The sequence below is a fragment of the Trachinotus anak genome, unplaced genomic scaffold (assembly GCF_046630095.1).
Source record: "Trachinotus anak isolate AG129_WGS33_773 ecotype Australia unplaced genomic scaffold, CSIRO_AGI_Tana_v1 ptg000003l, whole genome shotgun sequence".
NCBI lineage: Eukaryota > Metazoa > Chordata > Actinopteri > Carangiformes > Carangidae > Trachinotus > Trachinotus anak.
The window spans coordinates 10,372,916-10,656,429 of record NW_027273854.1 but is presented as its reverse complement, the minus strand read 5'-3'; the positions used below and the strand labels follow the sequence as shown (position 1 = coordinate 10,656,429).

Genomic DNA, 283,514 nt, shown 5'->3' with positions numbered 1-283,514 from the left:
AAATGAATGGCAACAATTCTTAAAATAAGCATCTGCCGCATTGCAGAGTTTAAATGGGATTTTTCCTGTCAATTTTTTAGAAAAGGGTCCAACATCTGTCTGAGCAAAACTGGAAAATATCTGTTGTAATCGCCTCAAAACTGCATATTTTTGGTAGTACCCTGTTGTGAAATCAAAATCTGCTCCTCATTCTGATTCAAGATTAAGGAAATTATTCTATGAATATTCTATGTCAATAATAGTTCATTTATTAATCCTTCATAGAGTGAGTTAAATTGTTGTGAGTAAATAATGACTTTATGTGAATACAACTAACTTACAATGTGATACAAGATATTAATTAACAATCCCAGCAATTGATGACTATAACATCAACACTTAAACCATATCCTGACAAGTGCTGTTAAAATTACAGTGTGTTACAAGGTTCAAATGTTAAATTGGTAAATGGGTAAATAAAGCGTTATAAGTATTTGAAGAGTTAAAAACACTTAAACTAGCCAAAGCAATAAACATGTAAGCAACAGCAAATAGCAAAGCAAAAGCATTCAGTACGTGTATTCACACATCAAGTTTTGAAGATATATCATAGCCAAAAGGTGCATTTCTGAAGCAGCAGGGGACTCTGTATTTTGCTTGTGGCATTTCTTTGACCAGCAGTAGTTTTCAAGCTATAATAGGTCTATTCACACAATTATTGCTGCATGGGAATACCTTGGGTAAACTGGTCAAGTCATATCAAAAACAATCAGGTGGTCACAGTAAATTCCTGTGTCTCCATGAGCAGTTATGAACAGAGGTGCTCAGTGAGAGTTCCAGTCCCATCTGCCAGAAAGCCCATCAGGACCTGGAAACTAGACTGCTTTCTCTTGCAAAAAAAAAAAAAAAAAGTGTGGAGGAATGAAGAGTGGGATGGCCGGACCTTGCTCACCTCAACTCTTCCAAACTTCGTTGGCCTGCAAAACCTTAATACTCTCCTGTAGACAGGAGTCTCGGCTGCTCTGATCAGTGTGTTAATGTTAGAGCAATTAGGGTTTTAAAGAGGTTGTATCAGTCTCAGGAGAGTGTCACAGAAGAAGGACATGGAATAATTTCAGGAGAGTGGAAAGAGAAAGTTTGTCTTTTTAAGAATATTCCGTTACTCATCAATTCAATTCATAAAAGTCACTACATCCTGATTATGTTTAAAAATGAATGCTCTTTTGAAAGCTGAGTCATGTTGGGAGTGCCATTTCCATGTTTAATACCCTTGGAACGAGGGCTGAATCATATCTGAGCCCTGCTGCGAGGCAAACAGTATCCCATACTCATGATGAATGAGGCTCCTAGCAGGATGGTGGCAGGGAGGACAGCTCCAGTGTTATCGCACAGCACCCTGAAGCACTACACTTCTGAAGGGCCCGCTCACCTGGGACAGCCCACAACATTAGGGCCTTCATCAATCACACCTAGACCAGTTTCCACAGGCCATGGCTTAGACAGGCCTGACACAGCATTAAACACAATATGACTGGAAACCTCAAGTTCTGATCAGGATCCTCCAGTGGTAAATGGAAAATTATAATGATAAAAAGTATTAGTGTCACTGTTGTGTTGATAAGCAATACATCATTTAAAGTTATTGTCAAAAGTTTTGTATTTTGTGCCAAAACAAGGGATCTTTTATCTTGCTTTGTAAGAAAAGTAAAAGGTAATGCAAAATAAACACCCCCTTGTTATAATCATATGGAGGTTAATAGCAATCGTTACTCAAACAGGACTTCTCATAATTCAAATTGGAGAAATGTGGATTTTATACAAGGCACATTAAACCTTTACAAACCTACTTGTCTGTGCCATAATTAGTCTTTGGGGACTCCCAATGCATTTTCATAGAGTCATATTATACCTGCTGTCGCCGGACGTTTTCAAAGCTCAAGCAATCAATGCAGAGTTAATGAACCCAGTCCTGGGGCTCCTGTAGCCCACTGGAGGCACACGTTGAGAGGCCCCAATACCTGAGAGATCCATTTAAGGGTGAGATATTCCAACCGGAAAAGCCTATTGGTAGCCAGGCCATGGGTTATAGAGGTCCTAACAATTGGGAGAAAAGCACACCCAATCTTTCAGGGGTCCACATGCACAGTAACACTGTCAACACACAAGGGAGTGCAGGACCCCTGAGGGTCGGTCATGGGGCACAGCCTATGCCAGAGCCTCTCACCTTCTCTCGTAAATCCTTACAATCTGAACTCCCACTGAATGTTGTGGGAAGGTCAGGTGTTTCGTGCTCTCTCTGGGGAGGCCATAGTTGTCCTGTGCACCCCCATAACTGAGGAAAGAGCACTTCAAACTTTTGACCTCTTCAACTGCATGCTACTGGTTTTATCTGATTTTGGTGCTTTTTCCCAAATAGCAATTTCAGTGTACACACGTAAGTCCAAACTCATGAAGAAATTAGCAGAAAACCTGATTAAAAAAGAGGACATGGCCTGTGGAAACTCAAATGTTTAGTGTTCCTGTTCACATGCAGTTACAGAGAGTGTCCATTGTCTACTATTTCCATTAAATGATGCTCCTTTGCTCTGCAATGTGTTTTGAACTTTCTCAAATTATGATAATGAACTGCGGTATGTGGTCGAGCTGTGGTCCATAATAACCGTTTTGCAAAAGCTGCAACAGCAGTGGTTTCAATTTCCATTTGTATTACCCATGTTGAAAACAGAAACAAAAAATACACTTGTGTTACTTTTTTTTTTTTAATAAAACCTTCCACCAAATGGCCAAAGTACTGCAGTGAGGCTTCCAGCACACCGTGGTACGTTGTGGTACACTGCTATGTACTGTGAGCAAGGTGTGCTGTGGTATCTGGTTTTTCCAAGAGGTGGAGCGTGCCTGTCTGCTGTCTGCTGGTCCAGCTCTGAGGCTGTGGGAGAATAGGAGGAGCAGCTATTTGGCTTGGCCCAGATGGGACATGTGTACTACACTACAGCTCGCTGGATAGGTGGATGTGGGCACTGGCAGTTGGCATGGTACGGACCAACTCATTATGACAAGCACGCACGAACACGTCCACACACAAGCTACACCACATACACACACACACACACACACACACACACACCTCTGGTGGCCCCATTCCCAGAATGTTTTGGACCTGAACCAGCTGCATGTACTGTAGACTGTATGCAGGTTGACCGTTTGGTTTGGCATTGCCAAGAGTCTGGAAAGATGTCATGTGACTTCTGGAAAAAGTGGTTCCCACCAGCCTCATGTCTACATGCCAAACTGAGACATGGGCGATAGAATGTGGTACAGTCTGTGCCTATTACAAGCCCCAAAACAAGGTAGGTAATTTTAGATATCTGCTGACAGTAAGTGGGCATGTTAATTTGTACTCTTAGCAAAATATCAATAATTATTGTCTATAGATATAGACTATATTTGTCCTTAACTTCAAGTTTCCTGCACTGCTTTGTGGCTTTGTGTTACCTATAAACAACAACTGTGCCATCATTATATTAAAAAAGCTATCGGAGCTACAGCTGAAGTGAGTTAATATAGGTTATGAGACTGCTAAGAAACACAGTGTTAACATGCCTGCAGCGCTTGGGTGACCCAGCAAGGTGGCAGTTCACCTGAGCTGATAAACAGGTCCACAGAAACACAGGTCTGTTACCTTTAGAGGGATTTAAACCCGCAGACTTTCAGGGGCCAACAGTGACACTGACAGCTTTATAGAGGCATGACACTGGCAGGGCTGAAATAGTAAAAGCACTGAGACAACATACACCTTAGGAAATAATGATTCCACCAGCAAGTACGGTAAGTTGGTGTGTGTAAGTGTATGCACATGTGTGTGTGTGTGTGTGTGTGTGTGTGTGTGGCATACAAATCCACAAATCTCCATGTCCACATGCTTGTGTTCATGCAAATGCAAACCACTTGGCTTGGAGAAAGAAACCTCTCTGTTCACTCAGTGTCAAGTGAGCAAATAATTATAGGAGGTGGCCTTCTCTGGAGTGTGTTTATAACTCTAGGTAGGGTGAGTGTCAGTGGCAGAGAATGTCATGCTTGCTTCATAAATACAATACTACCTTGCCTTTCTGAAGTGATCTAATAGCAGGGCAACCCATAAGTGACTCCCATGCTTCCACACAGCACACAGAGCCAAAACCAAACAAGAACAACAAGCTACATCCAAACCAGTCAACACAAAGAAAGAGCCATGTACACGCAAGCACACAAGAAAATACAAACATGGTGGTAAAAAAAAAAAGTCTGATGTCAGAGTTTGTGCTGACACCTCCTGGGTGACACACTGCTGTTTGCAGGCCAGTGTTAGTAAGCTACAGTCCCGCAGCCACAGAGGACAAAGACAGCCTTCATGTGGTGTTCACTCAGCCCTGGAGACTACTTCTGGTTTTGTGTGTCTGGAAATGAGAATGTGAGGTGGCAGTGAGACGCCATCAACCCAAAATCAAGCACAGGAGTTATTTACACTCTTGACATTTACTGGAGTTTACGCTGTCTTTCTTTCCCACTGCTGCTCCAGCACACTATGCATGTATACATTTCCTATCCTTCCACTTCAGGATGGGATAATTGCAAAGGAGCAAAGGTACAGTGGTATTTCTCCAACAAGCAAATACTAATTTCCCTGACTAGGATATGGTTTCAGTTTTCAGTAAATTCTATAATGACAAAGACAAGGCCATCACCACAGTAACTCCCAATTTCAACAAGTAACGGTTTCAGTTTCTGCTATCTAAAACCTCCTCTCCATCTTCAACATCACTGAGGAGGAAATATTAGTTCCTAAATAAAACATAATTTTGTCTGGAGGCTGAGCCTGGAGACCCTGCAAAAACAGATGTTGTCTTGTCATGTTAGCAATACCACGCGTGAAGCTGGGATCTATTTCATTCCATTCTCATAATGAGAGGATTTCACCTTCTCTGTCTGCTGTCTCTCTCTACAGTTTGTATTGAAATGGAGACACATTCCACACACACTGTCTCCTTAATTTGCCAGCCTGATTTGAGGCCCGGTCCTGAGATGACAATATTAATTAAGGGCTAATTAAAGTTATGTAAACAAAAGCTCATATTCATATTTTCTCTGCAAAGGTAGCTATATTACACCAGATGAAGGCAAGGGGTGGCCCTGTAGGCAGACAGAGGTTGTAAGCTGTATGTAATTAAATAACATGACACCTCTCGGCCCACGAGCTCACCATAGGAAACCCTCCACAACATGAGACACATTCCACCACGTAAGTTTGTGTGTCTTAGAGTCAGTCAACCCTCACCCATTGTTAAAGCGTGACCAGGCCACCAGGGTAGGAGAGCAGTAACACAAACGTCCAAACATATGACATGGCTGACAAGTAGGATTCTCCTGCACACAGCCTGGTGGCTCGTAGCGGGCTAAAATTTATTTTGACAGGATCCTTTTTCAATGTGGTGTGTACTGTATGGCTTCTAGTCATCTAAATTAATTTATAGTAATGAAGAAATGTGTCACCACATTCTCTGACTGATTGAAAGGCTGCAGGAAGAGAATAGACTGATCTTTGTTTTCAACACAGCGATCCGATGAGATGCCTGCAATGGCCGCAATGCTGTGTTTTCACTGCTGGAAATGCATATTTTAATAATGCAACATCTTCAGGCTGGGCACCTTAGACTAAACACTCCATCAGCTATTGTTTCTTAAGTGGACAATGATTCAACTTCAAAAATCTCTAAGCAAGATCCAATTAAGTCTCTTTGTGCATAAAAACCCTGAGGATGGTGCTGTGGTTAAGCACTAGTCAAAAAAACATGATGGCACATGGATGCTGAGAGAATCTCTCAAAAGGTGGAGAATGACGTGGTGCCTTTGGTCAAGGGTTGCCTTTTGCAGCTATCTTTGCAGGTCATATCGTTTGAAGTAGTAGTTCAGGACCCATCAAAGCTCTTCCTCTTCTCTTTTTCTTTCCTTTTGATCTCAGTCCAGCTGAGACATCTCTCTTTCTCTCTCCGGAAGTGATAGGGGAAGGAGGGGGTGGACTGCAGCAGAGACAGGCTCTACGGTGGTGAAATGCTGTCTGAGTTTGTGCAGGGCTCAACTCTGGAAACGCCAAGTGTGCTAAATAAAGAGAAGTTGCAGGCTTCTGGCTGTCCACCCACACACCAATGACAGTCATAGGAACAGTTTAGACTGATAAGACACCCAATGCCCCCCCTCAATATGATACATTATCATATCGTCATAAACAGCTCCAGGGACCAGTTCAGATTGTTGTATCCATTCAATTTCAGTACATTCAGTGAGCTCAGATATTATTCAAATGGGCAAAAATAAAAGTCTAAAGTCAAAACATGAATTTCAGAAGTACAGCATGTCTGTACTGTCTGGTGTACATTGGCATGATCACGCAGAGTGTGTGTTTTTAAAAGTCTGTTGCTGACATGTAAGGTCTGAATGGGCTCACTAAGCTTTACCCTGACTAACTGGACCTCTTTTCTGTCCATCGTCCTCAGTGTTTCATCGGGGCCAATACTGCACAGTTCCTGTTACGCTTAATTAGCGTATGACTACAAAATCATAACATAAGACGTGTCAGGTTCCTGCTGTCCAAAATGCTCGTTTCTAAAACAAACTGGTGGTGGGAAAGTGGGGTTTTTGAATGGTGGTGAATGTTACAAGTATGATGGTGGTGGTTAAGTATGGTGGGCGGTGTTTGGCAGTGGCGCAGCACTGTGGGTTTGGAGGTCTCCTGTGTTTATGCTTTTGTCAGGCACTGTGTTGGCCCCCAGTCCAGGCCACTACAGGACCCCTCCTGGCTGCTGCTCTTGCTCCTGTCTACTGCTCTGGCTGCTCCATAATAAATAAGCAGCTGTACGCCTGGACCTGCGCTCTGCATACTCTCACACAACCTACTGTAAATGAGAGGGGAAGCTGTCCCAGCCTGGCACTTCACACGCTTGCAGCCTGCCACACTTACTGTGTTACACAACACTGGATGAAGCCTGCATTATGCTTGCCATTAAACTGTACTGTATATCTCCAGTGGGTCAAAAAGCAATGTTGCTTGTCTCCATTTCTGCATTTACTACCTGTTACAGCTGACATGAAAAGTTGATGAGCCAAAATCCAAACCCAAACTTTGTTACTTACTTTGCGCACTCCCAGTTCGGAGAAGTAGATATGAGTACACAGAAGCTGAGCAATATACTAGGATGGGGTCAGCAGGAAGCAAGCTAGCTGGAGGATACTTCCATGCTTCAGAGAAAGATCAAAACTTTTACATCAGCAGGAGAACCTCAGTCATGGTGCTGAATCTGGGCTTTTTATGACAGATATAAACACACAGATATATGTCAGCTCCTAAGTCAGGAGTTTCATTTTCAGGGAAGGCCCACAGTCATCTGAAACCACAAAGCAGTCATATAATGCACATAGAGTGTGAAAGCCAGGCAAATGGACCCTAGAAGCCACCTTGGGTACAATTCTCTTTCAACTGGAGCTTAGAAATCTCCTGCAGCATTCAGGCTTACTGTGGGTCTGACCTGCTTTCATAAGAGGTCCTGATGACAGACACTTCAGCTACTCACAGTGAGTTTAGTACGACCTCACTTTTAAACTATATTGCCATGTTGTTCAACCTGGCAGCTGTTGTTGCTGTGTCCGTATTAGTCTTTCATCTCACTTTTTTCACTTTCCCAAACCAAGTATTAAATTTACACAAACATTCATAAGGCAGAAGCAGATATCAATATTTAATGTATGTAGTCCATAGTTGGAGGAAAATGACTATACAAAAAAGATCTTACACACAGGCTACATTCACATACACTCATTTTTGACATGTTTGAATATAAAAGGTAAAGCTTTGACTTTGTAAGCATTATTGTAATGTTGCTGCTTGTTATTGTTGTTGTTTGGTGGTGCCTCAGTAATTATAATACATACAAATTCTGTCTGCTATTCTGCTCCCCATTTATAGGACCCCCATATTTTAAAAGATTTCTCCTTAAATGGCAACTAAATTTGAGTGTAAACATGATCTCTGACTGTGTCTGTATCTCTGTGTGTTTGTGTCTGTGACTCAACCTGAGAGTGCAGACATACTCATATCATACCAGATGTCTTGGAATTAGCCCACGCAGCCTCCACTGGGGCTCAGGAGAGAGGCCAGACATGGCTCTGTCAAGGAAGAAGCTTCTTCCTTCCATGAACAGCTTTCTAATTATCATCTGAGGAGAGCTGTACGATGTGTGATGTTCTTTGATAAAGAAAAAAAAAAAAAAGAAATACATCCTGCACACCGGCTGATGTCTTTCAGAGCAGTTGGTTGATTTGCCAAAGCACTAGTATGCAATGGAAATAACCTTTGTCACTTTTGTTCATGAAGAAAACCACATTAAACCTCTGTGAATCCAAGATAATTTCTCCCCCCAATTAAATTTCAGAATGTGAATGTTGCAACACAACAGCTGGGGAAATATATGGTTGTATTTGTGTGTGTTGTCCTGCATGCGTGTAAGTGTCCACACACTTGCACGCCTGTGAGTATTTACATGTGTACACTGGAGGAAACAGGGCCTCCAGGAATTTGATACACCATCCCACTCAGGAAGAGAGCCCAAGTCACACACCAGATAACACCCCAGTCGAGTCAGGCACTGGATGTTTGGTTAAAGCTGCATGCATTATGCATGCCCTCTCACTGTAAAAGTACACATGTGTCAAAAGGCTCCCATCATCATCACTCCACTCGACAGATCCGCTTCCATGGTACACGGGTCCCTCAAGGAGACCTGAGCTCAATATCAGAGGGGAAATCAGTTGTGACACTAATGAGGCCAAAGAAAAATGCTCTGAGATCCAGTCAAATTCTCCTTATTCATAATATTCTGAAGGGCTTTATTTCAGATTGATTTCATCTGTCAAACAATCAGTTCAAGTCATTTTCAGAAAACATGCTGCACTTGAAACTTACAGTATATTGTCAAGACAATCAATATACATCTGCTGCATCCTTTCAATTGTATGCTGCAACTGCAAATGCCCAATGAAACATCTTGTTATTTTCCCTCCCATCTGCCTTCTTCTTCCTTGTGCATCTGCTGACTTCCTCCTGGGGTCAGCTGATGGTTACAAATTCTCTGCTTGTGTCTGGGCTTGTTTTAGTAAACACAACCTTTTTTGCATCAACACGCCCTCGCACGATTTTATCTACTTTGGTGTTTTCTGAGGTGCAAAAGTTGCCACTGGTCTTCCTTAAGGTAGGTTTCAGTGTGAATCCAGCCGAGCTGTAGTGGGAAACGCCTCTCCAGCAGACCGTCGCCTTTGACCTGCAAATAGCAGGAAGAGGAGGAAGAAGCCGAGGTTTGACCCTCAGAGAGTCATTCCCAGACAGGGAATCTACAGCGCTGAAGGAGCATGTGTGGTTTTGATATCCGCTGTGCCGCTGAACAGGAAACAGAGGTGAATGGTATGGGGAATCATCTGTTGATCATCTGGGATAATGGGCCCGTTAAGGGCATCACCTGTACCCTATAGAAAACTTTGACACAACACTTTTACAATGTGTGAAAAAAAGAACATTTGACTATGTGTTTTTGCTACGACAGACTTAACTCAACGTAGAGCCACAAAAATTAATGGACTAACTGAACAACAGTGACATCAGGTGTGATCCCTCCACATGAACGAAACTATCCAAATAAAGAGAACAAGTGTTTCATTCTTGCACTTGAAATAACCACTGAGGGCATTTGGAATATAAATTATCTATGACTGAGTTTGCCCACCCAGTATACTTAATTCACTGCACAACTTTAAAATTAAAACACGAAAATCATCAGTAGAGCGACAGAAAAAAAGTTAAATCAGGTTTGTTTCAGTGTGAAAAAATGATGGATGATCTACAAATCCTTTGAATATTCAGATTTTTATATTCTAGCTGTGAAGCCACGTCTTGATGTGAGGTTGCTTCTATTTTAGTAGCAGTCAGGGAGGCTTGGGGGCTGCGGCAGACAGTGTGGCGCTGAAAGTCCCAAGCAATGTTAGCCTGGCTGCGCAGGCCGAAGGGCTTTACACCTGAATGTGAGAGGGCCTGGGGACGTCAGAACCTTGTAAGCCAGAAGACCCCCTACAGTGCCGGTTCCAGCCTCAACTGTGCCTGCCTCCAGAACGCCTGTCAAAACAAGGATTTCTTTTGGTGGAGGGGCTTTAAGTGAGCCGTGGCTCTGACAGTGATAAATGGCCTTGTCCATCGAATATGAAATTGCACCCACAAAAATTACAAACCAAGATAACTTTATTTGTACAACGGAGCTGATGATAAATACACATTCAAATTCAACACCTGATGAATTGGCACATACTAGGTGTACCTAATAAACTACCTACTGAGTGTAAGCGATCTGTTCTCTGTATGAAATTCTCCTGGTGATCCTGTGGGGAGTTAAAAGAGCAACAGTGTGGTTTTCTGGTATATAATAGCCTGTTTGCTTTCAGTTGCTTCACATGTGATTAGCTGCCTTTATGATAACAAAAGCATACCTGTCAGTCGCAAGAGAATCGAGGTACTGTCATGAAACATGATTGGCTAATGGGTTGTGAATGGGTTATGGGTTTTGAACAGCAGCTTTATTGATTTCTGGGAGGTGGTTGATATTGTCTCATATAGAACAGCCCGCCGTATCTGCTTTCAAGGGTTTCGGCCATGTGCACCAAAGTAAACAAATTGAGTGAGGGGGAGTATGGTAAGATTTGCAGGGGGTTGGGTCATGTTGTAGCCTGTGACACATGCAGATCTTGTCAGGATCAGGAGGAGCATGTAGGGTTGATGACAGGGCAGAGGTGGCCAGGAAAACCTGATCCCCTTCCTGAGGGAGGACCAGTGTACTGTGGCTTCCTGTTTAGTGAGACAAAGCCACGGTGTACCTCAAGACGCTGTATCACCTCTACCATCCCACGTCAAGCCACATCACCTCCCACTCTACCCCATCCAATCCCAACCTCCACTCAAGCTTTGATTTCCAGCCAAAGCAAACAGCGAACTGCTGGCAGCCACAGTCCCTGTTCCCATGGCGACAGCGCACAAGGGCACAGCGTTGGCCTTGATGATTTTGATCTGCGGGGACAGACAAAGAGGCCAATTCATAGCCAGCCGAGCAGAGATTTGGATGCAGGCAGAGCTTTCTGCTGGACACTAGGCCTGAATACACAAGAAAAAAAAAATCAGCAGTGTGCAAGACTTATCACATCCAATCAACTAAGTGATATTAACACATCCTGTCACTTGGAGGGGACTTGCTGAACAAAGAGGGCACTTGTCGGGGTTGGATGGGACCATTAATGGGGGTGTGATAGGGAAGGATACAACTTCAGCAAGTGTAATTAACTCTGTGTACTGTTAAGAGAGTCATGCTGAGTCTGGTCTAAAAATACAGTACGTCAGTGTGTCATAGACTGTGAGCACTTATACAGCTGATGAGACTGGTTTAATTAATAGAGATTTGTGTAACCAAATAGTCTCAACTCAGAGGTCCACTTAGTTGCTTTTTTGAAGCTTTCAACCACTTTTCACTTTGGTATCCCTGTTGATTAGCGTCAAAAAAGCTCCACCGTGATTCAAAGCTATAAAACGATGTAATATGAGAAAGTTCAGGTGGGATTTGGTCCATGATTCTCCAGACCTGATATCTGTTTTGGTGGATAGACAGTAGCATTACCCTCCAGTTCTTGGCAATTACATCAAGTGTAGTTGTTAGCATAGGATCGATCTCCTACATCAGTGAAAGAGGTGAAAGTATAGTTGGACGGGTATAATAGGAATATGCCTGAAACTAAAAATTATTTTATCGATACTTTAACAGATCATTTCTGTGATGCTAATCACTAATCACTGTGACACCTGCATGAATTTTCTGTTTTGATTGGGTGTCAATCTGCAGCTGATTAGTCTGAATGCCAAGTGTTGTTGGGGAGAAGACAGTAGGAAAGTGAGAAGGCATTACATGTATTTTTGTTTTTTTTTTTGTTGTTTTGTTTTTTTTTTTTCATTTTAATATGGTAGACTTTATTTATTTAGCTTTCATCTAGGTGGAGGAGGATTAAATCACAAGGGCAGCAACCTAGCAAATGTGCTTTAAAAAAAATCACAGTAAGACAATAATTCAGTGATTGACATTTCAACCAGTTTCAGTTTGCAGTGCCAGTGGATTTAACTGAAATGTCTGCACTCATCACTCAGATCTCCCACACCTAAACACGTTTCCCCAGATTCTTTAAAACCTGTTAGATGGAGTCCAAAGTTAGTCCAAGTCTGTTAAAGTTCTCAAAAGTAATTTATTTCCTAAATGTAATTTTAGAAAAAAGTCAGTCAGCCACTTTAGAAACCAGTAGACTATAATGTCTACAATGCTCCTGTGACATCAACCTTCTTTTGCAATTAAGCACATCTCAAAGCATTTTCTATTAACGCCTGGGGAAAAAGGGCTGAGCTATGTGATCTGTAACTTAGACAATTTGTGCCAAATAAAACCTGAATAAATCAAAGCCATATTTCAGCGTTGCCTCACTGCAATGTAAATCTGGGGCTCAGAAAGGCTATGCAGCCTCGCCCTGGGACTGGAGGTAGTGTGTTATTGTTGATTAAAATGGATTAAGGGTGAGATTACACTCTGTCTCCTCCCAAAGTCCGCTCTAAACTAGCCCAGCGCCAGCAGTCCAGGTCACTCTGAAGAGAAATACGTTCAGTGAGAGAGGCTCTTTCAAACAAGGTCCGCAGTCTGTCTGAGGGAGTGTGGTTTCTTGTGACACAGTGGCTTTTTTTCATTTTTATTGCAGAGGCCTTGAATGAGAAAGTAGGAGAAAGAACAAACAGAAATAGTAAAAAAAGAAAAGGAAAGTGACATGCAGTATCTTCAACTCCCAGACAGAGGGAGTGACAGCTGCCCGGGAACTCTTTACGCAGAGAAGCCCCATTTGCTGGTGGGCAAAAAGTGTTTCTACTGTGGCTGTGGTCACCAGTCCTCACAGACCCTGAAAGACTGTTTTCACATCTCTGCTGGACCTCAGGTTCATGCATACTTAGGCAAAACAGCAGCAACACTGATGGAGGTGCTCTATCACTGAAGAAGGAACTAAAAGCCCCATTGTGATTCATTCATGAAAAAAAAAAAAGAATATTAAATATAACAAGAATCTACAGCAATGCTAGTAGTATATGAGGTTGAATTAAATGTTAATGTCAGTATGCTAACATGCTCATGACCATGCTAATGCACTATTGTTTAGCAGGTAATATTTACCGTCTTAGTTTGTTGTGTTAGCATGCACTAATTGGCAATAAGCACAAAGCTCAGAAGTACTGGAAACATAGACATTTTTTGACCAGATGATGGCTCTAGATTTCATGCCAATGGTTTACAAATGTGAACCTCACAGTGGCATTAGAGGAAAAGTCAGGGGATCACCAAAATCTTGAGATTAATTACCTGGGAACCATGAATGTCGGTACAAAATCTCATGGCAATCCATACAAAAGCTGATGAGACATTTCAGTCTGGACCAAAGTGGTGGAGCAGCCCACCAACATTACCATCCTTAGAACCACACCAACACTGTGACTAAAAAGGCCTATGACCATTTTTCTTTATTCAAGGCTGCCTGCTAAAGATCCTCAATACTTCTGATGGAAAAATGTGAAACAGTTGCAAGTACTAATCCCACTCTTAAGCCTTGTGCAGCTTTTAGACATAGTCAGATCATTGTTTTGATATGCTGGCATGTACAGTGTGGTTGAGTGTTAACAGCTCCACCCTGAGAGAGAGATTAAAGGTTTCGTTGTACGAACAAACAAAGCTAAAAATGTTGCACACAATCCCTTGTGCTATTAACTATTGTATTTATAAGACATACTTCAGCTTTCCTTCCGTCTCCCTCTCTTTCCCTCTCTCTCTCTCTCTCTCTCTCTCTCTCACTCCCTCTCTCTGTGCAAGCATTTTTGTATCAACAAAATAGATTTTTTTCATAGTAAATGCTACAGGAATGTAACAATATACAGCCTTAATACTACATACTGTCAAACGTGAATTTTTTTTCTTTGTCGCTTGTGTGTCTCAGTATATTTTAAAGGTAGCATCTTGAGATTTAAGGCCCAATTAAGATAACAGACACAGAGTTATAAAACAAAAAGACACTCTGCAATTGACTTGATTACCCCTGGCTTAGCTAGAAAAATCTTGAGGGGATAACTGAAGTGTGTATAACAACCAGAGCGGTTTTGTTGTCATAAGGCAGTATTTATTTCTGTTTTTAATTAAGGAAAATGATTCCCATCTGTTAAAAGGTTATTGTTGTGCTCGTTATAAAAGGTTTCAGCAGAACAGTTGATTAATTGAGCATGTCTTCAGTGCTGCACTTGAGCTAGAGCTGACCAACCAATTATCATAATCCAAGGCTGTTTATTTTTTCTCCACTGCCAGTCATGACGCATTGGCTCACTGAGGCGGTGGTTTAACACCGCGAAAGGCCTGGTAAAGGAGATGCTCAGTAGCCAGTGAGACGGAGGGAGGCAGGAGGACAAGGTCTCTTCAGTCTGTCAGTCATCTGAAACGCTGTAATAGCTGAAAGCTGATCTGTCTGGCTTGGCCGAGCTAGCTATATGTTACTGACAGGGATGAGGAAAACACTGACACATTCAGATCACATTAGCTCTGAGCTGATTTACTGTATCAGCAATAACTGTGATTTGTGTTTCTTATTTTCAGGTTTGTTTTGTGATCCCGAGGCCACACAGTGAGATGACTCCACTAGTAGTGGGATTAACTTTCACGTTTTAACCTTTTTTTTTAATCTTTATTTTTATTTGATTTATTTATTTATTCATTTATTTATTTTGCTTGGCATCATTCTAGAACAACCATTGCCTGCAATACTGATGCTCAGATTTCATCCATTCTATGATGAAGAGGGAAAATTAGAGCTGCACTGACCATCAGCTCCTGAAAACACTGGAAACATTCAATTGACTAAAATAGCAACTTCTATTACTTGTATTGGCCAAACAGCCAAAAGTCAGGTCTGAACGAAGCTCTTCATTGTGAACCGCCCTGTTTAGATGACACATTTTCTGTCTCTCTTTCTAAACAAGTGAGCTTAGTCATATTTGGTGACCAGTGTTGCTAACCAGGACGTGTTGGCGAATGTCTGGCTTAAATCAAAAAACTGCCCACAATTGTTTCATTTTCCAACAAAATTAAGTATTTACCATATGACTTCTATTTAAACTTTTGGCAGGAGAGAATAAATGTCAGAGTTAATAAGAGGTTATCGGGAAGGAAAAAGTAATTAAACTCCCTCTCCCCTCAGAATGAGTCCTTTTACAGTACATGCTGGCAGATATTTTTCTGTCTAGACACACAGGGCAGGACTGCAGCTTACATACTGGACAAAAGAGTCATACAGGTCTCTAGAGAACTGTGAAGACCAATTCTACATGTTAGACTTCTCTGACCTCGGTTGCGAAAAAACAAACAAACAAAAAAAAAAAAACTAGGGGAACCACCATGTGTGGGGGTACAAGGTGGTTACAAATGCTTTAACTTACACTTAAAGTTAACTTTATATTGTAAAAGGATAACTGCAAGACAAACCACACAGATTACTGACTTCAAGAGTGCTACAATATGCAGGAGTGCAGCTCCATCACCCCACAACCTGCCCTGGTAGTCTGGTAATTTCTGGCTACTGCACAAGTAGCCAACATGAGTTTAACAGTGGCCAGTTAGGAAATTAAATTTCCTTTCCTGCTCTACATGTTTGATAATGGCCTTTTCCAGAAACCTGCTCCCTCCTGACCTTTGCTTCCACCTGTTATAGTCATGGTCTGCCTCATGTCACTCACCTCATAACATTGACAACACCACTCCACCAGGCGTTAATTGCTACATTCACTACTCAGTGTCCTGGCTAATAATCCTGCACGGCTGGCAACACGCGTGCTCTAGCTTTAAACCAGTGGTACAACCAGTATCTCTGTGCTGAAGTTAACGACATCATATGTGATCTTTTCCCCAGCATGGTTACACCTATTTTCTAAACACCTCTTTTCTATTGAAAAAAAAACCAGATTGCCAGGTTAGCTATTAGAATCTGCTACTAACGCTTGTAAAGTTTTTCTCAAGGGAAAACACAATATATTGTTTGTTTCCTTTTGCTTGGGAACAATTTGGTGGTAAATTGGAGCATGTATGCAGGTATGAATGCAGCCATTGTGTCAATAACATAAGAGGGAATAAATTAAACTCACAGAAATTTGCAACCTGGAAAATATACCGCATCCAGTAAGATCATTTTAACAAAATTGCTACTTGCATGAAATACTTTTCACTTGAACTTCACTTTAAAATATGGCCACAATATTGCATATGATAAGCAAGTCATCATCTACATAAGAAAATCCAACCTGTCCTCTTGTAGTCTGAAAGGCTGACCTGTTGTGTAAATCGAACATTCAGTCATCCATGGAGGAGGCATAAGGCCATGACCCCTTGTACTCTCCTCTACGAGAGGAATGTAGGCTGCTGAAAGCATCATTAATTGTCAAATCACAGTGAGACTCTAAACATCACTGGTCTGCAAGGACATCCCATGAGAATCTGGCAACATAGATGACAAAAATGTAGGTAGTTCATGTTAAAGTCAAGCATTTCTGAAATCCAAATAATATTATTCACATACATTCATATATTCTACTCAAAAACATTTTTGTTTCTTTAGCAGGAATTACAATATTTTGAATAGTTGTACCTTGCACATCAGCAGTTTGGTTTTTACAGTATATAATAAGCACACACACTTTCTAAGATATAATATTATAAGTTAAAATATCTGTTAAAGTGCCACTTTCAGCAGCTCATAACTTTCATACACTGTACCCTCTCTGCCAAGAGACTCTCCCTATTTTTCTTATCATGTGCAGTATCAGGCTGTGAAAGTGGAGCAATAACATCCTTGAGAGTGTGTGCCTGCACACACTGTGTGCCTGTGTTGCAGTCCTGGCGGCTGCTGTCTGTGGAGGAAATTAAAGTGAAATACATCTCCCTGCCTGGCTCTTCCACTTCACACACCCATAAAGCACTTCTCTGTGATTGTCATCTTTACAGCCTACACATCATTTAAGGAGATTTTTCATGTGGCTGAATAAATCTAAGGTTAAATATTTGAGATCTGCCTAGCAACAATACAGAAAGCATTGCTGGCAGTAAAAGAATGAGGTTTGGTGTGTGTTCAACAATCAGCAAGTCACATTTATGCCAGAAAAAGTGAGGCAAGGACTTTAGTTTATGCTATTTACAGTGTTTTTATTGGGCACTAAATGCAACTGAACTACTGTATATAAACCAACCAGGGCTGCAAAGGTTTGACCATCAGCCTGTGAAAGGAGGCTACATAATATTACATAAGAATCAGCAGAATTCTAAAAGAAGTCTTTAGTGTTTCTGTCTGAAGCTGAGTTTGGTCAGACCTTGCCTGCACTTACTCTGAAAGGACCTTTTCAACCATGACAGAATGAATCAGATGCATAATTTGGAGAAAGCTGCTGACAGAAAATCAGTAAGGAAAATATTTGGACGTCCATATGCTCCACCAAACACATCACATGTTAAAAATACAGAAGGTCCTGCACATGCGTGTGAGAGGCAGGGGCTAGGGCGCCTGGCCACCCTCTAGTCTCACTCCATCCGCCTCACACGCTCTGTAAATATCCCATCATCCCCAGGTGGTGGAGAAACTAGTCAACGCCAGGAAACTGCCAGCATGACAGACACACGTCACACTGTTACCCCATCTTACTCCCCACTCATCCCCCCAAAAGCAATACTGCAGACCCTCACCCTCAGCCAGCAGACCCTCAGTTCATGTGGACACGTGAGAATTATGTTTGTAAAGACTGGAGACTACATGATTCAAATGAGTCCCTGTCATTTCAAGTTGGTTTATTGGGGCTTAAGGCTTTTTATTATTTAGGTTGTTATTTGGTTGAAAACTGCCTTTTAGGAGACATAAAAAATTCAAATGAATCATACTTATTGTCCACAGTATGTACTAGACACTCAAATCTTGAGTGATTCATTTCTTGGCAGATGGTATAATATACATAAATGTACAACATAGTAACTCTAACCTGCAATTTTGCTTGAATTGACTGACTGGCAATAATAATTATTATTCCTTCAGCCACTACCACAAGGACGTTTATTATGTACTAAGAGAAAACAGAGAACATGAAACTGCATAATCATTTCAAAAATATGTGACATTAGAAATTATTTAATGAATTTGAACTCTGTGACATTATATTGAACATTTTCCCCTGGATTTCTATTCATAAAATGTGAAGAGACATTAATCTTATACATTGTTTATGAGGAATCTGTTGATCATGGTTGCCTTAGGGCTAAACATAAAAGTTTGTTTTACTTAGAGTAAATGAAACAACACACTACATTTGATAATTAGACTTTTTTTTTTTTTTGCAAGTATGCTGAGCGAGTTTTCAATTACATATTCAAGGCACGCAGAAATAAAGCATGTATGTGTAATTTCCTGCAAGTTCCTGTGTGCACATGTATTTGAATTTTGTACCAAAAAAACCAAAAAAAAACCAAAACAAACAAATTGGGTATTTTTACTTTGAAAATCTAAAGGATTAAAAATGACATCCTTGTATTTTACTATAACCTTTCTGTTTCAAATATTCTGACAGGGATACAATAAAAGGACTGAAACCAGAGATAAAAACATTTGCACATTTCAAGGAGAAGTCTGTTTTTTTACTGATGCAGTGGGACTGTATACAGTAAGGCTGCCATGGTCCATAAATGTAAATCAACATGGCTTTTCTGAGAAAGAAATATATGGTCTGGTTATAGCGTAGGCCTCTGAGGATTAGCCTTACACTAGCAGCATCCCTCAAGATGATGCAGCAGGTCAGTAGTCAATGACTACTGGAGGTCTGATGTTCCACAGATAAGAAAGCCTGATGAATTTTAATATAATTTGTGTATAAGTGTATAAATAATATAAATAATGGTGTTTCTAAAGAGTCTTTAAAATTATTTCATACAGAAGCTCATTGGTCCCTTGCTCTCAAGAGAGACACCCCTGGAGCAATGTATCACAGCCGTAATGCTTTAAAGACTCAGAGGAAAACAAAAGTGTTCACAGTGGACCTGGCACTGAAATTAATGAACTAGAAACTTGTCTGTATGTGTATGTGTATTTGTGTTGTGCATGTACACATTTGGGCATGTGCTTGTCCTCTCACACATTTGTGGCATATCATTTCTCTTTTGTTCAAGTGGTCTATAAAATTAGTGGTGTTTATGCCAACCGCAGAACAATAGATTGCATATGTTTGTATATGTTCAGATCACTCTGTTGTAGATCTAAAAGCTTAATGGCCTGAGTTGAAATCACTGAAGTATTTGGACTCTAAGATCTGATAGTTATAGTTGGTGACACAATCACTGGCAAGGTTTGAGCTCTTGAGCTACAGAGAACAATGTTTAAAATGTACAACTCTGAATCTTTAATCACTGTAACCTTGTGCAAATGGACTGCAAACATTCGAGATAGACATCACAGAGATACTGAACAAATTCTCTGACCTGTGGATGAAATAGCCAGTTCAGCTATTAACAAAACAGGGTACATTTATGTGCTATTAGGACCATTTATTTTCAAAGAGATGGAAACAACAAGCTGATTAGGCTGACATCGTACCGCCCTCATTTCAATCTACAGTGAGAGCCTGTTTGTGAGTTGGGCCAAACTGAGAGGAAAATATTCTTGCTTTAGATTGGATAATAACATTGCAAATCTGATAAATTCAATCTTACTCATAGCCTATTAGATCTGGTGAATTTAACACTGAATAATGGTCATTTAGTTTTGACCAGCAAAGTGGGGTGCATTCAGAGGTTGTACGTAGTCATTTAAAGGATGAGTCTGAATGTATTTTCCATTACAAAGTCTGTACTTTGCAGATATGTTGCTGATTTGGATTTTTTGGTAAAAGCCCAGATGTTATCTATTCACTGTCGCTGTATGTAATTTTAGAAGTGTTATTAATATTACATTATACCTGCCTACTTGCTGTTACGACATGTTAGAAATTCCGTGCAAAACTAACAAAACAGTATGTGTGTGTGTCTCTGTGCAGATGTGTGTATTTCTGAGTGTGTTGCTGTGCTCATAAGAATTCCTGAGGGATAATCCCATAATTAGAGCAGATAGCACAGGAAGTTTATTCAGGTGGGCTTTTTAAACAGGCCTGTCTATCTACTCTACTGTATGAGAGACAGCCGAGCACAAAAGAGTCGAGATGAGAGACAGTGTAGGTGCTTTCCACTGGTACAGGACTGCAAGATTATGCACAAGGATCATATCAGAGAAAAATTGCTGACTGAAGTCTGGCTGTTTAAAAATATTTAAAGTGCATTTATGCATCATCCAAAACAACTGTGTGCATTTAGCAATTTGGTAAATGCTTCTGGAAAAGCCACTGTTTGTGTATCTATTTTATGCAAACATAGACAAATATCAATGAAGCTAAGAACCTGTTTTATTTTTTATTTTTTTCTCATGTTTTTCTTATTGCTCTCAGTGTCTAGAATTATCAAGTAATTTCCTTTACCAGTAAGGAGCTATTCATTTGCTAACTTTTATCAGGTTTATGTGAGTATTACACACACAAATGATACTCCAAAGAAAAAAAAAAATCTGGCTTGTGCTAAATCTACAACAAAATCACCCAAAACAAACTCTCTCTGGGTCAGAGAAAGGAAGCAGATGGCCTTCCGTCGCTCTCCATGTGGGATCATATACCCTCCATAAGCCCATTAACACCTACGATACAGTAGCTGTGCTGCTGTGCTGTGCATTAAACCACAGTCGCACATCTTTAATTCAGTCATCGTTGTTGTCTTTCTTGTTGAACACAAACAAAGTCACATTGAGGCTGCGTGAAGCCATTAGTTGTAAATTGCCAAGAACAGTGTGAAAACCCAGTTGAAACCATGTGGTTTTAAACTGCCTCCTCCTCGCCATGTTTTTGGAATCACTTCCAGCTGTTCCACAGCCACTAATGGCACCTTGGGCCCACATTGCTGTTTTAACACTGGCCAAGTCTCAGCCCCCTCCTGCCTGCTAGAAGCTGAGGAGGTTTTCAACTACTGTTGAACAAATGATTTTAGCCCATATTACGAGCAATAAAAAAGACGTCCTGCTGAGTGTCCTGAATGTTGTGTTCATGCACATGAGTCGTTCCTGCTGTATGTTAACAGTAGTTTCAACAGTTTCTCTTCAGATTATGCCATCTCTACAGGTTTAAGGAAATCCACAAAGACGCAAAATAATCCAATGAAAGCTTCTGATAATACTTTCAAAACTAGTGTAAATGTGCAATACTTAGCTTAATGCTTCTGCTTTATACCCACAGCTACACAGTGTGTTAAATTACATGATACAGAATTTCTGTCTGTTTTCTTCATCTGTTCTGCAGGTCTTTAAATCTGCTCCACTGAGAACTAGATTATGATTGACAAATACACAGTATACAGAGAAACTGGACAAAAAAAAAAAAAAACAAAAAGACATCCTTGTGTATGTGCTTGTTTGTGTGTCCTCGACTGTTACAGGTAGCTAAGAAAAGGATGTTCACATTAGTTTTTATCTCAAAACGACACTATAGCAGCCTTTGTTCAGCTCCAAAAATGTGTACAGCTGTGCATACAACCATACCAAAGTGTGGTGAAGATGTTCGGTCAGTTAAAATGGTCAGACATTCACTGTTTATCTGTGTGTTTCCAGTAGTCTGACAGTTAGCAACTGCAACAGAATCACAGGTCTTGAACAATAAAGTGTTTAGATGTAGAAGGTTGGACAGTTGGGGGGGAAAAAACTGAGCAGGTAACTATCCTGTGAAAGGATACTTTGACAGGTATAACCTCAGTGGTGATCAAACCCAGATACTGCAGTTTGACAGACAACCTCAGTAGCCATTATGCAAAATGAACACATCCAAGACACAATGTAAGTGTGGAAGATCTACATGAACAGCCTGGGGAAAAATTTAAATGTGTGTCATGGCAGGGAAATTTGTTTTCAGCCTGTGTTTATATTGAAGGGGCCTCACTGAGTCTGTTGGAGGTTATCAGTGACATCATCATCTCTCCCTGATAACCTCTCACCCCACACTGCTGTCAGTTATAGAAACAACCAGGGTTTACAACTCTCTCTCTCTCTCTCTCTCTCTCTGTGTGTGTGTGTGTGTGTGTGGCCGGCAACAAACCCAGACAAGCATTTCTCACACATGAGAAAACCAGGCCCTAACCAGATGAATCAAATATTGAAAATCTCATTCTTAATCTCAATCTGTGGATACAAAGCATAGCATATAAAAATCATATGTGTATTATAGTCCTATGGTCTTGTGTTTTATAAGTAAAGGTACCCAGGGCTCCATTCAAATATTATTGCAAGTGCAAACATTTGAATTTGCTAAACAAAACTTAAATGTGTAAATTGTATTTGCATTGTATTTACTCAATAGATTATTCATACATGTCAAATTTTCTGTGTTCTAGTTATCATGGTGGATACTCAGTGTGTATTGGTACTAACCCTAACCCTGCTATACAGAAATGCATGTGTGCCTTCCCTACATGTATGTATTCATATGTGCATGTGTTAATGACTGCTTATGAACCATGTTGGCTGGTCAGATGGCCAATTAGTGCTTGCACCCCTTTGCCCCGTCTGTAGAATAGGGGCAGGGCACATCTGGTGTCAATACATCTTAATAACTTATTGTAATTCTCCTTTTCCTGGACTGAACATGCTGGGACAGAAGCCCATTTAAGAACTTGTCAAGCAGCTCGTCTGTATCTGTTTGAATGGAGCCAGACTGCCATCACTAGATCAGCGAGGGTACTGCAGGAAAGTAAAATCAACTTTCTTTTGTCGTTTTGCAACAAAGCAGTAAAGCTGAGACTAAGCTTGTTATAGTACTTAAATGAGACCTCTTGTGGAAGGAAAAAGAGACGTTTTGATTGTATAATTAGTTGGACAAATTCAACCAGAAAGTGTTCTATGCATTTGTATTGTGTGTAGTATGCATATGCAGGATAGGCATTATTTCTTCAGTTGGTTTGAAACCAAGATAAAGGTGAGTGTGAGGCTTGTAGATAAAAGTAAGTGCAATTTGTGACGCTACAGTTTAGCTTCAAGGCCCAATTTTCTACATTCCTCCTGTCTATCTGATCTATTCCTGTAGCAGGAACAGTACATCAAACAATGTAAAATTCCCCCAGGTAATCATAATGCAGATGTTCTTTGTATTTGTCTTCTCATTGATTTGAATGATGCCACTAATTTCTACTCGGGACACATCTTTTTTTTTTTTTTTACACAGATGATTATTTTCTCCATAAAAAAGCCAAGAGAAATAGCTATGGCTAAATGTGTAGCCAATACTTTCACCAAGGTAAATTTTAACAGATGTTTGGGGGAGAAAAAAAAGCAGAATATTTTGTCAGTGAAAGCCACTGGAATTTCAAGGTCCATGGAAAATTAAGATTAAAACATCAGATAAATAAGGCTTTTCTGTGTAAGTACCTGTGTCTTATTCAATAGTTACAAAACAACGGGTAATGCTGTAGGGAATGGATTGAAGGATACAGTCTTTAGGGAGCTTAGAGAGTAAATCTATCCACCATGCAATTTAATGATCAGGCCTTTGGCTGGCCAGTGTGTTATGAAACTAGACAAATGTCTTCTACTGTCAAACATACTTATTTTAAGTAACCAAAACCATATAGTTTGTGTGTCTTAACTTGGCTGTCTTGGATGTGACAGAGCATAATGTATGAATGTTCAACAGTCCTTGCAAAAACCAAATGTGCAATTTATAGTATCAAAGAGAAAACCAAATATTGACGTCAGAGATGCAAAAATTGGCGGATGCTAATGGTAACGCCTGGGCAGAAATGAAAGAGGTTTACATGAGGAGAAAAGACAAAAAAAAAAATAGACCTCAGTCATTACTGCTTCCTGCCAAGCCCTATAGGGAAGAGCACAGGGAGGAGTTCCCCGGAGTACAGATGACCTCATCCTGTCCCATGCTGTGACAGCAGGCATGTCATCATCCCCTCGATCCTCCATCTTCCTCAGGATGTGACGATCAGGAAGACTGACGTCTCTGGGATCACACAACCATTCAGAAGGCTGCTGGATAAGTGAGATGCTTTGTCAATACACCACTGACAGTTTCCATGGCAAACACTGTGCTAATGCTATTACAGTAAGTGTCCACGCAAGTGTCAGATCTAGTGGTCTGAAATCACCTTCTTACTGCACTAAGGAGTGTTGTGCAATATAGTGTGCTTGATAAAGATATAGTGTAACCCTTCACATTTTGATCAAAGATTGTGATTATTTGATTCAACATCTGTCTTAAATCAATCAAAAATTGCTTCTCACTGACTCATTTTTTTATTCAGAGCACTACCTTGTATATAACTTGTCATGAATAGCACCGCATTGGATTCAGACTAACCAGCAACAGGCCACAGACCACAATCTGCGCAGAATAGAGCTCAAGTTGCTTTTTCTGTGAGCTCAGCCAGTGCAGTAGATAGTATGGCTGGCCACTCTAAAACCACAATTTTTAGCTATATTACAAAAATCTGCTAAAAACTCAGAGTTCCTTGTGGCCAAGGAAGTCGCACTGGCTTTCTTACGAGCCAACAATAGCCACCGTCACGGCTTACTGACTTTCATAGGGGACATACAGGGTGGCGCAAGTGTTCAGGACCAGTGCTCTGACTTCCTGTCACCTCTGGGCCTTCATGCCTGAGGCAATTATACCTTCACCTTTAGGAGCAGAATTTAGCTGACATATTGGTTCACTATATTGGAGCACAGAGACCCTGAGGAGCTGCTGTGCTGACAGCCTCACAGAAACTAGAGGGAGGTGTTCTGGCTTCCTCCCTCAGAGAATAATCCCACCACTCTACCATTAGGATACACATTAACGCACACACACACAAAAATCCCTAGCAGCTGTTGAACATGTGCATTTCCATACAGCGCAGCTACAGACATGGAGACGGTGAAACATTCACACCTGTTAGCACCGGCAGCACCGGCCAACTCTGACTGACAACTTCCCTCTGGCCGTCATCACCTCTCAATCGCAGGAGCACTGTCCAAGCAAACAGTCCATCAGCGGTGTGTCGGAAGGCTCTGCCGTACAGCATTAGTATCAACAACCTTTCCACATCTCTGTTGATTACTACACAAAGACTCTGCAAAAACAAGAGAAAATGTCTTTACTGTTTGTTAATCGAAACTCTCTTACTGGAATATGAGCCACTGCTTAGGAATAACTGAGTGTGTGCAGCAGCCTACGATAGGACACAAATCATGTATGTATGCGTGGGTGCTGCTTGTGTGTAAGTTTAGCTGTATGCCGTATGTTACCGTTACATGCATGCAAGGTAGACTAGTGAGTTATTAAAAGGAGGCTCCACACTGTTGTTTACTTTTTTTTCACTTTTATTTTATGGATTCTTAGTGGCACAAACAAAACAAAAAAAAAAGATTACATAAAGTATGAGAAGCATCAAGACATCAAAAAACTAATTCGGGGTTATTTCACTCAAAATACAATAAATATACTGAGATTTTATTTTCATCTTTTTGTTGCATATTCTACAGATTTCAGTGAAGACACACATGGCTTTTTGTGATCATGTAAAAAAAAAAAACAGGTATGTTAACATTTAGTCAGCAAAACAATTTTCTGAATTCAAAAAACAGCAACATAAAATTAGTTTAAGATTCCTTTTTCCTTTTTTTCTGATCGTAACAGAGCCATCCATATGTCCTGTGTTTGTTTTCTCATGTGTTGCAGAACTGCGAGGTTTATTTCATGTGTTGGGAGGGATGGGTCTTGTCAGTGATAAGAGATGGGGAGATAAATAATCTGTTACCATAGATCAAGATAATAAGGAGTGCAGGGAGGAGGTGTATAGGTATGAATAGGTATAAATCTCTGCCTCTCCGAGCTCAGTGGAGCTTTCAGATGTTACGTGAGTATCACAGGCAGGAACGTTCTGTTGAAATATTAAGATTTTATGGGTCTTTATTCAAATGACAGATTTGCAAGGCAGTAACAGATTGACAGAATATCCTTTCTCAGCACAGAGGGCCATGGCGGACATAAATCCTATGTAAGCATAAGAAAAGGACACAAAGTCACTGACACTGCTCCCATCTCTCTCTCTCTCTCTCTCTCTCTCTCTCTCCCTCTCCTCGTGACAGGTGATTAAATGGCAGCTCTTGCTCTGCAGCGAGGGAGAGAGTATGTTAAACACTTCTCTGGCATGAACTCTGATCGCTCATTGTCTGCTTATCTGCACTAAAGACCCACAGATGGATGAGTCTAAGAGGGTGGGGGGGGGGCTCCAAAGGCTGTGTGGTATAGTCATCAGGCAGTGATGTAAAGCAGGCGCAGGCTGAGGCTTCTCCACAAGTTCAAAAGGAAATGAAATACTTATTTGATTTTTGTCTCCCTTTTTTTTTTTTTTTCTCCGAACTGCCTCCTTCCCATCCATCCTGCCCATTACCAGATTTATTAATGTTATTCTTTAGATCATCTGTATAATGTATGTTAGAGATTTACATGTTAGACCAGATTTTGGTCCAGTGTCAAGGTCTGACATAGTAAGCCTGACTCATAGAGCAGCTGAGTCCTCACTTTGACCCAGAGCACTGAAAAGGATCTGCTGATGTGTCTAAATGTCCTTATAATGACAAACTGCTCATCTCCTCTCTGTGGAATCTTAAACTCATTTTCAGGGTAAGACTGATATGTTATCCATTTGACAATTACAACAGATAATTTGGAACCTTACTAGAGTAAAAGTATTTGGTACGAACATTGTGTTTTCTTGAATATGACAAATAAAGTGTAGTCTTTAGTGTAGGAAATATTGATGGAAAATTATCCCCTAAAAACGTCTCCAAACACTGCATGGAGAAACGCTGATGTTTCTTTACATAATTTAGAAGATCAGAATAATTATCACACACCATTAACATAAAAAAATGTAACTTTCCACAATGAAAATAAAATATTATTGCTTTTGTTTGTCAAAATAAAGTTGCTTAAAAGTCGGTCCCTTGTTGGTGTGACAGTTTGAGAAAATGCAACATTTCAATTTCCTGGCTACAAGGGGCACTGGTCTGTTATTGTCTGTCATTTGCCCTCCATTAGAATAAATGTCTCCCCATCCCATGATGTGCGAAGATGTTGACATAGTAAAATCAAATATCCAAAGCACAAAGAGAGAGGCCATATTCTGTTGACTCATGAACTACAAATTATGGTGTAAAAAGACTGACTGTTCCAAATCAATTACTGCTATCAGTGTCGGCCACAATGAGGAAATAATCACTGGTTGTGACTATCAGTCCAGAAAGATCATATTTCTTATTGGTACGATGCTAATTCAAAGGCACTAAAAACACCTCCATGGGTGCATGTGGGTGGAAGTGCATTGGTGTGTTTTTAACTTGTGTGCAGGGGCATGAATTATCTATCAATCACCATTTAATACCACTACCACTATAAGCACAAATTATCTTCCACAGGCTGAGCTGACCTTGAATATCTGCCAGTTAGGAGAAAGCTAGGTGCTATCTGTATGGGCGGGAGGCTATCCCAGGTTATCACCTGTTCCTCCTCCAGCATCACTCCTCCTCTCAGCCCGGAGAAGTTTATTAACACTGTGCATTGAGCTGCCGCCAGGAATCACGACTGATAAACACCATTCAATCAGTCAGACACAAACCACAGTATGACCTGTGTTTCCGTTTGCTATGAGATAATCCACTGCTCTGACATGTGTGTCTAATGTGTGAATGGGTACATTTGTTAAACTGCAAGTGTGTCGTTAGCTTAGTGTGCCAGATACACAATATGTAGCCGCTGTGGCATTAACAACTGATCAAACTGGAGAATCGCTGGAGATCAAGAGTGTGAATTGCAGAAGTTGCAGAATTCATGTTTTTTTGTCTGCCAAACCACAATAGTATAAACAGCTGCAAACAGCTGTATGAGGCTATATGCTCTAAATCTATGTAGCCTATTGGTATCTGCTGTTTTCATGAGCTCATTGCTGTTATCCACTGGAAAACCCCTCAGCTGAGCACGAGACCCTGAGGTCAAGAAGCTCGCATGATCCTTCCTCCCCTCTACAGTTGGAGTGTATTCTGACGTCTCAGGGCTGTTCTCCCGCTGTATCACAAATGTTTCCTTTCACACCACGCACTCGCAATGTTACAGCACTGAGAGCAGCACTGCCATATTAACTGTTTCACTTCTTCCATCATCATCATCATCATCATCATCATCATCATCATCATCATCATCATCATCATCATTTTAGAAGTGCAAACACATATACCCTGATGTGATCTGTGTCTGTTGGTTGTTGGGCCCCAGCTGCTTGTGGCCAATAATTCAGCCATTAGTCCTTTGTTGGCTGACAGCCCACACCACCGGCTGTGCTATCAACCAAGCCAACTATCTGATGGCTGTGGAATACTGATGCTCAGCTGTGGGGCCCTGGGAGGGAGAAACACTTGCCTCTGAAAAACTTCCAAGGCAAGGCAACTTTATTTGCATAGCACATTTCAACAGCAAGGCAATTCAAAGTGCTTTATGTAAAACATGAAAGGCATCAAGACAAAACATAAATGAAGCATTTAAATAGAAAGAGTTAAATAGAACATTTTTAAAAATGGGAAATACAAGAGTAAGTTATAGTGGTTTGAGAGAAATTAGTGATTGTTGATAAAAGGCAGAAAAGTTTTCAGCTGTGATCTAAAAGATCTGCGGGTTGCAGCAGACCTGCCTGAGGACTCTCTTTTTTAGCAAGGTCTGTAAACAAACCATTACAGTTGCTGAATGAAGACAAACACACAGACAAGTTTCTTGTTTCTTCAAAATTCTGCTCAGACATAATTCCTTTAATCCTCAATATCCTCAATATGGCTGACTTTGTAATTGTCTTAATGTGGCCATTAAAACTCAGGGCTGAGTCCATGACTGCACTAAAATATCTGTCTTGGTTTGGTTAACTACCAATTGAAGCTGACTTCAATTACTACAGTTTTGCCATTGTTAAGTGAAGAAAATCCTGACACATCCATTGATTGAAATGTTCAATGCATTTACTCAGACCTTGAATGGGACTATAGTCCCTTGGTAAATGTGTGCGTCATCTGCATATTTATGGTAACGCATTTTGTTGTTTTCCATAATCTGAGCTGGTGGGAGCATGTAGATGTTGAAAGGAAGAGACCTTGGGGAACTCCACGTGTCACTTCTTTCCGCTCAAATGTGTAATTACCTATTGAGGCACTTTTTTTTTTTTTTTTTTTTTTTGTCATTCCCTCCTTATTTTCTCAACAGTGGGAGACCAAGTGAAATTATTGCCAGTGAACTGGGTGGTATGAGTTGAGAGTTACACAAGTTGAAGAAACTTCAAGCATTTCATCTCTTTGGATTACTTCATTGTGTCAAGAGTAATCAAAAGAGTTATAACTGAATTTTTATTTATAACTGAGAATCTCTAGCAAAGTATGTAAAACCATCAGTGACTGCTTTACACAAATGTGTAGCCTTCTTATGATCTAAATTTACAAAGAATTTAAACCGTTAAATTTGTCACTGTATGTTGTGCACACGAGGAACCGAGCCTCAGACTTCACATGAACCATATTTCTGACTCTTTAACCGTTGAATGTAATCTAAGCAGACAGTGGCCCCATCAGGCCAATGAACTGTATAAATCACATTCAGTAAGAAAGGTGAAGCAGATTTACTTTAGATACTGAACATTCAAACAACATTCATTTTAGTCAGTGCGCTCATTAATAACATTTAATTACATGTGACCTTCCTGTTATCACCAGCTAAATTTCATGTAATTCAAGATACATTGTAATTAGTCTGTATTGTTTGCGCAAGCTTTATGTATACAGTTTGGAAATCCATCCTATGGGGCATTACAAGGTAGAGTAAACAGGCTATTTTTCAAAGCCAAGAGCACTTCTGAAGCATATTTATAAATGGTCTGATTCAGACATTTCATACATTTCACTGTGAACTCAAGTTTTTTAAGTCCCCAACCCTTCTTGAACCGCAATCTTGATTTGCCTGGAAATATTGCTGCTGTCGACAAAAGAAAAATATACATGTTTCATTTTGGAAATCAGAGACAGAACATGAGCGGGCTGCCAGTGAGCAGCAGTAATAACCAAATGACTGCCTCTGGCAGGAAATGACACGCATGTCGTTCCTGGGCATCACAGGGTAGTGCTGACTTGCCCAAAATAGGCTCTGCCAGTAACAACAATATTACACACAGATCTCTCTATGTGTGTGCAGGTTAAAAAAGCAGGGACTGGCAGCCGTTCCTTCCCCTCATTATTTCCATCCACTTCCCCTGCGAGAAAATCTTCAATCCTCTGATGCCATCTCTAATAGCCAAGACAACCAACAAATCACAGGCTGATCCTCAATAAGAGCTCCAGCTTTTATTGAATGCTGGCTGACCAGAAATGAGACAGATCATTTCAAGACTTATGAGGTGCCACAGCTTGAGGCAATAATGTGTACAGGTAATGGGATGCATGTACTCTCTGATTGGCCAAGTTAAATATTGCTCTTTATATACAAGAGAGGTTGGACTTTTACCAAAAATACACGCAGTGTTATGAGTCTCCTTCACAATCACATGTACATTCCAGTATTTTTTATATTAATAGTGTATCACATGACAACTAGTAAGGGAAAGAGGTTGCTCCTGGTGATGAGTCCAATAAGAATCCACCAATTGTAGCAACAAGAAGAGGGTGCAAAAAGATGACAAGATTGAAAGAGCCACGTCAAAGAGTGGAAAACAATGTAGAAAACGTGATGGATATATGCCATGTATCCACTTGTATCACTGTATTTATGTACAGTTATTTACTAAATTGAAGAGCATAGCAATCACATAGTCATTCCACACAGATAGGATGTTTTTATCTGCTGCTATTTTCTGTCTCTTCAGTAGAGCAGTTGCTTCAGTGGACGTTCATGTTGCATTTTGCTTTTGGTAGTACACCAACTGTTACACCTCAGCCAAAGGTTAAAAAAAAACTAAACAAACAAAAAAACCTTTTTTGCAGTATTTCAAGATTTTTTTTTTTCAAATTTCCATTTTTTTATTTGCAAGTAGCAAAAGATTTGCTAATGTTGTTCCATAAATGATAGACGTGTCAACAGGCTAGTAGCCAAATAAATGTTATTCCAGGTTTAACATTTGGACACACAACAACCTAGACATTTTGAGCAGATATCCTTTGGAAACTTGGGAAAGGCTAGTAACTCCATCCTCACCCTAAACTCCTTCACTTTACCCATAACAGTTAATTTACACCTCTCTGAGGTTCTCATCTGCCTTCAAACTCCTTTGAACACTCATCTGCAAGCAAAACCCGCAGTTTGGCAGCGTTGTTTCCATTCTGGTTTTTATTCATCCTTATTATGGCTGAGGCTGAGGGGAGTCTCTCCATTCAGAGGTGTTTTAGCCAGAGGAATCTTAACCAAGGCTGAGACACCTTCACTGTTCACTTCACTGTGAGTGTAACCGATTTATGGCTTCATGGTTTATGGCGTGCTGTTCAACCGAAGTCATTAATACACTTATCTTTGACACCTTACCTTGTTTTGGGGGGTTGAGGCAGACAAGGTTGTGGCTCACAAAAAGCTGGATTGATTTATTTAAACTCTGACCGCCCCTCACATGTGACACTTAGTGTGTATTCTAGCTGGTTTCACATTTCACTATAGCAATGCATGCACTCATCACAAGGACAAATATACAGCCCAGTTTCACCATTGCACCGGAGCTCTTAATGGCTACATTGCTTATTTTGCCCCACTGCTGAAGTGAACATGAATTATCTAGGGTTCATGCAGGAATCCACCTCAGCGCGGCCTAGTCGGGGGCTCAAGGCCACTCTGCTTTGTCTGCTGCCACTGTACTCCACTGAAGAATCCATATCTCTGGAATTATAATTGAGGATAAATATTATCAAGTGCAATTGGAGAGGGTGTTGTGTATTTGTGCTGGGGCCAAGAAGAGAGGTGCTGTGAAACTGAACACCAGCTTGGGCCCTGAGCACAGGAGAGCTTAGGTGGAGGCAGAGGAACCATCTCCCTCTGTGGGCCACAACAGGCATCAGGGAATACCCGGGTGAAAGGTCAAGGTAAAGTGTGACGTCATTTCCACGACTAAGACCGTGTATCATGGACTGCAGCTAACACAGCTCAGAAGAATGAACAAGCCAGTGTTTATAACAAATATACAGGCTTTTGCCCGGGACAGCCCTGTTCCTCAGGGTCTTGGCATTATGAATTTCAGTCTTTTCTTTTAGTCTCTCATCACCAGGTGGAGTAAAACAGTCCATAATCCAAGTTCTCTAATCTTGTACAGGATAACTGTCAACACCTCCATACACTGTGGAAAGCTTCCCCTGGCTTGTTACAACACTGGCACCAGTAGTTATCTCTCTAATCCTTTGGTATCCATGGTAAACAAAACCTCTTGCACAGTCATTATCTATTCACAGCCAAAGGCTGTCAGATAACAAAGCACATCAGGTAGAGGAGAATGAATGAAGGGAGATGCAAGAAAGAAAGAAAGAGAAATGTGAGAGAAAGCAAATGGGGGGGAAAGACATGGGGACAAAGGAGGAGAGAGAGAACAGTATTTAATTGTATTATATAACACTCTTTGCTGTGTGCCAGGCAGCAACTGTTTTCTCTCTTTTAAATGATAGTTTTCTGTTGAAAAAAAGCTGCAGGCATTTCTCAGCCTTGATGTAAACTGATACTCTGTTGTTTGATTTATGCAACAAGATCCAAACCCCTCCAAGAATGAAAACTCCACACTGGCAAATGTCTAGAAATCTTACATAATAACAATTTAGTGGCATTTATGACTAAAACCTAGAAGTATAAAGATGGCAAACACTTCAGTCTTTTTAAAGAACAGCCATCCATCTCTGGGCAGAAAAGAGAGGAATAGAGGGCTTTCAGGGACAAACACACACATAATCAGAGAGAAGAGGAACTGAGGGAACCTGGGTGGGAACCTGACAGGTCTGTTAAGTCCTTCAGTCAAATTTGGACATGTTTGCCGTAGGCCAAAAAGGTAGGTGGCTTTTAGCACCACCTTTAATCCTTTCCTCTGTGTGATGTGTGTGGCGCAGAGACTTCACCCCTGGGCAGTAGCAGTGAAGTGCTAATTCTTCATGAAATGCCTGCAAGGGAAGTAGGAACAGCTGATGCTCTGCTGAAGAGCAGCAGCTGCCTGGGTGCCAGCCACCAGCTCAAGAGTCACCGCTGCAGGATGGTGGTTATTAAAAAATAACTGATGTAACTGAATCTTTCTCTCAGGACAAGCAGGGAATAAACAGAACAGAACATCAACACAAGCACATAGAGAATATCAAACATTTTTTCTAGTTAATGCTAGATTATAAATAAATCCAGAAAATAATTATTAATTATGATCTAGCATCAACAACTGTGCTGCCATATTGTGATGAGGTGTGGTTACAGTCCTTGACAGACAATAAACATCCAAGAATTTCAGGGAAATTTTGCTACATACAACCACCTGTGACTAGATGCGCTCATGAGTGAGAGTACGTAACCACACAACAGTGATGTCAGGTTGTACGGACCACTCGCTCAGCGCACATCACTGCAGCAAGTTGAGAAATTCGACCACTTGTGGTCAGACGAAACAAGAATTTCTGTTGTTGGTGAGGTCATAGCTTCCTGTCAGTCAGGCTTAACTCATACTGTAGATGTGCAAGTTGTTGGGAGTACGAGCACAGGCCCTCCAGCAAAGGCCTCCACTTGCCTGGGTGACATCAAATCAAGACAAGGTGATAAATGTGCTTATACTTATGAAACATTGCTCCTAGCAGGACAGCTCGTAAGGAGCATCTCCAGCTCTGGACAAGGTCTGCTTCATGCAACATACAGTATATGTATCTATAAATGGCTTCCACAGCATCCAAAGAAAAACAAAATGAACACAGGAATCCAAAGGACCTGATAGAAAACATGATCACCTGGAGAAAGGCGACGTTGACAGTAGAGCACAGAAGAAACCCTTCCTGTTAGTTTGGCTATTTGTCTCCCAGCGTTGAGACAGTTGTCCAAATTGTTTCCCATCAAACAAAATGCACAGATGAGCACTTCTGGCTAGTGTCCAGCGCCTTTTTTTTCCGAAAACAAAAGTCATTGAGAGCGGCAAGAGCTTCTCACAATGTAAATGTAACTCACTACCTGAAACATAACCCTATCTTGCCTTTGCTTCTTCTTATTATTTGGGAAATGCTAGACATATTTCTGGGATTCTCAAACACCCTCTCATCTTACCATAACAATCTGATTCAATATGTGGTGTTATTGTTACAGAACCCAAAGGCTGAGCTGTCTGCCTGTAGCAGACAGTTTGGTATTGAAATTCAAGCTGTAGTCATGAATCAGGTCAATTTAAAGTTCTTCCCAGGCTCCACCTGGAACCAGGAACACAGTCATTTTGCAGGTATCTCCTATTTTTGAAAACTTTATTTATATTTAGTTTTATCTGGAATTTACAGCGAATGCAGAGACAAGGTCAGAAGGAGCAACCAAAGACAAAATGCTTCTAATCAGAGCGGATGATCTGTTTCGCTGCACCATTTCGTTTCGTAAGTAATAAATGCCCATGAATTTCCAATGCACTTCTCTGCAGTGCTGTTGTCTGTTTTCTGCCCTCTGTTTGCATGCACATCTCAAGAATAGTGTTGCTGGGAAACCTGTGCATGCACATGGCAAAAAATTAACTCACTCTGAAACCTTGAAATGCTGTGCCTCCCATAATCCCATGTGGTACGTTCCCACTTAACTAGTAATTGTATTTTCTCTTCACATATTTAATAGAACAACATGGCAGCAGGGCTCTTAATTTCTTCCTTGTGCTTGGAGGACAACCCAAGTGTTGAGTGCGAGGAGTAGTGCACACAATTAGCTAATATAATTCACAGATGTGCTCACTGATGTGGTTTTTTTCCCCCTCTCTCCCCCATCTCGACATTGCACAGCAGGCTGGGCAACCTGAGAGTCTGGACACGGGTCTCTGCTCTCACCCCACCGTGACCTACTGGCACATACATTTCAGATGACGTAGTAATTAAAATACACTAATTTGATAATAATGCAATAACAGCAGCACCCTGAAGGGCTAATTTAAAGAAAACATTTTCCCAGACCGCCAGTAAAGCATATGTAATGCCCCATAGAAAATACAGTAGCCTGTTGGTGTGCCTTCTGAGGTCTCGAGGGTATTTCAGAGTACTGATTTCATGCCACAATCATTAAAATCTTAGCTCCTTTTTGGCTGAGAGCGCCTGACTGGCGACAGCGCCTGTGAATGATATCGGATCCCCAAGGTGTAAAGTTGATAAATATCTGAGGCTGTTTTGCAAAGGGTTAAGTTTGAAGCTCCTCCACAGATCAAGGCACAGTTAGTTGCAAAGTTCATAGGGCGTCTCTGAAAGGTAAACAGACATGCAGCCAAAGAGAAATATAAAGAGAAGAGAGCTGATTCAGATTGCTGACCTAGATTTGATATTGATGGATTTATACATGTTATTTCGTGACATCATTATTTACCTTCCCATAACAGTTCACAGAAGAGAGATAGAGCAACAGGAAACACATGGACCAGAAGTGTGGGATTACACATTTTCCTGGCCACATTCAAATCAAGCATGTCTTCAACCGCCAGGCCACCAGGGAAGCTGATTTAGTTTTCAGTATGGTTTAAAACAAAACCAGATCATTTTAAATATGGAGGTTAAATTTCACATACACACTTTAGAACATGTTTGGCATTAGTCTATGTTTTTTAAAAATGGAGAACTCTTACTGAGGTCCAGATTAGAAGGTAGGAGGGCACATAATTGTAACTATTACTGTCCCACAAACTATTTCTTCCTAGAAAGTTTTGTGCATATGTTTATGTTATCTAAAAAAAACACTGAAAGTTGTGAAAGGAAACAGACATGACTGTGAAATCCACCAACATACTGTTGCTGCAAACCAAAAGAGGTTATTTCTGTACATCAGTGTCCAGCTTTGTTAATCATAATACCCCCATGCTCATGACCTGGTCCCAACTGTCCATCACTCATGAATATCATTAAGTGTGAGCCATGATGCACAGTAATTTTGCCCCTAATTCTCCCTCATCAAGAGACAAAGAAAAAACAAACAAACAGTGAGCAGGGAAAATAATTTGGCCTCTTTGTGTCCTTCCCTTTGTGCCACTGGCGTGGTGGCTTTTGAAGCCTACAGAAGTGGAAGTGAAAGTGATTGAACTTGCTCAGTGAGGCTTGTTCTACAGGGCCGAGTTGCGCAAATCACGCCCCATCACCCATTAGTGTGTGTGTGTGTGTGTGTTTGTGTGTGTGTTTATCAACCCCATGTACAGTACTTCCACATTTGGGTTCGCTAATGAGCAGCAAGGACAGAGCATCAGCATCACCTTAGTCTGGCAGAATCTGCTCACGGAAAGCTTCAGTTTCCAGTCTGTCATGTTGAAATGAAATTTATAACTAGGGCAGGAGTTGTTGAGGAGATGCATAGCTTAATGATGATGAGGATGATGATGATGATAATGGGATGTGTTGTGTTATGCCACTGAGATTCAGTCAAACTTTATGGTGTTTGAAGAACATGGTAAAGACTGCAGTCTATGACTTCTCTTGAAAATGGATATCATTTATACTGACTGCAGACTCCCAGGGGGTGGTCGCTGGCATGGTTTACTTTCACAGGCGCATGCTTCCATTTGTCATTGTTATGCTAAACACAGCTTTGGTATAGAGGAAATTGAATTAAGAAGCTGTCCAGCGGCAGTCTTGCGGCTGTCTTGTCCTTATCATTTCCATCAGCCTGATCTGAAACACATTGAGCTCCCACCAGCAGAGGGTCAGAAAGTCACGTAACCTTAGGCAGGCAGCCATTTCCTGAGCACTCCATCATGGACAGCCTCTGTGGGCTTTTGGCAGTGATATAACGTGTAAATATGGAGCAATTTACTCGTGACCTACAGTAGTAACGCTGTTGAAAATCTACTGAGTAACACTCTCTTTACAGTTATACATACGTGGTGTGAATTATAAGAAGGTACCAAGTAAAACAGAGCAAATGCTTTTCTTTAGTTCCAATAAAGAGTATCCAGTGATGTCTGAATTTCTGTAGAGATGGAGTGCTCTTGTATTTTTTCAAATGTCAGTGTCGTGAACAGAAAAACTGAAAAATCTGGGGAAGGAAAACCAAAATGATCAGCATGGACAGATACCACAGAAGTGAGATAATGTTTTTTGTTTGTTTGTAATTTGAGTGATAGCCTTTAGGCCAATGGCAATGTCAACCAAGACCCAATGGAACCTGTGCATGTCTCAGGAAGGGTGAAACTAAGTTTATTACATCAACATTTCATCACTTGTTGCCAAACTCCTGCTGAGCAAAAATGATGACAAGATGATTTTGGACTAAAGGTCCAAATCCAGTTTGTCTACAATGGCAGCTGGGAATATTCACGAGAAATATGCCTATACGGTTGTACCATATAGACAAATTAAATGGTTAGCCAGGAATGGCAGAAATATTTATTTATTATTATCTCATTTTACACTAAACAGAAAAAAAGCACACAAAGTTGAGAGGAATGCTTTATTAAAAGGCTTTTATCCAGCCTTCTGTAAATACGCTGATTATTAAGGAACATATGACACAATTAAACAATGATACAAAAACAGATGGAAATGACAAAAACAGCTGAATTAAGCAAAGTGAAAAGAATAAATGATTGAAGTCAGTTGTTTCACATTTGGTACCTGAGTAGAACTCTGATTTTACTCTGCCTCATCAGGACAGACAAATTCACATTACAAATGCGTAAGGTGCAAGCAAAAAGACTTCAGTACAGAATCACTGTACATGTGGATGCTTAGAAACATAGAAAACAGGAAATAATACAAATAAAGATTAAAAAACAAAAAAAGAAAAGTTTACATCCTTACACAGGTGAGCTGTAAATGTGAACTAGACACATATTCTGTGGCACCATGAAGTTTAATATTAGCGCTCTTACAAAGGCACATCTCTGCATAATGTGTGTCAAGAATACAGAATGCATCATACTTTCATAACATGTCAGTGCTGTCTGTTTTTCATGATTGTAAACTTCATGTGAAGGGCTTAATGATTTCAAATAAACAAGGCAGAAAAAGAAAAAAAAAAACAAAAACAACCCTTTCATCTCATCCTCACTGCCTCTGACCGCGCTCCTGCTTGAAGTTGATGATGAACTTCCAGGCTTCCACATAGTGCGACAGGCAGATCTCATCTGGGAAGAGCTCCTCAACGTCAGGGGGAATGTCCAGGTCTTTGCGCTCCATGTAAGACACCAGTGTGTCTTTCAAGCTTTAAGAGACAAACCATGTGCTTTAAGTCAGTGATGATGCAAATCATAATACATAAGCATACATGCACCTGAGCATACATATTACAGTCTCAATTTTTAAATTCCTCTAAATTATCTCCATAAATTTGAAAACATGTTGATAAAACACCTAGTACGCCAGCTACAGTATATGGTAGGACAGAGGTAAATTTGAAGGAATATTAACACAAAATGCTGAGTTAATGGTCATTTCCTTAATATCACATTATTTACTGAATTTTCTTTGTTCCCAATATTAGTATAAATACTGCCTAATATTAGTATAAAAATCAACTCAACAACCTTTTTTCCTGTGGTTTCACCTAAAACCAACTAACTCCCTTATACAGAGAACCAAATCTGACCAAAGTAAACTTTAAGTTTTCTTGTGTGCCACACACTAAATCCTGCCAAGGGGGCTTTAAGTGGGAATGGAAAAACATCCTCTTTGTTTTTGCTTAAAGCAAAAATGAAACATGTCTGGAGTAATTTCTATCCTCCAAACTTTAATTTGCACAAAAGTATTTTTTACCTCTTTCATTTTAAAAGTGTCTAGCCTGATTAGGAAAAAAAACTTTACTTCTCCTCTCTTTATATCATATTTTCCAAATACGTTTCAGATCTGAGAATAAGTTCAGACTTTAGCTCAAACTGAGGACTTCATGGACCCGTGCAAGGGTTGGTGAATTGCAAATTAATCAATAAATGGTATTTTGTTTTACCCCCAGTCAGGCCTGTAGGTATCAGGTGCGTTGGGCTTTTTAAGGACCAGCACCAGGAACTCGTGCATCTCCAGCAGGAAAGCGTCAGCGCTGTTCTTCGAGAAGAAGCCAGTGAGAAGCCTGTGCTCATCCTCACCCAGAGCCTGTCTGTACTCCTCTGAGACTCCCACAAATGGATCCTGAAGAACACAGGGAATGCATGGAATGGGCCGAAATAAAAAACAAAAACTCTAACAATGCACTGTTATTCATAAGAATTCATTAAGTCATCTACAATAGCAAAATTTAATAACCCCTATTACTGCTACTTCAAATAATGGCGATACAGTACCATTTCCACATCTGTATCTGTATATTGGAAGTGGTCTGTGATGCCTTACCCTCTTGAGCCGCAGCATGTTTTCAGATTTGAGTGAGACCAGCAGCTGCCACAGCGCCACACAATGCTTCAGACAACACATGCTCACGGCCTGTGGGCAAAACCAACTTTTATCTTCGATTTAGTGAACAAAAAAGACCCATTCATTGAAATCCAATATTCAGAGAGTAAAATCATATTATTGTAGCACTAAATAAGATAACAAAAAAGTTGCTCTTAGAGGCATATTTTGGCAAATTGTTTGTATAACAAAATAACAAAACTGTCCAGACTGGTAATTCTGTGGAAGCGAGCGATCGTGCAACAGGATAAATAACAAGTGCCTCAGATAGGCTGACCTTGAGGATATGTGGAGCCATCTGGTTTCCCATACGCAGAACCTCCTCCAGGTAGCAGGACAGCTGCATGTGAGGTTCTCCCCCAGTCATGGCAAGGAAACCAAGGGCCACTTCCAGTGTGGACAAGGCCTCACACACCTCACTGTAGGAGTGCAGCTCGCCCGCCACTGCAAACAAGGTGAGAGTCTGCAGAGGCTCCTATTGGCACACAGACATAGGTTATAGACACTCATGTGGGGATATCTGAGGCAACACATTTGATATGTGATAAATGACTAGCAGTTCCAGCGGGCTGCGTTCTCTACAGCACAACTTACTTGCTTTACTTTTGCCTTTACATCCTTAAGGATAATCTCATAGTTGCGATCGTGTCTGTTCACGAGTGTTGGAATGCCCTGAGGTAAAAGAAAGGGCAGGGACATGAGGAAAATAGTGTCTTTACATTTTTGCCCTCATTTTTGAGTAAAGCCACCATACTTTGCTTCTGCTTTTCATTTCCTTACATTGAGAGTGATGAGAGGTTTGCCCTGCAGGAAACGGGAAACAATCTGCTGCTGGATCTTGGGCAAGTCATACTCATGAAGCGTCTCCCGGCCTCTCTCAATGCTGTACTGAGTGTTGGAGAGAACCAGTGGCATCAGGTCCCTCTCCAGCTCATACCGAATCACGTGCAGGTCAGTCAGATCTGCAGGGCTCACTTTGTAGCTGGGGGGAGGGATAAACAGATCAAACAGTGTCTCTTAATTATGGCAGTACAGCTGCAAACATTTTTTTTCTGTTTTCACCCCTTTCTAGCTATGTAATTAAAAAATGATCTTTCTATCGTTTTAGCAATTTCTCGGTTAAACCAATACACAAATGTACTATGCATTTGGGAAAGAAGTTCACAAACTGTATGTGCAAGTGAGAAAAAATGATGCATGAGCGCCCCCACCTGGTCTCCTCTCCAGTGTGTTTATCCATACAGTAGACCAGGTCATTGTGCAGGGCAATGAGGTAGCTCACAAGTGCTGTAGAGCACAGGCCTGGCCCTTGTCGCCGTGGCAACAGCACCTTGAAGTCACTGTTGAGGTCCAGGTCCTCCTGGCAGAACTCAGCTGGGATCTTAATCTCACCTGAACAACAACATTTTAATCCAAGTTACCATAAGTCACAAGGTTGGACAGGCCAGTGTAACTAGTTTTAGTGTAACTGAATGTGTTGTATGTAGTGTTTGTGCTTATGTTTACCATTGGTTGCCAAAGACACTCTGAGCTGATTCCAGGTCGTCAGGAAGATTTTGATGTGTTTCTCATACCAGGCTCTCAGCGACTCTGCACACATGAAGAATCCGTAAATTTGCTTCGAAATGTGCACAACTAGAGACAAGACTTGTACCACTTTGGACTGACTGACCATGACATATTAAAACACAGTTGTTCACAAGAGTGGCTCACATGTGTGGAAGAGATTGCTCTTTTAAGACTACTCAATCAATATCTCCTTCCAGGTTAGTACAACTCACTCCTTGGCAGGCAGGTCTTTAAACCGTTATGTTGCCAGCTATTTTACTATGACATTTCCAAGAAAGAGGTAATTTTGCATGGAACTGTACATCTCTTGTGTAAGTGAGTCACACAACTGCAAAAGCTGAGAACCACTAGTGCAGACAGTTCATTTCATTACCTGCTTTCTGACTGCGGAGGAATTCAGCAATTGTGCCACAAGTCAGCTCAGTTACGTTTTGAAACTTCTTGACTAGATCCCTCTGGAGTGTGAGGATGTCAGGAAGGTTCTTCACCAGTCGGAGCTCTGCTTCCTAAAAAAGAAAAAAAAAAAAACACATTAGTCAATGAGTGCTCACATAATCACTTGTTAAATGCTTTTCATGAACCAGTAAAGCATGTGAAAGCCAAAAAAGCCACAACTTATTCAAAAATTTGTTATGTAACTGAACCGGTAGTATTTCTGGAAATTGTGGAACCTTCAACACTTCAACACTTTCTGAAGCCTTTATCACCCTAGTGGATAATTTATTTTATTTTTTTTTTTTAAACACAGCTAAGCACAATGTGGGCATTACAGATCTCTATTACTAACCCTAACCCTTCCATAGATGATTTTGGAGATTTTTTTAAGTACTTAAATAATATTACTTCTTTTAGTATGTAATTTTAATACTAAACTTTTAATAAAGCAGATTGATCAATCCTAAAGCCATTATGTCATTAAATTTCTATGTATCCTCTTTAGCATAACAACTTAAAGGCAGAATATTTAAAAGTATGTCTCCATTTTTAAGGCCAATAATGTTTTTGATGAACATACATGTACTGTATTGATATGTTGCAACACTGTGACATTTTTGATTCTGCAGTTAGAATGCATACAGGCAGTTTAGACTAAAGGTAGCTGTCTGAAAGAATAAACACAAGACACTTATTGTAGAATAATATATAGGTCATAATATGCCTATAATCTCAAAAAATGCTAATAGCAGGACACAGGATTCTTTTGCTGCCTTTAAAAAGTGGACTTGCCCATTTGATCACTGTTCTCTTACCTTGTGCAGAAATCTCCAAAGAACAGGTAGGGTGTCTTTGCCATCATTCTGCTCCACAATATGGGTGAGGGTCAGCATAGAAACTTTCTCCCTGCAGCTCCACATGGCAGAAGTATGGATTAGAGAATTTCGGGGAAGTGATGCCAAGAAAAGACGGGGATCCCCAAACATGAGCCTCATGATTGGACTGGCAGAGATGCGAGAGTCAGCCCGGATGAATGTGTTCACTTCCTTTAGCTTTCGATCCAAGTGCTGTGGAGGAGAAGGTGACAGAAGAAAGCATCATATTATATGCAGGTCTGGCAGGCAGAATTCATTTCCTGACTATGTGCTTCACTTGTTCCATTTTAGAACAAATACAAGGCAAAAATCATTTTACCTTCAGCTGGGGTATGATGATGGCATTGCTCACTTCCATCTCCCATCCATTTCTAGCTCCTTTGGTGGAGAGCTGATTGTCATAAGGAACAGGCCCTGAAAAGAGAGACCAGCTGAGTGTACAAGAGGAAGGTATTCCAGTAAATCTAGCATTTGTTACCTATTTTATATCTGTCTTACTACAGTATGTTACCAGTGTAGCTATATTACCATATCCACTTGGACCAGCTAGAAATAACATTGCAAATGACAATCCTGATCTAGAAATCCTCCATTTGTTTACATGAATGACTTAAAATTACATATAACTTCACTTATCACTTCTCGTATCACATATAAATTGTAAAATGGCGCTATATAATTTCTGACCACTAGAGGGCGCACTTTCTCTCTTCACCTCTTTTATCACTGCCCTGCAGGCTACAGTGAACAGAACATAAAATACAGGGCAATGAAGGGAGGCCACTAATTTGCAAGAAAAATAGGTGCATCATATATATGGACACTATTCAGTCTCAGATAACTTTATATTTGGTGTCATTATACCTCACACAGCACATAATAACATAATAGCGTTATTATCATTTTATGATTTTGCAGCTTTAGGTTTGTTCCTTACATTTTTGCTGTTGCTGAGGTTCCAGGAGGCTGCTGATGAGCAGGTGAATGGCGCTGACTGTGTCGTCTGTCCCCTTGCCCAGAGATCTGATAAGATGTTCCATGTCCTTTTGCAGGTGAGCAAGTAGAAATGATCCTAGGTCATGGACTGGAGGCTTGATGATGGCAGAGATAGACTAGGAAAGCAGAAAAACTGGATGACTGACCACACTCCGCCCTCTTTAATGCCAACAGCAGATCACCAATAGTGCTATATTGCTACAGTGATGGGGGTTTGTACTGAGGATACAGATTTGTTTTTTGTTTTTTTTTAATGTCTCCTACAAGTGCACCTTTAAACACCTTAGAAGATATTGGAGGGGGAAACGATCTCCAGTAAAGCTGTACTTTATTTTGTCCAGGCTACCTGTGGGGAGCTGCAGGCACCAAGCAGCATGGCCATGTGAGTTAGCATGCGCACAATGTTGAAGGGAAAGGGGGAAATGCTCTTTGTGTCCAGCATGTCTGGATTGTCCCTGCGACCTGGGTCACCGAGGACGTGGCCTGTCTGAGTACGATCGTCCCTGTCAGACAACAAGGCATAAATCAATACAAACAACAATAAAATATGCAATTATTAACTGTATTCTTTATTATATTTTTCATCCTGAAATGTTAACTTAGAGGTCACATACTGCACTTGAACAACTTCAAATCCTTTCACAGCCAGGTGGTTTTGTCCTCCAATCACAGCACCACAATCCAAACAACGGCTTCTTTCCATGGGCTGGCCACACTAGAGAAAAAGAAACAGGAGGCAAGATAACCCATTACGAATATGAAAAGAATACTATGAAAAAAAGAGACTCACAAATTTATCAGACTGAACATAACATACCTCTCCAATTGTGCAGGGGTGACCATTTGGACAATCTATGGTAAGGGTAAATAAAGAATAGCATCTTCAACTGACATATTTCATAGTACATATATTATAATAGCATAATTACTTTGTTTATTACTTACTGTACCACTGCAACTGTCCCATAGCTTGTCGAGCTACTGCTAACATGTCCTCTGGCATGGTGGGCAAGAAGGCGGCCTGTACCAACAAACAAAAATATTCAATTCCTTTCAAAGAAGGAAAAGTTGGCAACACTGAAAGCAATTTACATTATACATACCTGCATGTTGCCAGGAGTCCTTGCCAGTTGTTGGAGGGGAGCTAAGATCCCCAGGTTCCCACAGAGCAAGATGGCAGCCAGGTGAATGGTTAAGTCCATCAACACACACTGGGTACCAGAAGCCCCTGGACGAGCAGCCAACAGCCCAAGTTGGTTGGTCACAAGAGCCGTGGCAAAGGGCTTCACCTCTGGGCTGCCAAGGAATTTGGAGGTCTGGATGTAGGTCATCAGGGCTTGCAATTGCTGTAGGCACAAAGATGCATTGTTTTTTGTCTTCTTACTCTTAGGTTAACACATTTTATGTTTGTTTAGATTAAATGGTCCACTGCGTGTTCTCTCAATAAACCACACTACAGTTTGCATAGAGGACGACAGAAACAATTTGTTTGTGTTCATTTGCACACAAAAGCACAAATGGGGGTAAAAAATATGATAGATTATATTGGAGCAGCTCACTGGGCCTTAGTATAATGACCTACCTCAGGTTTTGGATGGAAGCTAGCATTGGCCTCTCTGTAGAGAGTGGTGACTTCTCTGTACAGCGCCAACAGAAGATAAATTGTTTTCCACTGTGGTAAGCATCTGCACCCCTGTGAAGCCAAAGCAAAAGGGCAACAAGATACCGTTGTAAACACACACACAAAAGCAGTCTCCTGATCTGATGGTTGAGTTGCCAATAAGAAAGTGATGCAACATTACCTCACAAGTCTCGTCCAGTCTGTCCACTTTGCCCTCCATCATCCCCTTTGCAACAGCATTTCTGATAGTCTTGTAGTCTTCCCCACACACAAGATACTGGTCTATTGGGGTTTCCTCTTCACTCTAGATGAAATGAAAATTGTAGTACAATATTTAATTACTGCTAGCAGTACATTTAGAAAATGACTTTGCTTTCATTTGGACAGTAACACTGAAAATCATAATGTGGATAACTAAACCTTTTGCAGAACTTCTTCAGGGAAGAGCCATCGCATCTGATCCACTTTGAGGAGTTTCAGGACAAAGTCCACTCCCTCTTGGCTGCAGATCTTACGGATCAAATAAACACAATACCAGTTGTTTCCACTGCACTTGCACAAGTTCGCCACACTGGTCAGGAAGGCTGCGATTCCATCTTCCTGGAACTCTGGTTTAAGATTAAGAAAAGAAATAATGACATTGTGGTAAAAATGAATACATTGTGACCAACAAACAAATTACTAATGTGTTGAGACAGTAGTTAAAAACTACTATATTTCATCCCAGTTACACACCATTGCCTCTCAGTTTTTCTACAATGAGGCTGGCAGCCATATCCAGGTCCATACGCACTCTGGCCACCTGCTGTAAGTACTCCACGGTGGCTTTTTCAGCAGACTGACCATGTGATTGCAGGTAGTCAGTCAGAAAGGCGCTTTCATCTCGCAGACAAACCTGCTGATCCGCAATGGACCTGAACTGCAACCTCTCAAACATGGAATCCTACAGACAAGGTAAAAAGTTAACTCACCCAATGAAAACAAGCTATATCACAATGTATCACACTGCAATCCAGGTGTAAATTTTGAATCTCTGTGTACCTCCAGGCAGTTAATGTACAAGCAGTAGAGTTCAGTCTTGTCCGTCTTCTCCAAGATGTTGCTCTGCTCAACTGCCATCAGATGCTGCTCCAGGTAACCTTTAACTTCATCAAAGCTTCAAAAACAGCGCAATTTATTAAAAACTGAGTAACTTCACTAAAAATGTTTAAAGCGTGCATAAGGAGCTACCGCAGCACCTCACCTGTACTTCAGCAGGAGCTTGAGCACTACTGAACGAACCACTGGATTCTTATCCACAGAGTCATCAAACGGAGAGAGTACCTTTGTTAGAATTTGTCGATTAACTGTCAAAAAAAACCAAAAAGGATATTCAGAGCTCACAAAATATGTATTAGCAGATACATGATTGTGTATATACACCTGAGCAGCGATAGAAGACTGTCCTACCTCTGAGAATGGGAACAACATTGGCCTCCACCATGAGAAATGACAGCAAATGAAGTATGACAGCTGAACAGGGGGGAGAGTTGTCCTTGAAGCACACAGTAGACACCAGGTCGATGAAGAAAGCATTGCACTGCTTTCTGAGTTGAGCATACTGTTTGATGAGACCCCTACACAAACAAGAAACACAACACTTTAAGTTTTTTGTTTTTTTTCACACAGCAGGAGGTTACTTAGATCCCATCAAGGAACTGATAACAGCACGCAATATATCAAATTATTTTTGTGTGTGGAAAGAATCACAACATATTTTTGCCTTTTCTGGGGAAAAACTAATTAAATTTTGTTTATTTTGTTGTAAACCACATGCAATAACCAACCTTATGTCATCTGAAGGAACCATGGGGAAGTCGTCCTCAACTGGCTGCATGCAGAGGGGACAGTACATCTGACCAGGGCTCAACCACTGTTTGATGCAGGCCACACAGAAGATGTGCTTACATGGAAGGCAGAGTGGGTCTTGGGGGTCTCCCATACACACTGGGCACAGTGTATGACCAAACCTGAATAAAACAAACAGGTGAAGATGCAGGGTGAAGGCAAAGAACAGAGATTCTGATAAAAGTCCACATAGAAAATAGAATTTTTACTTGAAGATGCGTTGAACAGCTCCATCTTTGCAGGTTTTGAGCAAACCAATGACTGCCTCAAATGCCTGCTGAGTTTTGAGGTCTGAATTTTTTTCCAGTATCTTGATAGGAGAGCAGAGGCAACAAAATGTATGATGGATGGAGGAATTATTGAGGTTGGGCAATTCACTGAATTCATCTCATGAAAATTTTGATTAGTACAAAGAAACCATACCTGGCCAAGTCCTTTTGTATGCTCTAAAACTAAAGGTGTCAGTTTCTCCTCCACCTCCTCGATGCCCAACAACATGTGCTCCACAAATAGAGAGAGTGAAAATATCCGATTCCATCCAGCTCTAAGAACAAAGAAACACAAACAAGTAAACATCCATTCAATACTTCTAGTGGTATCTAAAGATTACCTAAAAACCTCAGCATACACAACTAGAACAACTGGGAAAATCTGCAAAAAGTTTAATACGCTTTACTTACTGGACTCTACGGACAATCAACTTGCTCCTCTCTCCATAACATCTGACACTGTCCTCTGAGCAGATCAGCTCAATGGGAACCTGAAGTTTTTTGACCTGCCTGAGCCAGGCTTGTCTTTGGGCATCGGTGTGCAGGTCTCTAGGCTCCAGGTATTCTACACACGCAAAAGCAGCATACACATCGAGTACCTTGGATACAAGAGGAATATGATCACTACACATAAGAGGCCACTAAAAGGACAACATAAATAATATTAAACACAATTTAATCTTAAAGTCAAAACCATGCATGCCAAATTCAAAAACCTTGGAAAAAGAAAAAAGTGGGAAAAAAAGATATTATTTAAAACAGTAAAATAATCTTGAGAGACTCACCAGTTCTCTCCCATCTCTGGCATGAGGATTGCTCAAGAGGTCCTTGGTCACCTGGGGCTGAATGCACATCATTCTGGAGAGGTTCTGCAGCCGCTTTTTAAACTCATGATAAGCAGCATGGACCCATGGAAGAGATGTCACTGTTTCAGTGTCAATGAGCTGCAATCGTAACTCATTGACACAACAATTCAAGGCACCACACAGGAGCTGGAAAAGCAGATAATGTGCATTACTATAGACCTGCACACACCATCAGACAGGCTTTAAAATTAGGTATTTCAGGTATTACAGAAAAACAACCTTCAGATCTTCCCCACAAGTCACGTTCATTGTCATGGAGATGAAATCCTGAAGGTAGCGGTGAAAAAACTCTGTCTGCATCTCTACATCTGCTTTTTCAATGTATCGTCCCAGGGGTGTCTTCCAAAAGAACTCATCAAACTCTTGTTGAGTGTGGCCTAACAGATAATATTAATTTAATTTAAGAGCAAAAAGACAAAACAACATCACAGTAGTGCTGAGCCTGAAAACAGGCCATTACCTTCATGTTGAAGTGCATGAACCCAGAGTTCCTCCAGGTAGTCCTTGATCCTCCAGCTGAAGGGCATGCTACAGCTCAAGTTTTTGTCTTGGGCAATGTAGTTCTGTACAAGGATTGTTCTTGTTTCAGAGCTGTGCAAAGAGAAGATAGCAAAAAGTTTAAATGTGAAGTCAACAGAATGTTGCATTTTATTAGCTATAGGAATTTGGAATCCTTTATGCAAAGTGCAATACTACCACCACTTACTTGTGGTCTGTTGTTAGGTGAGGGATTTCCAGAAGCTTATCATTGCCAAAGATATCTAACCACAGCCTCTTGACAGATTCACCACAGTTTCTATCTAGCAGGATGTCCAAGTTTTGGTCACGGTCTATGACTGAAACCAGTTGTGCCAAGAGGGGGACAACCACAGCCTGAATGCGCTTCCATAAGGTGTGCCTGCCATGACCCCAAAAAAGTCAACAGTACTGTCCAAACAGTAGCAATATATCTAAATAAGCAAATAAAGAAATGTTGTATTCTGCAGCTGAAGCACTCACCTGAAGGTGCCTCCTTCTTGCAAGGCATCAATGTTTGAGGCCTCCTTAATGACCCAGTTGCTTTTGATGGATGAGAAGGAGCTGCCATCATAAATTGCCAGCAATGAGTGAAGATGCCTTTTCACAGTGTGCAGAAATTCACCTGACAAATGTTAGATGACATGATGAGCAATGTAAATGCAACAAAAAACATTAAAACTTTTTAATGAAAAAAAGTTATTGTTATTACGGTACCTTTTATCTCGTCATTGTCGCTGAGGAGTGTCTGTAGAATCTGAACTCTCCGAGTACTGCGGAAGCCACTTTCCACCTGGTCCCTAAGCATACCCACTGCACTCTGCACACAGCTCCGCAGCAATGCTGTAGTGTCCAGAACCCTATCCCAGTCCTGCATCGGGAGAATACACTGGTCAAAAACTTCTCTAATAAGCTACCCAGAATAAAAGGGAATGTCAGTATTGTAAGAAAATGGTGTGCGACAGGACATGCTTCTTTCTAAAATTGATACACATATGTACAGTGTTATAAATGTAGACTTTCAATTGAAGAAAAAATATATTGTGAATTTGAGGTATTTCCACAATAGCAAATGTTTGAAATTTATGTACTCACATTTTCCTCCAACTCTGGTCCCTCCTGGTCATTCTCTGTGTACATATCATCCACCTCCATAGCTGTGCAAAATGGATGTGTAATTTAATGCCACAAACGGTTTTAATGTGAGGAAATTGTATGTACAGGATATTATTATTTGCTATCAAGTATTCATCAAGCACTTACCCTCAGGCTGACTCATCCTTGTTGCAAACATTTGACTAATTGTCATGTTTTGCAAGACTTTGATGTCTGAAACAATGTCTTTTGACCGTCTGAGGTCATCAATGTGAACTGATTTCCAAGGTCCTGTATATATCGACATGTCTGAGATTATCCTCTATTCTTCAAACAATGTGATAAAAAACATCAAAGATAAAAAAAGTAACAAGTGATATTGGTCTAACCTCCATGAAAACCAACATAGGAAGTCCCTCCTTCCATTCGTGGTAGTCTGGTTATAAAGTAGATGAACACCTTGCTTCCCATGCTCGTTATTTTGTTGATTTCATTTATGGATGAATACCTATAAATGACCAGCAAAAACTCAGTACGGCAAAACCATACATTGGTGCATACCCAACAGAGAGAAAATAATGGACCTACTTTGCAGATGCAATGAGATTGGCACTATGAGAGGCTTCATCAAAATCACACTGGATGATTAGGATCTTGTTGCAGGGTGCAGTGTTACTGCTTCCATTTTCAGCAGTGAGGAAGTTTCTACAAAGAAAAAAAACAAAGATTTGATCTTTACAGATTCTTTCATTATTTACTACTAAATAGGTACTGAGTAGACCAACACATTTGAGACTAAGGCCACGTTCAGACTGCAGGCGAATCTGATTCCTACTCAAATCCGATTTTTAGGGCTGACTGTCCACACTGTTTGCGGCAAGTGTCCAAATCGGATATGGCTCTGTTCAGACTGTGCCACATTATTGACTGATCTGACAGGTTGCTGTAGTAACGGAGCGTCTGACGTCATATAATTGCGACAGCGACAACAACAACAACAAACGTGATGGAGGCAGGTCACCTCAGTATATTGGCCTCATCACTGTCCAGTAGAGGTGCAGAACATCTCAGACGCACTAGACATTTGCAATGCCGCAGGAGGCTGGTAGGATTATACACAACAATGCTTCGTGCTGCACTCACTGCCGGAGTTTCTGTGCAGCGACGAGTGTGGTGCCACCCGAAGAGCTGGGTCTGGTGTCGCGTAGAGTGACGTCACGGACAGTCAAAACCGATTTGAGTGTTTGGAGCTGTTCAGACTGAGATGCATCCGTCCAAATGCGATCTGAAACTACCTCCCGAAGGTAGTTTCGATCTGGTTTCCAAAAATCGGATTTCATGTGATTTGTGACTGTTCAGACTTCAAAAGAGCCATCCAGTTCCAATCTGGATGGGCTAAAAATCTGATTTTGGCTGGCAGTCTGAACGTGGCCTAATAGGCTATAACTGTTATGAAAGTGTGAAATGATATATTCTATAATATATCAACAAACCTGATCTTCTTCAGGAAGGAGTGCTCTGTGTCGAACTGCTGGAGTGAGAGAAGCTCCACACCATGCAACATTTGCTCCAGTGGTTCCAAGTCAGATGCTGTCAAAAGTCTGGAGAATGTTGTCACCTATGGTTTAAAATTATAATTAATTAAACCCTATAAGAACTTACAACTTCAGGGTATTTGAAACTGGTATTGTGTGACAACTTTAGAGTTACCTCTGTGAAGGAGGAGGATAAATGGACTCCCTGCCTTGTGTGAGCAAGTATGTAGTCAGCCAAACAACTGTTACTCTGCTCTTCAAAGTAGACCTTGGCCAGATGTTCACTCTCCACTTTGGGAAGGCCTGTGCAGTCCAACCGCACCACTGAGTCTGGTGTAGCACATTTGAGCAGTACAAGTTTGGCTTCATCTAATACTCGCCTCTCAGGATCTGAGATTTCCAAACTGTCCTTCTGCTTCTCTGTTACTTGAAGAATCACAGAAGCACATGTGTCTGAGTGGTAGCCAATGAAGACATCTGGGGGTTGGTACTTGTATGTCTGAGCCACTGCTAAGTTTTGACTGCTGAGAGACACAAAAACTCTCACCCATCTCTCCAGGTCATCCACCATCTTCTTCTGCTCATTTTTAAGGACAGTGTGGATGTCTAGGTAGTGTTTCTCCAGCCTGTTGATGAGAGGTATTGGGAACTGTTTGTAGACCACCTCTCGTTCCTCAATAACTATGAGCCGAAAGTCTTTGTGCACTCTGCATTTCACACGGTGGGTTCCCAGTCCAAGGTCAACATATTTCTGTCCTCCCAAGCAAACGTAGTATTGGTTGAGGGCATCATAGAGACTTTCATAGAGGTTCTGCAAGTTTAGGAGCACAACTGTTTGACCGGTCTCCATGCAGATCTTCACTCTATTGATGTTGCGGCAGATTTGGGTATACTCTTGGTCCTTCGGAAAGCTGGATCCAAAGATTATTTCTGGCTGAACACTTTCTGAAAAGAAGGTTTGCTGCAGGATCTGTAGGGCTGCATAGTTTTTTGTTAGCACCAGTAAGTACCGACATTCATCTTCCTGTCCAACTGCCTGAATGTTTTCTGTCACAAACTCAATGGCATTGATGTTCTCCAGATTGGGTGCCATCTGTAGTCTTTTAGTAAAGACAGTAACTGCATCCACATCATCCCTGCCGCTGAAATTTCTCAACACTGCCTTTACAGTTTCCTCTGCTGTGGGCTTCCGTTGAGTAGCCTTGGCGACTGCAAAAATCATCTTAATCAAGCTGTAATAGTCACGTAGGCCAAAGAAGCCTTTGCCTTGTTTGCGGCAGATGTTTAAGTAGGCTCTTGCAAAGGGCTGGAAGAAATCTCTCACTTTTTCCAAAACCATTGCATCAGATGAACATATGCCTTTAGCACTTTCAATAAGTTCTCTCTCATCAGGGTCACCACGGGAGACAAAAATGCCTCTGTTCATCTTTGCAGGGTCTAATGCCCAGTTGGATATACCAATAAATCCAACCTTTTTGTGTGGTAGTGGCTCATCGTCAATGCATCCTTCTTCTAGCAGTGGGTGAAGAGTTTTTAGTGGCATCTTTGGAGAGTCCTCAGCCAGGCCAATCTCATCAAGAACCACAACGGAAATGTACTCATCCAGGTTCTTTCCTTCTTGAAAGCGTCCGCATTGCTTGAATGTATTAATGATGCCTTCTGGTGTTGAGTGAGGGCTGCACTGGAAGGACACCAAATGGATCTGTTTCAGCATTTTGTAGAGATCAGAATGAGCTGCCTGGCCCTGCATTGCATCTGCCACCAGAGTTTTAGACAGAGATTTTGAACTTCCAGGTTTTCCAACTAAGAAAAGAGGGATTCTTAGCTCAATGCAGAGAACCATCATGAAGACGTTCTCTTTAAGAGCACTGTTTCTTGCGATAGTATCCCCCATTGGTACACCACTCAACAGTAAATCCTGCATGAGTGAGATTTCCTGCATAACCCTTCCTGGGCTGTATTGTGGTGGTAGGCATTTGCTGATTTTCTGTCTGTATTTATCCTTGTTTTCTAGGCAGGCATGGTAGCACACTCCAATGGCCATGATGAGAGACCAGAAAACAGGGTCTCTGACTTCAGACCCTCTCTGATGCCTTTCATTTTTATCAGCATTTAGTTTACTCTCAAATTCTTCAAGCTCTGTGAAAAACTTGACATGGTTGACATAGAACCAAACAAATGCCTGCATGCAGCGTTCTACATCTCTCAGGCTGACAAAGCTGCATTCATCCTTTCTTGTCCTCATATACTTCTGTGACGCTGAAAGGACATCAGTGATGCACTTGATGTAACTTTGATTGATTGCTTTGTTTTCAACCACTCTTTGTACAATCTGCTGGATGTATATTTTCTCTGTGTGGTCATTTAACTGTCCAAAGTCCCACACCAGAGGGATCATGCTTGGTGGCAATGCTTGAACTCTATAGACTAACTGACGGAGAGGGATAGATCCAAGCTTTTCATCTGTCTCCTCAGATCGAACTCTGTATCCAAGGCCAGCAGATTCTAACCTCTGAATCATCTCATCTGTGTGCTTTCGGTAAGGGTTGCATGCTGCAATTATCTGCAGACCACAGTTGGGTGTCAAACATTCTCCCTTGACTGTCTTGTCACACAGGACCTCCTTAATACTGCTGATGGCCTCGGTAGTGTTGGCCTCATCAAAGAAGAGAACAGAGTCAAATCCGTAGTCTTGCTTGTTGATAGAAGCAATGCTTTCTGCCTCTCTGACTTTGGTGTAAATCATCTCCGAAGTTGTCCCTCCATGCACCTTGACCAGCTTCAAGTTCTCAGAGGCCACCCCACTCCTCCGCAACTCACAAAGGAATTTGATGAGTCTCGTCTTACCACACCCTGTCTCACCCATGATAATGACAGGAATGCCACATCTGAACCGCATATGGATTGCCAGCATCTTCAGTATGTTGTCAGTTGTAAGCTCATATGTTTCATCAGGGTCAAGAGGCCACTGGATACCAAGAACATTGCAGATTCGCTCTATTTTCTCACCCCTTGGTAGGCGATCAAAGTCAGTGTTGAAAGGGACTCTCTGTAGCTTTAGTCCTTCATACAATGCCCTTGTCATGATGTTCTTTTTTATCACCCTTCCAGAGGTTGGCTCAATGGCATCGACAGAGTTCTGTTCATTGGGCTGAAGATGGAAACCAATGAAGGTCATAGACACATGGTCATCATTAAAGAAGATGTATGGATGTGGTTCTGTTTCCCATCTCTTTCTAATGAGAAAAGGAGCCAAGTCTTCATCTCGGACACCAGTCAGGTCCATCTGCAGCCTGCCAGGACTCTGGTCAGAGATGCTGAGTGATGGAGTGGCAAAGTCCTTCGCCATCAGAATCATGAAGTTTACCACAAAGGTTTTGAATCCAGTAAGTGTGTCTCCAGTGAAAGTAGCATCACAAAAAACAGATGTCTCACAGTCTTGCAGCTGAAGGTTAAGGAACCATGCAAAATTTCTCAGTTCTGCCCAGGATGGCTCCATAATACCACAGTACATGAGAAGCATCTGAAGGCATTCCACATGTGACCCTTCAACACCCTGATACGTAAACATATCAAGATCAGTGTGGTTATGAAACCGTGTGAGATACTGATATGGCCGCTGAAAGGCTGCACTCTTGAATTCTCCATCATCCATCAATGGGTCCTCAGCATTCACAATGGTAGGATCTTCTTGCTTCCTCATCTCCAGCATCAGCACCTCTTTGGGTGGTCGGCAGAAAATATTTGGGAACACATCTATGAATGTGCTGTTTGTAGTTTGAGCCTATGCACAAAACAGAGATGAAAATACAGCAACAGTTGAAAATAAGATGACAAATAAGTAGTGTTAATGCCAAACTTGTAAAAACTCTTACCAGCCGTGAAGCATTTCTGGTTGATTTGACAGTTGGCTCTAAAATCTCTATGACATACAACTGTCTGTCACTGCACTTCCACATCTTTCCCTCAGAATCCATCAAATAGCGCAGAATCAACAATTTGAAAAGAAACTCATGGAGGCCTTTCTGCACCTTTTCACACAGCAAAAACACAATCCATTAATATTATATGTAAGCTTTTGAGACATCTGTTAAAAAGGCTATATTACTCTTTGCTAAACATTAATTTAAGATTCATTATTACCGATGATGTGATGTCAAAATGGAACATTGTGAGTTCTCTCCTCTTGGGGGAGTCCAACAGAGATTGAAGGACGACATTCTCATCAACATTAGGTTCAATCAAGCGAATGCATTTCATCACTGATGGCTTTTTGGTTAAGTGTTTCAGTTTTTCATACAGCCTCTTGATGTAAAGAGATTTACCTGAAATTAAAAAATAAGGGTTATTAGAGAAGGTATTTATAATCTTGGGAGTGAAATAGTCACCATAAGTGAAATTAATGAATTTGAAATAGCTTATTGCATATGTACACACCAACACCAGCCCTTTTTGATGAGACGACACCAACACACACTCTGTCTTTGAATGCAGCTGCAGCACTGCACTGATCTGCTGGGACAACATAGTGTTTGTGGAGGTACCCCTGGATCCTCGCCAATGGTTCCTGGGGAACCATGTGCAATCTGTACTGGCTGAAGGCTGATGGAAGGTAAGCATGTTCTCTTTCAGAGCTGCAGATTATAACAAGTCTGTAGTCTTTCCTGCTCTGCATTTTCATTCGCTGAAAAAAGTTCTCAAGTTTCGAGCTCACATCATAAGTGAGCAGGTCTCCATACAGAAGAGAATATATCTTCTGTCCCCTGTAGCCTGTGCTGAGACAGCGTCTGAGGAATAACTCCACCTGTTCGTATGGTGTTGAGGAGTTGCAGAGGAGGACTTCATCATAGGTGGGAAGTGTCTCAGCTTCACTATTCATGTATATGGAGATGCAAGATGTCAGGACCTCATCATGTGGGCAAACAATGAGGTTAGGATTTCCAGTGACCATACCATTTGGCAGCTGCCTCCTTATATAATTCCCAGTGTTATCATCAGAAATGTCTTCTTCGCGCTCATCTTCTCTGTTAGCCAGTATTTCCAGCAGTCGTCCAAGACTTTTTATATCAAGCATGTTCAGGAGAAAATTTTTCATGTCTTTCATATAAGTATTCCATATCACATCAAATTTTTGTGAACCTGTTGTTTGTTCCACATGACTCGGCAGAGGGTCCAGGTCACTGGTGAAGTCTGGGTCTCCCAGTTCCCTTCTTGGCACCTCAACAAAAGTCTGAAACTCAATGTCCTCATTTTGCTCTTGTGGTCCGTTGAGGATTTCATACTGGAGTTCATGCCATACTTGCCTCAAGTCTAAGGCTGTGCAATTTGGTTTGATGAAAGAGAGCATCATGAGAACTTGTTCCTCCACATTGGTCACGTTTTGCTGAGTCAGCTTGCTGCACAGGTAGACAATCTGTTCAGCTGTGTAGTAGTTCAGATAGTAATGTTGGGATCTCTGTTTGTTTACAAAATCCATCCAGTAGCCCAGACATTTCTCCATTTTCCTGCAAAGTTCAGGAAGCTGCTCTTCTATGTTTCCCTCCACAATGACAGCACTGACAACATTGCCCAGGTTGAAGTCCATCATAATGCTGGGTTCATTGCTGCTTAAACAACAGTTGATTTGTGCTTCCCAGTATCTGAACAGAGGATTCCCTGCAGTGTAGAGGGCAATAAATGCTTCGGCTAGTCTTTGAACACTAGCAAAAACCTGAAAAACAAATTTAGAAAACATACAGTCTGATGGAACTGCTTATACATTCATGTATGTATAGTATATTCAGGAGGCATAAATACTTGCTCTAGCACAAGGGAAAAATTATTTTGTGAATATAACCTAAAATCATGGGTGGAAGGTACTGTAAAATTGAACTTAAGTAGAAGTACTATTACTTGAAACTAATTTTACTTGAGTGGAAGTAAAATGAGTTGTGTAAAAAAAACAAAGCATGGCAATTAATTGTACTCTGAGTAAACATTACTGCATTACATTTTTTGAAGAGAACCACCCCGAAAGTAACCAAAAATTCCAGTCAAGCACTTTGCAGCCTTGCCACAACAGATAAATTCTGTTGGCAGTTTATTAGAAACACCTAGGTAAAACTGTTGTAGTCTAATACAGTTCTGCAATAAATCCTCCCTTCATGAAGATTATTATGTTAAGCTTTTTTAAAATTATATTGGAGAGGTGTTGAATCAACTGTATGATAATATTGGTGGATGTAGTGTGTGGTGCTCTTGAGCTTTATTGCATTGCACTAATTTTCCTGCAAAGTTAGACCTGGCCTTGGTGCGAACGCAACCCTCACACCCCTTGATGCTTGGTCAGGGAATGTAACATTTAGAGCATGTGTGCAGCTGAGAGCAACTCCTCTCAGAATTTATTTATTATCCCATTTACTTCAGTATTTTATTTTTTATTTGTATTATTATCACTGTGTTTGTTAAACTATTTGATTTGAAAGATAGAAAACTATGTACAAAATATTCCTTATGATTATAATAATTATTATCAGTATTACATACAAAAATAGTAGTAGAAGCATTAATTATATAGTAGCACTTCAGCTTCTATGCTAAACAAATTGACCTATGTTAATTAAATAAAAGGGCAACGTTTCAATATACCTCTGCAAAGTGATCAACTTCATTCTGTCCTTGATCCCCTTTCCCAGACATGAGCATGAGTTTGTTCTGCAGGTCCCGCAGGTCCTCCAGAGAATAGAAGCGCATCTGCTGACCCTCATCATGCTCCTCTGGAATCTGCAGCTTCAGGGTGGTGTCAAGACTCAACTAGGTTGAAGAGTGTTAGGGTTAGGGTTAGAAAAAGTGCACTCCCATACATCATTTTGTAGGAACTTTGTTTTCAGAGTTAACCTCTGCGCTGCTTGGCCATAGAGATGCAATTATCCTTGATGCTGATATTTACCGTGTTTACACTTTGTGCGCTGATCAGGTAGATACCCTTGTTGTTGATGGCTGACGCTAATGAGAGAGATGACAGCTCCACTGATCCATGACTGTCCTTCACAGTCTTCAGCCATTCCAAATGACGTGCACTATCATGCTACAAAAGAAGATACAATTCTTAAAGGTGCTGTGTAATATTCATTTTCTGATGTATGATGTAATGATGTATTCATTTACAATTTGTATGATCTATTATCAGTGTGATTCAGATAAATTCATCTGCATCTGAGTGATTTAGGGCCCTTTTTCAAACTGAAAAGAGAAGCCATTTTAATAAATTCAATCTTCTCAGAAATTGGTAAGCTTAAACATTTATATCTATTCAACTCTTCTTTAACTTGATTCTTCTATCTTAAATAATTCTTTTCAGGTAATTTCTCCAGATTTTGTGGAATCATAAAAACTTAGATAATTTATGCCAGATATGATGCAGATTATTAGCAGTAGCTTTAGCAAGGCATCTTCTTACCAGTTTTTTCGGGAGGTTGCTGTCATTCTCCAAAGCTCTCCAGAGTTTCTCCAGCACCTCCTTGAAGACGGGAAAACCAGAGTCCGGTTTGAGCTCATAAAGCATTGAAGAGTACCCAAGGACAGCATCGTGAAAGCAAGCGACACGATCCACGTCCATGTCATTCTCTCCCGCAGAGATGGAAGCCAGGTCAACAAACACCTTCAACTCATTGATATCTAAAAAAAAATAACATTTTTAGGTAATGTGCCCTAGCGAGCATCATAATTCATTTTATGTTGTGGTGAGAATAAATAATCACTATTCTCACCTTCAAGTGCATCCTTCACCCATTTTACAAAGTGTCCTCTCAGTCCCAGCTCCTGTAGGCACAGTTTGCGGGGCTCAGTGATGCCCACCAGGACCTTCTTTGCCTGCATCAAGTCATTGTCAATCCGACTGAGATGCTCTCTCTGAAAGTCTTCTTGACTCTAAAAGAAGAGAGCCAGAAGTTAACATTGCCAAAGTATTACTGAATAACTCAAAACTACTCATCACCTAAAGATTATTTGTAGAAGAACTGGAAGCTATGGGTACAATAACATGGCCACTTACAACTTGTGTAAGAGTCTCCAGAACCCTAAAGTCCCCTTGAAGACAAAGTGTCTCTTTGACCATCATGATGATATGAGCTGAAGCTGCAGCTAGATGAAGCTCGTGATACTGCTCGATCTGTTGAACCCTGCTGTGGATCCACTGTTTGTCGGTTGATTTATCAACTCTGCACATGATGTCCAGGTCTTGTGCAAGCTCTTCATACTTGCCCCTGTACGCATCAAAGAGCTGGTTGACCTCCTCAAGCCTTATACTGCCATTCTTCAGACAAGTGTAGATTTCTTCGTATTCAGCATAGCAAGGCACGAAAATGTCTTCATTTATCACTTCTGGTGTTGCCATAATGTCTGCTACTTCATGTTCATCAGGATCACCGCCCTCCATTTCTTCATTGGCCAGGACTTTGGCCTGTTTCTCCCAACATACTTTGAAAATATAACTGTCTCTGAAAGTGTACAGGCTCTCTGCCATTTCTCTGATTTCTTCATTCAGGCTGAAGTGGGTGACCACACCAGCCATTGGAGAGGGCAGTTCAACTAATTGATGAACCTCCATGAAATGGTTTAGGGGCATGATCTCAATGTTGACCTGTTGTCTTTCCTCCATGTCAGCAACATCAACTATCATGGAAAATGAATAAACAAATGTTAAATTTGTCACAACATTACAATTAAACCAAACTGGCTGACTCTATGACACAACTACTATACCTGTCATATGTTCCTCAAGTTTGTGGCTCATTGCTAAGAAGACGTCCACAAGCTCCTTCTCATGGTACACAGCTTTCACTTCATCTTGTCTACATTGTAACAGCCTCCTCATTTTGGTATTATCTCTGTACTGTTCATTCTCAGAGAGGCAATCTGTTAATATCAAATCACACACACAAAACATTTCTGTCAGGCCAATGCACACTGTCATATACAAAAAGCATGCTTTGTGCTGAAAAGATTTCTTAGTAAACTGACAATCAGACTGTTATTACCGATTTTCAGCAGTTCTAAGAAGGTGTCTCTTCTCTCTATAATGATATTGAGCAGGCTGATCTTAATGTCTCCACGGACCAGTTGGTTGTTGATGGCTGTAAAGCATGATATGGCAATAGCAAATCTGTCCCTGGCATCTTGGGAGAGCTTTTCAATCAGCTTTTCTTCTGCACCTGTAATGACAGAAATTTATGTTGTCACTCAGTGTTTTATCTAAAACAACAGCAGTGGTTATTTACTTGTTTTGCTTCTGCCAAAAAGTCATAAACTGAGGCCTGGTTACCTACTGCTAGAGGGTGTTTGCTGTTGTAAGTTTTAGATCATGGCAGGATGGCACCTTCTACCTCGCTACCCTACAGCATCATCTGTTTTGAGTGAGTGTGTTTTAATGGTTTTTCTAAAGTGATACCGTGTAGTTGGAAAATGTCTTTAGCAGCAGTCCAGGAGAGGAGATGCTGAAGGACCACTTCTTCTTCTTCTGCATAGTTTCCTTGATGGTCCCTTGGCCAAGATTTCTGGATAATGGCTGAGATGAGTTTTCCAAACTTCCAGTTTATCTTCATCCTCTCAAACAGTTTGCCCTCGGACTTGGTCTGCATGTGAAGTAAAACAGCAATCAGAGCTACTATGCATATTTTTAGAGGGATTCAGTGAACCTGTGACTCATGCAGTTCCTTTTATTTCTATTTAAGAAAATTCTCGTGAATGCATGTTTACCTAGTGACATTTGCAATTCTTTCATTTATGGCTGTAGGAAAGAGCTAGTGTTGTTCTTAAATATAGCCAGGACTGTCATGAACTATCCCACTAATAAATGGAGAAATCTCGGTCTGTCTGTCCTTCAATTTTCTATACAACTGCCCATCTTGAAACTTCACAAGTGTATTGCTGAGGAAACCAGGCAGTGCAGTGTCAACTGTAAAGTTTTTTGGTTCTCAAGAAACATAACAACACTTCAAATGAAAAAAATTTGGAGCGCTTTGTTTAAGACACAGCAACAGCAAGACATCACAGTTTTGTTCCTTTTTATCACCACCCAAGCATGATATATTGAATACTTATGCACCGCTGCTCTTATGGTAAGGTAACAGTACACCATGCGTCATCTAACGTTTTTATTCGGCTGTATATTTTCGGCTTCTTTAACAACCATGTACAAGTGAAAAAGTTGCTTTAGACAAAATACACTTGCCAGTGATTCTCTTAACTGCATATTACTTGAGAGATGAAATAAATCCATGTCACATCATGTTTCTCAGTGAAAATACTGATTCTCCAGTTCAGGGCAAGGGTTGCGATAACACACAGTGAATAAATTCATCTAAGACTCAGTAAAAACTGAACATTATAATCCTCATGAAGGGAGTATTTATTGCAGGCCTGTTGTTTTAGTTTGCATTAGTTTTCTATAGGTGAACCGAATAAACTGGCAGGTGAGGGTGTCACAAAAATTGTTTTGAATTTGAGTCCAGTATTTCTTGATCAAATTCTGACAAATGGGTTGAGTCTTGAATGGCCATTGCACTAATGTAAATGTTAAAAGTGAATGAGATGTCCTCATACCTGGCACAAAGATGTAACAGCCTCAAGAGCACACTTCTCAATACTAGCCGCAACATATGGATGGGAACCACTGAGTTCCTCTATCTTTGTGCAGTAGAATTCAATTTGATCCACTGCAGATTCCTAAAACATACAAATACAAGGTATATAAATAATTTAAAAAAAAATAAAGTTTAACAGAAAAAAAAATCAACTTAAATCTGCAAAACATGCATCACATACCTGTTTGTACTTGCCCTCAAAATCCATTGTGAATGTCTCCCTCCATTGCTTTGTGCAATCTTTATCTTTGAATTGGATGGATATTATGTTGTTCCACAACTGTAAAACACAATCAACAACAGAACTGTGAAACAGAATTCTTTGTCAGTGATGAGTTGTGACCATCTGTATATTTTGTCTTTTATGTACAAATTATAACAAAACAGCTCACTTCAATCTCCGCTGTGGAAACTTGAAACAGGGCTGTCAGACCCCTGTTGAGCAAACCCTGTCTGAAGGACCGACTGAGCCAGTCTCTCATGATGGTCATCGCCTTAGAGATCAAGTCTTTTGCATGTCGCTGCTCTTTGTCCCCTTCTTGAGACTCCTAAAGGAGAATTATCAGTACAGTATTTGATTTCAGCAAGACTTAATTCTGTTTGATATTGTAACAGCTTGTTCACATGACTCACTTCACATACCTGTTGCTTTTTACAGTGAACAAAGTCTGACACTGATGCAACCAGATTCATGCAAGCTACAGGAATATCAGGGTAGTTCTGAGTATATGATGCTGGTTTGACTCCTTTGCAGATCTTATCTAACAGCTTTACTGCTGTTGCCAGACACTGTCTCCTGTAAGTCTCGGTAAAGTAACTATGATGAACAAAAAGAAGAATAGAAGGTTAAAGGAAAAAGTTGGACAAACATGTCACTCACAAATTTCCTTTCATGATCTGCACAGATAAATAACAAGAATGTGAAACGAAAAAAACAAAAGTCTGAATGACTCAAATGTGAACTGTCTAGACAATGACATCTTTCTAAAAAATGATCTCTCTGTGACAGTGATTTCATGTCATTACAATTTAATAGAAAATCAGCTAAATTTAAAATCACCTGTATTTTTCTTCAATGAGACTGCCTTGGATATGTGAGAGAATGTCAGTTACTATCTGTAAAACAGAAATTCAGGAGCATTAATTAATTTCTGAGATGTACTACAGCCCTGTAACATGTTATTTTCAACTTATGTTTCTACTTCACCTGGAAGTTACTGTGGGTAATATCCTGAGGAGCTTTATTGGTGAAAACATGAAGCATGTCAAAAAGTTCAGCGTTAATGTTGATGGTGCACTCCACCAGGTCATCAATAGACATCAGGTACAAGCAGGATCGCACTAAAAGTGCATCCACCTCCATCAAGTGACTGTAGGTTTTCATCAAATTCACCAGTGCCCTGAAAAAAAAAGAGAAATCAAAAAGTGCAAATGAACACACGTCTATTTCCAAACAAACATGCTGGAAGATGTTTGTGTAAGATACATTTTGGCAAAGTTAGGAAAACTCTTACTTCCTGTCTTGACTTCTGATGTATGGTGCTGCTGAGGTACCCATTTCAAGGCCTTGCAAACCTGCCCAGCATGAGTCATATTTCAAGTTTCCAGAAGTCGGTACTTCAAAGGGCTTTGTGGTGCCCTTGAGGAGATGGAGGAGCGGTAGTACCAGAATCCACCTTGGCATACCCACTGTTTTCACAGCGTTTATCAGAAACACCAACATTTCTGGCAGACTACAACAAAGATCATTTCATGAGCATCTGAACATTAAATTAATTATTAGAGCAAATATAACCAGTAGGTTAATACTCTTTAGTCGGCAGATAATTACTTAATGATAATTACTGGATAATTGATAAGATTAGATACCTACCCTTTAAGAATGGAGACATCCTTTAAAAAATCTGCCCAGTACTGAAGGAAATCATCTTTGTCTAGTTTGGGCAGGCACAGTGCTGTGCAGAGTCGATAGTGCTCAGTATCATTTAGTCTGATACCAAGCTGTTTACATAGATAGAGCATGATCACAGCCGCTCTCATGTGGTCCTGAACGTAGCACATCTTTCCATCTCCATCCTTCTGCAACTGAGGGATCATATTTTTCAGCATGAACTCCTTTAGCATCCTCCTCACCTAAAAAAATCAAGGAGTATGGAGGTTATTCAAGATTACCTTACCTGGGTGTTTGTAGATAATGTATAATTCTCCTGTACAAAGATTATGAACTTACATCCTCTTTTCCATAGTCTAAGGAGGTCCATTTCTTATATGTATCTTCATACACAAAAGGTTCTCCATAAACCTGGAAGAACTGATTCAGCTGGTTCAAAAAATTTTTCAAATTGGTATCAGTCCAGGTCCTGAGAAGATCAAATATGGTCTCCAGCATTATATTCCCTGCAATCTCTCTGCCTTTTATCAGACTCTTCCTTTGTTCAGGCCAGATGGTTTCTTTAATGGTGTCTTTAAAGCGTTTGAGCATGTTCTTTGATGGCTCAGCACAGATGATGTCATCATATTGATGCCAATCCCCTTTTACAAAAAAAAAAGATATATGACAGAAATTTTAGAATAATAATCAGAATATTGTATTCATATTGTGTCAACAAGAAGTTACATGTACTTATAAATGGGTTCAGCGAAATTTGCATTTACCTTCTTCATTGAGGAGGTGGGACTTCACAAACAAACATCTGTTGGTAGTTTGGTGTGCAGAATCCAGTTTGTATATGAACTCATACTCATATTTGTTCTTTTTGCTGTTATAGACAACATATTTGTATGGTATCGACTCAGAAACAGCTTGATTTTTGAATGTGATTAGACTGCCCTCAACAAGAAAGCCATGTTCTCCATGATCCCTGTGTGAAAAGGAGAAGAAAGTAAAATTTACAAGGTGTCCAAGGTGAGTGGTTGAAGCACTGGGCAGGGACGCAGGTTGGGCACTGAAACTAAAGTTAGGTGGATTCAGAATAGCTGGTCCCCATCTGACCTACAATGACTATTTATTTTAGAAGTACCTGGTCACAAACAGCTCAGCTACATTTTCGTCCCATGACCCAATGTGAGACCCAGCCTGGATGAAGACACGGTCTTCGTTTGGATCAAACTTGAAATCCTTCGAAAGAACAGCATGGAAGTAAATTGTGAGTCTGTTACGTGCAGCGATGGTCTGGTTTCTGGTTGGCCTAAAAAGCAACAATAAATAAATACAAAATTACTGCAATAAATATAACACACAGGGATAAAACTGACAAATGTGATGTAAAAGAAATGTGCACAAGCATCTGAGAGACCTTAATCACCTTTTGGGTGGTGGGGCAGCTGTGGTGTTGGATTCTGGCTTTTCCTTACTGCCACCTTTAGTTCCCTTGTCAGTATCCAAGGTTTTTGCTGGAGTTGAGTCCTGCCCACTTCCAGATTGCTGAACCTCCATGTGCTCAACTGTTTTCTCTGGGTCCACACTAGAGCCTGTGCTGTCAGCCTGTATGAGGAGCATTAAATATGTACACTAAATACATACCTTCAACACATCTGAACTAAATAAATGAAATGTGCGTTTGTTTGTCAATAATGATACATTTTTCATAGATTTTAGCCAGCATTACCTTTGATGATGTTTGAGGGCCAAAAACCTTCTTTTGTTCAGTCGGCTTCTGTTTCTGCTCCTGCTGACTCTTTCCCGTCTGCTTGGTTTGTCCCGCCTGCTTCACATTTGGCTCCACGTTGGCATTCTGGTCCAGTGTAGGTTGTTTAGTGGTGATTGTTTCTTTCTTTGATTTTTTCCTGTCTGTCTTTTGATCTTTAGGGTTAGTGGCTTTCGTTCCTTTACCTGAACCTGACTGAGGAGTCGTACTCTTGCTGTCCTCTGAGGTGGGACTTTGAGTTGGAGTGTCAGCTGGTGCTGTTGTGAGTTTCTGATCCTGAGTTGATTTCTGTGCATTGCTCTCTCCTTCATTGGAGTTACTTGGAGCTTCCTCCATCTGCCTCTCTGTATCTATCTCTTCTGTGGCAGCAGCCTTTTCACTCTGAATGACTTGTGTTCCTTTAGATGCTTCAGCACTATTGTCAGCTGCTAAGGAACTAGGCTGGCTCTCCATTGAGGAGAACTCATCTTGGAGTGAGTCTGGTGTTTCATCCATTGCATTGTTTGAGCTCTCACTGTCAGAAGAGTCTCTCCCGTCCTGCGTCCTCTCATTCTGGTTGTCTTCCAGGGAGACATGGGACAGGTCAGAGTGGCTATGATCTTGGTCTGACAACTTGCTGCCATCTTTCTTCCTTTTCTTCTTCTTCTTTTTTTTCTACGAAGCAGAGGCTCAGTTTTAAAATCCACTTTACTTCTAATGTGAAAGCGCGCTACTGTCTTGGACATTTCTCCCGTTTTTGCATGATCTCCTTATGCCTGCATGGGTTTTTTGCACTTACTCTAACTTGCAAAGACATGCTTTTTATGTTGACTGGAAACACTACTTTTAAAATTGCTCATAGGTCTGAATGTGAGTGTGAATGGTTGTTTGTCTCTATACGTCTGCCCTGTGATAGACCGGTGACCTCTCTAGGGTGTACCCCACCCTTGCCCAATGTCAGCTGAGATTGGATTCAACACTCCCTTGGCCTTCAAAGGATAAGCGGTGTGGCTAATGAATGGATAAACTACTTCTAAAAGTTATTCCAGATGATTTAACATTCTATTTCAATGAACATGCCTCAACATGCCTTTAACTAAAGTCATAGTCCACTCGATTCTACTATCTGAGAGCTCAATTTGCAGAGCCACAGAACAAACTTTGAGACAATTCCCCATTTATAGGAAATGATAGAAGGGGCTTGTGTGCATTCAGACTCCACTATTCCATGCAGAATTTCTATTTTGTTGAATTATCTTTGCTGACTTAAGTTTACCTGCAGATTTGTGAAAGCACTGATAAAAGATTGCAACTGCTTCCACCAGGAAAATATAAAAAAGTTACCCTACATTGCAAAAATATACTTGTCCAGATTATTAGGTATACAACAATACAACAGTCCTGCAATAACGCTTATAATGTTCAGTCTTTGTTGTTTTATGACCACTTTTTTATTGTTAAGCCTATGATGATGCAAAAAAATGTCCACACTAAAAATCGAAAAGAAAGGCAGTTACACTTACCCTCTTCTTTGGGTTGCCGATGGTCTCTTCGTTCGGCCGTTTGGGGAATTTGTTGGATTCTTTGTTGTCCGCCACCAAGGATTTGGGCTCACTTTCTGTGTCTGGATTAAGGACACATGTTAAGAAATATATCACATATCAAATATCACTGTGTGAAAAAGACATATGGAAAAACCACTGTGACTATTAGAATGAAGGATAACTACAACGCAGGAGTTATCAACACTAGTGCATGCTGACGTAGACTAATTTGCATTTTATTCAAATCTGAATCATGGCAGGTAGCTGGTGAAAGATTTGAAGGTAAAGGCACTCTGCATTCAAATCTTGCCAATAACAGATACGTTATGGCTTTTGACCCATCTGGGCTTTTTAATTTTTATTTTTTTCTTTCCATTTTAAATATTAGTTACAACTACACACCTAAGCTTGATCAGTAAGTCACTAGTCTTAAGTTTGTATTTTCCCTGTGGGCACTTTATAAAACTAAGTCACAATATTGACCATGATCTCAAACATAATCTTACTCAATATAAAGAAGATCTACATAATAATCATGACTATATACAGAATAAAAGATTTGTACAGTTTCTCATTTAGGGAGAATGTGAAATGTAGTTGTGTCTGGGCAGTTTATGTCTCAACTAAAACATGTGGCTAGTGATAGTGTCACCCAGCCCTCTATGACACACTGTCAATATTAATGTACAGCAGACATCATATGTTCTCCAATTTGTTTTCTGGATGCTGTACTAACAGACAGAACAATATAATTGTGCTTTTATCCATTGAAGGAACAACATTGATGAAATAATGTCAGTAAATGTATATTATTAAACAAAATTTCTAAAAGATTCTGCTCACCCTGTGTGTTTGCAGGTTGGACAGACAGCTTCTGCCCACACTCACTGCAGAACTTGGCTGTCTTCTCCAAAATGTTATGGCCACAACCTGAACACTTCATCCTCACACGTCAGAGTTGTCTGCGAAGGAAGAAAGTCTTTACTGAAATGTACTTAAATTTCCCACCATGTAGCGGATTCCTTTCACTTTCAGTTTTGCCAGTTGAGGTCTCACGGCACTGTTTCCAGCTCTGATGAACAACAACACAAACTGCCCGGGGCACAGTTGTTTCTTTCATTTGAACTTTGAACAGTCTTAACAAACAAACTGACCTTACAGCATTTCGTCAACTGATTGAGATGGAAACAACTTGGCCACAGCGTCAGCGGGCCGCTGATCATTTCAGCCCAAGAGCAGAAAATAGAGGAGGTCTCACTGCGCACTAGAATAAACGCTTCCTCAAAAGATACTCCACTCCCCTGGAGTTTAGAAAGATAACACTTAACACAGATAATACAGTCACTCTTGTAAAAAGCCTTTTTCAAACTTACAGTATCAAACACATACTGTCCTTTACCTTTCTCAAGGTGCAAAGAGCAGTAGGTAGATTAGGCAGTGTATTTACTAAGACACTCCCTTTATACACTCCGAGTTCAGCAGCTGTCACTGTAAACTTTGTAAAACATTATAAAAAGAAACATGTAAATCAACCTTAGTCTAAAAATATCAAATTATGCATCACATCAAAAATGAGTAAAAAAAATCAAGAACTACCTATATCATTTTTATTTAGGTAATGGATTAACAGTGTAAAATGGTTATTAAGGTGTTTGTTAAGAATCACTAGTGAAAATTACAAAAAGAGATCCGATGAAATCACTTGCAGTGATCTACCTCTGGATGTATTCCTCATTTCCTCTTTTAGGAGAATTAATGTGGTAATCACTGCTACTGCTCTGCTCTCTCTCTCTCTCTCTCTCTCTCTCTCTCTCTCTCTCTCTCTCTCTCTCTCTCTCTCTCTCTCGATTCCCTCAGGGGTTTTGGACATCTGGCCACACCCTGATAAACAGCTTGAATGTTTAAACCCACAGGTGACTGTGTTATGATTGAGAATTATTGTTGTGATTATTTTTCCAATGAAAATCTGCAAAAAAAAAAAATAATAATAATAATAAATTTTAAAAAAAATAAAAAATCGTTTTACATGTCTGAAATTATACTATCGCTGAACAAGAAAACACGACAATCGCAGGAGATAAGCTCGGCAGTGTAGCTCATTACAAAGCCAGGAGCACTTGTAAAACAAACTATGAAAGCGTGCAGTGAATCCTCTTCCCAATGAAAAGATCTTTGGCTCCACAGCAGCCAATCATGTATTCGCGTCGCAAGTCACTTCCTGTTGCCGAGATGCTAACTAAACAAACACAGCAACCATCGTTATTCCTGCAGAATTACGACACATTAATGAGCTGCAGTAACACTCCTCTGTCACACTGCAGAAGTATCTGTGCAACAATTAATAACGAGCTGGCCGAGTCGCTCTGTGGCAGCCGGTGTAATAGGTGCGTAGCTAACATTAGCCCGGTCTGTTCACTCCTGACTCACTTTCCAGACTAAACAGGCAACGACAATAAAAAAATAAAAATAAAAAAAATGTGTTATGACAAGTATCAGCCAATTTACATCGCATTAAAACCCCATTCGAGCCAGACTTACTCAGAAGTGTCCTGTGACAGACAGCTCTGGTAGCTGCTCTAGCTAACAGGATTAGTTTGTTCCTACTATGACATTAACTTCTGACGTGGTCGCCTCCAGCTTTCTACAAAGTAGCAAAACAGAGGTTTGAGCGGCCCTACCTGAGCTGACTATGTCTGCTGTTCTGTCGGAGGAAAAGTCCGCATGTCATCCGTGCTCGACCCGCGATGTGCCGGCGCACAGTCACATCTGCGACATAGTTTCACTTCATTTCCGCATGTCTTCTAAAAGTTTCGTTTTGTCAGAAATGGGAGTCGACTAATAAAATGTAGTTTCTTACTGAGTCATGATAATATTTTTCCAAACTGGTGAGGATGACAGAGCAGGCTTTCATGCAGACGTATGGAAAGTAATTCGTTATAATAAATAATTCTCTATTTCATTTCTGAAAAAGTCTACAACAAGACTTTTAACTCCACATCTACAGAGTCTCTCTTATGGCACAACCACGGAGCAAGTATGTTTTCTTATATAACTGGACATGATGGTGTGGTTGACACAGAGTCATGGTTCATAACTATGGTCCATAAGAGTTATTAAGTTACTCATTTATGGGATGTATGATTTTCTTTTAACGTTTTTTTTTTTTTTCTTTTTTATTATGAAATATCTTTACTTTCTGTTTTCAGAAAACATTAAGATGTGCAGGACTGCAAAAGTTTTAAAGTAAGGTGCGGCTGCTTTCAAAAATACTGCCATATCAAACATAGCTTGATGGCTTTTGGCATAAAATCAATTTAACTGAAATTAAAACCTTTGTCTTTATTGAGTAGCACTATTGGACACGTAAGTGAAACGTAACCGCAAAGTATGAGATCACACAATCATGCATACAGAAATTCATTGGAACGCTCAGTGTTCAATGCAGTCGCTGGTTTGATCAGAAGACATTCAGCCCAGGTCACAGGGAAAGATGTCTCTGCTTGTGAGTGTAGGGCTACTTTACTTTCACTTTGCCTTTGAGCAAGAACCAGTTCCTCAGTAGTTAATCAGTGGCCAACAGCAGCACATAATTGTAGGTATAAGCTACTGGAAATTCCCCCGTGATGTCTTTAAGTGTATGACCATGACCCAAAGGCATCACTGAAAAAACTCAGCATTCCCCTACATCAGTTCAACAAATGTCCCAAACTGAAGGGATACTGAACAGAAGGACGGGTGCGTGATTATTTAAGCAAATCACAGTAGAACGTCCACAAGCAGATACTTTACATACTTTACAGGCATGGTGTAATTGCCCTCCACCATAGCAAAGCCAGGTTTGTTTTATTGCCATTTCAAAGCTACATGGATTTCGGCTAAATGATGGATGAAAACAGTAAACACTGAGTACTGAAGTCATCTGTCTCCATGTCAACAAAAACCCAATCCTTAGCAATGAATGTAGCTCTGTCATTGTTCTCTTTAGGCACAGCAAAAAAAAGACTGTAGCCTACAGTGTGTGCTGTGTTGTTCACTCAAAGGAGACCCACACTATCCTGTTCCTGTAAAACTCTCAGTAAAGGGTAACATGCTCAACGTGCAGATGTTTATTGTCACACTGAGCAACCTGGGATGACCTTTTCTCCTGTTATGTGCCGCACCTCTCTACAGCTCTCACATGACACCCACTCATCCACCAAGGAGAGCTGTGTTTTGCATGTGTTAGGGCCATGGAGGCTCAACACTTACTTGGCTGAGGGAGCTAAGCTCTTAAATTGCCAGCAGAGGGCAGAATAACCAGAGACTTGAACAAGCTTAGGTAACATCTTGCCATGTAGCGCAGGGAAGACATCTAAGTCACCTTGTCGAAACACCCAAGATTGGTGTTTCAGCAAGATTACCGCAGACTTTGTCCCCTCCATTCATTTTGTGAAGATAAATTACCATGGTAACTTCAACCTGCGCTCTCAGGTCAGGAGTGTGTTACATTCAGGCTGTCCGATTCAAAGGCATTGGAGCCTGTCAGTCAACAGGAAACCTTGACACTTATGAGAAATAAAATAGCAACACAACATGAGAGTTGTGGCCTTAAAAAAAAAAAAAAAGACAAACATGTACCGAAAAAGCTGCATGCATGCTCAGAGACTCATAGAACCACAGTGCTTTTCAGAGTTGTTTATTGTCATATGCAGTTATCGAGGAAGCATGTCAGAGCCATTTTGCCCATTGGGCTGCAAATAAGGGCCTCTACCAAAAGGCAGGAAACTTAGATAGCTATTAATGATCAATGTTTGCATATTAAAAGTCCAGATATATTATTTCACACATCCATCCCTGAAGCCCTGGAGGACAACCAGATGTTCAAAATCTCAGAGTGATAACATGGTCAAAAGACAGACCACTGAACCTCAATGAGAGTCATGAGCAAAACGGTTTCACATTCACTCGAAGTGCAATTTTACCCTGAAAAGCTCTCTAGTAAAAGCAGAAGTGCTTCATTTTACTGCTCCACTGTACACTGTCTTTGTTTTGCTCTCATTTGCTCAATGTAATGATTTGTGCCTCACATAAATGTCTGATTTGATTTCTTTCACATATTTTCAACTTTTACAGCCCGTTGAACCTGAGGCAATTGTCTATAGCCTCAGCAGGGGATATCATTTAGTAAGCTACTCTTGAGAACCTCAGGGACGTAAGACTACGGAAAGCAAAATTAACTTTCCCACTGCCAAAAAAAACCCCACAAAACAAGAGCGTCTCTGAATTACAAAACACTGAGCACCAGAAAGCACCTTAACAACCAGTGAGTGCATCCACGCACGTTTGACCCAGAGGCATGATGAAAGAAATAAAATAACCTGCACTGAAAGAAACATATTCTTACATATTGTTTGATCATTTTGACATTGACTTTGGTTTCCCGAGGATTCCATCCAGCCTCTTTCAAAACTGACATCATAAGAGTATGAATCATTATTAAGGAAACAGCTGGTCTAAGCTCATTAACTCTGCAAACTGCAGCGTTCACACAAACTCCACTTGACTCTTGTAACAGTGCCCTCTCTTCATTTATGAGCTACAAGATTTAGTGTTGTTCCTGTTTTTGTTTTGATACTTTGGCACAATTAACCCTCTTCCTGTTACTGCAAAACAGTGCCGTTGCCGTTGTCAAATTACAGATGTTCAGTGTATGAGGTGTTCAGTGTTTGGCTCCTGAAACAAAGGAAAAGAAAATGTTTGCACTTAGTCATGACAGTCATTTATGAAATGTGGAAGTGCTTGTTGAGCTTTACCTGCACACTGTGCTGTAAACCACACCTTCGTCATCATCATGGGAGTCCATCTGCCTGCCGGTGATATAGTTCATGAGTACACGTGCTTCTAATGCAACACACATTATCTGAAAAACAGGTAACAGTTGTAAGAATATCTCACATGTTTGACGTCCTCTTGGTGTTGAAATCAACAGTTACGTAGGTGACTTCTGATTTTGTTCCCTCATGCTGAGTTCCTTCTTGTGATTGGCTGTTGTCAAAAACAGGCCAGTTGAGGTAGACTGCAGTCTAGATAGAACCAAGACATGTCGTGATTAACGTGATCTCTTATATTAAGGGCTTACTTTTTGTTTCAGTTCAAACTACCTCATGACCACTTTGACCACACAACAAAAACAATCTCTATGCTTTCTCATCTGATATCCATCAAGTGTTCAGAGACGACCTGCAGACAATCTAAGTGCAACTCCCCAACAGCTTAACCTTTAATTTATAGCGTATAGAGTACATACACTTTGCAAGCACTTTATTAGGAACACTTCTACACCTGCTTATTCATGCAATTACCAAAGCAACCAATTATCAGTCATGATTTGAATTATCAGAGGTCTGTACCCCTCCCTTTATGGCCACAATTTATCATCTTCTAACCGCTCCTTCCAGCAGGATAATGCACCATGTCACAAAGCAAAAATCATCTCAAACCGGTGTTAATGAACATGACAATGAGTTCAGCGAACTTCAGTGGCCTCCCCAGTCACCAGAGCTGAATCCAGCAGAACACCTTCTCGCAAGCTGACAAATCTCCAGTCATTTTCTGACGCAATTATGTCGACATATACCAGAATCTCAAAGGTTTACACCATACTGTGGAATCAATGCCATGAAGAATTGCAGCTGTTTTGAGAGCAAAGGGAGGCCCCTACACAATTTTAGTATGATGTTCCTAAAGTGCTTGGTGAGTGTATGTCACAATAGAATCGTAATAAACTTTAAATAAGGATACTGCCACCTGATTATCCGCCTCACAATCAGTCTCTGGCGTTCTTGTCTTTTTTTTGCCGAGTCTGAACACATATAGACTTTGTTAAATCATCACATTGATCACTGCGTATGAGATAAAGAAGTGATTTAATGTAAATAGAGCTTACCTTCTGACGGCAATAACAATGGTCACAATCAGAAGTGCCGCAGTAGCGGTAACAGCAGCAGCAGCAGCAGCAGCAGCAGGAGTAGCAATGAAAAATACCTCTGGTGTATCCCTGGTAAATGTGCTGTTCAGAGAATGTGCTATAAGGAAATAGGCAGTTAATACGCTTTGTGGGGGCACAACAATAAGGTATTTTTTTAAAGTCTCGTTTTCTTTTTAAGCCAACTTAAAAATCTAACACAATCTAATTCAACGTTCATTTCAAGTAGCCTACATTTTAAACAACATACACCAACTGTCCTCCTTATGATGTACACCTGTACCACCCCACTACTGGAGTAACTATGGGACAGAACACGGGCTGGGTTGGTTTGACACAAGAGCTGGGTTTAACCATTTAACTCAGAATGCTGGATTGTTCATTTGACTGAGGATAGTGAGTGAAATTAGCAGTTAATATATCTTTTATTTTTTTCCAATTTCAGTTTAATATTCAGCTGTTGATAACCAAATCAGAAGCTAATGTCAATGCGATTTAAATTTTATCAACACGTTAGATTTGTGGTGGCCAAAGTTAGTACCTTATGATATTGAAAATGTTACACTGTAATTAGGCATCATAAATGATGGCTAATTGAGCGGCTAAAGTTAATGATACTTTATCACATTTCATTAATTTTCGGATGATTGTGTTGTTCCTTTTCTTCTAGCAGTGAGGTTTTTACGCTGCTAGTAGGTAATAGCAGCAGGTAATGTAACTGTCACTGTTTCATTTCCTATGAATATCAAATTCATGATGGCCAGAATTCGCAGCTAATGTTTTGTCATTATTTGTTATCATCGTTTTTGCTTTATCTTGATATTTGAAAAGTTCTCATTTTAACAGAAAAATTTGATGTTTAATCTAATTTAAAAATAATATAATGTAAATTTTATTTCTTTTGTTTCATTTTGAGTAATGGCCAGAATTAGCAGTTGATGTTGCATTAATGACACTTAATACCTCACTGATACAAGAGTTTAGTTCATTCAGAGAAGTATTCTGTTTCCTATTGTTTAAATTATGGTCCCGTGTCCGGTACTCACATTCAACATTAATACTTATGGCTGTTGAAGTCGTTCCATTGTGTGCTGTCAGGGAGCAAGTGTAGTTTCCAGAATTTGTGGAGGAAATTTTGCTTAAATCAAGTACAGGTCCTTCTCTTATGGTTTGTCCATTCTTGAACCAGGTGAAAGCAGATGAGAGGTTACCACCATCGCAGCGGTTTATGCAGGTCAGATTCACAGAGTCACCTTCCTTCATTGTTCTGTTTCCATTTGTTTGTGTCGCCACAGCCAACAGATCTAGAGACGTGAAGTACAGCTTGGGTTTCAAACTTTTCCGGATTCAAGTGCAGAGAAGACACACAACTCTATTTTGTTTATGAAAAAGAACAGAAATCTTACCAACAATCTCCAATCTTGGGCCATCTTTACCACTCCATTTGCCAGTTGCGGAGTTAGTGGTAAATCTGAATCCATATTCACCTGCATCATTATGCTCTACTTGGTCTATTTTTAATGAACAGTTATGATTTTTGTCACCAATATACTGAAACCTTGTGGACTTATTCACTGAGTAACTGTTAAATATGAAAGGACCATCAAAAAGATTATTCCTTGTATGAGCCCACATGACACTTTGTACTTGCATGTTGCCAGGATAGTGAAATGAACACGGAATGACGACAGACGAGCCTTTCACTGCGCAAATATTTTGCTGTTGATAGTCCACTTTCCACTTAGTGCAGAGAACCCCTGAAACAAATGTATGAATTCTTACTGTATTTAATCATTTTAATGTCGCTTGAAATAAGAGGTGAGTGCTGTACTTACCAGACAGAAGCAGGAGCATCAGTGTCCAGGTCAGGCTTCTGAGTTCAGAGCACATGCTGAAAATCTTCCCAGTGAGTCTGAGTAATCACAAAGCTGCTCATAAATCTGCAGGCTACATTAGTTTTCTACTCAAAAAATGCAGTGTTACTTTGTCTTTTCTCTCCTTCCCTTACAAAGTACAGCTTTCTGTAAGGTAAAGTTTTGGATCACCCTGAAATCAGGTCACACAGACCACAGACCCGGTGTGACGCTTACATTTGAACATGCGTCCCATACATATGAAACCAGGCCCTGCTTAGAGGAAATATGCCACGCATGAGTGATGTCGCTTTCTTGTGGTAAAGGCACAATCGAGCCACTGCATCACACTTAGAAAATAAAACACCATTAGATGATACTCATCAATTGTTTTATTCAATTAACATGTTTACTTTTGGTAGCTTGCAGCTTAACTGCAAAACTGTGTATTTTTCATATATAAGGGAAGTTATACTGCATATATGAAAACAGTTGTTTTAAGCCTTTTGTGGTTTCAAAGGGAGCTGCACAAAATCTGATACACTGACTCAAATGATGACGCTTGTCAGCATTGGGGCAAACAAATACGCATTAAAAAACACAATTTTCTTCCTCTCTTTGATGAAACCTTGAGATATGTTCGATCAGTTGACATTAATCTTGGTTGCAGGCAGACTCAACCCTCCTGTAACACTGAGGGGAAGCAGAGGCAAGAAAGGGCATCATGTGAATGTGTCTGTAGGGTCTCAGACTCTCAGTTGTTCTGGCACGAGTTGAACAATTAAATAGCATGCTACACTAAAGTTTTATGAAATCTCGAAACACACAGAAAGAATAACCATTGCAACAGTGAGGAAATGATGCATATCAAAGACGTTTATCACATTTTCATAACATGGTATGAAACTGCTGCAGTACCTTATTTTCCATGTTTCAAAAATCAGTTTCATACCTCTTCATTTTTTTTTAATTTCTCTTGAAGTTTCTGTTGATTTGTACCATCAGTGCTGATCATAAGAAAAATGTGTTGATTGCAACCTCAGGTAAGCATGCAATGAGATTCTATTAAACTCCGCTTTGGTTTGTGACTCTTGATGGTGTCTAGTCTTTTTAGGTTACAAGTATTAGTGTTAAGTGGAATCTGTGTTTCAGTGTGTTGTTGTTTTCATGTTTTCTCTTCGTTGCAATGCATGTGTAGCACGTCTTGTGGATTTATGAAAAGTAAATAATAAACGAAAATAATTATAAACCAAATACCATGTTAAATTATGGTCAGTATGGGAGGAGTTCAACAGTTGGTTCCTGAGAAGAAAAAGAAACCACCACCAATGAAAAAGAAGAAGAAAATATTTGCACTTAATCAAATCATTGCTGATGAAATCTGTAAGTGCCTGCTGAACTTAACCTGCACACTGTGCTATAAATCACATCTTCATCATTATGGGAGTCCATCTGCTGCTGCCTGCATTTGATACAGTCAGTTCATGTGTCTCCAGTGCAGCAAAAAATGATATTTAAAAAATCAGTGACAACTGTCAAAACATCTCACATGTCAGACTTTATTTTGTTGTGGAAGTGAACGGATGTGTAGACAAGCTCTGTTGTTCCATCCTCACACCGACTTTCCTCTTCTGCTTGGTTGTGGTCACAGATGAACCAGTTGCTATAGTCCGTATTCTGAATACAATCATAAATAAATAAGATTAACCAGTGAACAGAAATTACCTCATTTTACAGTTGAGTCTGCCCTTGCATTTTTATAATGAGCTTCCGCAGGTTCCTTTCATCCACACCGACACAACACAAACAACTGCTGTCTTCTCTTATCTGACCTCCATCAATGGCGCCTGTCATTTAGCAGAGAATTAGGATGTGGGTTTCACTTGCCTTTAAGGAGGTGCAAAGTGCAGCTCAAGTCTCACACTTTGAAGTTTGCAATTTGAACTTGATTTTCATATTTGAGAAAAAAAAAAAAAAAAAAAAAAACTACTTTCCACCTTTAATAATGAGGCAACACTACCAGGACATCACATCAATATGTTTGGTGTATTTTCAAAGAACAGTTGTGATGTTTGTCACCAATATACTGAAATCTTGTAGTGACTTCTTAAAAATTGCTAGAAAAGACGAAACGACCCTTGAGATGACAAGACTTCACGTGGCCCCACAGGACTTTCTTCACAATCAGGTTGGTACAGGTTAGCGCACTCAGGAGGGTAAAGTGATCAAGGAATGCCAACAGACGAGCCTTTCGCTGTACACATATACGTTTCTGTTGACTCTCCACTTCCCAGCTATTGTAGAGAACACTTGAAAGAGATGGATTCATTCATATCCTGCAAGATTTTTATCACTGTCAATAAAACATTGAATAAGATGCGAGTGGCGTACTTACCAGACAGAAACAGCAGACTGATTGTCCAGGTTAGGTTTCTATGTTCAAGGCACATGCGGAATCTCTTTCTATTCATTTGAATTAATTCTCAGATTTTCTATAAGAGACCTTGGAGCCCACTGTGGGTGCTTTCAATTCAAAATACTGGGGGAATGTGTCCTGTCTTTTCCTTATCTGGTTCTTAAACTGCATGGTGTACACTCAGTTTCCTGTAGCTAAACAATAAGGCCTTGGGTCGCCTTAACACTCGAGTTCTCAAGCCATGAAATCAGGTCACCTACACCACAGACTCATCACACCGCTTCGGCTCTTTCTATCTGAATGTGAGATGTATGAAACCAGCCCGTCTATATGGAGAAAACCCATATCCTGTGCCTATATACTTGCCAGACTGATGTTACTTTGTTGTGGTCGAAGCATCTCCAATTCAGAATTAGCACTGTGACATTTTATGGTTTTTGTGTATCATGATTAGACAATGTACTGACCAAGTGTTAAGATTACTGTTGGATAACTTGATTCCTGTTTTCACTTAAACCCAGTTTTAGCTTTGTGCTAACAGGTTCAAATCACCTGCCTTAGTGTGCCTTCATTGATTTCAGGCCAGTAAGGAATAAAGAGCTACCTTTTTTTGGAATAAGATTTTATCTCAGAACAACATTTTTATGTCAAAAGTAACACAAATAACACGATATTACCAAGCTCTCCAGAAGCTCTGAGCTTGTGGAGGATTTCTCTGTGGTGGGTGTGAGTCGCCCTCTCTGGCGCAGTTGTTGACGAAACTGCGAGCATGATGACGGGGCCCCTATAAGTAGACTCCAAAAACGAAGATATGAGCAGTGTGCGGTGACAACGAGGACGACCAGTCACTAAAGTTAAAGTTGGAGGACCAAGCCTCAGCGCTCGACATGGGGATGAACGCTAAACTTTTCTTCCCCATCGTAGTGATCTCCGTGCTGCTCGCCTGTGGTCCAACGGAGGCGTGGTACAAGCAGGTAGCCGGTCCAAGCTACTACTCGGTGGGCAGGGCGTCCGGCTTGCTGTCCGGTATCCGGAGGTCACCGTACGTCAGGAGAGCCGAGCTGGACTCGTCAGACAGCGTAGACTCCGCGACCAACAGCTTGTTCTCCGATTTCACTCCGCACAATTTCATCCTGAAGACGATGGTAAGTGGTCATCCTTTTTTATCAGCGCATTATGGGTTGGATAGGTCTGTCATTACGCATTACGCATAGCAACCAACTGTAGCTGTCAAGCACCGCTGAAACTATCTACTTTGTGCAACGGCAATAATGGTCTTTGCATTTTTAAATTAAATTATTTGGATCCACAACAACGTAAATATACCAATTACAAATAAAGTCTTGCATTCAAAATAAACAGCAAAATGTATTATGAATGCACATTATACAGCAGAATTGCCAGTTAAAAGAAATTGTTACGGATTATATTACTGTATTATTACTGATATATACGTTAAGCACTTTAATGTAACTGGTGGAGAACAAGCTAATTTTAAAGTTCTTCATATAGTTTTGGGCAGTTTAATCCACAATAATGCAGCCTACTTTATAACTGACTTCATGTCTTCTGAATGGGAAATCTTAATCTGCAAAGTTACTAGTAAGCACAACTGTTTTGCTGTGAGATGTAGTGGAGGAGAATAAGTAACCCACTTCAAAACCATACTTAATGTGCAGTACATGAGAAAATCTACTTCACACCTAGACCTACTGAGATGAGGTCCATATAAAGACACTATTGACTGTAATTCTCTGCAATAATATTTGTCAACATCACACTTTGCCAGATTCAAGTGTACAGAATGTAAAATTGAAGTTCTTTAAGCACTTTCTAACAACATTATTTGTTTGTTTCTCTACAAACAGCCTGTTTGTATCAAAGACATTACACCAAACCTGCAGAGCTGTGAACTCTTCCAGGAAACCAAGGGTTCATTCAAGTGCAAAGCTGATGTCTTCCTCTCTCTGGACTCGTCAGACTGTGCAGGGGACTGAGCAGTAAAGTCGACAGCTGACCTGGATGATGAAGCCTACTTCTTGAAGGCGTTATAATTAAAACTGTACATTATCCTAACTTCAAATTTAACACTGGTGTCAAACTAGATTAAAAACATGCTACTTTTCATTTACCATTTCACATATTTATTGATTTTATGATCAAACTGTCTGAAGTCTTCAAGCTGTAAAAGTAATGTATGAATGTATATACCGTATTTGATCTGAGTTCTCATTAATAAATGAATCATGCTGCAGCCCATGCTGAAATGACTGAATACAGAATAAATGTATATTTGTCTTCATATCAACACTGGAGATGAATCACTTGCCGCACTTTTTCTAGTAGGCATGTATTTGCCATAAAATCAAATAAATTGATCATTTAGCTGCTTTAAATGTGTCCAAAAACACTTGAAAAAGGAAAACACCACAACTAAAAATTGGTCTGTTTTTCATTTGTATTTAACATGCATCAGCTCATGATTCAATTAATTTTGTGCATGTCTCCAATGTATAGGCTGATTTGTGAAATAAAAAACCTTAAAAAAGGGAAAGTAAGCCTGATCAATAAACTGCAATAAAATGTCCAGGCATGCTTATCAATAAATATTTTTATTTTAAAATGTTTTAAAATAAAATGGAGTCAGTGCAGCTTAAAGAACATTATCTTAAGCTTATTAGCCACTTAAATAACTTAACTTAAAAAAAGGTAAAACATTTACTCACAGATCAGCTGTGACAAAATTTAAATTCCAGTGCTGCAAATGACTAAAAACAGAGTCTTCAGGAGACCTTTACAGCAGCTGGACTGCAGCTAGGTTCTCCTTGATAATCTGCTCTATAACCATGTGGAAGACCACCTGTATGTTGGTGGTGTCTGTGGCCGTGGTGAAGTGGTGGTAGATGGGCCTGCCAGGACTGCTGTTACATGATGAAAACATGCCAGTGATGTGGTGGGCTGCGGCATTGACGTCACCATCTGCTCCTGGATTGGGATGAAGGAAGAAAAATGACAATTCTAGAGACATCCAACTGAGTTCAGTAAAGAGTTGTTTTCAGAGTCCAATGAGTCCAAGTCATGAAATATTGATGAAACAAGGCGCCAGCTTCTTGTGACAATCTGTCTGAACATTAGTTTTCCTTCTCAACCCACAAATACCCATAAAAACATGATGCATCAACATCGAGTGTTTGCTTCTCAGTTACTGTGAATGAGTGTGAAATATGTATGAACACAATCTGTACAGGAAGAGTGATACAGTGATGGCTGTACTGACTCTGGCTAGTAGGAATTCTGATTACCCAGCGGACAGGGAGGATGCAGTGACCGATCCAGCCAAACAATAAGGAGAGACACAATTCCATGAGGAATTCAAGATCCTAAACAAACACCTCCAAGCCTAGTGTAATCTCTTGAAGTAGTTGAGCCAGAGTTAGAAAACATTGCCTTAGTGCATCATTTCATATACTCTGTCAGAGTTAAGCTTGGGGTTTGGGGCCTCACACTGGAAACGTAGATGGGTTTAAGTAGATTCCCAAAACGGATGATTTGATATTTAATCAGTTACCTGCATCATTAACCCTTTGACACTTTCTCAAAAACAAATTCTGTAGTATGGCATACTCTGATTCACATGGAAATGATGAATGGGTGGGATGAGAAATCTAAAGCATAAAAATAGGATTAGAAGAAGTAAAAATTAAAAATCAGTGCATAAAGACCAAAACAAAAATATTTCTATACAGCGTACCTGTATAACTAGGGTGGTAAAATCCCAAGTGTCTTCCAGAATGAAGGATCTTCTCTTGAAAAAGGTCAGATTTATTCATGAACAGAATCTGTAGGAGAGAAAAAAAATAAATAAAAAAAACAGTGACAATATAACAACATAGTGGTCGATGTCTTCTAGTCGTTATTTTTCACATGACCCATGATTTAAAAAAAAGTCCACATTTCAAACACACAAAATTACTCAATCTCACTGAGCCCAAGCATCATTTAATATCAGCAGTTAGATTTTAAGAATCACTGCTCGCCATGAATCACGTAATGTTAACAAAGCAACATTTCAAAAAACATTCATTGAAATTTTGAAAGCAAGAAATGACCCTACAGCTGAAATATTATCTTTATACTGCTGTACAAAAATTTAATAGAAAGGCAATCACCATGGCCCAACAGAGCTATTTCAAGAGCATCCTCGAGTACCCTGAGGTGGGCATACCTTTGTAAAAGATGTGCACACCTCTGTTCACACACAATAACAGTGAGCCATCAACATGAAATGCACACCTCCAGAGCCAAAACACACCAGTATGTGTATCAGATTAATCTATGGTTCAGTCCATAAAAACAAACTAAAGAATTGAAAGGTGGAGTCAGCATTAGTGTATTAAAAATCATGTTTAAGAGCCCCATAATGGCTTCATAATACCTTTTTCTAAGGATTTACAGAAAAGGAATCATGTATAAATAATAATAATAGTAAAAGATAGTAATGCCTTTTAGTGCAGTTGGTCATCTACTACTACTTCAGGTAAAAGAAACATCTGTCGACCTTTCCATTTTTATTTGACTTGTGGTTTCTCTTATGCTGGCTGAGTGTAATGTCAGAATACCAAGTGACCTTGCATGGCCATCAAATTAAAGTTTGCACCCTGCTTCACTTGATTGGTGGAATTTCAAGGCCTCTGCCATCAGTTTGCAATTCTGCCATTTCATACCACCTCTATAGAATCACTCCATATGTCTGATGGAAAGAGAAAAAACAACTGGCCAGCCAACATTTAAAACAAAAACACAATTTTGAAAAAATAATAATAAGAGGAAATGGCAGAAAGATAACCCTTACCCCTAAACCTTTGCACTTGAGTAAATAAAGTGCAGATATACAGTAAATGTTACTAACCAACAGCAAGTGAGTTATTTGTGCCCATTATCAACAGTCCCACATTTTCTCAGCATGAAAGAAATCAAACAAAGTAATTACACTGAGTGTTAAACAGCCAACTTATTAAATAGAAATCACCTGCTCTACATCGTAATTAGAGCTTGTATGTTAATTATGTCAGACCCAATCATAGAAAGGCTGTGCCCTGCCTGCCTGGCATGAATGATTACCAAAAAGCCACTCAGAGCTGTACTCACCTCCCACACATTTAGATGATCTTGAAACAAACATGGCAGACTATACATGGCCATAAAAATAAAAACACTTAAGTTATACCTTACTGTATTCTCGTCTTTACAAAAGCCAGCCAAAATGAGTTCAAATAAACTTACCAGTGAGGCATTGTTAAAGACAGTGTTAGTGCAGATTGATGTAAAAAGTTCAAGGCTTTCCTGGAGCCGATTCTATGAGGAAAAACATGGAAATAGATGAATATAGATGAAGTTTGATTTACTCTGTGATTACAATCAATTAGTTTTTCATACCACTGAGGGGTCCTCCATCAGTGTCATATCATAGCTGCTGAGGGCCACGACAAACAACACGACCTGAATACAGTCAAAGCAACTCAGCCACTTTCTCCTCTCACTCCGCTGGCCCGCGACATCATACAATCTGTCAAACAAAATATGGTCATGATTTTCTCCATGGTCCATACTGTAAATTACTAATCTAAAGAGATGCTGTTCTTCCACTTCAAGTGCACTAAACTCTCCAGAGATTAGTCACAGGTATTTCATATTAAAGTTACAGAAACTGAATAACATAACTCAACATATTGTTTAAGTAAAAATATTCTATGTGAATTAACTAAAAATAATTACAAAAATATATTTCATAAATAACTTTACTGATGCCACTAGTCTGGGGGACAGTCTCACTACCATTTAGACTAACCTCTGACTTAAAAAAAAAAAAAATTGCTTAACTGTCTTACTATTTCAAATATTGGGGCAATCTACTTCAAAATACAATCTGACACTGAGTGAGGCTGGGGTCTTGGTGACACAGGTAATGAGTTCCCATTTGGGCCAGACAGTCTCCAGGTGCATGATTGCACCAGCCATGTCAGAGGCAATAAAGCATTTACCCCCCCCCCCAGGTCAGAGTTAGTTTTAACAAGCTGGGGGACAATGACTGTTAACCATGGTATTTGACATCTGTAGTTTCTGTGCTGCAGAGAAGAAACTCGTGACTGCAAGGAGGATTAGACCTATAAAATGATACAAACTGCAAGACCTGAGGAAACAACATGTTTGAATTTAGCTATTTGATGGAATCTGCTGAAGAGGCGGGACTGACTTGCTCTGAAGCAGTTCTAGACATGTTTATTGCAATTGTGTTTTCGAACAGCCATCTTAAGCCCATGATTTAATGGGAGATAGGAGATAGAGGGCAAGGCTGTATAATCTGAACAATAAACAGATCAACTGAATGAGACAGACAAAAAAAAAAAAAAAAAAAAAGTTCACTATGCAGGGAGCATCAAAACTTTTAGCATACAATTTAATAAATTTTTTCCTTTCTTTCACAGTTATGACCGTTTTCACAGTCAAATGAATGATGTTTGAAAAATATGGCCTAGAATTATTTATTAAGCATATTAATTTATAGACATTTATATAATTTCTGTCAGTACTTACCAGCTGGATTAATTAATGTAGTAATTAATCCAGCTGGTAATTCTACATTACCGCAAGGCAGCTGTATGCCTCCGCCACTGAGACTAGTTTTAGATTACATCCGTTTATCCCGAATCACATGGATTGCTTAATCCATTGCTTTATCACATGGATGAAGTCTTAAGTTATACCTAAAAAGTGTTCTGTGATGTCACACTGTCCTCGAGCTTCGATTACCAAAATCTAATCAGTTCGTGCTTCAGTCCAAGTGAATAAGTACAAAATATGAAGAAATTGCCTTAAGGCATTAGAGATATGGCATTCAAAAGGCATGATATAAAAAATAAATTAATTTAAAAAAAAAAAAAAAAAAAAAAACAACTAAACTTATGTTTGGAAAAATATTCAAGACCTTTGAAAATGTAAACTGTAATATAATACTCTTTAATATGTTCTAAGGCCTTTGTTGAGAGAGCCGAATTTACTGCTTTTTATGACTTTATGGCCTGCAGATATCCTAAAAAAAAAAAAAAAAAAAAAAGTAAAATTTAACAAATTGACAAAGTTAAGCATGCTGATGTAATTCTAACCTTTAAGATGCTACAGTAGGCTATATGCAATATTCATGAAGTCCTGGTCAGTATGGATTCAGTATGTTATCTTCGGTATCCAGGGACAGGACGCAGGGAGCATTATGAATGGTTGCGTACTTTGAAAACATAAGTTCAAAAGAGGAAGGGAGGAGGGGTTTCAACGTTTCATTGCTATGCTCCCTCCACATTTTATCCTTGGAATAATCAGGGGGAGTGAAGCCATCAATATTTGATGTCTGAGTCATGCCCAGGCAGCTGTCTCCCTCGGCTTAAAGGGGTTCAGCTTTCGTCAGGGACCCTTCAAGAGTTGGTGGTGAGGCTTAGTCTCCAGAGCCTCACTGAGCTGCTTCCACAGACAGCCCCATGTTTAAGTGTGTATGACAAATCCATGAACAGTAACAGTAGAAATCTAAATCCAAAAGTCCGTAATAGACCATATGTTTAGTTTGTGTAACTCACTTACTACAAATATTGTTGATTAATTCCATACACTCAGTGACCACCAATTACGGTAAAACTCAGCTGTACCTGTAGGCAATTCACCAGAGCCAACATTTTGTCAGGTCTACTTCAGAGGTACAACTCTGTCTGCTACAGGCTCGTAAAGAAGCGCTGTGGCTGAGTGGTTAACACATCATGTGGCCACAGCACCCTCGGTTCAATTATGGCCTTTTTGTCTTGTCTCTTTTCTTCTGTTTCCTGTCTTTCTGTCAACTGTCCAATAATGCTGAATAATCATTAAAAAAGCTGATATAAAACCTTTTAACAACTACAATGTGATCTTATTTACAGGCCATGCCTTGTTTACCATGTAAGCTAATCAGCAACATTTCAAAAATGTCACAATCATGTTTGTGACTCACATGTGCATCATAAATGAAGCAATAACAGCAAACCTTGATCAAAACATTGCTTTGCAGAACAACTAGTTGTCCAAAACTTTTAAAATGTTCCAGGCACAAGTCTAACAACCAACAACTCTTTGTTATGTACCAACACATTATGAAGCATATTTGTATGCATCTTGTGTATTTACAGGTACATAATAAAAAACATTACACACCATACAGCCTGCTTTGGCTGCTGTCTGTATTTGTACATATTGATGTGTGTGTGTACACCTTTGGTTGCATATGTATGCTTTCAGGTTTAATATCCAGATTATAATCAAGATTTCTTCATTGGAATTGGTGAGGAGTTTCAAGGGGGTATGATAAGGGACTACCACTTCATCATGCTATAACACATCAAAAGCTTGACTGTTTATGTAAAGGTATAAGATACAAACTGTTCAATTGTCCCTCGAAAGAATAAGGAGGTGAAATATTGTTTTAATATTTAGGCATATTCATGGAATTAAAACGTCTCTCTAAGAATAAACGTAAAATATGATGCCCATTTTTTTCCAGGGAACTTTCAGTGAGCTCCATGTGAATCATTAAAGTCTTTACCCTTATAAAAACATTATGTTGGTGATGCCAGTGCATGTTATATTTATGTGTGCACAATAGTGTATCATGTGGCAAACCACAGTTTTGTCGTACCGAAAGATTGTTTCATTAACTTGAAACTGCGTCTCAATGATTCCACAGGTCCTCACTCTCACTCTCAGAACATCCATCTCAGTGGGGATGTAGTTGGGAGCAAGGATTCGACTCATGTTCTCAAAGAAACTGGAGAGGCAAGCAGAGGAGAACAAGAACTGTCACTAACTGATTAGACTAACATTTCACGAAGTAAATCATGGTTAGATTCATGATTTAATTTTCTTTTTTTAAGAGACAGTATTCACTCACACAACCATGTTTTTGTGGCATTACTCAGCTACAGCATCTACACTCATAAGCATTATTATTATTATTATTATTATTATTATTATTATTATTATTATTTACACACCAAGCTAAACCAAATGCATTCTAAATCTTCAGCCCTGCAACAAATCCTACTGCCATGAAGGGTACAATGTTCAGCTTTTGTTGAAACCAATTTAGAAAGCTGCTCATTCTAGTCTACAGAGACTAATGGAAATCACCTTGAACCATTTTGCACTGTGAGCTGCAGAGAATAAAGTATCTGGTTTTTGGAGTCCTAATTGTAATTCAGATGGACACGATGACCAACAGGAATAGTGCAGACACTGAACACCTCTCCACCAACACCTGCCACAACACTAGAGCTACACTAGATGCACACTCAGCAAGGCACAAAGCAGCATGAAGAGAATATTTTTACCTGCAACACAGGCTGCATGTCTGTGTGAGTCATACTGCAGAAGCAGAAGTTTTCAACAGTGATTGCATACTGTCAATATGTAAACATGAAAATATTGGGCAAGTCAGCTATTCCACAGTAAGACATGTCCTGTGTAATTTCTTTTAATGACGTGTATTCAAGAAGCCTTGGCTCTGAACACAAAATGTAAATGTGCAGCCTTGCATTGGCTCTGACATGAATATTGTCTCAAACACACTTCAACATTCATTTCAAAAACACAAATACATCTCTCCATCTCTCAGCAGCAGTGGAATCAAGTTAATGAAGCGAGGGCTGATTAGGATGGATTTCTTAAACACTAAGGTTACACCAATAGCTAACTTCCTGTAACTGCAAATTTCTTTTTAGCAATAATAACAGCTCAGTTCATGCCAAAGCTAATGTCCAAGAAGTCATTTCAAGCATCAAGGTGCCTCCAGGTCCTGGGGAAGTCAAGTGTGTCATGACACAGTCTAATCCAATATTCCTGGAGGGAGAAATCAATGTGGGGTCCAGCAGAGTGAGAACACTGAAAGAGAGCTAGTTGAGTTTCATATCATCCTCCAGCTCCCCACCTTATTGAGTTTCGATAATGAAGCTGTCACATCTTCATCTTTCTCTGTCTGGCCAGCTGAAGGATGTTTTAACTTGGCAGACCTCTTTCCTGTTGCCTCTGAGATAAGGACTTCTACTCAGTCCATTTAATTTAAGTTTATTAAGAAACTACTGAAAAATCTCATTCACCTTCATTTTAAAATCTATATGCAATGGCAGCAACAGTGGTTGCAAGACACCAAAGGGATCTTAATACAAGTTAAGCAAGTAGGCCATGAAATTAGCAGTAGCTAAATACTAGAGCTTTTAAAAAAGGTCAGAATCTTTTTTTAAGGGGAGGCAACTCACACATGTACAGTACAGTATAAAAAGGGCACATATCTATTTGACTCGAGTACAAAATACTTTAAAATTGTATAAATTAAAAAGGACTATGGTTTTAATGTGGATAATTCAGATGCAAAGTCACTCCACTGTGACTTTTCTTAAGCATTATATTAGCCTCATTTAGAAAGCTGCCATCAAGGATATCTAATAATCACCAGAAATACAATATAATACATCACAAGTAGCTGTGTCAAGAAGTGTATGACATGTTAAGGGGTGATGTTTTTACAACAACAAAAAAAAAAAAAAAAAAACACAACTGGGAGGACAAGCAATAATGCCAATTTGCAAAGTGTATTCCACTCTTCAGTCAATAATCCTCTCTTCAGCTGATGATGCAACACACTCTATGCAGAGTACTGAGTTAGGATTTCATGACATTGTACAGGCTGCTTTTTTGTGAACAACTCAAAGGGCATAATTGCATGGCCGAAGGACAGCAACTGGAAAAACCTGTTCAACCCACATAAACATCTACCCACAAGCGGACGACATAAGCGGACTGGGTGTTTCATAACTTATGGACATAATTTGCAATGACATGTATGGTACAGATTCAATAAAACCTTTACATTAAGTCCCCCTAAACTGCAGCGTATGTTGTTTGACCTCTCAGTTCTTAAACAAGAAAACTGACTCTTTAATCATGTCTGTTTCACCTGATCCACCCTCTTCCTGTATATCTGTAAACAGTGCTTTTTAATTTGGTCCCAATTAAGCCTCCCATTCCACAAATGTCACAGGAATCATTTCCTGAAGATGAATTATTCTCAGCACTTGCTTTACTGTTACTCTGTATTGACGAGGTGTGATGACAAGCTCCATACTGGGCAATTTCCCTTGACATTTCCACTGTTCATCATAATCGGGTGGTGTTGTGTAGTGTAGCTCACTTAAGGTCATTCAACTCACTAGAGTGCAGAGTCATTTAGGTCAAACTCGTAACCTTTGGCTGCGGCTGCTCGCACCCCTTGGTCGGCCCAAAGCACACAGAAAGCGTGAGCCACGAAAGGAAGCAGCTCCTGGTCGTCCCCCAAACACTGGCTGCAGGACAGGATGGCACGGGCGTGCATCTGAATGGGACAATATATTTAAAAACAGGACACTGCATATTTCTACAGTTAAACACTGACCTCTAGTGTGACGAAGATGGTTTGCAATGAAAAGTGCATAAAAAAAAAACGTATAGAAAATCAGATTTGATTAAACTTTATTGTATCATCTCCTCACCTTGTTCCTCTTGTTAGCAAGGTTTATCCTCAGCATCCCCATTCCACGAAGAACAAACTTCATAGAGGTCAGGAGGTTGTCGAGTACTGCAGGCTGCGAGGGGAATGACGGTCAACATATTGTCACACATGGGATGTGTTATCAGTTAAACTGAACATTGGTTTTGGTTCAGATAACGTCAATATTTTAGGGTGAAAATGAATAAATGTGATCCATTTGCGTCATAACTGCCTAGTACCTTAAAGCTGATGAGCTCCTGCTTGGAGAAGCCATGACTGTGCATTATCTTGATCTGTTTGATTAGAGTACTCTTTCCACTCTCTGCAGCTCCTGATGCACAAATCAGAGGAAGCCCAAACAAAATGTCAGTACCTTCGTCCAACATGATGAAGAGCAGAACAGTAAATGCCTATAACTTACCAAGCATAAGGATTTTCACTACATTCATCTCAGTCCTGGCATGTTCACAAAGGTCTTGTTCTATTTTAGAGCTCTGGAGTTTAGCCTTTTTACCCTCCTCTGTAATATCCTGGTGAAGGCACAGTCCCATGCAGATCTAAGGAAGAATTCACAGCTTTAATATGCGACCAGGAAACTTTGGGCTTTTACTAACCACAGTTATTGATGTAGCTAATTATTCCTTTAGTAAATGTGAAATAATACCATTTTTTTATGGTTTAGGATGTTTAATGAAGACACACACAATACAAAAACTCAGCAGTGAGAAAAACATTGTTGCGACTTAAAATTTACTTTAAAATATCACGGGTATTTCTTAAGTAGCCCTATGCCCTTTTATCTTTAATTGTGCCATTCTGAATTAGCTTGATAGCAAATATAGTCTCCGTTTTCCCCCCATGATAGTATCCAGTATGTAAACAATCCTACTCAGATTCCCCTAAGTTTCTGAGGAGTTGTAAATTAATTTAACAATGTAAGGAATGAAGATGGTACCTGCAGTGGGGTTGGCAGGACATTAAGACAACAAAACATCATTGCTTTTGCTGTTGCCCGCCGGCGTGTCCTTTGGTTCACAGTACAAACTGCTGCCGAGTCCACAGAAGCGTTCGTGTCCGTGTCGGCGAGAAAACCGAAAAGCTAATTACGTTAAAATTTGAGGCAGGTGTGCACGGCCCGCTCTTTTGAGATGCCTTCAAGTTAAGTCCGGACAAAACAGACCTAAAGGACACATACAACTTTGAGATAGGCCACTTATACTCTCAGTTTTACACTAACTATACTACTTGTATATATATATATATATATATATATATATATATATATATATATATATATATATATTAACTGTCTACTTGACCACATTTCATAAAGACATGTTATTTGTACACCACTATTTAACAACTAGTATAGTTGTCAAATAATACAATAAATGTAATAATCTACTTATCTCCTATGCATTGTTATAAACTAAAAGCTGTAGTTAGCTCTACAGTGATAGAAATGCACTTACATGCTAATGAATATTCCACTAATATAAAAGATAAATGTTATTCTGAATGGGACTATTTTGCATGATTGGCACTTTTATTTTTGACACTTGCAGCTAATAGGCTATTTGCTTTAACTTAATACAGGTCTATGACTTGTACTTGAGTATTGTTTTATCATGGTATGGCCACTTTTGCTTAAGTAAAACAATTCCAATAGTTCCTCTACCACCGTGTGCTTCACATAGTATATGTTGCCAAAATTCATAATGGCCGAACGACTTTTCAAAGTGTTTAATCAACTGCACTGGTCAAAATGAGCCTAAGATTCACTTATATATTTATTAGAAGAGTCAAGTTACTTCATGCTTTCAGTTTAAACAGATTTTTACATTAGGTCACAATATATGGCCTATTAACCTTTCTTCTATGATAAAAAGCTTCTAGAACTTTGCTGGGTACCAGTCTGCCATTAAAAATAATCTGGCCTGACATTTAACAAACCTGTGTGAGTCATGTGTTGCAAAATTAAAATAATCTTTTCTGATTAAAGGTCATCTCTGTGTCCAAAACATAAACTTACCTTTCATAATGTGACTAATTAATGTGCAGCCTGCTTATTTACCTTATAATTGAGCAAATATATTAGACAATCCTACCACACCCACACATTTTCTATTAAAGTGAAAACAAGATGACAAACAACTTTTCAGATTAAATTCTTATAATTGTCAGCAATAATATACTGTAGTCCCATCAGTATCTACAGTATTTGTCAACTGGGAGTTGTCAATAACATATAGATTAGCCTACACTGAATATATTCCAACTTGACATACAGATATATTATTATGCTTTTTAAACAATATGAATCTATACAGTAGTTAATGGAGAGGAGGTGAGTAAAATATACGTCTACAAAAAATATATTATTTAATTTGATATAGAGACAGAGGTTAAATTGTTCAGGGCTCAAAAATGACAGTAAGAGGTCTATTTTATGATCAAATTAACAACACTGAGCATCTGTCATTGTCCCCTCGTTATACTATGAAAACTAAAGGTTAAAAGCAGTCTGTTAAATCTCTGTAGTGTTTTCTATATTAGGATAAATCTAAGGAGTGTTGGTTTAAAAAAAAAAAAAAAAAACAAATAAAAAAATTGCACTCAAAAGGCCAGGCATGCAGGTCTCAACAGTGTGCATTTTTGAGTTAAAAACCTGCTCTAACAATAAAAACAGAACAGTTCTGATGATTTTTGAGAAGTCAGTGCAGTCTGGAGCAGGTACTGGTATAGGCTATACATGAGGTCCCAAAAGAGTCGATCTTCTCACTTCCAAACAACCCAAGGTTAAACCAGAGAAGCAGGGAATTTTTCTCCCCTAATCCTCCAGAGAGCCTGTAATCACTTTATAATACATACATACAGTACATACAGTATATACAAAGATAGATCAGCCGCGGAGCAAAGCCCATCGATGGGCAGAAAGCAGCAACAGCCCCGTGGAAATGACAAATCAAATCTCTTCTTTGCTATAGTTCAATGTCTGACCGGCATCTCACATCCCCACACTTGCTCCGTATATGCCCAAATCCCATGATTCAATATTTAAAAATTTTATATTTTTAAATCAAAAAAATAAAAGTACTTGAGGAATTAAAAATAGCCAAAGACACAAAATAGACAGTTGATGAAGACATGGTGATATCTTCTTTGTTCTAACTTTTCAACTGTTTTGTCCAAAACTCAGTAATTACATATCTATATATTTGTGATTTTTTTGATTGACATGAACATGTAGTTGCATATGCAGAATATATTAATACAGACAAGACCCACCCCACACACACACATTGTATACCTGATGATCCCACAGCAGACTGGCTACAAACGGGCTGCTGTAAAGACTGCTGTTATTAGTCGAGATCGTGTGTGGAAGGTGTCATAACACTTATAAAAGGGTTGATTTAACTGTACATGAGATAAAATTAATTGAGCTTGTCAGTGTTATGATGACACTTAGTTGATGGTGCCTCCTCAGGGCCTTCCTACGGCACAGCCTGGGCTCTTTCTTTAGTCTTCTCCTCCTCTTGTCGCTTCATGGCCTGGATCACAGCGATTTCTTTGGCCTCCTTCTTCTGGTTCCTCGCTTCAAATTGCAACCTATATCACACAAAGGATATCAGAGAAAGCATATAGTAAGCCCAAGGTCCAATATAATACAGTCAACTATATCCCATTTATTTTAACACAAAGTTATAATATGTGCCTTTTATACATTAAAATGTCTAAAAAACTAAACTATTTGGTCACCTGTAAATTATGTCATGTCCCCTATCCGCATGCGTGAGTGTTGTAGTTGCCTGCCACAAGTGGTCAAAATTGACTTTCATTTAAATTTGAAGCCACATTTTTAAGATACACTTTTTACACCTTGGTTGTTTTCAAGTAAATATTTTAAGCAGTTGAAGGATTTTAGTCATTGGAAGTCTGGATCTTAAGTTATCGAAGGAAAAAGCCAAGCAAATGGCAGCTCCAATCCCAGCCCCAGCAAGTCGTCCTGTGTCGCTAATAATAAAACATCTGTGAATCGCTAATAATAATTTATTCAGTGTGTCCACTTGTTTTAATCCCCTGGTCTGTTTGTTATGGAGAGGAGGACACCTCTGTGGATTATTCGGCTGCCAGTAAAAACCTCCTGAACGTCTGGATCAGAAGTTATCTGAGAAACAATCAAAACAAAGGTCAGCAGAAGCCTCAGCTCCTAGCCCTTCAACCCTTGTGTCCAACCTATACAGTGTCAGCAAAACTGCTAATGTGAAACTGCTTTATTCAGTGTTTTAATCGGTTATAATCAGGGTCTGTATTGTTTTAATTGAGAGCTCTACATCCTCCACGCCCTGTGCATTTCACAAAATATAGTTTTGCACAGTAGATGTAATACCTGTTTTTGATTATTCTCTGCACAATGGCATCTGTAGTGAGACTGTTCCCACTGTCAACGGTGCGCAAGATTCCTTTCCTCCTGGGCTCCTGCGTATGAAAAAAAAATAAGTCTAAAAAATCTGATGCACAGTAGCTTGTTTCACAAAGGTGTTTTCTAAAAATGTCCATATAAAGTGGCAGTGTTAATAGCCTTACAGCATAAGGGTCAGATCCATCCCTGCCAGGGTATATTTCTGTCTTTCCATGGCAAACCAGATCCACCTATGGATACAGAGCCATGTTTAAGTTCCATGCATTTTTGACTGTTGAGAACTTTATAACCTAGTGGTGAAAGTCAAATGGAGCGCCCATACTTACCTTGAAGTGTTCCAGCAAATCTTTTGTGACTGCAAAAGGTGCACCGATCACCACCTCTGACACATACTGTGATAAAAAAGCACACAAAAATGAATTATACTGTTTATATGAAAGTTATTCGGTATATGTAGTGCACTGTGTTGATGGATAATGAGCAATAAGATGAACGCACCCGACAAGCCAGGACGCTAAGCGTTCTCTCGTGTACATTCATGATGGGGTAGTTTTTCCCTTTGTAACGATTCACCTCCTAAAAAAATATGAACAAAGCACAAGTATATGACAACACTGGACTCAGGGACGCAGAAAAGTCTCACATAGATGAAAGCAGGACACTCACCTGATCAAAGTGCAACCCCACTATAATGTATGGCTTTTCTGCAAGCTTATGCACTGCTTCCAGGAAGTCTACATGGCCAATGTCTGACAGGAGACCAGTCAAGGATGAACGCAACAGTTCACAGAATTATTATTGGACTTTATTAACGAAATTGCATATGCATTTGGATAAAAAAAATGTTTACAAAAATCCAACTTATTTTCTAGCGTGCTCATTAAAAAGATACGGAAGAGGTCAAAGGCTCCTGCCACATAGATGATGGTGTCTCCGGGTTGAGGCTCCTGGCCTGAAGCAAACTGGATGATCTTCTGTGAAGTCTGCAAGAACTGAGACACCCCCGTCCAGGGACTATGGCCCTTCTGACCATGCGACCCCCATAATCAAGAAACAGGCATAATGAGTACAAATTGACAGCGTAGCAAGAAGACCCATGCGCTTTGGTATAGATACAGTACCACTGCAGCGTTTTGAGAAATTCACACTTGGATAAACACTTGTGCTACATCATCGCCACCCAGTGGTGTATGCAGTAATATCACATTTGGTCAGTGGGTAAATCGAAGTTGTCCCACAGTCCCCAGTGCATTTATTCAGCCCTTGCCAAATTCCCAGCATTACGCTTCCAATCTTAAACACTCAACTGTGAACAGACCCTCTACTGCTTTCACACTGTTTAAAACTCCAGCATGCTGACTCTAAGTTAGTTTCCTCAGGCAGGGACAGAAGTGGTATTCACAGTTTACTGGCAAGGCCTGTTACTTGATTATAAAGTGGGTCCACAGTAAAGGCCTTTCACTGGTATTGGTTGACATCTGGCCCACAAGTTTGATGACTTGAATGACAAAACAGTGAAGGGAGAAGAAGCTAAAGAGCCAAGAATGTGGTTTTAAACCTACACCAGCGAAGAGTTTGGTAGTAAGCTGAGGATTTGATATTGACTAAGTGATGGTCAAATATGTTTGGTACCTACCTTTCCAAAGTTGTCTGTGTGCTGCTGATAGTCTGAACTATCCTAAAAAGAAAAAAAAAGGATAGAAATAGGCTTATACTGTGAACTAAAATCTTGTGAACTCAAGAGAATAATGCTGTACTCACAATGTTGCTGTGGTGTGCTTTGGTCATCAGCAGCATCCTGCCAACCAGATCCGTGGTTGACACTCCCTGGGTTCTCTTACACTCCCTGTAACAACATAATACACAGTGTAACAACTTATGAAAGACACACACACAATAACAATAACAGTCCCATCCTGACTGTTATTATTATCTTCTGTATATTTCAAAAGGAAAGCTCACCTGTACCGTCCTGACTTCTTCACCTCTTCATATGTATCTTTACCATCCACTGTTAGTGTGATATCATCTGAAACAACAGCATCCACAAAACACTGCTTGCATAAATCAAGTAATCAGTGTTATAGCCATCAATAACCAGATCTATTTATGACTACCAATCCATTTGTGTGTCTAAACAGAGACTTAATGTACTGATATTCTGTACCTCCATGCACACAGAAGTCACAGTTGTACTTGTCAAGGGTCCCGAGGGTGGTGACATAAGGCGCTCCTTCCACGACCTCATCCACCCATTTTATGGCCCGCACCATCTTGTACCTTTCTGCCTGAGTGAAGACTGGTGGACCCTTGTGCTTTGCAATCTCACCTTGAAAACAACAAAAAAAAATTACTCTCCAACAATCCTGTTGACACACATAGATAATAATGCAGACTGAGATTTATAAAATGGAGAGACAGAAATCTCCGTCTGAATCACGTTCTGCAGTACATGAAGTTATATAAAGACTGAGTGCAGGATTGCCTTCATCACTTATCATCACTTTGGCAGAGGGAAAGGTTGCTGATATCCATGCTGGCCCTGACTGTGAAGTCATTCTGGTTTATCACAATGTCAGAATGCCCCAGTGTGCCACATGAGGCTGAGGCACAATTGCTGGGTTGCTGCAGCACTGTCACAACAACCTCTCCTAAGTGTATAGGACTGAACTAGTGCCTGAGTGGTAATGATGGGACTGAAGATAAACACATTATTGGGCATGAAAAAAGTCAGGAAGCAATAAGATAGACTTTAAAAATTCCTAGTAAACTAGGCAAGAGAGCGCTTCCAGTGAGGGTGTACAGTAGGTGTACTAGGGACAATGATTATGCTATAAGGGTCATTGGTTCTGAGCCTTACTGTCTGTGTGTACTCCAACGATGAGGTAATCTCCCATGGCCTTGGCCTGTCGCAGCTGGTTGGAGTGGCCATAATGTACCATGTCATAGCTGGTATGGAAAGAGGAAAGACAAGTTACATCAAAGTGAAAGCAAGTTGCACAACTCCCCTCCAGAACAGAAATATGTGAAATAAATTAAATGTGATCACTACCTGGCCTGCGGGAGATTTTTAGTTCATGGGTTAAACCATCCAAAACTATCAGTATGATCCCAGTGTTCCTGAAATTATCCACCCACCGATGTAATCTACACACATCATATGATCAGCTAGATGTCTGATCAAAGTCTCAACATAAAAAAAGTCAATGCAGCATTGTGCTCTTCCCTCCCTCTTCTCTCCACCCAGGCTATGATACCATCTGTGGATAATTAGATTAGCACAGATTGGAGACTGAGATTGTAACATGGTAATCTAGCATAGTAATAGAGAACAGATGGGCATTAGCCTTCCATCACTATCATTTCTACCAACAGCTTATATCAGTCTGATCATTTTTCTTTCTGTTCCACTTTGAACATGATATTGACACCTTATATGCACAAAGGTGATTGCAGGTATCACTGAAGATGTATTGAGTTTATCAGGTACCAATCTAACTGTACAGAGTTATTTAGTGGCAGTGGTTACTATAACCAACAGAAATACTGTGTCACTGTTTAAGTTGGCGAATCACAATAATGAGGAAATGACTGCTAAATGCTGAAGTGGAAAAAAAACCCAATTAAAATTGGCATCTATGTCCTCTTTAGTAAGTTATATCACACATCAGCACTCCCAGGAGTAAGATGGAGAACAACACTATGAATAGCATCCTCAAAAATCAATAAAAAAACAGATGAGTGCTGCCAAAACTACAGTATGTACAGGGCCAAAACAGTAACAGAATCCCATGATGTTTCCAGCCCTGGGTTATGTTAATGAAAGGTAGCATCTGCGCCTTGCCGGGGTGTCACTATACACAGCCTGCCTGAAAACAGCCTGGAATTCACTGGAGTGTACTCGACTGTGGGGCTTGTCTATGTGATTCAGATATATCCACTACTTTGTCAAAACGCACAAAGGTGAACCACAAAAAAAGGCTTTTTGTCGAAGAAGCGCGTCTAAAGCCAAGAGTTTTACTGGGTGTTTTGTGCTGTCAAGTCTGCTGAAATGGGATCCATGTGTGCAGGCTCTCTGAGACGAGTGCAGGGCCAGAAGAATGTAGTAAGGGGGAGTCTCTGGAGGTGAATGAAAAGAGAAGAAAACTCTGAGACCCAGACACAGTTACATAATATCAAGAGGCTGCTTTTGGGGTGTTATACTAGCTAGATGCCCAACATGTCACTGTATTCCTGTTGTATTTTTTAGCAGGGATGGATCATGACAGTACCACCGTGGGATGATGAAATATTAATTAGTGCAGCCTGTTAGTGGACACCCGAACGACGCCTACGGTTCTCAAGAACAAAACTAGACAGACATCTATGTACACAATGATAAAATATAATGAGGCACATGTAGGAAATACTAGTTAAGATAAACATTGATGGCAACAGGGAACACAACAATTAAAATCTTGAAATTTTGGTCGAGTTTGAAATGAATGTCATGCCATACTGTTTGAGAGTATCCAAATTAAAATACCTGGGTAAACAGTGCAAAAGATATTAGAGGCTGGTGGCTGCTCTATTAAAAATTTAGTGGCTGCTTCTCAGGATACCAATAGTCTCAGAGAAGCCTGGACTGAATCAACAACACACCATTACTTAACTGAGGCTGTAAATAGCATGTTTCTCGTCTTGTATGTACACACCACCTCAGCTGATACACAGTAGAAGTGGACTTTAACCGCTTCCTTGATGATGCTTCTCTGACAGCTGATCTTTAACCACTGTCACCTCTTTTCAGGGCAACAAATAGGAACAGATAGCTCCTTTGTGCAGAGAAGAAGGGGGAGGGTCAACGATATATCAGCCCATGAAGTGACTGCGCTCTTTTCTTGGAATTTTCCTCTCATACTGCTGACAATGCTGGATGTCAGTAAGAGCGTGCCAATGTCCAGTAGGCCTTCAGGAAACAATGAGGTCAGTGACGGGCACGGCTGTACAGCGGTTATAGCAGGTGTGGGCTGGAGGGGTTAGAGGGGTTAATGACATGAGCTCTGTTGACATTGGCTCTCTTTGCGTGCTCACCCCACCGGTTAATATTCTGGCATCCCAAATATTCTGCAACATGCCATCAAACCATGGATAGGCAGCCACACCTAAATGGCAGGAATTCTACTAGAGAAAGCCACCATAATCCTGGCCTTCATACACAAAAATTCAAAACATTTATTTTGCCGCCGCTCCATGGAGCCAGACTCTGTCCACCAAGGCTTGGAGGCAGTCTGGCATCTTAAAGGGTTCGTTTTAGGGTTAATAAATTAACAGTTTTGTCTGTAAAAAGTCAGAAAACAATGAAAAATGGCTGTTCTAATTTCAAAAAGCTAATGGTGACAGCACACATGACAATGAAAAGCATCAAATCCTCCCATTTTCAAAGCTGGAACCGTTGGTGGTCGTCATAAAAGTCTATGCACCAGAGATGTCAGTGCTTCTCAAACCAAATCAAAACCTTCTGTATGGCAAGATACCAGTATGGATAAATTGGAAAATAATGTGCTTTTGTTGTCATTTGGATGACATTATGACCTGTGACCTATAAAAGTCACTAATTCCATGTTCTGTCTGTCTGTCAGGCAGCAGCAAGTAAGTGTCCTGTATCTGATACTGCGCAGGGAGCTCAGCTTTATAGTGGACGCTCTCCAAAGTGCCAAGGTGAGGTGACTGAAATATCAGAGTGCTGACAGATTAACATATGTGTGTCTGAGATGACACTGTACAACATTTTAATGTCCCCAGTTAATCTAAAAAAAAAGTGTCGCTCCTCCTAGGCCAGTCAATAAAACTTATTCAGTGTGTTCAAAGTCATTACGCTTTCCTGTCACATAGAGAGTGGCCATCACAGCTCAAAGCATAAACAAGGACGATATGGCTCTAAATTGGGTGTTTTAGTTGCATGCTGATGTTTTTCTGACATAGAACGATGGGCTTCGAAAATCATTCATAAGCCCAAGAGGACACAGAATTTTCCCACAGTGCCAAGTGAAACCATGAAGATCGGAATTTGGACCAAAACCAGTTTTACAAGGTTATTACATGACAAGAACAACAAGCAGAACTCGGCCACTTCCCCCTCTCAGGTTATGGCCTTGAAATATTGATTTTTAGTTTGTTTGCAAACATTTGTACCACCGTGATTGATACTATGTTTTTAAAAAAAACATGATACATTAAGACCTTAAGTTGCAGCTTTTTTTAAAAAATCTTTCATGTTGTTTTTCCACTTGATCCGAACACAAGTGCCAATTTTCTGCGGTTGGCCTTCCCACATCTGAGTCTTAGCTTTCATCCATCACCTGTATTGCATTTAAGGCAGCACTCAGCACTACGTGAGCACCTTGCACTAATAACGCTTCAGTTGTTTTTTATCCTATTACATCCTGCCTAAAGAAAACACCTTGTTTGTAGAGGTGTCATTCTAGCATCATAATAATTATAACATAACAATAAAGAACAGTGTGCATTGTGCTTTATGTTTACTGAACATCTTAGCGGCAGCTGGACTTTGTGGAGATACAGGGGTAACGTATAAGATCCAACAAAGGAGTTACTGGTTATTGTGTAGTTTATGATTTTTCTCATTATTGTAAAAAGGCACAATGGAGAACACGACATGTTCTGTTGTTGCTGATAGTATCCGTCTTTTCTGAGCGAATGAAATACTGCAGAATTCTGACACATTTACCAGTAGTTAACACCAATTTGTCTCTACCTTTTGGATGTCACTATATGTTTAAACATTGTTAGTGACCACTGAGCATCTTTGTGGCAGTATGATTTTTTTGGTAGTGCCTCAAGGTGTAGTCTTCATGGATCATAAAATTGCTTTGCTTTTGGTTTAATACTTACTCTGACAAAGTAAGAGTTTCATACAAGTATATTAACAGAAGCACTCATTCAAATAAGATGTTTTTTTTTTTTCGTTCATTACCTGAAACTGTCAAAAGAGATGAGAAGACAAGATACTAAGTGAAAAGGAGGATAAAGGGATAAAGCTCACAGTACTGTGTGATTTGGTGGCCAAATCCACCAAATATTTGTAACACAAATATAATATGTATGCATTTGTAATATATTTATATTATATATTTTGTGAATGGCCTTTTAAGAGGTGCAGTATGCAAAAAGAATCTCCGCTGATATAATTTTTGTAAGTGCTAGTCAGTGGTTACATTAAAATATATTCAGTGGCAGACACTTTACAATGGAAATGACAATGAGTTCTGATGAATTGCTACAACAAATATTAGCAGAGCCTAAATCTCCCCTGATGTTGTTATGTAATACCGTCTCTACTGAGGTAGAAAATTGAGGCTGCATGCCCCAGTGTTAATACAAAGTAAAAGTAATTACAGTGTTTATCTGCCAGGCCATTAAACCACTCATGGTGGAATACATAGGCCTACAACAGAATATTCAATTGAAAGTTTTGTGCATACTGATCAAGTAGCAGTCCTGTGACAGCCCTCTAACCTGCAGCAGGCCTGTCCTGAATGTGACAGGCTAACGCATTCATTCATAAACGTGCTCAGTGCAAATGATACAGATCATATTGTTGCATCTTCATCACACAATCACTCATCGGCCAAGTTACTCACCAGCCATCGCACCACACCCGGATTCTTCGCCTCCTCTTCTCGGGACTGCAAGCTGCAGCGCCGGGGGTCGTCCCTGCGTCTTTCCCGGCTGCTGTGTTCACTTGATGGTGGTGGTGGTGGTGGTGGTGGTGTCCGTTCTTGATCATTTTTCAAGCTGGTGAGTGATCTCTTCAAGCGAAACCTTTAGCGACAGGGCGACACCCTCCAAGTGAGATGCTGAACGGGCTGTGTCAGTTGTGTGCCCCGGTTTCGGTGCAGGACAGCCGGTTTCTGTGTCAGCAGCGGCGGCGGCGGCGGCGGCGGCGGCGGCAGCGGAACCAGCAGCAGCGGCAGCAGCAGCGTGATGCGCCAACGCCTCCTCGACCGGCGACGCAGCGACGCACGACGCCCGATGCGTCAAGTGTGCCGAAGAAAGCAGATAAACCACAAAGGAAGGGAGACCTCCTCATTAACCCTCACGCAACACATCGTGGTAGTCTATGGATTTTATTTTGAAAAGTTCCCACCCGAAGCTCTGCGTTTATTACGGCAGACTTGACAGAGGTTGGATCGTACGATGAAGTGCCGGTGAACGTTACATAATAGCCGCGTTTTCCACTGTCATGTGACAATATCTGGATTCCCACAGAAATGACAGGGTATCTGCCGGAGCTGTCTGTGAAGACATGCTCCGTTATCTTATCTGTGCATTAACCTCGGTTTGCTGCAAGTTTTCCCTGGAAAATAACGACATAGATGAAGATGAGATAACGTCGTGAACATCCTCATTCAAACACGCTGTAATCATTACCAAGATAATAAAGTGTAAAGTATTGGAGGTTTCTTCTTTTGCAGCGTACTCCTGGAAAAGTATCCATCATATTAAGGATAGACCATTGTGATGATGATGATGGTGATGATGATGATGATAAAAAAATAAAAAATAAAATGAAAAATAAGTTATAGGTGAAAGAAATGCTGACTGTGGCGGATTCATAAACATAAACCAGCTCTGGGCAAAATACATCATAGCACAAGAATTTATTGATTTATCATTATATCAAAACATAGGCCGATCAATCACCTGTTTAAATATTATTGCAAGTTTGTGGGGACCACTGAGATCACATCCAAGAGGAAAATATCTTTTACACGGACTCATTTTTTTGGTATCTTAAAGATTGTCCATTCTAAAGGTAATTTGGTTGTGTGTTGTGCTGTGTCTAATGTTTTGTCCATCATCATTCACTGCCTATAAATGAAAGGGACAGAATGTTACACACCTATTAGACACCTTGGAAAATAATGCAGCCCAATTTGACATCACTAACTAAGCTGAGTTAACCCTTGTCTCACACTATCAGCAAAATCTTAAAAATATAAACCCGAAGATTTGCTTCAGGAGTGTTACTTTAGATTGTTTAATGGTTTCTTGTAAACTTGGAAATTTGAGCATATATAATATCAGTAGCACCTTGCTATTGATCCATGGCTAAAATAATAGAATGTATGATTTGTTGTCAGTCAAAAAATAAGCAAACAGAACCACAGCCCACTTTTTGTTTTAGGCAATATTTCACAATATGAGACTTGAGGTGAAATGAATCTCTCTGCTGCATGATGAAAGGCATTCACTGCGGGGGGGGAATCCTTCTGTTAAGGGAATGTGGCGTCATCTTGTGGAAAAACCCTGTTAAATCACACAAAGACTTTACACTAAAGTGCCAGCAGATGGAAACCCAGGTCCACATATTGCTAAGCAAGTGCACGGTAACCTCCTGTCAAGCAGTGATATTGTATCCTCTGCTATCTGTTGTTTTGTGTCTTTAGCTGTTTGGGGGCTTTTATCTGGACAGTATTGCACATTGACGCTTTCTCAATGCTGGGATTGCACTCACTATCTGAAAAGTCATGGCGTGTGACATGAGGATAATCATTTTTGTCGCCCCCTTGAAGTGATTCAAAATACTTGCTGATGCAAACAAGAAGAAATACACCTCTCACCCTGTGCAGTATCTCTGATAAGCAGGCATGTCCTCTGCCATGGTGACATTTGCGGAGTGGAGGCACATGCCAAGCTTTGGCAGGGCATACGTGGTAAATGAATGGCCTTGCTGATGGGGATGGCAACATTAATTGTAGAGCAGGCTGTGGTCTCAGAAGTGGGGCAGGCACCTGCTGCAGAAGTGGGTGAGGATGAAGAATGCTGTCCTAGATTGCCCACCAGCTCACCTTAACCCAACCCGCCAAATTAATCAACTCTTCAGAGGCCATCCGGTTGTCTGGGGCAGGCATCCGAGGAGGAAGAAGAGCCCGTTTTAAGGCACAGGTCACACAGACCTGTAGGAGCCTCCTCCATTTGAGAGAGGGGGAAGAACAATACCACACTGCAATGGTGCTGAGACGCTGGGGTTTAGACTTGCCCTGCAGGATGGAGTGCTCGAGATGCAGCTTGTCTTCAGCCATCTGTCTCTTTGTCTCTGCATGTTCTCTCATGAGATGTGTTTTGAATGTGCTGGGGTTGAAACACTGCTGAGGAGGGTGATGTTTGATGAGGTGCGCTGAGACAGACGGGGTTTAGGAGCCCCATAGGGAGCAGAGATGACTAACTCACTACTCCTCCTAATCTAGGACAAGCACACCTAGACATCCTTCATGACTCTAATGTTTTACTCGTGTCGGGCCAAAAATATGTCCACTGAGGTTAGCCAAAGTGGGTCGCCCAACAGCTTTTTTTGGATCACAGAAAAAGAAATCGTGCCATCTAAATGATCGCTGTCTTCTAAAACCCACCCTGGACGGCAAAAATCCTTCCCCGCCAGTTTATTTTTACAAGTATCAAACTGGGTCAATGACGCCACAGAATATGACAAAACCCAATTTGAACAGTGTTTAAAAGCCTCTAAAGACAGAGTAGTGGTGCTTAAAATACTTTTTCAAAACATTTTATTGGTCTTATAGAAAATAAAGTAAGCTGTATCAACAAACATACAATATATACATCAATAACTTAGACACCTCAGAGAATCACATTTAAATCCACAGTTGTTACTGTATATATGAATACATAGTACTTATCTACAGATTGCAAAAAGTACAATAATTTAATTTATAAATAGTTACAATTAACTATTGTCTGTTTTCATACAAAGTACTGCAATATTTTATTACAACCCATACAGAAAAATAACAAAACAGATTATTAACTTTGTATTACTCGCTTTAGTCAGATTTTTATACCTTTGAAACACAGACCCACTCCATGGAGTAAGAGGAAAAAACCTGCACAGTCAACAGTTTAAAAAGCATAATTTCATGAAAAAAGCCAATGTCTTGAGAGCTATTAAATTCAACTGCCACACAAGTGCTGTTATTTATCCTCTCTAACATGTTGCTTGTAAAAAAAACAAAACAAAAACAAAAAAAAAAAAAAAAAATCCACAAACAATTAAAAATTAAATCTGCAGAACAAATTACAGTGTTAAGATCAATTCCAAAACACACACTCAACACGACATGAGAACAGAAATGCTGTGAATGGTGCTACAGCAAACAATGAGCATTAATGACTGGTGTAGCAGCAGAGGAACCTCAACCATACAAACACACGCACCCGGGCATACCAAAAAATAAAAAATAAAAAAAATAAAATAAAGATATTGCAAGTGGCCCTTGTGACAGAATCAATTGTAGCATCCATTTCACTCAGTGCACAAAACCCAGCATACTGTATAAATTATAGCAGTATCTTCCATTCAGATATCCAAGTCCAATTCACGGATCTGCAACTCAGCTAATTTAAGACCAGAGTAATTAGGGAGTAAGGCTTGAGTGCAACTATCCCATGATTCCTTTAAAAAAAAACAAAACAAAAAAAAAAAAAAACACTGCGCACTACTACAGATTTAACACGGTAGATACTATAAACAAGGGCCAACTGCTATTCCATTCGGGGATTAGGGCAGAGGTCAAAATAAAAACACATTTTACAAAAAAAAAAAAAAAAAACCAAACAAAAAACATACAAACAAACAAACAAACTACAAAACAGCAAGGATTATTAAATAACAGACCATAGTCACTTTGACAATATTGATTACTCTTACATCTACTCTTTCACACCTTTCCACTGAGTTGCATATTAAGGGTCACTTTTTCACAATGGTCATTAATACCTACTGTAGCTACATACTATACACCTGTATGTGTGAGAAAGAGGGAGTCGTCATCTCTAGCGGAGATTGAGAGATTGGTCGACGGTGCCACTCGAACACCTTAAAGACACTTGACACGAAAAAAGATTCACTCCACAAGACTGCCACAGCAATAAGGACGCCAACATCAATACTGGGCTATGTCAAGAGTCAGATATATATTTTTCCCACAGTTAACCAGTCAATGTAGATAGCTAAGCATGTTGACAAAGTGAGGATAGGATACTTGCGCACAGACAGTATAACCAGCACCCAGGTTTCTGGCATGGAGTTTTGCTGAGGCGTAGTATTGAGAGTGACTGTAGATTAACACCTCGCTGACACTATAAGACGTTCTGACCAGCAGGAGTGAGAGTGAGATCTGGATGAAGTGCATTCTGTTAATGTCATTACACAACTACTTTCACCTTGAGGTGTAAAACTGCTTCACTGTTAAATTCCTTTTAGAGGACCAGGAGAGCAATGCGACACTTGGCACAGAAGGAGTGCTGCTGGCAGCTGCTGTTGATTGTAATTCTACGTGGTCGTGCTGTGTCTCTTTCTGAGTGTGGATTGAAGCCCTTTATGACATGCTTATTATAAAAAGAAAAGAAAAAGAAAATGAACAGAGCTGCCGTCCCTGCTTCCCTGCTTCTCATCTAGAAAGGTTTGTTCGTTTTTAGAGTGACCTGTTTTGTCCTGAGCAAAACAAGCAGGAGCTTAGTGCATACAAACCCTCAGCCAAACTACTACCACTTTTAATCTGAAGACCAGTGGGTAAATTTACACAAGCGTTGCTGCGCCATTTGGTGGTTATCCTTTAAGTTCATTGATGCAATTTTATTGTTATAATCTTGAGAAACTGTAAGGTTTCTCATTAAGATCTGGCGGAAAAAAACATCTACAAGTAAACTAGAAAATTGTTTGTTAACTACACATTTCTTTTAATCTGTGAACAGCTAAATTTGAGGAGTTACTCATTCTATTCCTGTGATCTAATTCAGACCAATCCCAAGGCTGAAGTGAATACAACAATGAAACCTCTCCATTAATGAAGTCGCTTACTTTCAGGTTGCGGAGGATGTATTTAGAGGGCATCCAGCACCAGGTGCAACCATTATTCAGATTCGGTAATGACAGTATCACTTTAAGCTTCAGGTAAAAGCCTTTTGAATTCATGCCCACTAATACCATTTCACCCAATTCTGTCTTACATGGGTCAATGCGGTAAACTCTTAATGACAATATGATTTGTAACTAACACCAAGGAAGCAGAGGATATCACAGATGCCAATACGCACAAAGACAATTGACCTTGTTTACACCACCTAGTTTAGCTCTACAGATTTGTTTTAAATAGCACAGCATTGACATCTATACAGTGAACGACACTGCCAACTTGTCACTTACACATCACATCACGCGCTACCCCACAGTACGCGCCTAGTCACTAGAAAAAGCTATCAGACTTCAATAGTAAGCCACTTTCGGTACAATTGCAAAAAAGATGTCACAGGATTTTTTTTTTTTTTAAGTTTTCTTTTTCTGTATTTCTATAAACAATGGAAGGTAATCTACCTAGTAATAAAAATCAAGAACCCAACATTAGACAAAGTTTTCTACACCTTAACAATTCAAACAGTAAAGCTTGTGTAAAGATTTTTTTTTTTTTTGGAAATATCTGACGGCCCTGTCAACAAGTAATTACAAAAAATGCAATATATATATCTTTTAAACAAAACAACTTGAACATATTTTCTCTATGAGCAAAAATGATGTTTCAAAATGTTTGTGGATTTCACTGTCCCCACAAAACATGAGGATATTTCTGTATTAACATTCAGATTTTCAGATATTGTAGAAGAATCTTGTCATATTGGAATGGCACTCAGCTCTGGAACAATATCATTAAGAACTGCTGATCATTTTTAACGTTTCCACTTAACCATGAATACGCAAGACCTCTTTGTATTTTCAGTGCATACATATATTATTGCATCTACCAGTCATATTGATAATGACAAGTTCATTAAAGCCTGTCACAGATGCATAAACAGAAATGAATGCTAGATTTGGGAGCATTATTTCATGCTTATATTCTTGACAGACGACCAACAAAATCACAAATTGTACTAATTTACTAGTTTTGGGTTAGTCAGGCTGTTTTGAAGACATCTGTAGCATCCACACCAAGAGTTTGTTACCATTTGTTAATTGCTAATTTAAGTCAGTGCATAATAACAAGCAAAAGGGTTTTAAGTAACATACCTGCTGGCTCTTTCTTAAGTTTATGTCGGGTAATAGGCGAGGACTAAGTCTTTTTGTTATTTTACTAGTTGTGACAAGCTATGAGACTCTACAAATTCTAATTCTTAGGACGGAAAAATCTTAAGAGCTCAGTCTTAAAGTAAACACACACATCGCATACAGTACCTCTTCAAAAATCAACAAGCTATTAACAGTCTGAATTTGATGCCACGTTGCATTTTTGCCACCCAATGTGACTACAGCTCACTTTTTAAATGAAAGGTTTCAGTATTGCCAATAATTTACCATTCTTTAACAACAAACTGTGATGTCCTAAAATATACAATTTGATTGTGTCATTCTAAAGCACAACATATCTGCTGACAAGTGCAGACTGCTGAGTCGTACTTTCAGAGTGACAATGGGAAGCATATTATTAGTGTTAGTGCCAAGGGGTGAAACCGAGAACTTACACAGGTTATCCTGTGCCATGTTACAATGCACTGACTAGTTTAGTCTTGAAAATCTTCCTCTCGCCCTTTCTGCTACTACGACCTAGCCTCCGTTTTGGATTTGACGATGGTGATGACGCTGGTGGCGGCTACTTTACCAGGGATGAGGGGCCCTATGACGGAGGCCATAGGTCCCCTGGCCGCAGTGACGGGGTTGCGGGCCACAGTCCTGGCAAAGCTTTGGAGGGCCTCATACTTTGAACGCAGAGCATCCAGCTCCACCTTCATACTGGCATTCTCTGTGGCCAGCTTGTCCACTTCCTGCTGCAGCTGAGCCTTTTGCTTCTCCAGCTCCTCTTTCTGGGTGACACGCTTCACCCGGCAGCTGGCAGCGTAGCCCCGGTTCTTCAAGGTACGCCGCCGCTGTTTCAGCTGCAGGATTTCCTCCTTCGTCAGCCCCCGTAGATGCTGGTTCAGCTCCCGCACCGACATGGTCACCAGCTCGTCATCCGTCAGGCTGGTGCCATTTTCCCCTGGCTCCCGCTTCACCTGCGGATGGGAGTTAGTTAGCGCGGGTTGTTTCATTAATATATAAAACTGTTCACACTTAATTCTGTGTTGTGCAAGCTACTTACCTTCAAGGCCTTGTTTCCCTTGTTTGTGGTAGTCATGCCACGAGAGCCGCGTCTGCCTGTACTGCTGGGTGGTCTGTGGGTAAGAAAACTCACTATCAGTATAAAACAATACCATCAAAAATATTTCTGTGAGATTCACAAGAATGTATTTTCTGGCTAAGACGCTACACAATGACTAAGTCCTTGAAATACATCAAGGCACAAAGTGGGTCAAGGACTTCAGACTTCCTTGTAAGTGATGCCAAGTCTGTTCAGCGAGTGGTACCTAGGCTATTGTTGCAGCTGTCACTATGAACAAATGATTTGGTGGTACACACTCCCCCCCCTTCGACATAGGTCAGTTTGAGTAATACCAGGTCATTCAGTTCAATGGGAAGTGCCTTAAAGATCTCTTACTTGAAACTTGGACTGTATTCAAACAGCAATGTGGTGAGTCACGAGGAGAATGACATTTAGTTGGCTGGCAGCAATTCCCTACAATTTCTTAGAAAACAAAACTCATGAGAAGTCACTTCTGTTAAGTGCAGCCTTTGAGAGCAGAAACAGCCAAAGACATAAATTGACTGAAAAAGGCTCTGCCTTTCTGCTGTACATACAACCTCAGCTAAAATACATTAACACAGGACAGGCTTTCATCTACTATACCAGCTATCCAGTCTAGACAGTCACACCTGTCTAGATTTGGCCAGTGAGAGACTATAATCCCATAAATCGATGAAAAAAGGGATATGCTGTAACCACTGCAGAGCCTCAACTACTCCAGAACAAGAGCACTGCACTGCAGTTTATTCTGTCATGTCAGTACTGAGGGAACACCAAGAGAAGCTGTGCAGGCAGGAAATCTAACCTACTGGTGTTAAGACAGACAGAAGGTTGGGTGCCTTTCACCATGTGAGCTCTGTCATCAGATAAGTGTGCGTGCACACACTAACTAACACACACACACACACACACACACACACACACACACACACACACACACACACACACAGCCGTGGCCCTGGGTGCTTTACAGTACACACCATAAATGCTGTGTCAGCGACACAGGCACCCACCACAGTCAGCCCAGCCAGCACATTGCCTCAGTAAGCTGATTTACACAGCCCAGCAGAGTGTGTTAGTACTGAGCACATAAACAAATGCATGTGGGCTCTTACAACTTTTTAGCATCAAAACAGGGAACAAAAGAATCCCAAGAAAAAAAACATCCCAAAAGGTACTATTTTCTGTGTGGGCATGTGTTTGTAGCCTACACGCCCACTAAGATTGTCATCATGCATATGTGTGATGTGTGCAGAGAAGCTCAGTGAGGGAAGGAAAGGGGAGGAAACGCATGAGTCGTAGCTCTGAAGTGCACTAAGATGGCCAGGATATTTCCATGGCAACAAAAGGGTGCTACAGGTGAACTGGTCACCTGAGCCAAACAGGGAGAGACAGACGCTTGTTAAAAATGACCTGAATACGACACTATCACACAGGCTGGGGACATAACATGAGGTCAGATTGTGACTTGCATTCTTGATGCTTTCACTTCAAAAAACGTCCTCTGCCTCCTGATAAAATGGGGATGTTTCTCTGGGCTGCAGATGCCCATATAAAAAGCCTTTCACTATCTGCGGAGGACTTTTTAAATGTGATACTTTCATCCCTGTTGGGCCGGCTATGAATAGCTGACTGATAGTAACACCTACCTTTCACCGGCCTTTGTGGTGACTCATTTCCAGTAAGCATTTGGACCACAGATGCAAAACATAATGGGATAATGGTCTGCCTGATGATGCACAGATAATGGACAAATAGACAGGAAAGTACTCCACTAATAGCTACTGGGATGAGGGTAGAAAAAAGGCTCCATCTTCCAAATTTCATATTAAGCCTATCATTTCCCCCTCAGCAGCTTAGACCCAACATTGTTCAAAAACCAGTTGGATTCTTGAATATGCCAAGCGATGGCACATTGTCCAGGTTGAGGAGGCATATTCTGTCACACAGCTGTGTAGGGTAACATAGTAGGCATGGCTTGGCAAGCTGAAAGCTCACCATATGACACTGTGGAAGGACTGCGCCCAGGCTGCAACCCTCCAGCACAGGCTGCTGCCAACAGACAGCTACCAATGACAGGGCATGGCAGCACAACACAGACAAGGTCCAATGCACAGCTGCTCCCTTCCACTACCAGGCATGTCATACCTCACAGAGACAAAGAGGCATGCGCACACAAACAAACAGAGAGGCAAAGAAAGGACAAACACACCTATAATTTTCCAAAAAAGTGACAAGGGAAATTTCAGACTTGCTGCACTGATTTGATTACCAAAGAGTGCCCTTGCATTTGACAAGTTCGCTCTCTTCACGGTTGCAATTGAGGACAGTAGACACCAGTGTCTTCACTGCACACATGTATCACTTCCCATTAATGATTCCATGATTTCTGTGTGCCTAGCAAATGGAGCAGGAGGTGAAAGCTGCAGCTTGGAGCACAGGGCCCGTGACGGCAGGGAGCACGCGCGGGGACACAGATGTCTTTTGTAGGTGCTTGCTGAATTTTTATGAATTGCCTGGAAGAACGCTGACAAATCAGAGCTGATTGCTTGTGGAGGAGAGACATCACACCCACAGGAAATAGAAAACGCTGAGTGTGGTCACCCAGAGAAAGGGAAGGAGGAGATGGTGAGAGAGACAGACAGAGAGAAAGAGAGAGGGAAAGAGAGGTGAGAAGAAAAGAAAGAGGGAGAGACAGAGAGAGCAAACAGCCTTGTGAAAAATGCATGCTCGACACATTTAGAGGAGCCTGAGAAGAACAGGTTGAGAGAAAAAAAATAAAAATAAAATACTGATCTCAGCAAGGACCAAAACCAAGGTGCCAATTAGGAAGTTGTGAAGTTCAACTAACACAATGAGAGCAACCCAGTCAACCTTCAAAAGCTGTCTGTGTTGATCTAAATCTATGGAGGGCAGCTCACGAAGGTGGGGTCGGCTTAGGTTGAGACTTAAGGGGGGAAAAAAACTCTGGTGGGATAAATGCTGATGTGACATGATAGGTCCGGCCTTGAGCCCGTGTCACGCTTTAATGATCTCATCCCCTCCACAGGATCTCTCCAGGAGGGCTGCCAAGGATGGACACCATTAGCTAGGGGACCCTTTGTTGAGGGGGAACCGAGGCTACAGCATCCACGCACTGCATCCCCTGATGAATATTTATCACTGTCGTTGCCTGCCTAAGGTTGGGGGTGGGAGACAGGGACGGGAGTGGGAGGCTGAATAAAGATGCTCAGGAGGTGATTCTTCAAGGATACATCCAAGGCTCTTCCATCAGCGGCTGTCTCAAAATGGCGGTAGGCGGGTGGGGGCGGCGAGGGGGGAGGGGGGTTGGTGGATTTCTGATACTGAAGGTGGCACACATGGTGGTTGAGGGCTGCAGGGAGAGCCAGCTCCACTTGACAGCAGTGTAACAAGATTATCAGGGCCATAAGTGCAAACAAAAACCCCAGCAACCTGCCTCAGAATCCAGATTACGACAGCGCCTGCTCTCTGAATACTAAACAGGGCTGGGGAGGACTAACGGGGTGCAAGCTTTACTGAGACATGACAGTGGATTGCATATCACGTAACCAATCACATGCACACCTATCCGCACAGAGACAGATTACCAAAACCACACAAGCACATATAAATTTAACTTGTCATGATCAATTTTTGAAAAGAAGCGTCCGGGCACTTGGCGCTGGCAGCTTGCTAATGAAGTGAATAAAACTAGACAGTGGAGGTGCATGCTGATTAAAGACTGTTTACAGGAAAGCACAGGCAGCATCCAACAACGGCAACTCAGTTCTGTGAACCTCAGCAGCTACATATCATCTCACACGAAAAGAAGAACCTTGATGTGGCACACTTTGCTTATAAGCCTAGTTTAAATCTGCCTCCTCTGCTATGACCACACCAGACTTGAAAAGAAGATCTCTACAGCCGCAAAAGGAGATAAAGGAGCTATGGCCCAGATGTAGATTGGGCCTTGGTTGGCCTAGCATGGTTTAGCACTGCTTGGTCTTTGCAAAACCTGCACATCTCAGACGATTAACGCAACACAAAAGAAGAGAGCTGGATGTGAAGTCAGTATGATCACCTATTCAGTTTCTCCGATCAATAATGTATGAGACTTGTAGCCTCCCACCCCATTATCATGGACTTTCCACAGGAAACAGATGATAACTACAAAGATACTGAAAAGGACATGATGAGATGAGTATCTGAAAAATAAGGGAAATGTCAGCACTTTCTCGTTATGCTTTGGCTCATTAATTTCTGCTCTGTGCTTATTTGTTGTCCTGTCCACTTGCTCTTTCAGGGTTGAGATGCTTAATGCAGCCAGCCAACATGTTCGGCCTGTATGCCATAAATAGTCATTCTCAACACTTCATGCCTGATCAGAGCCACTACTTTTACTCCCTCCCTTCTAATTCAGAGTTGAAAAGATCGCCTAGATATTCAGATCTAATCATTCCTCCCTTCAGCTGAGTGAAGTCAATTATCAAGCAAGCTCCATGTGTCGGGCGCCATTTAACTGCAAATTAAAAATCAGACTCCTCTGATAGCTCAGGAAGAGTTACTGGAAGACTGGTGTAAACTCGTGTATGGAGACAACAGTGTGCGAGCATGTCTGTGGGAGAGAAAGGTACGATGGGAAGAGGGGAGGGAAGCTATTAACTACTAAGTATTCAGAGCGTGAAATAAGAGTGACAAAAAGGGGGAGAGGGGAAATCATTCAGCAGCTTTCAGAGGGAAATGTGATACGCTTGCAGTAGAGGGGAAATACTAAGCCAATACTTTTGACCAGTGGAGGTTTAGGGCAATATTAAAATAGCAAGTAACCAAATTGATATCACAACCTTTTCAAAAGACTGACTCTTAAAATAAATATAGTATGACTCTAGTTAAATGGTTGTTAGCAACAGTCTCTTCATCATCCTGACACCGCTCTGCTCTGCAGATGCATTCAGGCTACAAGAACAGACAGATGCTGAATACAATGAAACACTCTACGATCAACATTACAAGGAATCAGAAGAGAAGAAGATTGTTCTGAAACAAAATTTGGGATTGATGTTTTATTCATGGATTTATTTCTGCAGTGCAAGTTTTTCCACATACAGTAAATGACAATTTAAAAAAGACTGAAGACTGATTTGCTGCCTGCTGCGTAATACAAACAGGGAACAATTTACATGGGTGCTTGGCATTAGCTTATTTGTTAGCACCTAAACCTGGGCCAGTAGCTTTGGTAGCCTACATGTTTTATGTACATGATAAACATGATACAATATATTTGCTATATAACATTTCTTTTTGATGCTTTCATCGATTGAGATAACTTATTTGAAATGATCCATTTTAGAATAATCAAAAAATTAATAATAATAAATAAAAATAAGTAATTGTAGTGGTATTTACATTTAAGATTATACTAGCCTTCCAGGATGAGGACAAAAGGATGTTAGGCTATTAATACATTATCCCATCTCTTATGTTTGTAAAAATATTCAAATAATTATAAATAATTAAATACTACCAAGATATTTGCTCCATTTTGTACCAATTTGAAAAGATTCAAATATTTCTAGAAAGAGACAAACAGTGGGTGATGAAAGCACAGAAAATTAAACATTTTAAATATTGTGTAACTTTATGTAGAAACCTGGTGCACAATTTTCCATATTTGTTTCTTCATAGGTTGACATATACAGCTAACACAGATTATGTGTCATAATTTAAAAATAACTAGCATAAAATGATGCACTGTAATAGACACGGGCTCTGAAAAAAGCCCCATATGGAACCTAGTAGGTTATACCATGCAGAAGAGCATGTGGCACATTTATGTCTGAAATTTGCATCTAGTTCATGTGGTTTAAAGGGAAAAATATGAATCACTGCCCTCAAGGGAATTTGTATTTTCTGAAGTCACTGATAATGTGAGGGATATTTAAAGGGACTTGGTTTGGACTGGTTTGCATTAACCAATGTTTCGATACATACAGAATCTATTTCCAAGCTCTGTAGCTGCTGTTTACTCTTGGAGCTGCTCTGTTAGCATAAGCAGTAGGACAAGAGAGGAGATTTCACTGGCCTTCCACAGTATCTGCCTGGAGGACTTGATTAAACAGGAAGAGAACAGCTCTTGATACTTCGGCCTTGCACTGGCAGAGGAAGTAAGGGTTGCAGACGACCCACACACTGACAAAATATCCAGGAGCTTTACTACACTGGTTGCATACATATTAAATTCATATTGCACTGACCTCACAGCTACAACAAAGCCTTTGCAGCAAGAAAGGCTACACTACAGCAGTTCAACACATTTTAACGCAATTTAAAATGAAATATTGAAATAATTCACGTTTGTGATTACTACCACTGAACAGCTATGATTCAAGGTGGATTCTCTTCAATTGAAAACTCCCCTGTGAGATAGATTTTTCCTGTGGAGTGCTTTGATTCAAATGCAGTCAGTTAGTAGAGTTATCACCTGAAAGTAACAAAGATGCTAATTTCTATTAATAACACTGCCACCATTCAGTTCACATTATGGCAAGTGATTGATGATGTCTGCCTACAGGATATTTGATGGAGCCTCACACTCAATGTGATTGTGTGCCCCCCCCCCCCCCCCCAAAAAAAAAAATTGCAATTACATCACTCCAGAATACACATGAATAATCATGCATTCAATACCAATAATTTTAACTCAGGTCTACCTCAATGATCATTCCACTTCTCATTTCCTCACATATTTTAGTCTTAGAACTAAAGCTAAAAGTATTTGAGTAAATATGAGGACATCCCTTTTTATTTAGGATTTTCTTATTGTGCGAGTCAAGTTGCAGGTTTGATCCCCACAGCAGCTGATATGTCCATCCATAGCGTTTAAATATTCTATTTGAGCAAGACACTGAACTGCAACCTGCTCACTCTGTGTACGCCAGGAACTCAGCTGAACAATAACTAAATACACAAATATATAAATGTTGTATTACGCAATGCAGACTGCCTACAATGCAGACTGTTTACTTATAATATTTGTCGCTTTGCTTTTGTAAATTAGGAATATTCTGTATAAATACAATACCTCCCATTTCTAACTAGATATTATAATTCTTTCTAATGGTGTCAGTATAAAGATTTTGACTCGATGGAGGAGGTAATAAAATTATTAATTCTGGATTTTGTGGCATGTTTAACATAATTGACCAGGTAGGGCACTAATTTAGTAGAATTTTGAGAAACCCAAAAGGTATTTACAGAGAATATGTTAATTTGATCAAGAACCAATACAGACAGTGCTCAGGCACAATGATCTGCCTGAGGTTCTCTCCAATGTGGGTTTATACACTGCTTATCTTAGCACAAGGTCTCACTATCTTGAATCTCCTTAGAAAATTTACATTATTATACATATTGAGCCCAGAACATATCAGAATATTGGGAGAACAGTCTAATTTTGTCTCCTAAAACTCTTGAAAATACAAGGAAACTGGCAATTTCTTCCCCACGTGATTCACTAGTTTCATTTTAACTTAGCATATTACATAAATATGGGTGTGGTTAGATTTTTTTTTAATGTCTGTTTACCACTGATGTGTCCTGCACATAAATCAGCCAAGGTAAAAGTAGGTTACATGAAAAACAGAAGCCAGTGAACGACTCCACACTTACACTCGCCACGTTGTGTCCATTATTTGCTCATCTACATTGTGAACACACAGAGGGCAGTAATGAACATGCCAAGTCCGACTCAAGCTCCAGACAGAAAAATCATCAAACACACTTGCCACTCTGTCTGGATGAAAGTATTACTTTGAGAAGTGGAGCGGGCATATCGCAATGCTAAGCAATCATAATCCGCACTACACTTGCAAGAGGTTTCATCACCAACACTCCCTCCCTATTGCAAAAAGGGGGGGAAAAAAACCATATTGATCTTTTTCTCCCTTCCTTCCAGGCATTCCCATTTCCCCATGCAGCTTAAGCAGCACTTTTGTGGACAAATCCCACATTTGTGTTCCTTTCTGGAGGCTGTTAATTGTCCTGAATAGGCCAACTACTCCCAAGGCGCCGCTGTGTTGACCAAACAGAGGTGTTGGTGGCCAGACTGCACTCTATGCTGTGTAAAGTCTTGCCTCATGTTTCATCAACCTCACATATCCTCTTCCAGCCTCCACCACCTGCCCATTCTGAGTAACGCCACTGGATATGAGTTGTGCACTCGATTCACCTCCATGGTATCCAGCCCTATTTTATCTTTGCTACCCCAGTGTAAGAGGTGATAAATCTCAGAGCTGATCTCCACCACTCCCTACCTCCATCCATACACCATTGCCAGCCCCATCGGGCTCTTATACGGGCCCTCATCTGTTCTTGTTACCTGCAGAGAAAGGCAGAGATGGGCATTACGCTTCATTGCAGAGGCGAGCTTCTGATGTAGGGCTGGCCTGTCTGCTAAACACACTTCAATGCCCTGCTCCCATGAACAGAGATGATGAAATAAGTTGGATATCTGAGCAAGAATGGGCAACTTCTATCTGTTTAGCCCTGCCTATATATGCTCAACAGTTTCCAAGGTGACTTTTCCAATTGCACAGAGATTCTCCATGGGTAATTCATTACCTGCCCTCCATAAGCGTGCACTCTAATAAGCAGCAAATTTCATCATGTCACACACTGGGAAACAAGAGCATCTGCCAGCCCAAAATAAGAGAAAAGAAGTGTTTCACTGCATTAAGTAATGTCATAAGAAAGCTGGTTCTCTATCCTATTCAGTAACAAATACACAAGGCGTTTAAAGCAAGCCACACATACCAAATTATACTTATATCTTAAACCAGCTGTTCATCTCAAATACTACCTAAATTAGGTGTTGTTTTCAACTTCCCATAATCCTATAATTACACATGACCCAATTTAAACAGCCACTCATTGCAGGACTCCATTATAACAACAGAGGCATAATATATTGCTTATCGTGCATTTTTCAAATGGATTTGACATCGCACTTGACACCTAAGCACTTAGTCTAAATGTACTCACTCCCTGTTTGTTGATGTACATCATGACAGCACTGCAATAAAATGCACATTCTCAGCTGAATGTAGATGAGGCTATTGATAAATGCAAGATGGTCATCACTTGATGCTCATGGCATGATGAGTGACTTGCACAACAGATCAACACCATTTCGATCCATCTCCTCAATGACGGCGGCTTGGTGATAAACATCGACCCTTATCCACCGAGCAGACCTTTGTCCGGTGGTGCCATATTTCGGGGTGGATTGTGAGAACGTCTAAATACATCATTGTGATGATTCAGCATGATAAAAATACCGCTGCTTGTTGGTTGACAATAATAACACAATACTGTGGTTAATTGTCTGAATGTGATAATAAAGCCAAGGACGGCGGGTTTTGGTTTGCCACTGCCATTGTTACAATTTAACCAGCGGTTAAATGAATTGTCACTTCAGGTGAACCAATTCAATACGAAACGATGGTCTGCAAGCATCCCCCGAAAGATGTGCATGCAATTTAAAGCTGCACAAAAAAAGGCACAACACAACGCACAGCCTTGACAATCACAGTCATCTTTGACAGAAATGCCATGAGAAAAATGTTGCAACCAACCTGATCTCGCTAAAGCGCTGCCTCGGCTCGCTCTTGCTCCCTTTCACAACGAGGTGATGAAGCAGCAGGTTTGAGCGGTGAGAAGCGCATGAGTTGACAAACCACCGAGAAGCGGCCGTGAGACGGTGGACCCGAACTGTTTGGACACAAAAGCAACCTAGTTGCACAGTTCTGACATTCCGCGACTCTTCCCTCCAGCCTCTCAACGCCTGCTTGTGAAAGTGGCAAACAACTCCCCGCCTACAAAAACAAGCAAGCGAGGAAATCCCCGTGCTCAGCCCTCCTACTATAAATGTGGCAACGGAGCGACTCCTCAGTTGGGGAAATCACCATTCACCCGGCGAGACGCACTGCCCCGCGGCGCCACACCGAAGCCCCAACATCTGACTGACATGTTTCACTCGCAGCTCGGGAGAGCGTACAAAAGATGAGCTGCCATCTCAGCATTGTAGGAGCCCGACCATTGTCAGCTCTCACCGACTACACGGGCACTTCCGGTACACGCTTTCAAAATAAAACCCCTCGCATGTGAGAGCGTGTGCGCCGAACGCTCGAGCGACGCGGCCTCTTTTAGTTTGAATTTTTTTTTTCTCCACGAACAAGAGTGAGCTTGACGAGGGTCGACGCGAGGAGCTAGGCATGCTAAAGCTAGCCGCTGGCGAGCTCGGCGGAGCTCGTCAGCGGCGAGGCGAAGGCATGCACACTCAGCATAACAACACCGACTCCGCTTGATTTATAGACCCACCTGACTTAGAAATGACGCTCTCCGGAGTTGCAGCCGTCAAGGTCCTCTTCTCAGAGCAACATGCGGACGACCACACATTAGAGGCACAGTTGAACCCTCGGTTTCGCCGACAGACGCTCCAGACGCCAGCCCGTGCTCCCCTTGTTGATTCCTTTCTCTTGTATCGAAGCCAGACGTCACCGTGTTTGGTCACGTGTCTTCATTCATGAAGGATCTTCTTTCCTCACAAGAGAGAAATATTATAACCAAAAACACATCAGCCATTGTTATACTGTAGCCGCCAATACCTGAAAAAGTGCCGCTGGCATTTACTGCATCTAACACCTGTTGGCACTAATAAATCACACCCACAATGTGTTATTATTATTATTTTTAATATTTAATAATAAAATGTTTAAAAACATCCACATTTTCATTGTGCATAAAATATGACAGAGAACACATTTTGTCTCAGAAGTAAAATCTCCTGTTAGACATGTTGAACTGTAATTTTAAGAGGCACTTGGATCTCCTTATGTCCCGCCACGATTTAACAGATTAAAAAAAAAAAAAAAAAAAGTTTTACCTCGTTAATATGCAAATATATACAGTAATGCACAACAAAATCGAATCGATTGATTCAATTTGAGGTACATGTGGTGTAAGTATGAAGTTTCTACTATGTATTGTTCCTGAGTTATGTTTAGAAGAAAAATCTGTTTCCTCCTAATTAAGTCAATTAGCTCATTAATTAGCATGATTGAGCAGATTTTCCATACCAACATCCTTGTACTACATATTCGCTATCGGTTTAAACTTGTTGGCTTTAAGGGCAAATGAGTTACATCAATTTCTGGAAAAAAAAAATCAGTGTTTCCTCATAAATATGCAAATTTATGCAGCAAGGTGCTTCGGAATCTAATCAGAGTCTCTATTGCGTATGAGCTATCCGTGGTCTGCAGAGTCACAGACTCCAGCATGGCAATATAATGCTGTGTACTATGGTGGCAGGACATAAAAACATGGTCCAGAGCTTCACTGCATGATTAACTTGTAAACCTAACTTTTCCACCTACCATCAGAAAGAACCACATGAAATAACATTTAGAAAGTTGTATCAACTATAGATATTGAAATTATTATTCCATCTCAGGCTACATTAACTGACTGAGGAAAGTGATGTGACAGCAAAGGAATTAAATGGGGAGGTACCAATAAACGACATGAAACACTACAAAGGAAAGACGTTTCATTATACAAATATAATATTGCTCATAAAGTTTTCATCCCAAATTCACTTGATTTTTTTTTTTTCTAGAAAGCAGTCCACTTGGTTACCTTATCTTTCAACAATTATCTGCCAGGAGTGGTACATTGACAGCCTATACTGCATCGTCAGTGATGTGACATGTCATATTAAAGCGTACAGTCTCTCTGCCAGACAAAAAAATTATCAGTTCTTCTTGATCCTGGGTTTGCTGCTGTTGAAGATACTGATCCCACGGGATCTGACTCCAACAGCGTCTGCGGTCACTCCTGGCTGCTGCAGCACTTTGTCCAGAGTTGTTTTCTTTATGGCGGCTGGGGAGATCTTCTCTTGGTCAGCCAAAAACTGAAGTTCCCTTTTTAGAGAAGGTCAGGAACACAGAGGCATTTACAAAGTAGTATGTGATGTATACATTTAGCACATTAAGTAATTAGTAAGCAGAGGACATAATTAAAATAATTTGCACATGGCTCCATCTACTGTTTGAATTATGTACTTAAAAAAAAGAATCATCCTTTGGCCACACTAGTATCACAATTAACTTAAAAGCATTCTTGCATCAGTATGACAGGGAATATGATTTGTTTGTTTGTTTGTCTTGCATTTTTTTCTTATCAACATACCTAGTCCTAACACAGGAGGCCTCTACAGCATTAATCAGAAGGCTGCGGAATCCACCACTCTCCATAACATGTAGGGCGTGGATAGTGGCGCCCCCTGGTGAACACACATTGTCCTTGAGCTGCCCAGGGTGCTGCTCTGAGTCCAACAGCATTCGAGCTGCTCCCTTTGAAGCAACACAGTAATATCCATATCAGTCCAACACAATACTGATTATGTCATAAACAATCTGTTTTCACCAGGTAACACATTGGAGCTGGGTTTGTTTTCATCTTGTGAGTCTGTGTGTTTGTGTGTCATCATGGCAAAATGTGTTAATGTAGACACCTACTACAGCGGTAACTGCCACAGAGGTAGTTTTGAGTACTTTAGCACGGTTATATGTCTGTGCACAGATTTTGTCAACAGGTGTATAGCAGGGATCAAAATGAAGGCGGGTTCAAAGATGGCCGAGTTCTGACCATGGGTGCTGAGTACTCAAATAATTATGTAGTAATGACTACTGAGTACTCATGGGTTGGAATGGCCCTGTCTGAAAAGAAAATAATGAAAAAACTAATCCAACTAAACAAAACTACGAGACCTACATTTAAACTTCCGGCACCAACCGTAAAACAATACAACTAAAAAAAAAAACATGTAACACGTTTATTTGTTTAAAAGATAAAGACCATACCAGCAGGGCCTGGGCTCCGAGCCGTACAGCCAGTCTCCTGTTTAGGCCCATTTTCACTCCACCATCAGCAAGAGCATCTACAGCTGTGAATGCCTGCAAGGCCACAGTCATCAAAATGAGGAAATACCATCCAAAATACAATTCTTTAAGTTAAGACAGTATTCCAAAACTCAGTGGATATGATATAATTAACGCACATAAGCTGGACCACTACCGCTGAGGCCAGTAACGGCATCGATCAGGTCCTCTTCCACCTCCGTGCAGTATCCTACACTGGCCATCAGCTGCTCCAGAAGCTTTCCATCCTCCACCTTTGCATGGGTGCCTGTGGCGTACACAGTGGCCCCTTCGCGCACCACCACCGGAGTGTTGGTCATGCAACGCATTACCTTTGGAGCAGAGCGATACTGCTGCAGCTTCTGCAAGGGATAGCAATGCACTATTTCATGGACTGCCTTGTACAATACAGACAGAATTGGGCTCATTTATAGTTTTAAAACTTCAAAGAATAGGTTCCCATTTTTTGAAGTCTGTCTTAAAACTGTAGTCAGGTGCTCAGAATTCTCTCTTTGAATTTTTGTGTTTGCTGTGGAGTTTTGAATGGCAACAGAAAGCATGAAATTTGCACTAAAAGACTGTAACTTTGCAAGATACTGATTTGATGTGACTAAATTAGACTGCTGAATGCTCATATTAACTTAGATAAACTAATTAAATATTTGTCTGTCCCCCATCTCTTACACTGGACACACAGTTGGAAGGAATCTTTCAATAGCCAAAATGAACCGGAGGAATGATTACAGCAAGCAAAGCTGTTTCAGTGTACATATTGGCATATTGACTTGAAAAACATGAATCTATCCTTTAACTTTATCAAACCTAACATACATCACAATTCATATAATAAATATAGTAGAAGTTGCATATGCTTTTATGTGCCACAAAAATTTTAACATCTATTAAGATTAAACAATCTAACTTTATATATTTATAAGTAGCTAACCAATGTCATGTTATGTCATGTGACTGTTTTGCCTGAGGGTCTGCTGAGCTCAGACCACAAAAAAAACAGAGAGAGAGCCTTGTATTGAAATTACGTGGCTGTGTATTCCTAATAGCCAAGAGGCTGAACACTTAATAAAGGCATGAATTTTACCAGCATTATCTATCATCTAGAGCTGGAAGAAACATATCAACGTGATGTTAATGTGAAACTAGATGCCATCAGGGATTACAATTATCACTATGTCCTACATGACAGTTTAAATAATGTGTTTTTCTGCTTTTAAAAGGCAGAGCTCAGGATCCAGTTTCGATTTCAATTTTACAGCAACCAAACAGCATCTACCTGCTGAGCATCATATCCACATTACTCACCTTCAAATATCTCTAAGCTAAATACTGTGCATGCACTATTGTCTTATCCAAGATAACCACAAAAATGAAGGACTGACAGATCAATAAGATATTTGACTATTCTTCCAGTTAAGCTATTAACTATTTCTGTTCTGTAACTACTGTGGGAAGACAGAGGGCTATGACTTGCCTTCTCTATGGAGCTGATGGTGACACCTGCTGCACAGGACACAATAAGGTGACGATCTTCAATGTCCGATCCAATCTCATCCAGTACAAAAGGAATGATGTGGGGCTTCACAGCCAGGAAGAGAACATCACTCTGGATCACTGTCTCTTTGTTGCTGGTGGTGAAATTCACACCCAATTTCTGTACAAATAACACGTCTTTAAGTATTCTACTGGACAGAAGTATACATGGGAATACATAACATGCAAGCAAAGCAGTATTTTTGTCAATAACAGAATGCACAAAAAATCGTATCCTGAATTAAACAAAATTACAGAGATAATTAATAATACCCATCCCTAATTGTCTACCCACCCGCAGTCCCTGCACTGTTGGGAGATCTGTGTCTGGGGAACTGGCTGTGATTTTGTGGGTGGCAATCACGCCTTGAAGGAGGAAGGAGAAAAAAATGTCCAGAAATCATTTTCGTGTCTGATTGCAATCAACATATATCAAAACCACAAATCAATCTTAAATAATACGCGCACGGTAAAGGATGATTGAAAACTCACCTGCAGCCGTGAAGCCTCTCACCAGAGCGTGGGCCAGCTGACCCGCCCCTATGAAACCCACACTCATTCTACCTGTTTGTGTGTAGTTGAAAACAGTTACGTTAGCAGGAATGAGCACATTTCATCTTAACAAACCGATTTGCTGAGTCCAACGACTGCAGCTCTGGGCGTCCTGTGCCATGGTAGTAAACAAACCTCAACTTCCTTATTAAGCGAGGCGACATTTCTAAACACGCAGCAGCCACAACAACTGGCAGTAAATGTTTACGTAGTGGGGGGAAAAAATAAAAAAAAACTTACGAATATATCGAAGAGCTCCTCACTTCACCGACTCGCCAAACAACACAGGTACCGTCCAACAAAAACACCTGAAGTTATATCACTGTCAACGTGGCCCGGGCTGGCTCGGGCTGTACTGTACCTTGGACAGAAATTTGACTGACAAGCGAAAGAGCCAATGAACTTGTACGTCTGGCCACGTTTGACCAATCACCGTGGTGGATTGACAGCAGTGGGCTGGGCTCTGTAAAGCCAGTTGCATCAGGTAATGCCGCGGGGGTGGAAAAGTCGCTGAGGACGGCGGCACTTTACTCACATCTACTGGCGAAGAGCTTGAACTGCATGGGAGAGACAGCAATCTGGGAACGGAGACAGACATGTTACCCTGACTCAGAAAGCCGGTGGGAGGCAACGTGTAACCTACATAACGCTCAGATGTATGTTGCCTGTGTTTTATTTAATTTCATCAGTGCTCCATATTTTTCTTTATCTTGTTCGTTTATCCGTCTCATGCACTTTACACTGACAAGTAAACAAGTTGCTCAAGTATTCACCAGCGCACCTTTGGTAAAGGTTTGGTAAAGCTTTGGTAAAGCTAAATACTTGGTAAAGCAAGTAAAGCAAATATGGATGCTCTCATCCAGCTCGCAAATTAGAAACAATTTTTTTTTTTTCATAACACTGTGCAGATTTAACAAATTTATATATCACCCCAGTGCCCTACAAATTGTTGAAATTTGGAGCTAATTTGATTTATTTAAGCTATGAATCAAACGTAGGCTACTTATTATTAGCACAAACGATTTAAATTTTGATTGTAAGAGTCTTAAAATAAGTTTAAAATAAAGGTTCACATATCAACTATGTCATGGAAAGCAATAGACAGTGAAATCAAAGAGGCCAACAACACAAAGACCAGCCCACAATATGATATTTTATTAAACATTGAACATATCAGAAACATAGCAAATTAAGTAATATTAAACTGCATGATTGTGCTTATCACAAACAATTGATTTGATACTGTTGTCAAACTTTTGCCTTCAAAAAACGTTCATGTATCAGATACATTTAACATTCAGTGGATAACAGGAAAAGCCTAATAAACTTGAATTTTTTTGACATCACACGTATGAGGAATATAATGTAAATTGGAAAGACAACAACAGCAAAATGGCTATAAAGCCAAAACCAAAAGCTACATTCAGTGCGTACTGTAGACTTAATACTATGCATCTCTATGAGACATATTTTCATTATTTTTATACAATTAAATAAATTGCTTAGTCTTTGTAAGACTGAGGGTGTCTGCCTGACATGGCACTGTACTGATACTGTAATCATTATCACACACTTGCATAGGTCTGTCTTGTTTGAGACCACCAAAGGAACTTGGAGAGGAAGGTGCTGAGATGGACGTATTTCCCAGAGTCCTCTGTGTACAAAGTTGCTGAGATCAGCTCAACGGTGCACCTGGCGTGCTCTTCCCGGTAGGTCCCCGCAGAACTGGAGAAAGGTCTTTTCTCAAGTTTGTAGCACATATCATCGCTAATACTGTCAGTTTTGTTGCCTACAACAGAGGCCCAATAGTATAATAATAATGAATACTGATGATAAAAAAAACACAGGTATAACACCATAAATTCATGGATTCAAGGGAATGAGATCTTCACAGAGACCTGACTGTTGGGGGCATGTTGAATGCACAAACCTTTATTTGTCTCTGAGGCTTAATGGTCTTGAGGGGTAACATTTTCAGACAGCAGAGCTGGAGACAAAGCGAATCCTCTGGGAGTAAACAAGATCAATAAAATATAAGATTAGGTTGACATTGGTGAACACTGCCACCACAAGCTTACTGTCCCAGGGACATTCTCCACGTGGGCAGTCCTCAGGACGAGAAGTGGTGCCGTATTTCTTATCAAAGCTGAAGATGGGCCAGATCAGTGCGGTGCTGAGGTAGAGGATCACGGCAAAGAAGGTGTAGACAACTACAAATCGGTCAAAGGGGAAGCGCAGGGCCGAGGTCCTTCCAGAAACTGTCAGAATGACCACTATCACAGTCACGGAGAAGCACAGGCTGTACACCACCACACAGTACTGGGTTGCAATGTAGTGGTTGTACTCACTGTCATTGGCCAGGGCCCCAAAAATGATGCAGGCCACAAAACCCTGGACCACCTTGAGTAGACCGGACACGGTGGCCATATAACCCACCACAGCCCCTGGTTTGGCTCGAGTTAGGAACACCTCAGCTCCGTAGGGGAAACAGCAGACACAGGAGCAGACAGTGACAGCAATGCGGTAGATTTGAACCTCACAGCTTTCATCAGGGCACTCTGTCTGGAGGAAGTAAACAGGGTAGACCACAGAGGCAGTGATGTACATCAGAGTTGCCAGCATGGCAAAGGCCACAGTGAAGTTATCCCAGGAAATGGGCATGCATGTGTGGAGCCTTGTAATGTCCAAGGTGAACACGACCAGTGTCACGGCAAAGCAGAAGCACCACACAAACATGCAGAAGGTTCCATAGGTGGCACTGTAGCCTGCACTGTGGGACACAAGGGCCATTATAGTGCAGCCAAGTAGCATCTGGCACATTCGTGCTGCACCTAAAGGTGACAACACAGCATCTTTGTTGAGGTAGTGTCCTCCATGATGATCCATGGTGTGCGTTGTCCCCCAGAAGCAGTTTTTTTTTCTTGGTAAGATTCTCGACGCCCTGTTCTCTGTCTTGGTGTCCTTGCGGCCTACTTGTTTCTCTCGTCACAGACCTCACCCTTTCCTTCCTCCCTTATAATTTTTCCCTGGGCTTGCTTTGTAATTACAGCACTGGGCTGAAGTTACATTTATACACTGTTATATACAAGTTTGTGCTGCAGTTTTTAATTTTAACTGACATTTAGTTAGACCTTTATCTTCTTGACTGGTAAGTTTTGTTTTGACCAAATGTCACAACCTGGCTGACTAAGTCTATAAACTAGGCATATAGAACCTTTTTTCTATAACTTTTTTGACACTGGTATCGGTCTTTTTTATAGTGTTATAGAGAATAAGAGTATGATCCTGGTCTTACTCAAAGCTGGAGTATAAGTCCTCAGAAATCTTGGTTTTCCCTTGCTTGCTCTCTTCAATCACCAAGTTGTCCAGTGCATCAAAGGTTTACAGTAAAGCAAAGGCTTGTCCAATGAGCTTTTCTCTGTAAGTCAAATGCAGAGATCAATCTTCCAACAATAGCCCTCGGTGCCGAACAGGTGGACTAGTTTGCTGTCTTGTCAGTCAAGTCCCATTTCTCCATGATGCGATCCCTGTAATGTCTTCACTGTAGGCCCTGAACTGTCTGTGAAAATCACTCAAACTGCTCTGTCTCTTGCTCTTTGTCTCACTGCTTCAGTCTCCCTATGCCGCTTGGATTTGGTCTCCCACTCTTTCTTGCTCACACAAACACACACCCTCTCTCTCATGTGTCCTGCGTGTGTCAGTGTGCACTCAGTGGATTGCTAGGGGTGGCTGTTTAAATGAAAGTTTGTGCCGAGCCCAGGGTTACAGGCCTCGCCAGCTCTATAAATAGGGGGTCTATATTCCACAGAGGGGTGGGAGGCTACATGTGGCAGGCAGCATGGGAGTCGTATTTCTAGGGAGCACCCAGAGAGGCTGAGTCAGAGCCACCCTCAGTAAGAAACTGGCATTTATATGCAGTGTAATGACAGGGGGGAAGAATAAGACTCCCATTAGAGACAGAAATTACATACAGGTCCAGATGGATGATTATACACAAGTGAAGACAGATTTGAGCTATACATGTGAGAGGGAAGTGGAAATTGATTAGCAGTTACTTAAAATACTTTAACCTGTGATAGTAGTATGCTGTGATTTATGATTTACAGTGTGCAAGGTGATTCTTACAGAAAACCACCAACTAAAACAGCTTTTGAAGTTGCATCAAATGGTTTGTGAAGTTTTTGAACATGTCATATGAACAATATATTTTCTAAATCCGATGCTATGCATTTTTGTAAATACCCTATTATGAAAAAAATGTATAGAAATAAAGAATAGATATAAATGATATAATAAATGTTTCTATCTTTGTAATTCACTGGAAATGGTCTAGATCACTCTTACTAATTAGACTGCTTTAATTGGACTGGTGTAGAGAACATATTTATCTTTATAAATGTAGTTAGAATCAGTTACTCCCTCTATGTTCTTAAAGGGTTACACCAATGATTTTACTCGTCCGTTTACAGGTCTTGGGTTGCACTCCTGCATATGTGAAAACAGTTGTATTAAGTCTTTTTAGTTAGAAAGAAAAAAGAAAGAAAGAAGAAAGAAAGAAAAGAGATTCACTCCTCACCTCACCCTGAGGGCAGTGGCTCGAGGCTATATTAACTAATACTAACGTATCACACCTAAATCTCCAACCAAGCTGTCAGGGGTCAAGTTGCATTGTGCTTAATGTATACTCCATGTTTTGACAAGGTGGAAGCATGCAAGGAATAATAAAGGCAATATATGTTTCAGTTTTTCTCCCTTTTTTCTCCTTTTGTCCATGGTGAGTCTGACACCTAAACCGACAGAGTACTCTTTTAAAGTTCTAGTTAACCTGCCATAACTTAGTCCACATAGGCCTGCAAAGTAGGTTTTCTGAGTAGACTTATAAGGTTTCAGTCTGTGATGATGGACTGCATGAAACTCATTATTGGAAAAAAACTCTCAAGCTGTAGATTTCTTGCTCAAGCTGTTAATTCTCGGAATCATTTTACAGAGAAATTGCCAAAGTGGCCCAAACTGAGACAGTGGCTTACTTAGACCAGCAACAAACCCAGAAGTTGATGAGGGTGTGTAAAGATGGCAGTGTTTCAGCAGGAAGAGTGGGATGTGCACTAATCACAGGCCTTGTTTTGATGGGAGTGTATGTGTGAATAGGTGACTGAAAGCGCATTGGATTAATAACAGCAGGCCATTTATCATAAAGACTGTGAGTGTATTAAACAAAATGTTATGGCTGGGGAAGGATCACACCATGAGAAAGTGACCTTTTAAACTATGCAGAGAAGCTTTAGCTAGTGAATATATCACCTTTGGTACTGCAGAACTGGAAAATATATTGTAAACTGGTTGTTTAATTATCAGTTCATCAGGTCATTTCCCATCAGTTATGGGTCAATTGCAATTAAATGAAAACTCAAACATTTCTTAATTCACTTAACCTATTCTGAAATATTTTTTTCATTTTAGGGGACTGACTGCGTTGCTTGAGATTTAACAGAAACAAGGTGTTAAAAAACCATTGACTGTCAGTGTGTGTACCCTTAGACTCGTATCCATGATCAGATGTGTCAAAATAGTGGCAAACATTGATGGGAGCCTGAGGGAGCTGGTGAACTCACCTCCTGCTAAAGCTTTTTGTACCGTGAGTGTAAAATAGGAATGAGAATTGTGCAAATACTAATACTGAACTTTTACTACCTCTCCTAATGGTAGTGATAGTAGTAATAATAGTAATAAGCATCATCATAACAATAACAAGACTGCACAGCAATATTTACCTTGTAGTATATGTAATGTGTCTTTTCTTTTAGGTCTGATACAAAGACATGCAATCAACACAAAGAGAAAAAACAGCAATGTATTTACAATTTACAAAGAATCACTTCTCTGTGAAAATAGCACTTATAAATATGATTTACATAACAAAATAAATATGTAAATTACCAATGTAGCTTGAGTTTTTTTTCTGTTAAAAAATATGTTACAGAATAAAATTACAATTAGTAATACCTTTCCTTCTCTGGTGTGATGCGAAATAGAGGTCCTTTAAAAACATCATTTATAAAGACATCATTACATACAACATTGTCATTATATTAAAAAGTGATCTCTATTATGAAATATAAGCAGGGAGTTGCAATAGTGAACACTTGAAAGAACCTATACAAATACTCAAAAAAAATATACAATACATGATATTTGTCTCCCTTTAAATGTTCATTGCATTGATCTGAGGATTGCTGAACTACTGAGGTGACCTAATATGAATGAATACCCTTTGATTGGGTTTGAACGGTCTTCTCGTGGTGATGCAGCCTCTGACAAAGAGGTATAGGCTATATGTAATGGCACTGTGGTGAATGTATATAGCTACTGATAGACCCTGAAGTGTTTCCAGGTCCAGCTTAGCACCACAATCTGTTTCAGAACATGACTGAACCGGACATCATGGCATCATCACTGCTGTCGAAAATACGCCACTTAGATTCCAACACTGTCGAGAACAAGAGACACGGGGACCTTTTCTGTTTATCCCATGATAACAATAAAGACTGTGTGGAGCATCTTCTTTTCATTTTGATGATTTTTTTGTTTCTTTTTAGTTCTTTAGCAAGAATAACATCTGATATTTGTAGCTTTAATTTCTTTAGCCTAAGTATGTAAAGAGTGTGTTAAATTGATTAGAGGAGTATTACCATCACTTATCTCTTTCTATCGTTCTTGCCATTGTTTTAGAGGTAAATACAAAATGTCCTTCCTGATCCAGTGCTTTTCTCAACTTATCAGACGTCCCTGTTTTTGATGTTTGAGATGTTTGTTGAACCAAGTTATAAAACAGTTTGAAATGTACTGAAAATTATACCCTCATATACTCTATAGTGACTACGTAAAAAAAGACAGCATCCTTACGTCATTGTAGTGTTTTCTTCTTAAACAATGACTAAATATAATCTATATGGAAGGATGAAAAGAATATAAAAAAACCAAAACATCAATGAGCATCCTTAAAACTGGATTACATTCGTGATATTTTTTTCTTTTACAAAGCAAAAGATAATTTAAATGGAGAGTAGCAGAGAGTTGTGCCTTGTCATGGTGGCATGTTGCCCCTGTACCTGTCACCAGTACTGTGAGGAAAGGGATTGTGGGACAAAATCGAAGCCCCTTTGTATGACTGAGGTTTGGACTAAAGTAAACAGGAGGTCAGAGGGGAATAGACCATAGGTAGAATGGGTTGTGAAGGTGGATGGGTACTTGGAGGTATCAGGCATGGGAGACTGGCCAGAGAGACCAGACAGCCCTGTTTGGGCTTAGCTTGGAGATACTGAGAGTGTGTGTGTGCGTGTGTGTGTCCCTTTAGCTGCCGCTGCTGAGCATGCCCAGTAGCTTGCTTGGGTCCATGCCCTGCTGCTGAGCCATCTTCTGCACATCAAAGCCCATGTGCATGAGGAACTGAATGACATTCATCTCTTGCCCTGTGAACTGGTCTCGGATGGTTGGGCAGGTGGGGTTGCAGTGTGGCCATGGGCAGCTGTCAATCAAATGTACAGGGCACCCTTTGGGAGGGGCTTTGTTGTTCCTGTTGTCGTGGAGGCTCCGGTCCCAGCAGTGCAGCGCTCGAGGCAAAGAGGTGCCTTTAACCTGCACGTCAATCCAGTAACTAGAATACAACACAAGGGGGCGCTGTCAGCTCACAGGTAGAACATCCTAAGCGCAAAGTTTCATGTCCCACTGATAAATATACACCGGAAAAGGAGGTGTGAAAATTAAATCATACTCACTTTCTGGTGATGACTTCATGAGATAGGCACGCTGGAGCAAACATAGCCCTGAAAATAGTGAGAAAAATCAAATCAATCTGTATGTAGCAATAATCCTACTTAAATAATTTTCCTAATATATGGAGACATAAACTTACGGGACATCTTTGAGTGTGTTCCGCAGCTCTATACCCAGATTTTGGATGTAGCGCCACTGGCCTTCCTGCACAGGTTGGCCTGTTAGCTGGATGTTGTCCACTGTCAACTGGGCCTCATCAAAGAGCCACTGGACCACAAACACAGGGCCTGCGTACGGCAAATGGAAGATAAATATAAGATAAAGATTATTAAGATATATATGTTTGAATTTTACATGGCACTGAATGAGACTGCAGACTCACTTTTTATTGATGGAAACACTCTGTATCCAAAGAAACAGTTCCACTCCTCTCCTTGATGGGCCTGCCTGCACCTCTCTGGCACCACTCCTCCCCAGTACCTGACAGGGCAGGTAAAAAGTACAGATAAGACATGATGTCCAAACTAGCAACCTGATAATCTCATCAGCTGACCACTACTACTACTACTACTACTACTACTACTACTAATCCTATACTAATACTACCACAAATCTTCTCTTTTAACATTTTATGATAATATTAATCGGCTTCCTTACTTGATGCCTCTCTTGATAGTCTCTGTGGGGGCACAGCTGACAGTGTCCACACAGTCCGTGCAGTGGTACTGCTTGTTGTCCAGGAACCAGCCAGAATCAGACAGACCACGCACTTGTATCCCGGTGTGACCTAGTCCCTCCAGCAGCTCTGCCACACGGTCCACATTCAGCAGGACCCCAGTGCCGCCCGCACTGCACACAGAAATATGACTTTTTCACATTGGTAGTTATAGAGGAAATGTGAATGGGATGTAGAGGATTTTGAACTTACAATCAAAACATACCTGCTTCCTGCTAATAGGAGGACCTTGGCATTGTCCAGACCTTTGTTCAGCAGGTCCTTCACAACTTCCTGAATAATCAGTGAGCCCATGAAGGCATAGCCACCTACACACAAGACAAAGAAGAGTGGAACTATAAAAGAGCACTCAGCACTAACGATAGAGTAGTTATGATTTTGATCTTTCAGTCATTTCTTACTTTGCTCTGTTTTGGCTGTAGCACCGCTCCACACATCGCTGGAGCAGTACGGGAGGAACCTGCACAACCAACGTACAGTTAAAGGTTGGGACCTATGATTAAAAACTGTGCGTCAATAAGCACACAAACACAAGTCAACTTACACCATGTTGGCATTCCACCAGTGAGGGTTCTCCTCAGGCAGTGGAGACAGGATCCCGGTGCCTACAGAGACGAGACAGGTCAACATGTATCATTAGCCATCCTGGCACTCCTAGGCACGTCCTCTTCTTCCTCATCATCATTACCACATGGATTACAGTTATTACACTGCAATGAGAGAGGGAGGCGTCTCTGTTGCCACAGCAGTGGGCGCCAGGTAGCCCTACACCACAGCTACATGACCGGGTGTCAGACTCAATAGCACTACAGATGAGCACAGATGTTTAATTTCTGAGACATTACAGTAGGATCTGGGTACTCTTTTCACCACATGAGGAGGTCAGGGTTTTGCCACAGGCCAGACTAGTGCAGATGGGAGTGTAGTGAACTACTCAGACTTGCTGAAACTGACCTGTTTTAGTTTGGGGCCACTTGGATGAGCTCATTAGTCTCCTCATGGTCTCATATCGGCTATCACAGTTCTCCTTGTTGAAGCAGTACCAGCCACCTGGACATAGATTACACACAGCAAACACAACTTAGATCATTTTTTCACACAAATTCTCTACAGTTATTCATCATTCTTAACTGGAGGTTGAAATGAAATGAAATCAGTAAAATCAATCTTTAATACTGACCCTCTAAGAATATCAACCACCGTCTGCTCCCTCGTGATTCTTTCAGGTAGTACCTACAAGAGACCAAACGATATAAATCAACACATCGTAACTGGCGTGCCAGTTATGCTTGAGTTGCATGCGGATAATTAAAATACACAAATAAGATTATCAATTGCTCAAGGGTTATTTATACTGCCTGCATAAGAATATATCTAAACAACGGCCACATTCCACAGTTTTGATACGGTGTACTTTCTTATTCAGAGAGAGAAAGATGAGCTAAACGCTGGAAAGCAATAACCTCACTGTTTCTACCATCAGTGATGGTATCCAAGCATGAAACAAAAACACACATGACATCATCCTTTTCTTTTATCTAAACAAGGATATCCTGTTGTTGATTGCTATCTGAAAAAGGTGACAGAAAACAGCAAAAATGTCATTCCGCCAACATAAATTCAGTGAGGACACAGCAGAGAACAATGAGGTTGTGTGTATCTTCTGCACTTATGAAACTGATCTAGTGAACAGGCAGGAGATAAACATCATCCAGTCCCCTATCCTGTTTGTACTGTAGATGTCATGTTCAATGTAGCAAGAATAGCCAATGTACCATCATAAGCTCTTTACTCTGAGCTCATCGTTCCCCAGCATTGTCCTCACACACAGTGTGGATAAAATCAAGGCTCCTGCCCAAGAGAAATAACGTAACTTCATTTGGCCTGTGTAGATGTCAACACACACACACACTGGCTCTTGTGTTGCATCCACATGCGCCAAAGAAAATGCCCCTGAAATGCCCTGTGGGTAAGATAAAATAAACGTTTTGTGCCAGTTGGACTAAAAAGAAGTTAATGCATGCAAGAATATAAGAGTTGAGTGCTGTATGTTGTCAGTCCAGAAGAGGGCAATGCTATCTTGATTCTCCCATGCTGCAGGACATGCATCATCATCTGTGTCTAAACTCAATTTTAATTCAATATCAAAATCACAGCAGAGTACTTTATTTAAAGATGAGGCAAATTAAACATTTCTGGTGCATAAAGTAGCTTTAGCCACAGAAGGAAAGTGCTCCAAAAGTCCCTCTGTGTCTTTTTTTAAATTCAATGAGTATCCACCCAACTTTACCAATGACTAAACACAAGGGATTGCCAGAAATATTTCAGTGATTTTCAAGAAAACAGACTTGGCTGAAGCTCTGAGTTGTTTTCTCAGACACTGAATCACACTTTGGCTGCAGTAAACGTCTTGTACTGTTATTGTGAGCCACAGTCAGTGATGTAGGCTGAGGACCGTGCACTCTACTTACCTACTACTTCCAAAGTAAAGATGGGTTTGGCAAGCTGAGCAAGCCAAGAGGGAAAGGGACTGCATCAACCCACTCACTCTAACAAGTGCAACTCGAAAGGATGAATCACACACTTCCACCTTACTGTCCAGCGAATGTTTTTTTGTTTTTTTTTGTTGTTTTTTTTTTACATTTCATCCTTGTTTGTATGTAATTGTGACAATACCCCTCTGGAAAACACTGTTAGTAGCTGATGGATTAGTATCTCAACTGAACAACAACCTAAGTGGTAAATGAAACGGCCATCTGCCAGTAACTGTCCCCTGCGCTTGTCCTCATGCTGCGTCTCTACATGGCTAAGAGCTTTACCACGCTAACGGACAGCTCTTTCTACCGGGCACTCTGGGGTTTAACAGGAATTAGACAGGACACTAAATCCATATAGAGACATGTATATCAAAACCCATTTCAGTCAAGTCTGGCCATCACTGAACTGGTCCTAGATGAGTTCCTATGCACAATGGCAAACAGGCCAACTGTTATGGTGTGGACAATGTTAACAGTTAAGCATTTATATAATACTGGCTAATGTAAATAATAATGGCTACACCGCATGATAAACATAGTGAACAGCACCTTTCAACTTGGCCCAAGCACTTTAACTACTGTTCTTTGATTGTGGTGAAAAACTTTATTCTTGTGATGCAGAATAATACATTGGCAGTTTGAGACACAAGTGAAGTCCACTGTCTTTGGCCCTTGGCTCTCAAAGACAATTATGTAAAGATATAAATATAAAAAATATACCTTTTACAGCTGCCATTTATCTGACACATCCCCACTTCCCATAACTCAGCTATCAGTATTATGCATAAAAGAATCAGTTTAGCTCACAATTTGACTTTCTGCTACCAAATGGGATATAAGAGAGTGTCTATAGGACTGGGCATTGTTTATGTATTATGCAGTCGAAGATATAGTGGGTCTGTCTGCTGTTGATATGCTTTTAGTACCATGGCTTATCCCTCTTTAGCAGAGAAATCATGCAGGCTTTCTTACTGCCAAATGGATTTCTGCTTAACAACCATGTCAACGGTAGATGTCATTGTAAACAAATGTTGATCAAGTAGTGATCCATTGTTCACCTCACACAGCACAGACTAAAGATCTTTCATAGGAACAGTTAGCGCACTGGATGTGATCATCAGAGAGAGAGAGAGAGGCAGACAGAGAGATGGGCGGGGGTCTGAAAACTTAAATCTGAACTTTCTGCAGAGCAAATCCTGCATTCTAATTTGAAGCAAAGGAAATGAAGCATAGGCCATGTGGCTATCCGCAAATTTCACGCTTCGCTGACGCGAAGCAGCTGTCTATCTTATCCCGACTGAACCTCATTCTGTCCTGGAACATGGCCCTGTTTTTGATGTTTTGAAAGTTTACTAATTTATTTATTTAATATTCCTATATTTAGTTATATTGTTCTGAATTCAAATGTTTAGGGATCGCTTCCAAAAGAAAAAAAAAAAAAGAAAAGGAATTGGGAAAACCTATATATTTTCCGCGCACTCTGAGGTTCATTGAACCGAGCATTGCTGTCCTCAGGCCAGATACACGTGGGATACTTTGGGGAGCAGGACGTGGTGCAAAAGAACTCTTTCGGCAAAATAACAACCCCTACTAGCTCCAGGGTGCACTGCTGCACAGCTGACCCTGCTGTGACCTGTCGGTGATCCAGCCACATGGGAGTCGTGATCTATCACACTTGTAAAGCTCAGTCGGTACATACCCCGCGGGACTTCCGTCGTTGCAGGTGACTGATGTATTCTCCAAAAAGTTCAGCTTCATGTCATAGTCGAGCTTCTGCGCCGAGCACGGGTACAGGGACTGCGCCAGGTTCTTGACTTGTGTCATGAAGTTATCCATGTTCTCCTCCACGGCGGTGAAATCCAGAGGGAAGCTCTCCGTGGTGTCACCCCGGTCGGCCCGGTATGTGGGAGGAGGTGCTGCGCGTCGTGGTTGTGGGTTGCGGCCACCCCGGAACCTCCGTGCGCAAAGAGCTCCGGACTGCATCAGCACCAGCAGCAGCACTGATGAAACCATTCTGATCGTTGTCATCTTATCCCCGGGTTAGATGTCCTTCCTCCAAATGCAACGTCTCGTCAATAAACACAGGAGTTTACAAACGGAGCCGAGAAAGAAACGAGTATTACGCACGGTTGAAAGGACGCCGCAGCACTTGTCGCCCGCTCCCAGAGACGCAGAAGCTTAATGTCAACTAAAACCAAAAGTCCTCCGAGATCAACCACAGTCATCCGTTGAATTCGCTGGATATGCTTCAAGCTTACAGCTACAACTACTCCCCCGTCTGTCTAGTACAACCCAAGCGCTGCTGGACCAAGCGCGCAAGCTTGAACGACAACACTCATGCCATGCTCTTGTATTTTATTCAAACTTTCCCCCCTTGTGTGTCCGTCCAGCCAATCGCAGGAGCGGGGCAGGACTCAGGGCATGATCAAGCGTGGCAGACTACCCCCCTTTTTAATTTATAGAGGGAAAAAAATGTCCATGCGTTGGTTCTTTTGATCCGCGATGTTTTATTTGATGTGGTGGCTTTTATTGGCCTTGAAATGCCCATTTCCCATTCCACCACAAATTTATGAAGTGAGAATACGCATCTTGTTACACACTTGCCTGAAAATCAAGTGGAGAAAAAAAAAACAAAACAAAAAAAAACAGAAAACAAAAACAAAACAAAACGTGTATAAACTCGTCCTGGGTTCCACTCATTTCCAACAGTGTTTGGCCAGGAATGTCAAGAGACTACCAGCTTAAATAAGATACACTTATTATTTTTTAAGGTGAATAAAAGTATGATATCGTTAAGAGTATTATCATCTAGCCTTTAAACACACATGCCTATTTTTAAGAATCACTTCTATGATTGACTAGTCGAGTTTTCTTGAGCATTAGAAAAAGAGATTTAGACACTTTTTTCCTTTTTTTTTTAAATCCAGAAAGGCCTCCAAAGATCAAAGCAACCATCAGTCTTTCTCTCCCCTTAGTCTCGCCTCCTCCCTCCCACTTCAGCCTCTTCCAAACTTTCCTGGTCTACTGTATATTTTAAGTCAAGCAGAGCATCCTGATGGGAAGCCAGCTTTTTTAACACAGGAATGCCTCGTTATGGTTGAGGTAGGCTTCCCTCCAGCAACCTCTCATCTTAAGGACACGTTTAAATTAAGAGTTTGGCCCACAGAACAATAGTGATTATTCATCAAGGTAGCACTTTATGGTGGTGCTTTGGTGACATTTGTCTTAAATTGAGCTCGTTTTGCCCACATGAAGAAGACTGATGCTGTAATTCAGTCCAATCCAATTTTACGCATTACGTCCATTTTCTGTTTGATAGTGTATTTGTGGATTTTTATGGAGGATGTAAACTGTTACATCAGTTTAAGAGGATTTTTACTCAGCTTTTTGTCACAATAGTGCAGATGTGAAGCCCAGCTTCATGCCAGTTATTGATTGATGCTGTATCAGCTTTGTGGCAGTAAGCTTAGAGAGAGCTGCCAGCATGCCAGGTGTTATGGCACTGAACTGAGCCATGTTTCTTCAGACATCAGTGTTGTTTTTGAGAGAATCTCCTCATGTGACAACAGCTGTGACTGACAAACCATGAGGACACCGAAGGAAAATAGAAGTCTGAATTTAGTTGGACACTTTTCTGGGTTACTTTTTTTGTAACTTGTTGGGGGGGGAAAACTGAATAAGGTTTGGAAATATTAATAATATTAAACTTAGTCACAGCTTTACTGTACAACTGCTTCATGTCTTCTTAGAAAGCCAAAAAAAAAAAAAACTCTCTCACTGACTGTAGCCCCGTGGTTAATGAGTGTGCCTAAAGGATGTCGAACTGTTGTGAGCCAGGTAAGATGGATATGAAGTCACCAGCTTCAGACTGATGGTATTCATTGGAACTTCAAACAGATGCTTGTATAGATTAAAACATGTGGTAGGGCCCAGGAGGAGAGGCTCTGTCACAGATTGAGTCTAGTCACTTTGACCCATACCTCCCTGTTTTATCACACGTCATCCCCAAAAATGTAACCCTTAAATCACTCGCAGATGGATGCTGGCCCTTTGACACACTCGCTACCACGAGGAGATGCCCCGGCGGTGTGTCAAAACGTCCTCTGACCCGAGTGAGTGTGAGCTGCGGATGATCGCACTTCGAGGGGATCTGAATGTCTAGATTCAGAGAGACAACGTGAAGGATTCTGTGTTGAAATGACCTGACAGTATGTGACTGGAGACAGAGTTAGAAACACTGGTAAACTCCGCTACTGTTGGCGCACAGTGGTTTGTTCTCTACTTTGGTGCACCTTGTTTGAACTCTGAGTGCTAAGCCTTTCAGGATTTCTCTGGTAATTCTCTCTCTCTCTCTCTCTTTCTTTTTCTTTGCCTCCCATCGTCTGGGTGTAGCGTGGACACAAATTTAACCATGCAAGTCCGAATGGATTAATCCTAGAATTAGGTCATTTGAAAATGACCCAGCTGTTCTAATGGCAGTCCCTCACAAATGCCCCCGTAGCCCCCACCCCAACCCCAGGCCTCCTGTGAAAGTCAAAGCCTGTCTTTCATCTCCGATCAGTTGCATGTGCCCTCACAGATCCACAGGTTTTACTGCTTAAGTCTGGGCTGGCAGCATTGATCGTGTGACCGTTGCCTGCCTGGCGTTTAGACACATCATAGCTCTGTGAGGGCTCGCCGTCCACACAGCCTGCCAGGTCTGCTCACACATCCCCGTCGTCCGTCTCCCCCGTGCCTGTTAGTTTTGATTTGCACATGCTGTTGTCGAGGGTCCATCCGTGATCATCAAATCCTGCTAGTTGGAACTGTTAGGTCAGGTTACATCAAAGAGATCAGGAGGGATCAGCCTCTTGAAAGGGACAGGCTCTGGCTCACATCATCAGAAACAGGTGGAGGTCCTCATTGGAAGAACAAAGGAGAGATCAACATCTATAAAACTTTTATATTTCATCAAGAGGTTTCCTTAAATTCCTTTAAATTGTCACCCTCTTCCACACAGTAAACGACACAGCACCAGCATAAAACATGTGATATCAGGTTAGAGATTGTGGGACTCAACCGCAGCACTAAATCCCATGAAGGTCACATCAGCAAAGCCTGAGACTTAGTGGTATTATGCCACAAAGTGTTAAAGTGTGGAAACCTCCGAAAAGGGAAAAAGGGGAACTGGAAATGTACGGAATACGACTCAGGTGTTATGAATTAGTTGAAAAGTTGTTGAAACCTTCAGAAGTTTTGTGTATATTGTAGTAATGACTCTTAATTTCTCTTGCGGCTAACATTGCTCTTCTGATTTAAAAAAAAAAGCCTGTGCCTGATTTTGAGACTTTGTTCATTGCTTGTCATAGAGAGGAGTCACTGTACTGCATTAAAAAAAGATGTTATTTGTCCAAATATATACTTTTTTGCCTTCATTATTGTAATGATTGAGTTGATCTGACTGCAGTGTTAGAGAGCTTTGACGTTTGAAGCGATCTCTCCAGCTTCTCTTCTGTGTCACCTTGAGGTAAACCTCCGGGAAGTGACTCCCCTTAATTTCATGTTGAAGCTATTGTTTAAAAACCCCAAAACAAACATGTACAGGGGTTTTGGGTGTTAACACACTGTAAGACTTCCTTTCATGTGCCCTCACCACATGTTGCTGATATTACCCAGAGAACCAGTAAACAGCCTTGATCCTGACTTAAGTCAAGAGGTGCCATCTAAGACGTGGATGTAAATGGGGAGAAAGAGAGAGTAAGAGAGGCAGGAGACATCTGTCGAGCAGGCTCTCATTTCGTAAGAGGAGGCCGTCTATTGGTTACAGATGATGCCCTGTCTGATAAAAATGAACTCTTTCAAGATAGGACAGCTTGCATTAGGGGTCTCTCTGGCACCAAGAGGTAACCAAATAGTTCAGCTAACAGGTCAGCTGTTTGTTGTTGGCCTTTCATCTGAATGATGGTCACAAAATAGCTGCCGCTGCCTGTAAACAGTTCCGTCACGTCACTCACACTAAGCAAGATGGATGTTTGTGCCTGTCAGGATGGGGGTACGTGCATGTTTTTGCGTGTGTGCCTACACGTGCTTAGGAATGTGTTGCTGTACAGGAGGATGAGTGAGTTGGAGCTGGCTGTCTTGGAGGTACCAGTGCGTGAGTGTGCGGCCTTCCTCCAGGAGTTTTCCATTCATGCCTAGCGCCTGAATCACCCTTTGCAGTGCCCTCTGCCAGGTAGCGACAGAGGAGGGAGCAGAGACCAATTACCATCACCAGACCTGCTATTATTATCATCAGAGAGGCGACAGCCCTCCTTCCCCCGCGCCTATTCTCATCTCCACACAGACAGAAGGAGAATCAAGGCCTTTTGTCTCGGAAATGTTTATTTATGCCACAGATTTGCCAAAGGACATGGAAAAGTCCTTATTACAGGTCATGACAGTAGAACCACAACACATTATTCATCTTCTGTCCTTTAACCTGGTAGTCTCTCTGGGGAAATTCTTTTGAAGTCCACACCCTGCTGTAAAACATGCTCATTATTCAATTATGTGAGAGACCTGTATTTGAAACTGTTCTTAAAGAGTGTAGACCCTAAAGCTTGTAGGTAGGAAAAGTTTAGAATCACCATTGTTTTTTAAAGATTTTTTTGTTTTAATTGTGGCTCCATAAAGGAAAAGAATGTGAAGGAAAAAAGGTGCTTAGCACAAAGCATAAATCTGATGTTCATTCAAAACTTTTGGTGCCAATTTTGACAAATCCGAGGCTAAAGGCAGAATTCACTGGAAAAATCCACTGAAAAACTTTGTAGTCTTGGACTAGACTTAATCCCGTGCGGGACATCGTCCCATAGTGTTGTGAGTACACGGTATGCGCTTCAATCCACCAAGCCACTGGGACACCATTAGCACATGGTATGTGCCTCATTATTTTTGACACTCTCTTAACACCAAGCAGCCGTTTTCTTTTATCCTCTCAGCAAGAAGATGAGGCTACTGTAATCAAAGAAGACAATGATCAGTGCCAGCCTCATGGCCTGGCCTGGTACCTGCTTTGATGTCATATTTTGGTGTATAGCAGGCTGTGGCCCATGCCAAAGAGCACCCATAGTCGCCAACAGTCTGACAGGCTGCCTTTCATCAGAATGACATCACTCTGCTACTTGATTACTTTCCATGGGCTCTTCCAGGCCTGGGAATTTTCTCCCAGGAATCTGAAATCATCATCTATGCTTTTACACCCTTAGTCTCAAAATAAAAGAAACACACATCTGAGACGCACATTAACTTGTGTGGCACACATACAGTGTTCATATCCAAAGCTAACAGTACACTAACTGTTAGTTCTGTGAGGTATTTGCCTTAAGATTTTGTCAAGGCTCATTATGGAGAGAAAAAGACAAATTCATTTTGATGTTTGTGAAGATTCTTTAACACAGTGTACTTAGTGATGCTAGTGAGCTCTATAAATATTAATAGGCAACACCAACGAAGAGTCAAAATGAAACACTGAAAATAAAAACAACTGCGCACACTGCAATCTTTCAACTCAACATTTCCCATCCCTTGATTTCCCCTCCACAGGGGAGAGAGCAGTGATAAATTACAAGGTAGAATCTGAAGTGTTTGCTTTTGGAGGAAACTGAGGAAACTGCAGTGTGAGGTGGATATTTATAACCAACTTCTCTGGCAGGCAGTGCTGTCTCTCTGCACAGCGTCGGCTTCACAGGGCCGCTGTCTGTCTGTCTGTCTCTTTACCTGTAGGTCAGGACTCAAACGGGCTCTCCTCCCCACATCACACAGACTCTGCTATAGGTGCCCTGAGGACCAAGAGGTGTCTGCGGGCCCCTGACCATCCTGTGACTGGAAACTAGAGTTTTGGATTTTCAAAAGAAAAAAAAAAAACTTTTCAAAGGATTTGAGAGTGTGTTTGTTTATTCTCAGCAGAGGGGATGTAGAGAATGACTGCATATCTTCAAGAGGCTGAGGCGGGATAGACAGTACATAACTCATGTGGCTGCCAAGCCCGCACTGCTCTTTGATGTATTCCGATGCACATATCCTCTTGCAAACACCGGCAGGTATAATTATCATCGTGTGATCTAATTAGAAACACGGACTGAGATATATTGAAGTCAACCTAACTGAGCTAGAGTACTACTTCCTACAAAGCCACCTAAGCCACTGAAATCTGGGTGTCTTCCCGCAAAGATCTCATCTTTGCTTTTGAGGTCACTTGTGGTCAGCCAGTGGAAACATTTATTCAAAACAAGGTAACATATCTGTTTGGGAATATACGGCACCCACTTCCCTTTCTCCTGTGGCAGGAAGAAGGTGGTCATTTGCGGGAAGAAGAAAGTGTTACTCAGGCTTTACTCACAGAGAGTGCAAGAAGGGGCCGTCATCGGGACACCATCTTGTTTTGGTGATGACTAATAAGCATATTGCTACCAGCACCTTTCACTCATTTCTATCTGGTTTTCATCTGTTAATATTGCATATCACTGGCATTAGGGGATGGGGGTTCCTTTTTGGCCCTCACAGAAAAAGGACGGAAACAAATGTGAACTATATATAGATTATCAGTCAATCTTTGTGCAATTCCATTTAATTATTTTTCTCTCTACTGTAGATGTGAAAACTGAGAAAATGATCTATGTATATAAAGAAAAAGTAGAACTAAATACTAGGTACCACGACCATCAAGTAATAAACCTAAAAGTGAGGAGTACAAAAACAATTAAACTGAAAAGTAAGACAAAATTCCACCAAAGTGAATGGCCTCACATCTGGAGGACAGGTGTGGGCCCAGTTCTCATGTGTCAGAACTTTCTTCTGACTTTTACTTGTTCAAGAGTCCACAAAATTGAGAGTAAAGCAGTTGTGTACCTCTAGATTTGACACAGGAGAGAATTCTTAGAGAAACCAAAAGACCTGGTTATCCCTCGAAAATGAAACCATGGCGGGCAGGTAGGGCAGAGGACAACTGTAACGTGTCTGAAGCGTAACCTGTTCACTGGCCCTCGCTTTGAAACCAGATGAAGATCGGCTGCGGCCCTGGAGTCACTACACCTTCAAAGGTAATTAACACATGGCTTTTGTTTGGGCCCGATGAGCCCCAGATTATGTAGGTACAGATGGTCAGGGGGGCGGACAACAGATAGCAAGAGCAAGGTGTGCTTGGATGTGCTTTCATGTCAGCAGGAAGTGCTTGACCCCTGGCCCCCTCTTGACCTCAAATCTAGGCTGTCAACGCCACTTCCTTGAGTGCCCTGTAAAGATTAACATGTGGACAGAGACAGGGGGCCTTCGTGCCCCTGCGCGATGAGCATGGGAACCCAGCTGGCATCTCTGCCCTGCAACAACTTGTGCCAGTTATGCTAATGTAAGGTTATATAAGATCAAAGGCTTGTTTTATCTATTTTCACTGAAGCGTTGTGAATAAAACTTCAGCACAGTTTGTGGATACTGTAAGAACCTGGGAGCTGGAGGTCAGAAAGGTGTTTCCTAACATTCATCACCATCAGCAGGTTTTGTGCAAAAAACCGCCACCTGGCATATTTCTCGAGGTGGTAAATAGCAGTACTTCCTCCACCAGCTATCAAAGGGAAGGAGGTCTTGCCTTGACCTTGAAGCCACACAAAGCTCCATATTGCAGACGGGTGTGCTTGCATTTGGAGACCACTCAGATGAGCCATTACCCCTCTGATCTCTCTCTGAGCACAGATACCACAGGGGCCATGTGTAGTCATCAATCCAATACCACCGTAGTGTTCATCTATGAATTCTCTTTTACAGAAGGCGGTGAAACAACAAGTCTACATTTTAAAGATGGAGTAATGGGCTCTCGTCATGCACATCCTGATTGGTATTGGTGTAATGATGCTTCACTGGTTTAGTTTTGATTGAGTCATGTTGAGCTCCTGTGTGACAAAGACTTCAAACATGCAGGGTGATTCAAACTGACTGAGTAATGCTAAACTAATAGTGAACAAATTCACTGGCCAAATGCAAGGATGCTGAAACCACAACATAATAGAGATTATGTCATCGTCAAACAGCATTTTAGGGTGCAAGTAAACTCCACTCCGCATGTTGTCACTCAGGGACATCAGACTGGTCTAGAGCCACATTATCTACGCCCCTGCAAGTATCAAACCTGCACACACACACACACACACAAAGTTATACACACAGGGACACAGTGATCCCTACAGTTTAATATGAATTATCTCAAGCTGACACTTGGATCTGTGGGTCAGCAGTCTGTCTCAGGAGAGTGTTTGATGATGGTGTTTTATTGTTCTAGAAGGTCAAGATCTTCAAAGCTCTCCTTCTGTTCTCCACAGGGCACCCGGGCAGCAGCTGTCAGAATACACTCGGCTTTGTGTTTTTTATACAGGAGAAGAGGTAGGTCAAGCCCACTCTCACAGAAATGTTTTTACTGGGGGGTAGGCACTCAGTGGACACCATAATATTGTTGTTCTGCCCTTTTGTGCTGGAGAGCGGGGAGCGTGTGAATCCTGTCGGATGGGACATCACCTCTCCTGGGTTTGACGCTGGTCAAACAGCCTTTTTGGCATGATTCAGCAGTATGTCTATGTGTGTGAATGAATGTGTATGTGTGTGAATTGTTACAGACAAAACAGGCCACCACTTGGGCTTTAGATCAAATACCTTCTCTCTTGTGCTCCTATGATGCACCGTGTAAGACTGCTTACACTGACGCAACACCAAAGTCTTGTACAGCCGCTGTTATTTTGACAGGTTTACACAGCAGATGATCTGATCTAACTCACAGCTCTTGTTGGCACAGAGCTTGTTATATTATTGACTCACATAAAGCATTCCTGGTCTCTGTTGTATAGATTGCTTCTGAGATTATATTTTGTCGGAGACAAATTTAAAAAAAATGGTATTTGAATGCTACAAATATCTTCACACAGTGATAACTGTGGATGTTTTTAGTGTCAGCAAACCGTTTTGTGTATGTCACCCTAATTTGCTTATTCTTTTTGGATATGTGCTGTCATTTGCACATCCTTTTTGACATGTCAAAATGTCATTTTAACATGTCAACAATCGATTTCGGATATGTGCCCTAATGAATGACAATGAATGAAAGAATGACATTTTGAAATGTAGAAATGTAATTTAGGATATCTGTAAAACAATTTTTACATTAGAATTTCATTTCAGATATTTGCTCTAATTATTTTCATATGTCAGCATAATTACTATATCCATTCCATCATTGAAGGTATGCACAATGACATTTTGACTGGTGGAAATTCATTTTTTATATCTAAAATTCAATTATTACCAGTTATAAAAAGAAGTATAGATATCTTTACTAGTATGACTGTAATTTTCACTAGTTACAACTGCATAGTCTAGAATTATATATTCTAGATATGTGAAATTACCTTTTTTAAGACAACATATCAATAATTTAATTTTGACTTGTCAGAATTAAATTTTAGATCTAGAATTCCATGTATGATATCTGCACATGGTAGAAAAATTATAGATATCTACAATGAACATTGCAATTTGTAAGAACTGAACTGTTGCCTTTACTGCTACTGATTAAAAGTTAAAATGGCTTAAGAGTTGATGGCCCAACCACTAGTAAGGAAACTCGAAGTCAACAAGGATGCACTGACAAGACCTGGATGGTGTGGCCTGGTGTAGAATAGTTCACACACTGTTTCTCTGACCTCCTAAACCCACGCTTCAGCTGACCACCCTGAAACGCTGACTTTACTTACGCTTGCTGTGATGCTGCTCCACCCTTCGTCCTTCCCTCTTGACAGGATGTCCATGAAAGATTCCGTCTCGCCCCCTCCACCTGTTTTCACACCCAGCAAGCTGAAGAGGCACCTTTTCATGCTGTTGCTATGCATTTGAAGTGTCCAGTTGCTGAACACATACACTTGAGACGGTCTGCGGTTTGCGCCTTTGATAGCTGGAATGCTGTTTTCCCTTTTTTTTTTTTTTATGAGTCAGAATGCACCAAATGTAAGCCAGTTTATTTTCCAGTTTTACAGACATGTAGAATAAGAATGGCTTTGTAAAGCCCACTGAAATAACAATTTGTTTCCACTTGACCTGCTGTAATTCACCCTGTTTTGCTTAATTGCAACTCAAATCGAGGTGATGAAAGTAGCAGTCACCCACTCTACTCCGCAGTATATTAGTTTGTCACAACTGTCAGATAGAGATGATGTTTCAGCTGAACGGGGTGAAAACAAATTAGAATGGTGTGGATAATTTCTACTCTACAATAACAGAGCTGTTTTATATTCCCCCTGAGAGCCACAAACATTGAAGACAGTCGGCTGACTCAAGTTTGCCAGATTTCTTGGCTCCACAATGTCCAACATTCCGCAGCCTTTTCAGTTTTTACTATGTCAAGAAATAACAAAACACAGATTACATGTAAATATAACATAAAGTTTTTTTTTACTCAACTTATCAGTTTATCTTCTTGGCAGCCTCGATATAAATGGTAAAATACACAGTGCCGCAAACCAAACTCTGTCATTTCATCAGATCTGTAGCAGAGCAACATCAGTGAACTTGCTGGACAGCAGGACACAGTAGTTAGAAGGGGTTAGTGCTCAAACAAAATGCTGTCACTTTGATCATTTCCTACTGGTCTTTGATCCTGGCACTCTTGAAAGGGCCGATAATGATGTTTAATTGATTATGTAGAATGAACAAGCTCGGTTTGCTCTCATATCATTCATTCCTCCCCTTTTTTTTGTGTGCTGCCTGCAAAAGAAGATCGCTCACATGCCATATTGCCCCTTCCCTTTCTTCTTCTAAAACAAATAAAGACGTCAAACATCAAAGCTGTTCTTGGTTAATAAAAGAAGACCTCAAATATTTTCCATTATGTTTGACATGGTTTTGGGTTTCGCCAACCAGAGGAATAACAACAGGACGGAATAAAATGACGTTTTTTTGTTGTTTCTCCGTTTCTGTGTTACAGAGGTTAAGCAGACTAAACTTGAGCCTCTTCTTTGATCTTGTTGGCTCTAATTATTCAAAGGTACTCTTTCTCTCCTTTACTTCTCTTCAGAGACACAAGTCCCCCCGCCCATCCCTACAACACACTTCACTGCTCCTCTCTTCTTACTGTCCCTTTCCACCCTCCTGATTATGACATCCAGGGTTCCCAGCTAAAAACAACAACCTTTCCAAGGATCGCTTTCCTTTGAAGTCAACGTCAGTCAGTTGTGTTTCTGTCTTGGGCCAGAGCACTGACCCCTGACCCGCAATGATTACTTCCGTAGCGCAGCCAAGCAGAGATAACTGTAAATGCAGGCCTTTGATATCCACTTGAGAGCAGGAGGTTGAGCCTGAAGGGAAATACAATGATGCTCAGGCATCTTAGCATGTGTGTGTGTGCACACACTCACGCGCAGATAGACAGACAAGGCACCATATGGCAGAGGTCAAGGAAACATGGGTATGACTTCCTGATCAAAGCCATAACACAATATTTGAACTTCTCTAAACTGAAATCAGAGAAGATTTGTGGAGGGCTGTTGATGAAATCTCCATCATCAGTCCTCCTCCTGGTGTCAAGCTTTTACTTATCTGAAATTTTAAAAAAGTAGTTTGACATTTTGAGACACTTTTATTAGCTTTCTAACAGAGTTAGATAAGAAAACTGATCCTGTACGCGTGGCTACAGCCAGCAGCCGGTTAACTTCGCTTAGCACATAGACTAGAAACGGAGACACAGCTAGCCTGTTTCCGTAAGTAATAAAATCTGACATACAACGCCTCTAAAGCTCACGAATTAGCATGTTATATCTGATTTATTTAATCTGTACAAAAACTGAGTTCTCAATATTAACTTAAAATTTCAACTCCAACAGAGTTTCATTTTATTAAAAAAAAAATTACCTACTAAATTTACATAAATTAACAGCAGACACTGTGACTCTGTCCAAGGTCAGACATCCCAGTCCTTTTATGAGCTTTGATTCTTTTCCAGTGATATGTATGTATTCTCTTTTTATAATTATTACTCATTTAAAGCTTGGATTGATAGCAATGTTTTCATAACAAATTAGTGTCATCTGCTTCCATTTGCTCAAAGGTTTTGCTCCTCAGTGAAGACTGCAAGACTCAATATAGTCTGATAGTGATGGAGAGACAGAGACCTGGAGATGAAAAAGCAGTTGAGATAACTACTGTTCTCGCAGGAGCCACTTGTTGAGGTCTATTAGAAAACGTTTGGGGTGAATCAAAGAAGAGTAGAAGTAGAGAATTTAACAGTCATCCATCAACACAAACATCAGCGCAAAGGGTCTGTTTTGTGATGCAGTAGAATTTTTTTTTTCCCCCTGCAGATGTCCTGTTTTTTTTCTGCAGATGTTCTTTTATCTTTGAAATAAGTGTTTATTCAATGTGACAGTTCATTTTCATCTGTGTCCAGGTGGCCAACTTAAAATCACATCCACAAAAATGCACAGATAATATCCATTCTCACATGCATAGAAATGTAAATAATTATAAATATTCAAGCTGTGTTCGCCTCATGAGCCAGAAGAGCTGTCACAGCTGATTAACTCTTTGAGAATGGCGTTACAGAGCTATTATAATCATGTTTTGTTTAAATCACCCGACTGAGTGGATTTAAGTCTTGTGAGAACAGCATGAAGGGCCCAACATTCTGACATCGGCATATATAGTCATTACTGGAATTACTGTTGACATGTTCTGCTATACAAGACCAGAGTCGACCACGCTCTCATGTGAGGGACAAATGAAGATGAGCAGATGAGAGTTCCTGATGGGGACTCACTCTCCCTCTTCATCCTCAGCTATAATTATGGCCTTTCTTTTTTCACTCTGTACTTCCAGTCGACTGTGGTATTTTCTTTTTTTTTTTTTTTTTCCTTCTTTCTTTTTTCCTGAAGATAAGAAAAAAAAAGCCGAAGGACTAGCATGCTGCTGGACAGAATGTGATGTTCGAGCTCAGAATAGTAAACACAAAGCCTTGTAATTTGCAGAATGCTTTTGTCATCTTTACCTCTAATTTCTCTTTCAGCAGAGTGAGTGCCACATATGAAGAGTGGGAATCAAAGGAAGCTGTGGAATGCATTGGGGTAAAAATCAGCACAAAAATGAATGACGATTGCTGGTCTTACTATATTGTGTTCATTTCACACCCAAATGATATTCATTTCACATCATTTTATGATAAATGTGCCCCAAGGCAATACAAAATATAGAGGAAGTAAAAACATAAAAAGTTAAGTTTGCAATGTGGCATTAAAAAATACTTCATACATACATGGTATAACAATATGTAACTTATCTCAGCCACCAGTGAATCCCAAATGAAAAAAGGGGAATTTTGCCACAGAGTCGATGGTCACAGCCCAACACAAAAGTCTGAACCATTAGCAGAGCCTGTATGTCACACAGGTTTCATATATCTGTTTCATTTATCTTTGCTATGTCCCTATGATCACCAGTCGTGTTCAGGCCCTTCCAGTGTTTGATATTTAAGTTGTAAAACTAACAAACAATGCAATCCAATGCAATTTAGTTTAGTTTAGAGTAGTTTAGTTTCTACTAAGTGTCAGTGCAAGTCCAGGTACCTAGGCAACATCACACCATCAAATCCATACAATAAATACAATACATATAATCATTTCACTTGGTGTCAGCTACCTGGTGGAAAAAGAAATCAGCATTGTCCAAGTCTTGAAACACCAAGAAGTGTTTTCATTGCAACTTGTCATTGCAGCTGGTTTATTCATTATGCCAGTAATTATTACTATAATCAGTAAAATCACTTGGGCAATAGCTTGTGGTAAGAATGACATGATGGCACATCCCTGCAACATCCTCCATGGGAGGATGTGCAGATGTGAACATTCACACACATTTTAAGCGTTGGTACCGATGCCTAAGTGTTATACTTGGTGTCAGGTAACTGCAAATTAGGTGTGACCACTCGTGGAACAAAATCCTGCAGCCCTCCACAGCCTAACACAGACACAGCGCTGTTTAAAAATGCTCCTCTGTGAGTCTGTTATCAAAAGTCCTTGGCAATTTTCCTAATTTTTAGTAATTTTGGTGGAAAACTTGGAACATGTGAAGAAGCCAATGTTATTTCAAACAGCTACCTCAGGAGGGAGCTGCAACTGCTCAGGATTCTGCTCTAATTTCAGTCACAGCTATCAACTGCAGGCTCTGTCACCTGTCACCTTCTCAACCTGCCCCTGTCCTCCGTACCGCCTTCCTCCCTCACATGCAGCAGCCCTCCTTGAAAAGGAAGAGACAAGCCTGAAGGAACCATATAACCTGTTCTCTCTCACTCATTCAAACTCAAATGACAGTAGTATGTCAGGTCTCTTCACTGTCCTGTCAGTACCCTTTGCCTGATCTGTCCTCTGTGTATTTCATGAGTGTCAGACTTTGACAACCTGCTGAACAACTTCTTCAAGCTGAAAAACTGTTTTTTCATTTTTATTTTTTTTTGTTCTGTGCACATTGTGTGTAATTCTATACCTCTGTTGGCATTTCCTTTGTTTTCATATGTATCCTTTTAGAGTAAGTGAAGAGTTGATATAATGCACTTGTTTAGTTGACAGGGCAGGGCACCTCTTTCATGTCCCGTCTGTAATTACTTCAATTAGTCATGCAGGGGGAGGAGGGTTTCAGCTCCTGTCTCTGAGATGTAATTTACTCCCATGCCAAGATCAACTCCGCTGGTTGCAAGTTTCCAGGGCTTATTTATCATTTTAATTTCTGTCATTTCAATCCAGGGGTAACAGGATGAAAGACACCAAAAAATCAGCCCTTTATGCAAAGACATTATACGCAGTTGTTGCTGTGATTTGTGAGTAGCACCATTTAAAAATGAAGGCCTGCTCTTTCGTCCATCCTTACATTAAACAGCGGCATGTTGTCCTCTGTCTTTGAAATGTAAATAATTTGACCGCTCCCATGGTAACACCTCCCATGTAAACAGCCTCAGTGCCACTGGCCCATCACTGATACGAACTTTGTTTAGGGGTAAAGAGAGTAGGGCCAGAGAGGGGAGACTACTCAAGGAGACCTAACTTTAAAAATCCCTTTCATGTCATGGAAAAGTGATGAACTTCTGTTGAAGTTTATTGCCGGTGTGATTTTTTTTAAAAGCGTCCCTCTGGCTCTTTGAAGTGAGAACGGGTCTGTTTTTCCTCTGCAGTGGTGTCACTGTGTCACTGCTCGTCTGTTTTTTGTCTCTGATTGGATCAGATGAAATCCTTGTTCAATGTCCAAACTGGTCAGAGTAAACAAAAACTGGTCTATCACAGAGCAAATACACTCTGCAAATGTGATTCTATCTGACAGGCGTTTTAACAAATCTGGTGACTTGTCTTGTGTATAATTACATTCAGATGATTACAGAGGATGATTTGTTTGACACTCTTACTGTTTCTATTCAGTGTATTTTAACATAAGAGGGAACAGTTCAAGATTTTGGGAAATATGCTTAGCTGCTTTCTTGGCAGTTAGATGTGAAGACTGATACTGCTCTCATGGCTGCAAGGTAAATGCGAAGCTAGCGACAGCAGTTGATTAGATTAGCTTAGCTTAGCTTAGCTTAGCATAAAGGCTGGAAATGGAGGGCAGCTGCTAGCCTTGCTCTGTCCAAAGGTTACAAAATAGGCCTATTTGCACCTCCAGAGCTCACTAGTTAACATGGTATATTTCATTTGTTTAATCATAACAAAAACCAAATTGTAGAAAAGATGACTTGCCTTTTTATAAGGAGTTTCAGGTCAAACTATTTCTTGGTTGGAAGCAGTGAATTCCTGGAGTTCCCACTGGTTGCCTGGCAGAGCCAAGAAATAAGGTGTGTCCCATTCAGGGGCTGAAACCTTCAGAGGACACTGCATTTAAAGACTGATTGCCACAGGCTCCAAAAGGTGGATCCTTTGTGGCCTAAGCTATCCCAAGATTGATTGCGTGCTGGTAATGAAAATAATATGGCAGCAGACAACACGACAGAACCCAAGGATTATACTTTTAAATGTAAGTATTGGGTTTCAGCTCAGTTCAACAGGTGATGGTAAAAATCTGTTTAAAAAACCAAGGCCTTAAAACCTTAAGTATTTGTGAAAAAATTTATGTGTTGTCAAGGTTGCTAGGCAACAGTAGCCTTGCTTTGCGACTCAACGGTATGGACGGGCACATATGGTGACAATCCTCTGTAGGTCACACCTTCTCATTTCGGTTTGGCCTTTGGGGTCTACAAAAATGTGGCCCTTTGTAGCCATGGTAGACCACGCCCTCCGAAAGATGCGGCCCTTGAATTTTGTTCCCTCTGGACAGAACCAGACTGGCTGTTGCCTGTATCTCCAGTCTTTATGCTAAGCTAAGCTAACTACCTGCTGGCTGTAGATTCATTTTCACTGTACCAAGCCTGAGAGTGGTAATGATCTTCTCATCTAACTCTTGGCAAGAAAGCAAATAAGTATAAAAGTCAAACTATTCCTGTTTACATAGTCCTATTTTTCTATTAACTGAGAACTATGCTTTTAGTGAATGATTGGACCTCAGGAGATTGATGTCCTCACTGCCAAAAATGCCCCCTCTTCAAAGTTAGCTGACCAAAGCATAATCATAGTATCTTTACTCATGTTTTACTGATTTTGTCATGCATGCCTTCATGCTGCTGAAGCCAGTGCCTTATTATGCTTTTACAGTCTATTCCGGTCAAACTCTCCACGCTGCCGTCCCACACGTAGAATTGTTCTCCTGACAGCTGCCTGTGCCTTTATAATAGCTACTTGAAACAGAGGAATGTTTTATTTTTCTTCAGAGCATTATTTTTACTGATTCATGTGTCTTTTTATGATGTTATTTCAGCTCAGAGTGGTTTTAAAAATAGTCACAAAGTGCTATTCCCAAGCATTTATATACCTAACATATAAACATTTTTATTGCTCAAATGTAATTTTGTGGTCAGAAATAAGAAGGAAGACAAAAAGAGACACATTTTTTGATTTCCTTCCAATAAATGTTTGGAATTGTAATAACCTCTGGGACAGACAGCCTGTTACTGTCTCATGTGGCTAGAGGATCTGGGTTGCTCTCTCTCTCTGTGGTATGCGTGTCCAAGGGCTTGTTACTCTTTGAGGTCTTGGTTTGTTTAATGAAGTGGTAATCTGTCTACACAGAGGATCACCCTCAAATCTTAAGTTCACTGTGTCAAGTGGCTCTGTTTATAAACTTCTTAGTGTCTCTAATAAAAATGGTTCCAACCCCCCACCCCCCCACACCCCCCCACACCCCCCCATGAACTGGAGAATGGTATGTCCGATATAATGATGTATTTCAGTGGCGTCGACTGTTCTCTCTCCTCCGTGATGCTACCACCTCTGGGTTTGTATATGTTCGTTGCTGACATTGAAACCTATGCTTGCGGCTCTACTGTGCTGAGGGCCAAATGCAAATTGTATCTTAGTGGGCAGCTGGCAGGGAAGTCCACGCAGTCCAAAGGAGGTTGTGTTCTGCCTGACTCGGGTGTGTTTTTTAAGGGTGCTGAGGACTTTCCAGCTGTGGCACTGCAGTTTGCCCCGGGACCATCAGAAAAGCAACATCAACATGAGAGTTACAGAGAGGGGGACTGAAAACACGATCCACTCCGCAGTGTGTTTGAAATGTTAACTAAAGAAAACAAGCTGGCTAATGGTTTTGTATTTATATATTTTCTTTGGAGGCTTTGAAGTCAGAGCCCGCGTTGCATGTCAGCCCCAGGCAACTCTCGAAAGCAGCCTGCAAATGTAAAGACACCAAAAAAAGCTTGATTTCACCTCTGACTCTGAGGACACAGATTTCGCTAGAACGTTTTCCTTCATTTCTGTGTTTTAAGTACTAGCCAGAAAAGTTTTTTTTGGACTGACGAGCTCATTTGTCAGTTTTCATTCATACTGCTTCATATTGCTTGCAATGCCAAAGCCAAATCAAAAGTTTTTATAGAGGGACATTTCACATGTTTGATGATGGAGAGAATTCAGTGAACACATTTCCCACATCAAGAACAAAAGCGGATCGTTCGCTATGAAACCTACACTCACTACAACCAAGAGTTAGGCCTGATTATAGCTTGTATGTACTCACAAGGAATATGAAGTGAGATAACAACACAGCTTCATTTTACAGCCCACATGCCTGGCTTCTACAACAGACATATATGGGATCAATCTAAAGCGCGTGTATCTATAAATTAGCCAATAGATACCACAGTTATTGTGTAAGCTCAGTAATGTTTCCATTCCATCCATATTCTACCGCTTATATGGAGTCTGGTAGCGGTGGCAGCAGGTTATGCAAGGTAGCCCTGACATTCCTCTCCCCAGCAGTGCTTTCCACTTCCTTCTGGCGTTCCTAGGCTAGATGAGATATGGAGTTTCTACATCATATTCTGGCCTTGGACATGCCCGGAAAACCAGTAACCAGTAACTCCAGTTAAAGGCGCTCTGGAGGCATCATGATCAGATGCCCAAACCACCTCAACCGGCTCCTTTTGACTCAGAGGAGACTCTACTCCGAGCTTCCTCCGTATGCCTGAGCTTCTTACCCTATCTATAAGAGTTTCCATACACCAAAATTAATTAATAAGCTAATTAAAATAGCCTGTAATTAAAAAAAAGTTACATTATTAATTCATTAGCCCGCTTTATTTTTAATGTCTCCCATTTAAGGCATCCTCTTTTGTTCCCTATAACCATGTCATTGTACTCTATGATTATAGTGTAATTGCCCCATAAATACCGAATAATTACACTGTAATTTGCACTCTTTAATTTTTTGTTCTTTGTTTTTATCCCTTAAGTTTAAACTAAATGACAATCTTTACACATTATTGTTCAACCAGGCAGTTAATTATTTTCTCCATCTGTCCTTAGAAATTCTCCCTTTGCCACATTTTAGCTTAATTAATGACTTCTTCATTTAGTTCAGTGAGTTTGGAAGTACTTTCTAATGAGGAAATAGTCCCAATGAAAACTATGAAAACCTTTAGAACAGTAAGTTCAATGGATCATCCAGTGTGACAGGGACACTGTGTCCTTAAAAACATATTGGTAAAAAAAAATGTAAATATAATTTTTCAACACTTTGAGCACTACAAACAAAATTCCATTCACCTCCACAGTGCTGAGGTGGAGGTAAAAGTCTCAGTTCTAGACATCTGAAAACCTGCACAAACAAACTATCTGCATGGCTAAATACCAGGAGGGTTACATGAGAAAATGTGTTTTTTTAACAAAGTTTGAAGCCACAGTTAATGTTCTGAAGAAGGTTCAGTCCAGCCTACTAGACCCCTGTGTGTGTATGTGTGTATGTGTGTGTGCATGGGTGTGTGGGCTGGGGGGTTATTACTGCTTCTTGTTGGTTGCGGTGCAGTCCTGTCTGTTCTGTGGGACATCTGTGGGTTGCGTGATGGGCTTTGTGGAACGGTGCTCTGTTAGTGGAGTTAAACAGGCACAGTCACGAGCTCTACCAGACGCCATGGGCACAAGTGGCCTTGTCTCTCTGAGACTTCGTACACACGCACACATGCTGACTTACTACAACGTAAAAACACAAAATGACACTCATACACAAACATAAAGCACAGTCAGTTATAACCACAGGCAGATATCTGGATAGTTTTTTTTTTTTAGGAATTCTTAATGCCACGGAAAATGTTTCAATGGTGGGCCTGTAACATTGATGCTCTCTCAGTCTTGCTCAAACTGGCCAAATCTCAGACAGCTGTGAATGAGTTGTCCTGCAGCTGCCAGTATTTTTGGTCTTTATTGGCCTAACAGCACGTGTTTGATACATCCCAACCACACCAGCACCCACCATCCATTTATCAGTTTTGTGTGCGGCCTGCACTGTTTCAGAAAGCCTTTACACAGCAGCCAAAATCTCAGTTTTATTCCTAATGTGTAGCTATCCAACGCTTTAATAGCTGCCTTTTTATGGTTATTGATTTATTTTATTTGAGGAGGGAGTGGGTGTCTGTGTGTGTAAGCGTTTTATCTCCCTCTTGCCCATTTGTCAAAAAGTAAGCTATAAACCTCCGTGAAGGTTGAGAACAGAACATCCATTTCAACTACTGACTACGTTCAAAGAGACGCGAGATCCCACATAAGATGTGTAATTTGGTAGGAGATGAAGTGATATTGGCTGGTAAATGTTGTGTATCTGCGTATTCACTGCACATTTCTCTCTTATTCTATATCTGAAACGCTGCGATCCCCCCCTCGCATGTCAGACCCTGATAGATTTTAAATGATTTTAAGGGCCGAGGAGGATAATGAAGACCAGAGTGTAAACGGGCCAGAGTGATGTTAAAAAGAGAGGAAAAACTTGGGGAGATCAAACAGCCAGTCTATTGACTTTGATGTTTGTCTTTTTCGTTCTGAGTTGCTGTGGTTTCAGACATTTTATTAGTCTTCCACCAAAAGGCTTCATCTCCTCTTCCTGCCACCTATTTTTCACACACAAATTTTATGTTTTACTGGAAGAAAATGGCACATATTCCTATAAGTCAATGCAGAGCTCCCAAATGGGCACATGAAAGCATCCTTTGTCCAGTGTCCACATCGTCCAGTGTCACTGTTAAGGTCTGATCTCATTATTTTAGTTATATCATCCAATGGTAGACTCTTTGAAATACTACCATTTTGTGATTGAGAGAGACTTGATAAGTGAAATCAAAAAGAGGTCATGGATATCACCTGGATCTATGTCAGTGGTATGCAAAATGAAAACAGGAAGTGCATCCAATGTGTTGCACACCCAAAAAGGGATGCTCCTCATGCTGTTGTTAGATCTTGTGTTTTCCTCCAAGCTCTGATTTTTGGAACAAACCATCAGAGCCACACACACTGAGGTGCCAGCATGGGAGGCCCAGCTGGCTTGGCAGGCAAGCTCAGTCCATCAGAGCGGCCCGCCTTTTATGAGATTACATGAAAGCGCGGGAAATAACGACAAGCGTTTGATCATCGGAGACCAAGCTGATTTACTGCCGAACCCAACACCTCAGCTTAGACCTGGCAGAACATCCACTATGCCTGCCGGAGAGAAAGATGAGAGTGAAACACGGCCCCTGACGCACCTCTTTCACTTTCCTGCGGTTTACTACGATGGCTTGGGGTGGAGGTTTGTTGCCAGGTCTTCTGGTCCCGTCCAACCACAGAGCCTTCTGCTTTGCCTTTATTGGAAGTATGAGCTAATGCAGAGGAAATATTTAACTTGTATCAGACATCCACGTACAACAGAAAGGAATTAACAGCATTCTTGTCAAAGAAAATGTAAACATGTTTTTCATTTATGGGTGTTATGTCATGGGATCGTACTCCACCTTTGAGGTTGTTTTACCTGAGTGCAGTGGGATGGATAAAAACCACATGTTTGTGTTGATTAAGTATGTGATAGATGATTGTGTTGTTTCTGTTGGCAGTTTTTAAAGAAGCACCTGGCTAATCCTCTGCACCAGTTGTTGGCATAGCATTGTAACAACTTGTTAATATCAGACGATTTCCTAATACTTCACCTCTGAGCACAGTCTGACACTTGATGATGACTGGGTCAATTTCAAGGCCACAAGGAAAAGCAACCACAGTGTGTTGTCAAACCATTAGAGATTAATGTATTTGTTTGATAGCAAGTTGTTTTAATGATTCATATGCAACAAAAGCAATAGTTTGGTTATTTTGTGTAATATTCTTATATGCAAATCTGGAATTGATAATTAATTATGTAACAATGTACACACAACTGGGGTTTTAAGTGTTTTTGCCCTCTAGTGTGTGTCCAAAAGATAGGCCTTTGATGAGCGAATTCCTGACAGAGATGGAGACAGACGGGAAAAGACAGAGCCACTAGAAACCACAGTAGTCAATAGCATGCTTTACAAGAGACAAAACATTGAACAAAAGAAAAAAATAGGATAAAGGATGTATTTGCTTCAAAGGTCTTACTGTAAGTGTAATTTTCAAAAGGGCTGGGTTGCCCCCGTTCTATAATTAAGTTCTTCACATTGGGTTTGTCTGGAATTAAAAGGACTATTGCCACTTTTCAACATGGATGTTTTTATATGTCTATGTTTGTCTGTGGTGAGGGATGAAAGGGAGATGCCTTCCCCTGTCTCCTGAAAAGTCTTTACACCAGTGGAAAGTAGACGAGGAAGAGACTCTGCAGTGTCTGAACTTGTGTCTCGTGCCTTCCTAGTCTGTCAACCAGTCAACAGAGGTGGTTTCATTTTTATTGTGTCCTCAACACTGTGATGCTTTTGTTTTGTCCATAAACTCTGCCCAGATGACTCTGGATGCGCCCACCAGTAAAGACAATGTAAGAAGAGTCTGTCTGTCCAGAGGTCTTACTGTCTCCTCTTCGTTTTTGTTTCCATGTGGTAATTTGAAGATGAGATGAATACATTATCCACCTTGGCAGACCCTTCAATGATTCAGAACGTCAGTATCAATCAAGTTTGTTCTGTTAATTGTAATTGAATTAATCATACATTTCCCACATCCCAGACATTCGTATAGATTACATTAACGTCACCCTTTTTGATTTATTCTCTATAGTGATCATCTGTGATTTTTTACACACGTCTCATGCTCTTCAAAGCTCATCTTCAGTTTGACATCAGTGCAGTGCCCTTTGCTCTGGAGGAAACCGGAATGACAATCTTTTTCAAGTATCTTACAAAGTGAAAATCTGATGACAGTAGTTGAGACTAGTGGACTGTAAAGCATTATCTGTGGTTCCGTGGTTTCTTCCTCAAAGTACAGCTCCAGGGCAGCTCTCAGAGTTCAATCACAACCTCTGCTCTGCTTCCAAGACTACTCTTGAAATGACAATGATACACTGACGTCAGACATGGGTGTTTTGCTAAGAAAAAGTAAAAAAGTAAGAAAAACAAGGCAGAAAAATAATAATGATACAATAAGATGGGCCTGGCTGATTTTCCTGGAACCGCTCATTCATTGGAGCCAATGAATTAAAAGCTTCTTTGGTTTCTTAAGTCTTTTCTTTTTTTTTTTGCTCCAGACATTATGTCTTCTTGATGAAGAATAGTCTGCAGCATTTCTTCAAAGGCACTTAAGATGTATAATTAATAACAGAAATCAGTAATTTGAAATTACAGCAGAAGACACCCAGGTCTCTTTGAACCCATCAAATCTCTATGGATGACTCATGGTCCTTTAATTAGCCAGGATTGAAGAAATTGGGTGGGGTCTGTCTACCCTGTACCCACCACCTACCGCAAGCACCTCCACCCAACACCCAAGCCTAAGAAGAAAAGGAGAGTTATTCTTGATGCACAAACATTTCCTCTTATCTGACCCCAAAACACAAGCTAAAGCCATCCCTTGACAACAGTGATTTTGCCCAAGTCTCTTTGCTCTGACTCTTTAAGCTTCATGTAGTGCACATATTCCTCATACCCTCTCCCCCATGGTTCGTATCTCAGGCAGCACGGAGCAGCCTTCACATGCTTGTCTAAGCTCTGCCAGCTTTGTTTACAGCTCTCCCTTCCAGCCACGACAGTCAGAGGTCTGTCAGAGAGACAAGAGCTAAATATAGACTGGGCCTGTCATTATGAGGATCATTTGAGAATAAAGCTGTTGTTTACTTGCAGATGCTTTGTCCCATTATGTGATAAGCCAGCAGCCCAAACAATGACATATAGCATGTTGGGGGAGTATGACCTAACTAATTTTGACCTAATTAATTATTTCTGATGTGCTTTCAAATGGTAGATTTGGGCCAGTGAGAGAAACTATACACTAAAAAGTACCTACATTTGTCTTTGAGATGCTGCCATCACTCCATACAACCAATACAAGAGGGTGTCATTCACAAGAAATGGACCACTGCCTTTGAAAGTGTTGGGACAAAAACCTTCTGTCCGTCTCTCTCATCTCTGTCTCGACCGTGCCATGGAGGTCTTGGTGAAAAGCAGAGCATGTGGCCAGTCTCATGTTTCTCTCTGCTCTGTGTGGGTGGTCCCATAGGGGGCTGTTTGATTATTCTGGGATAATCTTTTGATTACAATTCAATATGGTCCTCTTGAGAGAGCGCCAATGGAATTTCCTTTTTCTCCCCTGTGTGAATGTGAATGAACTGATTACATGAGCAAAAGCAGGAATATCCTCTGTCCTACCTTAACACCAACAAGAGTTAAGCAATTTGTTTTGTCAATAAAAATAAAACTATGTGGATGTTCTGGAATATAAATATAAAATAGTTCAGAAAAGTCAATGGCAAGTGCCAAGCAGGGACGATTTTGTCTTTCAGCCTTTCATTTTCTTTGACGGTGGGGGGAGGTTGAGCATTTGAAGAAGAGGTGATTTACAGAAGAATGATTAATGGCATACCACCATATACGCAAGTGGTTGGTCAGGATGACGCAATTCTCTGCCAGGGCAATCCAAAGAAAGTGGAGAGGTGCATATGTATCAGTCTTGAAGGCTACCTCAGCCAAGTCTTTACACCAATCACCAGTAGCCAAGGTGATTTTAACATCTTGGAATGCGGCCTTTGGGGCTACCTCCGAGACACATCTGAGGGATTCACCGTCTGTTGTTGTATACCCTCTATGTTTTTCTTGATGTGGCAGTGGTGAACAGGTGCACCTGCCCATGCAAAGTCCAGCAGGAATTTTGTTTGTCTGTGAGGATAAGGGTACAATGCCTGGGGGATATTAAGATGCAAGGATGCAATTGAGAAAGTATCTGCATGCCCCCCGGTTTCCAAACCATTTCCATTCTTTCCTCCACCCTCTTCACTGTCCCTTTTGCTTTCTGTGCCCATAAAGGGACAATGGATTAGCCTCCCCCATTTCCATGTGACCTCATCTGTGTTTGATTTTTGCCTACTTGAAATTGGCCATGGGCTTAGCATTGAGTCCTTTGATCAGTCCTGCCAGGAATTGGACTTGTTTATCTTGTTTATCTGATGATGGCCCCTTAATTGGGGGGCATACATTTGGCAGGGGCATGCCTTGATGTGGGCCTTCATAGCTGCAGGACACAGAAAGAAGAGAGGACCCGGACTCTGTAATGGTCGGAGGTGAAGGAAAGACGATTGCAGATGTGGCTTGAGAGCCTCTGAACCTTGTCTGTCACAGCCCTTTTTCCTCTAACACTTATCTGACCCCATACAGATGGCCCCTCATCATCATCATCAAAAAGCAGATATCCAGCATCCTTTCTCTTCTCTAAACAACTCCTTCTCCCACTGAGATTGACAGTTATAAATGCACATACTGACGGCCTTTCTGGGCAGCCTGTAGGTGCAGGAAATGGCATGTAATCAACAAGCTTCTCAAATGAGATGTTGCTTTGTTCCCCTGTTCACTGACTTGCTGATGGAGATGCAAGGAAATGGTGCGGGTAGACAGTCCGGCCCCATCCCATCACTTGCCTGGCTCGACCTCAGCACCCTGAAATGAAAGCGTTCTTGTCCTGCACTACAGCTGGACTCCAGGGAGCCTGCAGAGGACCTGTTTATTTGTGCAACAATGTAATCAGGGGGCCTGTCGTTACAAGACCTAGCCTTTGCACCTTCTCTCTCTCCACTGGCCCCATCCTTTCTTCGGTTCCCAATCGCTCCCCTCCCTTTCTTTTACCATCTCTCTTTCACCAGCCTCAGTCTTTTTCTTTGAGCCTCATCATTATCCAAATCCTTTCACTGACCCTTGTTGACCTTAGGATTTGTTTGATGTGGTCCTGGCAAGGAGAGTGAGATGAAATAAAGTTGAAAGTTTATTGTTTAAAGGGAAGATTTCCATGATTAGGGATTTAGAAATAAAAGATTGCTGCATCTCGTGTGTGTGGGACAGCAGGTCGGTGGACACATGCACACTTTCTCCTGTTCCAATCAAAGGGAAAGAGTGTGTAGTGCGGTAACATGCTAATAATTTAGTCTGTTATGTTGTGGTTTAAATCATGAGATTCCTTCAGTTAAAAGCCAAGCGTAAGTAAATAAGCTCACACATGTGGCCACAATATTGCTGTTCTTCTGTCCAGAGCAGTTCTCTTTGTGGGAAAAGGGGGCGTTATCCATCCTTTTCATTCAGCGTTTCCCACTGATACATGACAAAATCCACGAGAGCCTTGAGGTTTTTGTCCAAATACACAAAAAATATTAACTTAAACAAATGACTGAAAAACATCTCTGTTAATAACATGTCTCTCATATCTATTTTATGCAAAGTAATGCATTTTTATTTTAACCCTTTTCACGCCTAATCTTATTTGCTTGTCCCCTTTTGTAAAAGCTGCAGTAGCAGGGTAAAGGTTAAGCTTTTGACATGTGGTTGATTGGTTTCATTCTCCATTCTGCTGTAACTTCATGTCTGAATAGTTTATAGTCATACATCTATAATAACTAATGTATCCATATCTGCCTATTTGATATGTGGCTTACAGGTTATGGAGAGTAAATTGTAAATTAAGAATACCACTACTGTTTTACTACTCTGACTTCAAGTCTGTAGCTCATCCTGCTCTCTCACCAAGAATGAGTTCCAAGTCCTTTGCAAATCTATGATGTTTCTTATTTCCCTGTTTGTCTCAGGAGACAGAGAGGCGGGTTAGTTTGGGCTGGTCTGCCTTCTGAACAACAGCATCTCCAGTCTGCGCCGCTGTGCACAGAAGAAGCATCTTGTTTTTCAACTGGTGGTTTTCTTAAGCCACAATGTTTGATGTGGGCTTCCCTTAATCACACAACATGCTCTCTAAACATGAACTACATTCATCTTCGCTCCACAACTTCTGGACTCCCCCCCCCCCCCCCCCCCCCCCAGACTGCTTTTGTTGAATTACTGTGCAGCAGAATAGTGAGACAAGAGGAAGACAGTGGCCTTGATCTCAATGAAGTGATTTTGATCTGGCCAATCCAGCAATTAGGCTACTGAGGGAAGAGTGAACCTCTAATCCTGGATGGGACACATGGGTTCTTTGTAGTCCTAATGTCTCTCTTCCTCCTCTGTCCACATCACTATCTGATGGGACACAGAGTAAGTATTAAACCAATGCCTCAGATGGAAGCCTACCATTAAGATGGAGATGCTGTGCTCTTTGAGGCTGAGGACTTTTAATTATAGGCTGTGGGCCCGATGTAGTTGTGTTTCCTCCATCTTGCTGAATAGAGGGTTTGCTCGGCGCTGGCTGGAGACCTGGTGCCAGGCTCTGGAGTCAACGTGTCACTGGCTGGTACTTTGTGGGTACGAGACAAGGCCTGCCGCCGCACCGAGCGTGACTCTACAGGAGTCTCATATTGGGGCGGAGATGAAAGGCTTTTATCCCCCCTTACCCTCCTCCTTCCCACCGTCCCCTTCCCCTCGGAGCTCTGACTGGCAGGGCAGTAGGTGGAGGATAGAACTAGAATAACCAGACTGGTTGTTAACATATCAGCCCTTGTTGAAGCTTCAAGGGCATCCATTGAGATCAAAGCAAAGCATTCAGTCCAAAAGCATGACATTGTCTTGCACGACAATCCATCTAGCCTTCAATTCAGCTGTCACTGAATGAGGAAGTGGTCATGAACGGCAATGGAAGCCCTTTCACTGTCCCCTAATGGGCTTTGATGATCCAGCACAAAGAAAGTGTCATAATGGTCTCATACAAAGTCTAATGTCGCTTTTTTCATTTGTTTATTGTTGTCATTAAATGGAGAATGACCCAACCCACACCTTTGTGTATTCAGTAAATGATGATGAATGTCTGACAAACGACTGCTACTGAGCAAGATAGGGTACCTTTCTTTCTTTCTTTCTTTCTTTCTTTCTGCCTGTCTTTCTTTCTTTCTTTCTTTCCTTCTTTCTTTCCTTTCTTCATTCCCAGTTTCTTTATTTCCTCCTGTACATGGTAGCTCTTTTTTCGGCCCCTCTCCGGGGTGCTGTTGTGAATATCTCCCATCCCCTCTGGGTCTTCTTTATTTTTCAGTTTTGTTTTGTTTTTCAGGCACTCTGCATTTACACCCAGCAGTCCTTTGATGTTGTTGCCTGGGTGCTGGTGGACAAAAGAGCCTCCATCAGCTGGACTTAAGGATGGGGTGGTGGTGGGTGGGGGGTTGAGGGGGGTGGGGGAGAGAAGGATGAATAAAGAATCAAAGTAACTGGAATGGGGTTTGGAGGCGGAGGACTCCATGTGAAACTGTGACCCATGTACCCCTCTTAAAATATGGGCCAGGATTTCACAGTTGTGATTGTTTTTTTTCTTTTTTGGCTCTGCTCCCCTTTGTCTTACATGTCATTGTCTCCATATGTGTATTTGTGGCCATACTTGTTCATGCCTTTGTTGGCACTTTATGTTCTCGGTCTTTAAGTTGACCAGTAGGGCTAAACGGCCCATATTTTACTCTTTGCAGTCAGATGATGTGAAAGACCACCATGTGCTGCAGGGCTTAGTAAAAGTTTCTTCTCTCTGTGTGCTCATCACCACTGCCTGCTTTCTTCTTTCAGCGTCACAATGCCACACGGCTCTGTGGCACCTTACTCTGTGGCACTGTGGTTACAACCTCTAACCACTCTATGCTTTCTGCTCGCCAAGCCTTGCACAGCAAGCGCTACTGATGCCACTGCAGCCCCTCACACCCCCACAGTGGGGGAGAGACAGTCTGTGCTCCCTCAGCCCATCAAATCCCCGCAGGACCACTCTGGTCCACTGGAGGTGAATTCAGGGAGCAGCCTTTGGTGGTGCCGACACAGCAGCCCTCTTTCACCGAGGGCCTCATTAAACCTGACAACATCCCCTCAGCCTTGGCTTTATTGTTCAGCCAGCTTAATGCTAAATGGCAATTAAAGGCATCACCAAGGTGCAGGTATTAATGCCTTTGAGGAGCACAAAAGCTTTTCAAGATAAAAATGACAGCTAAACAGTAATTGAAAGTTTTCTTTGCCTTTGGAGGAAAGATACACTTTGTGTAAGTTAGGTCACTCTGTGTAACCTTTATTTAGGATTTAAATGTGCAAAATAACAGTGTTAAAGTGATTTATAATATCTATGTATCATGGGGTCGCTCACTGTGATGAACCTACAGGGAATTATCACCTGAATGTGCAGCTCCCCTCGGCTTTGCAGAGCTTTATAGCGAGTCTCAGCTCCTTGTATATCCTGCAGCCTTGTTCTTTTGGTTCACTCTCACTTCTCACTGTGTACTTTTTCAGCCATAGTCGGCAGCTGTTTTCATAAAAGAAAAAAAGCTCTGTCCACACCCTGCTCAGCAGCAAATGACAGAGAGTACGTTAGCGGCTAGCTGGTGAACATAGCATTAGCAGCTAAAGGGGCAGATATTTCCCTCAGGAGTTGTAGTGACCAAAAACAGAACTAAAAGCGAGTGAATACTGGTCTTCCATTCATCATGCTGCCAGAATCTCGACACCAAATGAATGATGTTGCTCCCCTTATCAACTAATAAGGTGATGATATGTACGTGTCGTGTCCATCACTTGTTTTCAATGCCTCAAATGGCCCAAAAAAAAAGTCTTGAGACCATTAAGGGATGTTTTCAGGACTCATTTGTTTGTAGTTCTGCAAACGCTTTAATTGAAAAATCAACCAGAACAAAGAGCTTCACCTGCTGGACCTCAACATTTACGTCTTGGGACAGTTTTGTTGTTTGCAAGGTGGAAAATTCAGGTAATGCGGTCAATCACGGCAGTTTTGTTGCCAGGTTGTTTTCCACTATAATCAGCAGATCAAAGCATAACTTTCTGTGTCACTTGTTTAACTCACTCCACATATACAGTCATCAGAGTCTGTTTAGATCCCATACCCGCCAGGCCCGCTCCTCTATGGATTAGTTGTGGACATACATCTTCACTTTTTATTTATTTGCTTGTGTGCAGTCACGAAACAAGCAGAGGGTAAAGAGCATGGGCTCCACATGCCAGAGGGGCTCCGCCATGTAAACCACCATCGGGTTGGCAAATGGATCCAGTTGGGAAAGGTCATAGCACAGATGAATGAAAACTGTGTAAACAGTCTGTGAACCATCAATATGTACTCCAGCGAGGTGGAGGGATGCAACTGTAACATCTGTCTCACCAGCTCCACTGGAGAGTGATCAGGCCATATTTATAGGCAGCACGGGAAAACAGACCCACAGCTTATCTTATTGCAGACAGGTTTAACACAGCTGGTACAAGAGGACAATAAGTGATTTCAAGGAAAGACAAGGCTCTGGTTGCCTGTGCAGTATTTGGTAGCAGTATAGTGTGTTGTCAAAGCGCACTCCTTTGTGAATCCTGTCCAGCAGATTTTATCGTCAGCGTTTGATTCAGAGAAAGTGCAGAAACTGAAGACAGTTTTCTAAGATTTCACTCACTCACTCACTCTCTCATGACTTCAAACACACTGTGAAATAACAAAAGGAAGTCTGGCAATCAAACATGGCTATGTTTGTCTATTTCTATCATTACCACATTTTGAGGTTTTTCCATTTCAAAAATCATGTCTGTAGCCATATAAGATAGACTTAAGTAGTTTACTCAGCTGCGGATGAACAAGCTCTGCTTCCCCTCTCAGCGTCAGAGATGCAGTGAAGAATAAAATTGCTCTGATGGCTGTGTTTTTACGTTGTTGCAGAGCATCTGACCTTCCTTTTCATATTGTGACAATATTTCTTCAACTGAGAAAGATGAAGGAGGGAGATAGGGCTGCCATCAGCAAATACAAGGTTTCATAACCTCAAAAGCATAGTGCATGTTACGTCCTGTCCTGCCTCCGCTTTCTCCACCTAGGTCACCAATGAAGTTAATTCCCGTGCATGATTGAGTAAAGGCATTCTTTCTGTCAAGTTTTGTTCAGTGGTTTCTTTTGTAGTTGATACATTTCATATCATCACTCTGAACCATTTATCTGTCGAATGCTTTCTCTTTTGGAAAGGTCTTCATCTAGCCCAGAAAATAGAAACCAGCAGCTCACTTTACAGACCTTAATCAAAAGCACATTTCAGTAGAACTGTCACTCCTACCACTGCTACACATTTCAACTTCAAGTTTTTATTTAATGTTGAGGTGTCAAATGGGAGTGGACAGCAGACTATACCATATTATTATGTAGTTAGGTTTGACACAATGATGATATAATGTATAGTGTTGGAAATCTGGTTCACCTCACATCCTGTTGTTAAGACCGAAATGACACACTAAATGACTTGTTTTCTTTGTAAATTTTAGTCTAAGTTCTTCCGTCAGGCAAGCAATTGTAAGTCAACTAAGTCCTCACTCCCACACACCTCCACAGCTCAGTGATCTGGGTTCCTGTGCCAGGGGTGGTAGCTGCTTGGTACTATTCGTTAGCAGGATCAGTGCTGGATGGGGGGAAATGGGAGAGGACTGGGGAACACCTGGCCTTTTCTCTTTGGGTGCTCAGACATGTCACGGCTGTGCTTCTTGACAGAATGAGGATGCAGGATATTGCCCTCCCATTGATGTGCGTCCTGAGCGCTCCTTAGCCCGTTTATCGTATCAGTGCAACACCACCGGGGTATCTGGTTGCAGTAGATGGTCTTGTTTCCACTCTGTGAGTCACTTATATATGACAGAAGATTAGCTTGTAGGCCAAATTAGGCACCTACGCCTGTGGGTCACTTAGTGCCCTCACAAAACTGACTGAGAGCATGAAAATAAACATGGAGCTAAGTTGACAACTTCTCTCTTTTGTTGGATAATTTCACCATATTAAGCCTGACTGAAAACCTTTAGATAGAGAGAGTCAAAGAAAAAAAAGTGAGAAAATATGAAATAGAGAGAAGATTAACTGTTTAGCCAAAAGTCCCTTAGTCAGACACCATAAAAGCCTCTGCACAGTAAGTCAAATTCAAAGGAGCCTCTCTCCTCTCTCTTTCTGCTACATCTTTCTCTTTTAGTCTCTGTGTCAGTGTGTTGTTGGATGTGTTTCATCGCAGGGTGAGCGATTGAGTGGTTTTAGAACATGCCGGTGCTTTGTTTTATGTACAGAAAAGTAAGAGTACCAGCAGCCCCTTTGAAGCCCTTTCAAATTTATTGTTGTTTTTCCAAGAGAGGCGTTTTTTAAATTACAGCTCCTTGTGAGTGGATCTGCTCCTTTGCTGTTTTTGGAGAGGGTTACATTTTATGTCTGGAAATGAGTAGATGGATGTACAACAATCATGGAAAAAGGTGGCGCAGTGTACCTGCCATCAAAGGTCAAAGGTCATCTTATGTCGGCAGCTTTTTTTTTTCTGTATTCATATTCACTTTCACAATTTAAAGACATATTTCAGTGATGTGAAACTCTGCGTAAACTCCATCCTCCTCTTGCTCCTGTAGGCCAGCATGTTTCCAGCAGCTCTGGTTAACTTACAGTCTGATGTCAAAACAGGCTGGTAAATCACCTCTCCTGGGTCGCTCTCTTTTTTCATGCCACAGAAACAAAAAGAGCCACAGTTGCTTCTTCTATTTCTCTTTGCTCTCAGAGAGAAAAAGAGACACCACACAGGGGAGCACCCCGCTGAGTCTCCTATTGACCCTCGAGTCTCACCTTCCCTGCAGCACTACAGACCTATGTGCAGAAACAGGTGCACCTTCAAAGTCTAAGGGTGAGCCGGAGCATTGGCGCAACATAATATATTTTGAAATGAAACATTCATGTCAAAGATCCAATGAATTACTGACGGCAGACCTTGAAATCTCAAAGGCTGTGGTTTAGAATTTGTTCTCGCTAATGGCTGAGATATCTCACTCAAAACCACAAATATGAGCCTCACGGTGGCGCTAGAGGAAAGGTCAATTCATTTGTTAGTTGGTGAAATATTTCAGTCTGGATCAAAATGGTGGACCAACCAACTGGTCTACCCACAAACAGACTGACAGACCGGCGTTGCCATCGATAGAGCCACGCGCCTGTTGTGGCTAAAAATAAAGCAAAATCAAAAGAATTTGTTTTATTGAGGGCGAGGCCACGCAAAGCCTTGGTTCAGAGCTCATTTAACTCCCTTTTATTGGACCAATATGTGACCAAGTACAAGTGGAGTGGTGAGTCCCATACCTGTATCAGAGAGTGGGGCAATGTCTTTGCTTTGAACCTGTATCACAAGGGATCACCGCTTAGGTTTGCACAACACAGCAGTCAGGAAGCTGTTAAAGACAAGGACCAACACCGAATCCCAACCTTTGACCCCTACATCCTGACCTCTCCTGCAATCTGACATGAGCCCTTGTCTACATGAAAGCTGTCCTGTTGACTCACCAGTGCTAATTTAGAGTTCCGGTGCCCCCGACCACTGTGAGGACAGACAGTCAACATGCTGGCCTCTGGACTTGTGGAGGGAACTTTAGAGAGACTTGTTTGGCTCAATGGAAAAAAAAAAAAAAAGAAAAAAAAAAAACCTCTTGTTTACACTTCCTTCAGGCTTGAGATTATTGACAAACAATCTGATGCAAAACTGCACCAGTACTAAAAAACTCTAACATCACTCTGATGTTCTGACCTCCATCGTCACTGATCAAAGTCAGCAGATTGGCCTGTTCACCACTTTTGTCCACAATGTGTACAGTATGGTGTTATTACAGTGAATATTAGCCCGTCGCTGAGGGCTTCACATGTCTGCTGATGAAGTCCTTTAACAAGTCTAACAAAGGCTAACCTCACACTGTGCCTCCTGCCACCAGCTAAAGAGATTTCGGTCATTACTTGCTCCTTTTTAAATATCATCAAACATCGGCCCTTTCATCAGCCCAAGTGTGTGACCTTCAGGTTCACAGCTTCTCTAAGCGTGACTGACAGATCTTGTGAGGGTCAGTGCTGGAGTATTTTTACATCGCTGCTTTTGATGGGACCTAAAAATAGAGTGCTCCGCTGACCTCCAGTCCTCAGCACTCATTTGGGGTACGAGTCCCCCCCCCCCCCCACCCCCCACCCGTCACGCACCCCTTTTGACGTCACCTCGACTGAACGGCCTTTTTATTTTTAGACGCTCCCAAAATTAATTGAATGGTCTTGTTTCATTGAGTTTGTGCGGCGTTATGTAAGGGGATTACTCCGTTGTTATTGTCTATGCCCTGACCATGTAGGCCACCACACAGAGGAGGGAGGTGGAGACAGAGAGTAGAGGGGACTTGGGGTGGAAGAGGAGGGTAATGTAGTTAAGGTAGTAGTACAGAGCTCCAGAAATAACCCAGCTGCGGGCCTAATTGTACATCTCTCTTGCTCCCTTTTCCCTCTTCAGCCGCATGCCAAGGTCTTTGACCTTATCATCCACCTCACTGGTTCCGGAAGAATCCTTTCCGCCCCCTGTGGCTACCAAAGCCCCAGCCGATACACGGAGCACAGCAGCAGACCATCTCCAGCCTCAGACTAACAGCCAAGCGCCACAACCAGTTAGGAGTGATCCCAGCAGAGCGCCCAAGTGGCTCAAACTGCCAGGTATGTTCTAATCATCCCCGGCATGGGCCCCGTGGCTCCTTAACAAAGCTTAGCCCGAGGACCCCAGGCGCCTCAGAGAGGCTTAGGGCCTCCAGGAAACTTGCATGTCACAGCAGTGTATACAGTCAACAGAGATGCTGCATCTGTATATGTGCAATCTCTTCACACACGTGAGCCTTCTGTAAAAAACGCATGCGCACCAAACGCCAGTGACCGTGTTTTGTTTGTGTTTTTCTGACAGCGCTGTAAATGTTTGGAACTTTTCATGAGTGTGTGAGTTGCGTGTGGAGCATCGGAGAGGAATGCGCTTGCTCTGTGTCCCCTTCAGCATTCCTCCATGGTTAGACAGCTCCATGCCCATGAGGGGGCCACAAGGGCCTCTTGTCTCCTAAGCACTAATGCATCACAGCCGCAGATCAAGCACAACATGCATGCGAGCACATATATGCACACAAACATCCGAGAACAGATGCACGCCAGCGCATATTTATTATATAAGTACTCACAAACGCGTAATTGAAAGGGTGGGGGTAAAAATAACACTTATAGCAGATGACACCTATAGCTTCTTTGTGGATTATGATTTTGTGTCATCTGCTGTCTTTGTGAGAATGATAAAGTTAATACTGCTGGCATGACAGTATTTGTCTTTTCCAGACTTTGTAGTATGTGCCAAATGTTTTAACCAGATTGAGAAAAGTGCCATGTCTGACAGTTACAAAGAGCAAAGACTTGCAGCATTAATAATGAAAATGATGTATATAGTACAGTAAAAATATTTTTATGCACAAATTCCTGGTAAAAGTGAATGTTTTATGTGCCATACACGCCAATAAACTTTGTAGCTCAAACATTTCACATTTTGCCTGCTTGGATGTTGTCGACTGCTTGCCCATCTCAGAAAAGCCAGTAGTCAGAGAAATGGGTGTATTATGATCACTTGTCACAGACGGGACCGTAGTTTGGGCCCGAGAAGAAAGGAGCTTTGAGACGACAGAAAGTTGGAGAGATGGGCGAAGTTGTGTCATTCTAACAGAGGAAAAAAAACACAGACTAGTGAGTGGGGAATTAAGTAGTGAAATCTGACATAATCCTAACGTACCCTCACAGGGACTCTGAAGGACGATGCAGACAACTCCACCCCAGACAAACATCACCCTAAACCATGATTATCATGACCAGACTTGTGTGCAGATACACTCTCTATTTGTATTTGTATTGAAAATGTATAGGAAGCCTACAGAGATTAGGCATTGCCAGTACATACAAGTGGACAAGTTTCGTTTTATTTTATCATAATGGTGTGATTTTTTATTTTTTTTAAGATAACCACTTATTTAAACTGTCCAAGGGTCAAGTGTTGTCCCTAACACATCAATTGCACTGATAAAAGAAGTGCTATTGGCTGAAGACACACAGGTATAAGATATAGATTTGTGCTGGCAGACACTTGTGCTTCTATAAAATCGGTACTGATATTGATGGCTACAACTGGCTACAATCAGGCAGATATCTTCAAGCAATGATGAGGGCCTTATCCCATGTGCTGCGCTGTCCAAAGACAAGCCAGAAGGCTGGAGACAGATCAGTCTCTGTCTCCTGGGAAAGGCCTCTCACTCCAGAGCTTCTCCAAAGCGTCTGGACTAGCTGTCGACACTCCCTGCCTTTAATGTATGATCAAGAAAAGCTTTAACTCATTACTGTCTTCAACGCCCCTCCCTATTCTTGTCCTAACTGCTTTCGTATGTTTAATAATACTGGCTTCAGATGTAATTTGTTCCACTAAGATGCATAAGGAGAAAAGTTGTACAGTAGTGCACTACTTTGCCAGTACAGAGACCCTCCAACAACCCATATTGTGGAAAAGAAAAAAGAAAATCAGTGAGATCCAAGAGAATAATTATTTTTATTTCATCTGCAAGGATTAACAGTGGGAGAGGATCCAGCACAGCTCTAGTAAACCTCCAGAAAGGCTATGTACTCCAATTGCTACATAATAAAATTCATATTTTACCATGGTAACAAGTAATGTATTGTTGTATAGGATGTATTGTTGTTTTTTTTCCAATTAGATCATTTAGTTCAGTATCTGGTAATAAAAAAGAGCAGCATCACATCTGCATGAGCAGTGACTCTGCAGTTTACAATATTTCATAAAACTGGAGGGCAAGGCTTGCTTTTATTAAAGATTGTAATTATTGACCCAACAAATTATTTTCCTCACAAAAAGTCGTTTTTAATGGTCCTCGTAGTATCATTCATCTCAACATCATTCAACCAAACATCCTGAAGGCCTGCTGTGGAAGTTGCCCCCGGGAAACACAAATCCAATCTGGGCCCTACTAAAAAGGTGCTGGGTCAAATTCCAGGTGCTGAGTCCTTGAGCACCTACCCGAGCCTGGGCTCTTGACTTAAGCCTAAGTTGCTTCCAGCTGTATCTGAGCGGCATTTGTAAGCACAGTGAGTCACCCAAGAGCAACACAAATAAATAGTGTGAGATGTTGTACAGCTATGCTGACTCATAGTGAAGACACGTTGGTCAAATACATCGCTGGTGGAAAACCATCAGAGGCACTTGGGTTAGAAAACCCCACATTACCCTCTCCCTTGCAGTCCCAACTTCCCCCCTCTGCTGTGATGAAAGGAGAGAAAGCACCTCTACTACTCGCCTGTTTTGTTTATTTACCTTCAGAATTACACCCTGCTCCTCTTGGACCATGTTCCAATGTGTTTTGTTATGTTTCCTTTCAAACAGAATATCTATGCGTGTGGTCTCTTGCCATGTTTGGCTAACACACGCACACATTCGTGCATGCACACTCCCATTCAACTTTCCCCCTGTGCCAGAGGTCCCCTTTGCCCTTCCCCCCACCTCTAACTAAACATCGCAGGACAGCAAAAGGGAACTTCAAAGTGGCCGGAGGGGGTACTCCTTTTTTCCTGGCACTTGTCATCATCTAAGGGACTGGCTGCTCCCCTTATTACTCTAATTGCTTCCAACTGCTCCAGGAGGCTTTGATGAAGGGCGCCATGGAGCATGCTGGAAGCACCTGTTGTTGCATAGAGGAGCACAGGTGGGCCTTATTGGTGGTGGCATGGAGGTGTGTGGACAGTACTGCTGCTTTCTACTTAAAAATCACACAACTCAACTGAATACAGAACAAAAATTCCAGTGTAATCTCAGATTTGTGTGATTATGAAATTGCAGTTATACAAAAAAATTTTTTTTAAATAAATAAACATCAGTTAAAGCGAACTTGCAGCTGCAGGAACTGAAACTGTGGGACTGCAGTAGGGACACACAGGCAGCACGTTGGCTCCATCTTGTGGCACCACAGTGCTAGAAGTCCAGCAGCTGAATTGCAAAAGAGATGAAAAACCATGAAATTAATACTGGAAAGGAAATATTTTTGTGCATCAATGATGCACTGTTGAGGCTTGTCTTATGTTCATTTTACTCTTGTGTCCAATCAGCATTTGTATAGCAAGCAAAATACTAGCAGAGAACTAGATTTAACCAAACTCATTCATTTAAAGCCGCACTTGTAGGCACTAAATTTCACATACAGTAGATTGGTTGGTTATGAACCTAAGCCACATTCATTAAGAGTCAAAGTTTACACTGTAAAATATATACAGTAATTAAAACAATAAATCAACAGTACTTTATCAACAGGGTAAAGAATGGTAACTCAAATAGAGGATAAGTGTTTGACCATTAATTATTCTGTTGAGCCTGTTGAGCTACGTACCAGCTGAGGTAGGATCTTTTCAAAGTGCTCGATATCTACTTGGTCACAGTCCTCAGATCCAGCTTGTTTCTGTGATCTTGCAGCAGCCTCTGAAATGAGAGTAACAGATTCATTGAGCAATTAGGTGCAGCATCAGACTCTGTACAACTGTATCAAACATAACTTCTTACCTTGGACAAATATTTTTAGCATCTCTGCCATGAGCAATGCAGCATCCCCACTAACTGTAACACAGAGAGATCTGTTGAATTTGTAGAGTTACAAATAAAATCCACCACAACAGTTTGGCAGAACTCACTTAAATCAGGACAATATTTATAAAACTCACGTTTGGTTTTATCCTCCTTGAAGAAAGCTGACAAGAGTTTGCTCACTGTGTCCTGTAAGTAAGAAGAATTCAGCACATTATAACGTACAATGTTTCTGGGGATAGTAGCCATGAGGTTTACTAAAAACACCAGAACTTTTGGCTGTTATTGACGACAGAACGGTTTTTGTATAGGCATGAATATAAATCTGGTACAAAAATAATTACTCAATTTGAAAAAGCTCTCATTTGACTTTACGGACAACATATTATCTTTTATTTTGCCATTTTGCTGGTTTGTCCTTGTACGTGCCGTCCTCATACCAAACTGCCTTCGAAAAAATGTAAATTTAATGGGCTTTGGTGTTTCGGCGAAAGTAACAGAGGTTATTGCCGTAAGCAACACTAATAATTCGCATGATTATGAACTGCTCTTCCGTTCGGCGTATATATTTTGCTAATCCACTGGATAATATCTTCGCGACGTGTAAATAAGTAATGACTTATATGCACTGTTAACAGTGTCGGTGTGAATGTTTAATGGACGTGAAAAATGCAATTCAGCGACAAAGAAAAAACTTTTAGAAAAAGCTTAATACCAAGGAAGTATTTTAAAAATCATTATCAAGTGAGCAATGTTCTTGCTTTTACCTTTTTGAAGCTTATTTCTGCGCCCGGCTCCGCCATGTTTTTCGATACTGTGAGAGGAACTTGGCGCTCTGCATAGGGATTGGCCGTTAATCTCTGACGTCAGTCGCACAGTCCTCTGTGGACAGTAAACACGGATGTATAATTAGACCTGGATGCCGGATCTAAAAATGGCGCCCATTCAGTTCAATACGAGTTGCTCGCCTGGCGCATACGCCGAAAAAGTTTCTGTCTTCCGGGTTACTTCCGCGTTATGCGGCCCATAGAGACTGCGCAGTAGTGTCACTCCCACCGTGCCTTTGGGCGATGAGAACGAGCGAAAAACGTTCTCGATGTGGCGCTGCGCGTTCACGAGTGCTCTGCTAGCGGACTGATGTTTAACAGACTAATACAGGACCGGCCCGGGGCTTTACACCGCGGATTTAAAACGGCAACAGCAACAACATTCAGTTTGAAGCTTTAGAGCCTAAAGTCACATTGGAATCAACATTTAAAAAAAATAATAAGTAATAAAAATATTAAGTTTAAATTGTCTTTTAGGCAATTTTAAGATATGGATGCTGCATGTGACAGATAACTACAACTCATCAGATAAAGTTATTACATTTACTTTCCCTCATTGAGAAGCATATTTATACGGCATGTCTTCTTTAAAAAAAAAAACCCAAAAAACAACCAAAACTGTGCAGGGCTGTAGTTATGCTTTATGTCCCGTCATTACTTAGCCCTTTTTCTATTTTTCACTGTTCTATTTCACAGATATTTGATTTGAAAATGAAAAATATATCAAAATTATTTTTTATAAAGATTTAATTTAAATGATGAATGCCACTGGACATTTAGCAAACTGTATACTGAACACACACTGAGGACGTGGGGAGTTAGAGAGGCGATGATGAGGACGTCCAGGACGGTTCTTCCCCCCAGGGACAGAGAGGGGGAGCGGGCTGCAGCACCTCAGGCCACCGCTGCTGACCCGGAGGACGCTGCATCCAGGCCGGAGTCAGTTATCAGTTTAACCCGCTGACACAGTGAAGGTCATTAAATAATCTATAAAATAATGAGGCGGTTGTTGTGAGCGGATGACAGGCTGGTGAACTGCAGTCAGGATGAGACACTGCTGGCTCACAGATCACAGAAACTATCACATAGAAGGTAAATGACTTACGAAATTAAAAAGTATAATATATAATATATAAGTTCAGACTGTATGGTTTTAGCCTCCCACGAAAATGTTTGTTTGTATTATCGATATAGGGTATGAAAAAAGGGAAATTACAGCACATCATTTTTCACTTTTCTTACAAAGGCAATGTAGACATTTTAATTTGATTTGTGAATACTTTATTTTGTATAGTTTGTTTTATATTTCTCTCATCTTTTAGACAAAAAGAGGCGATGTAAGAGGAAGGAAAGAGAAAAATCAACACTGAAGCTGTCAAAACCATTCACTTCTTTATTTAAGAATAGTTACACACCTTAAGAACAATGATGTGAGGCAAAGCTATATAAAGTATCTTATCTTGACAAAACACAAAACTCTCCTGAAACAGAAATGGCATTGCAAAGTATTTGTTTATTTATTCATATCATCATCTAACCACTGGGCATCTTCGAGTATGTAGCCCAGACCCATTGAACGGCGTGGTCTTGGTATAGCAGGGGCTGTGGTGATCTCCTCCTCTGAATCCTCCTCCATCTGAAAGGCAGATTTTTTTTACAGTCAGCTTGAAGATGCACACAGCAAATGTACTTTTAAATTAAATACTGTCAATCTGCATTTCTTTGCACAGGATTAAGATTTCTATTTATATGTCCGTTAGGCTCTGACAGGAGGAGAGAAACACTGGGGTAAAGCCTACTCACCTTTGGACTAACAACTCTTTTCACTTCCACTTCAGTGCCTCCAATAAAGTGAGGACCAGCCCAGTCTGCTCTGTCTGCTTCATCCTCTGCAGAAAACCTCACATAGGCCATTGTCTTGTTTTTCTGTGACTTTGAGCATTTCATAATCTGCAATCCAATTCAACAGAAAAGTGGAATTTACTGAAAAAAAACAAAGGCACTAATAAAATTGTATTTTTTCAGTCTTTACCTTACATGCTGTGATGGTGCCCCATTCTCTAAAGTAAGCTCGTATATATCCTTCATTTAAGCAAGGGTTCAGCTCTTTTACCACCAGTCCATGGTCCTGTTTAATAACAGAAAATCATGAGCATCATGGCAAGTTGTAGCCTGAAAAAATAAGTGATGCTAATTGTAAAAATACAAATGACAGAAAAGGTCACCAGTTCATAATGTTCAGCCAAACCACCCATGTATTTCTTTGGAAGCTTGATGTACACTCTTCTTTTAGATGCTGTGGTCTCTCCCATGTTAATTGTTGTGCAGAAGGCTGTAAATTGATTATAAAAGTAGAAAAATAAAACAATATGAGAATGTTCCAATAAGGATTTGAAAAACATAATACATTTCTGCAAATTAGGAACATAGTATTTTACAATCTTATTTTCTTCACAGATGGGGAATGAAATCAAGAAAGCTTACCTGAGGTTATTATTGAGATGTTGACGTGAGATGAACCTGCTCTTCAAAAGTACAGAACAGAATAACCTGCTGTGAGGTGAATTTGTTGTTCATAGGTACCATTCAATAAGGAAATCACCTCCTACTTTTACAGAAGGAATGTGTGTGACTGGTCAAAAAGTTACCCAACTTGTTCTGCAGCCAGGGGAAAAAATGTGTCAATGCTAAAATATGCTATTACGGGATTGAGACAAAACACTAATTTCCAGCTTGTGTATTACTAATAATCAAGGAATTTTTTTAGACAAAATTTCCTTGATTATTATTCAATTTGAAAGTGTGTCTGAGGAAACTTGGACACAGCTGCAGGAAGCAAGTTGTGTTTAGAACAGGTGTATAGATGTATGCATGGTATGTGAATGTGTTTATTACCCGTTCTGCTGGATTAATGTAAAAGAGCAATATGCATGCTACAAATTATTAAATGGCAGTCAATTCTGGCAGGAAATGCAACATTAAAGTGCAAAATCTGAATCAAATACCCTAACAAAAGTGGTGATTATTACATGTATGTGTTCAGGTGAATTACAGAGAAACACTTGTATTAGGGCCAATCAGATAAAGGAAAAATGTTTTCAGAGAAGGGACAGATGATACTTGTCTAATTTGGCATAAATACATCAAGAGAGTTCCTCATTCCAACAACACAGATGTGTTCAAACCAATTTATTTTATCTATTCATCATTCATAAACTAAAACTAAACAGAATCTACAAATAATAACTACAAATTTAAAAAAAAAAAAAAAAAAAACATCCAGACATACAATAATAGCTCTTAATTTATTCTCTTAAATTATTAATAAATATAAATGGCTCCATTCTAGCACTAACAGCCAGTAATTCAGTTTGTTGTGTTCATTCAGCACATCAAGGGCTCAAACAGAATATATATTTGAACTCTATAGTTACAGATTTTGCTTCTGCTTTTGTTCTCCTTGTAGATTGGCGGTGATATTCCCAATAATGTTGACAACCATCTTGACATAGATGAGATCAAAGCTGAGATGCTTGTTGTTGTTGAGATCATATCTTCATGATGTGAATGTTGTTCAGCCACATAGTGAGGAAAAAAAAAAACAGGAAAACGTTTTACATGGAAGATGGTGCTGTCAAATACCTTTTGTCATCATAAGTGCAGTCATTAGAACAGTGACAAGATAAATTACATTCACAATACTACACAGTACTGACACTACCCACCTTATCTATGACAGGACACCAGATTACTCCGCTCACAAGTGGCTTGCAACTGGGTGATAAGGAACTTTTTATCCTTACCCTCCTGTATATAAAAGAAAGCACACACACACACACAATATATATATATATATATATATATATAAAAAACATATATTTCAATTTGCTGTAGACTACAAAAGTCATGCATTTTTAGCCATTCTAGTGGCATGGCTCAATGGATGGAAGTAACAGAAGAATGATTCCTGCAGACTGTGGTCATCCTCTAATTTTCCCACAGGCACTTCGAGAAGGCCAGATTTTTCACCTATCAGCTGAAATATCTTAACATCTACTAGCCTATGTATGGATTACCACATAATTTTGTTCCAACCTTCATGTCCCCTTCAGAATGAATTATAATAACTTTCCTCTAGTGTCATCATCAGATAAAAAATTCTAGTTGTCCAATGGTTTATGATCAAATACCTGTAAAATGAATCACATTGCTATCAGCCTTAGCTGCACTTTGTGTTTAGTGCTAATGAGCAGATGTTAGCATGGTAACATACGAAACTAAAATGGTGAACATTTTAAATATCACACCTGCCAGACATCATCATGTCGGCGTTATCACTGTGAGCCTGTTAGCATAAGTTAGCTGTGCCTAAATACAGCCTTACAGAGCTGCTAGCGTGGCTGTAGACTCTAGCCATGTTGTTTTAAAAAAAAAAAAAAAAAAATCATTATGCATACATTTTCAATTTGCTTTTCTAACCGACTGATGATTATCCTTTGGCCATCGACAACTTGAATGTGAAAGTAGATCACCATTCTGAAAAAAGCAGAAACCATAAGTTCAAATTAAAAGAGCATAAGAAGTATTAAAAAATGATTGTGGAAACTGGACAATTTCTATAAAAATTGTTTGTAATCTTGTTACCACTCACAGAAAGACTCCAGAGGCGATGAATATGAACAATGGGTTCTCCACCACACAGTTGTACACCCAAATGAGCCAAGACAGGATTGGGTGGGAGTCCTTCAGCTCCTGGGCCGACAGCTTCCCTGACTCAAACATTGTGGTGAAATTCCTGAAAGGGCCGCACCCTGCTGAGGGTTTAATCCTGTGGACAGATGGACAGATTTTTAAGATATATTGCAGTCTGTCACTGTTTAGACAGTAGTACCTTTGGAACTGTTTAGGCTCCAAACTCAAGTTAATTGGATATAAGAGATGAAAAGATGATGCACAGCCTCAGCCCCATTCACCTCCGAGGACATTCAATGAGGCCAAAAGTCTGAGACTATTTTTGGACCCTACAGTAAATCTTTAAAGGAATAGTTTCACATTTGGGCCAACATATTCCTTTAAACATTGGTCAGAAATACAGTATTAAAAGTTTAATTTTTAAAAAGACCAATCATTGCTTCAAAAAGCTTGGTGCTATATTTTTAAGCAAACATTATAGGGAATAAACAAGATTTGTTGGGGACCACTTTCAGCTGTACATCATCATAATCAAGTAATATATTAGTACACTTGTGTGGCTCATTGATTTGTTATAATAAACACACACACATATCTCTCTCTCTCTCTCTCTCTCTCTCTCTCTCTCTCTCTCTCTCTCTCTCTCTCTCTCTCTCTCTCTCTCTCTCTCTCTCTCTCTCTCTCTCTCTCTCTCTCTCTCTCTCTCTCTCTCTCTCTCTCTCTCTCTCTCTATATATATATATATATATATATAAAATATTTTATATTTTAAACATTTTAAATGTGCAAGAGAGAAGAATCCTTGACTCATGGAGGCCCCAGGCAAAGAAGCCTGTCAACAAAACCCTCACCACCTCCTTTTTACAAGGAGAAAAATGCAAATTACATCCGCAGCCTACTTTAAGGGTAGTATCTGGTGAAAAATATGGGGCTGTCATTTTGCTCCGACAGGTATTTAGAAAGCTATGTGTGTCTAAAGCTGCGGAATTCACACATGCCTTTCAGTGTAGAAATTGCTTGTGAGCATCACAGTCATTAAGTCATCATGTTTGTTGCACTCACGTCCAAATAGTATAAGTGACAGACACTAAAGCACCAAGAAATGATGGAAACCACAAAAGAGAGATGAACAGTGTTGTCATCTGACTGGCCCTCCAGGGCTTTCTGGAGGCCTGACAGTTGAGCATCAGACTGCTCTGGGGAAGAAACCAGAGAAAGAATGTTACGTTTGTTATCCAACCCAGACACACTGTGTGATGCTGAAACAACAACAGCTATACAAACCTTCTTCATGTAAAACAGCACAAGCAGTTTTATGATTTGAACTGCAGGAAGAAGTGGGGCAAACAGCACCCCGAGCCTGGGACGAACAGAAGACAATTCATGTTTAATTCACCTTTCTTGTTAAACATGTGATGGTTTCAAAAATGTGGTGTAATGTTGTGTATTTACCAAGTGAGAGTTTGTCCATATATGAGCTCCAGCACATTACGAGCAATGTCAAACACTGGCTTCCTGTCCCTTTTCAGCACTTGCTTGTAATAGAGCCTAGAAGGAAGATATCAGGTTAGCTTAGCAGAAAGAAAATGCTTTTAGCAAAACCAAGTTGCATGACTCGTGGGTAAAGCAACCAACTCACCTCCACAGGAACTCTCCCAAAAAAGTGTAAAGCACCGTGAAGAAAAAGTCCATCAGGAGCAAACGATACAGTTCTTGGCCCACAAAAGTTTCCCAGCACTGTGGACAACAGAGACACATAAATCTAAAGAATCTGCAAAAAGGTTGTTTCACAGATATCATATGCACCAACAAGGCCACAACTTAACATCTTATCAAATATTGAGTTCTAACAGGATTCCTCATGCAACTCCAAAACTATAATTATACAAGGTTCAGTTATGAAAATGTTGTGACCTTTAGACCATGACTTTCTGGTTCCACAGCTATTCTTCCCAGCCAGCGGTAGCACAGCACTCCAACAATACTGATCTTCAACAACAGGTTCCTGAGAAAATTATGCCGAAACACTGAACTTTCCATTTGATGAAAATAGCCATTATGAAAAAATACACAACACAATACTTCAAATGATTAAAAAAAAAAAAAAGTTATATTAGTTGCCATACATCTTCTCAAGTTAACAAATTCACCACCAATTTTATAGGTAGTGATTCCTCTGGTAAATAGGAAACAACACAAATACTACATAGATCGGAAGACGGAGCTTTTTATACATTGTATATATGTTCAGCAAATCACTTTGACTCCTGATTTATGTTTATTCAGAGACATAATACCATAATATATATATACATAATATATCAAAATGTGCTTTTTCAGTTGTTATGGTGGGTATAATTAAAGCTTCCAAAATTATATTAAGACATTGAAAGCTCCAGATTGAAAAGAGTGGGTAAATTCAAAAATTGTGAACTTGAAACTATGGTAAAAGTCTACTTGTTGCCATGTACCAAACAAGTTCTTCTTCTCACCTGAAGATGGAGACATAGACACAGACACTGGGTGAGTCATGTTTTTCTATCCAGGCACACAGGTTGAAGAGGCCAGGAAGTAACAGGTTAATGCCCGACACCACTGCAGACAAGAGCAGCAGCTGAATTTCTCTGACAAGACCCTGCTTTATGGTGGCCTGTGAAGGGATGGACAAAACTCACAGTGAGGGCTGCAGACCAGCCACCTCATGACCTTTTTAATGAGATTTGACTTTACTGATTGGTGCATTGCATTGTAGTAGGCTAAATGCTGGAATGCAACATCAAAAAAATGTTATTATTAGTTCCACCTTTTCTTCTATGAGGACTCAAAAGTCTATGAATCTGCTTCATTTGGGAACGACACTGAAGCAGTGAAGAGTGAAGAGTGCTTGGATTTGGATTACCAAGGTTTATCCAGCAGTAAACATACAAGATTTTTGAAAATAAAGAAGAAAATGGTGATAGTCATCTAGCAAACACAAGAGTCAAATATAACTACGATAACTATAATAACTATAATAAGAAGCCTGTAAACTTCACTTTCAATACAGCAGCAGAAGCTTGTGTCATTTGCACTTCAAAGCTCTTGTCTGTGAGCAAAATTTAACTTCCATTTCTTATTTGCACAACAGAAACTAATGAGAAACATGCATGGTGGGGAAAATAAACATGCAGTTCATGTTCTTGATAAATTCAGTTTCCTCAGTATTCTGATCAGTAGATAAAATTTACATTTTAGATGGGGTGGCATGTGTTTTTATTTTTGTTTAACTCCTCCAATATCTTGACAAAGATCATTCTCACACGTAATAGTTTTGCATAATCATCGGACAGGAGAAAAACAAAGCATGTAAACCATCTGACAGGAAAGAAAAAGGAGAACTATATACCCTGCGGTGGGGAGGTGATTTATATCAGTTATTTCTGTGTCATTCTCAAGAAGATGTTAGTCGCTCAGATATGCATGATAACTGTTTTGCCTGGTTGCACAGTTTCCTCTAACCTCTGACAGATAGTGGACTCCCAAGGCACCCAGGAAGATACTGGCTAGACATATAACCCATGCCAACAGATGCACTATGATGTGCTGGAATCGCTGCATGCAGGTCTTTTCGTCTTCTCCATGGATCATCTCAGAGAGAAGCTCCTGTCGGGAAAGCAGAGTCTGTGATGTTGAGCCAGCAACATTTGACTGATCTTCGCAATGTGTTGAAACTGATGTGCTAGTTTTGTCTCAACTTTATTAACTGTGGCAACTGCCATCAATTGTATTTCTAAACAGATATTTATAAAAACAGTTTTGAGAAAATGGCCTTCTTTAGCCTCACTGTGCAGCATGGGAAATGCATCATTAAAACTCCCTGCGTGTGAAACTACTGCACTAAAACTAAGTTTATGTAGCAGTAATGTCACAAAGTGGCCACGCATGACATTGAACCTGTCGAATAGTATTATTCAAGATTGTTCTCAGTTTTACAATGATTTTGAAACATTATACGTTCAGGCTTTAGGCAGTTTATAAGCTCACATTTATGCTTCATTTTGGAGAGAAAATGAGGAACCATAACCTGGGCTTCTGAAATCCATTCACACATTCACACTTAAGTGAGTGTGATAAAATATTCACACGATTGCGTACTTTGAGTTGCGTGCTGATTTTCTCAGACTGAAGTCTGACAGATGTCGTCTTGCTGAGTTTAAAGTCCCAGGTGCAAAAAACTCTTACTGCCAGATTCCCATTAGACTTGAGGACATGAAAACTTCTCCCGAAGGACTTGGACATGCTGCAGGAGAACAATACAGTCATACAGTCAACATACATGGACTAAATTGAAATGAATGCATGAATAATTCACTTATTGTCCAACCTGTACACCAAGACCATGCAGATAATGAAGAAGGTGACGACGATGGTAAAGAGGTAAGCTGCAGGTATGCTGTATGACACTCTCTGGGGCCTGTCTGTATCACAGATGGTGATAGGTGATACACCAGCCGAACCAGGGGTTGAGTCAACAGCTTGACAAGTTCTGATGTCATTGTTGGTGTAGTAGCCGTAAAACATCACACTCCGAGAGAGGGAACCCTGTCAGAGATAGCAGGTAGAAGGGAGATCCTGTTCAAGAGCGTGCCAAAGAAAAAAACATGTATACACTGCTCTGATGTAATGCACGGCCATCCTACCGTGCCTGTGAGCAGCTCAAGGCCAGTGAAATTGTCAAGATGAGAGTCATAAAGAGGAGGAGGGTGGATGGCTTGAGGGAAGACCAGGAACAGGCCATTGACGATGAAGAGCAGGAGGTTAAAGTGCAGGAGGGTTCGGAGAAACAGGAAGTAGGAGAGCACTCCGGTCCCGAAACGTCCACTCAGTCGCTTCATGGCTGAATGCCACAGCTGGAGGGAACTGAGGACGGGGAGGCAGCTGAACTGGCAGTGACGCCAAGTCTGAGCAGAGAAAAACACAAGTGAGGGACTGATACACACAAAGAGCAATAAATTATACTTTGTCATGTGGAGCACACTACTCACCCTCGAAACGTACATGCTGAGATTACTGCAGCATGGAATATTTCTACTGATGAGTATACTCTGAGGTATGTCACTGAAAGCAAGTCGCCTAATAAAGGATAGGGGAAGCAGTTGTTAGAAACAAGCATTTGTAACTACAGTTCTAGTTGCTTTAATCTGCAGGTAATTTCATGTCTACAGTGTCATATGTACCTGATCTCCATCTTATCTGTCAGGCTAAGCGGCATGGCTCGCAGCTTGCCCACGCCCTCGCTTACTGACAGGCCTCGGAGGCTGGACGCCAGCTTCTCCTGTTCACCTTCAGTACTGATTTCCTCCACATCGTCCTCACTAAAGTCAACCTGGATCAGTCGAGATGGATGAGAAGAATCGCGGGAGGTTTTCTGGGATCGTCGTAGCTGGGAACGCCGAGAATTGACTGCAGCAGTATTTTGCCCTGTGTGGGCAATGGACAATTTTTACTTTAGGTTTGTAAATGAACACCGTCAACAAACAATTCATTTTTTTTCCCTCTCTCTCTCTCTCTCTCTCTCTCTTTTTTTTTTTTTTTTTAAACCGCCACAGAGAGATTTCAACACCTGGTGGCAACACATACAGAAGAAAAAACAAAACAAAACCACATCATCCTCACCAGCCGTGCGACTTGGCATTGAAGAGAGGACATTTAGAGTAGCAGCCGACCAGTGGTGCCTCTGCAAACAGCTGATCTCCTCTGTGTCATGAGCCTCATCTCCCATGCCATCTCCCTCTGTTGAAAAGCTATCTGAAAGAAACATTATTTTGAAACGTTTTCAGACAACCACAATGTCCTCAGTGTCATTGGCTTTACGATAATGACTGTGCACATTCAATATTTTAAACAAACGTGTTTACATTTAAGTGAACTTTAATAATCACCAGCAGTAAATGCTACTCAGCCTGTAAGTCTTTCAGTCTGTAGATATTGAAATTTAAATTCCAGTTTAAAAGACTTTTGTAGCAGTAAATTACAGCAATTCTGCACTTGTACCTGTGCATTCTCTAACCACATCCATCTGTAGGGTTTCAGGGCACGTCTGGGCGCTGGCTGCTGGTTCTCTGACATGCTGGAGGAATGAGTCCTGACCTGGTTCACCTTCTTCCAGGTTCCTGCAGGACAGTAACCATCAGACCCAGATTGCAAGAGGCCTCAAAAATTATATTAAGTACATGCAAAGACAGTTAAGTCCAAAATGACTGGAAAGCTGCAAGTCTCTCAACAATGTTTCCTACTACCATGTAGCCCAGGTACGTTTGCTGGAAGGGCATTGACCTTTCCATGTTCAAAGAAAGAAGAAGAAATAGATTATAAATATTAGATAATTAGTAGCACAATTTGGGAACACTTACTTACTGCCCTAACAACAGTGAGTCTTGACAAACATATTTTGTTTATCTAAAAACAAAAGTACAGCAAAAAAAAAAAAAAAAAAAAAAAAAAAAGTGCAACAACCCTTGAGCCTTCAAATAAAAATTTGAAAGAGAACTTACTCGTAGTCAGAATCCATTTGACAAATGTCGACACTGAAGCTCACGCTGCCTGCCATGGACCTGATGATCTCCTTTTACTGCAAACACACAGCTCACAGTGCATCAGTCTTCATTATTTATGTTTCAAGAATGTAAAGTCATGCACTTTTCAGTGAATCTGACTTCCTGTGAAGCAGTCCAATCTTGACTAATAATAAAAACACTTCGTATAGCTACACTTCCTCTCGCCCTCAGTCTCCCCCGTTTCTCTCTTCACAGCTGTACCTCATTTGCAGCAAAGCGTTACAAATAATAAATAAATACATGTATTTATAATAATAATAACACAATTTCCAATTTATATGTACATTTGTAGTATTATTTTTAAAGGTTTCAGAGGAAATGTAAGTATGGTATTGTGTCTTGAACATAGGTTTTGAAGCTCGTTGGTGGACACGGATGACCTGAATGTATTTAGAAGGAATAATGAGTGGCTACTGCCCACCGGTGGCCGCAGTGAGGAACTGCGACACAACGTTAAATGACTGGAAACACATTAAAATGGAAACAAAATTCAGCTGCAAGCCCTTCTGCTGCCGGTAGGCAAGATATTTCAGAGACATCATAATAAAGGGAATTAGGAGCACTCTGACGGGTGCAGACAATGACAATGTTTGGACAGTGATTACCAATAAAATAAATTCCATATTTATTATTATTATTATTATTATTATTATTATTATTATTATTATTATTATTATTATTGTCAGACAGAAGACAGAGGCCTGCTTGGCTCTTAGATTTAAGGCCATTTCTAAATCAATGGCCTTAAATCTTACTTTTAACTGTCACTAAAGAGCAAAAATTGAACTTTTAGCCGTTTAAACAGCGGTCAAGATTTGGCGACATCACCGTCGCACGCACTTTTTTGTGGAGCTCCTGAACGCACCACAGAGGGGGCGGCGTCTGGGAAGTTTTCAGGAAGTTGTTAGATAAAACGAAACAGTCTAAACTTCGTGTGGAAGAGTTTCCAGCTTGTCTTCAGACCGCTGGGCAGCCATTGTTAGGTGATACAGTCGAAATGCAGAGCAGTGCGTACGGGGCCTCTTTGGCCGGCGGTGCTTTTGATTTAGAGAGCTTTGTCAGACAGCCTCAGACCATTCTGCGCTGCCTGAGCTGGGTGAGTGACTCCACGGAAACGTTAAAGTTAGCATCAGTTAGCCAACTGTCACTTCACCGACCGTATGTTAACATATGTGCGCTGCCAGCGTCGACACAAATCAGTGATTGACACGGCCTGTCAGCGTCATGAGCTGCCAACACCGGACACGAACTGGGGTTTGGGTTAAAACCTTGAATAAATGTTGAATAAAGTGGAAAATGGATGTATTTTCCATAGCAGTAGTTGATAAGGGCTAATGTTAGCTAACATGTCCACTGCTGTGTCACCGCTGTAACTGCCACCAGATGATGGACGCAGTTTAGTTTTGATTTAATATAATATGTGTAGATTATTATGGTTTAAAAACTTCACCAGTAACAATTATAATTTACAGAGCACATGGCTCCTTTTCTGGAGTGTGTACAGTCTTAGAACAGGAAATGAAACTTGTCAGGCGTCATCTGTTGAGCTGCAAAGTTGGGAAGGTGACAGTCTAATCATGTAATAGTGATGATAATAATTAACTGTACCTATGTGGAACTCTTCAACAAACACATTTACATAATTAACTAATTAACAGTAAAAAAAAACCCAAAAAAACAACTAAAGTCACTTTAAAGAGTTGTTGTTTTTAAAGAAGATAGTTTGCTGCTCTTACAAGTCATTTCAGATTTCATGAGCCATGACAGCCAAAGCTTTGTCACCTTTGTGTTTAAGTCTAGATCTTGCAACAAATAGTTTTAATTTTTGTGTAATTTTGTTAGTCGATTATCACAATTATTATTGATTTATTTCCTGTCATCACCTGATTCAGCTCCATTCTCGTGTAAAAAGTGGATCAGGAACAAGAATGACCCCCAGAAGATGTCGCTCTTTTCCATGCAGTATATAGAGTGCAAAAATAGACCTGCAAATGAAACTTTTCTAGTGCCATCTGCCAGCTCAGCTCCACCTGTCTGAACTGGCTTGACAGATGTTTTCATATGAATTTAGATTTTTTTTTTCTCTTTTAAGTTGAAAGCTTTCTTGTAATATGAATCATGTGATGTGAGTCACACAGCCCTGCAACTGCTTGACTTAAAAAACATGTATTCTCCTCCCCCTGGCATTAACCCTGCATGTCCCTTTTTTTGCAGTTATTTTCTATTGTGGTGTTTGCGACCATCACAGCAGAAGGCTACATGAACCCGACAGTCAAAATGGACACAAAGTGCATTTTCAACGGCAACGACAGTGCCTGCAGCTATGGGGTGGGAATTGGAATCCTGGCCTTCTTGGCATGTGTTATCTTCCTCATACTGGATGCCTACTTCCCACAGATCAGCAATGCCAAAGAAAGAAAATACATTGTTATAGGAGATTTATTCTTCTCAGGTGAGAGTCAGGTTATAGTGTAGACTCATGCTCGTACTACAATAAAGGAAATGTACCCAAAAACAGGAACTGCAGCTGAGTTGACGTTAATACTGTCATCATATTTCATCTTAATCCTGACTTATTTATTGCTCTGTTGTATTTTCTTTGCGGATCAGCGGCTTGGACATTCCTGTGGTTCATCTGCTTCTGTGTGCTGGCCAACCAGTGGTCCAAGACCTCTGATGTAACTGCTATCCCTGCTGATGCTGCCCGTGCTGTCGTGGCCTTCTCCTTCTTCTCAGTCATCACCTGGGTGAGCCTCTCTTCACCTCTTCATGTGGCCAGCATTTGATTAACAAATTCATTTGATAAGGCACAACTCAGCTTGTAAAAGACCGGTTTACTGATTCAAACTTCTCTCAACAGGCACTCTTGTCCTACTTTGCGTATGCAAGGTATCGTCAGGGCGTGAGTGAATTTGACCAGGAGTACAGAGACCCAGCAAATGATCACACTACTCCATACCCACCCACCCCGTACGCCAGTGGCCCCTCGAGCTACCAGCAGTCGCCTTTCTCCCACAATCAGGAGCACCCAGGGGAGTACCAACCTCCAACTTATTGAAGGACTGAGATTCAAAAGCATGAATCCAACAAGGGAGTTTTCTTTTTAAATAAAGACATGTGCCAATGGTTTCATTTAAAACGCGGACTGTTCTCTGCACTCCGATTTTCTTCCTGCAGAAAGTGTTTTTTTTTCTGGGCGCACTGATGTATTTTTAGTTTATTTCACTGTTGTAAGTTGTTTGGTGGATGTTTGATGCATTGTTCACAGTGCCACACACAGCAGTTGAACTCTGAAAATATAATTTTGTTAGGAGATTATCTTGGTAATAGAGAGGATGAAGATGCCATCGTTGTCTTTGTAGCAAAACACCTGTAGTTACTACAGTGCCCCTTTTGTTTCATATTTGAGTGCAATTAGAGACCTGTTAATATCAAAGGATTTAATAAGTTGCCAGCTTTGCATTGTTGATATGGACAACTGATTGTATGTTACTGTTTAGTACATATATTTTCGTTACTGTCAAATTCGTATACACCAGTTTAACACAATAATTAAGCAAAACCAGGATTCATGTTCTTTGATCACAAAACAAACCCATATTTTTTAATCAATGGGTGCATTGAAAATGTTCCCTCTGTTACTACTGTAATGCCATGTTTTTATTTCTTTTTTAATCATCAACCACTGAAAACTGGCTTTTATGCACTGAAAAACACAGTTAATTTCTTTGGGGGCTGTTAATGGCCAATGTCCGATCTAAGGTTGTTGATTCTAATGGTTTAAATCTAATTCTGTAACTTTTTAGTTTAGTATTTAAGGGTGTTTTGTTCAGTGCCTTTTTGAGTTCAGTTCCACTTTTTTAAAACATCTTATTCAGCAAATGCGTGATTTCAGGAATTATTTGATATTGTGGTAATTGTTATATTTATTAGCCTACATAATCCTTTGAGTCCTGGTGTATGACAATCAAACCATTTTTTTTTTTCCTTACATTTTTCCTCTTGCTTTTCCTTGTTTCTCACATGTAAAAGGTAATTGTACCTTGCAGTTTTACAGTCGTGCTCAAAGGCTTTACAATATTTCTCCATCTAAGTGCCTTATACAGTATTCTGTATAATACAAGGTTTGCCAAATAAAAACTGATCTCGTTTTGAAACTTTGGGCCCGCCCATAATTTACATCCGCCTGTAAAGAGAGAACCGGACTCCGCGCACGGCTGATGTGCTCCCTTGGTAAATATTTGAGTTGTGATTATGTTGGTGTGTGTGTGTGTGTGGAGACTGCGCCATGATGATGTAAAGACAGTAAGCTAGTACATCATTTATTTATAGGAGTACATCAAGACAAAGATGTAATATAAAGTGTCTAATCTAACGTTATATCAAGACTATAACTAACTGCACACATGTCAAGAGTTATAGTGTCAGAGTCAGAGTGAGGGCCATGAATGAAAACCTGACTTAATGAAATAATGGATTAATAATGGAAAGGGGATAATATTCACCATAATCTTGAATGCCACGGCCTTGGTTTCATTTCGACTAAAATAATAAGGGAGTGTTGGTAAACCAGTGTAATATTTAACTCAATACCAATATCCCAAGACCAGACACACAATGCCACAACTGACAGATGCAGTTTAGTGGAAAAGACTGAAAGAAATACAAAATGTACATTATACATCGATCGTCGTTTTGCGTTTCTTTGGCCGTTTCGCATCTATTTGTGGTTGTCTTGCGTCTCTCTTTTCCATTTTTATCCAAGGGCCCCTGACTCCTTTTGGCCTCTGGACCTGTGCCCGGTAGCTCATTTGAATCATCCATGCATGTTGGTGCCATTATCTTGTGCGATGAAGTTTTATTTTTTATTTTTATTTTTTAAGTTATTTGTTATTTAAAAGGAGTGTGAGGATTTAGTTCTCATATTTCCGACAGCGCGTAAATGCAGCGTTTGACAGGCCCTCTCGTATGCGCGGCGTGCGCAGGCACTGCACGATGCTGTCGTCATCGGTACACACAGGAAGTAATGCTCGGTTGTCTGCTAAACGCGAGCGGAGGAAAAGACGCGGAGGGGAGAAAGCAACACAGTAATAATGACATCTGAGCTCCAGCCGTCAGCGGACTGCGAGCTGAGCATCTAATATCTGCGGTGAGTGCGGAGTGAGGTGTTTCAGGTCGCCTGTGAACGCAGCGATTTGAGATGACATGTCTGTGTGTGTGTCTGTGTGTGTGTGTGTGTGTATGTGTGCGCGTGTGTGTGTGTCAATATGTGTGTTAACCTCTGCGATGCTGGCAGGACAGGGAAATGAGCCAACACGCACACCGATAGGATGTGTGTGTGTGTGTGTGTGTGTGTGTGTGTGTGTGTGTGTGTGTGTGTGTGTGTGTGTGTGTGTGTGTGTGTGTGTGTGTGTGAGAAGCAGGTGAGGGGCACCTACAATTATTGCCGCTCCCAACGAAACAAACTCTGCTAACAAACACTTTGAAATGGGTTCAACTGACAACATTTGCTCGGTGGTTTATGAGGTGAAGGCTTGCAATAGCAAAGTGGGAATGTCCCAGGACCACCTGAGGCCTCTGAGCTGATCCCAGGGCCCCGCAGCTAAACGACAGACATTTAAATATCACTGCTGAGGATCAGACTCCTCTCACTGGACGAAAAGGCATCAAATCAGGTCCACAGTGGTATGCATATCTGTTTATGGGGGTCCTTGATGTGCAGAGTCTGCCTTACAGCACTAAGTGAACTATTTATGGGCCACACACACACACACACACACACACACTCTGGCTCCTTGATCTGCTTCCTTTGAAGCCTATCTCCCCAGATGTCATCCTTCATGGTGGCACAGCAGTTTTAAAGCAAACTCACATAGTCACAGCGAAACTTTTTCCCTGTTAAAAAGCACTTTGGCCGAATTACACAACTGCCTGTATTGTCAGTGACTTGCTGGGAATGACGCCTCTTCCATGTTGTATATTATGTAAACTCACTGAGGGTAGTGACTTTGAGAAGCTTAGAGGTTGCTTGCTATTAGAGTAGAACTACTCAGTTCATTACATAAGTTTATTATTAGGCGAATGAATACCTCTCCGATAGTATCAATCAAAACAGAACATTATTGTCTTTACAGACGTTGCATTTATGGCTGAACGGTTGGCCTCAGGTGTTACAGGTGTACCTAATATACCTAAAGACTAAAATTACACAGTTTGACTCAGAGAACCTCAGAAGTTCTTTGCTTGTTGATTCATTCATTCTGTTTCTGCTCTTCTCACTCAACCTCTTGACACTTCTTCTGGACTAAAGCCCAGAAAGGGGGTTAAATCAGTTAATGTTACTACAAGTCAAAGTAAGTTTGGGTTCCTGTATCTTTTAAGTTGACTGCTGTGCAATCAGGCTGAACTCTGGCCTCAGTCCATTCAGAGTTCTCAGAGAACTGATTGCGTCACAGGAACACCCCTGTTATGTAGGAATCAAGTTATTGCAGCAGGCCTTTCACCTATATGCAGGTAGAGTTATAGTGCAGCTAACAAATGTTTTTCTAACCTCTGTCCATTCAGGGACTGCCAAGATGAATGATAACTTAATGAACTGTGTCGGCGTCCCGCAAAAGTTTCCCCTTTGGACTGAATCATAATCCTCCAAGTCTAGTTAAAGTTCACTAGATTTATAATAACCCCTAGTCATGGTTGCACTGCAAATAACCAGTGAGCAGAAGGAGTGTTTGGAGCTCGGAGCTGGTTGTGGAGGTCCAGTGAGGTAAATCTGATGACACAGGTTCAGCATTCTGGCAGGAGGAGACGAAGGGGTAAGGGGTTTAATCTTTTTTTTTGTTTGTTTGTTTGTTTCAAATCAGAATCTAAACGCAGTTCTTAGTTATTTAACTTTCAGCCACTCGTCATACTATACAGAGAGTATAGCTTTCTTGCCTCAGAGTGTGGGCCCTGATGTTGCTGTCATAATGGAGTGCTGTTTGGCTCTGGTCCCTCTTATGAAAGAGTCTTTCAGCTCCTGCTCTCCTTTCAGAGAAATGCAGCCATGTTTAGGCCACAGAGGGTGAAGCTCCTGAGGCCAGCCATGGAGGTCCCTGGAATTTAAAGAGCAGATTGCACTTAAGTTTAACGCTACAGAGTCCGTCGCTGACCCTCTAAGTGTAAAGAGCAGCAGATAGTTCACGACACAGTGACGGTCTGGGTGCTGTTGAGACTGTTAATTTAACTCAAAGCTCACTTAGTTTGGTGTGTTTTAAAGCAAATATCAGTACAGTAATAGCATCCAATCCTGCATTATGAGGTTGTAGAATATTTCTGTTGTCCACCTCACATGTACTAGACTCAATAATCTACTTCTTAACTGGCTCTCCATCAAATATGTGCAGTTTTATGTAAGGAAGATTCATTTGTTTTACTAACTCTATTAATAATTTGATCTATTCAATGTCCCAAAATAGTGAAAAATGTCCAACACAATTTCCTGGAGCCCAAAATGACATCCTCTATGCCCTGTTTTGTCCGACCAACACTCCAGACCACAAAGATATTCGATTTAATGCAATGTAAGATGAAACCAGCAAATTTGTACCTTTAGGAAGCTGGAACCATTTATTTATTTATGGTTATTAAACTAATCATTTCAGCTCTAAACCTAACCCAGCAAAAAGTTTTAGATTAGATCATTCTCATTATTGTTTAACATGTTAATTATTTTTGAATAACCATTTAAAAAATCAAAATATAACCACAGACCTACAACACCACACCCAAAGATATTCAATTACCAACAATATGAAACAGAGAAAGCAGCAAGTCAACACAATTAGAGAAGCTGGAAATTCTGCATTTTTACTTAATGACTTTGATGATCACAATTGTTATTTGAGCATTAGTATTTATCAAATTAGGACTGAGATTTGTGGTTGTAGTAGGTGTTACTGGTGCTACAGCCAGCTGGTTGCATATTTCCTGATTTACCTGTTCATTAGCGCCGCCCCTTCGTTGTCACCGAATGGGCCCCTCCCAGTCTCCACGTTGACATACTGCAGTAGAAGCCACCTGACCTATAGCTTTGTTACTTACTTCCTTGCTTAATGTTTTACCAGGCGTTCACTTACTGGTGTGAGCTCTTAGCAGAATTTAAAGTAATATTTAGAATAGAGGCTTCAGTGAATGATGTGCTGACCGTCGGGAGTAAAGGTATAATTTAGAGGTGAGGAGGAGAGTCTGCTGATGGAGAGTACGTAAGTAAGATTCGATGGAGTTTCATTATGTAAATGTGGTTGGTACTGTGGTGCTGCCATGTTGTAGGCTAGGTTGGTGAAAGAGAAACTTCTTGTCCTCAGATAACTTTTAAAAATGTATTTTTAAACAGTGAATTTTTCGCTGTATTTTCACATTAATTGGCAGGTACTACAGGATTAAGCAATGCTGACACCAAGCCATTGTGTCTAATTTTGGTATTCGCTCACAAGGTAAAAACAGGTGTAACAAGCATTTCCTGCCAAGTAGCCCAGCCTTATCTCTGCAACTGAACTTTCTGTGAATGGGGAACTGTATTTTAGAAAAACATTAACACATTAAAGCAAGATGGTCTAACTTTTGGAAGAAGAAATAACACATCCTTTCTTTTGAAAATTAAAAAAATATATTCATAAGCAGTAAAACACACATCATGACTCAGTTCAGCTACAGCCCTACTCGGCCTAGTATGATCAGTAGGAAATGTTGGATAATGTTTACAAAATTTATAGATATTACTTTATAATTGTTGCCTATTTGTACAGTATATTTGCAGCATTTGTCATTATTCTGCAATTGTTACTTGAAACAACAGTGGATGATGTTAAATAAAAGTTTCATAGTCTCCCTTTAAAAGTGTGTGACATTGAGTCTAGAAGACACTTTGTGAGGAACCACACACATGACAATATCCTTTTTTTAGACAAATGGAAACAGTTTAGGTGTTGATGATGTTAAATCAAAATCTTCCTACTTGTAGAGCTATGGTGGGAACTTAAATATAGACAGTAAAAACTGTAATCCATCACTTATGCTCTCTTTATGATAATAATAACTAATAATAATAATAATAATCTTTATTTATAAAGCTGCGTTACAAAGTGCTTCACAACGATAGCAAATATTAAATCAATTAAATCAATACATTTCAAAGAGAAGAAAAACAAGTAAAAAATTAATACACTCCTTTAGTGATCTGCAAATGGATATTACTGATATTACTTACATTCTCTCTCTCTTTTTTCTTTTTTTTTTTTTTTTTTCCCTTAAGGTCCCTCCAGGCCTCCGTCCTCCATGCCTGCTTCCCCAGGCTTCACTCGACTGGAGCAGAATGAGCCTATGAACTCCCTGCGTATCTCTGTAGGAGGCCTCCCTATGCTGGCTTCCATGGCCAACGGGTCTGACCCTCGTTTCCGCCTTAAATGGAGGCCGATTGTGGCCGTGGCTGGCTCCCTGACCTTGCTCCTGCTGCTCTTCATGCACTTGAGCTCAGGCTTCCGCTCTCACTCTTCCAGCTCGCATGGCTGGAGACCCAGTCACACTGACACCCGGCAGTTCGATTCCCATTACAATGACACCTACCCTCTCAGTCCGCCCGAGCGATCGCCGCAGGGCACCCGCTACCGCATTGCAGTCATTGCTGACCTGGACACAAGTTCTCGTAGTGACAAGAAGCTGACATGGTTCAGCTACATGCGGCGGGGGTACCTGATGGTGTCCCAGAGTGGTGATGAGGTGGCAGTTGAATGGGACGCAGACAAGGTGGTGCTGGAAAGCCACCTGTCGGAGAAAGGCAGGGGTATGGAGCTATCTGAGCTGGTGGTGTTCAACGGGAAACTCTACAGCGTTGATGACAGAACGGGTGTAGTCTATCACATCGACGGTGATAAAGCTGTGCCCTGGGTCATCTTAACTGACGGCGACGGCAGCGTTGCCAAAGGTCAGCACACATGATGTATTTTAAAGGTTCTGAAGTACCAGACTGAAACCACTGTTGGAAAGTAGCTGAGTACTCAAGTTCAGTGCTGAATTGCAATTTTGAGGTACTTGTACTGTAACTGAGTATTTCCATTTTAAGCCACTACTTTTTTTCACTACACCACATTTATATACATACATTGTATTTTATACATTTGACTGTAAAAATGCTACTTTAAAATGATGGTTTCCAACCTTTCTTGGATTGTAACCTCTTCTTAAAACAGTTAGAGATCCTAGTCATGTATCAGATGTCTGGGTTGGTAGTGGTTTCCAAGACATATTTCACCTCTAAACATTTCAAATGGTTTCATATAAATAACTGTTAAAGGCCCAATGAAGTTAAGTTACCCAGAGTTTTTAACAAAAAGCCAAAGATTAGAGGAATGTCTACCAGATGAATATATGAATATGCTTACATTATATATTCTGCTTATCATATTTTTGAGCTTTAACTTTAACTAGTATTTTTACATCAGTGCAATGGGACTTTTACTTCCTTCTGATAGGGTTCAAAGCTGAGTGGCTGGCAGTGAAAGATGAGCGCCTGTATGTTGGCGGTCTGGGAAAGGAGTGGACCACCACTGAAGGCGAGTTCGTCAATAACAACCCAGAGTGGGTGAAAGTCATTGGCTTCAGAGGGGATGTACAACACGAGAACTGGGTTCCCAGGTACAAATCGCTGAAGACTGCTGCAGGGATAGAGCCTCCAGGTGAGGATGTTAATCTGTTCTCACTCACAGTTGCTTGCATTTCTCTCATTTTGCTTTAGACTTTACCATATTCCTCTGAATATCCGCAGGTTACCTGATCCACGAGTCAGCAGCGTGGAGCGACACCCTGCAGCGCTGGTTTTTCCTCCCTCGCCGCGCCAGCAAGGAGCGTTATGAGGAAACGGCAGATGAGCGCCGCGGCACGAACCTTGCCCTTAGCTGCTCGCCTGATTTCCAAAACATAATTGTAAGTCGAGTGGGTCCACTGAACCCCACTCACGGTTTCTCTTCCTTCAAGTTTGTCCCCAACACGGACGACCAGATCATTCTGGCACTTAAGTCAGAAGAAGACGCCGGAAAGATCGCGACATACATCATGGCCTTCACACTTGACGGACGCATCCTTTTACCTGAAACTAAGATTGGGGATGTGAAATATGAGGGCTTGGAGTTCATATAGAGGGCAAAGAGACTGCAGGACTTACTCATGAGGTCACTGCACTGTGGTTCTATTTTGTTTACAATCCAGTCCCTGTTGAAGTTAATGTACTTGCTGCTTTCTCACTGGATTTGTAAAAGACACAACTCCAGCACTTAAAGGATCATCTTCAGTACAAACAGAAGAACTATGGGCTGAGACTCTGAAGTGTGGTCCTGTTTTGGGTTTTGAGAAAATATCAGTCAGACTAAGCAATTCCAGGGTTTCTTGTGGCGCATCATCTCCTTCCCAGGCGGTCAACAGTACTGTAGCCTTTCTTATAATGAATGTACAAAAGATTGATTTATTAGACTGTGATTTTTTTTTCTAAAGCATACATTTTCATGCACATACTGTACACTCTCAAAAGGTCAAAGGTTTTCCCCTTTGCTCTATGTTAAACAGCATCATTCTGTACACACCAATCGTGTTATTTTCAGTGGAATAACCAAAAGCCTGTTTTTATTCTTCATAAAAATCAAAATTATTTGAAGGATGTTTTGGTGACTAATGAATTATATTGTATGTAATGGGTTTTTTTGGAAGGTGGGGGGGGCTGACTGAGTAAAATCTTGATTCCTATTTTCTGAGTCTTGTCATGTAATTCACATTTGGAGCTGGCTACATAACTGGTTCAACAAATTTCAGAGCTATTGTCCTCAAGCAAGCTTCGACTAGACCAAAAAGAGTTGTGCAACAGTCTGATTTTCTCCTTTAATGTGAAATGAAACTAAGGGAAAGCAGCAGGAGTGCAGAAGTGAAAACATACACGGCCCCCCTCCACCCCCACCCCATCCCCACCCTTTTTCCAGGACTTTAAAAGGAGTGAGATTTGTGTCACAGACTGCAAACAAAAGAACGCATTTGAGGACAGAACTGTAACCAGAGAGAGGAAGGTAATGTGGCTTCGTTATACTGTCTTTCATTTTTGTGCACATATTCAGTAGTCATTTTCAGTTACAATAGATATTGCATTACATTGTAATGAAAACATTAAAGTACAGGGAGAAGATGCATGGTTTTATATTCACCATTTGAAACATTAAATGCATTGATATATATATATATGCAAAAAGAAAGACAAAAACAGAACCACGATTCCAGACTTGGTGCAACTCAAAATCATTCAAGGCATCATATTAAAATGTAAAGGAAAGTGGAGGAGCATATTTCTCACACTTCTTCTTTTGGTCGTTGTCTGTCTGTGTTCTTTTTGTCATCGTCTGTCTGTGTCAGAGACCCTCAGCGGCGTTTGGAAATGCTCACGTATCGAAACATACGAACTTTGTGGCTGCTGCTACTTCTCCATGTCTGTGGAAGTGCATTAAAATTTAACTTGTTCAGTGAGTCATCTCAAGCACTTACCGTTTGTATGAAAGCTAAGAACAATATTAAAGTTTATGCAAATGAAACAGTGCTGTTATACTGTAAATATGAATGACTGATACTATGCCGTACCTATATTATGCACTGCACTTTTACAAATATGTTCTGACCATGCTCCTTTAAAATAGTGCTCTGCAGATTATGTGAATGTTTGTATAACCATGGCCTTGGTAAATATTTACCCATCTCTGCATACAGAAGCAAACCCTGGGCCGCAGGAAGGTGACATAAGGCTTTTTGGCTCCAATAGCATTTCAGAGGGCCGTGTGGAAGTTTACCATGATGGGAAATGGGGAACAGTGTGTGACGACGGCTGGGACATGGCTGAGGCCCAAGTGGTGTGTCGTCAGCTCCACTTCCCCGGAGCAAAATCTGTTGTCATCGGGCAGAACTATGGAGAAGGTGCCCTTCCAATTATCCCCCACCAGAGGGCAGTGAAATTATTGTTATGAGTGAGGGATGGTGATTTATTAACACCACAAATGCAGCTCTGTGAATGAGTCCTGTTTAATGTATTAATCACCATAAAAATTAACCAACGTATTCCCTTTTATTTTACATATTATATCATACAGCAGCATCTGGACCTATTTGGCTGGATGACATCAATTGTAATGGCACAGAGAACCATCTGTTTACTTGTGGTTTCAAAAGTTGGGGAGTGACTGACTGCACCCACAAAGAGGATGTTGGAGTTATCTGTGAAACAGCAAGTAGGTATTGAAACTCTTACGAGCCAAAAAGCCCCTTTATACAGAAAACATCTGATCCAGTAAAAGTAGATTCTGTGTGATTGTCAATCTTTGTACGCAATTTCTGTCAAATATTAATCCCACTGATTTGTGATTCTAGGCCCTAATGTGACCTTCAGTGATTTGACACACTCCCTGGACCACAGATTCTGTCTGTCTGATTACCTTGGCCAAATATTTGACAGTGGAAATGGTTGTGACTTCCTGATCGTAGTCAAGAGTCCCACTGGAAACAGACAGGAGGATGGGAATATGGAAATGTTGGAAACAACAATCTGTGCACACAAAATTATGCTCTCGCAGTTCCCGCTCTTTAATACTTCAGAGGGGATTACCAACATCAGTGTCAACATCAGCCAGTCTTGCCAACCATATTTCACCCCCTTCATTAGGTAAACTAAAACTAAGATGATTTGTATTAGATAGATATAGATATAGAATCCATATTTATGTCACCCAGGAGTTTTGTGTGGATGTAAATAGAAAGCAAATCAGAAGAAACCCAATATATCTAAAATCTAATAAATGGTCTACAATTTGTTTCTCAATAGGTACATTTACACCCGGAAGATAGATGTCACCTTCTCCTCTGTGCAGTGCCTCCACTGGATGGCATCAAAGTTTGGGGTGAAGCAGCTGATGGAGGACACAGGCCGGCTCTTCTCTAAGGTCCTTCCAGAGGACGCTTCATTTCACACCCAGGTGTCCATTTACAAATATGCAGAGGAGACTGGGGACATGGTTCTGAAGGAGAACTGTATCCAGTACCTGTCCTGGAACTACCAAAACCTGACCACATCTCCAGCTTGGGCTGACCTGCCTGCAGAACTCATTGGAGCCCTTCTAACCCGCTCAGACCTGGTGGTACCAGATGAGTATTTTCTGCTCCAAACTGTACAGAGCTGGATCACAAAGAAGGGCAACTCCATCAGTTTGGAAACCCAAGTATACCTGTTGAAATTGATTCGTTTCCCTATGATCCCCGTGGAGAAACTGTATGATCTTGAGTACAACTCTTCTCTTTACAGCACTAATAAGGAGCTCTATCAAGAGAACATGTTGAGAGCATTCCAGTTTAATGTTCTGCTCTTTAGCAAGCTTTTGTCCAACCCAAAGTTCAACAGAGATGATGACTACCAGCCCAGGATCTACACCACTAATCCATGGAGCACTACCATTGGTCCTTTGAGCACTTCACTGAAACCAATCCAAACCCGGTACATAAATTCATACAGCAGAGGACGGTATGGCTACGATGGTCGTTATTATCCCACTGTCAGTCCATATGGTCAAAGCACAACCAAGTTGTTCAGCACGCCTGTCCACAACAGCCAGATCTTTAAGGACAATAAGATTCAGTGGGAGGCAAATGTCTTCAAGAATCAATATGAATGTTCAAACCGAGGGGTGAGCTGCAAGTCGCTCCCCGTGGCAAGGCTGGCTCACCAAAGCCATTTCAACCAGCAGAACAATATCCTCTTTCGTAACCGGCTCCTGCTGTTGTGCCAGGGCAGGTACATCTGTCAGGTTCAGGACTTCAAGGATAACCTGGCTCATATTGCTACAAATGATACCCAGCTCGCTTATCCCTGTCCTGATGACCAGTACACCTACCACTTTGTAGTGAGACCAGAGTATGTCTGAATCTGAATATTTCTCCCACCTGATCAGTTTGTCAGGTTGTTACTCAACAGTTTGCAATCAAATACTGACAAGATTATCTGTGTGACTGATTTTTTTCATGAATCTCTTGTTGATTAACTACAAATGTATCACCTTACAATGATTTAATTCATATCATATCAATCATCCTTATCTGTTTTAATGAGGAATAATAAAGTGATTTTTAGATTCTTTTCCATGTGTATCAACACTTCTTTTAAAAGACCCAATTTATCCCTCAGAAGACCAACAATTTATCCAGATATGAGACAGATGAAAGGACAAGTGTCAACAGGGCCGAGTTAGATTAATCATGAGCTTGATTTATAGCTTTTCTCTCCTGGACGCTCTCTGAGTGTTTCAGTTCCAGGGCCAAATTAACATTGTAATAAATAAGTCTGCCAGAGGTTTTTGCCTGGTCCTGTCCAAAATATTAACTGTACTGACTCTGACATGAACCCTGCTGCTTTAATAATATACTCTGTCGTGACCTCAGCCATTTAGCCTCTGTCCAGCTCACTGAAGAAGAAGGGTTCATATGCATACATCATTACTATGAGTAATGTAATGATAAAAAGGAGATAAAATGCCTTGCAGTTAAGTGTTGGAACTAAAATGGTTCTGCTGACATACAAGCTTAAAAGAGAGTTAGATGTTATGGTCAATACCAATAGTGACCAATAGATCAACAGTGTGAGGCCACAGCTAGCAACCAATTAACTAGTTTAGCACAAAGACTGAAAAGAAGGGGAAATTAGGCCTGGCTTTGGTAACACTCCTAACACATAAATTAGCTATTTGTAAGTTTTGCTGTTGCTCCATGGCCAACATTGGCATTCACAGTTTACATACTAGTCTTAAGGAAAGATTTGGGTTCAAACTTCATTCCTTTACTCACAAAGAGCTGTCTCCAGCAGTGGAAAACAACGCAAATGTGAATTCCTTTTTTGCTTCTATTTCTACCACTTCTTTTCTCCCACTGAAGTTAGCATGCTAAACAGCTAGCCCCTGTCCAGCTTGACCGTCTCATCACAGCAAGTCACTGTAGCATCAAGTCTGCCCTGAAGAACAATGGCTGCTCGGGGGGGTATTATAGCCTCTTGTATTGTAAACGCAACAATGGCTGAAGCTCTTGGCAAGACTTTTTCATATGTTTGGCACCAGAGAAAACTTTCAGCCCCTGTAAAGTGTTGCAAAAACAATTCAATTTTTATTAAGGGACTGTATATCTTGGCTGACACCAGTAACTTCCTGGGGTCCCTGCTGGTTGCCTGGCAACTGGTATGGGTTAAGAAATAGTGCTAACTAGTTACCTTTAAATTTGCTGGTGGGCAGATCTTGTTACCTTTGGGCAGAGCCAGTCTTTGTGCTAAGCTAACTGGGTAATTGCTGAAGCATGTTTAAAAAGCAAATTAAACACTTTTTTTTCTCTCTCTCTCTTCTACTCCTCACCAGGAAGTAAATCAGTGTATTTCCCAATATTTCCCAGAACCACTCCTTTAATTACGTGTTGGTTCCGGCTACTTCTATTTGTGTGAAATAATTAAATGTCACATTATCATCACACTTCTACACAGCATTACCAAAACGAACAACATACTTCAAAACATGTTGGCTTTATTCAACATCATCAGATAGGGTAATGACTGTGAAAGGGCTTTTGTTAACAGAGGGTTTGATTAAGGATATGATGGCAGTCTCCTCTTAATGAATCATGTAATCTTTCCAGGCAATTGTGTTTTTACCACACACCAGAAAGGTCTTCCAGAATTTCTGCTTCACACAACTGATAGTCACGCTCCAACAACATGCAAACCTACGTGCCTGGGCAGGTGGGCTGCACAGCCACAAATAATACACAGTGAGTCATCGGTTTCTCGGAAGTGTGTCTGTCTGTGACTGCACCAAACCGTGACATGATAAGAGATGACTGATCAGTAATGAAGATTACGTGATCACTTTGTATATTTAAGATGATTCCTCCACATGCACTCATGGTTCAGTCTTGCACAAACTCACAGAGGTGGTTTGCTTTCACATAGGAGAGAGTGCTTTCATTCACAAGCAATTTCATGTCAGGCTGTGAGCTCAATGTAAAGTAATGTGTTCATCAGGGGGGAACGTTCAGATATTTCGTCACAGGGTAGACTTGTTTTGTTGTGAGTAATATCTGGCTGCGTTTTCATTGTTGTGTCATTTTTTTCCCACTAAATAAACCCCTCAAGTTAGGACAGACTTCATTTTCTTGGTTTGCCCCAGAATTTTGAAATTATACTTTGTGGGTGGATGAACAATGATTTAAACTCTCATTTAACCACTTGAACCCTGATGCCCTTCTGAAATTTCCCAGTTTCCCCTTATGTTGAAAAAAAAAAAAAACGAAGTGTGTTGTAATAACAAAAACACACAACAACAAGTAGCAGAGTAAAGCCTTTAGTTCATTCATAGACAAAGGGGACTCCCTTTGTATTTAGTGGGAATGCTGGGTGATGTGGGGGTCAAGTTAGTCTTCATGTATGGAGGAAGATGTACTTAAGTCTTAAGGCAGGGATTCTTTTTACAGATGCGCTATCACACGGTTAAATGGAAACCTCCTTTTATAGCCATTTCATTTGAATTTGGCATGATATATTTAAAAAGTATGGGATGTTAAAGCTGCACTTATAAATATTTTCATGTCAACAAAGATGTGCAGTGATGATGTACAACACAATAATGATGAGTTCACAAGCAATTGTTAACCAACTCTGCAGTGTGAATGAATACTGGACTTAGATTTGTCAGGTGGACAGGAATACAGCTCCAAGACATTTTTGATCCATAAATAGGCAATATCATGTTGCCCAAAGCAGCCAATAAGTAAATAATCAGTTCTGCGATGAGCTTTATCAGCACCAAATTGCTGCTTAAATTGCTGTCCAGGTGATTCCCCAGAAACCCTAGTCAGAGACTAGTGGCATTGTAGTGCTGTGGGGGAAATAGTTGTACAATCATTTACTAGTAATTTTCAAATACGATTGCGCACATCAGTTACTCATAGGGTTCCAATAATTCCCCGAAAACTGAGTCGAGATACTGACAATGCTCTCTGGTCATCAGCAACAGAATCATGGTAACTGTCAAACTGTGAAACCACCCTGTGGACAATTTTCATTAAGTCATGACGTCACATCCAGGCAAGCCTCAGTTTCACTTCTCAAAGGAGTTTGAAATGGAAAGCAACTGGACTTGGTTATTTGTCTAGGAAGACGTTTCACCTCTCATCCAAGAGGCTTCATCAGTTCTTTCTCGCACCTGACCAGGCTGGGACTGGTCCAACCCTGCCTGGTCAGGTGCGAGAAAGAACTGATGAAGCCTCTTGGATGAGAGGTGAAACGTCTTCCTAGACAAATAACCAAGTCCAGTTGCTTTCCATTTCAAACTCCTTTGAGATACTATGACCTGGACAAATGAGAATATTCACAGGCTCAGTTTCACTTAACTTCTGTGACCTCTGCAATGTGCCATCGGCCCTTCTGAACTATGAAGCAACGTTCATGTTCTTTACTTTCCATATTCTGAGAAAAAATTGGCATCCACTACAGCACTTTCTATAAGAAATTGAAAGCATTCATATTTTACAAAGCTAAACAATTGAAAAAAAAAAAATACATCTCCCAGGAAAAACTACAAGCATGTTACTTATATCATTGTAACTTGGCTTCATTCATATCCACAAAACTCACCAACATTCTCATCTTAAGTAAGTTTTGCACTTTCTAGTTGTAATCTCCACTGCCTAAAAACCTCTGCAGTGTTTAGTCGTCTCTGTTCTGCTGTGAGGTAGCAATGCACAGACTTGCCTCATCTGTCAAGCCACGATGTTGAGCGCGCATATGTCTAGGACTTATGGGAAATGGTGTTCACAAGAGGCCATTCACTTTGAACAATGGTGGGACTTAAATGTTGTTTTTTTTTTTTTTGGTCTGTCAAGCAGATGTTTTCCTCCTCCTCACTGTCCCTCAAGCGAATTTGGTAATGCTGATTCACTGTCTCACATTGTCACCAATAAAAATGAATAGCTGGACTGATGAATGGAAAATGATGGGAATTACCACTGGGCCGTGGCTGGGTCACATCAAAACAAAGATGGTAACGTGGAGGAGGTGGACATGCATCAGGGGATAGATAGTCAAAAAAGCTACGTGGTGGTCAGGTCATATGGGATCTGTGTGGGCAACAGGACAGAAGGGGTGGGAGTCAGAGGATGTGGGTCATTGCCGCAGCACCCACCAGTTCCCACAATGAGACCCTCTTTTTCTGCCTTACCGGGCACTTCCTTTTAAGAGTATTCCTGGCCTTGCAAGTCTGTAATTTAGGGGGTAGAGGTTCGGGCCATTCCTAAGCCCCTTTTGGCTTTTGTAGTGGGTAATATACACAGGGGGGCTGCTTACATTGCACTTTGACAATTTTGCCCTCTTTCAACAAATTAAAACCAAATGTTGATACAATAATCCAGATCTTAACTGGAAACGGAAACCCCAGTTCTAAACGGAGAGTTGTAGAGTAGGAAATAGCTGAGAATTGTCATGCTGTGAGGTCATTTGAAATATGCCCAGGAGCTGGGGGCACGGCTACAATCTGAGCAGAGCCCGCCACATCAGTCAGCATCTCAGTGCAAAGGAAACTGACTGTTTGGACAGGGGGCGGCAGACTTTGCCCAGAAGAAGGCGTCTGCTGTTCCTCCGATGCTTTTTGGTAAACTGCAGAAAGAGACGGTAGCATATTTCCACGAGTTTCATTTTGGATGTGTCACTTCCTTTCATGTGTCTTAATTGCTGACCCACACCCAACATCTGTGTTGTTGTTGCTGTTACGTCTTTTGTGTCTGGTAACTTCCACTTTCCACTTACGAGTCATACAGGCTTGCAAAATTTCTAACATTGTGGAAATTTCCTTATCATTCTGACCCTAAGGTAAAGATGAATGAATGTCTTAATTTCCCTTCAGCAAAAAGACGCAGGAGACTTTTGTCACTACAGATATGACATGAAATCGGGTGTCCCATTTTCCTCTCTGCTCCTTCTCTCTCTCCCGGCCTGTTTTTACACAGACATCAGAGACCTGTGGAAAAGCAACCAGGCAAAAATGCTCAACTATGGAAAAGAGTGGAAATATTTGCCAGAGTGGCCAAAGACCAACAGTCGGTGGCCAAATATGATGTCAGGGAGCGAGGCAGCCACAGCAGATACAGTCCCCCCTCTTTCTCCCTCTCTTTCTCTCTCTCTCTTTCTCTCTCTCTTTGGTCCTCTTCATTATTCATCATCAGCTCTAATCATCAAACACACCATGCCCTCACTGTGATCTCTCCCTTCTAAGCCAGAATCAACACGTGAGGCCACAAACCCAGAGCTCTCGGGATCCACAGTTTCCTGAGGTGGCGTTGCAGTGGTGAACATTCCAACAGAAGAGCTATCTATTTTTATGCAGGAGTGAAGGATAAGAAATAACTTAAGAATTTGACTATAGCATAATGTTTCTTTCACAGAAGGGTGGAGGGTTTGGGAAGCTTACACTGAGGGAAATGCCGCCAGATTGAATCTATTAAGTTTAAGGGGATGATGTCACTTCTCTCCATCCCGCCACACCTCCTCCACTCATCCTTCATTCTTACTTACTATTTTCATGTGTCACAAAAAGTGTTTTAATAGTTACTGAAAGTGACTGTACAAACATAACACAGAATTCAAGCCACAGGTAACTATACAGTGTGATCTGAGGATTACTCAGCAACACCCACACCAGACTCACTTGTGACTTATTGTTAGTATAAATGTTTAAAGTAGCTATAATTGATATTTACCAGCCGCAACAGTGGGGTTGGGATTGTTTTCATCTTGTGAGTCTATGTGTGTCATTATGGCAAACTATGTTCCTGAACACACCTACTGTAGCGGGAATTACAACTACCTTGGCGAGTGTTTATGTGTCTGTGGACAAATTTTGTCACCGTGATGGCGTCACATCGTACAAGATACTGTGAGAAATTTTACAAGTGTGTAGCTGAGATCAAAATGAAGTCAGAGTTCAAAGATAGGTTTGGTCTGACCTATGAGTACGGAGTCCTTGTGTAATAGTGTAGTCACACCTATTGAACACTGTTGATGAGTATCATGGCTGCTATGATCCCACTGCAAGAGGGTATCTGGTTTATTATATGTGGCAACAATGTGACAGCGTGAAACCCAGCAGGCACTGCACATCAATGTAATGCCACAGAGATGTTGGACTCTAATGACTCTAACATCTAACATAATTTTGGTTGGAGATGTAAATTGGGATGACATCAAAACCCAGTGTTGGCTAATTAACATTGTGATGATTTACAGATGTTGGGTTTTCCTTATGACTAGAATGTTGGTATTTTACATGTCAAGATGGCGTTGGCATTGTACATTTGGAAGACGTTGGAATTTGATTACGTAACAACACAACGTAAAACCAACAGAATATCAACATCAGCTGTCTTCAGTATGCTACATCAAATTGATGTTGGCATTAGACGCTGCCCTGACATTGAATTTTGGTACTGAATGTCACAACCTACATTCAGCCAAATACCAGATGTTGGTGACCAGCTTTGTGCCTGCAGGGTTAGGACAGGGTCCCTCGTATAGTAATGAACCTACAGAGAATTATCATCCAAATCCGAAGCTCCCCTCAACAATGTTGAATTTTATAATGAGTTCCAGCTCATTGGTTAACCGCACCAGCCCACAACTTCAGTGTTTTGTGCCACTTTCTCCACTTTCACAGCTTTGTGTTCAGCTGCAACAGGAGCAAATAAGCTCTAAAAACCCACTGTACGCTAGGCTGCCTGCTAAGCACCATAAAGCAGATCCAATTAGCAACTAGCTGATGAACAAAGAGGAATATTTAGCAGCTAAAGAGCCAGATATTTCCCTACAGAGACCGAACCAGAACTAAAAGAGTGTGATTTAACATTCATCAGGTGTCTAGAAACATGAGCCAAAATGAATGTCAACGTTGTTCTGTCACTGCTGGGTAGCTAAGCTAAGCTACTATTTGTTAACAAGTTGGCCATGATGATATGTTCTCTGCCCCCATTTGGCCAAACAATTCTGTTATTGCAGGTATTATATTGCAAAACTATTAAGAAAACACATACACACACACGCAAACACACACACACACACACACACACACACACACACACACACACACACCATAAACAAATAAAGGGAAGAACAAAACTTTATCATTGCTTGTATCAAAATTGTTCAACCAGCAGTGATGCCACAAGTATTGTGAAATACTGTAAGTACTGTAAGAACACTTTTACTATTACTACAGTCAGTGAGGCCTGAGGATGGAGGTAAGATAGAGGTCAGAGGTCAGGGTAGTACACTTTCACAGCTACTAGTCTAACTTCCATTAAGGGAATAATTGACATTTTGGCAAATACGCTTACAGTATTTGCTCTTTAGCAGAGAGTTTGATAATAAGACTGATAGCATTCTGTTGCCTCAGTGGAGCCTTCAGGATACCAGACATAACAAGTTAATTGGTGAGCTTTGGACATGCAGGTAGGCAGGCTCTGTTTCCTTGAGACAGAGCCAGACTAGCTGTTTCACTCTGTTTCCAATCTTTTAGCTAAGCGACCGGTAGCAGACAGTAGCTTCATATTTCCTCATCTACCTCTCTGCCATAGAGCGTATATATCTCAAAATGTCAAACTATTTCTTTAATTTTAATGCGGATGTTCATGGATTCTAGAAATGGAACCCTACTGACTTTGGTGACACCCCCCCCCCCCCCCCCCTTATCTTTCCATTTGCTCAGTCATTAGGCCAACATTTCCACACACACACACACACACATACACACACACACACACACACACAAATCGAAATCCATGACTAGTTTGTCATGAATTTCACTTAGCACATCCACAGTCCCCAGAGGATCCGTTACAAGAATAGCATGGCAATTTCCCTGTAATAGTGATGTTGGAGTGGCAAAACCGCAGAATAGTTGTCTGCTGATTTTGTGAGACCCAAGTTAAAGATAATAAGATAAGGAAATACCTTACACATAATGAAATCATTTCCACACTTTCACGAAGTTAGTCTCATGTGTTGTTTCATTAGTTAAGGGTTATGTTTTTATGTGAGGTTATAAGTGAAGTTGATATCAGATTTAAATCTGGTTATTTGGGGGGATTATAGATTCAGATGTGGGGAAAGTCAAGGTAAAAGTTGTGGGGGTGTTAGGAAATGATTCAGTGCTCGACTCACGAAAAGAGAAGAACAGTTTGCATGTGTGTGAGTGTGTGTTGGGCTGAGGGTGACTTAACAGCTGCATGTGTCGGGATGAAAACAATTATCCACCCCTTCATGCGACATGATTGTGACAGAGGGTGGCGGGGTCTGTGGGTGGATGCGTAAACTTTTGGGAGCCCCTGACCTCCACGGTCCCGCTGCGCTCACTGGCTGGGACCACAGCAGGGGAGGAGTCTGCTGTAGCCCGCAGGAATAAAACACGGCTGACGGTAGTGGAAAACAGATCGAGAGGAGGTGTCAGGGTGCAGATTTCAACAGGAGTCCACTCCCTCGCATACCTTGTGCATCTCATAGTTTGACAAGTAGACCGTCTTTTTCCTCTTGAAGCTGGGGACTTTTCATTTCCTTTAGGCACACCGGACTTCTCAACTGCACAACTGCCTTCATATATTTTATTTTTTTTTGCCTTTTAATTAAGCAGCGTACATTTTTCCAAGATGACCTGGGCGGTGAACAGTTGTTTTTTCACACTGGCCATCCTGTTTCTTTGGCGGGTGGAAGAAGTAGCAGAAGCCTGCAGCTGCTCCCCAGCGCATCCTCAGCAGGCGTTTTGCAGCGCAGACGTCGGTGAGTTGATTCCCCCACTGAAATGAATGAATTTAAAGCGGCATTTGGTCATTGCCTGTTTGAAGAGTCAATATCGATGATCAGTGCATGTATTCTTTTGTCGAAGAAACTGTTAATACCGAGAGGGAAACTTGCCCTACTCTTATGTTTACAATTACAGGGGGAGGAGGATGGAAATTTCTGTCTCTCAATCTTTCTTTCCACTGCCCTCCTCTCTTTTTCTCTAATCATCTGTTCATACTCTTCAATCCTGAGATTTAGTTTAGCCTACTTTTGTTGTTTAAAAGAAGCCCCAAAAGTAAAATATCTTAACACTTTTTACACCATTGCTTAAGGTTTTTTTTTTCCCCCCCTTTAATCAGGGATCCAATCAGATACAGACTTTTGCCACATAAGTGCCTGTTGCTGATCCGGGTGATCAGAGCTCTCTTCATTATTGTTTACACTTCTTTAATTGCCATTTGTGGAGTTTGTTTCACATCATAAAAAAAAGGTAAATGGTAGTTTTTCCCACTCATCCTTATGAGTAAACTGTGAAACTGATGACTGGTCAAAATCCTGCTGAATGGCCATTTAATTTACTCTTGCCCGTAGATCATGAAGATAGTTTCCCTCTCATTTTACCTATTAACAAAACACTGCTTGTTGCTGCTTTCAATATAGGTCTTAAGCTAACAAGATTCTCAACAGTGACCAGCTTGTGTAGCTATTTAAATTGGGGCTTTGCTGAGGGTCTTTTTTCTTGCTTGTGAGCTGGCTGAGTGTGTGGCATGTCTACAGAAGCTGACTTATTCAAAGGTTTCTCTTTACCATTGGATTCCATGGCACTGGAGGGTGAAGAAACCACATTATCCTGCTGGGGAGTTTACTGTAAAGGACAGATTTTTTTTTTTTTTTCAACAGTTCCTTTAACCTTCTCATTGGGATGATTTTAAAGAGAGTGAAGGAAGTTAAGAATCAAATAGGTTTACCCTCTATTTCATGTGACAGTTACTTTGAAGACAACATCATTTCATATATTTTCCTCGCTCCACAGGACAAAGGGGAGCCTTTAAGATTAAGTCTGGATGTGCTTTCAGTCATTTGGTCAGGTATGAGTGTGCAGGGCTCTGACTAGTCGGTGGATTGTTTAAACCTAGACTGAAGGTGCTGATACTCATCTGAACTTCCAGACTGATTCATTTCATCACTCTTTGAGGTCAGGTCCTAACATGACCTTAACCCCCAGTGCCCCTGCTTCAGCACCATGGATAGACCCTCCCACCAACACAAACCAATATTTTGTGAAGGAGATCTTCTTTCTTCTTTTCTAGCCAAAAGGTTTCTTTCCAGCCTCACCAGGAGTCTCGATAGCCATATCAAACTGTCACTAAGAGTGGGTTAAAAGCAGTTTAAGAAGACTGTCACTCATTTAAAGAGTAAGTTTCTTTGCCGCAGCAGAGCTCAGTCGGCATTTGTGAACTTGCACTACCAAAGCTAAAATTCAGAGACGGATCTTTCTGATTAATTTGCATATAAAGATAGAGAATGACTGGGTGGATGAATTTGTAGAGTGATAACATAGTAGGCCTATGTTGAGTTGGAACATTCAGAATGAATGTCATTATCTACCATTGTAGCTCCACCTTAACTCCTTATGCTTTTTTTCAGTTTAGCCAAATTATCTTGATCATAGCTTCTAGTCCACTGTCCTCTACACTGCAGACAGTTGCCAACTGTGTCATCTGTGAAACTTATGTATATTCACTTGCTGTTTCTATATAGACATTGCCTTGAGGAACCTCTGCTTAGTGTGAAAGTATTACTTAAGTTTCACAGATATAGGGTCAGTTAGAGTGTCTGGAGGCCACAGAAAATTACTGAAGAAGAGTAGTAGCTTCCAGTTTCAGTGTCTCAAGTGCAATTCTTTAAAACAGGAACAGTAAATGTTTTTTGTCACGTGTCAACATGTCTGTTTTGAGGTCGATCCACTGCATATAGTTTTCTTTTGTGTGAGAGGTTAAGTTAAGTTATGGTGAATAACAGTGGTCGGAGCAGATACTCTGAAAGATACTAATGGAAAGTTGAAGTGGAGAGCAGAGCAGAACCATTAATCTAAAAGTCGGATCAAAGCAGACTCTAGTTTTACAGTCCTCCTTTACTGTTTTTTACTTTATTTTACTAGGCCCTGGCTCATTTCTCTCTCTATTCCTGTACACAAAAAGAAAATACCAGGTCAGCTTTAGTTGTAAACACGTAGTTCCATTTATCTTGTCAAAACAGACAGAGCAGGAACAAAATAAAAAAATCTTTCCTCATAAATCGAAATCCATCCCTCGGGTCTTTGGCTGAGGCAGAGGAATGCCGCACAGTCATATGCTGTGCTCATTATGTATTTGCAGTTTATTTCACAATTCTTGGTGATTACAGAGAGCATACCTGCTTTTTGTGAAGAAGGGAAAGCGAATCATTTGAGACCTTGAAAGGAAAGCTGGCTTTGACGTGACTTCCGGTATAAACACAGCCCTGCAAGCTGTGTAAACAGAGCTGACATTAAAACCAGATTTCTCTCCTCGGAGCCAGACTGAGTGTGTGCAAGATCTCATAACAGCTGCTTTAAACTCCAGCATCACTGGTCATAATGCATTGGATCGATCTGTCCGGCAGGTTCATTTCAATGTGCCCACTAAAGCAAAAGTCACTTGTAATTTACTGCAGAGCAACTCATCTCTAGAACATTTGTACATCATCATAAATAACATTAAGAGTATAATTTGGGTGCCAGAAAGACAAACTATGGGCATATTTAGGCTAAAGGAAGATAACAGAGGTTTTAAACGCCATGCAATTCCATTTTTTAAAGAAAACAAAAGGATAATGGCGGATTAATCTGAATGTCCTTGGAGGGGATCAGCAGACAGCGGAGTCGCTTTGAATTTGTAGTTTAGTTTTACTCATTCAAAGCAGGACTGTGTTGTGGCTTCTCAGTGAGGAAAATGGATGTACAGGCCCTGCAATTACATGACATGCATTTGCTTTCTTCCCTTTCTCCTTGTTTTTTAAAGCACTCCCATGACCACAACACTACATACAAAATAATGTGTTTATTGTTTGAGTAACTAGACAATTAGATGGTTCTCTTAGTTCCCACTTTTGTGAAACTTTTTTTTTTTTTTCCTGGGGCTTGGTCGGCCTTTTCCAGTAAACTTCATGTCCTGTGAGAATTAGGTATACACTGTATATCAGGACAGAAAATTAAGTTATTTCTCTCATGTACTTTAACTAGGACACACACACACTAAGCTGCCTTAAAGGAGCTATTTGTAAGTGTCGCTATTGCCACATGGCCAGTGTTAGCTTTAACAGCTGTTTACTTACGAGTCTAGAATAAACATTTAGCATCAAACCTCATTCCTTTACTCACCAAGAGCTGTCTCCACCGGCGGAAAGAAACACTAATGTTAACGCTTTTCTCTATCATGTCTTTCCTTCTGCTGAAGTTCGGCCAGCCGGCTAGCCCCGGCCTGCCTTGTCACTTTCCGATAGCGACTCACTGTAGCCTCCGATCTGCCCTAAAGACGTGGCTGCTCAGAGGGCGTATAACCTCTTGTCTTGTAAATGTAACGATGGCTTAAGATCTTGTGAAGCGACACTCGCCACCACCAGCTGCCGCCAAGAAACCACATTTGGCGGCAGAGAAAACTTACAAATAGCCCCTGTAAGCAATAACAGTGAGTCAGCAATCAGTGGAGTTGGCATGACAAAATGAAAGCTTGTTTTGGACACTTTTAATCTGCATCTTCTTCATATAATGAGTTTATCTTTAGCATATTGAATGCGTTTTAAAGAGCTAACTCTAACCCCTCTAAAGTTGTTTTTAAAGCCCCAGTGCTCAAATTATATATTATCGTTCACATAAGTTACATACTGTGCATATTTTCACCTGCCCTACTTTACACCAGTGGAAGGAGAAGTGATCTGTGTGTGATTCTGCACACTCAGGCAAAGGGGATTACCACTAATCCACTTTGTAGCCAGAGAAGTTGGAGACTTTCTCAGAGTGTGTGAGGGAGTTTGTGATATGCAAACCAGAAACATCTTGACTGGTGTAGATTATCACTGGGTGAAGTTTGTCATTCTAAATCACGACATGTAAACCATTTGTCAGTTTATCTGCTACTTGACAGCAGCTCTGCAGCACACAGAAAAGCTTGCAGCCTGCACGGTCTCAGTGTTTTGCACATTTTCCTGGCTAGGAACAACCCCCCCCCCCCCCTCTCTCTTGTGCTCTGAAACTCCTCCTCCCCCTGTCAACTTGTATGTTTGTGTCAGTATTTCAGTATTGCTTTGAAGAGCTGTCTTGCACAGGACACTGTTGGGCTAATGCTGCCTCTGCAAAATGACTGCTGTCCCTGACGGTTCTCTCCTCTGTTACCCTGTTTGCAGAGTGCAGCCATCCTCATCACTCCATCACTCTCTCCTTCTGTGCACACACTCTCCTTTTTTCCCTGTTTTCCTTTTGTTAAAGGTCGACTCTTTAGACCCTTAAAAGGAGATGTTCTCTAAGCCTCTATTGTCATCGAATTAGGGCGCATATGGCTCGCAGCTTCATACCTTCATCATATAAAAAGCAAATTAAAAAAAAAAAGGCTTGATCTTATTTGGTAAGGAAGCAGGCCCATGATGGTCTTAGGCAGTCAGTAGCTGCCACCTTGGGAAAGAGAGGACTTGAAGTGGGACTCCAGAGGGAACATCTGGTTAACATTAGCCCTCTCGCTAGTCTCCTTTACTTAAAAGCTTGATTTTTGAATGGATCTTTGTAAACCTTATTTACTGGAGTAGTCATGTGAATTTACAGTAATCACTGAAACTCACATGATACCAGTAATCCATAGGTATTTAGCTACCACTGGCACATGCAGTAATGTACTTCAACATTTGGATTGACATGAAAGAAGCAGTGTTTGCGAAACACATGAGTCATTTTTTGTTGAACACTCAGTATTTGAGCTCAAAGGCTCATCCGTATGGCTCTGATAATGTTTTTCCACTTGAACTGTTATATTTTTTTTCCCCCCATCCAAACCTCTCTGAATGTGGGAGCTGGAACTTAAGAGTGCAAGAGAGAAAGAGGGAGAGAGAGAAGGGAAAAGGCTGCAAACGAAGAGAGAGAGAGAGAGAGAGAGAGAGAGAGAGAGAGAGAGAGAGGGAGAAGTTGATTTGCATGTCAGCACCTCTATCCAGACAGAGAGTCAGGCCGGCAGAGAGGCCTGGGGGTGAGGGGAGCGTTTCTAGTTCAGCTTTTCAAAGATTGCTGACTGGCTTCCTCCCGTGTCGGCCCAGGAGCCTGGGAGCAGGCAGCACACATTCCTCCCTCTGATTGCAGCTGATGAAACACTCATGTGCCTCTCTGTCTTCCCAGCACCTGGCACATGCAAACTCCACAGATCCAAGCCGCAGCAATGTGTTGTGGCCAACTCCGGCATGCCAAACGTGGGCAGGGCTTAGATCAGACACAGACAGACCCAGATAGAGTTCAGTTTTTACATGACAATAGTGTTTTACTGTGAAACTCTACCTTCAAACACAAAGAATACAAATGTGGGTTGTTTTGTCTTTTTTCCAGTTATCAGGGCAAAGGTGGTCGGACAGCAGGAGATTGACGTTGGCAACAACATCTATGGAAACCCCATCAAACAGATCAAGTATGACATCAAACAGATCAAGGTACATGGTGTGAAGTTGTTTTTAATTCTCATTTTATGTTTGGGTATAAACTTAATTCCTATATGAATTTGAGTTTTTGTTTTTTTTTTTTTTTTCCTGTTTGAAATTTCAGATGTTCAAAGGACCAAACCAGAATTTTGATGCCATCTACACTGCTTCCTCCTCTGCAGTGTGTGGAGTGACTCTGGAGACTAATGGCAAGGAGTATCTTATCACAGGTATAATGCAACCGCATTAGCAATCACACATTATGAAATAAAATAAATATGGTTCTTTCAGTTCAGTCTTCACATCATCTCATTACCTCTACTTCACTATTCCTCCACTGCAGGCAGACTGGAGAGTGACGGGAAGATGCATGTCACACTGTGCCAATTAATTGAGCCCTGGGATACCCTGACTGACACCCAGAGGAAGAGCCTGGTTCAGCGCTATGAAGTGGGCTGTGATTGCAAGGTAGAGAAGTTAAAGGATAGTCAGTGGTTAAACTAGAATTTTCCACAAGGTGGAATAGGTAATATAATCTTGAAAGATGCGTTGCTTGTTGTTGATCAGCGTTGCTGATCTTGGTCTCTTCTCCAATCCTCAGATCACTCACTGCACCTCCATCCCCTGCATGATCAGCACCCCAGCTGAGTGCCTGTGGACGGACTGGGTGATTGAGAAGACAGTCAACGGAGAGCTGGCCAAACACTATGCTTGTGTCAAGAGGAGTGATGACTCTTGTGCCTGGTATAGAGGAGCTGCGCCGCCCAAAAAGGATTTCCTGGACATCGAAGACCCATAACTCCATCACCGTCTTATGGTCTGAGGATGTCTACAGTTGAATTATACTAAGATATAAATACCAAAAACAGAAATAAATACACAAGTCAAAATGTTATTTTGTTTTCTTTTACTAAGAAAGCTGCAGGGTGTGTGTGTGCTACGTGGTGAGGTTGGGGAAAAATATTGTTATGTGTTTTAGTTGCAGGACTCATTAAGTTTTTATTCATCGGTCTTATGAATTCAGCACCTTCTGATGCTTCTACCCCAAAATCTAAAGCACTTCCTCATAAACCACTTCTCCCTCAGCTGTAATAAGGGACAATCATCACAATTCAGTGTTAACTCCTCACAGTACTTTTGTTTCTGCGCTAGTAATTTCTAGTAATTTTTTTTTCCTTTTTAACAAAAGGTGTTGTTTGAAATAGACAATCATTCTATGATGACACATATACATACCTAAAACTCAAAGTGTAATAATTCTGTGAATCTGTGTGTTGTTAAGTAACGTTAGCTGGCAATCGGCATCCTGATTTGTGACAGCAGAGCTACCACAAGGAATTAATGCCACTTCTTACCTGTCCTGCTTCATATTCTTTCTTGTGCTGACTATGCAAATCTTTTCACTTGTTTTTTTTTTTGTTTGTTTTTTTTTTTTTTTTTTTTTTTTAAAGGTGTGGCAAACCTGTTAGAGTAAAAAAGAGTGGCACGTCAATTTCAGATGCCAGCCTGTGCACGCAATCAGTGCTTTGTACTTATTGTCTTTAAATAACCTGAATAGACAAGAATGCACTTTGAACACAATGGTCACAGCAGTCATAATGTCTCTAATGAAAATGTCTGCAAAAGAGGATTGAATCCTCCATTTTGTATTTTGTATTTTTTTTTAATATTACAGTTCCTCTCTTTATAATGCTTTAGTAAGTGTAAGAGCATATTTTATTTAAGGAAATTGTATGATTCATCATTATTATTGAAAAACTCCCTCATTTTGATACTTTTTATGACAAATGACACATTTGGTATTGTATAAAGAGAAGACCTAGTATTTTAACAGTATTAGCAAATACACACATTTTACGTGCATTAAAGGTTAAATTGTAGTCCGAACTGTTAACTGTCTGACTGGCTCATCCTTTGTGTCAATGAAACACATTTTAACCAATTATAAATTTATTGCAAGAGCAATGGGAATGGTCATAAAAGTGTTTAACAGATGTCGTGTGACTTAATATGAGAGTGTAAAAAAATTCTTCATTTGAAACTGTAGTCAAGTATATTGTCTTGTGCTGGTTTCACATGGGACTTTTGAGATGATTTTTGCATGCATGTCCAACTGAAATAATACTGTACATTTGACTATTATATTAAATGCCAAACCCTGTTTTGATTTGCTTTGCACTGGTTATTTTCACACCAATGCCCAGTGTCTGCAGACCAAGAAGACTCCAGCATAATGGGCAGCACTTTATTCCGAAGGACTTAAATCCAGCAAAGAATCAGAATGCCTTTGTTTGGTAGTTATGTAAATAAAATTGAAAAAAAAAAAAGTTATTTTAAGTGACTGGGGCAGACACAACTGGCATAGTATTTGTGTAAACAAGCACACATGATGCAGGAAGAGCAAGATCTCCCTTTTGTTCAAGGGAGGTAAGAGTAAGGCAACTGCATAAGCAGGATAATAAACTGAAATATAATACATAATTTTAAGTTTCATCAGTTAGCGTTAAACGGAGTTTATAGAGTCAGCGACAGGAAAAGACTGCTTTGCGACACTACAATAGCAATCTGCTGCCGTCTAGTGGTGGCAACAGCGTGAGATTTACTTACATTCCTTCACGGGCCTATCCATGTGAACAGAAACATCCAACAGCAAATATCAAACCTGATACTCTCCAGAGTGTCAGGATATGAAAATACTTAAATACTGCAGTTCAAGGTATTACATTTATTTAATCTGTTCAAGATTGAAGTGCAATCATACACAATTACACAAACTACATACATGTTTGTTTGACAGTGCTCCAGCAACATAAAGTCAGATTAGAAGCCTGCATGGGATTATACATCTAATTTCGATTAAATCTGCTGACATTTCACCAGAATGAAATATTTGCTAAAATCAGCAGCAATATGCGAAAACTACACGAAGGGGGCGATTTAATTTCTCGAGTAATTTTCATAAAAGCGAACAACAGCTTCGTTTCAACACTGTGCATGCAGCTCTCACATATATGTGCAATGCCATTTGTGCGCTCTTTGCTGGTACATTAATAATTATTAACATGGACCGTGTCGATTACATCGATGGTAAACAGCGCTGGCTGGAAGTCACGTGTGGTTCTCTCCCGACAGCTCTACGTCAGTTGTAGCGCTGATTGGCTGAGACCGTCAGCGACTGCATGACCTGCTCTCTGATTGGTCTTTCATCCTTGTCAGTCATCGTCGTCACCGCCCTCTGATAATGCAGCATGGGCGAAAATACCAGACCCGAAAGCTACAGCTGAGGAAGCAGACCCCTCCACTGTCAACGATTTTGGCCGACTGAACGAAAAGGTAAGTGAACAAACGCCCTTTGGATATACGCATCATGGGTTAAGCATGTGTTTCCAGCATGACGTTGCTGAACAAACAGGTAGGATGTGGCGGCAGGGGAATGTTAGCCACCTGGACGCTGAGATGCTAACACCACATTGCAGCGTTGAGGGGAGCTCTCGCCACGTTAAGTTAGCTCGCTGGCTAATTTGCTGCTGCTGCTGTAAGGCGCAAAAAAGGCAAAACACGATACAGTCGGCAGCAGGAAAGGAGACATAATTAAATATCGAAGGGTTGCGTATTTCTTAAGGGAATAACGACGTTTTATTGCTGAACCTGAGAGCCTTCAGGTTGACATTAGCCGTGGTTGAGGTTAGCAACCTAGCCTTTAAGCTATGATGACTGGCCCGGGGAGTTGAGTCCAGCTGGTGTGGAAGAGGCGACCCAGCCGCTGCATGGCGTGAATAACGACAAGTCCGTGTAATCGAGCAGTTTCTAATTGTCCAAACAAGCTAAAATGTTGCGAGATTTTACAGGTGACAGCGATAACGGTGCTGCTTTCAGGTGCTCCCCCTAAAGTCCATCGTTAGTATTTCTAATCCACTGTGCAATACCTGTGATTTGAGGTTCTCGGTGGATACCATTATAAATAAAGCGTGTTTGTAGGAATGATCTTGGCTTTTGGGTTACTGGTGTTGAAGTGCAGATATTAAGTGGTTCACTAGCATTTGTGCCAGAAAAGCAGTTGTGTTGATTAAATAATTTGCCGAAATAAAGTGGTCTGGACAAATGGTGTATTTGATCTCGACGTCGCCTCACACGTGGTTCAGTTTGTTGACTTGTGTTTTCTTAGTCATGATTAGAATATTTTTTGGAAGCCCTTGAAGTCATCACACGTCCCGCACCCTGTCATTTAAGTCATCACTTCCCTGTATCATCTGCAGTGATATAAACACAACCAAAAATAAAATGGCAAAAAAATGTTTAAAATGCCCACCAGGATGTCCCAAAAGTCTTAAGTGACCATCCAACACTTCCAAACCCAAAGATATTTAGTTTACTGTCAGATTTTCCAACTATGAACCAATTTATTGTTGTTTACTCTAATCACTAATACTGAACTTCCTTGCCCATTGTGGTTTGTAAATTTATTGATAGGTATTGGCTCTTGAAGGTATTTTGTTCTAAATTCATATTTAGCATGTAAAAAAAAAAAAGTGTCTCCCATAAGTTAGTAAATAATTTTTGTTGCAAGGCAGAGAATTGTGACATCAAACACACAAGAGTGGGCTTCAATGCAGCATTGTGTTTCTTGGGGTAACTTATGTTTAGGGAGGGGGGATTCTTCTTTTCTACCTGTATTTCTACCAGTTTGCACACAAATACACCAGGTTTCTACCAGGCTTATCAGGCAGCCTGCACTTTCAGATGCATTTTCACATTTTACACTTCACATGGGAAGTAGGATGATAACTAATGTATTTCTACAGGATGCATAAAATATTGACACTTAGCTCACTGAAACAGTTTAAGGTTTAAAATAATAATAATAATCATACAATTTTTGAAACATCTACACTTTTAAAATCAAAAGGCACTTTACATTACCTGTTGTAATTTTATACTTAATGCAGTCTGGGAGCTGACAATTCTGCTTGTTTGATCAGTCGCATCACAAGACCAATATTTTGTACATATGCATGGATGTTGCACTTGTAGCCTAAGCTAATCGTCATGAGTAGATATCATGACAGGTGAATAACTCACATCACCCTACAATATCAAACAGCGGGAACCCTTAGTGACAGGACTTATTTAATTCTTCATTGTCAGCCTAAAACATTTTCTATGCCAGGATAAACATTAGAACATTTCTGTGTGAAATAAAATGACTAGTTGTAATAACACAATGATCAGATTCAACACATGCGTTTATTGTCATGACATGATAATGGGATTAAACACCTGTGTTGGGCTAAGTGTATCAACATTGCTGCCCGGTCTAGCAGTTGCATCACTGCAGTTAGCAGTGTCCCTGCGGGCTGTGTCGCTCTTGGTTTCTGTCAGTATCAGCAGCACGTGAAGGTCATGGTGCCCTTGTGCATACAATGCATTTTCAGCCCCCCTTCTCTCCTCATGACGTCACTGCCCACTCTGATAAGCACGACTCTCATGGCATTCCATGCCTTTGGTGTTTTTATTGTATTGTGGTACTGTAACATCTGCATGATGTAATGCTTTCACTTTTAGGTTGTTTTTTTTTTGTTTGGGGCACCTCGGCTATATCCTGAGTAAACTGAGGCGATAGGTGACTGAATGATTGGTTTACTCGCTACCCAGTCAGCACTGAACACATTTTGCCAGCTGCTCTCTTTTGTAGAAAATAACACGTCAGAAGTCATTCACTAGGCTGACTCCGGCAGAGGGCTGTTGTGGAAATGTGCACACACTATTATCTATACTGAATTGGTCCTTTTAATGCTCTCAGCTCCAGTGTATTTAAAGGGACAGCAGACGGCTAATGCAAATATTTCTGTTTTCAAGCAACATTTATCCTTAATTCAGTTGCTTTTCTTTGCATCTCTCACATCACCAATGCCAAAATTTGCAGAAACGTGCAGCGTTACAGAATAAAGATAACAATGGAAACACTGATGCAGGCATAAAATGATATGTATGAGAATTTGCCTTGGCAGTTAACAGCAGCTGCTTACACCTCATGTGCTCTGAACGCTCATCCTCTCCCATCTCATACACACTCCCCCACCCTCTGTTACCAACGTCTGATGTCTTGCATAACTGTGGGGACAGCTGCCAAGACCCAGCTGGCTCCTCAGATGCACTCAGTGCTTGTATCTGTTGTGGAGCCACGTCAGGATATGTGGCCTGCAGGGGTACATACTGAAGTGCAAACACACAGGGGTGCTAATAGGCACTTAGCTGAGGGATAAATTCAACATTTATTTGATTCACAGCTTTACTGTTGCTCCTTGACAGAGACAGTCATGGCACTGTGAGGTGCCTTTGAATTGGGTGTAGACGCGGTCAGATGACATCTTATTGCTCTCTTTGGAGAAATTGGGTGAACGAGCTTTATTAGTTGTTTTGTGCAGCCTTGTGTGAAGTGACTGCTTGAACAATTTATGACACTGACACCCAGTCTGTCTTTCTCTGCAGTGATGTTCCAACAATGCCGATAGTGGATAAACTCAAGGAGGCATTAAAACCTGGTCGAAAGGAGACGGGTGATGAGGGTGACCTTAACAAATTGTTGGCTTCTTCTGCGAAGAAAGTCCTTTTGCAGAAGATAGAGTTTGAGCCTGCCAGTAAGGGTTTCTCCTATCAGCTGGACAGCTTAAAGAACAAGTATGTGATTCTCAATCCCAGGAATGAGGGTGCTACAGGGCAGAAGGCCACAGAGCCTGCCCAAATAAAGAGGCAAGGTAAGTTCTCAAATTTAACAAAGTATTATAGTTTTACATTTTCCATATTTGCCTTTTGTCCTCTGAGTCTAGCTCTAAACACTCAGATCATGTGTTCTTGTGATTAATGTCACCACATTGACTGCACTCCTCATTCAGTTTCAGAGAACGTGGTTGGGGGCCAGAGTGATGGGATCCCCGCCCCACAGAAGATGCTCTTTCCAGGGAACAAGCTTACCCTCAAATGGGAGCGTGTATACAGGGTGGGAGCTGGCCTCCACAACCTTGGAAACACCTGCTTCCTCAACTCCACGGTGCAGTGTCTCACCTACACCCCGCCACTTGCCAATTACTTACTCTCAAAGGAGCACAGCCGTGCCTGTGAGTACCTGAGTCATGCTATTAAAAGCTGCCAGAGTCACAGCATTCACATTCCCATTCATTTACGTTTTTCTCAACACTGTGCACACTCACATAGTTTTAAGTTTGGGAAATGACTGTAACCCCCAACTACTGTTTCTCTAAGCGCAGACAAGTGTGCCTGAAAGTCACTGTGCAATGCAAGTCAAGGCAGCTGAAGAAGAAGAATACAAACAGCTGCTTCGGTCTGTACACAATAAGTGTACACTAAGTTGTATTCAGACTGTGACACATTCATCAGTCTGATCATTTTTATAAAGCCAAGAAAACAAAGCTGCTAAGTTTCAGAAAACAAAAACACATCAATCAGTTTTTACTGTGGTCCAGACCAAACTGCATATGCATAAATTAAATAAGTTTTCAATTTATGAAGACTTATTATATTGTGATATTACAGGCAACACAGACATTGAGATGTTTAAACCTTTGAAATTGCATCACATTTGCCCATATGAGGGGCAAAACAGCTTGGCAAAGGCTCCTCAACTACTGCATTCAATATTGTCATTGTTTGAAAAGGAACAGATTGTTTTGAACTGGTTTTCACTTTGATTTATAGTCCCTGACGTCCAAAAGTGTTTTTTTTCCTGCTGCAACAATTTGCAGTTCAATAGATTTTACAGTAATTGAGGTTCTCTTGCAGCTAGCACAGCTCCCAATATGTTTCAGATAATAGAAGGTGAAACGATGAATGGGAAGAAAATCCAAATAAGCTGCTGATTACATTGAGTCATTATCAGAGTCCTTCAAACTGATTAAAAAATATATATATTTTTTTTACCAGTTTTTTAACACCAATACATTTTGGAATATTTGTTTGAAAAAAATAAAATTAGAAAATGATCAGCATGTTGTTGCATGAGTCATCATTCTGTGAATACTATAAGCCTGATTCTATTTTTTAATCTAGAAAGAGTCACATCAAAAACAGATCATTATTTCTTGAGAAACATTTTCTTTTAATCTGAGCTGATCTTTAGTGAGATTAAGTTTTCAATGGGACATGAATTGAGTTGTGTTACTATCATATATTTATGTACTTTTATTTTGTGAGTGACTGTGATTCACTTGTGTCGTTGTTTGTGTTGCAGGTCACCAGTCAGGCTTTTGTATGATCTGTATAATGCAGAACCATATCATCCAAGCCTTTGCCAACACAGGCAATGCCATCAAGCCTGTCTCCTTCATCAGAGACCTGAAAAGTAAGAAAGCTACCATCCCTCAACACTGGGCAATTGTGTCTGAGCAGTTTGTGCAGAGTTTCAATGTAGGTTGTGTCAGGAGTCACGGCCACCTGGTTTTTTATCGGTTGAATATTGCCAGAGGCATAGTGACGCAACACTGGCCACAGTGTCCCATGTGACAGCAGGCAGTAACTGCAGTACATAAGTGGAGCGGTGAGGCTGCAGGCAGTGAATGAACACCATGTAGAGAGTAGGGATGAGTTGTGAGTAGCACCTTGACATGGTGAGGTACTGTGGTGTAGTCTCAGAGGAGCCCTCCCTACCTGCCTGCTACTTTCTTATGTGCTGCTGCAATCATGTCTCCACCTCCTGCGCCTCTTTTTCTGTCTCTCCTTCCCTCCCCCCTTCATCCCCTCCCACCCTCTCTTCCTCCCTCCCCAATGCCCTCTCTGTCTCCTTGTGACTGCAGGCTGAGAGGAGCAGCTTTAGTACAAAAATATACAGTCCACCTTCTCTCCCTTTTTTGAAACAACTGTGTGTTGTATAGTTTCCCCCTCTATATTCATGTAGTTGTTGGCCACCCCATGGTTAGAAATGTGCCACCACAGCTAGAACAATGTGAATTCATACAATGAAAATTCAACATCTGTGCCTCCTGCGCAGGATGTACCCCCCCAACAAAAAAATAAATGAATACAAATACAGCACAATGGCATCACATAAAAATCGAGAGAGCTTACTGCAACTGATGCTGGAAGCCCTCCAGAATCTTATAGCTGGCGTCTCACAAACAAAATAAAACCACAAACCTCTAAAATAATGCAACAAATCCAATTTCTTGATGCTCAAGAGATCCTTTGCTTCTCTGAGCAGTGCCCTGAACAGGTCATTAGTGCGTGGTGTCTTATTCTCTTTTCCCACTCATGGGTGACTCATTGTCGTAAATCTGCCAGGATGCTATGCAAGGAATGTGGTGATGACCACATTATAATTCTACCAGCTCATGCTTTCCCCCTTTTCCATTAGGAAATAACAGAGGCAAAGGGTTTAGAGCTACATTAGCTTTAATGTGAGACTGTTAGATGAGACATCAGCTTGCTGAGGTCACTAAGTGACTGTAAGCTTTTCAGTAGATCATTATTGAACTGCTTGTCTGAGCTGCATGAGAAACCAAGTTAGGAGGCCAGTGAACCATGAAAGAATACCCTTTAAAATTTACAATATCTTAAACTATCTTCACTGATTATTACTTAATAAATGTGTCTATTGGTCATGCATAAACATCTTAAACCCATTATAAGATGTGACTATATTACTACAGCATGAGTTTTTTAAATGAAGATGTACAAGAAGCTGTCTAGAGACCATAACTGTGTGGCCAAGAAAACGCTCTTGTTTACATCGTTTTGCATCCCAGGGTTTGAATTCGATCACTTGTCTTTTATTAAACATATTTTTAGAGAATACAAGTGTCAGCAGAACAAAAGGTAGTTAATAACGCCGCCTCTGGCTGCCACTTTGTTGTCTATGGATTGTCTGAGTTTGAGCTGTCAGTGGTTAACATTTATATAATAAACATTTACTGCTGCAGTAAATAACACACTCTAACTCCTTATGAAAGTCACTACAATGATGATTACTTGCGAGTTGGAGATATATAAACATCAATTTGCCTTGAACTCTGCTGTCTCTGTAAGTGCTTTGGAAAAAACATGAATAACTGTCACAAAGGACTTCATTTTTTTGAAGCACTCAGTGTCGGGAACCTTGAGTTAGCATAAAGCTAACATGCACTTGTGTCTCCCACAGAAATTGCCAGACATTTTCGCTTTGGAAGCCAAGAGGATGCCCATGAATTTTTGCGGTACACCATCGATGCCATGCAGAAAGCCTGTCTCAATGGCTACCCGAAGTAAGCCTTTTTCTTTATTGTTTCTTAAGTGTGAAAATATGTTAGATTTCATATGAATATTGTTTTTATGGTCTTTTTCTCTGTTTCCTTCCTGTCTGTAGGCTTGACAGGCAGACCCAGGCCACAACGCTGGTTCACCAGATCTTTGGAGGTTACCTCAGGTCAAGAGGTATTGACTGCAATAAAAAATATCTTACGAGCTGTGCACTTTGATGAGTTTCCATGTTTTCTGCTTTTGATATTGCCTTATTGATCCATTTTTCATCAGGCTAGACTAAGTCAAATGTCGGTGTCAGCAAAATGTGTATTGCCAAAACAGCCTGACGTAGTTCAGTACTCCTAATCATAATGCATGGAAATTGAGGTACCACACTGTACATCTATATCTTTTCGTGGCTTAAGATTTCTTCAGTGAAAATATTGTTGGCAGTGCTTCATAAAAAAAAAAGTTAGAATTTATTCTCTAAGCTCTGTAAGCTTTTACTGCTACCAAAACAATGGTGTGGTATTTTTTCAGATGCTCAAGATTATTTTAGTATCTCCTATAAACCTTAGAAATCACATTGCATATGGTGCTTTGACTGACTAAATGTGTGTCTCGTGATTTGCTAGAGCACAACTTAAATGCTTTTTTGCTAATTTAATTGAATATTATTTGTAAAGTGAAATATTACTCTACTATTGAATTATTACAATTTCCTCAGTCTAAATAAAATTGATTGTAAGTTTAAGCTTATACCTGTTTGTGAGATGCAACTTGTAAAAATATTACATAATGATTGCATTAAATTAGGATATTTTCAGTTGGTTCTGGTGGTTAATTTAGTACAGAAACTAATGACTTTCAAAAATGTCATTGGTGAAATGGAAAACAGCGTTGAATGTAAAGGTAATTCCCCTAAATGTTAGATCTGAGAGTCAGAGGCAATTGTTGAGGTTCTTGGTCGTTTTGTGTTTACAGGAAGTGGAGCAGGTGCTTGTGTGAAATATTCCAGTAATCACTGTCAGCCTGTTACATTAACAGATTGTTGCTCTTCAAAAGTATGAGAGTCAGATTTTGTTTTTAATCCTGTCTTTCAGTGAAATGCTCTATTTGTAAAAGTGTGTCTGACACATATGACCCGTACCTGGACATTGCTGTGGAGATTCGGGTAGGTTTTACAAGATGTTAATGTGTCTTTTATTTCCATGGAATTATTATATGTATATAATCATTGTCTCTGTAAAGGTTAGCTATGCTGACTAGATTTCTACCCTTGTCTTTTAGCAAGCTGCAAATATTGTGCGAGCCCTGGAACTGTTTGTTAAACCAGATGTATTAAGTGGAGAGAATGCCTATATGTGTGCCAAGTGAGTGCTGCCTGTCTAGTCTGGCAACATGCATTTTTAAGTAAATCTGTATGACATCAAAATAGTTTTTTTCCCCCAAATATACATTTATTTATTCACAACATTACTGTCTGTTTTTCTCTCCAGGTGCAAAAAGAAAGTGCCAGCAACCAAGCGCTTCACAGTCCATCGAACATCTAACGTACTGACCCTTTCGCTGAAGAGGTTTGCCAACTTCAGCGGAGGCAAAATAACAAAGGTTAACTAAGAATTTTCACCCAGTTGGCTGTTTGAAAGAGCTGTCTCATTTCTCAGTGTGTCTAATTTTTCCATCTGTTTTGTGTTTCTGTTTTTTTCAGGATGTTGGATACCCAGAATTTCTGAACATCCGCCCCTACATGTCTCAGAGCTCAGGCGATCCTGTTATGTACGGCCTCTATGCTGTTCTGGTGCACTCTGGGTACAGTTGTCATGCTGGCCACTACTACTGCTATGTCAAGGTACGGCAACCAGATGCACATCTTATTTCAAAATCTAAAGATGAGCAGATTGTCCTCTGACACAGAAACATCGACCTTAAGAAACCAACAAATTACAGGCAAATAGAAACAAAGAAAGGAAAAATGTCTGTATAAGGCTCAGAGTTACTTAGGATTTTCTTGATATTACAGCACTGGTACAAAACAACACATCGATTAATGAATAGAAATAATGACTGGGAATAAAAATGAAATTGTTGTAGGTCCAAAACTTTAATGTTTTCTATTCAAGAACTACTCTCTGAAACAGAGAAATGTGTATTTTAATCTGTTATCTTTTTAAGAAAATATCTAGTTTTAAAGGTAATTGCAGATGTGCGCAGTATGGATAAAATATTCCATCTCTGAAATTAATAATTTATTTTATATCACAATATCATCATATATAAAATTTATTGGAAATTGATTCTGGAAAAATCAGGGTACCATATCACATTGTTGCATCCTGTATTGCCATACAGCAGTCCTGCTCATTAATGTGTGAATGTGCTCACAGCCTGATATAACCACTAAAAACATAGCTGACAGTTTGCGTGCTATCAGAAACTGCAGTGTGGTCTAATGACTCTCAGACTGTGTTTGGGCTATAAAGTCCCCGTCATCAGATTCCTCTGCTATTGATATGCTTGCTCAGTTGATATTGTTATGGTGTGAAATCATCTTAAATGAAACAAGCCATTTACCTCCATATAAAGGCTTTCATCTGACCTTTTTTTTTTTCAGTGTTCTGTTCAGTTCGTTCCACATTTGTTCCAACTTTTTCATAGTGTAACTGTAATTAATAAATACACAGCTAATTAATATAACAGCTTAGAGTTATGGTCGCCCTCTTCTGAGCTCTATTTGAAATGTTTATCTCTTCCTTGTTTCCTCGTAGGCAAGCAATGGACAATGGTACCAAATGAATGATTCAATGGTGCACTCTAGTAACATCAAAGTGGTCTTGAACCAGCAGGCTTATGTGCTTTTCTACCTGAGGTAAGACACCGGAGTCCTGCAAGAGATCTAAAAAGGTGTTGTCTGTTCCTCCTGGATAAAAGTCTTTATTTGTAAATTAAAGGATTCCTGAAACCAAGAAGAATGCTGATGGGCAGACCACCAAGCAGGGGATGCTGCACCCTGGGAAGAACAGCGTGTCGTCCGAGCAGATAAAGAGGGCAAACCTGAACGGGCCTCTCTCGTCCCCGCAGGTCACAAAGGTATAAGACAAAATGTTTCATGTAAAACATTTTGTAAAATGGTAAATGGTAAACATTTTACAAAAACGTTTTACAGCTTCCAACCTTGTGGTCAAATATAATTTAAGTACAAATTCACCTCCTCTTTACAGAAAATTGAGCCTGCACAACTGCGTAAGATCCAGTCTGTGGATGGTGGTTTGGGCCTGCCCATTTCCAGGAACGGTGTGAGCGCTCAGCCACAACCCAGACTTTCCAACTGGACGTCATCCTCCAATGGTCCACCGAAGCTGCCAGGCGGACCCACGGTTATCGAGGAACCTTTCAAGAAGCTGAAGAAGCCCTCCCCCCAGAGCCAAGTGCAGTCCCGCAGCACCACTCCGACCCCTTCCAACAACGGGCTCAGCAGGACGGAGGGAGATAAAAAGCAAGGTGGCGAGGGCAGAGGCATTGCAGCATCTACCTCATTTAAGTCTTTGTCTGACTCTTCCTCTGCCGACACCACTGACTCAAAGGTAAAATTAGCAGTAAAAGAACAAACACGAATCTTACTTTAAATGCAGAATTAAGGTCATCACATCCCTATGCACCAAAATGTGCAAAGAGTAGTATTGTCCAAACTTGATAGGAAAGTGTTAAAATATAAAATCCCTGTTGTATGGACCATTGATCCGCACAAATACATACAGGCTATTCAACAACACAGGCAAAAGAAAAAAAGCAATGCTAAAATGCTGACAAAAACATTATTATTTGCTGAGTACATGATGTAAAATGTGTTAGCAGCTCAGACATTACTACAGATTTTTTTATTGTAGAGTAGGTCGAGGCAGACGGCCGCCCACCCTGAGCCCGGTTCTGTTGGAGGTTTCTTCCTGTTAAAAGGGAGTTTTTCCTCCTCCCTGTTGCCAAGCGCTCTTTGTGGGAACTGTTGGCTTTTTCTCTGTAACAAAGTAAGGTCTTGACCTTACCCTGTAAAGTGCATTGAGATATTGTATATTAAGGTTTGGCGCTATACAAATAAATTTGAATTGGATTGAATTGAATTTAAGGAGATGCACAACAGCCATTTCAGGCCACGTGTACATGCACAGAAGCGTAACCACAGCCTATGATTGCCTTTGTGTTGGTCAGGACTCTGTGGGCACCAAAAGTGCGCCAGTAGGAGAGACGCCCTCCACCCCTCGAAAAAGCTCCAACGGCCTGGCGTCTCCAGCCAAGAGCGTGGAGCGCTCTCAGAGCACGGAGGAGCAGAAGACGGCGAAAGCAAAAACCCCGGCCCTCAACAACATCACATCTGAAGCCACCAGCACCATGTCACCTCCACCTGCCAAGAAACTGGCCCTGTCAGCCAAGAAGGTGAACTTCATTCCCATCCACAGCAGAAGCACCACTTCCTGTCTTACTGCAGGCTCATGATACCTTAGTTTCCTCGTGCCCCACTCCACACTGCTATCCTAAATTTGACCATTGCTTTCACTGAGTACTTTTATTAAGGCAAGTGAACTCTCTGTTTGTAGTTTATTTTCTGCATTATGTAATGTGTTGTTTCTCCAGTGTGCCTGTCTAATCAACCACATGGTAGCACTTGTTTAGAGTTTGTCTTCTTTTCCTTTAGTTTGTTCTTTTTTTCTAACCATTTCTAATTCTTCTCTGCCATACCCTTTCCTCCTTGTTTTCCTCCCTCCATCTTTTCCTGCCATCCCTTTAATCACCCCCTTTCTTTATTTGATTCTCTTCCTTATTTTTGTCACATTCATGGCTATTTTCTTTAGACCACCAAGTTTTTATTTATGTCGATAACTGCAGGCTCGCAGCCGGAGTCCGAGCAACATTGATGCTCTGCACCCTTTATCATGCCAGCTGTCCAGTGACCCCACACATCAAAATCAACTTAACCCCCTCACCTTTGCCTCACCTTCTCACACTCACAGGTATGAAGTGTGAACCTTACAGCACATAGCAAATGCAAATAAAAATGTGAAGTGACAATGGGCAGTGTGATTCCTGATGTTTTCTCTTGTTCTCTCCCCAGAACTGGTCCATTCCATTCACCTAAAGTCCAGTCATTGCCTTTTGCCCACTCAAGTGGATCCTTCAAACAGCAGAGCCCTCAGAAACAGTCCCTTCTCTCCACACTGCAAAAACCAAACGCCAGCCTTTCTCTTAAAACCAATGGGCTTCACAGTCCCAGCCCAAAGAGCCCCAAGTCTTCCAACATCCTCAGTTCCGCGGTCCAAGAACCAGACCTCAACAGCCCTTCAGCTCAAAAGATCAACCAGAAGAAGAAGAAAAAGAAGCGGCGCCATTCTGAAGTGGAGGGTGAAGCAGAGGTAGTCACATCCCCAGCTACAGTGACGCAGTCCAACCTCACGGAATCAGCGAGTGAGAAGAAGCGCAAGAAGAAAAAGAAAAAGCGAAAGAGGGACACTGAGGATGGAGAGAAAGCAAAGGAGAGGGAGTGTGTCCCGTCTCATCTGGACATATCAAACCAAGAAGAGGATTGGTGTCAGGGTGGCATATGGAGTCTAACATCCAACCCAGAAGCAGAACAGTCTAAACAAAAGCCTCAGTTACCTTCCACAACCCCAACACAGTGTGAGGCAGATCAGAAAGAACAGGGAAGGGACTCTGTGTTGTTGAAGAAGAAGAAAAAAAAGAAGAAGATGAAACTGTTGGAGGCTCTTCAGGATACAGCTTCAGCATGCTCTGCATCAGAAAGGTTGGTTGAAGGTTTTCAAGTTTAGTTACATGTCTGTCTTTGTGTCCCTGAAGGGGTATACATCCATGATTCTTAATTTTGATTCAAAAAGCGCTGCCAAAAGTTACTAAAAACCAGGGCACTTAAATTTGTTTTTTTAACAACCAATGGGCTCTTTCATTGAACTGTGCTTATGTCCAACTGTTAGACACTGAGAAACTCTCACAATGTTGCCACCGTGCTACATACTTACGACAGTCTAAGCAAGAAATAAATACATAGCTTGTTACTAAAAGTGTTTTCATTATTAGTCATCTTTCTGTAAAAGGTTTGGTGCTAATCTAAAAATATTTAATTTGCTCAGCCTTATAAAAATTTTGGTTCAAGTGCAGGTTAAGCAACTGCTTCATTTCGATTCATCTATGAACACACAAAAAAATGTATCCCATTTGCAATAAGCACATTAACTTAGCTGAGCTAATTTTTTTTTTTTTTTTTTTTTTACCCCTAGCAGCAATTCTGAGATGAAGGCCACAGCCGTTCAGAACGACATGGGAGATTTAATAATACTGAAAAAGAAATTGAAGATGAAGAAGAAGAAGAGGCTGAAAGAAGAGGTGAGACTGTGGGAAGAGAGCAGGCGAGTTTCTGTCGGGCAGAATGATGAGCCTGAAGCAGCGGAGCCCCCTGCAAAACAGAGCACCACAGAGAACGACAAAAAAAGCAAACAAAACACAGGTATGTGGGCGTGGACTTGCGTGCACATGTAGTACACGCAATGAATGAATGAGCATTTATGATATGCAAACTGCAGTGCGAAATGTGCGATCTTGTTCCTTAGCCAACACGAACCATATAACACCCTCGTATATAGATGAGAGCCATTTGCTAAAAATCACTCGGCACTACAACAGCCTTTCAGCCTTCCCTTTGAGTGACAAGTCACTTCACAGTTGCACTAAGAGAGCATGACTCATTATATTTTGGGAGTGCTATATTTAATCAATATTTAATTAATTTTTTTCCTACTGATTGTTTTTCCACATGCAGCCACAGTGGTTGTGTGGGACAGCCAAGTGAAGGATGGCTACAAACGCAGCCAAGCTGCAGCGGCTGATGGAAGTGCATCAGGAGACAACACCCCGGCCCGCGCTGCTCCTGTAGCCTGGGATGGAAAAAAGACAAGTGGTGTGGTAGAGGAGCTGCTCAGGAATGCCACTGACAAGGCCTATGGAGCCAACGGTGCGACACTGAGTTACTTTGTACATTCACACCTTTGTATTTATAGCAAAAAATGTCATTACATGCATTTATAGATTCTGTTTGTCTTGTTTAGTCCTCAGTTGGGATGGAGAGGTCTCTGCAATCAGTAGAGATGCCATTGAAGATGTCCGCCATGCAAAGAATGACACTGTGATCGATGAGTGGGATGAAGACTTTGACAGGGGAAAGGTGAGGGGAGAAAAAAATGAACAGGAAATTAAAAGAGTAATGCTTTAAATCATGGTGCTCTCAGGTATTAAAGCACAAATCCATCACTGCCAGTCTCATTCCTCATGGTTCCTGCTCTCCATCTTCCCCCCTTTTTACTTCTAAATACACAGGTGAAGAAAATGAAAAACTATAAAAGAGAAAAGTGGAGAAGTGGCAGCAGCATCTTCCAGAAGATCCAGGACAGGAAAAACAAGTGGTCTGTAACACCCGGAGGGAAGAGAGTTTTTGGAGTGCGTCGCTGAGAGTCCCGAGTGCTGTAAAGGTCATGCCGACTGGAAATCAAGACAACAATACTGTATACCAAACTTGCGTACCTTTTTTCTCTTTTTTTTATTTTATTTTATTTTTTTTAAATCTGTCTTGTGTTCACTTCAGATCCAAATTCAAGAGCAGGATTGAGCCAAAAGCAGCACCGTAGACTGCATTCGCTGTTTGACTGACAGCCTCTTCAATCCTAGATTACTAACCAACATGAAATGTTGTCTTCATTGGCCATCTGGATTTGACCACTCATATCCCTTTTTGATTCAAATGCCACAGCAAGTGGCTCAAGCTTTTCTATGCATGCAGTATTTAACAGAAAGCCCTTACACATCCGTGTCACATGAATTACTGTACATTGGCATCCTTTGAGCCTTAGTTATTGCCCTGGAACTCTGATCTACTATGAAATGAATTGCAGTTTACCGTATTTGTGAAAGACATGCTAATAATGAGGAAGTATATCTGCAACTCTTTGGTGTGTTTTATTGGAACCTGTGCACAATCTCAGAGCATACTATGCTGCTTTTGCAGACATAAGGGCTCAGTAAGTTGGACATTAAAGAAGTGACCTTTTATCGTGAAATTACTCTATACTAAATTACAAAGATCCAAAATTCTTAGTCATTAAATCTATCTATCTGTCTATATTTGTGTGTATGTATATGTACATATGCATACACACACACACACACACACACATTTTTTTTTGTTATACACCTTTATCTGCTTCGTGGCTTCTTTTTAAAGACCAAATTTTGCCAGCATATTGTTGGTAAAATTGAGGTTTAAAATTGCCACTTTTTTTAAATGTGCATGTTTAAATTGGTTCAGATATATAATCTGATAAGTTTTGTTTTTAGTTCTGCCATCTTGTTTTTTTTTTTAATGAAAAACAGTTTATTTCAGAGTTAATGCCAGTACATTTAAGACCACAAATAAGTGCAAATATGTGAAATGTATGAACATTTGACTGTTTGTGGAAGCGTTGACATGGATGAACTTCACATTGGAAACTATGACTTTCTTCATATCTGTATGTTTACCTGGAAATTTTCTGAGAGCTCCTAGTGCAATATGCATTTGCAGAGTAGAGGTTGTGGTTGTTTGAGGAAATCAGACACAAGCAGTTATTTTCTACTGTGCAGCTATGAAACTCTGTAGCTCATCTCATCAGTCCAACGTTCAGAAGCTCTCAGTCTGGAGATTTGACCTTTCCATTCTCTGTAACAAACCTCACCACAAACTGTTCTTTACCAATGTACTGAAATAAAAGGGTTAAATTTTATACTTCAGGCACTGTGTTAGAATGGGACTGCCACATGCTAATAATTTCTTTTCCCCCTTGTATCTTATATCTCTATGCAATTTTCTGACGGTCATGCTGGTCACCGACAAACTGGGCTAGGACTCAGGAACCCAGACATCCTGTATCTCATCTTCATCTCTGATCCGACTCCCCTGTTTCATATCAGAGTAGTCCCTCTGCCTGGACCACCATTTTTGCATCCTGTACATCTTGTAGAAACTGTTTTATACAAACTATTTCAGGTGTTGAAACCATGGGATCATCTTGCACCAATCCATGCACAGATGCATAGAGAAACTAACGTAATAACAAAACGCTTTGCCAGTGTAGAAGACTGTACAGTCCATCTTGTGCTACCTGTGTTTCCCCCCTCAACGCTGTAAAGATTTGCCCATGCATTTCTTTTCATTCTAGAGATGTTGCCTTGAATTGGCTATAAAAAGAAGCATAGGATTTAATGTTATAAATATATAATTTAAAGACGAAAAGACACAGATCTTTAATGTGCTACTAATACCTGGATCAGTTGGTGGATGTTAACTTGAGAATTTACCTGCAAATGTGTTTGTTCATTTGTGTAAAAGAGAGTTGTCTGTTTTCATGCAAGACCTTCCCTATGTCACATGTAGTGTGTACAGTACAAGAGAAGCTACGACAGTCTAGTGTTTGTCGGCTGTGAAATCGACGTAGGGTGTTGCTCTCAAACTGACACGGAGGAACATTTACCAGTGTGAATGGACGGTCCACATGTTTGCATTCATGGTTCTATATTTTGCACCACCCTGTCTGACCAGGGAAGAGAGCTTTCATAATGAAAGTAACTCTTACCACACTATAGTTAACTATAAAGGTGCAATAAAGTTGTGACTTTTGTGAGCTGATTGTGCATTTTTCTGTCTTCCACTGCTTTGATTGACTTTTTAAGATTTGGATATGTATAGTTAGGATAGCAGCCAGCGTGTAGAAATGAGTTGATGTGATATTTTACAGCAATGCAGAGTCAAAATTCACATTTGGTCATTGTTTAATAAGGTGATAATAGGGAGGCATAAATCCATTACTATCATGAGTAATCTTATTGTTAGACCAGTTGAGCTGGATGAAGTTACTGTTATGTTTACATGATATGAGTTGATGGAGAGGAAGGCACGAAACCTCTGGCCACGCCCACCGGAAGCTGAGGCTAAACACCTCATGTGGCCCAGGTGCAAGAGGTGCTGGAAGATCGATGTATCAAATGACTGTGAAAATCAACCCGCCGCTCCCCTCGGGTTTAAAGAGCTTTATATCGACTTCACAGCCCCACGGCCTTACGTCTCGCTTCATTCTCACCACTCTCATGTTGGAAGTACAGGCCACTATCACGGGGCCATCTATTGACGAGTCTATGACTTTAAACTACCAACTGTTGCCATATCAGCTTTAAAGGTGATATAGCACCACTTGTTTGTGCTGCCTCCAAGTGGACAAGAAAATACACACAAACAAAACATCAAAAACAAACAGACAAAAAAAAAAACAAACAAACAAAAAAACAACAGATGGGCAATGCAGCATTTTCTGCCCTCGTGTGGAGATTTAGGATGAAATTAATTGTTTTCTCACAGTGTGTGAATTTTGTAACAAAATTTAAAGCTTATGAAAAGTCGGTTTCCAGTTTTTCCGTTTTTTTTTTCTCGCCTTCAACATGAATACAAAATATTTATATATTGTTGAAAGGTTTTTCCGAGCAATGTGTGTATCCTCCGCAGTAAGTCGCCAGGTAAATCCCAGCAGCTCCCAGTAAAGTTGTCTGTCAAAGAGAAGTTGGAGTGTGACATCACATCTGGGATGGGAGGGGCCAGCATGTGTGGATGCGTATCGGCGGCGAGCAACCAGCATCGGCGACATATACACGGGCGCACATCCTGAGCAGCGACTGCGGGGGGGGGGGACAAACACAACAGCAACAAGCTGAAAAGTAGCACCTTAGAGTGTGCCTCCCATCAAGTTGAATCCTGGGAGGAGGGCGAAGGCAGAGCCAAGAAGAGAGAGACGAGAAGCGGGTGGGGGGAGGAAGGAGGAAGGTATCCGGATTGCTGCGGGCGTTTGGCGAGAGAGACATCCCCGGACAGTGACGCCTGCAGCAGCATCAGGACCACCAGGATGGAGGGGGAGAATTACGGTTTGTCTTCATCTCACCCTTACATAGGCTGCATGGCATGTAGTGGATGCTTTGATTCAAGCTCCCGACTGCACCATGAGTTCATGTTTTTTGTTTTTTGTTTTTTTCTTTCTTTCTTTTTTTTAGCATTGGTGTCTAGTATTCTGCTGTGCCAAGAAACGACAGGACTGTGGTCTGCTGCCTGAGCATAGCTGTTCACACTCCTTCCTAGTCTGATTGCTTGGTGGGAGTGTTGTAAATGAGAAGTTAAAACGACATACAACAGACTAAGCACTGCTCTAGAACGTGTCATATTTTATCAAGTGTTTATCTGATGTGAATGCATGCAGATGAAAGGACGTACCCTGTTGGGTTTTTAGAAGCCAGCTTAAAAACAGGTGGCCTCAGTGGTCGTCACAGCCACAAAGATATAAAAAGATATGTGTGATGAATTATTGAGCATCACGCTGCAGCTATGACAGCACCATGGGCACCATACAAATGCACATATTTACACGCCATAATGCAGTGAGAGGCAGAAAAGTTCCTGCTCTTATGGGAATGGGTATGATCCAAACTGATGTTAGCGTCTATTTTGAGGTGCATAGGCTTTTAAGATGACACAGTTTTTTTTGTTTTGTTTTTTTTTTCTTTTTCACAAAATGCCTTCTCATAAACCTGCCCTCATCATCTTTACAGGAAATTCAATGTCCTGACATCATGTTGGCTCATGATGTCAGGCCACGATGAGCTCGCTGATGGGTAGCTTAGGCTGTGATAGAGGCTTCATCTCAATTATTTAGCAGTTTAGTTTTTTTTTTTTTTTTCTGTGATCTTAATGCATCTCAAAATAGAACCACCAGCAATGGCCTCATTGCAAGAACTGATGCTCCGTCAGAAGGAGGGAGGGCTTTCTCTGAGTTACATATAAGAGATTAAAAAAGTTTTAGTCTAATCTAAGTAGAAAGACGCCTCTGAGGTTATTGATCTGCACTGTCATACATGAGCAATGCTTACTAATGCTTCCCTTGCCAATCTACAGTCTTGGCCTTTTCACTGAGTGTTTGACATGTCAGACACTGCACTGTAGGGCACACAGAGTCCAGTAGTGACCTCTGCCAGTCGGAACAGCCCATACAGCACGTTTCCTCTTGGTCCCACAGCTGGATAGGCATATTTATTAGCAGTCGTCTTCCCCTCTCAGTGCTTTCCTATTTGCAATTCAGCTGAAGAATCAGTGGACGATTATGTAATTATCTGCTTAAGTGCGAGGCATACGAGAGGGGATGTGCTGAAGCTCCCAGCACATTCAAATAACACTCTCACTGTCCCTGACACCTCCTTAGTCAAATCGGCTGCTTGTGGATCTGAATGAGTAAGTACAAGTCAAATCATCCCTCCTGTCCCTGAGCACCGTGACTGTTGAGCATAAATGAAAGCTGAGAAGGAGAGAGGATAGAAGTAATCCATCCACTGTCAAGACTTGACTCTGACAGACTTTGTTTTATTTTGGTACAACCATGTTTTTTTTTTTTTTCTTTATTTTATTATTACTGTAGACTAGACCTATGCAACAAGAAATCATATATTCTTGTATAGACTGACAGTATGTTTGAGGATAATCTGTATGTTTTATAGCCTCACTTTGATATATGTGCAGTAACCTTTGCACAAACCTAAAATTTAGGACAGGATTAACATACTGTGTTTTTGCAGTCTGTGTCTGTGATGTTGCTAGGTGTCAGTGGCCCAAAACCACCTATCTTGGGATTCATTGGGTGCAGCAGCTCTGTTTCAAGACTCACTTCAAAGGCTTTGCGCTGCAGGGTGTCAAAATGTCTTTGTTTTATCTTTTTTTTTTTTTTTTTTCCTCCTGCACTTTTGCCATTTACCTGCACCTGTCAAAGCAGCTCAGCTTCTCCTTGCATTGTGAAATAAGTACACACAACGGAAACACTATGCCTGTTCATAGGCGTGGTGCACTACAACGGCACGTACGTGTGGTTGCTGTGGTTATGGGTGTCATCTCTCCTCTCGGTCTGACCCCTCCTCCTCAACAGAGTGATTGACATGTCAGAGTTTTCGTCGCTTCTTGTTCTCCTGCTGTGTCCTGTCACTCTCAACCCGTGTGATGATGAGACGTGTTTTCCCCAGCACTAAGCTGCTCTCATGTTCAAAGCACACTCACAGAAAGACTGTCAAAGCGGCAGCAGCAGCAGCAAAATCTCAGCGGACTTAAGCAGACCTTTTTTTTTTTTCCCCCGAAAAGAAATGTGACATAGAAATAAAAAGAAAATAAAAAAAGGAGAAAGTGAAATCTGTCACTTTAAAGTCAATGCAAATCTGCACTTGGGATGCAGTTCATCTCCTTACTCAACTGTGCAAGATACAAATAGACATTCTTAGAACAGCGATAACAAACTTAACCCTTCGTTTGTCATCGTGAAATCTAGAAGTCACAAAGGGATGCAGATATGGAGAAGAACACAAAAGATATCAAATCTTTGAACATTAAACAGGCAGTTGAAATGAAAATTGGGCAATGAGTGTCGTAACTGTATCGGAAAGATGTTACGAAGCACACTCAGTCTATATTTAGGTTGATAAACCTTATTCTCCTTGTGGTGAGTATATTCAGTTGAGCTGCACCGGCAGGGGTGTTTGTTCTGCTCCCACCCCAGCCAGTTGTTAGTCACTGGAGGTGATGCTAACATTAGGCTGCTATGTAGGAGTTCCACCAACGCAGATCAGCAAGCTCCCTGTAGGTTTATATCCAACCGGGGAAACTCTTTGATCAGATGACTTGTCTGCCTACCTGACAAATGGAAGGCTGATTTTCAGCTCACTCTCCTAGTAGACTGTCCTCTGTGCCAGCTGAGGGTTTTCTGATTGTAATATTTGATCATGGGTCTTCCACTTAGTTGCTCAACCTACGTATATTTCACAGCTGAATTAAAGCCAAGTCTGCGGTTTGGTAAACTCCAAAAACCTTTCTGGCCTCTTCAGTCAACTAAGAATAAAGGTGTTGTTGCATGCCGTGGCCACCTGGTGGCATGTATGCATAACTCCTAAAGGAGACTGTTCATTTCTGCTCAATTCGAGGCCACATTGTACATAGCACCACACAGAGGAAATCGCATCTCATTACCCACTGCTCCTTCTAAACGATGATGTTTGCAACAAGATTTGGGTGCACATTCAGTCTCATACAGCAGGTGTGGCTGCACTAAATGATTTCTGTAATGTGAAACTTTATTGATTTGTAAGGGGAAATTATTTTTACACTGCACCTGGAAACACAGATTGCAGAGTCCGCTATAGAACAGTTAAGGTAATACAGTATTAATGCCATATTTGTAATATGTTCTTGTGCTATGAGTCGCTTTTATAACAATGATGCTATTCCTGTGAGCAGACAGAAGCATATTTACTGTTTGCTAATTTACTAATTTAGCGGAACATGTGTGTGAATGTGACAAAATCAGTAGTCTATAACTTAAGAGGTTAAAAATCAGTTTCCAAACAAACAGTTGATGTAACACTGTGTTTGGACAGTTATGGAGTTCCAGCAACACAAGTCCTTATGATAATATTAAGCATAATGAATTTAAATTTGCCCTTCTGGTTTTCATTGGAACTCTTAGAGTTTGCTGTGTGGCCTCAGGTATGGCCACTCGGCCGTTCAGTATAATATTTTTTCAACCTTGCTCGCAGGGAGGACCAGGTACTAGGCTGTAAAGTGCACTTTACACACCTACTCTCTATCTATCTCTCTATGTACCTCTCTCTCGCTCTCTTTCTCTCTCTCTCTCTCTCTCTCTCTCTATCTATCTATCTATCTATCTATCTATCTCGCTATCTTCCACCCACCTGTTCACAAGTTATTACTCTCTGCAGGTTCTCTGTGTTGCTGACAACACACCCTGAGCTCATTCAGAGAGGTACAGTAACGTGGAGCCGAGCAGTGGGGGAGGAATATGCATACTAAGAACGAGAGGAGAAGCATTTGTGCTGACTTCACTGTGTCCTCTGCTGCTGTTCCTCCTGTGACGGTGCTGCTCTTCTGGGTGATTTGCAGCTGCAGCATTTTAAAATGGCCAAGACTGATTTTGCAGTTCATGCAGGGGTCACTATGGGGCACTAGGCCCCCAGGCAATGAACAGGGCAATGATGGTTACATCAAGTGATGTCACAGCCATGCAAAAACCTTTGTGCAATGAGTGCCAGATCTACCTTATCGCATTCAGTTATTGTGACCTAGCCTGATGCTAACATGTAGTCCTGCATGGTGTGATTGACAGAGAGGGCGGAGTTGAAGAGGTTATTAATGACTGACATTGAATGAGAGAGGTTGTTGTTAAGTGAGTGAGAGAGATTTTATGTGATTGACAGGCAGGCAAATTCAGAGTGGCAGAGCCGGTTCAAAAGTGAAGGTAAACATTTCTGCTTTACTCCGCAAGAGGAAGTGATCAATTGACACTGATTATGAACACATCTGTGGCAGAACCAGACCAATTTATTTTATTGTAAGACTGTGTGTGTGTGTGTTTGTGTGTGTGAAGAAGAAACCCATGTGTGTTACGTGCCTCCAAGACCCCAAAATGTGATTTTGTGGTGGTGAATAACAGTCAATAGGTGTGAAAATAATCTAATCAAAACAAATGGCTCACAGTGTTTTGCCCAGGAGCAATTCGTTTCTTCCACCCCGTTGCCAAGCAACAATGAAATCTTGATTTTATGTACAAGGCTTTTGAAGCCAAAACTGATGAGTGACTGGAGGCGAAAAGAAACAGAGGGTAGAGATGGAACTTTAAAACTGCACTGCACAAAACAGAGCGACGTGCTGCTGACGGTTCGCCATGATTCTCGTGCACAGTAAAACTTTGGATTTCTCCTTTAATTGTTCCTTTAATTGACTTTCCCAGTGATGCTGGTTTCTAAATGGTGTCAGGCACACTAGGTTGCCGCAAAAGCAATAGAAAACAGAACATTTGCCCTGGAGTACATTAATATATGATTTCAAATACAGCCTGACTTTTGTATTTGTGTGTGCAATGTGTTAGGTCTAAGAATATCTGCTTGAATTAATATGTAAAGTAGCAAGAGAGTGCAAGTGGGAGAGAAAGAGAGAGCTGAAGAGAGAGAGAGAGCAGAGGAGGATAGAGGGAGGCTGAGACACCAACGTGAAAGGGGAACAGGGAGAAAGCAGAAGTGATTTCAGCGTCCGAGCAAGTTGCACATTCCAATCAAGGAGGAAGAGAAAGTTGGTGAGTTTGAGAGACTGGCCTCTGGGAGCGGAGCATTCATCCGACTGAGAGATTAGGTGAAGCAGAGTGACACATAGCAGGACCTAACAGTTGGAGTCTCTCCGTGGACAAGGGCGGCTGGGAGCTCAGAGCGACTGCCAGCAGCCGCAGCGGGGGAGCCTGGGCCTTTGCAACTTCCCCTTGCCCTCCATCTCAGACTCGTCAAAAGGGAACAGCTTTGGACATTGGCAGAGACAGACCTTCACACACACCATACATATTACACACTGGAGCTATGGGGACAGTGAGTGAACTTTGCATGTCCAGCCTTCAGACATTCTTGTGTCCAGCTGTGAAGCCGCACCAGCAAGCTCCAGGTAAAGTAAAGTCAGGACTGTGGGCCTTGTAGTGTATGCTCCATTAAAGTAAGAGTTTGTTTTTTTTTTTTGTTCTTGTTTGTTTGGTTGTTGTCATGTGTTTTAGCATTACTGTCACCCTATAACACTGAACACTCTGGCTAGAAAACCTGTTGACTGACAGTGTCATTGTGCTTTGAACGTGATTGTGTGACCACTGGCACAGACGCATGGCTCCAGCGGAGATGAAAACAAACAGTTGGACAGAAATAGCAGGAGCTTCTTGCGGCTTAAGGAGGCTCTCTCATTTAGCACAACTTAAAACGTCTTCCCTGTGCGCGCGCGCACACACACACACACACACACACACACATACACATACACATACACACATACACTGAGGGAGAGCGAGCTAATGCTATTACTTACTGAGCAGCTCTAATCTTCAGCAGGTCTCACACATATCTGCAGCCAAACTAATTTGAACAGACTGTGTTCATGATCATCTCAAATCCCTGTTCACACATATAGCAGGTCCATAAACTGGCCAAAGTGAAACCTCCTGTGTCTGCTCCTCTCCTGCTCGTCTGGTCACGAGAGCATCTCCTCTGTTGCGTCCTTCGATAACTGGGTCGGCAGTGTTGTGTTTGCTGGAGATCACCTCCTAAACCTGGATAAACAGCTCTCAGTGCTTCCCAGTTTAATTACAGATGGAGGGGCAGGCAGGGGTTGAGTTGTTAAGGAGCATGTGGATACTCGCCATCTCTCCAGATTTGTTCTTTCATTCTGTAGTAATAACAAAGTGATATGTGTGTGTGTGTGTGTAGTTCATTGTTTTGGTCTGGTTGTTAAGCGTTGCAGCTGTATCACACTGCACTGCAGGGTAGCGTGCAGGTTCCCATTGGAAGTGTTGACATGGCTAAAGCGGCTTCACCGGGTCGTGGTGAATCAGCTGACTGAGTGCGTGGCTAGGTGAAGCAGTGCTGCCTCAGTGATTTCAAAACACCTGAATCAGCACCGGGGACGTGTGAAAAGATTTGACTTTGGTTTTGTTATGATTATTCAAGAGGGGAAGTGATCTGAATTGTCCTGTGACAGCAGAGTTTCACAGATTTCTGTCGGGCAAAGAAATAAGGACTGACACATTGGGTGGAAGTGAGGAGGAAGCCTGATGAGTTGTAGTTAAATGATGGTTTGTTATTTGAAAATTCGGCCTCCAGTTCAGTTTCTGGGCTGAACATAAAGCGATATATTCCCAAAGGCTTATCACCTGCCTGCTCTTGTCAGTTTTTTTTTTTTAAACTGTAATAACACTCGTGTTGTGATAGCAGCCTTTACATTCTGGGCCCCTAATGGTGGGAAGAGATTGGGCGGTGTACTGTAAGTGTTGGTGTTTCTGTTTTTAATCATGAATCACACAAGTGATTCATGTGTGACTCATCTAATAGTCGTCCAGCGAGTTCACGTTGTATCACCAGCACTATTTCATCACTCCGAAAATATAGCCAAATGCTGTTTGACATGAGCTAGTGCAAACAAGAGTGAGGAGTCACTCGGCTTCTTCATTGGCTGACCTCATGTCGTGACATCTTATTTCCTAAAGTCGTCATGTGTCTCAGGGGACACAAGCTGATGATTCAATATGCTCCTTTGCATCCAAAATGAATGAAGCACATGTCCGGTGTTATGTCCCTTCACAGCTTTAAATGTTACCGTGAATCTAACATTCACGTACACTGTGAGTGTGATTCAACGTGCCAGATTAACAGGAAACAGGCCGACACTGATGGCAGGCAGTGTATCACTTAAAGCAGACGTAATAGTTATTTAGCTGATTGATATCGGCGCAATTACATGTCATCAGTCATGTAAGTGAGGCGGGTGTGCCTGGTCCTTTCCACGGCTCTCTGACACGGAAATTAGTCATGTGGGCTCCAGGGGCAGCTGAGGACTCACGGATCTATTTGGGAACACAAACAAGTCCGTCAGCAGCAGCAGCAGCAGCAGCAGCAGTAGTGAGTGTTTGAGAATATTTGCCAGATCAGCATGTTGTGAGGGAGAGAATGATTGGTGATGACACTGAACCATTTTTGTTTGGGAGCATTAGTTAATGCTAATGTTTTGTTTGGGTTCCCAAAGACCCCGGGCCCTCTTTGACAGGAAAAAACAAACAGTTTAATTGTTTGAGCTTGATATGTCATGACTTTTCATCAGATGTCTACCACAAAAAAAATTATACATCACTTCTGTTTGAGGGAACCTAGCTGTTAAACATGATTAAATATAAGGTGTTTTCATATGCTGTGTACCTGCAATTTATGTTGTAAGTACTTTTTATGCAGCAGTACCACTCCAAAACCTCTAATAAGTACATTTCTGTTATTGGAGTTTTATAGCAGTTTGGGAGTTTGACCTCTCTGGGGTCTAACTTAACCCAGACATAAGTGACATCGCTATGTAGGATAACGTACTTGCACATTTTTTTGTCTGTGAATGACTTTCACAACTTTGCAAACAAAGAATACACATTTGCTCATGTGCAGCCAATATAATACAACATCTTCTGTCCTCACTGTGTTGTGTTGGTGCACAGTGATACAGCGAGCTACACACACTTCCGACAAAGGTTGAAAACAGTGGATTACGAGTGAAGTTTTCACTGGAAGTTTGTTTTATAGTAATAAGGCCAGAAGGAAAGGGAAATAATGTAAACACAGCAGGGGTTTTGTGGGATCCTAAACAATGGGAAAGTAAACCATTTTCAACAATACATAAAGTTAAAATGAAATACAGTGAAATTTACTCCTTTACTCCACATATCTATGAGCATCCAGCAGTTAAACCAAAGTGCTGTTCCCTCCTCAGACTGTTATTTTTTCATTTACTATTAGAGGCCTGAAGAGGTACAACTAGCCAGTATTTCAAAATAAAATCAACCTAATTTGTGTATCAGAAATATATATTTTTCTTCTTCTCCTTGTCTTGTGATCCCCCAGATTTTCCTTGCAATTACAAGGCTTGTAAAGACAGTAAGCTTGGGTGCACACTTGCATAACAGAAGATTTTCAGTAAGACACAACTTTTTTGGGTTTTTTTTTTCCCTCTTGCAAACACACAGTTTCACGTGTTTTGGACGCTGAACCACCCCATACAGCTCTGCAAGTGAGCTGCTTCCAAGAGGAGAGTGTGGGAATCCAAAGAGAGGAAGATGAAATCCACACAGCGCCGTGAAAGCCAAAGGAGATCTTTCTGGTGGCATGGGAGGATTTGTTTTGTTTTTGTCTTGATAAAATGGCATGAGATGAACAGGCATGGCTGCAACGCTGTTGGTGGACTGAGACATAATGTTTTTGGTTGTGTTTTTTAAAGGCTATCTCAGCCATATTGTGCTGTAAGTAATGTTGTTATACTGTAAGTGCGTCGACACGCTGGTCTCCAGCTCATCAGCTTTCATGCCTGTAGACACACTCCATCTATGAACAGCAGGGATTTTATTTTGCCATTCCTCAAGACTGCTTATTACTCAGTCTTATGCATAATTAATTACAGATGAGCAATTGCTTCATCAGCCTGTAGTCTCCCAAGGCAGTGATAGTTCTTGTTGGGGTGACAGTGTCAAGTACAGGGATAAATGCTGTGAGCTTCACCTGAGGAAGACTGACTCTCCTGGACAGACTGTCCTACTTCACTGTGCGCTCTCTCCGCATTTCTTACCCTCTTCCTAAAACTGATTTGCAAAGTCATAGCTTGTGACAGCAATACTTCTGCATGTATATGTGCGTAAGTGGAAATGAGTTCTGCAGTAGGCTGCTATAAAAGAAATTTGCTGTTCAGGGTATGTGGAGAGCCTTCTATTTTTAAAGCAGAGCTGGCCAAGTTTTTTTTTTCGCTATCACACACACACACACAGGAAAGCTAGATGTATTATTGTATTTATTATATAACCTATGTCAGTAATTGCTCAGGTGTGGACTCGCTCTCACCCACAAAATGATAGGGTGGATCGATCCAAAGGTGTCATTACCTCTGACTGCACCTGTAAAAAGGAGAGCAGTGGTTTCAAAATCAGCTTGTGCTAATTACTCATGCTTGGAGCAACAAAACTCCAGCCTTAGATTGTGGCAAAGAATGTATGCCGTGCATGCAGTTATGTTAAGGGTAACGGAGCCATTTGTCAAGACTGGTGATTGCTCGTTTCAAGGTGGTGTGTGGACACCAATGTCCTATTTCTCAATAGGCCTCGTTTCTGTGGACGGATTTTGTTTGGCAAAGAGAAAACCAGATACCATCGTGTGACATGACTTAACACCCTGCAGCTAACTAACCCCTAATTGTTCGGAAATGTGAGGCAAATATGCAGGCAATTCTGTGACAGTGTCTGGGCCTTTGGAATCATTTATGTTTTAGTGATGTGTGTGTCCTGATATCATTCATACACTCAGTTTATAATGAGTAAATTTCCTTCCATGTTTCTTTTTTCTGCAAGTTGAACTGTAGTTATTGCAAATGGTCAGCAGGGGTCAGTCTTGGCATCTCTTCTCATAGGATACAAGTTATTTTCTCACGCAGAAGAAGCAGATGTCAGATTTAAACACACTGTTTTACTATTCTGACCGCGGGATCTGTCACTGCACTGTTAGAGCCCAATGGATAAGAACAGAGCCTTGTGGTTCAGGTATGATCCTGTTTTGCAGCACATTGCTTGAACCAGTCAGGAGTCCCTTCAGGCAAGCATCATCTTAAAGGCTCGATCCACTGATCGTAACAGTTCATGGTCAGTTTACTGTCTTCTCTGTCAGGAGGGTGCTTTCTGAAGTTTGAGAACGTAATCCTGGTGATATAATTAGAGGTAACTTGGCTTGACTACACATTTTTAATAGAAAGCCATGCAAGGAGTTTAAAAGATGTTTACAAAACATGGGGCATCTAACATAGAGACACTGTCAAGTTGCATTTGAGGAAGTGCATGATCCAGTGATTTTAGAGCAATTTTTTTACAATCTGTCTCACACGAGTCCCAAAGCATTTTGAAGGTGAAGCACTGAATTGCTGGAATATCACTTTAAGTGCTGAACTTAGTAGGTTTCATCATTTTAAGTCAGAGTTGTCAGAAGGTCTGTCGACGGGCAGAGGCCTGTTGTTTCACTTTGCTTGGTGGAAAGCATCTTTTCCTGTGGCTTTGTCACTTGAAAACACACTGTATCCCAAAGGCTTAACATAGTACACTATTTCAGCTGTTTCATATTACGAGCGAGGCTTGTGTCAAAATGTTCTGTGGTGTTAGTGAGCTACTTTGAGCTCGGGCAGGTTTAGCTGCTTAAAGATGGTTCCCATTGGTGCTGGGAAGTTAAAAAAGAAAAAGCTTTGGTTTTCTAACCTAATTACCATTCAAATGATAGCATCGTCTGGCAGTGTTATCCAATTCAGACCTTGAATAAGGAAAGAAAGATGTTGATGCCTATTTTGTAACATTTAAGGCCGTGAGTTCATGGTGTTGTACTACATTAAACTGTCGGGCGTTTCTGTTACTTTCGATCTGAAGCACACTGATGCATGAATAAAGCAGAAGAAAAAGAATTCCTCCAGCTCACTGACATGAGTAATCAGCTGCATCTTTTAACATACATGAACCAAAACCTCTTTACACTCCGCAGTCCAGTGTGACGTCGATTTGACGTTTGCATAAACACTGCGTTAACGTCGCCATTATTTGAGGATTATGTCTACGTCTTTGTGTAGATCAGGAAGTTGCAGACAACAGTAACTCCATGTGTTGATATCGACTCATGATCTGTAATGATCAGTTAAAAGGTCAAACAGCTCTCTGGCTTCACTTGTTCTAGGTTCTTTAACACACATTTGCAGCAGTGCTCAGGGGGATGGATGAACTCATAACAATGAATTGAAACGTTGTGTGTGCAGGGTTCACTTCACAAAGGCTGCATTGTCAGTTGTTGAGTTTGGGCCGAACAACTGAGCCATTCATGTCCCCCAGCTTGAAGACGAGCCCCTTAAAATGAAGTGGCCATCCAGACAGTAGGACTTTTCAGACATGTCTAAATGATTTTACTCTGTGGGCCAATATGGTCCTCAAACAAGAAGCAAATCCCATTATTTGCTGTTGATTCCTGTACTAGTAGGTACTCAGCACAATTAAAATGCATCCAGACATCCAGTCTTTTGCACATTTTTCTCCCAGTGCATCAGACAGGATTGGAAAGAGAGAAAGAAAAACAGAGAGGAGCTGTTTTCTCCCTCCACCTGGCCTCTTTCACTGGCTGTGAGTACAGCATTCCTGTTGGCCCTCCTGTATTTATCAGGATTGGCCCTCTCCCATCTGACAGGAGCACAGTCGTGCAGGTGCTACACAAACAGCAGGCTGATTTATTCACTTTTAACAGGGGGATGGAAAGCCGAGTAGACTGCCCTCTCAGTTTTTCCTTAAAATGTGCAGCCAAAATATGCCTCCCTGCTCGAACAAAGAGACCCCGGTCAGATGCACCTTTGATCACGGGCAGCATAAAATGTGAATGTGCTGTGTGTTGATAGGCCAGGCTGAAGTATGAAAGTAATAAATCTAGAAATATGAGGCTTTCATCTCAGAGAAGATGCTAGAAACTGATTTGTTAGAGAGGACAGTTGCATCAGACATGAAACGTGTTTCTCACTCTCACCGGCATTTGGTAGAACCAGTTTCACCATTAATGACACATCCAAATGAAAGGAGTGTGGCGTGTAATGTCAGGCAACACTTAAGCTGAACCACTGAAAAATCCCTCATGATAAAAAAGAGCTGCAGTATTTCCATCATAGCTTTTAGGATGATAGCTTCCAAATTTGCCATATGCAGTTTTAAGAGTAAATGAATTAAAACATTTTTACAAAATACCATAAAGTGTGGAACAGCCAGTTAAAAAAAACAAAACAAAAACAAAAATCATTGTTCAGTGTGTTTCGGTACTGATATCATTCTTCTATAGGAATAGCTGTTACAGTGGACTTCGTCTGGGTATTCAACAGGTGTTTGAAAGTATTAAGCATTGCCTTTGCCATAGACAGGTGCTGTTGCTCTTTTCTAAAAAAAATGTTTTACATTTGTTTCTGGGGTAAAACTGCTCACAGACGTCTGCTTTCAGCGGATGTGGTGAATCAAATGCAGCAATACACGCAAGATCAGCAGCAGTGAGCTGCTGTATCTGTGTGTGTCAATCACACTCCCTGCCCCCACTCGGCCCTGTACCAACAACGGTGTGTGTGTGTGTGTGTGTGTGTGGGAGAGAGAGAGAGAGGGAGAGCGAGAGTGCTCAGGGTAACAGGGTGGAAACGCAGGCGGCGGACGCGTCATCTGCACCATTTGCTGCACCTTTACACTGAGCAGCGTCAAGTCAGCAGAGACACATACCGGATATAGGACAAGCTTTCCTTCAAAATAAATCTAAAATGTTAAATAAATCTAAATCTTAACACTTACTCAGCTCACTGTGCAGCTGCCATTTTCCATGACTGCAGGACAAATTTAAATGCACCTTCAATAATCACCTACAAGGGTTTGATTTTACTACACATATCCTGTTTTCCAGGGAGGGTCATCATGGGAAACATGAGGTCCTCAGAGATGTAGTTTAATAGCCGTCCCTGTGCAGGCATTAACATGTATCTCGGTTGAATTTATAGCTTTTTTTTTTTAAACAAATCTTTTAAATCATATAATATTAAAATGCATCAGCTACTTTGTGAAGGTGCAAGTGCAATTTGAGTATTTGCGCTCCTGAAAGTGTCTCAGTGCAAGTCAATAAGATGACAATCTAATTTGCAGCCCTAGTCAAAAATGTGCAAAAATAAAAATAAAAATAAAAATAATAATAATTCTGATACATTTAATGAAAGCACCCTTCTTTTCCCGTTCTCACTAAAAGCATGAAACGTGCAACTCGTTTGCTTTATTATGAAAGTTTTTCACGGGAAGCTCGTTGTGTGTAAACTACGTGCCTTGACAGAGAGCCGCGGGCAGCAAAGCTCGCTCGGTTAAAGTCCTCCGTCTCTTCAGACCACTCCTTTGAGCTGTCGACAGAGCCGCCCTTCACTCACCGAGGAAACCATTCCCCAGGGTGTCTGTGAATTTCGACAAAAAACTAACACAAGTCAATATACTTGATAGTTGTAGCTGTTGTTGTAACAGTCAGAGTTTTGACGCTGTGGAAACTTTCTGGACTGGGACCTGCGCGGCGCAGACAGCATGGTGCTAAAATCGGAAGACGGGATAGGTGAGTGAATTAGTCGAGGAAACACATTTTACTTCGTGTGAATGCGGTTCGGTGTCTTCGCAGGGTTGTGTGTTGTGTAAAAAACGTCTTTATGAGGCGTTTACTCGTCAGTCTTGAACTGTGAGGCGTTATACATTGTGTGAGGTTTTTCAAAGTAAATCTCAGGAGCTGAGTGTGTGTAGTGAATGCTGGCTCGTCTCTCTGGCCTTGTTTACAGTGTTTGCTACTCTGCCATTTGTACCGTGAACTGTTGTGTTTACTGGGTCAGCTTTGTGCATATTTTGTTAACCCATGTGGTTTTCCAAAACTGACAACGTGAAAATGTATTTCACTGTATTTCAATGTATGTATTGTCAGTTCACAATAAGAGATTCCAAAAACACAAGTGGATCCAATTTAAATAAGTATTAAGATATATTAAGATAAAAAAAACTAAACTCTTGTAGTTCCATTTTCTCTTTGTTACATTAACTGTTCTTTTTCTTTATGTTATTGTCATTAACAAATTGCCACATTTTAATATAGTAAGCCTGCTCGAATATCCGTATTTATAGATTTAATTGTTTTTAGTCCTGTGGGTGTCGTTTCTTAACCACACATATTGACATTTGACTAACACATAGCCTAACCTCTCAAGCCATGGTCTGTCACACATCCTCAGTGTCACTTTTCATTGTCAGCAGCAACAGGTGTGAGGGCAGTCAGTTAACTCCTCCTCTTTCAGCATAGAGGCAACACATTATTTTTATGTTACCTTTGAGTTTTCTTTATCATTTCTGCCTTTGATTAGATTTTCTTTGTTAAAATCACCATATTATCCCAATAGAAGCCGATTCCAAAAGCTGTGATATTGTTCCAGCTTGTATTGAAACATGGTTGTAATTCTTTTACATAAGGTTATTATTGCCTGTATTATTGTATTGGAATAAATGCCTCTGAAGTCCGACAGAGAGCCTTTGTTTGTGAGCATGGCGCTTTCCTTTCCATGGCTTGGTTAGCCTTGCAGTATTAATTAGCACCCTTAACTTGCGTCACAGTTAATCGTTTTAGAGAACAGTGAACGTCTGACTGACTGATCCTGTTACATGCTGCTGTTCCTTTGTTCTGTTGATGGATATCGGGAGAACTTTACACACTATCTCGCCTCAGTGGCCCCTCGTGAGCCTGTCTGGCACACAGCTGCGTTGTTTGTGCAGGCAGAGAGATGAGAGATGAGAGAGGGGAACAGTCGATTCTCTTCGAGTCCATTTGTCTCTGCCACTTAGAGGTGGGTGGTCTGGGAAGTTAAAGTAGTTGTCACTAATGGTTCCCTAATGAGCAGTGCTGAGAGCTCTAATGGGCCCTCCAGAACAATGTGCCCTGCCTGGCACGAATGCCCCGGTGGTTTGATAATCGTCATCCTCTCCCCATAATCATATTTTAACCTTCTTCGTGCATTGGTTGCAGCCCCTCTTTCCACTCATGCCAGTGTTTGTTCTGTATAGTTGCTGCTATAATGTAAGTGGACAAAATGTATTCACTCTTCAGTGCATTGGGTTGTTGTTGTGGTAAGTTTCATGTTTTGTAGCTCCGCAACACCCAGTGAACTGCATTGCTCACATTTTTTTAGGGCAGTATCGCTAGTCAATGAAAAGGGCACAAAAACAAAGGTATAGTGTATTTTAACCACAGTGACCTTATTGTTTTCTTCTATCAGTAGGCTACAAGAAGTCAAAACCAATAATTGCCCATCGTAGGTTGCCAGAGTGTTTTTAGTTTCTAGAAGATTTAAAAAGTTGATTATTATAAATCAAAATCAACTGGTTGATTAATTGCTCATGTCAGGCGCTTAGTCACGAGCAAGTATAGAAAAATTAGAAAAAGAACTACCCAAGTCTAAACTTGAGACAGAACAATTCATCATTTAATCAATAGTCAGTACGTTGAATATCTTCAAGTTTGAAGTGTTAGTCAGACAAAAAAATAAAAACAAAACATTTCTAAACTAAATTATTAATTGATTAATCAAAGGAATACTTGACAGATTAAGCGTTAATAAACATAACTGTTAGTTGCAGCCCTTGCCTAAGGTTCCTGTTTTCTCTGTTAGGAAAACAGTAGGATTTACCAGCGGAGCTCTAAACGTCTCTATATTACTGTTAGCACGGTCGTCATTTATGGCTGATTTGCATTGAAGGTCTATAAACCTGTCGTCGTACAGGCCTGTGACAAATCGTATACTGTGTGTTCCACAAATAGATCAGCTGGTACTAAATGCTTAAGTGCATGAGCGTATGTAGATAAGCGCGTGGTAGGAGTTTGCCAGCCACTCAGTCGAGTGACACATCAAAATTGCACCAGTGTCTCAGCTCTACTTGTGTTTTTTGCTTTCTTTCTTGCACGTTAGCCTGCAGTTTATTTTCCTCTCTTCTCTCTCAGCACTAATTTTGAGTGTCTTCATGGTTTGTCTGCAGCAGGTATAGACATGCCTGGTTCATACGGGACAAAACTCTGTGATCAGTCAAAACTCTGTGAAATTCAAAATGGCAGCTGGCGGGAGCTCCAAAGCAAAAGCATTATCAGGGAGTGTGCTGATTTGCCTATCAGACAAATGTAGCTCAGGTGCCGGTTAGGGTTTGGTTATGCACTAGTAGTGCTTTCATTGTCTGCTCAGCATTATTTTTGTACAAGTTGTTTGGGCTGCAGGAAAGCGATGTTTAACTGACGTTAAACAACATCAGTGCACGAGATTACATGCTTTGCTCCTGACATGGAGTAGCAGACATTTATCAGTTCTTTGGTTGATTTTTACAAATGATACAGGATAATTACAACTTATCTGTTTGTGTGTTGTCTCTGTCAAAAAAAAGCATGGAAAGCACTGAGTAATGAGAAAGATCTGGCACCATTGAAACTTTGTCAGAGGTAAACAATTGAGGCCTGCATGCTGAGTTCTATTGCTGCTTTGTTGTAGCAGCGTTTTGCGACCCCTGCTTTTTGTGCACAGTTCGAATCATGTTGTTTTAGAGTTGAAGGATTGAAGTTAGACAGAATGGCTATTTTATTGCCTTTTCCCACAGGATGGGTGGATTTAGCCACAGCTTTCACTCCTCCCCTGATCTGTGTACCACTTCACAAACAGGAAGCCGAGAGTTTGACAATATGCTTGGCAGGAAATGACGTCCCACAGTTTGTGTGTGGGCAAAAATTTCTACACTGCTTCACCACAGAAAAAGAGAACATAAAATAAAGAAAACAAAAATGTTAAGAGTGGTGGAGATGAAAACTGAAAAAATAAAAGAGTAGAGTCTCCTCCAGCTTTCCCATCATGTGCTTTCTGGAAGTGTGTGTGTGTGTGTGTGTGTGTGTGTGTGTGTGTGTGTGTGTGTGTGTGTTTTTTTTTTTTTTTTTTTTTTTTTTTTTTTAAACTGGAGAGAGAGAGAGAGGATGTTGACAGTAGGACAGCCCTGATAAGAATCAAGGCCAGCAGCATCAGAGGACAAAAGCATGCATTGTGGGTAGAAATAGCACTTCCGCTTTTGAGGAAAAACAACGAGAAGCCTCCACATTGGCCTATCAAAACAATTAATGTTGATAAATGCCTAAAAAATAGAACAGAGATTATTAAAGAAAGCAGATCTTTTGTGTATATAATGTTGGATTGCGCATGTGTGTGTGCAGCTGCAGGATGTTTGTGCTGTGGAGTTGTCTGTATGTTTGCTTTACACTCAGGCAGTGTGTACGGTGGTAGGCCCAGCTATACGTTCTTCAGTCCCAGTTCCCATCAAGTCACATCCTCTGGTCCCAGCATTCCTGCACAGCAGCTTTAATGCTGCTGGCAGACCGAGTGTGCACTCTGTTGGGGATGTCAGTTATCCTGAGGTGAGACTGTGTGTGTGTGCGTGTGTGTGCGTGTGTGTGTGTGTGTGTGTCAGACCCAGGTGAAAACACAGCTCTGTATTGAAACATTGCATCGATGAGAACATGTTGTGTCAGGTACCTGTGTCTTTGGTCTCCACAATTCCACAAGGAATGTGGGCTTGCATGTATTTGACTGGCCATTGCAGTGCCTTGCCAGGTGACATTGTGTTCCAGCAGAAGATGAACCAAGTTCAACATAGACATTGCTTCATTTTAAAGACAGACGAAAAAGTTTAGGAATGATGTACTGAACAGTGGCTCCGTACATATTTAATTGCTTTTTCATCCTGACATGTCTCTTTTAAGTAAAAGTGATACTGACATGGATAGCATGACCAAATGAACAGGTTTTTCTGGTCTCATCCCTTTCTCGAAACACAACTCTTTACTTCTGCATAAGATTGTTGTGTGTTGAGAAAAAGGTTCCTCAGCCTCTTTTGGTGAATTTTTTTCCCTGAATGATTATGAAATGTTCCCATACGGAGACCAGTCAGAGGAAGCTCTGTCACTGTGGGACTGCAGAGTGCAGCCAGCTCAGCAGAGGGCTCCAGGTTGACTCATCCAGCTCCACACAGATGTCTGCGTCTGCTCTGTGCTGCAGACATACCTGAGGCAAGTGTACACTCATGCTGTAAAAACACACTGCTTGGGACACGACGAGGAGGAATGCTTGGAATCTTGCATAATCTTTTGGACACGCAGCATTGGCAATAGGATAATGCTCATGCAGTATACTCACCATAAAGATACATGGTTGTCATCAGCACAGATACTATTGTTAAACTGGAGTTTGGGGGTTGATAATTGTGGTATGACTGGTCATATGACTGGTCAGCAGAGAGAAAACCTGGCTTGAAGTGTTGACTCAATTGCTGACTTAACAATAGCTCATACTAGAGTTTATGACTTCCTCTCTGTCTCTTTCGGTGATGATGGGATGTGTCCAAAGAATAATTAATACGTATAGTTCAACTTTAAGCTTCTGCTTTCTTTATGTCTTTTTTAACAGAGGAAAGATTTTCTATTGATTAGCTACATGTGACTTTGAATAAATCCCTTTTGAAAATGACCCATTTTTCACATAAGGCAGTCTTTATGATGTCTCTTTTGGGCCTGTGGCACTGGGTCACATGAAATAGCATCTTGCCCTCTAAAACACTGTATGTGAATGTGCTTTTTTAAGTGCGGGTTGGAGCTCGGTGTCAAAATCAATATTTTTTGAGTACCAGGAAAATTGTGTTGGTTTCATGAATTCATGAAGATTTCTACCAAAATATATACTTTTGAAAACCTCTAAAAAAAATAGCAACTCCTGTAAGCTCAACACATTTAAACATATATATTTCAGCATTATAAGAAGAAAGTCGTGTGGTTATTGACTTATAGGGTTATATATTTTGCCTGTATTGCCCTACCCTTGTGTGTGTGTGTGTGTGTGTGTGTGTGTGTGTGTGGAAGAGGCAGAGAAGGGGATGTCCACTGGGTGGAGCCTCCATGTTAATGGTAGTGACAGCAAGAGAGAGAGAGCGAGAGAGAGAGAGCGAGAGAGAGAGGTAGTGAGTAAGGCTCCTTCCCCGATCGGACTGTCACTGTCCGTGTGCTGTGTGCAGGCTGGGAGCTGACATTTGTGCTGAATATCTGAAACACCCGGCAATATCTCTCTGCCTGACTGGAGGAGCAGGCTCCTTTTCTCTGCCACTTGACATGTCGAGGTCCAGCTTGCCTGTATTAAACAGGAGCTGACAGAAGACGGGACTGCTGGGTCTTTTTTCTTTTAAATATTTACATGAAGTTGGAGAAGAAAAAGAAAAGGAGCTCTCTGGAAAGACAGAAAAGTGACACTTCGGAGGATTTCTCAGTCAGGTTAGCAACTAAAGTTGCCAATGCTTGTGTGTTTATTTGGTTAAGTAATTTTGTGTTACTCTCCACATGGCTGTTTGTGTAGCTTTTAGTTATCGGTACTTGGTGTCATGTGGGACTTTGGTCAGTTTTCATTGAGTCTGTGTTCACCCCCTCCACTTTGACAGTATTGAAGATTAAATCAGTGAAGCTGGAGACAATATTTGCTACAGAGATTAAAAAGAGCTGGGATGAGAATCATGTAAAGCATTAATCAAATCATATAAATCAAACCAGGGGTGGTTTGACTTTTTTGTCCCATGGAGGTATCTGCCGGGATGTCGTCTCATTTTCCAGCCTGTCCTGTGCTATGGCTTGTTGCCTTTAAGGGCAATGAATGTAGCTCCACTGACTGACACTTGACATGATTGAGCACTGGTGTAGCAGGCCAGTGACAGGGCAGTATGGTGCTGTCAGCAGGGGTAAAGGGTTTCCTTATGTTTGGAGGGGGGTGGTCAAAAGGGCATATATTTGTTCGACTCTCTAGGATCATATATCTGAGCACTTGTAGTGCAGAGGTTCATCCAGCTGCCATGGATTTATGACCATGGCTGTAGAAAGCAGGTTTGAGATTTAACTTCATCAGGTGACTTTATGGGGCAAAAGGGATATGACTCTGATGGTTTTAGGAAGCTACAAAGGCCAATAAATAAATGTGGAGCCTAAACTTGGAAGTAACACCAAGGATGCTTAAGCCGTCAGTCCCTGTGCCTGGGCCTTGTTGAGGAATGTCCTGAGAGGCTGCTTGCAGGCACAAAGGAAGAGCTGTGATCGTCCCACCACTCTTCCCACTGTCTCTGTGTTCGCCTGCCATTCGCCATCCCACGCCTCCCCGGCCAAACACAGGGCTCCTTCTCCTGTTATCTCTCCTCTCTCTGTCCCCCTTCACCTCCTCCTACCCTAGGGCCAGGTCAGGTTGGACGCTTTGTGGCTTTTTGATCTGTAAATGGTGGTCCTTTTGGGTCTAGTTTGGGTTCTGTTTTTGTGTGCGGCAGCTATGGACTGGGAGGTGAAAGTTGAACAAGTTCTTGTGGGCCCATGATGCCCACGTTACCAACTGGCATTCCTTCACAGGCCCGGCTCTGCTTTGTTACAGGCTGTCTGGGTCAGAGGCTGAAGGGGCGTGTGTGCATGTGGTTTCAAATATATATGAGGGAGAGTCCCCTTGGGATTTGCTGTTGTAATGAGATTCAGTCTCAGATCAGAGATCAGCAGATTAGGCAGTTGCGTTTTAAATCACCTTTTCTTGCTTCAAGCAGCAAACAGCAGTAAAGATCAGAAACCTTCGAGCTATTTAATAGACCTTGGTGTGCCTCTGTGTGTGTGTGTGTGTGTGTGCATATGTGTTTACCTATCCCAGCTCACATAATCGATTATTTGTATGGGTGTGTTTTGTGCTGACTGTAATAAACCTCATCATGAAGTAGACTGCTTCATTTTACAGCCGGCGCTCGTATTGGTTCAGGCAGGAGGTTGATTGATTGGAGAGTACAGTGATGTTGGAGGTGGAGGTTGTGTTTTAGCAAGTTTAAAGGGAATTATCCATGTAACTATAAGGACAAAGGCTGTACCGCAACAACAACAGCCTTAAGGCACTTGGGGGGAGGGGAGAAGGTGGAGGAGAGCTGGAGAAAACTGATGTTCTTGGTTGCGTTTTTAGAAATGAGATTGGCTAGAAAGAGTAGATGAAAGGAGAGATGATGGAGGAACAAGAGGCAGAGGGTAATGAAGTCTAATGGAAAGTGTGTGAGGACTAAATGGAAGCTGTTTTTCCACAAATGTGTATGTAGACATGAAGAGCCTCGTGCAGGGAGAAATTGCCACTACCAGTGCGATTCATCTGCCCCGATCAGTCTGTGCACTTCATCAAAATGTAATCATGTACAGGCGCAGAAACACGTGGCTACAGAAATGGATGTGTATTGCTTTGCATATTCTCTCAGTCAGCAGATCATAGGCAGCATTGTGGTGTAAATATATTCATTGATGTCTCCATCTACTGCTGTGAAGCACCAAGATCCCACATTTTGGTGTAAAACCACCACAGAGCTTCTACCCTGTAAAACATGAGGATATAGAGTAGATGTAGAGAGAATATTTCACACCTAACTGAGCCATTTCAACATTAAGTTCTGTGTTGAGCATAGAGATGTTTTTTTAAGTACACCTATGTGTGTATCTTGTGACCCTCTTCACTTAGGCCTCAGGGGGTGACCTCAGTGAGGAGCTTTTTTAGTTAATACGTTTTTTTTTGGTCCTTGAATGCTGAGAGGGGCTTCCTAAATTGGGTCACATTTGCAGGGGGTGGGGGGTCTTAGAGATCCTACGAGCACTCAGAATTCTAATTTCCTTATTTTCCAAGGAGAGTTCCTCAGTGATCTGGGTGGAAATGAGACATCTGCCTCTTCTGCCAGGATGGCAATCACGATGTGTATTAGTGGGCTCTGCCGCTGTGGGAGAGGGAGCTATAATTGGTATCTCCCTCGATGTCACCTTCCCAGCGCTCTCCGCTGACCCAGCCCTCACTAAAAACTGCTTTGCCCAACAGTGAACTCCGCAGACACTCATAGAAGCAAAAGATAAAGACACATGTGGTAAAATTATTTAACAAGATTTGTGACTCAAATGAAGCATTGTGGTGAGTTAAGAACTTTAAAGGCACCAAAGCTTCACAAGAAGTAAAATGTAGTTGTTGAAGGGGATGTGGATGCACCAGCTGAGAAGTGGGCACCGGGATTGTACGTAAAGCGAGCGCATTGAGTGTTTTGATTGTTAACTTGAGGTTAAAAAACACTCAGGTGTAATGAGGGCCAGAGCACGGCAGGACAAAGCTCAGATTATACTGTCCTGGATTTGGCCAAAGAGCACCTGTGTCAGTACCTAACTGTAGGGATATTGTTATTATCTGCTCTCTAGTCACACATTTTCAAATCACTTAGCACCACCTTGCTCTCGGCAAGTTATTCAATCCAGTAAAAGACTTAATGTAATACTGTTCTTTCAAAAAAGCTAATGGGATGGGGTAATTTTAGGATTCATATTTATTTATTTTTTTTCCATTTTTTGATACTTCAAGAGTCTTGCCTTCTTTCCAGATCCTGACTTTGGTTTAGTAATCTCTCTCGAAAGTGAATAGGGTCATTTTTAAAGTGATTTAACGGATTAAGGTCAGATGGTGTTAGTGTTGAAAAAATGAAACAAAAAGCAGGTTGGTGAGCACTGACACAACTCCAGGAACAGCGGGAAAGTTATTGTGTCAGCCCTGGGCGTCGGTGTGTGAATGTTTCGTGTGTGTGTATGTGTTTGTATGCGAGTGCTTGTGACTGTGTACATTTAATATTTGTGTAAGACTGCACTCAGTGCACGCACGCCTCCATGTGCATGTGTATGTGATTCCCCTGAATGACCTGTTTTCCAGGCAGCGTGAGTCTCCGAAGGAGTGAAGATGTGGGCGGCCCATGTTTCTCTTTCAGCTTGTGGGAATCACTACATAAAGGCTCACCCCAGCCAGATTGCTGTAGGGGCCCTCTGATTCAGAATTCAGATATAGACAGGGCAGATGAGGAGTATTGCATCTCAAGAGCATAGAGCAGAAAACGCCACTTTTTTCATCATATCATGTAATCTTCAAACTTTTTAGTCATATCACTGCATCAACAAGAGATTGATATTATTCAGGTATCAGTAAATCTGGCTTTACAAAAACAGATACTCTTGTCACCTTATCTTAACCTTATTTGCCCTCTGTCTTCTGTCTTTCTCACTTCCTGTCTTTTTCTGATGACAGCCTCTTTCCTTTGGCTGTGGCACTGCAGAGGTTTGCCGAATAACAGCCAAGAAAGCGCTCCAAGACAGAAGGGAAACAAGCAGCTCTCAGCATTACTTAAGTGGATGGGTTCCCCCCTCATCTGCTGAGTTCTGGGAAATGACACCCACTTGGTGCCTACTTCTGGCACAACCATTGGTGGGGCCTTTCCCTTCCCTGATGTGGTCTTGATTATTTTGGGTGGGGTCAGGAAGGCAGTGACGTGTGTACCTGATTGGCTGCATGAATAACCTCGATTATGCGGGTGAAGTCTGATGACGTGTGAGGTAGCAGGGTGGCCTGTTGAGTAGAAAGGCTGCCCTTTAATTGCAAGGCCTGAGTGTCATCATGCATCTGCCCTGCTGTTGGGTAAGGTATTGATTTTCTACAAGCTCCTTGTTTGTGCTCTTCAAGAAGGCAAGTCAAGAGACAGTTTCCATCCCCAAATGATTACGTTCCTTTGCTCAGTTTCTTTCTATCTCCTCCTCTGTGTCAAATTATAGTCCTTTCTATTGCTCTTCTCCCCTGTCAGTTCTTCACTTTGTGGTCCTCCTCTATGCCAGGAATGCTGTGGTTGTCTTGTGTTGGGTCCTGCTGTCCTATGCTGTGTGGCGTGGCCTCCTCCACTGTCCGCCAGCCGCCCAACCTGACATCAAGTTTCCAGCAAGAGGACTGGACTCCATGTTTTTGTTTGAAGCTCGTCCTATTTCTCCTTCGTTTGTCCTGTTGAACACACAGCCCGGCTCTGGGTTTGCTCAGCATGACATTAACCTGTCCAGTCGATCGGGAGACATGGTCAATAATTGCAAGACAACCTGTGCATTGTCAGACCCAGCAGCACTTTTATGTTTGTGCATGCAGTTGTGATTTTTTTTTTATGCTGACATGAGATGCTCTTGATGGACCTGTCCGAGCAAGTAAAAAAAAAAAACTTGTGCAACTATTTATTTTGATGTTTGTCTTTTCTCTGCACCATACTGTCAGCTCGCCCTTGTGAGAACTGAGATAAACATGGTTTCCATGGATACCCATAAAATTTGGTATGGATGCGGCTGGTTTGCCAGGGATATTGTAGTCTGTTAGGTATAATGCGTGAAAGGTCAACCTTGAATGGACTGCTGTGCTAACCCAGCTGTCTGAAAACAGGATGGGAAGACAACATTGCCTTGTTTTGCAACTCCTTAATAGACTGCATTAGACATCCATTGTCTATTATCCCTGTGTTAAATATTAGCAGACATTCCAGTGAATATCATGGGTATTTGCCTCAGGATGTTTAGGTTTACATGCCTGTTGGTATTAAAATGAATGGTCTCTATTTTCTCTCTATATCTGTGAAATGTTCCATGGCCAAAATGCTCTGTATTTGGATTAAATTGTCTTTGGAGGAAAATTAAAATGAGCTGATTTGGTATTTTGAACTGTGACGGTTTGTTTGTGTGTGTTTCTCAAAGAACCACAAAGCTTGTAATTTCTGGATGGCTGGTGGAGTTGTTGCTTTATTGATTGCTATGCTAGATTTTTTCTTTTTTTAAGCGTTTGTAACCTTTCATTCTGTTGACCCTTTACTGCCTTGACACTATGTCCACAGTTTAATGTGGGACCTGTGTTGAATTAATGGTTTAATGTAGGAGAGAGAAGAAAAAGGAGCTTTGTATCATGGGAAGGTGTAGAAGGAGTAATATAAGACCTTGTGTTGAAGATTCCTCTGTCTTCAGCCTCCATCACTCTATAACCATTACCTTGTTAACCGTTTGCAGACATTCACAGAGTCGGCCAAGCCTCGACCCCTTCAACCTTTGAACCCTGTTGCCGAGGTAATGACGGGAGGAGGAGAGGTCACAGGAGGGGGCTTGTGCTTGGCCACTGGGGGAATCAGAGAAAGAGCCACTGAGTGACAGAGATGATCTTCTAACATAACCACCGCTGTGATTTGAGTGGCTCTTGACACTGTTTAGGTTCAGGCTCACACGTCTGTGATGCTACAAGAGTCTTTCAGTGCAAACGTCTTTGCAGCAGTTATTATGCAGCAAAGCAGCCAAATGTTGCATGTTCTATCATGTATTGTTATATCTTGCATTTCTTCAGCAAATAAAAACATGGGAAGCATCAAAAGTTCATTTGGGTTTTTAGAAATGCACAGAAAGTTACTTATATACAAGATTTGCTCAATATTGGCTGCCAACAAAAAGATAACATGCAACTGAGCAATTATTGCCCTATTTTAATGTTACATAAGGTTGGAAGACACTTGTTTTCCAAGGAGATCTGATGCAGAAATCACCTGTTTTTTAAATAGTGACTAATTCTGAAATAAGATAGTAATGGAGATGTGCTTGGACTGCTCTTTTTATTAGTGTCCTGATACTAGTGGTATCCCTTTATGCTTTGAGTGCAGGAAGGGTTTGCGCTCACACAGACACAAAGACATTGTCCATCAATCAGGACACATTAGTCGGTCTTCAATCCTCGGCACAGACAAAGCTAATTATAGCAGCCTACAGTGTGAGTGACAGGAGGAATGGCGTTGCTTTGAGACTTGTCACATTTGTGCTACTCTGGCACTGATACTCAGCACTGCCCGGCTGACCTGAGCTGTTTCATTTAGTCACACAAAAGTTAAGTCCTTTAAAGTGCATCTGGCTGCTGCAGACTTGGTGTAGGTGTTTTGCACACTTTGAGTGTTTGTACTGACTGTAATGGCTTGTCTGATTCATCACCCATACTGCTCTGACAATTTATCGACTGCTGCTGGAAAAACATCTTTCATGACTGTCATTGTGCTTTCTCAGCGGCTCAACACCTCAATTCACCTTGTGATATCAGGAAATATTAGAGAGTAGTAATGTTATTTCTGTGCACCTTGTTACTCTCAGGGATATGTCTTGGGGGACAGACATACATAGAAAAGGATAAAGGTTCCTCATATTTTGGGCACCACCATCCTAACACTTCTCTCTCATCTCTGCACAGTGCCGGACGACCTCACCCCAGAGGAGCAGCAGGAGCTGGAGAATATCCGCCGGCGCAAGCAGGAGCTGCTGGAGGACATTCAGGTAATACTGGAAGAGGATATGAGGGCGGTTGTAAATTTGTTTATACAGATCTTAAAACACATAAACAGTAGACATTCACACATTTTTTGAAGTATAATTTGACTTGTTTCAGAAGTTTGGAAAACTAAAATATCAGTAATTGAAAAAAAATGTGTCAAAAATGACACACACAGAAATAAACTTCTTTTCACTGGTATTAGGTATTTTACCCATCTGAACTATATTTTAGTTTGTTCTAACTAAAAATCATTAAGTGATGACCAGACTTTTTTAAATTTTTGGGGGCTCAGTGGGTGAGAGGGTGTAAATTTTTTTTTTTTTTTTTTTTTTTTTTTTTTTTTGACCTCCAATGTCCAGGCGCTACAGCTCCTCATTTGCTTTTTGGTTAAACATTTGCCTCATATCCAGTTTTTACTGCCTTTGTACAAATTCCTTTTTTCCAAGGAGTCCTTCTACATTTCACCCCAAGTGGAATGTGGGGTATTTCCTACTAAGAGCTCACTTCCTCAGAAAACCATTTCTGTTTATCGTTGAGCCATATGTGTTTTGTAGATCTACAGTGTCAACAGAGACCTTTATTTATGGATGGTTATCTCTTTTGTGTGTTTTTATTCAAATGTGGTTTTGAACATAATATGAGTATAAAATATGACCAGCAAATGATTCTGCATACAGATGAAATAGTATTATGTTCTTATGAGGAATGTGCTCATGCAGCCAGTAGAATAATCTCATGTACTCTCTGATGTCCAGAGAGAGCCCGGATTCAAATCAGCTCAGCTCTATTTCCCTAAAGTGGTTTGTTTAAGTCCATGTCTGTGGCCCATGATGGTGATTTGGCTGTTGCCTTAACCTGAGAGCACAGCTGATTATTCTAGCTCAGGTCAGTCCTGTCACTCAGTAACCAGCTCCATAAGCAAATGACACACAGGCTGTCATGTCCTGGCAGAGTGTTGGTCTCCAGATGTCCCAGTGGGTGACTCAACTTCCGCTGGCCCTCACGGACAAATATTGGAGGTGTGATCTGACACCCTCTCTTTTATGGGCCTAGACATCGCTGCCCTTCCCCCTCCTTTCTGACCACGAGTACTGCCCCCTATCCTCTCCTCCTCCTTGACGCCCACACGTGGGTCCAGCATGCCAGACCCCCCCCACAACAACCAACCGCTTTCCTGTATGAGCACGGCCTTTGTTTGCGGAGACAAGCATCTGAGGAATGTGTTGTGATTGTGCATGCCTTGAAAACACAGATGTTCCCTTTGTGGTTTGGCCTATCGTGAGTTGGTATCAAGCATGAGAAATGATATACTAACACTGTGGCTGGATATGAATGGAGAGGCTCAATGATTGTAACCTTTACTTGGAGCGTTGAAGCCTCTTATGATCAATAGTAACCAAGCTCTGACTGTATACAGGACTTCTCTTATGCTGCAGTCTATTATTCCAGGCTTTCATCAACCTGACGTCACCCTCTCCATCCTTCTAACCTCTGCAATAACCTTACCGCGCCAGTCTGGCACCAGGGAGCTTGGCTAGATCGACTAAATCTGTCCCTAAGACCATTAATCACTAAAAAGCCACATAAACTATAATCCACTTTTATGCTGTCTTACTTCATTTGTATTGAGGTTATCCCAGACTGTTCTCCACCTAATCAAATTCAGAATGAGAGGATTGTTTGGGAAAGGAAACATACACAAATACGCCCTCTGATCTGTCATATAGACAGTTAGTGTCACTTTTTAGAAAGTAAACTGAGGGTGTGACGTTTCAGCTTATCAGCAGCCTGAAAATTGACTCTTTGTTGAGTGAATCACTCTGATGTGAGTATGTATCTGATAAAAGGCCACCTGGCTTACACACAAACAAAGGTGATTCAGAGATGAGAGTCGCTCATCACTGTTTAATAGAGCCCTCTCTTTTTTTTTTTTTTTTTTCCTCCTTTTACAAATAATTTCCATGTAGTTTGTGTAGGTCACACCCTTCTTCGCCTCCTGGTGTGAGGGAAATTTGTGGATAATTCATTCTCATTCATTCATTCTCTCGTCATATATATATATATATATATATATATATATATATATATATATATTTAAAAAAAATCACATTTTAGGACTAACATCCCTGTTTTATTTCTGCAGCGGCTGAAGGATGAGATAGCAGAAGTGACAAGTGAGATCGAGAACCTGGGTTCCACTGAGGAGAGGTAAGAAAACGGGGCCTAACTCCCCTCCTCCTACACAGACATTTTTCTCTCTGTTTTACCTGAATTGGCTAGTTGTTGTTTGCCTTCTATTAACTTAGCAAATGAAGCTGTCAATTATTCATGTTTGATGGCCAAGTTGGGCCATCCCATCATACCATACACCCTCCCCAAATTGGCTAGGCTTTTAAGGCAGTTTAAATGTTTCATCAGGCACACCCCCCCATGATGGGTGGCCTCATTGAATAATGCAATGGGTGTACGGGTAGAAGCAGACAATGGATGGTCTCATGGGAGGGAGTGCTCGGGATTGTCTACTCAAGTGGATAGGGATCCCATCAGCTTCCGAATATTCCTGAAGCACTCTCACTTGCATCTAAAACCCATTATAGGTTACAGCACCTTCTTGTGATCAAAGTTTCCTGTAATTCACTTGAAGACAGTACATGATAGTCAGTCTGTGCTCTCGCCCCTTGTGCATCATCTGTTTAGCTGAGTGTTGGACTTTGGCAGGCAAAAGCCAAAGGAATGTTGGTGTGAGTGAATCAGTGGGAAGAAGTGGTGACCTCTCACCAGCTGGGGATGGAGATGTAGCCATGGTGACGGTGGACTCTTGGAGCGCACTTTGACCCCCGATTAACTCAAGGCCTGAGAAATGAGACTTTCCCATATGCATGATGTTAAACGCTTTATCAACGCTTTGTCACAGTCGAGGGGGGAGAAAGGCCGCCTCGAAACACGAGAAACACGTGAAAAATGTTAATGGAAAAGATACTTTTGGGAAATGAAGTCAATGCATTTATTGAAATGCTCTGAGCCACGTTGTTGACTGAACATTAGTTTGTTGAATTTGCATGCAATTTAATTTGTGAGTCACATCTAAAAGGCAAAGAAATCTAAACATATGCACAATAGAACGATAATTCAGTCATTTATCAAGGACAAAAAGAACTGGTTCCAGCTCCTCAAATGAGAATATTTTCTAGTTTTTTTAGTCTTTGATGATATTGAATGTAATATCTTTGGGTTTTGGACTGGTGGTCGTATTGAACAAGCAATTTGAGGACATTAGCTTGGGTTCTGGGAAGTTGTGTTAGGCATTTTTTCTTTCATTTTCTGATATTTCATAGACTAAACGCTTAATTCATTTTCAAGACAAATTAATCCATAGTGAAAGTAACAGCTAGTTGTTGGCCTGAACTTTTTTTTATTTGTTCATATGCAACATTATATTCACTTCAAGAACAACTAACGGCTGACTTTCTAATGTTTCAGGAAAAATATGCAGAGGAATAAACAGGTGGCTATGGGCCGTAAGAAATTCAACATGGACCCCAAAAAGGTACGTGGGAGTGACTGTCTTGACTCTGAAGAAATATGATTTGTCCCACATGGTCTCATAAGCAGCATGTAACCTGGGGCCCTGTCTCTTTCTCAGGGGATCCAGTTCCTGATTGAAAATGACTTGCTGAAGAATACTAGCGACGACATTGCTCAATTCCTCTACAAGGGCGAGGGCCTCAACAAAACAGCCATTGGCGATTACCTTGGAGAGAGGTCTGGATCAAGATTGACTTAGTGTTTTTTTTTTTTTTCCTCTATCTCACCTCCTCCCTCTCTCATACTCTCTAGGCTCATTCACCAGCACTCATCCATGTGGTTGATAAAAGCATCGAATAGCGAGTGCATATTTTCCGTATTGCTCCGCTTCCTCTTGGTCAGGCACACACCCTTCCTTTCCCAAACACAGTTTAGTGGTTCCACATTTAGACTGTCCTGTCAAGACGATGTCCGTTGCTCAATAGCCTCCTGGCTTTGATTATATTGCTCATTCATAAGTAACAATGTCCCACAACTTGGGAATGCATGTGTTTGAAGGCGATTAAAGTTTTCACTTGAGAGCATCCTTGTTAGAGTCAACACATGATACGGGAATTAGTGACGGGCCTGATGTATGCACTGCTCTGGGACTAGGGGATGCTGTGTTGCAGTCAGGGTGTGGCCTGTGAGGTCAAACCAGGAAATGAAGTGCAGGCTGTTGATGGATGCTTTCTGTGTGACTGTTATCAAGATCTCAGTGGGTTTCTGATTTTGCAAGGAGGGGCAAGAAGCGTGGGAGGCTTCAGACACGATTGGTCACTTGTCCACTGGGAATAGTAGTGACTGGATATGACTCTTATCAACGAGAGCTCCTTAGAGCCATCCCATGATCCCACAGGATAGATCATTTACTCTGAAGGGCGTAAAGGTCGGGAATGATGTCATGTTTGAGATTAGATGATAAATGAAAGGGGGTGCAGGGCGTTTGTCCTTCTCCATTGGGTTTGATTGGAGTATGCAGCATATCACTGACCACTGAAGCCCATGTGACCCAGACCAAACCCTGAGCTGAGTCCTCAGACATGTTCCTGGTGGGGCCTACTTTTCAAATGAGGCAGCGATTAGATTTTCACTGAGAGCTTTGAGCCAACTACTACAATACAACCGCTGTTTACTCTTAACCTTTCTTTCCATCCATAAAATCGCACCTTTCATAGATTTGGGTTATGATCTTTTCTATCTTTGATCTTAATTGTTTCAAGTCATTTAACGACCACAAATGTGAAACATGTACTGGTTCCAGCTTCTCATTATAAGGATTTCTCTGCTTTTTTTTTTTTTTTTAATTATGTGATAGGAAATTGAATATCTTTTGGTTTTGGACTGGGGTCAGACTAATCTAAAAGTCAAGGAAAGTGCAATAGGCATTATTCACTTATTTGTGAACCAAACAATTAGTTTATTATCTAGAAAATAATTGTCAGATTAATTGATTTTTGTTATTTGAATAACTAATATTTTGTATATTTATTTTATGTTGCTTACACAGAATATGAAATTTTTATAACATTTACCTGTAAGAAAATACATCATGTTTTGTCTCCTATAGAGATGAGTTCAATATCCAAGTCCTCCATGCCTTTGTGGAGCTTCATGAGTTTACAGACCTCAACCTGGTTCAGGCCCTAAGGTAAGACAACATGATCCCAAAGTCTGATACATACTCATAAGGTTCTGGGCTAGACCCCCCCCCCCCCCCCCCTTTTTTTATGTTAGTCATGCTTGATGAGGTCCATTTTTTTTTTTTAAGAGTTCCCTCATTTGCATTTTATAAGGATGCACCTGTCAGTTTCAGTCTTGTGCCCAAACAGAATGAACTCAGCTTTTTCACAGTGGAAGTGAATCTGTGGCTGACTACTGAGCTGTCCCCCCCTGACAGACAGTTCCTGTGGAGTTTCCGACTACCAGGAGAAGCTCAGAAGATTGACCGCATGATGGAGGCCTTCGCTCAGCGTTACTGCCAATGCAACTCTGGTGTTTTCCAGTCCACAGGTATCGTCGCTGTGCTTTACAGCCTGACTTTCAGTCCTGTCATAAACAGCCAAAGAGCTCTAAATGTGTGAGCAGTGAAACAAAGAATGAAATGACTTCAGCTTATCTTGTGTCTTGATATAATAATGGCAAATACAGAGATAAACCACATTTAAAGCTTCAGAAGTGGTTTTATTGACCACCATAAAAGTCATTTTTGTTGATTGAATAAGTCTAAAAGTCATGTCTCCTTTAAAACACTTTATGTATTTTTCCATTGTTTGCCTTTTTAGAGCAATGCACAGTCTGTATTTATCAGCAGTATTGATAAATACGGTTAAATTCCTGTCAGAATAAGGATAATAATTATTTTTAACTTTTTATTTTTCATTTTTAAGAAACCATACCAGATAAACATTTGTCTCGTCTGTTATTACATGCAGTGTTTTTGCCATATTACACTGACTGATGGCATGTCAGTGGAACAAGTATCTAAACTTCTTTATGTAGCAGGCGCTAATAGTCCTTTTACACTGCAGAGTACTTGTTCAACTCATCTCGACTCCACTTGCCTTTTTTGGTTTTCCATCAGGCAAAAGTTGTAGCTGGTACCTGGTACAGTTTTTGGTATCACTTCTGCTGAGATTGCAAGCAAGCTGAGGTGTTACCAAAAGGTGAAGTGAAAACACTGCATGCTGCTGATCAGTATGGTGGGTGGCTGGTCAGAGAGAATCATCACCACAGCGTCATCATTGTAAGAGACAGGGCGTTCTGAACTAACCCACCATTTTCAAACAGCCAAACGACCGTACACCACTCACATTGTTATTTTACTATACTTTTACTAAGGCAACCCACAAAACCATGCTGTGGTCAATTGAGGAGGTGCAGACATTTCTCTGTTTGATACCCCTCCAAAATTCTCCATTGTTTATTTGTGTGTCACGTTGAAGATCATCGTCATTAGAGTAACGTTGCATTCAGGGGAGACTGAAGTGGAAAAAGAAGTGCCTGGTACTAAAAGCAAGTAGAGTTGAGTCAAATTGAGTCTGTACCACGCGGTGGAAAAACGCCACAAGTCTGCTGAGGTGAACTATGTTATGGAAGAGTGTCTGGCTTTTGGGAAATAATGCCCCTAGCAGACAGCCGGCTGCCTCTGACATGGATGCAGATGGATGTGAATAATGCATTGGACTTCTCAACAGCCTAACGGGCCAGATAAAGTGCTGCTGCATCAGCCATGTGCTGGCCACATTGTCTTTTAGCATACGCACACACATACACACACATACACAGACATGGACTTTCAGATTCACACATGCATACTTAGCTGCCCACGCGTAGCCTTTCAATCCCACCCACTCCCCTTGCTATCGAAGCTTCTTCAATCTGTTCCTTTCTGTTTGTCTGTGGTCCCCAAAGTGCAGTCTTTTCAGCTCAGCTAATTTACATTCATATTTAAACACCACATTAAACACTGGCAGTGATTTTATGGACAGCAACCTTTCGCTATCTTGTAAGGCTCCTTTCTCCCTCATATCTTGACCACTCTGTGTGTGTGTATGTGTGTGTGTGTGTGTGTGTGTGTGTGTGTGTGTTACAGACACCTGTTACATCTTGTCATTTGCCATCATCATGCTAAACACCAGCCTCCACAACCCCAATGTGAAGGACAAGCCTTCTGTAGAACGATTCATCTCCATGAACAGAGGCATCAACGATGGAGGAGACTTGCCTGAAGACCTGCTCAGGGTGAGTAGAGCTTCCAATCTCATCTGTGATTTCTTCACTGTGGTCTCCGTAGTCATGGTCAACTCTCTCTATCGTAGAATCTGTATGAGAGCATCAAGAATGAGCCTTTCAAAATCCCAGAGGACGACGGCAACGACCTCACACACACTTTCTTCAACCCAGACAGAGAGGGCTGGCTGCTAAAACTGGGTGAGTGACACTGGAAATATATACACTCAGTTGCTTGGCCACATAATAAATTGCCAACACGATGGTTTGCATCACTATGCCTGTGCTTACAGATAACTTTGTGTTTTCATAGTAACACATATAGTTGGATGATCTCAAGTTTGAAAATCAGGTCACTTGAAGTGATAACCAATGTCGCCCCTGAGGTCAAGAACCTGTGAGTGTGTGTGCGAAAGTTTGAGCATGTGTGAATTGGTGTGTTCACACTTTTGACACAAGGCATCTGAAGACATTGCCATCCGCTTTAATGTATTATGAATGTAGCCTTGAGATCAGACCACCACAAGGAGGCCTTTAAATTATTTAAGACAGGTCATATTCATACACTGACATGCACACGCACACATACTGACTTTCAAAGCTTATAACTCAAGTGTGTACACATGCACAATCTTGCAATAACTGTAAATACTCTGCTTAGAAATTGATTTTGTTTCCCCTTGATCAGAGTTCTGAGACAATTTGGGCCTCAGGGGAATTTTTATTGGAGATTTGAAATGTACTCTGTTCCACTGTGGAAACTCACAGTAGGCCTTTTAATAATGAAGGGTGTGTCTTGGTATTTCAAAAAAAATGTTCCCCCCTCAATGAGCCCTTTGCGAATTTCTGACTCAGCCACACGTTCAGACACACAAACGCATACACACACATGCATACAGACCTGTGTCATAACAAATGTTTTACAGGAGGAGGAAAGCACAACCCTGGACCCCTGAACTTTTCATCCTCTGTTTCCTCTGAGTCCTCTCTCTGTTGTACAGATTCACAATGAATTAAATAAAAAAGCATGAAGTCATTGAATCTTCTAATCACAGTGAATCTTTACAAACAAGTACACCAAGGGAGTCAAAGAATTACTCTTTCTCCAGTGACTCCAAATGGACAGATTAAAATAAAACAATCAGGGTGGAAGGTAAATTTCTGGATATATCAGAAAAGTGTTTCATGTAGTGCTTTGCAGTAGCTCTCACAAGTTCACCATGAGTAAAACTCCCCCTTGTGGACTGATATATAATAACAGCAGACTTGTAAAAGTCTGTTGACCCTCATTTCTGAAGTATTTTAAAATAGAAAGCTGTGAAGCAGTACATCAAAGCTTCCTTGGAACTAAAATTAACAGGACTGTGGTGGTATAATTCTTTATTATTTAATTTGATTTTTTTGTTTCCTTTTCCTCTTCGTTTGTTTGTTTGTTCCCATGATTTTGGCTGTTGTCTTTCCTCAGGAGGTATGTACACCTGCTCTTCCCAAACGCTAGTCCATCTCTCAGCTCTCAGGTGCTTTTGGTGGTCGTTCATGCACTTGTTCTCTTCCTCATTTTTTAATTTATTTTTTTTACATTCATACAGGGTTTTTTTTCCTTTTTTGTCTGTAGATTTTTATTTTTATTGTCTATCTCTCCGCTGACTCATTTGAACTTTAGATGTTTGTCTGTTCAGTCTCTCATTGAGCTGGTGGTTTGTCCACACACTTTTATCTCTGTGGGTGGTTGCGGAGTGGTCGGCGGGGGCATTTGCCACCCCGTGGGCTTGGCTCGGAGAGCTGATGCTTTGTGATCACTCTACTGAGCAGTCTGACCCTCTTTTCTCTGCTGTGGTGGTCACTCTCTTTGATCTGTTTTATTTTTGGAAGCTGCACTATACCTTTTTTCCATACAGCGAGCACAGCAAAGGAATTTTGTCCCAACTCTCCAATTTGAATATAAACCCATTTACAGATTGGCTTATTGTTGTTTGCTCTCTGGTTGCATGGAAAGGGAATACTGCACCTTTTCAATAAAGTGGCTCTGCTCTCCTTCTTTCATGCCATAAATGAATCTGAAGGGTAACAGTGTGGCTGCGGCCTGGTGCTGGACCGGACTTGACCAAACTGTGGGAGAGAGTCATGGGCAGAGGAGGGTGCCGAAAAGGGATTCATTGATGCTTAATGTATGCTTGATGTGCACATGTTTAATGAATTGACTGTGTAAATTTTGTAATTAGCGCAGCTTTTCAATTAATTACAAAAAAGTCCTTACATTTGTGCAATGCATTTTTTTTTTTTTTTTCACAAAAATTAAAAAAACTAAATGAATCCATTCAGTAAGAACGGAGCCAGTTGCAAATTCATCCTGGTGAGATAAATCATTTCCAAAAAAACATCAACAACTGGATATGATTTACAAGAAAACCTGTTCCCTCTTAACCTCCACTTGCCCAGCCTCCCACAGTTCCGTCTTGCATGGGTGATTCCCTCCACTCAGTTCCAGTCCAGCCTAGCACCGTCCACACACCCCCAGCAACAGTCTGCTGGAACGTCCCGCCTTGTCAAAGCCACTGTTTGCACGGGAGGAGGTCACCTCTCTTCTCTCAGACTGACAGGAACTGACATGACCGTCAAACCAATTGCAAATATCCGACCAACCCAATCAACTTTCAGGCCGTCGGCTGTGTGATTCTGCCACTGCGTCTGTGTTCTGTTTGTCTGCTTCTTTGTTGCGACACGCTGACGAGTCGAGATGCGGCAAGGAGCTCTTCATCTCTGCCTGTCGATTGGAGCGTGTCAGTGACGTCTGTAAATAATGACAAGCATAGTCCTGAAGTGTTAGACCTATCATGACGTCTGTGAAATGATGGGATATCATATACGGCACTACTGCAGTTATATGATACTACAAGTGTGTTCTGTATGTCTGTATAAACATCCTCAAAGACTCCTATAGTGGTAGATGGGATTTCCCAATGCAGCTTCTTACTAACATTGGTGGTGGGATAGCCTAGTCCACTCAAGGCTGATGTCTTCATGTCATGATTAGAAAGCCCTGCCTCTGTATAACTTAGAAGTTACTTAACAAAGCCGAGACAGGAAATTTAAGTCTGAGATGCCTGTAGAGTGGCCAAACATTGCTCCAGGCACTGAGCTTCCTGTACCACTCAGTTTGGATGGCATCCCATCCTCCCAGAGCGAGGCTGCCATCTGCTACTGTGATCAGGTTTCCCCTCCCAGGAAGTATGGGTGAAAAGGGGGGTCAAAGGTCAGCTACAGATCAGCAAGCACAGAGTTAACCAGAGAGCCCGCACTGGGCATGAAAGAGGCAGGAACTTAATCCTCGGTAACTCCTTATTTTCCACATTTACCCCTCAAATAGTCATTTGATTACCTCCATATTTCTAGTGACTTAATTTGGGTGGTAGTTCATTCAATTCAGTGAGCACATAGATCTATATCCTGTCTCTTGATCCTGCCTTTCCAGACTTATTCCTCTGTCTCAGCAAAAAAGGAAGAAGCCGGGCCAAGAAAGGAGAGTTTCCAGGCAAACAGAGACATTTATGGAGACAAGTAGTTTTATCGTAAAGCATCTTCACATCTACTCCAGTTAGCATAAAACACGTAAAAAAGGGAAAAAATAATAAATGGTTATAAAGTCAAGATGGTGGGCGCATGGTGCAATGGGTGAATAGCAGGGTGTTCTGGGTAAAAGAATTCCTCTGGAGCCGTCATCTGTCTGTCTGCCCATACATCTGTCTGCCTGTCTGCTGCTCGACCCGGTGCTTTGGTGCTCGTTTCTCTCTCTTTCTCTTGTTGAGCCTCTCTGACGCTGGATGTCTGCTCCACAGGGGGACGAGTAAAAACGTGGAAGAGGAGGTGGTTCATCCTCACAGACAACTGTCTGTACTACTTTGAGTACACCACAGTGAGTACAGCTCAGTTTCTCAGTCACGGTGCAAGAAAAAGCTGCTTGCTATGTTCCTGTTGTTGTTCCCTGTGTGCATTATAAATATTTTATATTTGTGCAGGACAAAGAGCCCAGAGGAATCATTCCGCTGGAGAACCTGAGCATCAAGGAGGTGGAAGATAAGAAGCCAGTACGTGTAGCTCCCTCTCCTGGTTTATTGTGTAGTTACACAGTCAGAGATAGGGATTTTTAAATTGTTAGTAAAGAAGAGCTCTCTCCAGTGCTGCCCATTTAGAAAATTGACAAAGTTCATTATCTCAACAGAATTTCCACATCTGTGGTATGTGGAAATCACAGCGTTGACATTTGAAAATTACCAGAAATCAATCAAACTCGCTGACAGGGAGTTGCATAGCGAAGTACATAAATACCTTTTAAATATGTAATTTAAGGTAGTTTACTTTCTGTTATTTTTAACCTCCATCCACTTTATCTCTGTAGAACTGCTTTGAGCTTTTCATTCCTGACAACAAAGACCAAGTAATAAAAGCATGCAAGACCGAGGCTGACGGACGCGTTGTCGAGGGCAACCACACCTTCTACCGTATCTCTGCCCCCACTGCTGAGGAAAAAGAGGAATGGATGAACAGCATCAAGTAAATGTTTATTTGTTTGTTTGTTTTTTTCACTCTTGGTTTTTAAAGTCTGGAGCTGTGGGCCCCCACCTTATACACAGTCAAACATGACAACTCTATATTAATGGCTTTAATCACTCCTATTATTGTTAAAAAACACAAATGCTGATCTTGCTAAGTACTTTGAGTAAATGTTAAAAGTACTGGCAGTGCAAATGTTATTTTTACAATTTTATTTCTGACTGTAACACAGATCCACAGATAAATTCTTAGAGGTTTTAATAAAAAAAAAATGTAAAATGAAAAGTACCATGTCTAACATTACAGTAAGAGTGCAGCAATTATTCTTCTCTCTGACATTCTCCTTTGCGTCTGTGCCCACAGAGCTGCCATCAGCAGGGACCCCTTTTACGAGATGCTGGCAGCAAGGAAAAAGAAGGTGTCGTCCATGAAGAGACACTAGAGCTGCTCAGCACTCCTGACATTGCACTTGACAGAGCAGGGGGTCCGGGTAACTATTTGCCCTGTCTGGGCCGGTGCAGAGGCCACGGTTGAGGTCTGCCTCAGACCCTTTCAAGGGGATTTCTCTAGGATACATACTAGCTCTGGCTTTGGGACTCTACTTGCCAGAAAAACAGGAAGCATGCTGGGGTTTCTAGATAAGAGTCAGGGCCAAAGCCTCCTCTAACCTCCTGTCTGAATGTCTTTCTTTCTCTCTCAGCTTTGTGTGTGCTCTGTGTCTCGGAAGCCAAAAGGGATTCTTGCTGCAGCAAAATCCCCTTTGAAGATGCTTTAAAAAAGAACTCAATTCTCATATACATTGCATACGTACACAACATACAAACACTCATGCAGTTCCCTGTAGCACACATCATTTTAACTCAGCAGGTCTGACCGAGTGTGACGCCCCAACCAAAATATTCCTCGCTTTATGAAAGAAAAGTTAAGACCTTTTCTGATGTGCTTTAATATGTTTGGGTAATACGTGTCTATTTTTACAGCTTTTACTGGCAATTCCTCTTGCGTCTTTTTTGCGTGTTTGCTTTTGTAAAATAAAATGGTCTTGCAACAGAAACTGTGGGGGGTTAGGGTTGGGGGGGAGTAGTAATTTGCCAACTGTTAGTTATTTTATAGAAAAAAAAAGAAAACAAAAACTTGTCTGTTTAAAAAAAAAAAAAAAAAAAAAAACCAAAAAAAAAAACAAGTTGCCTCTCAGGAGATTGTTACAATGTTCTGAAACTCTTATGTCACAACAGCCATGCGAGGACTGAAAACCTCGTCTGTGTCCCAGACTGAACTGTTTTTGTAAATGTGAAGCTGCAGCATGGGGACGTACCGCTGCAGGTGAGGGTGTCTGGACAGGGTCTCAGTGTTGGATCTGGCTCCCACTGTTAATTTCCTGGAGGTCCTGGAGGGGATTAGTGTCTTTTAAAAGGGACGAGTGTCCATCACCCTGGGCCTCTTTTTGAGGTCTTAGAGTGTCTGGCAAATATACATGTTGGCCCCTTTTTCATTTTCTCTTTTTTTTTTCTTGCTCTCACCTTGTCTAAAACACAAGACCACTTTCTGTTACTGTGTGATGGAAAAAAAAAGCAATTTATTTGTTCGAAAAGTTACTTTACTGCTGTTCAGTGCCTGGCGCTCTAGATGAAACGTGATGAGAAATGCTGCTGGTTAGCGACAGTAACTCACAGTTTTCTTTTCCCACTCGAACATTTAATCTTTGTTTCCTGCCTTTAATATACTTTTTCTTCCTCTTCATGGAGGGTTACCTGTTAAATGGTAAAACGAATCTCATGACATTTTAGCCTTCAGCCCAACCTCATGATCATTGTCCAATAGTGTGTGCTTCAGCTTGTTTATGTATAAGACATTATATATGACATATTGCTGCAGAAGCTTTAAAGCAGCACAAATAAACGTGAAGCTATGCCTAGAAAGGAATGGGTTGTCCCCATCTCAGGAAGTGCGATGTGAAACAATACAAAACTACTGCTACTGTGTATCAGGAATGTACTGTGGTGAACCAAAAGATGGAGGGCAGGATGGTCATGCCAAGGCAGTGACGCATCATCCTGTCAAATAGCGAAAATTGCGTTGAGAGGTACAATTTTGTAAATGCAGTCTGAGATGTGCATCAAGTGGTTGTCTTTTCTACTCTTGTCTACAGTCGTCTCCTCTCTCATCTGTGCCTGCTGGTCATTATCCTTGCTCCCTGCCTGTTCATGTTTCCTGGTCCTCTTCTTCTCTGCTCCTCTCAGCGCACTAATCCTAGAGAAATAAGGAAAAATGCTAAACAATCATAATTCTAGACAGTATTGGTTTATTTATCAAAGTTGTACATACTTAAATGTATAGTGGGTATTTTGTCTTCATTTTGTTTCTTATTAGTTGTGCCATTTTCTTTTATTCAGTTTAGTAATGTTTGAGTTGAGGTTTCTATCATTGCCATTTAATCAAGCTGAAATAAAGATTTGCCATAAACACTGGCTGTGAATGGCTTTTACTCCACTGCAATAAAATAAAACTCATACTTTTCTCCAGCAGGTGGCAGTATGTGATAACAACTGTAGAGGCACTCTTCTGCAAAGACAGTGTAAGAGTTCTGCAGCAAACAGGCATGGATTACATTGCATGGTTGTACTAGAGCTGAATTACAGTCAGGTCTGCAAATCAATCACTTACCAATCTCAGGGTTAAGGGAGGCCAACTTTCTGTATGTTCATGAACATTGAATACCCTGTTACGACCACTTGGGGGCAGCTGTTGATTGAATCATTCACCTTCTGTTCTTACCGTGCACGCAACTTCCCAAGTTTGCATTATTCCAACCACATTTACTGTACCCTCTATAAAAAAAACCCAAACTTCTGTGACTATTTAAATCCAGCCCTCATCTAAAGCCTCATAACTTTCCATATCTCTTCACAGGCTAACTATTAAAGTATTTATGGCACAAATGTCGGGGCATCAAGGAAAGGTCGATATTTACAAGTGTATGTGTATCATATTAAATGATGCCTGGAAAAGCAATCAATAGAAATGACTTTTTTTCAATGGAATGAGCAGGCACGCAGAAAACAGACATATGCATTTCTTTGGCTTTATATTATTTTCCTGCAACCAAGGCAGGCACTTTGGGTTATATCAAGTGGTCTTATGAACTCAGCTGGAGAAATCTGTCATTACAGTGGTAAACAACAAATGCCTTATTTAGAAAAATATAAGAACACATTATTTTATTATTGCAATATGCATGACAGATGGACTATGAGGTTGCAGCAGTTTCTGTTTAATGCCACTCAGATATTTTTATTTTCTACGCTGAACTCAATATTTTCTATCAAACATTCAACAACTTGCACAAATTTGCTGACAAAAACAAACCTGCTTTTTTTAGGTAAACCTTTCAGCTGCAAAGCCATTTTCATAATGAAAACATTGTGGTTACACAGATGCCTGCGTAATGCTCAGCAGGTTATTGTTAGTACAACGATGAAGTAAAACCTACAGTTCAATTCTTGGGATTTGATAGGCTCTGAATACCTGAGTTTATTCAAGTTGAGACATGTTTATCTGAGCAGTAACAGGCAAGAAAAAAGGAGAATTGCTTTCAAAAGCCCCTTGATCTGTGAAAAGATTAAATTTTTTTCCGCCGACAAAATCAAAAGGTCCCCAAAAATCAGGGTGAAATGAAGGTGTTTATTTGTATGATATTTCCCTCTGAGCATTTGCCTGCAGTGTTTTGAGGGAACATGGTACAAATTATGAAACAATTAGTTCCATATGTGCATTTTAAGGGCAAAATTCTAGATCTGCATCTGTGAATTTTTGATATTAAATCAATAGAGGTTTGTTGAAGAAAAACAAAGTGGATAAGAAATTGCCTGTAATCGTCTTTGCACAACTGCAGTCAAACAATATTTTGCACCTCTGCTGTAAAACACGACGATAATGACGTTTTTGAGAATTACAGACAGGGCCAAAGAGGTTGACTGTGACTGATGGGAAATGAGAGGCATGTTGCCAAGGCAAGAAAAAAAAAGTGAGAAAAAAAGTTAGAGAATGTGTGGTTGTGGTGGTGAGGCAGCAGCAGCAGCAGGGAAGTCTTAGTTTTTTTTAACCATCTGCGCTGTTCTTCAGTTCTCGTATTTGTAACTGCAGCGTGGATAAGCAGGCACATGAAAAGACGGTGCACTTGTGCATACTTTTTGTGAGGTTGAGGCTTCTGTGCGTGAGAAAGGGGAACATGATATACTGTACAGTAGGAGGGGAGGTTCCATCAGTCCTGACCCAGAATGTGTGAGGTGGGAACAATAGGAGGAGGGCGGACATACTGTTGATAAAGGAGATCCGTGGAACAAAATGTACCCAGAGGGATTTATTACCGTCAGATATTCTTTTAAAAACACAACAAAAAAATAGTGGCACCGCTCAGTGTAGCATGCCTGACCTCACTGTACTGAAACATACTGGACCACACCACTCAGTCATGCTGTCATGTCAGGTCTGCTCAGAGAATTCGCTTCTCTGTGGTTATGCTGATGAAGGGGGGGGGGGGGGAGGCCTGGACCTGCAGCAGCTCTCATAGGCCAGGCAGCGGGATCCTCCGTCTCCTCCAGTAAGTGGAGACATGTGAGACCAGTCAGGCTCCAATTAGGCCCAGACTATTTCCCAGAAGCGCTGGAGGCCTCCCCCTGCCTTTCGGCCCACCGTGGCGAGAGAAGGGTGCACCCCACAGTGTCCGGACCTGACCTCAGCTGGCATGAGAAGGGCTCTTTCTTGTATGGGCTCATGCAGACAAAGAATGTTACACACAGACAGGCATGCACACACAGACACTGTCACGCAAGCATAAATGCAACACACAAGCCTGGTGGACATTTTCATGCAAACCAGTTCACAGCTGTGTAGAATTTGCTTTAACAAAGACGATTTATTTTCTCTCGGTTTTCAGCTTTCCATACAATCACCAAGTTTATGTAAGAAGTGTGTTTCTTTGAAGTTGATATTTTAGGTTTAAAAGCTATCCATCATGTGAGTCTTAGAAAATAACAAGAAAATAAGCCGTCAAGGCCAATTCAGAAAACAGCATCCCATCAGATCTCCTGTAACACTACTGCCATGTTTATGCAAGTCCAAAAAGAAAATTACATACAGACAGGCTGGAGCCCTTTGCAGCTCATACTCAGAAATGTTTTGAAATACTGCATATTGCAGTGATTTAGGTGCATGTAGACTTGTGGATGCATTGTTGCGTTACTGGAAGTTTAAACCCCTCAAATCACCTCAGGAATCTCCTGCTCTGCTGAGAGACAGTGAATTCAACCTCAGGGCAGGATTTCTGAGAAAGGGAGTTAAAAGAGCAGCCACAACAAAGTCTCTCCCTCCTCTTAACCCAATCCACTATCTCTCCCTCGCTCTCTCATATAACCACGCAAACACTTCCTTTACAGTATATCACAACATCTGAGTGTTATTCATAAGTCAGCTGTTGATAGTAAAGTTCTTAACAGTGATAGCAAAAAGCAGTAAAACTTTGGCTTGTGCTCAGCATGGAGACTAAAATACTGTCAGGATGTGATTTTACTGATTTTGTCCAAGTATTTTCCCACAAACATGCAGTTGTGAAAGTTTGAAAATTGTCCACATACAGAATCTTGCAAAACTGTCTGGAGTGGAAAATAGAATAAAGCTCTATGGCCCACAGTTTAATTTTGGATTGAAATTTTGTAACTGAACCTACCTTGAGTATTAAAATGGTGAAAAACCTGCTAACTGCTGGTTGTATGGGAACTGTTGAGTGAACTGATCATTTTAGGCCTGTGTTCGAAATTACATATCACTAATATAGCTTCTCAGTGAATGCAATGTTCCGATAAACTATTACTTTCTACAACAGCTGCACTTCTTGGCAGGAGGTGTTGTTCATAGGTGATAGTGACCTAGATATGAGTGTTATGGAAAAAATCAGGCTCTCACGTTTACAATTACAATCCGTCTGGTTGAAACTGCGACACACTTGAATTTATGACTCAGTTAT

General features: G+C 41.1%; 18 protein-coding genes and 1 long non-coding RNA gene across 39 annotated transcripts; 8 read left to right on the top strand and 11 right to left on the bottom strand.

Moving 5' to 3' along the window:
* Positions 1-37,898: 37,898 nt before the first annotated feature.
* rnf213a (ring finger protein 213a) lies at positions 37,899-70,120 on the bottom strand. Of its 4 annotated transcripts, XM_071473591.1 has the most exons (68): positions 68,702-68,782; positions 68,457-68,603; positions 68,146-68,264; positions 67,282-67,382; positions 65,741-66,433; positions 65,438-65,616; positions 65,153-65,320; positions 64,788-64,993; positions 64,363-64,664; positions 64,006-64,265; positions 63,647-63,865; positions 63,340-63,532; positions 63,193-63,248; positions 62,775-62,949; positions 62,525-62,680; positions 62,314-62,412; positions 62,092-62,214; positions 60,938-61,121; positions 60,528-60,701; positions 60,253-60,405; positions 59,543-60,162; positions 59,259-59,418; positions 58,949-59,166; positions 58,439-58,576; positions 58,138-58,302; positions 55,948-57,220; positions 55,654-55,835; positions 55,386-55,541; positions 51,686-55,294; positions 51,469-51,593; positions 50,564-50,680; positions 50,365-50,483; positions 50,144-50,266; positions 49,976-50,037; positions 49,598-49,751; positions 49,364-49,505; positions 49,071-49,262; positions 48,825-48,955; positions 48,584-48,741; positions 48,284-48,490; positions 47,910-48,097; positions 47,653-47,773; positions 47,439-47,539; positions 47,169-47,351; positions 46,792-46,958; positions 46,586-46,688; positions 46,384-46,498; positions 46,078-46,285; positions 45,763-45,950; positions 45,524-45,646; positions 45,304-45,414; positions 44,825-45,067; positions 44,667-44,742; positions 44,539-44,573; positions 44,336-44,436; positions 44,068-44,224; positions 43,663-43,837; positions 43,045-43,139; positions 42,666-42,917; positions 41,789-41,921; positions 41,353-41,436; positions 41,058-41,238; positions 40,627-40,828; positions 40,441-40,518; positions 40,124-40,321; positions 39,787-39,876; positions 39,407-39,585; positions 37,899-38,665 (listed from the first exon to the last, which is right to left on the bottom strand). In XM_071473591.1, exons 3-68 carry the CDS (start codon positions 68,243-68,245, stop codon positions 38,509-38,511), a joined length of 15,636 nt encoding a protein of 5,211 aa, XP_071329692.1. In that variant the 5' UTR covers positions 68,246-68,264; positions 68,457-68,603; positions 68,702-68,782; the 3' UTR covers positions 37,899-38,508. The 4 variants fall into 4 exon arrangements, with proteins under 4 accessions (XP_071329692.1, XP_071329691.1, XP_071329694.1 ...); XM_071473590.1 differs by lacking the exons at positions 68,457-68,603; positions 68,702-68,782 and adding an exon at positions 69,981-70,120; XM_071473593.1 differs by lacking the exons at positions 68,457-68,603; positions 68,702-68,782 and adding an exon at positions 69,841-70,088.
* A 1,841-nt stretch (positions 70,121-71,961) lies between these two features.
* LOC139616339 (cell surface A33 antigen-like) lies at positions 71,962-79,355 on the bottom strand. Of its 3 annotated transcripts, none has more exons than XM_071473585.1 (10): positions 79,213-79,355; positions 77,669-77,796; positions 76,102-77,581; positions 75,673-76,023; positions 75,313-75,570; positions 74,228-74,366; positions 74,089-74,143; positions 73,237-73,364; positions 73,095-73,148; positions 71,962-73,014 (listed from the first exon to the last, which is right to left on the bottom strand). In XM_071473585.1, exons 3-10 carry the CDS (start codon positions 76,154-76,156, stop codon positions 72,975-72,977), a joined length of 1,080 nt encoding a protein of 359 aa, XP_071329686.1. In that variant the 5' UTR covers positions 76,157-77,581; positions 77,669-77,796; positions 79,213-79,355; the 3' UTR covers positions 71,962-72,974. The 3 variants fall into 3 exon arrangements, with proteins under 3 accessions (XP_071329686.1, XP_071329688.1, XP_071329687.1); XM_071473587.1 differs by having other exon boundaries at positions 73,095-73,144; XM_071473586.1 differs by lacking the exon at positions 79,213-79,355 and adding an exon at positions 78,515-79,182.
* Positions 79,254-80,789, top strand: LOC139616375 (neuropeptide B-like). The gene is made up of 2 exons (XM_071473588.1): positions 79,254-79,680; positions 80,404-80,789. Exons 1-2 carry the CDS (start codon positions 79,423-79,425, stop codon positions 80,530-80,532), a joined length of 387 nt encoding a protein of 128 aa, XP_071329689.1. The 5' UTR covers positions 79,254-79,422; the 3' UTR covers positions 80,533-80,789.
* A 339-nt stretch (positions 80,790-81,128) lies between these two features.
* LOC139616323 (guanine nucleotide-binding protein G(o) subunit alpha-like) lies at positions 81,129-91,242 on the bottom strand. Its single transcript, XM_071473584.1, has 10 exons — positions 91,084-91,242; positions 90,550-90,685; positions 90,368-90,459; positions 90,130-90,222; positions 89,812-89,972; positions 87,246-87,374; positions 83,972-84,101; positions 83,819-83,890; positions 82,287-82,374; positions 81,129-81,520 (listed from the first exon to the last, which is right to left on the bottom strand). Exons 1-10 carry the CDS (start codon positions 91,123-91,125, stop codon positions 81,330-81,332), a joined length of 1,134 nt encoding a protein of 377 aa, XP_071329685.1. The 5' UTR covers positions 91,126-91,242; the 3' UTR covers positions 81,129-81,329.
* A 1,041-nt stretch (positions 91,243-92,283) lies between these two features.
* On the bottom strand, positions 92,284-102,553 carry LOC139616297 (ethanolamine-phosphate cytidylyltransferase-like). 2 transcript variants are annotated; one of them, XM_071473583.1, is made up of 13 exons: positions 102,198-102,553; positions 97,415-97,503; positions 96,722-96,883; positions 96,517-96,583; positions 96,316-96,400; positions 96,191-96,232; positions 95,447-95,579; positions 95,221-95,303; positions 95,053-95,130; positions 94,881-94,946; positions 94,719-94,784; positions 94,522-94,610; positions 92,284-93,740 (listed from the first exon to the last, which is right to left on the bottom strand). In XM_071473583.1, the coding sequence occupies exons 1-13, from the start codon at positions 102,341-102,343 to the stop codon at positions 93,626-93,628; spliced, it is 1,221 nt and encodes a 406-aa protein (XP_071329684.1). In that variant the 5' UTR covers positions 102,344-102,553; the 3' UTR covers positions 92,284-93,625. The 2 variants fall into 2 exon arrangements, with proteins under 2 accessions (XP_071329684.1, XP_071329683.1); XM_071473582.1 differs by having other exon boundaries at positions 95,447-95,595; positions 96,192-96,232; positions 102,198-102,492.
* Positions 102,554-105,105: 2,552 nt separating this feature from the next.
* LOC139616261 (transcription factor MafG) lies at positions 105,106-120,297 on the bottom strand. 3 transcript variants are annotated; one of them, XM_071473581.1, is made up of 3 exons: positions 119,378-119,867; positions 109,704-109,776; positions 105,106-109,617 (listed from the first exon to the last, which is right to left on the bottom strand). In XM_071473581.1, the coding sequence occupies exons 2-3, from the start codon at positions 109,737-109,739 to the stop codon at positions 109,165-109,167; spliced, it is 489 nt and encodes a 162-aa protein (XP_071329682.1). In that variant the 5' UTR covers positions 109,740-109,776; positions 119,378-119,867; the 3' UTR covers positions 105,106-109,164. The 3 variants fall into 3 exon arrangements, with proteins under 3 accessions (XP_071329682.1, XP_071329680.1, XP_071329679.1); XM_071473579.1 differs by lacking the exon at positions 119,378-119,867 and adding an exon at positions 120,123-120,297 and having other exon boundaries at positions 107,888-109,617; XM_071473578.1 differs by lacking the exon at positions 119,378-119,867 and adding an exon at positions 118,058-118,288 and having other exon boundaries at positions 107,894-109,617.
* A 1,047-nt stretch (positions 120,298-121,344) lies between these two features.
* Positions 121,345-125,199, bottom strand: pycr1a (pyrroline-5-carboxylate reductase 1a). The gene is made up of 8 exons (XM_071473577.1): positions 125,063-125,199; positions 124,763-124,834; positions 124,566-124,636; positions 124,212-124,391; positions 122,863-123,084; positions 122,666-122,758; positions 121,992-122,155; positions 121,345-121,723 (listed from the first exon to the last, which is right to left on the bottom strand). Exons 2-8 carry the CDS (start codon positions 124,827-124,829, stop codon positions 121,555-121,557), a joined length of 966 nt encoding a protein of 321 aa, XP_071329678.1. The 5' UTR covers positions 124,830-124,834; positions 125,063-125,199; the 3' UTR covers positions 121,345-121,554.
* A 755-nt stretch (positions 125,200-125,954) lies between these two features.
* On the bottom strand, positions 125,955-129,092 carry LOC139616228 (myeloid-associated differentiation marker-like protein 2). The gene has a single exon (XM_071473576.1). The coding sequence runs from the start codon at positions 127,706-127,708 to the stop codon at positions 126,797-126,799; it is 912 nt and encodes a 303-aa protein (XP_071329677.1). The 5' UTR covers positions 127,709-129,092; the 3' UTR covers positions 125,955-126,796.
* A 1,496-nt stretch (positions 129,093-130,588) lies between these two features.
* On the bottom strand, positions 130,589-138,198 carry notum1a (notum, palmitoleoyl-protein carboxylesterase a). Its single transcript, XM_071473575.1, has 11 exons — positions 137,568-138,198; positions 134,512-134,564; positions 134,286-134,381; positions 133,876-133,936; positions 133,733-133,791; positions 133,537-133,639; positions 133,253-133,444; positions 132,978-133,075; positions 132,735-132,882; positions 132,598-132,645; positions 130,589-132,476 (listed from the first exon to the last, which is right to left on the bottom strand). Exons 1-11 carry the CDS (start codon positions 137,894-137,896, stop codon positions 132,173-132,175), a joined length of 1,491 nt encoding a protein of 496 aa, XP_071329676.1. The 5' UTR covers positions 137,897-138,198; the 3' UTR covers positions 130,589-132,172.
* Positions 138,199-152,994: 14,796 nt separating this feature from the next.
* Positions 152,995-172,965, top strand: LOC139608775 (uncharacterized). The gene is made up of 3 exons (XR_011685091.1): positions 152,995-153,898; positions 172,073-172,269; positions 172,511-172,965. It is a non-coding gene; the product is annotated as an uncharacterized lncRNA (long non-coding RNA).
* A 1,191-nt stretch (positions 172,966-174,156) lies between these two features.
* cenpx (centromere protein X) lies at positions 174,157-177,216 on the bottom strand. The gene is made up of 5 exons (XM_071473574.1): positions 176,980-177,216; positions 176,350-176,401; positions 176,192-176,245; positions 176,022-176,110; positions 174,157-175,624 (listed from the first exon to the last, which is right to left on the bottom strand). The coding sequence occupies exons 1-5, from the start codon at positions 177,013-177,015 to the stop codon at positions 175,610-175,612; spliced, it is 246 nt and encodes an 81-aa protein (XP_071329675.1). The 5' UTR covers positions 177,016-177,216; the 3' UTR covers positions 174,157-175,609.
* A 1,195-nt stretch (positions 177,217-178,411) lies between these two features.
* LOC139616180 (uncharacterized) lies at positions 178,412-180,587 on the bottom strand. The gene is made up of 6 exons (XM_071473573.1): positions 180,474-180,587; positions 179,524-179,559; positions 179,265-179,371; positions 179,072-179,167; positions 178,843-178,989; positions 178,412-178,675 (listed from the first exon to the last, which is right to left on the bottom strand). Exons 1-6 carry the CDS (start codon positions 180,547-180,549, stop codon positions 178,553-178,555), a joined length of 585 nt encoding a protein of 194 aa, XP_071329674.1. The 5' UTR covers positions 180,550-180,587; the 3' UTR covers positions 178,412-178,552.
* LOC139616163 (transmembrane channel-like protein 6) lies at positions 180,474-188,717 on the bottom strand. The gene is made up of 19 exons (XM_071473572.1): positions 188,265-188,717; positions 187,765-187,883; positions 187,387-187,518; positions 186,948-187,191; positions 186,756-186,843; positions 186,411-186,671; positions 186,095-186,312; positions 185,866-186,010; positions 185,230-185,373; positions 184,224-184,381; positions 183,646-183,736; positions 183,371-183,468; positions 183,184-183,279; positions 183,016-183,091; positions 182,794-182,927; positions 181,691-181,867; positions 181,497-181,575; positions 180,765-180,846; positions 180,474-180,593 (listed from the first exon to the last, which is right to left on the bottom strand). The coding sequence occupies exons 1-18, from the start codon at positions 188,318-188,320 to the stop codon at positions 180,766-180,768; spliced, it is 2,397 nt and encodes a 798-aa protein (XP_071329673.1). The 5' UTR covers positions 188,321-188,717; the 3' UTR covers positions 180,474-180,593; position 180,765.
* A 486-nt stretch (positions 188,718-189,203) lies between these two features.
* syngr2a (synaptogyrin 2a) lies at positions 189,204-192,484 on the top strand. Its single transcript, XM_071473571.1, has 4 exons — positions 189,204-189,423; positions 190,542-190,779; positions 190,938-191,074; positions 191,188-192,484. The coding sequence occupies exons 1-4, from the start codon at positions 189,325-189,327 to the stop codon at positions 191,383-191,385; spliced, it is 672 nt and encodes a 223-aa protein (XP_071329672.1). The 5' UTR covers positions 189,204-189,324; the 3' UTR covers positions 191,386-192,484.
* An 835-nt stretch (positions 192,485-193,319) lies between these two features.
* cant1a (calcium activated nucleotidase 1a) lies at positions 193,320-200,096 on the top strand. Of its 7 annotated transcripts, XM_071473567.1 has the most exons (5): positions 195,243-196,567; positions 196,734-196,798; positions 197,617-198,285; positions 198,833-199,036; positions 199,126-200,096. In XM_071473567.1, the coding sequence occupies exons 3-5, from the start codon at positions 197,640-197,642 to the stop codon at positions 199,494-199,496; spliced, it is 1,221 nt and encodes a 406-aa protein (XP_071329668.1). In that variant the 5' UTR covers positions 195,243-196,567; positions 196,734-196,798; positions 197,617-197,639; the 3' UTR covers positions 199,497-200,096. The 7 variants fall into 7 exon arrangements, with proteins under 7 accessions (XP_071329667.1, XP_071329664.1, XP_071329665.1 ...); XM_071473566.1 differs by lacking the exons at positions 195,243-196,567; positions 196,734-196,798 and adding an exon at positions 193,320-193,476; XM_071473563.1 differs by lacking the exons at positions 195,243-196,567; positions 196,734-196,798 and adding an exon at positions 194,565-195,139.
* A 132-nt stretch (positions 200,097-200,228) lies between these two features.
* On the top strand, positions 200,229-203,508 carry LOC139616044 (galectin-3-binding protein A-like). 2 transcript variants are annotated; one of them, XM_071473562.1, is made up of 6 exons: positions 200,229-200,410; positions 200,751-200,857; positions 201,099-201,302; positions 201,479-201,613; positions 201,753-202,044; positions 202,204-203,508. In XM_071473562.1, the coding sequence occupies exons 2-6, from the start codon at positions 200,773-200,775 to the stop codon at positions 203,294-203,296; spliced, it is 1,809 nt and encodes a 602-aa protein (XP_071329663.1). In that variant the 5' UTR covers positions 200,229-200,410; positions 200,751-200,772; the 3' UTR covers positions 203,297-203,508. The 2 variants fall into 2 exon arrangements, with proteins under 2 accessions (XP_071329663.1, XP_071329662.1); XM_071473561.1 differs by having other exon boundaries at positions 201,476-201,613.
* Positions 203,509-211,877: 8,369 nt separating this feature from the next.
* On the top strand, positions 211,878-220,078 carry timp2b (TIMP metallopeptidase inhibitor 2b). Its single transcript, XM_071473560.1, has 5 exons — positions 211,878-212,223; positions 217,829-217,929; positions 218,042-218,147; positions 218,261-218,385; positions 218,519-220,078. Exons 1-5 carry the CDS (start codon positions 212,094-212,096, stop codon positions 218,714-218,716), a joined length of 660 nt encoding a protein of 219 aa, XP_071329661.1. The 5' UTR covers positions 211,878-212,093; the 3' UTR covers positions 218,717-220,078.
* Positions 220,079-221,135: 1,057 nt separating this feature from the next.
* Positions 221,136-236,957, top strand: usp36 (ubiquitin specific peptidase 36). 2 transcript variants are annotated; one of them, XM_071473558.1, is made up of 20 exons: positions 221,136-221,250; positions 224,407-224,672; positions 224,811-225,032; positions 226,163-226,273; positions 228,065-228,167; positions 228,269-228,336; positions 229,248-229,318; positions 229,435-229,517; positions 229,644-229,755; positions 229,856-229,996; positions 230,913-231,013; positions 231,096-231,234; positions 231,366-231,728; positions 232,348-232,572; positions 233,023-233,147; positions 233,249-233,935; positions 234,426-234,652; positions 234,965-235,156; positions 235,251-235,366; positions 235,519-236,957. In XM_071473558.1, exons 2-20 carry the CDS (start codon positions 224,420-224,422, stop codon positions 235,648-235,650), a joined length of 3,471 nt encoding a protein of 1,156 aa, XP_071329659.1. In that variant the 5' UTR covers positions 221,136-221,250; positions 224,407-224,419; the 3' UTR covers positions 235,651-236,957. The 2 variants fall into 2 exon arrangements, with proteins under 2 accessions (XP_071329659.1, XP_071329660.1); XM_071473559.1 differs by having other exon boundaries at positions 234,429-234,652; positions 235,519-235,802.
* A 1,973-nt stretch (positions 236,958-238,930) lies between these two features.
* On the top strand, positions 238,931-279,960 carry cyth1a (cytohesin 1a). 5 transcript variants are annotated; one of them, XM_071473556.1, is made up of 13 exons: positions 238,931-239,142; positions 265,565-265,647; positions 267,789-267,853; positions 269,126-269,192; positions 269,289-269,407; positions 270,780-270,860; positions 271,110-271,222; positions 272,805-272,953; positions 273,031-273,143; positions 276,776-276,854; positions 276,958-277,026; positions 277,338-277,492; positions 277,856-278,084. In XM_071473556.1, exons 1-13 carry the CDS (start codon positions 239,124-239,126, stop codon positions 277,932-277,934), a joined length of 1,191 nt encoding a protein of 396 aa, XP_071329657.1. In that variant the 5' UTR covers positions 238,931-239,123; the 3' UTR covers positions 277,935-278,084. The 5 variants fall into 5 exon arrangements, with proteins under 5 accessions (XP_071329657.1, XP_071329656.1, XP_071329653.1 ...); XM_071473555.1 differs by lacking the exon at positions 238,931-239,142 and adding an exon at positions 244,491-244,744 and having other exon boundaries at positions 273,031-273,142; positions 276,778-276,854; XM_071473552.1 differs by lacking the exon at positions 238,931-239,142 and adding an exon at positions 252,727-252,987 and having other exon boundaries at positions 273,031-273,142; positions 276,778-276,854; positions 277,856-279,960.
* The last annotated feature ends 3,554 nt before the right edge of the window (positions 279,961-283,514 follow it).

Coding starts and splice junctions, on each gene's coding strand:
- rnf213a (XM_071473590.1), bottom strand. CDS start 68,245: ATGAAGTGTTCAGGTTGTGGCCATAACATTTTGGAGAAGACAGCCAAG. Junction 46,499..46,585: donor AAGCTCCTGCTGAAGTACAG/GTGAGGTGCTGC, acceptor CTGTTTTTGAAG/CTTTGATGAAGTTAAAGGTT. Junction 44,225..44,335: donor TTTGAAGTTGTTCAAGTGCA/GTATGTGACCTC, acceptor GTTGTCTGACAG/GGACGATCGTACTCAGACAG.
- LOC139616339 (XM_071473585.1), bottom strand. CDS start 76,156: ATGTGCTCTGAACTCAGAAGCCTGACCTGGACACTGATGCTCCTGCTT. Junction 75,571..75,672: donor CCCAAGATTGGAGATTGTTG/GTAAGATTTCTG, acceptor TCACGTCTCTAG/ATCTGTTGGCTGTGGCGACA. Junction 73,365..74,088: donor ATTGTGAGGCGGATAATCAG/GTGGCAGTATCC, acceptor GGTTCTATCTAG/ACTGCAGTCTACCTCAACTG.
- LOC139616375 (XM_071473588.1), top strand. CDS start 79,423: ATGGGGATGAACGCTAAACTTTTCTTCCCCATCGTAGTGATCTCCGTG. Junction 79,681..80,403: donor ATTTCATCCTGAAGACGATG/GTAAGTGGTCAT, acceptor CTCTACAAACAG/CCTGTTTGTATCAAAGACAT.
- LOC139616323 (XM_071473584.1), bottom strand. CDS start 91,125: ATGATGTTTTGTTGTCTTAATGTCCTGCCAACCCCACTGCAG. Junction 90,460..90,549: donor AGTGAAAATCCTTATGCTTG/GTAAGTTATAGG, acceptor TTTGTGCATCAG/GAGCTGCAGAGAGTGGAAAG. Junction 87,375..89,811: donor CTAAATGACTCTGCACTCTA/GTGAGTTGAATG, acceptor TTGCCTCTCCAG/TTTCTTTGAGAACATGAGTC.
- LOC139616297 (XM_071473582.1), bottom strand. CDS start 102,343: ATGATCAAGAACGGACACCACCACCACCACCACCACCACCATCAAGTG. Junction 96,233..96,315: donor AAGCACACCACAGCAACATT/GTGAGTACAGCA, acceptor TTTTCTTTTTAG/GATAGTTCAGACTATCAGCA. Junction 95,304..95,446: donor AGGAGCCTTTGACCTCTTCC/GTATCTTTTTAA, acceptor GTCTCCTGTCAG/ACATTGGCCATGTAGACTTC.
- LOC139616261 (XM_071473578.1), bottom strand. CDS start 118,158: ATGAAGCGTAATGCCCATCTCTGCCTTTCTCTGCAGGTAACAAGAACA. Junction 109,777..118,057: donor GCAATGGTGTATGGATGGAG/GTAGGGAGTGGT, acceptor TCTTACCCACAG/ACCACCCAGCAGTACAGGCA. Junction 109,618..109,703: donor AGGGAAACAAGGCCTTGAAG/GTAAGTAGCTTG, acceptor TCCCATCCGCAG/GTGAAGCGGGAGCCAGGGGA.
- pycr1a (XM_071473577.1), bottom strand. CDS start 124,829: ATGAGTGTGGGTTTCATAGGGGCGGGTCAGCTGGCCCACGCTCTGGTG. Junction 123,085..124,211: donor CCATCAGCTCCATAGAGAAG/GCAAGTCATAGC, acceptor TATCCCTTGCAG/AAGCTGCAGCAGTATCGCTC. Junction 122,156..122,665: donor TCGGAGCCCAGGCCCTGCTG/GTATGGTCTTTA, acceptor GTTGCTTCAAAG/GGAGCAGCTCGAATGCTGTT.
- LOC139616228 (XM_071473576.1), bottom strand. CDS start 127,708: ATGGATCATCATGGAGGACACTACCTCAACAAAGATGCTGTGTTGTCA.
- notum1a (XM_071473575.1), bottom strand. CDS start 137,896: ATGACAACGATCAGAATGGTTTCATCAGTGCTGCTGCTGGTGCTGATG. Junction 134,382..134,511: donor GTGGTTGATATTCTTAGAGG/GTCAGTATTAAA, acceptor ATCTATGTCCAG/GTGGCTGGTACTGCTTCAAC. Junction 133,076..133,252: donor ACTATCAAGAGAGGCATCAA/GTAAGGAAGCCG, acceptor CTGCCCTGTCAG/GTACTGGGGAGGAGTGGTGC.
- cenpx (XM_071473574.1), bottom strand. CDS start 177,015: ATGGCGGAGCCGGGCGCAGAAATAAGCTTCAAAAAG. Junction 176,402..176,979: donor CAGAAATAAGCTTCAAAAAG/GTAAAAGCAAGA, acceptor TCTTACTTACAG/GACACAGTGAGCAAACTCTT. Junction 176,111..176,191: donor GCTAAAAATATTTGTCCAAG/GTAAGAAGTTAT, acceptor CTCTCATTTCAG/AGGCTGCTGCAAGATCACAG.
- LOC139616180 (XM_071473573.1), bottom strand. CDS start 180,549: ATGTCAAGATGGTTGTCAACATTATTGGGAATATCACCGCCAATCTAC. Junction 179,560..180,473: donor CAAAAGCAGAAGCAAAATCT/GTAACTATAGAG, acceptor TTTGAAGAGCAG/GTTCATCTCACGTCAACATC. Junction 179,372..179,523: donor CATCTCAATAATAACCTCAG/GTAAGCTTTCTT, acceptor ATCAATTTACAG/CCTTCTGCACAACAATTAAC.
- LOC139616163 (XM_071473572.1), bottom strand. CDS start 188,320: ATGGCAGGCAGCGTGAGCTTCAGTGTCGACATTTGTCAAATGGATTCT. Junction 183,469..183,645: donor CAGAAAGTCATGGTCTAAAG/GTCACAACATTT, acceptor TGTTGTCCACAG/TGCTGGGAAACTTTTGTGGG. Junction 182,928..183,015: donor TGCTGTTTTACATGAAGAAG/GTTTGTATAGCT, acceptor TTTCTTCCCCAG/AGCAGTCTGATGCTCAACTG.
- syngr2a (XM_071473571.1), top strand. CDS start 189,325: ATGCAGAGCAGTGCGTACGGGGCCTCTTTGGCCGGCGGTGCTTTTGAT. Junction 189,424..190,541: donor TTCTGCGCTGCCTGAGCTGG/GTGAGTGACTCC, acceptor CTTTTTTTGCAG/TTATTTTCTATTGTGGTGTT. Junction 190,780..190,937: donor AGGAGATTTATTCTTCTCAG/GTGAGAGTCAGG, acceptor TTTGCGGATCAG/CGGCTTGGACATTCCTGTGG.
- cant1a (XM_071473563.1), top strand. CDS start 195,100: ATGACACAGGTTCAGCATTCTGGCAGGAGGAGACGAAGGG. Junction 195,140..197,616: donor TGGCAGGAGGAGACGAAGGG/GTAAGGGGTTTA, acceptor TTTTCCCTTAAG/GTCCCTCCAGGCCTCCGTCC. Junction 198,286..198,832: donor CGACGGCAGCGTTGCCAAAG/GTCAGCACACAT, acceptor TCCTTCTGATAG/GGTTCAAAGCTGAGTGGCTG.
- LOC139616044 (XM_071473561.1), top strand. CDS start 200,773: ATGCTCACGTATCGAAACATACGAACTTTGTGGCTGCTGCTACTTCTC. Junction 200,858..201,098: donor ATTAAAATTTAACTTGTTCA/GTGAGTCATCTC, acceptor CTCTGCATACAG/AAGCAAACCCTGGGCCGCAG. Junction 202,045..202,203: donor TATTTCACCCCCTTCATTAG/GTAAACTAAAAC, acceptor GTTTCTCAATAG/GTACATTTACACCCGGAAGA.
- timp2b (XM_071473560.1), top strand. CDS start 212,094: ATGACCTGGGCGGTGAACAGTTGTTTTTTCACACTGGCCATCCTGTTT. Junction 212,224..217,828: donor GTTTTGCAGCGCAGACGTCG/GTGAGTTGATTC, acceptor TCTTTTTTCCAG/TTATCAGGGCAAAGGTGGTC. Junction 218,386..218,518: donor AAGTGGGCTGTGATTGCAAG/GTAGAGAAGTTA, acceptor TCCAATCCTCAG/ATCACTCACTGCACCTCCAT.
- usp36 (XM_071473558.1), top strand. CDS start 224,420: ATGCCGATAGTGGATAAACTCAAGGAGGCATTAAAACCTGGTCGAAAG. Junction 224,673..224,810: donor TGCCCAAATAAAGAGGCAAG/GTAAGTTCTCAA, acceptor CTCCTCATTCAG/TTTCAGAGAACGTGGTTGGG. Junction 225,033..226,162: donor AAAGGAGCACAGCCGTGCCT/GTGAGTACCTGA, acceptor TTTGTGTTGCAG/GTCACCAGTCAGGCTTTTGT.
- cyth1a (XM_071473555.1), top strand. CDS start 244,663: ATGGGGACAGTGAGTGAACTTTGCATGTCCAGCCTTCAGACATTCTTG. Junction 269,408..270,779: donor GGCGATTACCTTGGAGAGAG/GTCTGGATCAAG, acceptor TGTCTCCTATAG/AGATGAGTTCAATATCCAAG. Junction 276,855..276,957: donor ACTACTTTGAGTACACCACA/GTGAGTACAGCT, acceptor ATATTTGTGCAG/GACAAAGAGCCCAGAGGAAT.